The following is a 267,590-nucleotide window of genomic DNA, read 5'->3' as shown; positions in this document are numbered from 1 at the left end:
TCCCCGGCCGGGCGCAGCCCTCCGCGCTCCCCCGGCCCTCCGAGCGCGAGGTATTTTGCTTTTTTTTTTTTTTTTTAACTGAAACGGGGGCAATAACTGCGCCTCCCCCGGGTTTGGGGGTGAAAGGCGCTTAGCTGCTTTGCCTCCAGGGCAAAAGCAGAGCGGGTACACCTGACCCGCTGATCCCAGGTACCTGGACTGGCTCAAGAAACAGAGGGGCTTTTTATTATTTATTTTAATTTTTCTTCATTACCTGAGTCTCTTGTTTTCCCGCTCCTTAAGGTCACTCCTTAACTTTGCATGCGTGAACCCTCTTGCTTTGTATTTCCTCCCAACAGGCAGTCGGGGTTTTAAGGAAAAGCGCTGGGTGTCGGGAGGGTCATCCTCACCACACGTGGCGGAGCTTTGCCTCTGCAGCAGCAGACCTCAGAGGTCTCAAGATTAGGTCCGAGATCGTCAAATAAATGTAAATGAATTAAACAGCTGGATTCAGAAGAAACTGAACGGGATGTGGGTAGAAAAACTCTGTAGGTTGTATTGAAAATCTGAATCCACAGCTACCGTTCTCAGGCATCCTGTCTCTCCTAGGTACACAGGTAAATATCCTGAGGAACCCTACCTGCATCAATGCTTTCTCTGGTTGCTGTGCTCAGCTGTGGACTGAAAGGGGACAGCGCATCAGTTCCCAATAAAGGAAATTCTGTCCCTGTCTGCCAGCTTGACTGTAGCGATAAGGGCACACAGTCTGTAGGGAGACTTCCCTCACATGGGAGAGGGGAACAGAGCCTGGCAGAGAAAAGGCATAAATAAAGGGAAAGAAGAAAAGAGGAGGACAACTAGATAGAAGACAACATGTGTTTGGGAGTAGCAGGAAAAAGGGAAACCCTGACACAGCTGATTATTGTTATCATAAAAAAAAGGGGCAAATTCAGAAGTTTTGGGGTTTTCATTCCATGGCAAAATAAACAGAGTAGGTTGCTTGGTTCTCCACTGTCCCAGTTTTATTATTTGTGGCATAGATGCCTGGATTTGCTTAAAGGAGTACAGGATTTATGTGAGAATGCATTTTACTGCAGTATAGATCTTTGCTCACAAAGAATGCAAGGTGAACAAAGAATTGTGCTAGGCAGGTGACTGAGGAAGGAATTACCTGTATTATATTTTCTGTCTCCTCAAATTGATATCCAGTGCCATCTCTTTGCTGAGTCTTTTTTTCCTAATCATTTCATGAGGCTTGCAGGTGTGTATCCTCCAGGACATGCTCTGAAGAGTTCAGCAAAAGAGAAAGGGGAGCTTGTCCCAACCACCAGAGAAATCCTGTGCCCCACACCCAGGCAGTCCTCAACCCTCCCTTCCCTGCATGATCTGTGCGGGGTCTCCCAGGCAGGGAAACTCACCCCAGAAGTAGCACACTGAAAGCTTTACCCAGCCAGCAACAAAATCGTACTCGTGCTTGTTACTGCTTTCTGATTCAATTAATACTTTCGTTCATTTGTGTGGATGAATTATTTCACCGTAGTGGATCAGCTTCTGCAGTTGAGATTCCTATTCCACATCACTGCATTTACAGTCAACGGAGAGGAAAGGGATGCTTCAAATTCCCACAAGCCAAGAGACTGGGGAAATCGGCTCTGGATCATGTCGCTCTTGGGTTGGTGCTCAAACCTCTGGGACATTACATAAATAGGCGATGCCTCTTCCTACTGCATTTTATAAGTTCCTAGCAGCTGGCAGCAGGCTGGAGTTGGACATCCTGACTGGAAAATGGCACCTCTGTCATCCAGAAAATGACAACTTATTGTCTAAGGAGGGCTTAACCTTTACCCCTCTCCTTGGCACCTCCATCAGCTGCGGAGACAGTTTTCTATTTGCTTTTGTGAATCATATCCTGAGGTACCTTGCTTTCCCTGCCCGTTACACAGAGAGTTTGAGTACCTAACTTTTCTTCATGCCTTACACAGAGTGAAAAGTGCCTGAAGTCATAATGTGCAGCTCTCGGTATCACAATATCTATATCCTTCTGTGGGCCAAGCTCTCCTTCCCTAAGTTGGTGGGAACTGGACTCCTAACTTCTGTGTGGACCCATGCAAAACTACTGCAGTGCCATTAAGGTACTTCTTCTGCCAGTGGCATGGAGGGAAGGTCAATGAAGAATAGGTGTGCTATAGAATCGCTGAGGCTGGCTGGCACTTCTGGAGATCATCTAGCCCACCCCCTGGCTCAGAGCAGGGTCAGCTGGAGCAGGCTTCCCAGGACCGTGTCCAGTCGGGTTTGTAATATCTCCATGGATGGAGATGCCACAGTCTCTCTGGGCTACCTGGGCCAGTTTAACCACCCTCATGGTAAAAGAAAGGGGTTTCTTATGTTTAGAACATCTGCACATCTGGAGCACCGCACAGTGTGAGCAGGAGAGGTCCTGTCCCATGCCAGTAGTACTTCCCCTTCTTTAGGAAGGTGAGCTACAGCGAGTCAATGTTTTTTGGCCAGTAAATCCCACAGTGCTGGAGTCCTCTCCCAGCAGGATGAAAGTTGAAGGCCAGCATTAGTGGGAAGCAGGACAGAGAGCAGCACAGAGGTGTCCCAGGTGGATTGGGCTGCATCGTCTCCTATCTCAGCCCACCAAACACTGGGCTGCACCAACTGAGTACCCGACGTGTCCCTTTCCCTCTTCCAAGGAAACACTCATACTCCAAAGAGGCCCAGCACCACCAAGAGCAGGGCCCTCCTGTACCCTGATGTGCTCCTGCTTCCTGCAGCTCCCTGTACTATCTGAGCCCACTCTGACCTCGGCGGGCTGAGAGGCAGTTCGGACACTAGCCTCCCACTCACACTTTCTTTTCCTGTGTAGACATCCTCCTCATGAAAATGCCGTCCAGCTAGAGTCCTCTGTTGTCCTCACCACTCCATAGCAGACATTATTCTGCGTTTAACTTCTACGATATGCAAAGCGCACAGTTGTAAATGTAAAAAGCCAGGTAGAGAGCAGGGCAGATCCTGGCAGTTTTAGTAACTCTTAATTAAGCTGTTGACATGTCAGAAGTACCACAGGGGGTCTAAGGGTCTTCTTAAATTTAACTAAAATCATCTGGTGAGCCCTCGCTCCTTGGAAAACCAAATAATTTCCCTGGGTGTATTTAGCAGCTATACCTTCCTCCAAGCAGGTGCAAACCTGTGTATATGGCAAGAAAAACCCTCATAAGAATGGAAAGAAACAGAACACTGAGCTTGGAAACTGAACCGAAATAAGTTTATACAAGCAGCAAGTAAAACACCCATCCCCAGTGAGTCAGGTTCTGGCTGTTTCCTTCATTTCCTCCAATGCTTGCTGTGAACATCCAGTAGTAACAGTCCTTCTGAAATTCAGTCATCTCTTTTCCTGCCCCTTATTTATAGCTTGCTATCAGCAGTTAGCAGAGTCCCAGCATCATCGTGGATGAAAAGCTGGACATGAGCCAGCAATGTGCGCTCGCAGCCCAGAAGGCCAATCGTATCCTGGGCTGCATAGAAAGAAGCGTGGCCAGCAGGTCGCGGGAGGTGATTCTGCCCCTCTGCTCTGCTCTGGTGAGACCCCACCTGGAGTACTGCGTCCAGCTCTGGAGCCCTCAGCATAAGAAAGACATGGACCTGTTGGAGCGGGTCGAGAAGAGGGCCACGAAAACGATCAGGGGGATGGAACGCCTCTCCTGTGAAGAAAGGCTGAGAGAGTTGGGGTTGTTCAGCCTGGAGAAAAGAAGGCTCCGGGAAGACCTTATTGCAGCCTGTCAGTACTTAAAGGGGGCTTATAAGAAAGATAGGGACAGACTTTTTAGCAGGGCCTGTTGTGATAGGACAACGGCTAATGGTTTTAAACTAAAGGGGGGTAGATTTAGACTAGATAGAAGGAAGAAATTTTTTATGCTGAGGGTGGTGAAACACTGGAGCAGGTTGCCCAGAGAGGTGGTGGATGCCCCATCCCTGGAAACATTCCAGGTCAGGCTGGACGGGGCTCTGAGCAACCTGATCTAGTTGAAGGTGTCCCTGCTCATTGCAGGGGGGTTGGATTTTTAAAGGTCCCTTCCAACCCAAACTATTCTATTATTCTATAATCCAGCACTGCGTTTCCACAGGCCCCTCTCCAGCACATTGAGAGAAGTGCAGACTCAGACCTCAGCTCAGCTCTGGTACCACAGGTCCCCTCCTCTTGTTGGATTTGTAGGTGCTAGTACCTCGTTGAGCTACAGCAGATGCTGGAGTAGAAGGGGAAAAAATGTCAGATTTGCACAGTTCACTCACGTTTTTTGTTTCTACCTTGAATAGAGCCTTATTATTGACAGGGGTTTGGGCTTGTTTTCATCTGAGAAACTGCTTCAGTGACAGTTGTGGATGCAGTTATAATGGTGAAATCCTACTGTTGCCTGGCAGAGCTGTCACTTATCCCAGGAATTAAAGAGACTATGAACTTCACACAGACAAGTACTGATTTCTGGGATCTTTCCTGAAATTTGCTCTAGCATATGTCCAGGAATAGGTGGGCATGCCAGAAAGGATTAGGAAAATACAGAACTGGGAAGTCCTTCAGGTGATATGGCTAGAGATGCTTTCCTATGCGAAAGTAGTTATAAAACTGCATTGTTGACATGATCTGAGTTAATAACAAAAGCCCTGAGACAATAACCCGTATTGTCAAAGAGCATGTACATCCTGAGAAGAGCAGTCACAGACTGTAATGGGCTTCCCCCATTTCATTCTCACCTGCTTTCCCTCCTGGGAATCCCAACTAGCCTGCAGCCAAGAAGTGACCTAGACACAACACTCTGTTTGCTCTTACAGAATAAAACCAGGAGCAAAATAATCCACTTAAATTATATATCTTTATAATCCTTATTCAACCTCATCCATTTTTTTTCATACAAAAAGCAGTAAGGACTCTTTCTCCAAATGGATACCTACATATGTGCACGGAGTGATAGTTTTATGTCGTGATGAACTACGTACCTGTTACTATGAAGATCTACGTTGGCAGGATGGATTAAGAATGAATGGCCCATTTAGTGTGTTGTACAAGTTTCTTCCAAAATAATAGCAGTGGTGTTGCCTGATGTGCGAATTGGGCCATTGTCCTAAATGGGTTGCTTGCTAAACCCCATTTTCTTACAGGTGCTGCCCGGAAAATTTAGACAAATGGACAAGACTTCAGACTGACAGGGACAAAGGCTGCTCTGTTAGAGGCACGAGGGTGAGGGCTTGTCTGGAGAGTCCCTGCCTGTCAGCCGCGTAAAGTGGCAAAAGCATATTTTTGTTTGCATACATCCCTTTAGCCTGACATAGCCCAACAATTCACTTGATTATAAGCTACTGCCTGTTTTAAAAGGCAAGCAGGTGGTTCTTACTTTGTGGATGTGGGCCTGGCGGATGCTGATGGGCTTTCCCAGTTACACACCAGAAAGGTGTGGGCTTCATATGTGCAAATGCTGGTTTCCTTGACCTTTCCTGATCTTGGTTGAATTGGTGCTAGGAACGGCCAGTCTCCAATAGCAAAAGCAGGCAAAATAGTCTCAGATGTTTTTTTTTTTTTGCTGAGGGTGCAAATATTGTCAGCTGAGCAGAAGGCAAGACAAACTGCTGTGAACGGCTCATAGCATTAGGTACAAACCGAAGAAAGAAGAAGAAGAAGAAGAAAAATCCCCACAACTTATCTCCTACACAGGATTTCATATGATTAGCTACAGCAAAACACAACCCAAAACTTCACATCTATTTCCTTACATACTGTTTTAAAAGACAGAAGGGACTAGCTTAAAGCTTAGTCCAATTCAATTAAACATCCATTTATTCAAGTTTAATAAAATATGGACTTCTTGCACAAGCAAGAAGCTCCTTTGAATAAATATTGGGGGGAAAAAGGAGCTATAACTAAATGGAGTATATTCTCTGAAGCAGTTACCCAACCTTTAAGGATACATACTGTGGTCAAAGCGACCTGTTTCGTGCTCACCAATAGTATTTGGCAAGTCAGTGACTGCATTTTCAGTGGAATAGTAGTAAGCTTTTACATTTTTAGGAAGATTTTCCTCAGCCAAAATTGCAAAAATTGCATTTGATATACCTAATGCAATATGACATCACACTCCTTCCTGTTGAATAATTGGCTTTTCAAGCCCTATTCCCACCAGATTAATATATGGAGATCTATATGGAAGTGTCCCTGCAACTAAATAACATGAGCTTGAGATACACTTTTTTTCCAAAATGTAAAGCTTGGACCTAGTGCAGGGAAAAGATGGTTTATGACCAAGAACAGCAATGAGGGAATTCGTTGGTACTTTACACCGAATGTCGGTAATAGGTGTCTTTCACTGAATAAAACTATTGCAGTAATTTCTGGCCTGTTGTCCACACACATCAGGAGGTCCATGGGCTACCTGAAGAGGATCCACAAAAGGTAACTAAGAAATACAAGGCAATATCTGTAAACAAGGACCCTAAAAACAAAAACAGGTTAAAAAATGGTGCTACATATTATTAAGATGCCTCCAAAAGGACAAAAACACATTATGGAGAAAAAAACGTTTGTGTTGGGGAATGAGCAGTCAGACAAGGAGAAAGATAGGAAGGCTTTTAATGGGCTTTGCCTCTACTCCATCATCAAAAGTGTTAATTCCTGGTAATCCAGAGTACGCAACATAGGTCTTACTATCCAGAAATACCACAAACAAGTTTTGAAAAATCTTAATGGTAGCTGGTTATGCAAACTTTTCCAAACAGCTGTTCTTTTACACCAATTGACATAGGCAATTTCTCGCTCAGTTACAATTTTAAGGAAATCTTTGGGCTTACGTTTTCTCCCCACTGAGATGCTACATGCAAAGGATGCTCCAGTTATTGCTTGCTCCTGGCAGGTGCCTCTCACAGAGTGAAATCCTCCATTGCAGCTCCCAGGGAGGCTTTAGGAGGCAGCTCTCGGTTTCCTGCAGCGCTCTCAATTTCTGTGTTTGTGATTCTGAATGCTGCAAGGGGAATGCAAAAAGCTATTTTTTCCCAAATCCTTTGGTGATCTCAGATACACGTGGCCTTCAAAGATCTGCGAGAATAGCTGAGAACATTGTGGGCTGCAGCACAGGGGAGCAGCAGCTTCCTGAGGATATTGCAAAGTCTGGTCCAGGCGGTGAGGCTGCAGCGATGCCTCTGCAGCTGTCTGACTGGGATCCAGTTCTTAAGAGCCCCGTCTTGAGTATTGCCTCCCCTGAATAGGAGACTAATTTGCTAACAGCTTTGCTCTTATGTGCTCTTTTTCTTCTGGGGCTCCATCCAGAGCTCTGGCTACGTGGCTGTAATTCATAGCCTCAATACTTTAAAGGTATCGTTTCCTCTCTTTACTCCTGCAGTACTCTTGATCCTACGGACGTTTAAGAATCAAATTCTCCCTGCAGACTGGAGGGGTGGATGGCCTGTGAACTTGGCCTCTTGGGATGGAGGAAGTCAGTGGAGATCAGCATCAGCAAACAGGCAAACGGGAATTTGCCAGTGTCGTGTCCAGCCGTCCTTCCTGCACGGTGGCAGCAGAGGGGCAGGGAGGGCAGCTGTGCAGAAGATAACTGCTCCAATTAGACACAGCTAAATCCTGTGCGAACCTGAATCAGAGTCCTAATGCTATGTCTTGGTGCAGTAAATTGTTTCTCAGCCCACTCCATACAGGCGTCTCCCTCTTTCACATACACATGCAGATAATTGCTGGATTGGAGTCTCTAACAGCCTTGCCCTTTACCTGGATCTCACACACTGATGTTTCCCCTCCTTTCTTAGGAGTGAGAAAAGGCCTAAACAGAGAGGATCGGTGACAATGGCTATTTTCTCCTTTTCTCTTCCCCCAGCATCCTTTGAGAAGCCCAGGAGAAGGCTACTGGGGGTCTTAAAATACTTCCACTCCATTTGCCAAGGCAAGAACTTAAGCAGAGTCTTCCTCTGTACTTTTCTCATATATATTATGGCAATTCATGGCAATAACTTGTTAGGGGTGTGTGTGTACGACACTCAAAGCCCTCTGTAGAAAGGATGCTGACAACAAATAAATCAATTCGCTACCAGAACAACTAGGAAACATCATTCCTCCTTTCTGCTGTCTTCAGATTCAGGTAGGCCAGTTACCCTGTGGTCATTTCTCCAGGGTTTCTGCTTAACTGTGAGCTCTAGAAATAAATTACTGTAAGGGAAAGGTGGAATATAGACAAAGTCACATCACTGCAGGCAATCTTATTCTAGTCCAGAGCTGCTCAAACAGTGAACTGTACTTAGGACCTCAGCAAAATTGAGCATGGAGAGCAAAAATGAAAGGAGAAGCGTGCTGCCTTCAAGGGGCTTGCCAAATAGTCCTCTGGTTCAACCTGAAATCTTGCTGTGTAGGAGCTGGATACAGAAAGCACTGCACATGCACGTGTGCAGGTTTTTACCCATGCAGGCAGCTGCAGCACCTTAGCGTGTGCAGCACCGGTGGGAGGTTGACATTCAGAAGCCTTCCCCTGTGCTCGAAACGGAAGCGCTGCCTCTGCTCCAACCCCATCCTGCCCGTCCCTGCTCACTCAGAAACCACTGTGCTAGGAAGCTACTTCTTCCTAGCTGAGATCCTCATACGATAATGTCCATCCAAGTGTTGTTGCTTGTGGTATAGGTAAGTAGTAATGACTCAGACCAGCCTTTCACTTTCCTTCCTCTTGTTGGCTAGACACAAAATCCAGCCCACAAACAAATTAATCTGTCCCATACACGAATAAAGATGATTCCCTGTTAATTAACAAATTGCACACAAAAGTCCCTGGCTTGTATTAAAAGACTCTTGAATGGCCATGAAATCAAGCACTTAAAACTTCAGAAATTCAGAATTCTCCCTGCGACCTGGATGTAGGGTTTGGGGGTTTTGTTTTGGCTTTTTCAGTGGGTATAATTACGCATAATAGAGTAACTTTTGATGAGCTAAACATAGTAATTTTTCATCAGCTTAGTTTTTGCAGAGGAGGACAAACAAAGATGAAATGTGCCTTCCTCCACATTCAGTGTCTTCCCACGGGTCGAGTCCTTGAGGTGGAGGTTTCCAGGCCTCTATATGTAATGACGTAGTGCCCCCTGTTGGGAAGCTGTTCCTGACGCTGTCTCCTGGCTGCGTCCAGGTGAGATAACATTAACACAAATACCATACTGCTATACACGCTCCTGTACATCGGTGAAGTCTGTACAGTGTCACACCAGCAGGTTTAAAAATCAGCCTACCTTTTCCTCCCTCAGATATTTTTTGTTAGGCTCGGGCAAGCAGTTGCACTGGATTACTATTATGGCTTTCTGTGAGAGTGTTCAAGAAAGCTCTACCGTGTTATTATTGTTTCAGCTTTTTAAAAATAAAATCTCTGTGATTTTAGCCACAGAAGGAAACGAGAGCCCCTCATTCAGCTCAAGGCACACGAGTCAAGCTGGCTCACATCAGCAGGGACATGTGTGGGGCTGCAGACTGGCTGCTTACTCCGGGTCTGTGGATGGTGGAGATCAGCTCTAGCCCAAAGAAACAGTCCCTAGTCTTTGCCCAGACAGAGAGGGGTTGTTGGGCACCGGAATCAAATCCTACTGCCTGGGATACCCTCTCCTGTAGCGCAACAGTTACTTCTCCCATTCCTGCCAGCAACAGGAGAAACCCCTCTCCTCTGGGCTTTGCCGGATCCCTCTTCCTCCCCTACCCTGCAGAAGCAGAGCTAAGTTTGGCCCTTTATCTCCCACCCCATCCTGCCATCCTCAACATCCAATCCTAACTATACGTCAATGAAGCCTCACCCTACTTCAAAAATTGCAATGAGATTAATGCTATGGTTCCCCAAAACACCTGCACTGTGTTGGCCCAGGGTAACGTAACTTGGCAGGGTCTACCTGGACAGCACAGCCCTGGTCACAGACATCTTCTGTGAGACCAAACCCTTACTGTAACCCAACTCTCACCTAGTTTCTGATCCTTAATATCAGTGACCTTGTTAGGCCTTGAAAATGCATGTTCTCTTCTGGTCCATGGTAGCACAAGACCAAAACCCAGCTAGGCCATCCACGGTGGCTTTCCTGAAGGCCTGAAACTTACCATGAATCCTATAATGGCCCACAAATTTAATAACAGAAAAGTGAGCACATGTTCCTGAAATCACCTCTGCAATGTTGGCCCGTTTTATACCAGGAGAGGATTCCCCATGCCCCTCACTCCCCTCAGTCATGGGAAATAAAACCTTTCCCATATGATGGGTTGTAAAGATGGATGTGAGCTTGCAGAAAAATACGACCATCCACACAGGGGTGGGGAAGTACTGTTTGTCTGGAGCTATGATGCTATTGTTGGAAGGGCAGACTGAAGCAGGATTGTTTCATATGAGCAAAGGCACATTTTTCATGAAGTAAGCTTTTGTCCTTAACACAAAAAGGGCATTTTTTGTGATTCACACTGTGTGATATTTTTAGTTTTCTTTGCATTTAATTAAGAATGGCACAAGAATAATACTGCAAGTAAAACATAAAAGCAGAATGACCCTATAAAAAGAGTGGTTTTTCTACCTTAGGAAAAAACCTTGCTACGTTACATTGGGGGCTTAGATTGTAAACTGGCTGAGGTAGGGACCACATCCTTGTCCTGTGCTCACAGTGCATTTGTCACAGTGAGAGCCTCTTCTGTCTCTTCTGAAATTTTCGCATCTCCTGGGACAGGTGAGTTGCAGTCCCCAAAGCATCTGAGAGCATAAAGAAACAAAGACCAAAAAGTTGTTTAAAGGTTAGCTTGCCACAACTATAAGTCGGTGGATATGAGATCTAGATGTTTGACCTCTGTCAAGGGACAGAAGGTGAGGGAAACAAACCCTGTAAGGTCTTGCGTAGTCTAGGATCTGAAGTACTTACAGGCTACAGCTAACAGTGACTAATGAAGTGCAAATAATGATTCATAATAACTCTAGAATATGTTGTACTATGCTTTCTCAGAACAGAACAAGGATAAAGTTACCTTCTTTCTGTTTTGGGCAGGTGCTCCAGATGCCCAAGTTAACTCCCAACCCAGCACCCAGATAGCTCTCTTAACACCCCAAAGATGCCGTTTGACTCCACGCACCCTGCTCCTTTTTTTACCTCTTCTCTTTCTCTCTCACCACTTCAAGGTTCCCCCTTCCCTTGACGTCCTCCTCCCTCCTTAGTGATTCTCACAAAAACAACATGACCTCCCAAGGCCTATCATCTTAGTAGGGTACTCACATCCAACCACTCTTACCCCACTGCACTGGAGCATTGTCAGATTCTTCTCTGTAGTGTTTGGGGTTGTGCCTCATATTCCCTGCAAGACTCCCAACAGTGCCTTGGATATTTTTGCCTTTATCCTATCTCTGGTGCAGGAGTGAATGCCTGCCCTGCAGGACTCACAGTGACCACGCTCCATTCAGGTGTTGATTTCTTGCTGAGGTGGGTTCATTGATGCTGAGTAAGGGATGAATCCTGGCTCCAGCTCTATCCACAAGGAGCATACAGATCAGGCTTCTCCCCAGTGTGAACCAGCTGATGCTGAGTCAGGTCAGAATTCCCATCAAAACCCTTTCCACGGTCACAGCACCTAAGGGGTTTCTCTCCCATCTGGGTTCTCTGTTGGTGAATGTAAAGGTCAAAGCGTGTTCATTTTCTTATGAGTTTTTAGATGATGGGTCTCCTTATTTTCAGCTGGGGCAACGTCATCATCAGCTGGAATAGAGGGGGAAAAAACCTCATCAGATATGATTATTCCCCCAAACACCACACGAAGAACAGCATTTATGGGAGTGAAAGCCATGAAGCGATTCTTCAGATGAAGGATCCTTGGGTCGAGAGCTTGCAGCCTGGAATTCATGGGTTCTCATCTTCCATCTGCCACCAGTTCTCTTATAGCCTTCATCATTATATCTCTGTTTTATATAGTGCCTCTCACCAACATGTGGCAACTGCATGCCACTGTTATACAAGTGGAGAGAACCAAGATGGGGAAGACAGTGGTGGGTGAAGAGACTTGCACAAAGCAGCCCATCAGGCCAGAAGCAGACATAAGAACTGGACACGTACTTCCAGAGACCTTGACCAGTGTGCTTGCCTTTTTCTAGGCTGGTATGTTCATCGTAAAACAATAATAAATCTTACTCCCCAGTCTATTTTGCAAAGGCGTGATGTCCTCAGTAGATAATATCTGTACATGACTTCGAACACTCAAAATTCTCTTTCAGTGCTAATGAAATGAGCTAACTCTAATGTGTCTAGGTAGCTTATCTAGTTTGTGGATATGCTATCCCTGAAGTTCAGAGGTACCAGAGCTGACTCTGAGAAGGCCCATCTTATCCTCATAGGGTTTATGAGTAGGAATATGCCCAGATTGTTTCAGAGTCATCTTGGGTCTGGAAACACATGGTGAAGAGCCCAAGCTAATGTGCCCTGATGGAGCCAGAAGTTTTGGGGAACAACTGCAGAGGCACCTGAATGGCTCCCCACAGAGTCAGATCAGACCCAGCAGGGCTTATAAGCTGTGGCTCAGCGTCATCACTGCTGACCCTGTGCTGGTCCTGAGAGTGGAGCTTTGCAGTACAACCTGCACCACACTCCCCAAAATTTCCATCTCCCAGAGGACCTTTTATCCTGTGTACCCAACAGATGTGGGCTACCTGTGTTTTCATGTAGCACTGTGCCTGAGCTCACAAGCTATGTGGATATCGAAGCACTGGTGAGACAAGTGTCTCACCAAATCACCCAAATCGCTATGAGCCAGAGTCACTAAGCTCTACCAAGCCCATTTAGTCATTCCAGTGTCACTGCAGCATATTTCCCAGCAGAGGAGATGGTTTGGCAGTGTCAGGGTAGTTTACACTTCTCTGCATGGGATGGACTGAGGAACAACCTCCTAGTACTGTCCAGGGACTGCCAGCAAGCTGCCCAGTCAGCACATAGCCCTAACCAGCTGTGCTATTAGCATTAGCCGGTTGGCTGGCCAAGCTTAGCGGAGTTACTGGTAGTGGGACCATTCGGTGGCGAAAGGCCGGACTGAACTCAGCATCTGATTAGATGATTAACATTAGACACCCATGCAGCATCTCAAGAAAACCTCCCTAACTCTGTGTCCTTTAGGTAATGGAGTTAAGATGTCCTGATGGACTTAATATCCCCTGATGGACTGGGAAGGTCTGCATGCCTCAGTATACTCTATATGTTGGGAGTATTCTGCTCTACGGTGGGTCCCAAAAGAACCATACGATCTGTTTTTTTCCAGTGCCTAAAGTATCCTGTGGCCTCATAACCTAAGATGGTGGAGAGATGACTGTATAATCTTGCTGTGAGATTGGCCCAGCCCACAAGCATTTCAATAGGAACAAAAGTGCCCCAAAGAACACAGAAGTAGCCAGTGCTTCTCTGCAGGACACAACCCTGCAGGTCGCTACGTGGGAGCAGGAGATAACAGAGGAGAAAGGTTGGTAGCAGAAAGGAGGTGCGATGAGGTAACTTGTATGACAGAAATAGTGCTAAAAGATCTTGCCAGCATTTACCAGCTCAAGAACTGCAAGGCAATTTCTTTGAGAGGAAAGATCAAAGTTTGCTATCCAAATGATATTTTGAATTTAAATGCTTGCATTTGTAGTAGTAAAATTAGGTTTTGTAAAACTATAGTAGTTTTTTTATCCAAATGCTAAACTGTTTATTTATCACCCATACATTTAATGACCCATATGATACGTACGGATTTTTTTAATTTTATTTTTGAAAAGGTTAGATGGTCTTTTACTTTCCAAAGGCTGAGAAATAGCATGGCGGTCCGTCCTCTACTGAGAGAGCATGGTGACATTTGGTTAACTTCTTACAACTTCCGGTGAAGTGGGTTTCACAACCTCCCTAGGTAATCTCTTCTAGCGCTGCCTTACTCAGAGAAAGCTTTTGCAACATCTAGCCTTTTTCTTTCTTCCTTTCTTCTTTTCTTTCCTGAAAATTAAGCCGATTAGATCTTATCTTTGTCCTTCCAGCAATGTAATCACTGCCTCTCTTAATAACAACCTCTCATGCACTGCAACTGCGTTATTATGTCCTGCCCTACTTCCAGCCTTCTCCTCCAGACTCAACAAACCCAGTTCCCCCGCTTCTCCCTAGAGACTGTTTTCCGACCCTCTTATCGCTACAGATGTGCTCCCGTGCCCATGCTCCCTGCCTGGACCAGCCGGGCTGCTTGCTGTTCCCCTGCGTAGTTTCAGTGGTGGCTTCTCGCTTCTCTCCAGCCGCGTGCTGCTGCCCCGCAGCCCCCAGCCCGGGTACGCCCTTCCCGAGCCCCAGCGGCTCGCCTGCGGTGGGGGTTGGCTGGGACGCTTGCCGGGGCCGAGTGAGGGTGCTGCGTGGGCGCGGGGGGCCCTGCCGGCCCAGGTGCTGGGAGCACGGGTGCCAGGCCCCCAGGCCCTGCCAAGCGCAGGAACTGGCATGTGCAGTTCACTCCTCTTACCTCCCAGCCCTGCCAGGAAACCGTCGTCCTTGCTTTCTGGGGGTTGTCCTGAATTCCCAGGTTCAGGAAAATTAACTCTCTCCTCAGGTGCTCATAGGGTCACAGAATGGTTTGGGTCGGAAGGGACCTTCAAAGACCACCTAGTCCACCCCTCCTGCCATGGGCAGGGACATCTTCAACTAGATCAGGTTGCTCAAAGCCCCGTCCAACCTGACCTTGAACACTTCCAGGGATGGGGCATCCACAACTTCTCTGGGCAGCCTGTTCCGGTGTCTCACCGTCCTCATTGTAAAAAATTTATTCCTTATATCTAATCTAAACCTACCCTCTTTCAGTTTAAAACTGTTCCCCCTTGTCCGTCACTACAGGCCCTGGCAAAGAGTCTCTCTCCATCTTTCTTATAAGCCCCTTCTACATATTGAAAGGCCACAACAAGGTCTCCCCAGAGCCTTCTCTTCTCCAGGCTGAACAACCCCAACTCTTTCAGCCTTTCTTCATAGGAGAAGTTAATTTATTTCTGATTAATTTCTGGTAATCTGCTTTGGAAATTCTCTTAGGAGGCAGAGGTTCCCACGTTCTATGGGATGCGAGCGTTTCAGGAACTCCTAGAGAGGAAGGGCTACCAAAAAACAGGTGTAAGTCCTCTCCATCATTTTAGGAGCACCAGCTTCCAGGCTCAGTTGGAGTTATCTAGCCCCACATTTGGTTCTTGACAGTCCTTGTATCAGCTACTTCAGTGGACAGCGGTGGAAATCCTGGTCATGTGCAGTGTTACAGAACCAAATCCTCACAGTCTAAAGACCCCAAACAGTATATAGTTAGCTCATTATTACCAATATTCCCATTAATACTTTATTACAAAAGTGGCACGTTCTGCTGTTGGTTATTTCAGCCTGAAGAAAAGAAGCTTATTAGCGCTCCCTCTTCCCAGCAGCCCTTTCCCCCCAAATCATCCTGATGTCCCTCCCACGTTCCCAACAGATTCAGTGTCCTGTTTAGGGACTGACCTGCTGCCTGGACAACACATTACATAAACTGCCAAACAACATGGATAAGGGCCAGTCTCTCCCTGATGATCCTCCCATGGGGGTGTCAGTAAGAGCTCTCTGCTGTACCCAGCTGCTGGTCTCTGGCTACAGGAGCATGCTCATCTTTGATTCCTCTTATGTGCATGTTAAATTTTATTGAAATGAGCCAGTTGGTTCCTAAGTGACTAATGGGGGACTGACAGTGCGATAGAAAAGCCTTATTTCCTCAAGAAGCTACAGAAAAAAACTCCATGAGCCTGTCAAAAGTATATCATGAAATTGACCCCCAATTCTGAAAATACGTATTTTAATAAAGATCAAATAGAGCTTTTGAACTGTCTTCTGATTTTGAAACTTCTGTCTCATTCTGAATATATCTAAGTGGAAAGAAAATTTAGGATGAGCAGACTGACCCCTGTATTCACAGGGAAGAGGGGGTAGGAAAACACTTTTTAATTCTCTTTTCCCACTTCATCCAAAACCTCTTAGTTCTTGAGGGGAGGTGTGGGACAGAAGAGCTCTGCCCGCTTGCTGCAGCAGCCCTCATTGAATGCTTTTCTTGAGAAAGCCGGAAAAGGGCAGGCAAGCAATCGAAGGCACCAGGCAGAGCTTTCGCTCCCCTCCCGTCAAGGGCCTGCTTCTGCGGGGTAGTTCCTGCAGAAACTGGGGTGCATTTGAGGCAGGCAATCTGGGTGAAGGCTGGGGCTGGTGTTTGTCTGCCCGCATCTCAATAGCCGCAATATGGATGTCTCCATCTGAGTTATGGTCTGGGCTCCCTTCACAGTCACTGGAGAGAAATGGACACTGTTAGGCAGTGACTCATCTGACCTATTTTAGATGTCTACCTTAGGAGTAGGTGAATCATGCCCTAGAAATGCTTCTTGAATATTTGAATAAGGGGCTTTTCTTGTTTTGTTTGATGACTTATTCTCAGTTTGTTATACGCAAGATTTCTTGCTTTTAAGTAATATTTTTTAATTCTTTTCTTTTTTAATACAGAGTTAATCTTTGCTCAAGATGAGGATGTGCTGGTAAGACATTTTCTCTGAGAGCTGGGGTTTCAAAAAATCAGCAGTTTCACTCCTGTGATTTTGTAGTTTGTCTTCTGGAAGGTATGTGTGGAATAGAAATGATGAAGTATTAAGACCAAAGAAGGCAGAAGCCCAGAGGGGAAAAAGATGAGCAAGTCAGAATCTGAAACAACATAGTCAGGAAACACAGATGATGTGGTTTCTGTAAAAAGCTTGTTTGTTCAGTTAGAGGGGAAGGGAATTTGTGTATGCATAGCTGCAGTTTAATTAACTGTAGGAATCATTGTGTATATACAAAAAGGCAGATTAATTTATCGGATAGACTATCCAATATCATTTTATTATATTGGATATTATACGATATAGGGCTATACTATAATAGATTTTATATGTGTGTGTCCGTGTGTGTGTGTGTGTGTGTGTACTGTTGTAGACTCCAAATCTATGTGCATAAGGTGGCAGAAAAGCTTGACAGAGAAGGGTCTGTGTATGGAAAGTGGAAATTGATGGAATAAACAATTTTTTTATTACATCCAATGATCAAGCTAGGTCTGCGGCTTTTAAAATTGCATTTCTAACCCTTCAGTATAGCTAAGAAACACTTGAAGATGGGACCTAGCTTCAGAAATGGTCCCCTAATGCAAAGATACCAGTCTGTAGAAGTTAAGGATGATTTTTTTCAGTTGTCTAAATTTTCCCTCTAGACCCCTTCTGCACCAGGGCAGCATGTGCAACAGGAGATTGGCAGCTGCTGTATTTTGAAGTACGTACGTAGGGATGCTATGCTATTGCTCCTGCCCCTCCGAAGGTGTCAAGAGCTTGGTGTTGCTTTCTCTGTCTTCTTGCTTTTTCTTGTTTCTTGCTTATTCAATCAGCATAGGATCATGCAAGGAGCAACGTGGGAAGTGGTTTAACTCGGTGGGACATAGACCTGCGCTCTAATTCATATTCCTATGTAAACATGGTTGTCTCCCAGCCGTAGGCCAGGTTTAGAGGTTCTTCATCACAGACATTTTATTCTCTCTATTGTATTTGCTTTCCCTCCCGTTGAGCCCTTGTCAAGAGCCTCTAATGAGCTGCATTCATTGTTCTTTTTTATATGTGTTTGTATGAAAGCTGTATTTTAAAGTATATGTCATATAAAATGTGGTTGTATAAAATGTGTTTATAAACTTTACTTACGAAAAAGGTTATAGACTGAGGTATAAAAGACATTTCGTTGGGCAGAAGACAGAACTTCATTTACAATGGATAAATGTATTGTTGTTACTCAAACTAAGCAGCATGCAAGCTATTCATGGAATGGCATTCATCTTTAATAAATATTTTACATAATACATGCAAGTTATTCATGGAATGGCATTCATTTTTAATAAATGTTTTATGTAATGCTGACCACTTGGGACTCTCAGGAATTAAAGATTTGGTAACAGCGTGGTCTGTCATCTTCTTTTCCTCGCTTTTGATCTCAGTGCTATAAAAGTGGTTGTAAGGTTTTTTTCAGCTCCAGACCCCCTGAATGTTTCCAATGTATTGGTAGACTGCTGTATAGTGCATGTAAGCCTATTAATAGATCTTTGCTTTTCTTTGTGACCTTTCATAGATTCCTCAGTACTAGTTTTCACCCCCCCAAAAGTCAAAGGCTTGTAAATTGAAAATTTGTGGTGTATTTGTGATGACTTCTATTTTGGGGGGTATGGGATGCTATTTTAAAACATAATATAATTGTGGGTGCTTTCCTTGTTGCAGTTACTGATGGCAAATCATGTTGGTCCCTTCGCTAGTTCAAACATCAATCTTTGGGGAAAGTGAGTGTCAGAAGCCTGGTTATGAAGCCGGGGAGCCATTTATCGGCTGCGCTGACACTTAGCCTTTGCTGGAGGGAGGTGTGAGGCATAGCAAGCTTTGGCCAGGAGGAGCAGAAGATGTTTTGCATACCGAATCATGGTATTAAATGTGCTTTTTACAATCATTTACAGTGAAATTCATTGTAAGAATGAATCAGGTCATTGGTATTTAATCTGAACTACAGTTGTGAAATTTCAAATGACTATGCAGGAGACGATAGGTTGCTGTGATGATGTGTATCATCCAGGGCTATGTAGCTCTTTGGTTTGATAAAAATCCTTTTAGATCAGGTGTTACTCACAATGATAATATGTAACATACGAAGCTGAGCTTTCACTCTTCTACTATCAACTTTATAATTACAATGTTTTTAAAATATTTGTTCTTAAGGGTTTCTTGCTTTCAGAAGAAGTCTACATGCTGTTTGTTGGCAAAGGAAAATGTGAGATTTACAGCTGAAATGGACATTTATGTGCAAGGGCATTTTTTTCCTGTTTTATTTGTTTATTATTTGAGTTAGGTAGCATTGCTTTGTCTAAATCTTGTATATGATTTGTTAGTGAATGTTACCTACTCAATAATCCTAGTAGAGAAAGTATTGGCAGAAGAATTTAGACTCAGTTCTTCAGCTCAGAATATAGTATTACAAAGAGTTCACATTGGGTCTCTTTTAAATTAAATTACTTATTATCCTATAGAGCTTCCTAGCCAGTTTTCTTCCCTTTCTATTTAATGTTTTTGGGTTGTTTTGGTTTTTTTACCCTTTGCTGCTTTTCAACCCTGGATGCAATTCTGAGATCAAAAAAGCCAGTATTTGCACAGCTTTTTGATTTCCTGGGACAAATTCTAAATATATAAGCGGTGGCTTTGTCCACAGTTTCAGAGATTGGACTTTGCTGCTGCAGCCATGGTCATAATAAAGGAAGGAAAACAGACCCAAATGCACCATGCAACCTAAGATGGCTTACGGTTGGACTTGATGATCTTAAAGGTCTTTTCCAACCTAAATGATTCTATGATTCTATGATTCTATGACTGGTTGGGGGGTTTTGGGTTTTTGGGGGTTTTTTTCCCCGCTTGGTTTTAAAATATCAAAAGCTCCCCACTCCAGTTCTGCTTTTTCCATTACCTGTTGAAATTGGAGTGGTAATCTAAACCTGGCAGAATGTTAAATTTCCTCTGCCAGGCACCAGATGATGTTCCAGCTTTTGACCTCTGCAATACTGGAAAAGGCCACAGGAGGGATATTGCAGCAAGGTCGTTGAGAGGCTTCATCGGAAAGCTGTGTGGTACTGATGGCTGACGCTGGGTCTGAAAGAGTCTAGGCAAAAGTCCATATGCAACTCTAGCTAACCCATTCGACTTTAATTTTGTTATACAAGGGCTTAATTAGGTCCCCTGTAATAATTCCAGAACACATGAAAAGCTAGAGAATGACCCCACGTAGTCATTAGAAGCCACAAAATAACCCGTGTGAGTCAAAAAACCCTACCCAAGGAAGGGAAATCTCTTCATCTACAAGTAATTTCTAAATGACTTCACATGAATGTGTGAAATCACTCATTTGACCTTGGTGATCTCCGAGAAAAGTCACGGGTCTCTGCAGTTTCTCTTAGACTAAGAAAATAGTGCTGTAGCTGATGGGAGGGTCTCTGCTAGAAGATGGAAGGCTGTTGGAAAAGACGGCGAGCAGAACGCTGCGCACACACCGGCACAGCAAGGAACAAGGCTAGCTGCCACGTATTTCTGGCACCAGCCAATTTTTAGGGTTTTTTTGGAAGAACAGATACAGCCTTAGGCTAGCAAGGTCTGTTTTAGGTGTGACTCCTAATCATGATGCTGTTTAAATCGACTTTATCTTTACCTTAAAATTTTTCAAATTTTAAAATTTTATTTTAAATTGATAGGATAAATCAAAAGTTAAAACAAAATGGGGTTTTATTAGACTCAGTGCATTACCTGGGAAAACATGCAGGATTCAGCCAGCTTGCTTTCTCCTGCAGGTAAACTTGAACCAATGGATCCTCCTCTGTGGCTTTAACAGCACCTGAATGTTTCTGGCCCTCCATGGAGGTAAGTGAACGCACTTATTTCTTTCCTCTGGCCTGAAAGTAATTCTGGGCTGGTTTACCTTTGTCAGTCAGTCAATCTGATTTCTTGGGGACCATTTTTCCCCCCTATCTTTTCAGTATGCACGACAGGGGCTGTGGTTCCATGTTACAAATTCTTCTGCGGTTTAAGAGGTTCCCTTTTCCAGTTTCATCCCTTTCCTCACATCCCCTTGCCATGTACCACAGCTGAATGCCCTCTTCCTTACAGGCACTCAATGGCCAGTGTAAGTGCCCTGTTGTAAATAGTGCCCTGTTGAACAAAGTGAGGGAAAGAATGGATGCTAATGTGCTCTTGCTCGGAGGTAGGAGGGATTGGTTGGGGTCAGGTAAGGACAGAAAGCTTGCTGCCAGAGCGATTGCACCATAGAGTTCCACCTTCAGAAACACCAACATATGAAACAAAAAGATGCCTCATGTTTTCCCTTTTAATCCTATTTTATGCCTGCTAAATCCATAATAAATCACCTAAACAACCGTTGATCACCTTGGATGCCTTTCGCATTGGTGCCTGCAATCAGTCCAGCCCCCAGACAATTGCCAGGACAGTTTTCTTCTTTGTCTTTGCTCTGGTTTCCCCCATCTATCTGTGACCGACCTTTTAGCATGACATTTCCCTTCTGGTTCTGCCCAACCAAGCCAGTCCCCAGGCAAACAGAAGCATTCCTGCACTCCTAGCTACTCCTGTGCTTGCTGCAAGACCACTCTCCTAAGAGACAGGCTGCATTTCTAAAGAGATAACATGCCACTATTCCTCATAATTTTCTCATTATCTTCCTGAGAAACATTTTCTTGACAGCAGATGAAATCATGGATTTTTGCATATCCTTTTTTCTGCAGTCTTAATGTAAATGCTGTAGGAGGTCAGGTGTTTTGCTGAACCATCATTGTTGTGGCATTTCTTCTTTGGCTGACAACTCTACATATTATTTTGAGTGGAATCTAGGCCGAAGTCACTACTGTTGCATGAAATGGTGGTGAAACACTGGAACAGGTTGCCCAGGGAGGTGGTAGATGCCCCATCCCTGGAAACATTCCAGGTCAGGTTGGACAGGGCTCTGAGCAACCTGATCTAGTTGAAGATGTCCCTGCTCATTGCAGGCGGGTTGGACTAGATGACCTTTAGAGGTCCCTTCCAACCCAAACCATTCTATGATTCTGTAAATCCTTTCTGTACTTGTGCCTTTGGGTGGAGCAAAGTCTTCATCTAACAATATCCCCATCATTCCTTGCCCACAGCAGCAATTGCTCAGGCACCCTATAGGAGGAGCATGTCATATACCCCAGTGAGTGATTTTAATTGACTAAGCAGATTTTCTGTTTCTGAATAAAACTCTAGACTGTGAATTTTACTTTCCCTCTTTAAATTATGCTTCAGAATTACTAACTGTCTTTTGGTAGTGGTCAGTATTTAGCATGTGTCTCAGGCATGTTATTTGATGACCACTGTATAATGTGTCAGCAGGAGCTGGCTAACTGGAATTTAAGCTTTTTTTTTTTTGTGGATTTTGATGTAGTATCATTAAATAGTACAGAATTAGCATCTTTGTCCACAGAGTCCAGCTCTGGACACATGCTTAGGCTTGGGCAGCTCTTCATTTTTCCCTCAATATTTTGCAGTGGAACACCTCCCCTCCTTTTTTCTTTCAGTCTCTGCCTCCAAGACCACAGAAGTCTTTGTCATCTTCACGAGCTTTCTAGGACACATGGTCTGTCACTTATGCTCCATCTGACATGTTTTCACTTGAGTCACTCCTTCACCCAAGGTGCGTGCGCTGCAATACTGTACTCCAAACCGAGAGACAGATGTTTTAATCCGGACCACATGGCAAACTGTCTCAAACGGAAGCTAACATTCATGTTTAGAAACCAGGCAAAGTATTGATAAAGGCAGAAGGAAAGCCATTTCAGTTTCTGCTTTGGGCTGAGGTCTTACCTTTATTTTGGCTCTTATTATGCTTGATTTTTAATTAAACTTGTAGATGGGTCATGTTATTGAAAAACCAGTATTAAATTAAGCTTCTTGTATTTGTAAGAAATTTATCCTAAACCATGCTTTTCCCTGGAAAATTACCAGTGCAGCAATCCCTCCCATCGTTCTCTTTCCTCTTTCTCTTTTCCATGCCCCTGGGATCTCCTATCCTGCCACAGCTCTGGCTGCTCTCCCCCACTGTCTCCTTAGCCAAGCCTGTGCAAGAGGAACCTCCTCCTCCCCTTGCCGGGGAAACCTGGATTCTGCCGTCTCTGTCTGCTGCCTGCTCTGCAGCTGGGACAGGAGGCTGCAGGGGACAGATGTCCAGACGTGGGACCTTCCTTTTCCTAATTAAGTCCCCACTTCTAGGTGCTGGAGGATGTACCAGCTCTCTGGTTTTAACCTGCTACTCTGAACACAAAGAGAAGATGCTTTTCCCACAGAAGGCAAGATAACTCCAGGGTAACGGTCCCCATAAACAGAGGAGGCAATATCAGCCCTGACTCCCCATCCCTTCCCTTGTGCTGTCTGTCAGAGCACGCCGCTGGGGAAGGACAAAAGGAGGTAGGAGAGAGCATCCCAGCAGCAAAAGGCTCAGGGAAGAAAATGAAAAACAAAACCTATCTATGTTACATCAAACCACTTGTGCCAAGAAAACAAACTTTCAGGTCAGGGCAACAACAGCACATGGGACAAAGCCAAGCTGCCACAACTTGGTAAGGACTCTTCTTTGTTTAACCAATCTGCAAGTGTGTACTAGATGGAGGAAGTGAGCAGGAAGAGAGGTTGAGGCAGCCAGGGTTACCCTGAGCCCCAGGGTACGAACATGAAAACACCACTGTTTTGCAGAGCAGAGAAGGTGCCACTTGTTTTTTGTGCCGCAATACTTAGAGCATTTCAAAGCAAGCCACATGTTGCTTTAAAATGCCAGCAGATCGTCTCTAGAGCATTTTCTAAACACATTTTGCATACTTCTTGATAACTGCTCATGGCTGGTGTCCAGGCAAACTTTGATCTCTGCAGGACTTGACATTTAAGCACGCAGGCTGGCGAAACTACAAGCAGGTAAGCAAGCTATGAGGAACCCTCGCTGCTATACATACCAGCAGACTTGTTTAGGCTCCCTGCATTCAGCTTCCCTTGATTCACTGAGAAAGGTGCGGCTAAACCAAGCACAATGCCATTTCGTTTCTGTGGCACAGACTTGTGAAGTTCCCTAGGCCTTGTTTCTTGCATAAGGAGTAAAACAGGTGGCTGTAGAGAAGTTTAAATAATTACTGCTGGGCATTTAAAGCAATCATTCATGATTGTGGTTTCCCGTTTGGTACCAGTGATGATTAAACTCATCTAAGCCTCTCCTCCCCTTCCCTCAAACATTTTCCGCCTGTCATACTGACACAGCTGTTTGTGTGTCTGTACAGTGGATTGGATCAGGAACTGATCCGGCTAAAAATAACCGAGGGTAGAGCGGGGAACTATTACTCTTCAGCCACTGAAACTTTCCAGTCTGCGTTGTGATGCAGTTGCACACACAGCTGCACTGGCACAGTGAGCAGAGCATGGGAGTAAATGACCATGAGGATGCACAGAGGAGGAGATGAGGGACACTCATTTTGCTTTTGAAAGAAATGCAGGTGGAGCCACAGCTTCAGTGGGCTCAGCTGGGTAGTACACACCTGGCAGCTCCACTCCTCAAAAGGTACTTAGCAAGAGATGAGCACCGATTCCAGCCGTGTAGTGTACATTTGGAAAATAAAAGATTCATAAGCTGGTCCTCCTCTGAAAATATTTCTTGTGTGCAAAAAAAAAGGTACAGTTCTGTTTAATGCCTTCCTTTTAACTCATTGTTGTTCCCCCAGGGCTGTTGTTTCATAACGTGGATTGCATGGTGGCAATACCAATTTAAGGAACTGCTGAGCTCTTCGGATGTTTGTTACCACCCGCCCCAGACTGCAATTTTCCCTCACTTGTGCCAAGCCTGCTGTTTGTGGAGCTGTGCTGAGCGCTGGATCAGGGAAGCAATCCAAGTTAAAAATAACCCAGCGGGTGGCTGGGGATGGCAAGAGCCTCAGCCATCCAATGTAATCTGCTGTCACAAGTCAGCGAGAGCTGTTCGCTATTGCAGGAAGTCATGAAAGCCCAGCCTCGGACATACCTATTTGCTATAAGAAGTATGAAATTGTCAGCTGGTTGAAGGAGCCTTGTGAATGAGGATGCAGGAATCCTTCACCCATGTTCATAAGGGACAAGAGAGCAAACATCACTGTGTGCAGATGCCAGCACAAAACATCTTCACACAAGCTTTACTTTAGCAGTCCTTCACATGATGGTTTTGCCACAAAAGCTAATGGCAGTGTCCGCTATTCAGCCGATGTATGTTGTTTATTCTGTGGATTAGGGAGAAAGTTACCATGATTTTTAATTTTTAAGTGCTGGAAGGGTACTGCAGATATGGGGGCTGTGCTAGCACCAAGCAAGAGAATAGAAGAGTATTATTCACAGACATGAATCTAATAGCTTCGTGTTACAGAGAGAGGTACCAATTTGCAGATGTCTTCCAGAAGAACACCTCTTCTTCTCAGCTCTAGAACAAACAATGCCACCACTGTGATGCACCAGCAGTAACCTACATGATCACAGCAGCAGTGACGTGATTTTCACCTACTCATAGGCTTGGAGGGAAGCATCTGTAATTATTCATTCTCTCTTGTATTCCAAGCCACATCTGGGTTTCTTCTGGCTTCTCTCTTCAGTTGATGGTTCATGCCTCCTGGGTTGAGTATTTTTAAATACCGATGATTTCCTTTTTCTCCCCCTCCTACTTGTGACTTGGCACTTTACTGCTTCCCTCCCCAGGAATGCCCCTGCTGGGAGCTGGCTGGTTTGAGCACTGATGGCATTGAAGGTGAAGCATCAAGAGCTTCAGAGCCTGAGGAATTTCAGGATCTTCTCAGGTTACATTTCTTGAGAAAGGAATTCACTCTTTCTTCACATGGATTAGTGGCTCACTGAAGTGGAAGGTGCAGTTGAAATCCACAGTTAACATTAACATTAGCAGCTACATCACATATTAGCCAAATGAAAGCAAGTGCCTGAGGCTTAAGGCAGGACGTAGCTGCCCTAAGGCAAACTCTAAATGTGCTCACACCAACCTCTGCGCTCAGAATAGCCCTGAGACATAACATCACAGTTGGCCATGCCAGGTAACTCCTTAGATTTCAAGGGTCCGGAAGAAGTGCCATCATATTTTGCCATCTTCTTTCAACGTTCTAAGAATGTGAGGACTTGTGTTCAGTGATTTTAATTCTTCTCTCTCTAGACACAAGGGAAAATGTTCTGTTCCACCCCCCTGCATTCCCATTGCTGCTTCCCTTCTTGTGGTAATTGTTAAAAAAGCTTTTTTTTTTTTTTCCAGTAAAGCAGCTTGTGGTTCCTGTTTGACCCTGGGTTCACATAAAGGTTTGATCATATGTCCAATGAATTGGGAAGATGTCTGCAATCTCCCTAATGCATACTATATGTAAACTCTGTTTTTCCTGTTTTGCTTGGTATTTGCGCCTGCCTGAAGGCATAGAGAGAAATCAAAGGTCAGCTGTTAAAGAAATGAGGCAAGAAAAGAAAGCAGTTGACCAGCAAAGAGGCATCTTCTTAAGCACAACAGCCAGGTGCAGAGCTGTGGGAAGCAACTTCTCAGTCCCTATCCTAGAAAAGAAGATCTGCTAAGGCTGGGAAAAGGCAGATCAAATGACATAGTCCTGTCAAAAGGTCTGCCTTCTGTAAAGACAGATGCACGCTGTATGTGCTTTGGGGTGGTTTGGGGTAAGCAAGGAGAGACTGCCCTTTTGTGAGGGAAAACGCTGACAGAATAGGGACTGATGTAGAGAAGCCTGTGCTTAAAGATGGGAAAGCGCGAACACCTGAACCATGGCTAGGTAGAGTTCAGCAGTATTTTGGTGATGGTCAGCTTGAGGTAGCAACGTAGCAGGCAATAGCCCAAAGCAACGTATGACCAGCAGCAGGAGAATTGCAAGAGCTCTGGAAAGCAAAAAAAAGAAGTCCAATATGATGGAGCAACTACTTGGGGGGTCCCATGCAGCTGTTACCACCTCCAAATCACCTCGTCTTCCCAGCAGCTTCAGGAAATCCAACTCCCCAGTCTTTCTTCCTAGCTGTTCATCCCATTTCAATCTCTTCTGCTTACCCCTTCCCTCACATGGTGGCCTGGTTCAACGCTTCACCTTTGCGATGGCAAAATGCCTTGCGACACCTTTACTTTGGCTGTGTTGCCCTTCTTAATAATGACATGCCATTACCCTTACCCTTACCCATGCCCAGGGCAGGGAGATAGGCTTGTGCAGGCCAGTTGTGCTTGCAGTATTACCAGAGAAAACCTTCCGAGGAAGCTTTGCCAGGGGTCAAACCAGCTGCATTTCCAAGCCGAAGAACCTTACTTGGTCTGGCCTCGGATGAAGGTTACTTTGGTCAATTCCTCGAGGCTGTGGAGCCAAGGTTTGCTGTGGTGTGGTAGACTTATTTTGAACTGCCTGTCCGTACGGCTGTTCAGACAAGTCTCTTCTAAGCAACGCTGACCTTTACATCCAATGGAACTGTGCTTTGCACAGAGAGTGCCAAAATGAAGGGAACAAAGGAGTTTGCGTATCTTTGCACTCTCTGCATCCATGAGACTGTTTGGACCTGGTATGGCCTTCTTTAATTGATGGGTGCTTTCACTTACCCTTGAAGGGTTACTGTGCTCTGACCATGCTGTCCCAGGCACAGATTCTGCTATCTGCAGCTACAGAGACCTCCACAGCAAGCCTCAGGAAGAAAGAGGAAAATTTTGCTTCCCCTAAAAAGTCTGGCTCCTATGCTCTCTGGTTCCTAGGCTCTCGCATTTGTTCGCATGAATGAGTGTCCCAAACAGGCCAGGCCCGTGAGAAGGGAACTAGCTGGTTGTCAGAGTCCATCAGGACCACAAAAGCAGTGTTATCAGGTGGATTCATGCATTTTCTAAGAAAGCCAGCAAGCACTTGAATGAGAAAAGGGAGAGGACAGTTGAGAGGTGGATCAGCCTATTTGTGAGATATATCAGGTTTGGCATGGAAAGGCTGAAGGCCCTTCAGAGCTTGGGACACGAGGGCATAAGCAGCAAAGCAGATGCCTCTTTTGGCCTCTGTTGGCTCCATCTCCTCAAATATCCTGTATTTTCCTTTTTTTTCAGAGATGGAGGCTCCTGTTCTCTCTCTGGCTATTCACACCAGTTGCTGGGGTAAAGGGGAAACAGGGCCAGAAAGAACACAGTTTGCTGTGCACACAAGGGCAGTTTTGTTTGTTTGATATCTCTCAAAAATTGCTTTAGAGATTACACATTAAATACTTTTAAAAATTTATTAAACACATAAAACACACCTCTTGTCCAAGATCAAAATAAATTTGTTTTCCCAGTCATACACAATGAGGAATGTCACCGCTATTACATATACTTTGTCAGCAGAGGACTGGAAAACTGGATCCCATACAACCCAGGTGACAGAACTGGGGAGATAATCTCCTTAGAGCAGCTGCAGCTCTGCTAGAACCAGGTTCATCTACAGCAGGATGGTGTGTCACTGCAGAATAAGGTTCTGCCACTTTCTCTCGAAAAGGAATGGTGAGAACTGTGTGCCATCCTCTGGCTTTTCAGATTCATGCAGAAACGTTAGATGAAAATCAAGACCAATTCTAAGAATATCCCTCACCTCCAGATTCTTATTTGCATTGCACAGCAGCTGTACTAATAGTCATCCCTCTGTGAAGAATGACACACATATTTCCAAACCTGATCCTGCCAAGGGCCAAGAAACTCGGGAGGTCACTCTGGGGAGAAAAAAAGAAAAAAAGATGGGATAACAAAGAACACTAGGGTGAAAAATTTTATTTTGGAGACGTCATATTCATCCATTCATCTATCTTAGGTATTTCTAAAGTGCCATAGTCTCACTGTAGTATCTAAGCACCATTAGCACAACAGGAATTTACAGTATTCTACAGAGGTCCCTCAGCTGGCAGGAGGATCTGGGCATTAGCTGGTGACCACGGGTCTGGGATGGAGGGTGCTAAGGATGGTCTGCTGGAATGATAGTAACTAATTACCTTTTGCTTTTTCCAGTAGTCTCTCACTATGATCCTGAGGGAGGAGACAGCTGGTAGAGAAGCCAGTGAGCTAGCTGCTGTGAAAGTAAACCTTCTGGTTCTTGACTTTTTGCACATGCCCATAGCTCTGCCTTCTGAATTTGGCTCATGAGTTTGTGCTGCCCACAAAGCGATTAAATCCCTGGAAGAAGAGGAACATACCCTGTAACTTCTGCAACAGCAAAGGAAGAGTGGTGCCCAGATTCTCCTCTCCAGCTAGATGATCACAAACAGTAAAGGGCAGACAGGCTAGGGGAAGTGAATTATTTCAGCCAAGTGACACTGAACAGGGAAAACTAACAGTGGCTATGGAAAGGAACTCCAGAAATGTGCTTACACTGGTGAGCAATCCAATCCTAGCCGCTAAGACTACTGCACTGGCAATGTGCTGTGAACCCTAAGGCCACTTTGATTTGGCATACAGTTTTAAATAAGTTCATGAAAAAAATGCACGTCAATCCTTCTAATTTATAGAGCACTGCTAACTATACACAGCACTTCACAAAGTGTGTAGAAAGGAAAAGAAATGCTCTGAGGACTGCTGCGAAGGCATATTCAGGGGCAGCTGGCTTCTCAAACCAGAATCTCGATGTGAGAGGGTTTCCCTTTGAGTTGAGCTCAGCTATGTGCAGACCTAGGTTCGATTTCATTGATCTGCTACAGTGACTCCGTTCAGATTGCCAGAAGAAAAGCTGCATTCACAAGATGCCTTTCCCTGCCAAACAGGGCTCCTCAGCCAAACAGACAGTTTTAGTGCTGCAGATTTCCTTTAGGAAACTTAAACTGGAATGGGACAGACCCACACAAATTGATCAGTTCTACAGCTGGACCGCAGCATAACCTTTGAATTCAGTTAAAAATGAGCCTACCAACTGAGAGCTGTATAACCCTTCTGAAATTCTGCTAGCAAATGAAAATGTTGACGCTTCTGGAACCAACTAGATGACCATTAGTCACATTTCCAAACCACTTTCCAGAAGTGGAACAGAAATCAAGAAGTCATTGGTTTGAAGCTGTTCATACAAAAAAACAAACACAAAGCTAAAAGCAAAAACGTGCATTTGCAAACGAAGGCTTTGGTTCCTGTGTAAACAAAGCCCACCCCATTTCTGAAAGCTCCTTCTACTTCCCTGAGCAGCTGCACATAAAGGTGCCTTGTTCCTCTAGGAGCTGCAAACAATTTCATGCTCCCCCTACAGCTCCTTTTTATTAGACTATATGAACATAACATTTTATCAGCAGTTGAGTGTCAAGAAGTGGCTTGCAGCTTGCAGAAAGGATCCCTGCAAGCCCTTTGAGAGTGGCAAGTTCTGTAGAGCAAGCCATTCACAAGCATCCCTGGCCAGCAGCCGCTCAAATCCATGGATCTTCTTAGCATCTTTATTTCCTTCATCTCTTCTCCACCACAGCTCCGGTCCTTTCACTGGCCTCAGTCTGCATTCCTTTTTCCAGAGGCCTACTGAAGCCATGGAGCCAGCTGCAGGATTAGTAAGGTACACTGCAAAACCAGAAATCTTTTCTAAGCTCCAGCAGTGCTGGATAAGCACACCAGTCAGTTATTGTCACTAAAATGATCAGCAGCAGAACAGTCAGAAATATAAACAAAGTGTTGCACGGCAATTCCTTGTAGTTAAAACCATGAGGGTTTGAACATCCCACAACTGCCACTGATATGTACCTGTGTAAAATGAAGGGGAGAGCACTACGCTGGGTGACATTTAAAGTCATTACTCGCAACCATAGGGGCCACACATTTTTATATAGATATATAAATAAACCAACTCAATTCCAGATCTTTTACACACACACACAAAGTAATCAGTGTAAAACTGAATGTCCTGATGTGACAATTCAGATGTTTTGGTACAAAACCTATTTCTCCCAGCTTCTTATTGAGAAATGCTAGTATATACAGTATGTTTAGCATTTTGAGAAGTACTGATACGGTATAGTGTCACACAGCTGGCCATTTTGACCACTGCCATGGTGTGTGCACGCGTGATCGCTCACATGTGAGTGTGAAGATACACTTAGTATAAAAGCTAGTTCATACATATGTGAATACATATAGATGTTATTTACACGCACGCACACACACACTGGTCAAAATGGGACTTGAGAAATACTGGTATGGAATCAGGTCAGTCCTAGTACACCTTTTTTCTGTCCCATTTTGCAACACAGCTTACACCAGCCCACTTGAACCATATCTGTGAATCCGAATTCTGCAGAACGAGAAGGCTACCAGTACAAACTCACAGGCGACCTCCATACACCTGTCAAGTCACGTACCACAGTCTTAGCAGCAACAAGTATAATTCTGATTTTTTTTTTTTTTTTTTGCCTCCAGGTATGATAGTTTTCTACACCAGTTACCCACCAGTTCTGAGATTCCAGAACAGGCCATGTCCCTATCCCACAGCTCCCTCGTTGCTACCATCCAAGCAGCATTTCCAGAAAACCTTTGTAGGCATGCCTTCCTTCTCTGGTTCAGGGTATGCCTACATGTTCCTATTACAGACTCAAGTGGTCTTTGCCTGTGCTTCAAGTTGGCCCGCACGCTGTATATGCATAACCCAGAGTCTCCAGCTTCTCAGCAGGACTTACTTAGCTTTGACCTTCCTGATTGCTGTAGGAGACACAGAGCTGGCTTAGACCACAAGGATGGTGAGCTTCCATAGACCTGTGGAATATTACATAGGTCACAACATTTCAGCTGCGAGTGGAACAAAGCCCCTTAAGGACCTCATCTCCCATCTTATTCCCCTTGACATGACCACACATGCATATGTTGCATGACAAAGCAGCTTCTCATCATATGACCTGACATTGTGTGTTCTCTCCTCAGGCTCCCAGGCAGACACCTCTCATGGGGAGGTGGGAGAAAACATCTGCACCTTGGCCATGTGGCAGATGGCATCCGATTCTAGTACCAAGGAAAGAGGATGACAGGGCCTTGGGATGCAGAGCTACCCACTGCAACCACCGCTCACTTTCTGCCCACACCCAAGGTGCGTTGGGAGGCGGAGGTGACTGAAAAGTGCAACATGGGCCAAAAGCATTACTCTGGCCAGCTGTCTATAATCCAGGGGCCCTGGTGTAGTCACACCCTTGTCCACTCCCTTGTCCCTTAGGCACATTTTGGACAGGCCTGGACCAGGAGCTGCATCCTAGATCACCTGCAGATGACATCTAGTGATGCTGCCTACCACACGTGCACCCGCTGGTGTGAGACTAAGTAAGAATTGCGACTGAAGCTCTTCCCACAGTGGGAGCACTTGAAAGGTTTCTCCCCAGTGTGGGTACGACGGTGACGGATGAGGGTAGAGTTGTCACTGAAGCAGGTCCCACACTCGGCACACTTGTAGGGCTTCTCCCCAGTGTGGGTACGACGGTGCTGGACAAGGTGCGAGCGCTGGCTGAAACTCTTTCCACAGTCAGGGCACAAGTATGGCTTCTCACCTGTGTGGACACGCCGGTGGATGACCAGCTTAGAGCTCTCACTGAAGCACTTGTTGCAGTCAGCACACTTGTAGGGCTTCTCGCCTGTGTGGAGCCGCTGGTGGGCAATGAGGTTGGAGCTGTCGCTGAAGCGCTTCCCGCACTGGGGACACTTGTAGGGTTTCTCGCCCGTGTGAAAGTTGGCGTGGCGGAGCAGGCCGGAGTTCTGGTAGAAGTTCCTCCCACACTTGGCACAGACATAAGGCCTCTCGCCAGTATGGTTGCGCTGGTGCTGCACCAGGTGGGTGCTCTGGCTGAAGCTCTTCCCGCAGTCCTTGCATTGGTACGGCCGCTCACCCGTGTGGACGCGCTGGTGCTGGATGAGGTGGGACCGTCGACTGAAGCTCTTGCCGCAGTCAGCACACATGTACGGCTTCTCCCCGGTGTGGATCCTCTGGTGGCGGATCAGGTCGGAGCTGCGGTTGAAGCTCTGCCCGCACTCGATGCAGATGTAGGGCTTCTCTCCCATGAATGCTTGCTGGTGCACCACTGTCTCCTTCCGCTTCCGAAAGCCGCAGCGAGAAGTCTTCTCTAGCCCTGTCTCTGGGGAGAGAAGGTCTGGCCTCGGACGGGACACTTCCTGGTCGCAGCGCGGAGGAGAAACTTCCCTCATGAAAAAGTCCGAAATGGCCCCGCAGGGTTCGGCTGCCTCCAGCCCATCTCGTGGGAGATCCCCCTCATTTTCACTCATGCTCCCATCACCTGCTGGGACAGAAAGAGATTCCAGACACAACCAACACGTTTAGTCACAGCCCGCATCCCCTCTTCTCCACCCAGCTTGGCCACCGCTGCCGCCCCACACGGCCCCCGGCCAGGTGCTGCGTCCTCCCGCCCAGTCCATCCCGGCTCCACCGCTTGCAGGGAAGAGGTGAAGGCGTCGGGACCGGCTCCATCCTCCCTCGCTCCCTGCCACCCGCCTGAGAGGCCACCCCTGTCACCCTCGACCGACACGGGCGCTGGGGAGGGGAGGCACCCCGCCCCCGCCGCTACCGCCGGCGGCAGCTTCCCCCGAAGGGGCTGGGCGAGCTGGGCCGGGGCACGGGAGGCCGAGGCGCTGGGCCAGGGAAGGAGCTGCCGGGAGCAGGGGGAGGAGGCAGAGCGGGGAGGCCGGCAGGCAGCGGCGGGGCCTGGCGGCGGCGCCCACCCGGCCCTGCCGAGCCCCGCCGCCCTCCCCCGCGGGCAGCACCGGCGGCGACGCTGCGGGTAAACCAACCCCCACCCCCGCAGCCCAGCCCCCGGCCCCTCAGCCGCCCCCGCCCGCGGCCGGAGACCCACCGTGCCCGCCTCACCTCCGCCCAGCGGCGCGGCCCCGACCCGACCCGGCCCGGCCCCGGGCGGGGCGGAGGGGGCGCCGGGCGCAGCCCCGGCTGGGCGCGGCGCGGCCAGCGGCCGCGGGGAGGGGAAGTTCCCCCGCGCGGGGCCCGCCCGCCTCCCTGCCCGCCTCCCTGTCCGCCCCGCCGGCACTTCCTGCGGCTCCCGGGAGGCGGCCGGCCGGCCTCTATGGTTGTAACCCTTCCGACCCGGCCCGCCCTGCCCTCCGCTCCTCACCGCGGCGGCGACGGCCGGAGGTTCCCCCCTGGCCGGGCGCGGGGCTGCAGGAGGCCCCGGCAGGTGAGGCCCGGCCCTGCGGCTGGGCTGGTCTCGGCTGCCGGTGGAGCCCTCCCCCGCCCGCGGCGTCTCCCGCCGGCCGCTCCCGAGCCGGGGCGCACCTCGCAGCCTCTCCCGCGCCCCCAGGGGTGGCCGCCGCCCTGCCGAGGCGTGCCCCGCCGCCGGCCTGCCCCGGCTGCCCGCCGCTCCCTGCCCCGGGGCACTGCCCCTGCCCCAGCTCCTGGCCCCATTCAGGGACTTGGAAGGAACGAGGAGAGGCTGGAGCGGGTCTCCGGCCAGGCACCACGTCAACACGGGTCACCCCGTTGGATCTAGCCGTAGGGGTGCAGCCCCGCTCGCTGGAAGCGCAGCATCAGCGCTCAGTCGGGGACCACGGGGCAGTGGTCAGGGAAGCAAAAAGGACCGAGGTTTCGTGGGCCTCCTTGGCTCGCCATCCTGCTCTCCTGCCCTGCCCGTGCCATGGCTTCCAGTTCTTGCAGTGCTGTCCCGCAGTCTCTCCTCTGCTGTACAGCCTTCACAAGCTTCCTCCCACTGCCACATTCTTCTGTTGCCTCAGTTGTCTTCTTCACCTAACACTCACTGGCATGTCTTTGTATCACAACTGTCTCTGTTTCTTCCCTCACATTTCTTTATTCCGGCTCCAGAATAAAGAGAAGGCTCCGGGGAGACCTTACTGTGACCTTTCAATATATAAAGGGGGCTTATACGAAAGACTTTTTACCAAGGCCTGTAGTGACAGGACAAGGGACAAGTTTTAAACTAAAAGAGAGTAGATTTAGATTGGACATAAGGAATAAATTTTTTACCGTGAGAGTGTTGAGGCACTGGCACAGGTTGTCCAGAGAAGTTGTGGATGCCCCATCCCTGGAAGTGTTCAAGGTCAGGTTGGATGGGGCTTTGAGCAACCTGGTCTAGTGGAAGGTGCCCCTGCCCACGGCAGGGGGGTTGGAGCTAGATAATCTTTAAGGTCCCTTCCAACCCAAACCGTTCTATGGTTCTATGATTCCCAAATTCCAGCGCCTGACATGTTCCCAAACTGCTCTATAAATGAGGAACAGTGGCTGTTTTAATGAAAGAAAACTCAGAGCACATGGGGAAAAAAAAAAAAGTTGGATTTACTAAAAGGTAAAAAAGAAGCCTAGATTTTCATGAGACTTTCATGCAGTTGAGTCATTCTATCATTTGGAAGGAGTGAGTCAACCAAGGGGACATGACACACCTATTTTTGGCTCTGGATGCAGAGGTGTGCAGAGCCTGAACTAATACTTGTCTCTGTGCTTAAATACTGACATGAATAGTGTTAAATGCTAGTGTTTTCCACAGTTATTTAAAGCAGAAGAAACAAAAGACTTTTTTATGCTTTGTTGCCCTTGAACAAACTTACCATTTTTCCTTCTAACCTGATATGGTAGGAAAAGAGTTCTGTTGTCCCCCCTGTGCTTGCTGAATTGTTTTCTGATTTGTTCCCAGTCCCTTTTACACAGCTCTGTCTAGTAATTGTTATGCAGACCTTATACCCAAATGTTGCTTCATTGAGATAAGCGTCACCGACCAGGAGAACTAGCCATTGGAAGAGAGAAATTAAGTTGTGTCAATAAGAAAATGTGTTCCATGAGATGGAAAAACAAGAGGAAGGATCAGTGAACTACATACCCGCAGAGTATGTATACCCGCTATAGTCAGCTGGAGGAGGAGAAAGCCTTTGCTGAAATCTTTCACAGGGGCTGCGAGGGAGCACAGCTTAAAATCTTGAAAAATAAATTTTAAGGAGCAAGTGGTAAACGGGAAAAATGTGGTAGCAATTGCATTCAGGCTGTTCTTCGCAAGCTGGAGACCTGGTACTCGTGATGTATACCTGGAACATACTCACAGGTAGGGAAGGTGGAACCTGGGATCAAATTGTCAGTAAGGCGGCTGTAGGAGCACAGCATAGAGAAATATTTACATGCCGATGCAAAAGATGCTGGTCCTAGGGCAGGACAACATCAACCTCACAGAGGGTGGAGGCACAAAGGAAGTGGGTATGAAAAAGGAAGAGGACCTATAGTTGTTTGGGAATGTGTTTTTTCTGTCTCTCAGAAGAAGTATTTCCGTATCTTTGGAGTGGCATGGCTGAAGGAAATGGAAATGAAGCCGGTCACTCACTGGGTAAGGGAAAGCTGGGAAGATGGCCAGGGACGCATTGCTAAAAGCTTTGAAACATAATACTCAGAGGTGAGCATCATCAGAATAACAGCAATAAAAGGCTGGAGGATGACAGCAGGATGGTTTGTTGTGAATAATTTATAGTAGTTTAATTCATACCAAAAAAATTTATAATAAGGATTTTAATCATAGTTTAAATCACTGAGCAAATTTGAATTAAGTAAGCGATGTTAATCATATTTTGTAGGCATACTTCATAAAACCATAAGGGTTTTCTTCACTAAAGGAATGATTGATTCTCATTGTTTGCTGAACACTCAGAAATCTTAAACTAAGAGTAAACTTTTCACAAAATAACCTTTTTTTTGTTAGCGAGGAGAATACACTTCATATACACACAAGTAGTTCTATAAGTTAACATGCATTTATTTATTTATTTAACCCACATAAATTTTCAGCGTCATGATTTTGTAAACTGTTGAATTACACTTCCTATTTATCAAATAATTCCCTTGTTTATTCCAGACTTGACAAGATGTTTGTGGAATTGGAACAGTTGAAAAAAATAGAATTTTCGATTTGTCTTATAAGTCAAATATGATTAATAGATCTAAGAAATGCTTTATGTTTTAAGTTGAGATATTTATTAAACAAAGCCTAAGAAACTGAGATGATAATTGTAATAAATCTCACACCTAATGATTATTCAGATCGGAAGGGGAAACTAAGCTTTCTGGCTTTAATATTGGCTAAGTTTGTGGTTGATTTTCTTTAAGACCTTGGCAACAGGTATACTGTGCTTCAATTTATTTTTTAATATAAGCCAAATTATTTTTATACATTACTGTAAATCTGGGCTTTAAAATGGATGGCCATCTTTTCATGTTTAATTTAAATAGGTTTAACTGTGGAAAAAATTACATTCAGACATAAAAAAAATAAATTCTAAATAACAGAACCACAAAGAAAATACTTATTAACGACTTGGCTGGCTGCTGTTGCTTTCACACCGTTCCCTTCCGAGACTCTCTCCCATTTCAAGTGCTCCAGGTCCTCCGATACGTTGACAAATAACATGCAGCCTTCTAGTTCCCAAACCGAACTGTCTTGTTATTAATATAAAGTCTTACAGAAGGACTGGGTCACAGACACTGGCTTCTTGATAGCTCCCGAAGGTCTTCCTTCCTCTCCTCCTCCTTTGAAATGCTGTGCAGATTCCTCTCTCTTTCCTTTTAGCAGTTCATCCCGTGTCATGTGCAGCAGTCTGTGGTGGTTTGCCGTGGTTCCCGGGGTACGATCCATCACGGGTTTGTGGCCATCAGCTGCATTCAGCTGTGGCTCTCCAGGTCTCACAGGCTGTGAAAAATAATGGTCTTCAAACCGGTTTCCCTTTTCTTGTTTGTGTTGATGGAGAATTGCCTTCTGCCCACTGCAGTGCTCCTGCTTGCATTGGAAGGTGTCCTGTTGGTTCCCTGTAGACTTCTATGCCTCATCTCCTTTGGGACTTTGAAGTGAGGTGAGGGTTGAGGCTTTTTCAGTACTCTTTCTGTTTTGTCATGGCCCTATCTGTTCAGATGTATTCAGATGTATTAGCTGGTTACTGCTACTCCTTTGCCGTTACCTCCAGTTTTGTCCTGGATTTATACCCACCTCTTGCCCTGTGTTGTTTTGCTGAAACTGCTGTGCTTGGTGGTTACTGATGTAGCTATTTCATGGTTTTATACCAACACTGCTCATCTGTGCATAGTGTTTTGCGTCTGTTGCTGCAGAAGGCACCCTAGCTGAGAAACCTCTATCCGCCTTGTGGTATTAGTCTTTAAATCTGTTTGGATTAGTGATTACTCCTCTTTAAACAAAACCATGTATCGGACACATAAGTTGTATTTCACACAGAGGAGCAGGAACACTTACTCCTTACCATAAGGTGGAATGAAAAATGTATAATTTTAGTCAGTATCATCCCATGCTGTTTGAAATGTGGAGTCCCCCACACAGTAATAATCTTGTCATCTACATTCTTGATGACTGAGAGTCCTCCTTATGCCTGGGTTCAGTTTTCACATCCTGAGTTTAGCTGATACCGTTATGGACAGATGTAGCTAGTAAATGATGGCCAGCTGCGTAGATGTCTTAATGTAGCTTAGGATGACAGTTAATTTTTGATCTCACAGGCAATGAACACTTGGCACCAGACACATTAAGTCATTTTTTTGTCGGTCCTTTTCCTTGCTCTTGCTCCACTCCACTCTGCTCCTGGAATATGGACCTGGAGCCTTACTGTGTGGAAGGTAAAACACTTCACAGTCTTAAACAAGTTATATTCACAATCTTAGACAAGTTACCTCTTCCCTAGGAGGTAAGGAAATGTGATTTTTACTAATACCTGACTGGGGAACAGAGACTAAGATCTAGTTGCACCAGTCAACAGATGGGAGATGCTTAAACATTAGTGTCTCTGGCACTACGCAGCTTATGCAAGGTACTACTGGCAGAGCAGGGAAATGAAGCTGGTACTCCAGAGCCTGGAGGAAGCATCCCAAAACACTCTGTCATTTGTGGATATGAATGTTATTATTAGTGTATCAATCTGTGCCTTTTCTATGTGTGAGACTTGTAGCATTTATAAACGATGGGGAGCTGAGTCCCAGAGCAGCGACACTGACATTTGCCCATCAGTAGGTACTGCTAAATGCCTCGATTGATTTCTTATCTAAACTGCGAGCAGATCCTAATGTAGCTGAGCACTGGTGGATGGTGTACTTACTGATAGGGCTGTAAGCAGGTCTGTGTGTTCAAATGTATTTACGTGTGACTCCTGTAGTGTGTGTTGGCACTTGGAATAATGGACTTCTGTCTTCATTGGAGAACCTGGGACTGAATCCTACTCCCCCTTTTTATTGAATAAATAAAGAGAAGGAATGGGTGGTGAAAGTCAGGCTTCATATAGTGTTCCTAAATACCTGTTGAGTGCAGGAACTCCCTCTCTCTCCTGTATTTTGGTCCCAATTCAGCCAGAAGAAATTGATTATCTAGGAATGAGCAAACTTGGAGAAACATTATCTGGAGAAGCAGGCCTTCTTAGGACTTCAGGCTTGAAATGGGGATGCATCTGCTAGATTAATGCTAACAGCACAACACTATTTTTTAAAAATATATGTGTCTCACAACACATATTTATCTTTGCAAGTAATGTTACATTATACTTTGCTCTAGTATGCAGGTGCAAATGAAGATACGTCACTATTTCAGAGCAAGGCTTTGTTGGCTTCAGTACTGCATTATCATCTACCCCATCTGTGATTCTTCGTCTCCTGAGTCATCATGATGGCTACACCAAAATCACTGGTAGTTTCCAATAATCCTCCTTTTATTCACTTTCTCTAAGCACAAAAAGAAGCTCTTTTGCTTACTCTGACTAAATCCATTTACTGGCTTCTTTACTGGGTGGGTGGCAAAGAAGCCATTTTCTGGTCTTCACACTCCTTTTACTCATGCACCTTATAAGTCAAATTATATCCTGGTCTCAGGACATACGGGGCAAATGTGGGATGTGAGTGCATTCCTGCTGAGAAGCCGAGGGATTCTAAAGGCTTTCGATCCCCAGGTCCCGCTGAGATTTATGTGGGACATGGGACTTCTCCTAGATGCCTCTGAAGTGCCTGACCTAACGCTTTCAATGCTGGGTAAGTCTTACCCGGCTTTTCAGAATTTACCAATGTTTTCAGAACCCTCTGGCTTTTCAGGTGGGACATTTCAGAATTGTCCCATGGCTTCGGTGGTTTTTTTTCTGCCAGAGCTGGCAAGTCTGAGAGCGATGTCTGCCTGCATTTGACTGAAAGGCAGTTTCCTAGATTGCCCAGGTGGTGGCAGATTTGGAGGATATTAAATCAGTCTCTTCAACCTGTTTTGCGATGGAACTGAATTGTTTCCTACGTGGGTTAAAGATGTCCTCTTCTGAAATTGTTACTCTTTCATACTCTGAAGCCATTTAAATGGCTTCCATTTAAAATGGAAAATCTCTGCTTTCGAGTATAATTAGTCCTTAACACAAGTGTTATCTGCTGTAACATTTCTTGTTAAATTTCTGCTAAATCAAAGTTTAATGACTAGACTTGTTGGGGAAAGGCTTTTTATTAATTTGTCTACTTAAACTAACGAAGTGCTACTGATTTACAGAATGTGTGTATGGAATTAACTCCTGCATCTGTTGTACCGTGCAGAAAACCCAGAGATTGGCTGTCCCAAAGTTTCTGGTGGGTCAGGACTTGCTCCTAGAAGGGAGAATCTGTCCATTGGTGCTGGGAACGCTCCCTGCGGCTTTTAAATGAGAAACCCCCACATAGCCACAAAATCTCCCTGCCTCACTCCTTGTTTCTTGAAGGCAGAACTTCCATCTTCCTGCATTTTCACCCTCTTCCTGCTACTAAAGTTTATTCAAGCCTGCGAGGTTCTGATATCCTTTATTTATTGGTATTTCCATAGATTTTAGGGAGGGTACCAGCAAATTAAGTGCCACAGGGCTTTGGGGGGCTTGGGTGGGAGAAAGGATCACTGTGATAGTTTGACTTCTTGCTTAATACATGCCAAGAAACTTCTTTGTATTAGTTCTTTCTTCAAACCCAGTAGCTAATCTGTTACTGCTGTAGTAATTGCCCGAGTAACAAATATGGGGTGAATATTTTGAATATCTTTAATTTTATGCAGTGTTCCCTGGTTCATGCTTCTGTGGGTTATGTTAGCCATTTCACCCCAGCATCACCATTGGAGCTTATGTTCTGCCGATATTCACCATGGCTTTTGAAGTCTTTTCCTGAGTCTCTTCTTCCCATGATAGGTTCTCCTATCCTGTAAGTGTGGTTTACAATCACCAAAAATCAAATCCTTTACATTTGAGAAATTCATTTCATTATTCATCCTTGAAAAACAAGAAAGTCCTCAAAACCAGGGAGCCTGCCAAACTCCAAGATGCATCTACAATATACTACCAAAACCGAAATGATGGAGTAAAAATAAATGTGGTGAATCATGCTTTAATCCTAATCTTAAACTCCTTTGATGCTTTTCCAATTATTTGTACCTTACAATTTTTCAAGTGTTTTTAAGTAGCGTTCTTGGCATCCTCAGTTATTCAAATAGCCATACTGTGTATAGCCATGCTTTGTGTAATTTCTTAGTTTCCTTGGGAATGTGGTGAGCCTTTTTTGGCCTGGATGATTTTGGAAAGCTGAAATTTGGGCCGTATTGAATTACAAAATGGCAAAAACATGCAATAAATCATGCTAGAGTTTATTATCTATGAAAATACTTTCCATTTGAGGGAATTGCGTTAATGCTACTCTAGACTGCAAGCTGTTTGTGGCAGCAAACACCATTTCATTTTGTATTTGTGCAATACCAAAGTACAGTCATGTCTTGGTCCGGTACAAGGTCACCAAGAAGCTATTGTAGTATAAATATAGTACAATAGTAGATCTCCACCTGCTGTTTTTTTCGTACATTACAGCTAAAATTAGACTGAAACACTGAATTTTAAGAGAGGAAAAAATTATTTTGGCCATAACTTCTGCTTCTTCATTTAAGGAAAGAAAGGACTGTATATAATACTCAAGCTGCTAAATTTGTTATCCTCTGGTGACCTGACAGATGCCACTGAGATCCTGGGCACCTGCACATTCCAAATAGCTCTGCACCGCTGAGATGGAAAAGCAACCAGTTTGGCTTTTCATCAGGGAAGAAAATGAGTTGCAACACAGTTTTGTCTCTGTTCTCTATTTAAGCTCTGTGTAAGCAAAGAGCAAATACACAGGTCTTTCACTTGCCGTTGTTTTAAGCTTTATGTGGGTAGAAATATAACAGCTTGTAGGTTACAGGAGGAGAGTCTGTGGTAGTTGTACTTGGAGGATTATTATGGTCGTAATTATTTGCAGGTCACTCTTGGATTGGTTCTCTGACAGGGCAGTCATGATCTCTACTTACACAATCTGCTTTATTTCTCCCATAGTAGGTGTTCGCCTTTCAGAAAGAAAGACAGAGGAACTGTAAGGGAAGAAAAGGCTCCTCTGGAGGAAAGAAGGATTGTCAGCAAGATTTAGTCTTCCTCTAAACGTCTGCCTCGAGAGTAAGGTGAACTGGTGCCTCCTGGGAGAATTCCCTAATTTTTTCACTGAAGATGAGAGGAGTAAGAGATGTGGTAGGAAGAGAGTGGCATTTAACTCTTGTGGCCTTTGCAAACAAATACAATGATATTTTATGTCTTAACTTAATTTTTGAAGTTATGCAATTATATTTGATTCTCAGGTATAATTACAAGGAGAGTTTTTACAGCAAGTATTTCTTTTTCTAAAAACAGTGTTAACAAAACTGAAATACTGTTTTGGAGTATATCAGCTTTGACAGACTTTAACCACCTTTTGGAAAGGAACAGCCCTCAAAAGCAAACAATATTCTGTTACAACATGTGGGTGGAGAATATTTTGTTTCCACATTCGAATGGAAAGATGCAGCCCACCTTGTTCACTGAGCTCTTGATCTGTGTGCAGATGCTATGGAAATGAAGGTCAGTGAAAAAGACCTGAGGATATCCCTGGATAAAATGGGGAAGCAGAACTATGGGGCGATTTAAGCTGTGGAAAAGGCCAGCTTGTGGAAAAACTGTGGGTGAAGCTTAGTACCCAGAGAACCTGGGGAAGGAAGGAGCAGAGCCAGAGTCACTTCTGCCCTTCTCTGCTCCCAGCCTGCAGCATTACATTTGCAGCACGTGCAAGTCCGTAAAACACCACCCATCCAGGCAAGCTTTGGAGGAAGCGTGTGCTGTTGGGGAGGTGTGACTAATTCACGGAGCTCGCGGGAAGGGTGCGGAGCACAGCACCCACACAGGGCGGTGATGCTTTCCAACACGTTTCCTCACCCACGGCTCCTGCTTGCCAGTGAGGGAGCCCGCGGGCAAGGGAGAGGAGCGGGGGTGCCCTGAGGGGAGGCGCTGCTGGGTGGTTAGTTCCTGAAGCTCCATGTGAAAGGGTGACCACCACGTCCATCCATCTGTTGTTTCTGAGCTCTTGAGTTTAGGGGCCCTCTCTTTGCTGCAGTAGCTGCTTGCATGTTCTCTGCTGCAACAGGGCAGGTCTTCCACTTTGCCTTCCTTTCTCACCTTGCCGAGCTGCACCCTGCCAGGCACGAAAGCCTGTGGAGAAAAGCTAGCCCATCTACCAGGGCAACACTGTCCATCCTCAAAGGGGGCGCGGAGCCTCGCTTACGCTCTGTGTAGGTGATGCGTAAAACAGTCCCCCTCTCACAGCGACCTCACGGCGGGGACTGGATGAACCCAACGAGTGAACGTGGCCAGAGTGCAAGGTAATGGAACCACGAAGTCACCAGAGAGCACTCGACTCCCACCATGGGACAATTAAGGAAAAGCCCCCGCCGTATTTTGAGGGGGTGTCGATACCGAAAGGCAAACCCGAGGGGTGCCTGGTGAGCAGGCAGCAGCCAGGGCGCCTGCCCCGCCGCGCCGAGCTCGGCGGCCGTTACCCCCTTCCCGCGGGGACAGCGGCTCCCCACCTCCCGGCGGCGCCGCCGGGGCAGGGCTCCCCGGGGGCCCGGGGCGGCTCGGCAGGCTAAGGAAGGGGGATCGGCAGCCCTGGCCAGCCGGCAAGCGCCGGGGGAGGCGGCCCCGAGGCTGCCGGGGCCGGGGAGCAGCCCTGGCGCCCCGCGCCCCGGGGCCGGGCTCGGGCCCGCCGCCCTGCGTCTCCCCCACCTCCCCCGGCCTTTCGGGGGGAGGGGTGGGGCGCACCACTTTCCCGGTGCAAGTTGCTGCCTTCCCCTCGCCAGGGAGAGCCAGCAGCAGGCCCGGGGAGGAGCAAAGCCGGAGCCCCTGGCGCAGCAACCGGCCTCGGAGCCCGCGAAAGGGAAGGTACGGGCCCGGGGCAGCTGCTGGGAGGGGGCCGGGCTCACCTGGCGGCCCAAAAGCAGGCCTGGGGCGGGCTGAAGTGCTGCTCGAGAGGCGTTCGGGGAGGGGTCGAGCGGCTCTGGCGGGAAGGGGGAAGCTGTTAGCCGGCGGGGGTGTATTAAAGGTCGGGAACAAGCGCGAGGTCTTCAGGCTGAGGGGAGTGGGATCTCTTCCAGGAGCTGATGCAGCCCCTCAGACAGGGCTTGTTGGTGTTACAAGGGAGGTTGAGGTTAGGTAACGTTGTTTGTTATCACACTGGTCTCTTGATTAAGCTCTCCAGCTTGCAAGTCACCAAACTTCAGGTCTTCTAGCAAACTGTCATCTCTCTATTTAGGTGGTGTTTAATAGCATGTGCAGGTTTGCCCCTTTTAGGCAGCCAGTGGGTACTGCCAAAATGCACTGCACCTGGGACTGCCCCCTCCCCTTCTCCTCCCATCTGTGTGGGGAAGGTTTCACACTCCAGGTCTCCTCTCCTCTCCTCTTCTAGATGGAGCCAGTAGTAGAGTCCGTATTCTCTCTTCTCCAGGAGCCTGGGAAAAATGATATTGCAGGATATACAGGTGAGATGTAAACTCTGCTAGTTAAATCATGGAGGGAAGCTTGAGGCTCCAACCGAGTGGTGCTGGGGACATTGCGTTCCTTCTTCTCAGCTGGCTGCTCTGTCCTGGGTTGCTAGGATGGTATGGCATGCTAGGCTGAGGCAAGGTGGTCAGTGGTATTTTGTGTTTATTTCTGCTGTGGGTTTTTAGCAGCTGTTTTAAAATAAGACATTACACTTCATTTGGAGTGAAGGAAAGCCAGCACACTTCTCTCTTTCAGGCTTTTTCATGGGTGAGGAAGGTCTGAGGGAGTTGCACAGCCGCATCTGAAATGCGTGACTCCCCAGCACTAGCTGTGAACGGGAATGGAGGGTTGTTCGGTTCCTGTTTCGCTGTTAGAGACCTGGGGTCCCTGCATGGGCCTCTTGGGAATAATCAGCTGCTTGGTTGTAGAGTGAGGGAATGACTGCTCCTGTGAGAGGGAGTCTTCTTCATCCCTCTGGGAGAAAACTACCTCTTGGGTGTAATTCCTTGATGTAAGAGATGAGCCCCCCTCCCCCAGTACATTTTTTTTTTCTTTTATCGCTGGTATTTAGATCTTGGCTGTTGTGGCCATGTAGAGAGCGTTTTCTCTCTTTAAGGGCACGTTACTTAAGAATTTTATTCCTTGGTGTCATAGAGGTAGGACTGAAATGGCACTGCAGAATTTTACCTTGAATGTAGAAAGCCTGTTTTTTTGGTAGTGGAACAATCAAACTTGACATGTTAAACAGAAGTATATGTAGTGTGAGTAACTGAACATTTTAATGCTAAATCAGAGATGCTAATGCCTAAGTCCTCTATTTGAATTAATAGTAAACATCTTAAGATGCTTGCAGAAATGAAGCTGAGATAAGTGTGTGTCAGGTGATACTCAAAATTCTATTAATGCTGAACTGATATAAAATGTAGTCAGCAGAGTAAGATAACCAAAGCTTACTGTGGGGTGCATGATCATACATACTCATTTGTAAAATACATAGGTTGCATTCTTTAAGAAAGAAAGGGCCATGTTTGAATGTTTCCTGTGAGCTTCCTTGGAATGCAATTCATTTAGCTTGTCACTACAAGAAAAGTAGGTGTCATGCTAGATCTAGATATGAAAGAGATAGTAATAGTTAATTGGCAATTAGTTAATTTTTTTTATCAATAAAAATCTAACTCCTTTGACTTCTGATGCATGAATACACAGTATCCCTATAATAATTACAACTGTTCTCGTGATAATTAGGGAAAAAACCTGACATGTTGACCTGTAAAAGAAGTAATTTAAATTTTTTCAGTAAATATTAACTAACACAAGTGAGAAACAACCTAAACCTCCCTGTTGATTTTGCTTAACGAAGGCTAAGGGGATTTTTTTGTGTTGAACCATTCCCACCCAAATGCACAGCTTTAAAACAGAGTTTTAATACGAGTTAAATAGTATTATATACTATATGTATATAAATACAGCAGGCTGGAAGGCTTTTGAGCAAAGTCTGCAGGAACAAATAGCTAAAAGTAGATATTTGTGACGGGTAACAAGTTGCAGCATGTTCCTTTTCCTTCCTTCATTTTGGCAGTCTTCCTTTGCCATTCCCTGAGGGGAGGAAGAACAAGGAAATGGGGAGGGGAAGGATGAGAAGAGGTAGGGTTTTTTACCTCTCTCTTCTTCCCTGTGCCACTTTTTCTTTTCCTTGTCTTCCTGTCTCAATCTTCATCATTTCCCTTCCTCTTTGGAAAAGAGGAATCTGGTGCAAGTTGATGCTAGGCCTGAGAGATTCAGTTATTTTACAAGGAGCAGCTTATCTGTCTTAGGGGAAGGAGGAGTGTCAGATTGCTCTCTTACTCCATCAGAGGACTGCATTTTGAGTGACAATGAGGAAGACAGAGGCATCCCTGAAGACCTTAAGCGAGATGTACTGCCTCAGCTACCTGAAGCCCACAGCCCAGACTGGGTGGCAGCCAGCCTGCAAAGGCAGCAGAGGGCAGCCTGTAGTAAACCCCCTCACCAAAAAAGAGGCTCCAAGAAACTCACCCTCATCGCTGATGGCCAAAAACCGCACGCAGAAGAGAAACCCTACAAGTGTACAGAATGTGGGAAGGGCTTTAAGGGGAGCTCCAGGCTCCTGAACCACCTGCAAACCCACACGAGAGAAAAAATGTTTGAGTGTGTAGAATGCGGGAAGAGCTTTAGCAGAAAGGCCAACCTGGTCGTGCACCAGAGAATCCATACGGGGGAGAGGCCTTACAAGTGCAAGGAATGTGAGAAAACCTTTAGCTGTACCTCAAACCTTATTGCTCACCGCAAAACCCATGCAAAAAAGAAAGCCTTTTCCTGCACTACGTGCAGGAAAAGCTTCAGTGGAAGCACAGCTCTCTTCCAGCATCAGAGAGTCCATATGGATGAGAAGCCCTATAGGTGTACCGAGTGTGGAAATAGCTTCCGTCTGTGCTCAAACTTCATCAAACATCAACGGATTCATTTGAGAGAGGGACCCAGTGAACACACAGCAGGTAATTGAATTAAGATCTGTTGAGTTTTATTTCAAGCTGTACAGACTCACAGGGGATGTATCACATACTGTGGTCTCCATTTGTACCTAAACACTTCCCCCTCCTTGCTGTGGATGTGAGTGGGGTTTTTTTTTGTTTGTTTTTTCCCTTCCTATGTAATATATTTGTCTCTGTTATTTGAAGTGCCTTGAAAATGCCAAAGTTGAAATTTAGGCTTTGCCATGAAGGCTGCCTGGGACCTTAGACTCTGGAAAGCTCTCAGATCCCACTAATTCCTGCTTTATAGTGTTGCCTGATGTCTAGCCCTAGATCTTCAGAAGTGCTTAGCCAACAAAATACTAAGCTTAGGGAAGCGGAAGGGATTTAGACTGTGAATCAGGGCCTTGGTAATCTCTAGCAGCTAATTTTTGTTATATGTGGATATTAAATGAGCAGCTTTTCGTTGTCTGCAGCGGGAAGTTTCTGCTGGCCGTCCCTCTGTAATACTCTTAGCATAGCACAAGCTGTCAGGCAAGGTAATTGTTTAAAGTAGGGAGTTTTCTGGATTTTGCAATATTCCATGTTCTTGTAATGACCAGAAACTCTGGGATAAAAACTGACATTGTGGGTTTTTTCTGTTGTACATTTACGTGGGCAGTCCCTTTATACTTGGTCAAAAATGTTTTAATCTTGGGTCTTGCCCAGCCACCCGTAGAATTGTTTAGGGTGTTAGGGTCTTGACCACCAGATCATGCAACAGCAGGGCAATTAAGATATGAGGCCATATGAGAAAAAGGTGTTTTGTATGTGACATTTTTCTGGGGTTTTTTATTTGTTTTATTTTGTTTTTCCTCCTGAAAAAAAAATTCTGAGCAGCAGAGCCTTTCATCTTAACAATGGAAATAATAATGAAGTTATAATGAATAATAGCGAAGTTATAATGAAATGGCAAAACTGAATTCCTAAGGTGGGGTTTGAGACATAGTCCATAGATACAGAGAGGTGGCCTAGTAACTCTGCTAATGAGCCCTAAAGATGGACCTTTACACTCCTAATGCTTTTTTCTTTTTTTTTTTCTTGAGGGCTTTTAATAGTGTTTTAGATGTAAGAGTTTATAATTCATAAGAAAAAGAAAAAAAAAATAGTCTCAGTTTTACCCTGGCAGTTGGCCAATAATTAATATCAGATCAGCCTAATACTATACCTGCTTCAAAAGAAAGTGTGCAAACTTACTCTGGAGTAACTACTAGCTACTGCATCATAGTAATTCAAGTTTCATAATAAAATTGCTTTTATGATCAAACATATGCCACATTGGCCTTGCAATGTGTGGATTAGGAATGAAACTTGCTTTCTGTATCTGATACGATTTCAAAGAAGAGGTTTACATATTTATAACTTAAGTACATTTTTACTAAATGCCAGCTGCCCTATTCCTTAACAGCTCCCTTGCTCCAGCTTTGCTTCCTCCGAAACCCCAACCCCCGCCCCCCACCCCCTCCCCCCCAAAAAAGAAAAAAGGTATGGGGGAAGCAAGAGGAATGTATCTTGATTGTGATAAAACCCGAGTCTGTAATGTTTTGGGGGCTATATCTGCCTAGTCTTAGTTCTGGTTTGGCTTAGTTTGGGCCAAGATGTGACTTGCATGAAGCTTAAAGTTTAAAATGTGGGTGAGAGGAAGGGTTGTTACTGAGCTGCCTTTTCCTTGTGTGAAAGCGTATTTAAAATGCTGACCTAGCAATTGGTGATAAAGTGGGCTCTTGACTTACACTATCTTTCTTTTAGATGCAAACTATTCTGAATTTACATCTCTGCATCATAAAGAAGAGCAAAGGTGTGGTGCAGAGAAATGTGAGACGGATCACTTGACTCTTGTTCTTGAAGAGTGTAAGTATAAAAAGGCTTCTAAAGTGCCATGCGAAGTATTTTTACGTAGCAAGCATTAACATTATCTTCTCTTCATACAGTGAAGAAAATGAGGGAAAATATGGATATGCTTCTTCTGAATCAGCAAAGTCAGCTGCAGGTCCTGCAAGAAATTCAGAAACAACTGAATATACTCCTCCCAGGCAATGATCTCATTAATTCAAATGTCTATAGCTTAGGACTTCTGCTAGGACGGCAGGCAGCTGCAGCGGCGTCTCTTTCTTTTCCCCTTCTTAATCCCAGCAGTCTCCTCCCTGAAAATACCAGTCTCTTATCCCAGTCATCTGCTCCTGGAATTGTGCCTACCACTCAGCTCCCAGTCTCTCATTATCCTGCAACTTCTACTTGATCAGCTTTGTGCTGTGAATGTATCCAGTGTAAACAAATGTGATTACTGTTTTGTGCTGTTTTCTCACTCAAACGTGATCTCTGTGTTGTAATGTTGAAATTGTAGTACCTGTGAAGATGCTGACCATACACTCAGACTTGGAAAGATATGTGCCTCAGATGCATCAGCAAACAGCAGTTGATCAAATCCACTGCCCATTCATTTGTTGCAGCATGCAGACATTTTGGCCAGTAATGTATTTTGTCAAGGCAGCTCAAGAGATCTTTATCACTGGGGTGTATTTTGTCAAGGCAGCTCAAGAGATCTTTATCACTGGGGTGTAGTTAAGTGCAACATCCATATATAAGATAATGCATAAAACTTAAGCATATTTTTCTACCTGATATGTCTTTAATATGTACTTGGGCAACTGGACCTCTCCTAACGAGCTGAAGCTAATGATAAAATCATCAGGGATGCTTTAGGCAACTCCTATTAAGTCTGATTTGTATAGAGGTAAGCAACATGCTTATATAAAGGTGTTCAATTTAACTGCACCTCTATGCCTACAATCCATTTGCGAAAGCTTCCTTCATTTGGGAAGGCTTTAAACTAGGTGACCTTAGCTGATTCTTAGGCCAGCATCACTACTAAAAGTACAAAAAATATTTCTGCTTTTTGTTTAAAACACCCCCCACCCCCCCAAAAAAAAAATCACACAACAAAAAACCCCAACAAAACACCACCATTCAGGTCTACCTTGCTTACTAAGAGTTTATGACGAAAAGCCAAATTGCTTTATAGGACACTTGTTCTTTTGTTCAAAAGTGAACTCACTCGAGTCTGGTTTTAGATACTGTCATATCCTATTTGGATTATTACATGTTGTTGACTGTTATGTATTAGTTCATTGGGGGTAGGACTGGGGTAAATAATTACTGTTTGGGGAGGAACACTGAGAAGCTCAGGTGAGCTTTTCCCCTGAGCTCAGGGGAAAAATGATTTAGTTTTTAACTTTTTTTCCTGTTCCCACAGGACTCTGTCATGGGGTCTTTTAAGGCTAGTAAGTGCGGAGTTTTAAGAAGTGTTAGTCCTTTCTACCTCCTTGTTTCTATCAGTGATGCAGGCTAGTAGCAGTGTCAGAGCCTTTGAGCTTCAAAAGTGCCAAAAAACTAACTACGATTTACCTTTGAACGGCTGCTGGGATAAAAAAACTTTGGGGCTTGCGCCTATGCTAAACGGTCTTTCTCTTGAACTGACACTGACACTGTGTTTGTGGGTTGTTGGTTTTGTGGTTTGGTTTTTTTATGATGTCTTGTTAAAAGGATGCACTGTTAATAATTAATAAAATATGATTTAGATTTTAAGAATGGGAAACACTACTTCTCTTAACGAGTCGTCTTGGTGACAGTGCAATGATGTCAGATTCTGGCCCAAAGATAAAACTCTGTGGGATCAGGTATGACTCTGTGTGTGTGAATACAGACTATGAAAATCACACACTGGTTTTTATTATGTAGGATTTTGTATTAGTCTTAACTCAGTAGGATATTCATTTAAGCAAAATTGAGAGGCCTTAAAGGGCATTCCTTCAATGTGAACTTTACTGAAATGTTTGGGGTTTATTTTCCATCAGTTGAGCATATCGGAGGCATGTGGCTCTAGACTTAAGAGCTCCAATAAGAGTTGCTAACGTGCTATGGAAACTCTGGGGTACTGTTCATAATTTCTTGGATGTTTAATTTCATTTTGCTTGGAAGCAGAATCCCCTCTTCAAAGCAATGGTTAAAGTTTGTATTTTAGTGTTTTTTCAGATGTTCAGTATTAAAACATTGCATTTTTGTTAGAACTTAATCTTTGCTGAGCTTCTGTCCTTTTATAAAAGAGCACCAGTGCTTAGACTTTGATACCTGAACTGGAGTTCAGTTAGTCTAATGTATGTGCCTTCCCTGTCTCCTTCTGCTTTTATCATTCTATCTTCCCCTTTCCCTGCATCTAGGCATCTCCTTACATTTCTGTCTTTGGAAACTCTCGTAAAAGAAAACATAGCTAAGTCTGCCACTTCTGCAACTTAGACCAGGTAGGAGGAATCTCTTATTTGAGGGCATAGGTAGGATTTTTGCCTGTTGGGAGGGAGTTTGTATATGAAGTTTCTGTTTGTAGCTGGCAGGCTCAGGAGCAGTTTGTAGCAAACCTAAGGTGAGCTACATCCTTTTGTATTGGTGTTCTCTAATGTGTTTGTTGGGTCCCATCTGAACTTGAGGATAAAGTCCTGAAATACACTTGCAGTTCAGAGGTACTGGGGACTTCAGGAAGTGTTGATACGGAGGAGCACAAGAAACCATCATACTTCCTATTTTTGGGTTACCTCTCTCTCCTTCTACGTGAGAGTGGACATGAGAAGTCTTTCTCCTCCTATCCTCCCAAGCACTTAAGTGGTTCTGAAAAGCACCTCTGATGCTAAAAATATGCCTATTCCTAGGTGGGGTGGGGCCTGGGGGCTTCTTGCCCATGTTGGAAGGTATCTAGAATGCTTCTTGCCTCCTTTTGTTCCTTGCAGTGCTCTGGCAATAATGTAAAAGGGTGTGTGGGGCAATCTCTGACAGCTTGCCAGGGATACTGGAGAGCTTTGCAGTGTCCAGGAATATGTAAGAGGATACCACAGAAGCTTTCCTGGTGAACTTCAGGTCTGTAGTCTGTGCAGGTGTATTTGATGATGTGGACTGGACAGTGTGTGAAAGGTAACTTGGAGGAGATGCGAGCTTCTCTGACAGCTGTCAAGGCCTAGGATTGCAGGTTTAGTATCTTAAATCATGTCCATCTGCTTCTCTAAGGCATGTTTAAAAAAAAAAAAACCAAAACCCAAATATCTGTGCGCAAGGAAATAGCTGGAACTCATTCCATGCTCAAAATGTTGGAGTTCTGCAGACAGGAAAATATAGTCCTTTTTACAGTCTGCTTTCCAAAGGAAAAGTCTATTAAAACATCCTGGGTTAGCCATGTGAAGGAAGTGGGAGTCTAAGATCACGTTTATCTATCTCCATTCCATTTTAAGTTACAGTAGCTCAGGAGCTTGGCACCAGTGAGAAATGTATTTGTAAATACGAGTACTCTCACTGCTTTAGCACTGCTCTTCTGACAAACTGTAAATAGCTTGCTCAAGGCCTACTAGAGGTGGGGATTTCATATTTTCCTCCACCTCAATCTTCTGTGATTAACTTGTGTGACTCTGCTCCAATCTTACCGTTCCAGTCCTGCAATGATTTTTTTGTTTTCCCTTAAAACTTTTGGGGTTTTTGTAAAAAAAAAAAAAAAAAAAAAAAAAATCCAAAAAACAACCAACCAAACAAAAAACCCCCAAACAAACAAAAACAAACCAATCTGGTAGTTGCACAAAATCAAGCAACAAATCAGTACAAATCAAAATTCAGTGCCTAGAAGGGGACAGTGCTGTTTCCAGTAAAGTATCAGAGCAGAGCTGCCATGCATGTGAAGTCCTTAAAGAGTCAGTGGGCCCTGAGAAGAGGGGTGTTGTGTTGGAGTTTAGAGACAGTCTTCTCTTTTGTCCATAACTTCTCCTTGGTGAAGTCCACTGCCATATCACCAATGACTAGTACCTGCACGGAGCACGATCACCGATCAGGCCTGTGCTGAGTGAGTAATCCCGCTGTACGGTCACGGGCAGTACGAATACTGTTGTCAGTGCAGTGGAGAGCAGGACCTAGCTGACCTAAATGTGTCTCTGGCCCTGTTTTGTGCAGGAAGGTATAAAATAGGTAGAGGAGGTGACAAGAAGAATGTGGGTAGGGTTGTAACAGATGCAGAGAGATAAGGACAAGAAAAGTACCAAATATTGATACTTCAAAATAATCCAACTAATTATGAGAAACAATGTCTTCTATTTGTCCGGTCATCTGGCAGCTTTCTTCACTGTGGGACAGCTCAAGAACAATCTCTGCTTATTCTGGACAATTTTGGGACTACTGTTGGCCTTTTCTTTATTAAGTCCCGTTTGTAGAGTACCAGTAACATATTAATCCTTCAATCCCATTATCAGTTTCCCTACCAGCAAGTGGACTTGCCACACCTCCTGCAATCTTGGCATGTTTTCTTCCTCCAGATATTTGGAAATTGCAGCCTCGGGTGAGTAAAGGTGATAGCAAGATCCTCAAACGTGCTAGATTCTCTCTGGATGTAGAGTTACCTAACAAGGGAAAAAAATAGTAGGTTTAGCCTCCATGGTAACAATTTTCCATGATAAATTATTAAGAATTTACTCCACAACTTGTTAACAGCACTCTCACTGATTTCATTCCTTTAATCTGTTACTAAGAGCAGTGGATAACTTTCACCAGCATTACACAATCCCTTGGTGACTTAACATTATTTCTGATTTCCAGGTAACACTAACCTCACATCATTGCATGTCTACATTTTCCTTGTATTATTCAGATTGGATATTTTTCACCATACTTAGTATCGTGCTCACTAATAGTTTTCTGATGAAAATAATGTTTTTGATAGGTGACTTTTAGATTTTTGCATCATCTGAAGAAGACAGCTTTGTTAGTCCATGTGAACTATACTCCAAGACAGACATGCCAAAGCAGGTACCAGATAATCTTGAGGGCCTTCTTCAGTCTTATTTTCTCTAAGATTCCTCAAGAACTGCAACACCTTTGTCTTCATCAGTGTCTGTCTTTAGGGGTTCTTAGAGGGGTTTTGCTGCTGTCCTTAGGGTTCTTTTCTTGAGTTACCAGACTTGGTTTCGCCTTTATGAATGGGATGCAGGATATGCATAAAAACTCCACTAAATTTGGCAGAACCTTATCAGCATTAAACTATTGTAGGAGGAAGGTGATGCCTGTCTTATTATGTAACTTATTCTTTATACATATTCTAGCTAGGTGTTACAGTGCTTCATTGCTGTTCCTGCTACAGCAAAACTAGCAACTGGTTTGCCCCCTTTTTCTAAACTCTACGATTACTTAAAAATAGTAGTTCTTGTTTTGAAGAGAAAGCCATTCTTTACGGATTTGTAAAAATTCATGACAAATGAAGCAAATCTGGGAAAACATGCATATTCCCTGTGTGTACAACAAGGCAAAGAAAGGAAGTGAGGGAAGAAATAGGAGAAGGCAGCATAGGAAGAGCAGCCTCAAGAAGCCTCAGCTGTATTGGGAGAAGCGGAAGAGGAGATGTATATTGCATCCAGGCAGCTGAAGAAGGAGAGTATAATGACTATAAAATACTTGCCCAGCCAGTAATATATACATTATACCTGCACTGATAGCTCTGTGTAGGTAGCCTCTCTTCTTGATTCCTGCGGGGGAGTTCAAGCTATAGGAGGTATAGCACTGTAAGAAAGATGTCTTACAGTGCTTTCAGCCTACATCCATTTCCCCTATTGCTGGCAGCTCCTTCCTGGTTCCCTTAGGCGAGCAAACCACCTTAATGCCTGGCCCATCTCTTGGGGTCCCACCAGTCCTCCCACAGTTCACTTGCCTCTCATGTCCTTCCCCCGTGGCATCTCAGCCTGGATGGTAGCCCACAGGTACCTCTTCCTATGTTGGGGCTGGCTTGGAAACACACTTCAGTGGGCAAAGCTCTTGGTTATGAGAACAGGAACAGCTGGGAACAGAAATCCTCTGTGTGGGTGCAGAGCTCTGTGGTTTAACCCTGTCTCAGCCTGGGAATTAAAAAAGCAGGCAGAAAACACTTCCAGTGGAGGACAAGTAATCACAGTTTTCAGTGTTTATTGCAACATGAAAATTGCATCCTTTCTTCCTCAGGACTGTACAGGAAATCCTGAGGATCTATCTTGTGAGGGCTCTAGGCATGAAGCATGCAGAGCTGAGAGTTACTTTAAAAAAAATAAAATTAGGTATTATAGTAGGCTATTGGCAGGATTTTATGCATTTAGTTAGTGCTCGGATGCACCTGTTTTTGTTTTTTTCCTGATGACTTGGTTTCTGTACTTGGAGACCTACTGTTCTCTGAATAGAGTTCTCTGGCAGCTGAAGAATTATTATTTGTAAATACCAACATAGTGAAGACATCTCTTTTGCCTGCTTTTCCCTCCAGTTGTGTAGATCTTGTTAAAAATTACTCTGTAGCTCCTCTTTCAGTAATAAGGCTTAATTATTATTATTTAAACGTCTTCGAATGCAAACTTTAAAAATTCTAATTTCACTACTTTGAGGGCAAATATTGAAGAGCTATTTAAGACTTCCAAACACACATTTTTTTTCTTCTTTTTGTTCAAGTTTACATATTCATAGAAATCAAAACTGTTAGAAACAATTTAATTTAAATGAATTCCTGTGGGAATGCCAAGAGGTTTCAAAATCTGACTGATTTCTTACAGTGTGTCTCCCTGATGGCTCAGCAATTGTCCTGGGATTTTGAGGCCCTCTAGCTCAGAGATGCGTATTTGGATGTTCTTGTGTCTTATGTTGGCCTCTTCTGGTCTGTCCAAATTTGTTTTTAGATCCTCCTTCCCTGGTTATATCATCTTTCTTCCCACATCATCACTCGGATTCCCTTCTTGGGAACTTTGGAGTCCTTATCTTCACTTACAAGGTAATAAGGAATTTCAGTTCTTACTTACTCCTGAAGACTATGGTTGCAGCAGCTGGAGGGGAGGGAAGGTGAGTGTGTGCTTGGATGCAAATAGAAATCTTAGTCAGTGCAATTATCACAGCATAGAGGCAACTGAAGTGGGTTAATGCATTGCCCTGTCCTCCTAGGAGGCAATTGGGTGCCAAATCCCATCTGGAGGCAGTGAAGGCTAGATACATCCTTGGTTGAGGACCTGGGCTTCCTTTCTAATCTAGCTGACTCTGCTTTGGGAGGCTTTGCACCATTTTGTATTAGCACAGCTAAGTGGTATAGCTTCCTGGAGGAGAAAAGTCTGTACTTGAGGCTATGTTTGAGCTGTCAGATGGCCTACATTGCTATTCAGTTGCTGAACAAGCCCCTTACATCTCTGTTGCTCATTCTGAGAACTTGCCTTGCAAGGATTTGTTGACAGGCCTTTTCGTATGAGGCAGCTGAAGTCAGTGACGGAAGACTTTCATTTTTGCTGGTAGCATTCACACAGGATCCCAAATGGTGTAAAATATGCTCCATTTTGCTCCTTCAGCTCTGCCCTTCAGCAGGGTTGCACGTGCATAGCTGTGGCATGCTCCTAACAAAGCAACTTGTGGTGGTCAAGCTCCTGTTCATTGAGTAAGTGGCTACAAGTTTTGCTTTTGCCCCATTTCGGGAAGTACTCAGCCCCCATATTTGTTCCTTACTCCGGTTTACCATTAGTTTAGCTGATCCCTCTCTTCCACTTCTCATTAGGTCCAAACCCCCCTCCTGTGTCATTTGCTTGTTGCTGTGTTTGCCTTGTAGTATTTAGTCTGTAAGGTTTCCAGAACATATTTAAACAATATCTCCAAATAAATAATTGTTGACTGTAGTAACATCCTCTGATAAGGTTTTGGGGGCTGTTTTCTTCATCTTTTGTTCACATGAAATTACTCTTATTGTTATTTTTCCTTTTTATATACTGTTATGAATCCATGCATGATGAAATCTTTAAAAAGTAATAAAAACTGCAAGATAAAAAATCATTCATTTACAGTAGCCTCTTGGAAATAGGCACAACTGAAAGAAACGGGAACAAATAAATCAATAATCCAATAGCAAGGATGGTCCCTTGTAGTATTGCCCTGAAAGCAAATAGATCTTTTCCCAAAGAGCAATTAATATTTTAGCAATTTAAATTAGCATAGAAGCTGAGCTGAAGGAACTGCAAATTTCAGTTAGGGAAGTTTGGATAGTCATTGGGAATCTAGAGCCTTAAACAGGCAGAGTAAATATCATCCCTGATGATAATATTTCATCTGTAATGCATTCTTCTTGCTTGTGCATGGTGGGGGGTGGTTTTGTTTTTGTGGGTTTTCTGGTGGTGGTTTTTTGTGGTGGTTTGTTTTTTGTTTGTGTGGTTTGGTTTGGGTTTGGTTTTTTTTTAGGAATAGGTGGACCTTGAGAGTTTTAAGGAGGACAAATAAAAATCTAATTATCTATCACAGTCAGTCCAGTTTCGTTTCCTGCACTACTTTCATCTCTGAAGCCCAGCTGTTTATCGGCATCCATTGACTGAAAAAAAAAAAAAAAGAAAGAAAAAAATCCTTGCTTTCAGGCCTTTTCTAACAATTAAAAAAGCAAAACAGCACACACATTCTGGTTTTACTCTTCTTCTGCTTATCCTTAAAGATACTTACATTTCCACCATGTCACTTCACACAAGTATCATCTTTCAAGAGACTGTTATACTTTGCATCTGTAACTGTGTTTTGTCATCTTTCCTTTCCTGTGCATTAATGTTTCTATTTAAATGATTCTGGTACACATTTCATGGTCAGTGGAGTGCCTGAATACTTAGGGCTTAGCTAGCTATTTCAAAAAGCGAAGCTATTTGAAAAACTCATTGTTTTGCCCATGTTTTAACAAGGGCAAATCCTCAAGAACTTCTCCTTGAATGTTTCCAGTGTTCCCATGTTGTGGAGCAGGAGCCTCCAATGTTTCCCTTTCAGCTCTGTGTCCCTGTCTCTTTGTCTAACACATCTGATCTCGGTTTCCTTCCCCATCTACTTGTTTTCTGTCCCCAATGCCCTTTCTTCTTCTGTCTTGGTCACCCCGTTTCCCTCACAGGTTCTGAATCTCAGATGTCTCACCTGACTACTATCAGTTGTTCGACTTTCAATCACAGTTTATTTGCTTGCTCTCCGAGCTTCACCAGATCAGTACTGCCACCTCCAAAGGCTTAAACTGAGAGGTAAGACATGCGCCTTTTGGGAAAGACAGCAGCCTAGTTAGGCTCTCTCTTGACCAGCAGTCAGGGTTGACCCTGCTTCGAGTAGGAGTTTGGACTAGAAACCTCCTGAGGTCCCTTTCAACCTGAATGATTTTGTGAGTATGTGAAACACAATGGGAACTCCTCACCTGATAGCTATGGTGTATCCTTTATTATAGTATCTTGAGAACCTCTGTAAAATAGACTTTGAAAAGATATTGTCCAAACTCCAGGAGAGGAGCTGTTGCCGTGATCTATTAAGCTATTACTGGCACAGCCATTACTAGTGCTGGGATCCTTATCCCAGCGGGTTATTGCCCAGACCTGGGCAGGGATGTAATAACTCTGGGGCTATTGCTGGAAATGCTGTGGGCTACAGAGAATTCCTGACCAGTCCAGCCACCCCAAGGAGGAGCACACCCCTCCTCTCTTCTCCCATGTTAGGGGATGGTGCACTGCTAGCCCTAGAGGCTGAACACATTTAGGGAACATTAAGTGCCTGGGTAATTCAACAGCACAGATCCTGGGGATACGCCTACTCTTAGAGGTAAGAAACTCCTAAGGTGTTCTGAAATGCAATTCAAAAAGACCTCTGGGACAATGCTTTCTAGCTGGGTCCTGGTGGCTCATTGCATTTGTGAATAAAAGATTGTGGAGGGAGTCACAGTCCTTATTTCCCAGTCCCACAAGCCCACCTCTGCTGTGACAGCCTCTTTCTGCCCTGTGGAATCATGTCTGATCCTTGCAGACTTTCCTTCTATTTATGTGCAGAACAATGCCATGATAACGACTGTGTGACGGGTATGTCCTGCAGCTGAGTGAACGGTGCGAAGTCCCTTCTGCTTTTGGTAGTGGCCACTCCTTGGTGCCGCTCTAAACTAAGGTTATTGTTTTGTCCAACTTCTGGTTTTCAGGGCATTTTCCTTTATTTGTCAGGATTAAGTTTGATTTGTGGAGGATGTGACTTGTTTTATGGCAGTTTTAGGTGCTGCTCATTGTTCCAGCTTTTCCAGGTCCCGCTCTGCAGTGGCTAAGTCCCTGTGTGCTTTAGAGGATCTAGGTATTCCATTCAGGGTTGCAGATACGACTTTGCAATAAAACTGGATTATTTTCCCTGGACTTCATAGTCTACAATATAGATGTTAATGATCTTGTTGCATTGGACACTATTGATTGTTAGTAGACCTGTATGCAGCATCCTGATATAGACTCCTAGAGCAGCTCAAATAAATCACATTCTAGAAAGGTCTGTTCTTCCTTGCAGGGAAAAAGGGAAGCCTAGATTAACTAGCTTCAACATGTCTGAAGTTGGTGAAATGATTAATATTCCCAGTATCTAAATGAATCTAGCCTATAGATACTGCAGTAATAAGTGTCATAGAAAAACAAATAAATAAATGAATTATTTTGTTGGCTTAGCAGGATTTGAACTGTGTGGCATGATAGCTTGTAAGACCACACGTAGGTAATAGAGGCACAAAAAAGATCTCGAGGAGTTTTCTCATTTATCCATCAAGTTCACTGAATAATCCAGTGGTTCTTCATGCTAAAATAGTATGCAAGTAATTAAAGAGCCTGTCATAATACATCAGTTGGATAGGAAGCCTTGATATGACATTTTATAATTTTAAATTCTTGAGTCTGGAAAATTAACAGTGTTCATTTATATAAAATCCTTTCAAAACTATCTCTGAAATTAGCCTAATAATTCCATATTAGATATCCATGCAAGTGTTTTTAATTTGAAAGACATCATTTTCACTAATGTAAGTAGGAGCCCTGTGTTCCAATTTAACAGGAATATTCTGAGTTCTAAGTAACCCTGCCCTCCACAGTGCTTGCAGCCTTCCCACCTTGTGGTCAGCTGACCACAGCGGTTTTAAAGAATATATGCTGTATCCCATCATTCAAATCATTAATGAATCTGTCGAATCCTTCAGGTCTGGGGTAACACATAATATAATTTCCCAGGTTAGCATTGAATTGCAAATAAGTATTGTGATTTTTCCGACAGGTTTTGCGTTAATTTTATAGTATTCTTGCCTCAGCTTATTCGTGAGAATAATCATGCGAGATAGTATCAAAAACCTTTTAAAGCATAGACTGTATGCCACCTTCAACTCCTCTGTTTTTAACAATGCCTCTCAGTCTATTGTAAGGGAAAATTTGATATGACATAATCTGGCTTTGGAAATCTATACTGTCTATTCTTCTCTTCCTTTTTAACTGCTATGTGACTAAGTCTTGTTTCAGTATTCTTGTACTGAAGTCAGGCTCACTAAAAATAGTTCCCAGGTTCTTCCTTTTCCTTTCGTATTTCCTTCGGTCTGTCTTTTACAATCTTGCCCATCTTTCCTGAGCTCTCCTTGACATCTACCAGCCTACCTCAGCTTGCTTAAGCCTACAGGTGATATTAAAAAAATCTAACCTGAGTACTCTGTAACCTCTTCTCTAGCTGCTCTAACCTGAGTTCTTACCCTTTTGTTGTTGATATTGTGTTAATTATGTAATTTCTGCAGTTCTTTCTAGCAAAGACACAGATCTTGATTTCTTCTGTTGACGCTTCCCCCATCTCACTGAACAGGGAGTCAGCTCTTCCTATTGTCTTTGTCTTCCAATCAGTACTATTATAGAATGCTTTCACACTACTCTACTTTCTAGTTACATTACATTTGTTGCTTGGCCGTACTTGCAGTTGCTTTTTTTTTTTTTACATTACTTTATGTAATCTGACCTACTTGTCACCTCCTGCGTGGTTCCTGTTCGTGATTTCAGACCAGTGGGGAAATTCTGGCTTGTCAGATTTATTCTCTTCACCTTTTGTCCTTCCTCTAGTTTGAGATAGTGCATACTTGCGTACTTAATGTCATTTAAGAAACTGCGAATCTTCCCACTGCCTGTTCTCCAAGGATTTACTTGCCTCAGGATCTTGCTGTCCGTTCTCTGAGACTGCAAATATCTAATTTCTGGAAATACAGTGTCCTTACTTCATTGTTCTCCCTCTTTCCATTGGTTCAGGCACACTTCCAAATATCACCCAGAAGCTCTATAATGGTTATAGTGTAGGCTTAAGAGGGACAAATACTACACTCTTGTGGTGAGGAAAATGCAACCGATTTCTTATGCCTTGGAAAGTGACCAAAAAAAAAAAAAATTCCAGGTAACTTTATGGTACAATGCTTAAAGACAACAGCAACTGTCCGTCTAGCAAATACAGCATCTAGTAGCTAACTTCCGATACTTCACATGAAGATATAAAATCTTTCCATGCTCTAGTGGTTTATAGAAAGATGGAAGTGAAATAATATGCGTTGGATTCTTTTCTTTAGATATGTTTCCATTTTAAATATTTACTTAAAATATTTCCTGTGTTATTTCTCTGTATGAAAATACTTGTGTGTGCTACACTTGCTCTATTTTCCCATATCCTTATTTGTATATTCATTATCATGCAACCAAGTATTCAAATGACAGCATCTTTAAATATATTCCTCAGGCATTTACACAATGGTATTATATTTAGAGTCACTCTACAGAGCATTTATAATAACATGTATAAAATGTTTTCCTCATATCTGTTTTATAGGGACCTTTTTAAAAATAATATACAATCTTTTCAGTGGCAATTTTTTCCTTCTTCAGATATCTTTCTCAGTTTGTTTTCTGTATGATCTGCAAGTACAAATAAAAAAAAAAAGTTGGAAAAGAAGATAGGTGGCAAAATAACCATTTCTACTAAACATACTTAGATTCTTTTCCCTTGCATTTTAAAGCCACCAAAGCAAGTCAATATAATAATCTCTCATTATTTTTAGATTAAAAGAGATTGTTTATATAATGGCCAATACTAACATTGCCTGATATGTTCACAAACGTATACAAAGTCTGTCTTATAAATGTGAAATACAGCTAGACTAAGAAATGCAGAACTGTCAAATCTAACTTTTAAAATACGTATTACCACAGATGGACAGAATGAACACCAACTTGTTAGTGATTTTGCTGTTTCTGCAGCTGCCAGGCTCTGAGCTGTCAACCTTGGGGTGTTCTCGCCTGCTCTTTGCAAAATATACCCTCCTTTTACCATCCCGAACTGGACAAACTAACTTCTCAGAAAGCTGCTTTCTGTCCAGCTGATCTTAAATGCTTTCAAAATACTTTGGAGAAAACCAAAAGTAGTCCAGCTGCCTTTTGGTAGGGAAAAGTTACAGGAAAACAGACCATCATGATTAATTTCCTTGTCCTTTTTATTTTGGCTTTTCTTGGTGTTCAGATCACTGGCTCTCAAGGATAAACATTGAGACTGCTTTGAATTCCCAAGGTCTAGAATTTTGAATGAGGAAATTACAATTTTTTTTTTTTAAATGCTTCATGCTTTACCTTCCCACCTTGCTTTGTAGCTTTTTTTTGTTAAACACTTTTAAGTCCTTAAAGATATAAAATGGTGTTTCTCATTCTTTAAATAAAAAGTGCCCTTTTTTTTTTTTTTTTTACACACAGTGACACAAGGCCTCTGACCTTTAGAAACAGCAAAACTGATACTTCCATAGCATAGAAAAATGTAGTCTTATTTTATTCAAAAACTAAAGCACTTAAGACTAGGGAGTTCAGTATGTAATCACTACTATACAAGGCAGCGTTATCTTTAGGTTAGGAATTACATCAAAATCAAACAAAATGTGAAATACTCTCAATATATTTATATAATTCTGCAAGCTAAGTAACACATTAATCCCTCCAGAAATAAATACACACTACTTTGTAAAAATCAGCTAGGCCTTTTAAATGATGATCATTGACTATTCTATTGGCATTGTTCACGTTTTTGTGACAATGGTGTTTTAGAGTTTTGTTCACAGAAAACATTTTTGAAAACCTCCTTCCCACCAGCTATGCACAGCTTTTTAAAAGAAGAAAAAGAAGAGAAGAATTAAAAAAAAAAAAAAAAAAAAGCGGCACAATCACCAAATAAGTCTTGTCATAGACCGAATAAGTCATGCCAAATTTTAAGATTCTGGAAGCAAAAAAGGACTTGATTCATTTCACTCATTTCTCCTTTGCAGTAAGGGGAGGACGGTGAGCAGCCTTTGCTTTGGTAGATATGCATTTTGTATAGCACAGAAACATAATCCATTCACTGCTGAAGTCGGTGGGAATTCTGCCATCAAAGAGTAATGGCATTCAGTGCACATGGGCTTCTGATTACTTAGCTGCAATCTGGAGAAAAAATAGCTTATCTGAGTACCTTTCATGAGAAAGTTTGAAAGATCATTTTATATGTTTGCTTTTTATAGTAATCCCCTTTTCTGCTGAGCAAGGGAGTATCTCAGAATATTACTGGGATTAAAAGAGGGATCTTGCTTAAGTCATTTTCTAAGAATGGTATCTTCTATTCCTTATCCCGTAGTAGTATCACTAATGCTCATCAGTCATTCTCTGTGTCAGCTGCTGCCCCTTATCTACCTTTCCTATTCCATGGCTTTCCTTAGCACCAATTCAGCCACGTCATCCATTTGCCATGTAGCTAAGAGCTAATGTAGGAAATGAGTGTAACGCGATGTGAGAGTTTATGGAAGTGGGAAGGTGTTTTTCTGTTGGTTTTGTAGTTTGGTTTTTTTAATGAACTCTCTAAGCAATTTGCTTTTACCCACTCACATTCATTCTCGCATGAATTTAATTCACTCGTACTCTCACAAACACGTACTCACAAACACCAAAATACATGTGTCCAAGTGCGGCCTGGCCACAGTCGCATGTGTGCAGCATGGAGGCAAAGGGATGGTGGATATCAAGTTCTCATCATGTGTCTTAATGTCAGCATTAAGTGAGGAATGGACTTCTGATTTGCCTTTTGTCCCCTGTGGCAGTGGATGTTGTCTGCGATCTTTTCTGTCATTATGTTGTCTCACATCTCATAAGGCATAGGCAAAGTTCCTGAATTTCACCGTTCTCCTGTTTCCTTATGACATCTGATGGATCCATTCCTGTTGTCTACTTTCCTGTTACCTTATCTGTAGGTAAATTTGTTCCTCTTGCTTTTGCTATCTGTCATTTCCATGAGAGCACACAGATGGCGCTCTTCTATCAAAACACGCCGAATGTAAAAGAGTTTTAAGGAAGCAAAAAGTGACCTAAATTTAAACATAATTTTTCAAGTAATTTTTTCTAGAAGCAGAATCATGGCTTGTTACCATGCATATTTCTTTCTTTTCATGAGATGGTGGCAGTATTGGCATGTAGCCTCAGGAGTGATGGAGTGATGTCAGCACAGAGACTTAAATCTTCTATTAAAGGGAATGACAGGTCTTGATGTAGTGATGAGATGTGCACACTCTTATCTGTTTATCTACATCACGTTGGTGTTCTCTGTGGGCCTGGCTGGTTCCAACAAGTTCTTTCTTGCAGCTGCTTTGTGGACAATACAATATGGTGGTGACTAGACAAGAATATCATCATGTCAAAGCAGGTGGATTTCTTTCTCAACACCATTAAATAGCCAGCTGCTGGAGGCAGGAGAATTGGGGTGAGTCCTAAGACATGTGGGACTCCTCCTTAAGGCATATGATCCATTAAAATCTTACAGCTGATGATCAAGATAAACATCTACTGTTCTCATTTCTCTGGTAACCAAGAAGCTGAGAAGACATGACGTCCTGGCATGTATAAAGAGTCTTCTTAGTGGGGGACTTGTTAGATTAATGATCGCAATATTATAGTTGATTTTCTGGACAACTAAACTGTGCAGTCTAAGTTCAGCATCCTGAACTGTGGCCTCCTCAGTCAGCTTTCTCAGTGCAGGGCCACGTTCACAGTCTGGTCCATTTTTCCTCCAAGGCTTTTTCCTTCCCTGAGGTGTTTGCCAGTTATAAACTAGACCGACCCCTTTCCACTTCCATGGGTAAGTTGGGTGTCATTCAGACAACCAGAACAGAGCAGAGTGTGGAAGTGTTCCCACTCCCTTCCGTCGTCTCCGCTCATCATGGTAAGCATTTCTGAAGGAGGATAAGAAGATGCAGGTGTTCCTCTCTCTGCTACACAGCAATGGTACAGGCCCAGCTGGGGGAGGTAGCTTATTCGGGATAGCTATCTAAGAGACTTGGGCTGACCAGCATTTACTGTCTCGTGGAGGCAGCCAGTTACCAAGATCATCTTCAAGACAAAACCTGCTGAGAACTCCGCACAGAAAACCTAGACCCTTTGCTGAACCACTGGCAGTAGAAAATGACAGCAGTAGCCAAACTGTCATGTATGTCAGGACAGCCAGGAGAGATTGTTGTGGAGGGTTTACCCTCCACACAAGTTGCTGTGGTCACAAATGGGGGTTAAGTAGGCTCTGTGGCATAGATGCATAAAGAGGAGACCTGGAAATTCATGCAGTGCAGTTCCTCTGCTTCCATTCAAGTCTGATGTCTTGGCAGGTCACTATAGGGCTTGAAGTGAGTGATTTTTAGACACGCTGAAATTAAGACATTCAATTGCCAATCTGACATCCCTGCTCAGCAAATGCCTCATCTGGAAGATGCCTAAACGCTGTAGGAAACCCATTAAGCAATTACTGAAAAGAACAAGTAATAGCACAGTCTCATTACTCTGAGGTATCTGAAGCACCACGTTTTGAACAATACCTCCATTCTTCCTACTTTCCTTCCTTGCTTTTCCTGTGAATCCCTGCTGGTGGCATGATGGCACAGCCTTTCTTTAGGAGTGAAATCCTATCCCATCCCATCCCTCACTGAGATCAGTTGACAGGAGGTTGTGTAAAGTGAGTTCATTCTTGGAATGTCATTACAGTGTCTTTCTTTGTGATTAATTCAGTCTTTAAAATAAATAATGACATTGGGTGGTTCTCAGCATTGCTGAACTCTGTCAGTTGCTTCTAATGTGCTTTATCAGTCCGGTAGGTGTGGAGTAGAAGCAGCAGAGCAAGAGATGACAGCATGTTCTAAGAACAATTAAAACATTGCAAATTTTCTGCCTAGGGGGAGGATGATAAATTACGTACATCCGCTTACCAGATTTGCCATAATTCAATTCATAATAATTCAGCTTTTTATTAGTCATTAGAGAATAAGGGATGGGCTTTGCCCTGGAGCAGTGTTCTGTCAGTCAACTTGTGTTCTTACTGAGGTTTCCACCTGCAAGTAACAAAAGACTCTGTCTTCCTTGCACCTTCACTTCACTGATATATGGGCAAGGTTTAATCCTAGCTGGCTGGCCACCCGCAGCTGTTTATTACCATCTTAAAAGAGTTTCTATGTTCAGACTGATTTTTTTTTCCCCTGGTTTCTTTACAACGTTAAACTGTTTCTATTTTTTGTTCATGCAATATTTTCATTACACTATTTTGACTTTTCTAGTCAATAATTAATATGTCTAAGTAATATTGTTTAAAACTTAGTTCTTTGGAATACTTTTGTGGGTTTTGTTTGGTTTTGTTTTGGTTTTCCCCTAGAACTTGTTCCTCAAACATCTATGGTTCTGAATTTGCGCCAGTGAATGAGTAGAATTAGTGCCCAGGTAAGGAACATTTGCTTCCAGCTTTGCTAGGGCCAGGCATTTAAGGATTGTTCCCTCTTGTTTAGCTGAATGAGAAATTGCGGACTTCATGGATAAATTATTTAACCAATTCTCTTTGCCAGGAGGAACAGGTAAATATTCTTCATGTTGTAACAAAATGAATTTTTGTTCTCTGTGAGGGAAATGATTCTTCTGTATATGAGATGGATTAAATATAATTTTTACAGTACTAGGCACATTAATTAAATTAATGAAAAAATAATAGTAGAACTATATATATGTGGATACTTAAGGCAGGAAAAGAGGGGAATGTAAGGATCTGTTATATAGAAAATTCTGTGTGTTTAAAAAAAAAAAAAAAAGGATCCAAGGCATATATATGACTGGTATTTTTATAGTGGTGACTGAACTAAGAGTAGTATTACAATTTCCATCAGTTTTACCAGAGAAATGTGGGGTTAGAATGGTAATTTCTGCCAGGGAAATTTGATTTTTTATTTGGAATGCTGCAGGCTAAATGATACTATAGAAAGTAATTAACGTACAAAGATCTTGCAGTTGTGCCACATAAAAAACTAGAAAAGGTTTAGGTTGCCAAAATCGGTGTGCTGAAGTGAAATCCAGTTATCTAGGGATAAATTTGTAATTAATTGTTTCATTTTATAATGACACATATGCAGACATTCATGAAAATATATACCTTAATTGCACAGTTGAAAGGTGCGATTCTGAGAATGACAAAATGCCTGTACAACATGAGGTTTAATGCCTGGTTCCCCAGAGTTGTGCCATTCAGCCAGGGCAAGTTTCATGCCCCTAGTCAGGGCTAGCCTGGCAGGAAAGTAAACATTTGGTTGTAGCATCCTCCGTCAGTCCTGAGTGCGCGGTTCCATGCTGTCTCGGGTTTGGAGATTGTCCAAGCCATATTAGCCTGTGAAGTCATGCTACTTTGCAAATTCCATCTCATAAGAATGATACTTAAATATGCACTGCCGATGTGCTGAAAAAAGTATTGTTCAGTCATTTTTTTGCTAATGACAGCAATGACTGGATCTTGCAATATTTGTATGTCTCAGAGCCCGGTTAGGAAAATCTGATCCGTCTTCCCATGAGAAAGCTATTTCTGTCTCTCTCGGAGTTTACCATGAGATCTAAAACTTTGCTCTGATATTTTAAGTGTAACTGGTGTAAAAAGGTGTGGGTAGTGAGTATCTTAACCTCTAACTTATGTTCCTGCATTTTTTTTTTGTGTAACTATCTTGGTTCTTTACTTGATCATGGAAGACTGCCAGTGCGCACCGAGTCAGAGGGTTCATGCTGTTTTTTGTTGCTGAGAAGTAAGTAAAAATGATATAAGTGTCTAGTTTAGTAAAATTTTCCAATGCCTCAGTTCCATATTTATCATAGAGCATAGCACTTCCAAATAAAATGCCCATTGCTATAATAAAACAAATCCTGACAAACAACACGTATTTGCTTTTCTGTATTGCTCTTTGGCTGATTTTATACTGCTTTCTAAGGCTAAAGAATATCTTGATTAGAAGAAATACTAATAGAAGCTAGTTTTAATTTAATGCATATTAGATCTAGTTAATTCTTTTGCTTTCTTTCATATTCTTTATTTTGAGTCAGTAATCATGCAAATGAAACCTAGGAAAAATATTTTTTAAAAACTTCTTTCCAGAAATATTAGGCTCACCTTAATGCCAAAGATGAAAAAATAAATAACAGTAATGTAGCTATTGCTTTTATTATCCTACCACTGGGATTGTCTTTTATCAAACGTCTAAGCTCACATTCTCTCTCCTAGCTTTCTCCTTCCTTTTGCTATTACTCATTAAAACTTTTCAGAATCTTGCTGATGGAGGGATTGCTTGGTAATGAATCAGGAAAATACCATCACTTTCTTAGTTTCATCTTGTTATCTCTCACTTCCACTTTTTTCTAAATAAATCTTAACTTACAGAACTTTAAGAATTCCCTTTCTTATGGTTTGATTTTTAAACATCAGCTGCTTCCATCCTAATCTTTAGCATCTTTCCATCCTCTTTTGCCCACTGATGTACAGACCATCTGGTTGCTTTTGGACATAACGGTATATTTTGGGCTGTTACCACTGACCCTCAGAAGTAGTATTCATAACTGAAACCTAGTAATGGAATATACTGTAGTAACAACCAAAAATAAAAAGGATGTTGCTTCTGCTGAAGTTCTCATCGGAATAAATTAAGACAAAACAATGATAAGCTGTACTAAGTTTGGACAAAGCAACTGGAGTTATTTCTGATAAAATGGCTTGCTTTACCTAATGGTATTGTACCTGTTAAATATTGGGCTGATAATTCCATGGTTCTTTTAATTTACCTGGTGGACCTGAACTTTCACTAGTAGTTTGAGAATGGCTACTTATTGTTTCATATTTATTGTAGTATTAGGCTACCAACCTAGAACTAAGCTTGTTGTAGTTTGGCTGTACTTGTTTTATTTTATTTTGTTGTTTTTTTGAAATGTTATTTTATTTTATTCAGTTGTTTGTTTGTATCCTTCTTGCCCCAGTGGTAAGCCAAAACTTACATTAATTGACTTAGATCAAATACATTTAAGCAAAACCCAGATTGGCAATTCACTGCCTTATTGGTAAGTATTCTCCCAGAGCCTTTAGACTTTGATAGTGTTGATCACAGGCTAGAAGTCCTATCTCGGGGTTCAGTTTTACTTTGCCTATCCCTGCAAACAGTATTTCAGAGCAGGTAAGACTGCACCAGTGTAACATCAGAGAAGTTCTCAGAACCTCTGATGAGCAGGCTCCATCCACTAAGGCATTAAGCACAGTGTGATATATTGATTTTCAGGCTCTCTGATGAGAAAGTGTTTTGATCCCTTAAACATTGTAATGAGGTATTACTTTATATCCATAACTTACGCTGGTAGGGGAGATGCTGGATCACAAAGAGATAGGTAATAATATAGAATAAGGTGATAGAGTAAAAGGACTATGTCTAAAATGGTTTTCTCTCTTTTATTTATCAAAATAATATAAACAGAACCAAAAATGATTGCAGTATAAAGGTAAATGGTTGGAAATGCAGTATTTTGATTTGAGGGGGAAGGTTAGTTATCCCCTGGTTATGTATTATGAGCGTATTTTAGAAAATGGGAAGCTTGTATTAAAATCTGAAGGTTGGAAAGAATTTTTTGATAAAAGGATTTTTCCTGCTAAGACTTGAAGTTAAAACCTTCTGAAAGAGAAATTGTGTCAGTTCCTGAAAAAATATCCTCTAATGTTTCAGTTTCTGTTCTGCTATGGCTTGTACAAGTTCCTTAACTCAAATTCACATGTATTTCAGCAAATTAAAGGAAAAAAGAACATGAGTGCATTTTACAAGTGATTCCAAACACAGACTTGGGAAAGATTTTAACCTTATTTCTGATGCCATTTAGGCGTATGTTTTGCTCTTACCTTCCACGGACACGGAACGACCTGGGTCTTTTTCTCGGGATGGCTCTAACTGACCGTGTAGAGCTCCACAAACGGAGGGCCGGTGCGTGATGGGTACAAAAGGCATCCCCAGTGAGGCTGTCTCCGAGAGAGGCAAGCGCTGTGCTCCCCGTGATGTGCGTGGAGGAGATGTGCCACGTGGCTCCTGAGCAGATCTGCCGGGCAGGGGGCACCAGGTGAGTCTGGAGCTGGAGCAGGGCGTGCAGAGCAGAGGGCTGGGCAGACCCGACCTGGCACAGGCGGGGGCTGGCTGGGGAAATGTCTTCTGTGTTTTTTGGGACCATTCTTGGAGTCAGGTCCTTATGCGTTGGGGGAAATCCTCAGAGGCTGTGTAGCTGTTGGTCATGCAGCACGGGAGTGAGCTTCATTTTCTCTGCTTTTCTGTTTCTCCTTTCTGCTGGCTTCTCCCTCTAAGTGCCCTGGTTCATCCAGCCTGCCACACCATTTCCTTGCTCTCTGGCTGAACTGGTCACAAGAAGACTCTTCTGCTTGCACGGCTTTGCTGTGTGCACATCCTCCCTTGTTGCAAAGGATGTTTAATTGACCTGAACCTGGCAGCCAGTGTATCATAGAATCATAGAATAGTTTGGGTTGGAAGGGACCTCTAAAGGTCATCTAGTCCAACCCCCCTGCTGTGGGCAGGGACATCTTCAACTAGATCAGGTTGCTCAGAGCCCCGTCCAACCTGACCTTGAATGTTTCCAGGGATGGGGCATCCACCACCTCTCTGGGCAACCTGTGCCAGTGTTTCACCACCCTCAGCATAAAAAATTTCTTCCTTCTATCTAGTCGAAATCTACCCCCCTTTAGTTTAAAGCCATTCCCCCTTGTCCTGTCGCAACAGGCCCTGCTAAAAAGTTTGCCACCATCTTTTTTATAAGCCCCCTTTAAGTACTGATAGGCTGCAATAAGGTGTCCCCAAAGCCTTCTCTTCTCTAGGCTGAACAACCCCAACTCTCTCAGCCTTTCTTCATAGGAGAGGTGTTCCATCCCCCTGATCATTTTCGTGGCCCTCCTCTGGACCTGCTCCAACAGGTCCGTGTCTTTCTTATGCTGAGGGCTCCAGAGCTGGACGCAGTACTCCAGGTGGGGTCTCACCAGAGCAGAGTAGAGGGGCAGAATCACCTCCCTCGACCTGCTGGCCACGCTTCTTTTGATGCAGCCCAGGATACGATTGGCCTTCTGGGCTGCGAGCGCACATTGCTGGCTCATGTCCAGCTTTTCATCCACCAGTACCCCCAAGTCCTTCTTGTGAGTGCAAGCAGTGCTCCCCCCCGCAGCCCCTCCCCCGCTGCTGCAGATGCCTCCCTCCCCAGTCAGCACAGCCAGAAATGCATCATCCCACCTTGGCCCTCGTGCCACCACTCGCCCTACAGGCATCAAGCCTTTTGCTGTCTGTATGTCTGTCTGTACATCTCTTTGTGCTTGTGGTTTGAGATGGGACTGGTAGGGCTTCCTCAACCTGCACCTTCCCTCAAGGGAAAAAAGTTGCCCCCATCTCCTCAGCTACTCCCCACAATGTCCACTACCACTACTGCAGCTGCTTATCTCCATCCCCGCCATCAGCTGGATCATAGTCTCAGACAGCCTCACGGTGGAGGGACCAAAGCTGAATGTTACATCCCCTGGTTTCAGTGTGGTCCCCATCTCGTGGCCGTGACTCTTGCCAGTCTCACAGTTCTCCACTGCATCCCACCTTATTTCCCCAGAAAGAGACCTGACTTCCCTTACTGCTACTTTGCTCCCATGTTTTGTCCCCCTCTCCCTTCCCCTTATTTAGTTAAAAATTAGGAATGCTTCCCTGCCTTTTGTATTTATTATTTATTTTTGAAGTAGTAGCTATATTTCAGCCATGCTTTATTTCCCCTGTTTTTGATAGGCAAATACCACCCATTTGGCTGCCTTTTGAGAGATTCTCATCTAGTGGGAAAGGGCAGCTGCTCAGAGGCACACCAGAAGTTCACAAAGCAGCATCGAGCCATGCGAGGGGAACTTCAAGCTAACCCTGCCCGAGGCTGGTCACAGCCCCATGCCGATGAGTGCAGGCAGTGTTACTTTGGCAAGAGGCTCGATGCCTGTAGGGTGAGTGGTAGTAGGAGGGCCAAGGTGGGATGAGGCATCTGTAGCTGTGCTGACTGGGGAGGGATGCATCTGCAGCCGTGGTGGTGGGGCTGCTTGCACTCACGAGCGGCTTTGTGGCACGCCGTCATCTCCTATGGAAGAGAGCAAGGGTTTGTGCTTGGCCCATAGCGTTGGCTATCAGTAGCAGCTGAGCAAAAGCTTCCCCATGAAGGACGTGAGGGTAAAAGGTGGAGGATAAGGGAGCAGAGGAGTGGTGTGGGGAAATGAGAGGGTTTAGGACTGCCTAGGAGTTTAATTTATGATCGAAATGTTGGGAGTACAGTGTGTGCTTTTCAACTTTGTAGATGACGTCAGGCTGGCAGTGAGAGCCGAAACATCAGAGGATATGATTAGAATTTGAAATGACCTTGATGAATTGGGAAGAATGCCCTGAAGACCTTGGAGACAATTCAATACAGAGATGCTCAGGCTTGGTGCTGAGGTGGAAACAATAAGCTGCACAGCTCCAGGAGGGGAGCTGAGGTAAGGAGGCCTTGCAGTGGCTCACAGGGGAGAGAGAGTATGTGACCAAGCTGGAAAGTAAGCATGGTGGAAGGAGAGAAAAACCCCCTGGAAAGGTGATTACAGTGTTTGGTGACTCAGGGTAACCTGAACTGAACTGAAGCTAACTGCTGTGCTTAGCTTTCATCTTATTTTCAACATATTGTCACCCCACGAGCTTTATTATGAAGATAAGTGGGGTGGTAGCTAAACTGAACATAAACTAAATCCTTTTGCAGGTGGTGTTGCACCATGGATCAGGTTGTATCACAGAACTCAGTTTCATCAGGGTTTGTTAATTCTCACCATATAAAAATCTGACTGGATTTGCAAAACACAAACAAATTTTTCCCTCACAGCAAAGGAGAAACTTTTAGCCTCTGATTTCTTTTTCCATGGTAATGTGATTAAAAATATGAATCAAAAACTCAACAAATACAAAACCAATGCAAGATTACAATGTATTTTTCGAGACAGCATGCTGGGAATGTGTGGCTCAGACTGCCCAGAAGCAGCCATTTGACTGACTTATCGGACTAGATAGAAATAGATGTTATTTTCTTTAGCGCTGCTGCCTAGCTAGTTACTTATGCATGTGAATGTCTGCTAGGTCCCAAAATTGGCTTGTGAGGTTTGTCTAAGGAGCTCCCCATCACAGGATGCAGCCATATCTATGGAAAGTCACTCTTGCAATGCAATGAGTAACTTTGAGTGCTTTTGTACCGGGGGACTGTGGTATTTGGGAAATGCAACCCTGGCTACTTCCCAGACTACAGTTAGGTGATGTGGAGCAGGGTCACAAATGAAAAGGGTTGCGTGTCCTGCACAGCTCCCTGGAGGTTCCTCACCTCGGCTGCTGAGGCAGGCAGCTGGCATTCTAAGACCCTAAGAAATCAAAGAGGGTAAGGGCTGGAGGGATAGGCTCCAGGAGCAGAGCAAGGGCTTTGGAGGATGTCTCTTCATCTTGCCTCTCTCCGTGGCACTGTAGGATATAAAGGTATCTGGGCCCAAAGGAGAAACGTGTTTTCTAGCTCCCCTTCCTTCACTTGGTCAGCTTGGATGGAGGAACACGTCCAAGTTCCCCAGTAGTTCTGAGAGGAGGAGTTCAGATGTGTTTGGGACATGACAATGCACAAAATTACAAATTGTCCTGTGCTCTGACTTGCTTATAAATGAGTTGGCTTTCATTTGCAAGCATTATACTTGGGTTAGTGCTCTGCCAAGCCAAGGCTAGGATTTACTGCCAACGGGGCTGAGGGCTCTTTTAGTACTAGGTGGTATAGCCAGAATCACACAGCGGCGTGGCCCTGTGTCCCATGGGGACTGTGCTTTCTTAATTAACCTGTGTGGGAGCAGAGCTGTGCTTACCCAGCTGCCAGACTCAGGGTGGCTCATGCGAAGCCTTGGCAGTGCTACTATGGGCAGAAACACTGTGTGTATGGAGGTACTCCATGGGTGGCTTCCCAAATTAATCATTACTTATCATTACAAAACTCAGGACTTTAAAGGTTTTGTTTATGACACCTTGCTCACAAGTGTCACAGCTAATAAAAGGTCTGTTGTCCGGCTGGGGTTATAAACTGGCATGTGAAGTCAATCTGTGTTACTTGAGTTTAATAATAAATGGAACTGTAAGTCATAAGTGATATGGTTGTGTATGTCTGCTTTCTTTCACTAGAGCAAGGTGAAAAATTTGTTTATTTCTCTCTTTTACTTTCTAACTTATCTTGCCTGGCCCTGCTTTTGTGTAATTGTTCTCCTGACTTGAGAGTATCAGATCCCTGACTTCAGCCTCACTTGCCTTTTCAAGCTAGTTTACCTTATTAGCCTGTTCACTGCTGAATTTGCCCTTGTTGACTTAATCTTTCTTGGCGTATCTTATCCAGCAGCCCTTTATTTATCAACAAAGTTTCCCCAGAGGTGTTAAGTGGTAGCAAACTTTCCAGAGACCTTCATAGGCAACTGACATTTCTCTTTTCCCAGACCAATTGTCACATCAACCTCTGCTGGGAGGGGAGCAACAAAGTGGGCTAAAATGATCGATAATCATGGATCGTGAAGACAGGACTAACTCAAGGAAAAATTTCCCCTTAAACTCAGTGTTGCATAAACATAGTCATTGTTGAATAAGTTACTGCCATTCACACTTCCAAGTAGCCAAACTTTTATTTATTACTCTACAAACTCCAGTTTTTACTATCTATTGCTGTACATTTTTCTCTAGCTCCTCAAGTTCCAAAATGTGCTCATTTTTGAAGGCCTGAGGCAATGAGAAAGAATGAGATGGAGACATTTAAATCCACCTTCCTTTCTCTGCAAGATTGTGCCATACTATAGCTTTCTATTACTTTCTTGTCAAGATTTAACTAGCAGAGGCACTGGGGTACTCGCCCCTTCTTTTGGGGGTTTTTCAGTGTCTTGTACAGCAAATACTGTCAGCAACAGTGACAAATGACAGTGGCAAAGGACCAGCATTATAACTAGCAAAACATTTGCCTTGTGTACTTCAAATCTTGCCTGTTCTCTGATTACATTTACTGGTCTAAATACAGGCACAACCTCTTCCTACAAAAATTTTTGCTATTTTTGCTGGCATTTTCACCAGCCCTGATTTCTCTAATCAGTTTATATACATTTAGTCCAATTAATTGTCTTGCACTTTGGCAGTAGCTTTCCCCAGGTACCTTCCTAAGCCAGTGGTTCCCAAGAGGTTGCTCTCTTGGGAGTGGTCATGAGCCCGACAGCCCATTTTTGGAGAGGAGGAGCTTGCAGTGAGAACTGAATCAGAAATACAGAAGTCAGGTCACCAGCTGAAGTGGGAATTTCTGTTGAAAGCCCTCTGCAAAGCTCTCTGCATACCCTGTTCAGGGAAAATTGGGGAAGGGTGGATTTTGCTGAGCAGTGGTTTTAAAAGTCACTTTCTTCCCTGGCCCTGAATCGATTTATGTGCAGACTGATCTCTGTGCAGGTAGACTGTCACTTGTATCCGTGTGCCTGTAATCCCTGTCAGTGGACCTTCATCTGTGATGTTCTTTTTTCACTCCCTCCTGTTCCTCAGTGGTACCTGAACACATATCGGGACATAGACAAGGCCAGTGGGTAGGGATGCAGAATAATGGTGTTAAGGTGATTTGGTGTGTTTTCCCCTGTTGTGTTTTGTTTTGGTAGCCTACGGAAATCACTACTAGGTGGCTTTTCAAAGGCAGCTTCAGAGCTATTGCCTTGATGCTGTCTTGCCTAATCTTCATTCTGGGTCATTTTTATAGAAGATGCATTTCTTTGGTGTGTACTTTTGATGTGGCTTTTACATCTGGGTCAGGGTGAAGCTCGCGTGATTAGCAGTGTAGTGTGTGCTGTTTCCCTGGAAGAAGCAAGTCACCTCTGAGATTGCAGTGCAGGGAGTTACGGGAATTTGTATCGTCAGGTCACTTCTGGCAAGAGCAGTAGATGAGCGTGTGCCCCTCTCACGGCTCTGAGTGGGACATTCAACTGACCTGCAGGCAGCCATTGCTTCCTTTGCTCTGGTATCCCGTTCAATAGGTAGGGCGTGAATGCTGGAGTCCAGAAATCCACTTTATCACTGTGCCATAGCACTTTTCAGAGTCAAGTAATCCTGATTCAGGCAGTTATGAAGTGGGGTCTATTCTTAATGTACAACAGTAACTTCTGGTTGTCCTTAGTTGAGGGAGATGGGGACAATTGGCTGAGATCCCTTCCCTTGAGACCTGGTGCTTATTCTGTCATCTAAGCTACGGTGTATCAGCTAAGGATTGGTTGTCCTACATTACATCATTTTCCTCCTCCCTGAATTGCTTCTCTTAGAAAATGAATAGTAACACAATTTCCCTAGTTTATTTAATTGATTATTTGGCTTGATAATACTATGTCATCAGAATGTCAAAAGAAAAGCTTTAAATATTGAAGTCTGCAGGTTGACCTTTAAGTCTTTGTTCTCTAGAATGAATTTGAACTTTCTTGCTGATGGCTTTAATTCATTGATGCATCTTAATGGAAAATTGATTTTGTTTCTCTCCCTAAAGATCACATTTACATAAAAAGAAGGAAAATTATATTTTAAGAAAAGATTTGCTAACAAAATGAAAACAATGCCTTTGATGTATACCCTGGGTTTCAGGATTTGAAATAATTTTCATTAAGGAAAGGCTAATGATAAAGCTGTGACTTTTTCTCTCATTAAACTCTTTGTTATATTGCAAGGAAGTGAGAGATTATTATCTAGTCTTGCTTTACAGAAGACCAACATCATGAGGTCCGTTCTCTGTCCTTTATTTTCAAAACTCTAAAAACATTATTTTTTTATTCTCTAAAAACAAATAAACGCCAGAAAGCAACAAACAAAAAGCCCTCAACATCCTTCTCTTACTGGACTAGGACACGTAGTATAAATCTTACAAAGCCTAGAGCGAGACTGGCAAAATGCCGTTCTGATGAAAGAGCATCATTATAAAGTCAATACCAAATGCCATTAAGACTGCCATTAACTTGAAAAGAAGAATGAAAAATTATTTCTTTCTAATCCGAATAGCATGGGTCAGATTTTGTTTTTCATGCTAAATTCTGTTAGGCAACACTGGAATAACGTTGCGGTGGCCGTAGCAGTAGCAGGAAGCTGATGCAGAGGTTGAGACAAACCCATGGAGTTTATCTGGAGTCCTTCAGTGCAAACTGGGGCAGCTCCCCTCTTCTTTGTCTCCTTACCCCTACTTTTGCCTTAGCCTACATCAGCTATGGACCAACAAGTGGATATTCTGTGGACTGAGAAACGTCAAGCTCAGCCCTCTTTCTTATCCTCTCACAGTGAAGCTGTGATTAGCCAGTTTCCTTCTAATCTTGGCCCACAGACACCCCAGGGCCTCTCTGGATCCTCCTCTCTTTCTTCCTCTTCCCTGATACAGAAGATACTCTTATCATTAAAAAAATTTTAATCAAAACGTTTTGAGATGTGTGGGGGGGATGGGGAGCGAGAACAGATTGTGAGGAGAGAGGAAATTCGGGAGCTGCATGACTTCTAGAAGAATGCGAAAAATGGGAAGTTGGGGTAGCAGAAGCATTGTTGGGGTCGGGGACAACAGAATGAGAGACAAACTGGCTGTCTTGGCAAAGAGGTGCCTTTGAGAAATGTAATGGGGCGGATTTGGCCCTAGTGGTTATGCGAGTCAAGTTCCCTTGCCTGCCAGCAGTGGATTAGACCTGCAGAATTTGTGGCACCCACGCTTTATACACACACACACACACACACACGCACGTGTTTTTATGTCTATTTAGCCTGTGTTGTTGAAAAGAGGTCGCTGTCTGTATTTGCCAGCACTCTACGTGCTGTACGTTCCACAAGACCACTTCTGCCACAGCGTTTAGGACAAATTGGCCAACTGGCTGCTTGCATGATTGTTTACATGGCAAGAAGAAAGACTTCTCGTCCAGAATTAGTCATACGTGCTAAATACCACCTCAGTCTTCCTGCCTTTTTTTCAGAGTTGCTCTGGTTGTTTCTTGTTTTGCTTTTATCAAGGTATTCTTAGTTTTTCAATTAAAAGAAAAAAGAAAAGCCTTTTGGAGAAATTTAAAGGAAAATGTATTTGTGATTTGATGAAATGAGTCCAAGATGACAAACTTTCTACAACAAATATAATTTTTGGAAAGGAGTTAGTAAAATGATTTCTGACTCTTGACAAAAACATTTTTATCAATAATACATGGTGAAAATATTTCATAGTGTGCTTTTTGATAAACAATTCTTTTGAAAACGAACAAATTTGTAAGTTTTTTTTGAAATTTAATGATAATGAAATGCTTTTTTCTTGAACGGTGTTGGACAGAAACTGAAAAATACTAGTCCATCTGCATCTACCGCCTCCAAGTCTTGGTCCCACATAGCCCCCTTAGAATTTAACAACAGACATTTTTGAAAGGCATTGTAACTTCTAGCATTCAAAATAATGTCTGGGAAAAAAAGCTGAAGTTTTGGTCACTGAGTATGTATGATTTTAAAAACTAGGTAAGACATGGCTTACCTTTGTACTGAAATTAAGGGAGCTCTGGCTACGTTTTCTGTTAAATTAGTTACCCATTACATCCATTGGCAGTGCATAGCGTGCCACTATTTACAGCACGCTTGCGCCTTGCTACCCTCCCGTTACACTTAATTGTAATGGCAATCGATACTCAAACTCCATTCCTCTCCCTTTCCAGAAACCCAGCTATATGGGGATTTGACCCTACTCAGATTAGATCTGCCCTCTTTCCCTGCCTTCCAAAATTGTGTGTGTGTGTCTACATGCACCCGTGCGTTCATCCATAGATACATAAATGCCAAATAGTTTGACCAGTCCTGTCTTGAGACATATGTATAATATACGTATTTTTATACACATATGTATCTAGGACTATATACATGTATATATTTATAAGATTAAAGTTTCTGAAAATGAGACCATTGCAAGGCATTGCAGTCACTAGAATTACAATGGAAGTACTGAAACACAGAACAATTACAGCTTGTGCTCACGGTGCCTGATCCCGCTGTGCTGTTGCTGAGCACTGGAAGCAGCTCAGGTAACCTACCTACCATGAATCTTCATGAAGTGTTGGGGAATGAGCCAAGATCCAGCAGGCCAGCTGCAGGAGATGTGAGCGGACTGGTGGTAGGCTGTGCTGTGCATATGCATTTGGAAACAGAATTGCTGCAGCAGCCAAAGGAATGGAGGTGTTTTGATTTCAGGCTCTTCTAATGCAGATAGCTGGAAACATTTACTAGACTGAAGCTTTAATGTTAAAACAGAAACACTCTCTTCTTTTTTTCCCCCTGAAGATTTGATAGCGGAGACCTCTGAGGGATGTGGCATTCTCTTTGTCCACAAATACACTGACAGAGTGCCTGAACTCAGACCTTGAGACAGTGTCTTTGCTTTGGGCCACTAGAGATTTTTGACTATTGAAGTTCCCAACTGTGAAGATTTTATTTCAGCAAGAAAGATTTATTATTTTTTTTTTCCTCCAGAACTGGAAAAGGTAAGGACTTTCTACTTGTAAAACAAACAAACAACTTTCTAGTTAGTCCTGCTATTTCTCAAGGTGATTTCATTATCTTACTGTGCCATTGCTTCGAAATGGCCTTGGAGACATCATTTGCAGTACAGTGAAGTATTTGTCATAGAGTCAGAATGTTCTTGGCAATCATGAGAATTGCTAGATTAAGAGCTTACCCAACAACCTGAAGTATTATTGTGTACACTTCTTGGAAACACATACAAACAACGATTATTTCCCAACCCCCACGCATGCCTATGCAGTAACATCCTTAAACTTTTCTCGCTGCATGGTAGGGTCTTGAAATAAAAGCATACCATATTTCTCTGGACTTTAAAACTTCTTGATGCCAGAAGAGCATTATGGTGTTAACACCAAGTGTAAATTAAAGTCCTTACCTTGTAAAACTAAGAATTTGGGGTAATATTCTCAGGTGCAAATGGTATGTTGTTCAGGCATTTGGTCGAGTTATTACCAGTTTGTCCTTGCTGAAGACCTGTCCCTATCACTTTCTGGAGGACACTTACCAGAGATGGACCCTTCCAGGTCATACCTATCTGGGTTAAAGTCTCACAGTCATTACTTTTAAAATTTGGGATTTCCCCCTCCTTGTTTTCCCTCCCCTTGCCTGTGCAGCAGGTCCTTGTGCTGGCAGCTGCCTGTAGGTGGGGCTGCCGTTCCACGCAGGCTGGGACACCGGCAGCTGTGGTACAGATGTGTACAGATGTGGTGCAGATGCAGCCTGTCCTGAACTGCGATGGCCAGCAAGTAACCATCTCCTTTAGCAACATAAGCGATGCAAAGTGACCATAGTTTTAAAATATTTTATTAAATGTTTAAAATAACATAAACATATTAACAATTTTATGGCTGAGGTTCTCATAATTTGTGATTTTACCATTTTATCTGATTTGAGAGCTCAAAAGATTACACCTTAACATTAGAAACTTTTTAATTAAGATTTATAACAGTAAGTTGTCTCATAGCTAACAAGAGAATAGAAATAGCAGATAGAACCGTATAAACTTTGGACAGTGGGAGAGTACATATTTTACTATAAACTCGGGTCTGCCAAGATTATGTAAGGACAAGAAACCTTTTATAAGCAGTTTCATGTTAATCTGAACAAACCAACTCAATTCATAGTTGACTTTTAAGCAATAGAGAAAAGTGGGATAGTACATCTTTAATTATTCTCCAAATATGCATGTTTGGTTTTTTTTTTTTAAATTCTCTTAAGTAAGTCTGTACCACCTTCATACCGATATTTAGCACCATGTAACGGGATATTCACCATTTAGCTTCTGGGGAATGTACAGTATGTTATTTACTCTGCACTAGAATAAAGGATCCAATTGTAATAAAAGTTCATCCTTGCTTTCTGCGGTAGAACGTCAATGCTGGAAGAGCGACAGCATGCTTTCGACCATGAAGCTGTAGCTTATTTACAAACAAAAGAATGCCCCCCTCCCTCTTTTCCCCGTTGCTTATTCATGATGATGATTTGATTAATAGTGCTACAGGTTAGGTTTCCTTTACACTGGAAACTAGGGTAGGTTTTAATCACTTCGTCTTAAACTGAATTGGAACAGTGCATACCAAACAAGCACAGCCTGGCATTTCAATATGAGCTCCACTATTTTTACCATCTCTGTATGTTGTATGAGAAGACTGGTGGTGAAAGATGTAACTATACACACAGGCATATATAATCATGTTTTCTTAGAAAATGTAAAGTAACAAATTTCTTGAGGAGGCGGGTAATGTGCCAACAACCTGTAATGTACCAGTATGTCTGTTACCCCCCCTCTCTACCAAGAAAGAATTGTATTTTCTTAACAAAGTTATTGGGATAGAGGGTGGAGAGAGGAGAAATTTTATTTTTTTGGTAACAGACATGCTGGAGATAAACAGCTTTGGTTGTCAGTCAAAAGGCAGTTTAAACTCAGATTAATTTTAGGGATTTGGGGTTTTTTGTTATCGCAATTTAATAAAAAAAAGCGATAGTTCTTAATTGCAAGCTTATGCGCATTGCTCTTTGACAGTGAAATGATATTCAGTGTTTTCATTGCTTTCGCACAGCAGTTCATAGCTATAGCCTACAGACTAGTGTATATGCATAGTACTAACAAAACAGTACATCGGGTTCAGCAGTGGTCCATGTTATTTCTGTAGCAGCACCGCAGGCTTCTGACACCGTGAGGGCATAGATACGCTGCAAGTTCATAGGGTACAAACAATTACAGAGGATAATCCCATTATACTGTCTTGTGGCAGATATTTTCTTTTGTGGCTGTGCAGAATGACTGCCAATATTGTTCTCTATCCTGCCTGTTGGTAGCTGGGGTGAGGACAGAGGAGCGTTTTAGTTCATACATTTTATTACAAGAACCCAAACTGGTAACAAAATGCTGATGGAGCTCTTCCCCCACTCCTTGGGAGGCAGTCTCCTCTGAGTTTGGCAGCTCATACTTCTCTGATCACTTGAGTCTCCCTTTCCTCGTTGAGCTGGATGCTCTGTGCCTAGCAATGCTTCTGCTGTCTATGGGCAGAGGCTGCAGGCAACGCTTCTCCTACTCCTCCCTCCTCCCCATAGCACTGACCATGCTACCTCTGTAGGAGAAGAAAAAGCCTGAGTCCTGCTTCAACCTTACAGGTATTAAAAGCTCTAGCTTTCAGCCATGAGTAATACCTGCTCCTGAGTTGTTCACATTAATTTGTGCACAGTTGCCACAGGACCTCCGATTTAACATAGTAACAACTGTACTTGGCTTTTCTTTTGTCAAAAGCTTGTGAGTATACCTGAAAGAGCAAGAGAGAGGATAGGGAAGAAAAGAAGTGGCTGTCGCTCCGTGGGCTTTTTTAGGTATTTCCCCCAGCGCTTGGGTTTCTTCAGAGCACATACAAATACACTGAGGAGCACACAGAAAAACATCAAAGCTAAGTCACTGCTTGAGGTGAGAACAAGTTCTTATGCCAGGTCCAGCTCTCCATGATGACAGTCACGACTGGCACCCAAAGGCCATTGCCACGTGTCAGTCTCTGCATTGAGGCTTTTCTGAAATATTTCTGTGGTTCAGACAATCACCTGAAAACATCTCAAGCCACAAGAAAATGGATTAAAGATTCAAGTTTCACTGCATGTTATGTCTGTTAAGAAAAGTTAAGAGCTTGATTCCCCCCTGCCAGGCAAGGCAGGAGCCAGCTGCTGGCAACGCTGCGTGGGCTATGAAAGGTCTCCAGAAGAGCATACACCATCTGCAACAGCTATGTTTCTGCAACATCCCAAGCAGCTCCTGCTGGTTTTTCGGGGCTGAGCAGTAGCTTTGCTGTGGCTGTTACCTTCAGCAAAATGCTGAAGAGCTTTAAAATGTGATACCACCATCGTTCTGAGTGAAACCTGAAACATCTTTTTGCATGTGCAGAAAACAGGTCCGGATATGCTCAGGTGAGCAAAGATGTATCTCAGACTTGTTGGGACAATACAGCCTGTGCAAATAACTATGAATGCCTACAAGCATGTGTGAGGAATGCATGGCATGACTAGCGTTGGGGAAGGGAAGGCAGGACACCTTATATTAGAGCTGACTGACGTAGACCAGCCGTTGTAGGTGTAGCAGGTCTGCAGTAATTTACTTTTCTGTGAGACTCAAGTTTTTGTCCATGTGCACAGCGTAAGACTTACGATCCCCTTAGCTGTTGCTTCTCTTTGTACATAAGGCAGGCACTTAAAAATACTTTTAGGATATGAGTTAAAATTCTTTCCTACTTTTTTAATGGAAGTTTGTTTCAAAATAATCTACAGTTCTGTTTTGTTTTTTAGCCTTTCATATGAGAAGACTGGAAGCTGGCTGATGACCTATTACGTACTTGAGGGAATGCAGTCTTTCTAGAGGAATCCCTATGGCAACCTGCCTCACCCAGCCAAGATAGCCACAGTCTCTGCATTGCCAAGTCAGCAAAGTATAATGCAGCTAACCTTCACCATATACACCATATACACTGCTATGGAAGCACTGTATGTAAAATGTCTGGTCCCCAGTGCCCCAGAACCCATAGCTTCTAGTTTCCCAGGCAGTGACACCCTGCTACCGTGCAAGGCACAGCATGCACTGCCAGCGTTCTGAAGTTGGAAAACACATAGCTAACAGCAGCATAGCTTCAGTTTGAAAGTACATTTTCAAGGCAAGAGCTTAAAAAAATTTGCATCTTTGTAAACTGGGTGCTTGACCTAATTAAGCATAGTTCAGAAATAATGTGTGAAAAACACAGGGGCCTTTGCTAGGGAATGCCAGAGCCCTGCCATTCTGGACACCATGTTTCTGGTCAGGTTCTGCTGCAGGCATCCTCTGGCAATTGCTTGAAACTAGACCTCTGGGGCATACGGGGGAAGATTAATTCCTTGCACCTTTAGAAAGACTTTTGAACTAGCTTGGAGGCCTAAGATATAAATATACTGTCATCATAACTTGCTCTTGCCTTCACTGCCAAAAACAAGTATAATTTTTGAAGAATGCCAGCTTTGTAAATACTGTGCTATTCTCAGCTCTCAAAAGAGCAACTGTGGGGTTTTTTTTGTGATGTAGTATTACTTTTTCAGACAGCTAGCATGACAAGACTAGAGAAATTGGATGCTGCATTGTTTCAAAAACTAGCTGCTTTAAAGTCTGATAAAGTGCTTATTCAGTGTTATCTGAATAAAAAAAATATTCCAGTATTAGATTTGACTTCAAAAATCTGAGAGCATGATAAATTTGTTGCTGTTGTACCATCTACTTTGAAGAAGGCGCTCTCTTTCTCTCTCCCCCTACAGGAGTTCGTACTTCACTAAGTGAAACAAGCATCTCCAATAGCTGTGAGCATTAGGAAGATCCTCGGGTTCCTTTCTAAACTGCAATGTAGGACAAAATGCATTACCTTCACAGTGCATGACTGTTTTTACACAGAAGTCAATGAAACTTTTCCTATTCTAAACGCAAACAAGTTTCAGACTTTTTAATTCCTACTGACAGGAGTGGCAGCAGAACTGGCATGATGGGATTTCCTCCGTACATGTCTTTACACTGTCTTTGCCAGTGGAAGTGATCAACTGCAAAGTGATTTAGCTGTAATGAAAGCATGAAGGACAGTATGAGACTGTTTTTGAGCTACAGGGAGAGAGGTTTTCTGCAGACGAATCCAAGGGGGAAAAAGACCTATTCCTCAAAAATAGAGAGTTTCTCAATTCTCCTTCAATCTTTTAAGAAGTCTTCTCTTCATTCTCAGAGTAAATACAGCATTTTTCAAGCCAAAAAATGTTCCAAGCAGATGTGATAAATGCAAGAACAGGGCTTTTTAATAGACTGCAGCCTTAACCACAGAGAGGAAAAAATACCTCTCCATAAGAAAGCAGCTTGTGAGTGAGTAGAGTTAACACAGGTACATGAATTGTATGTGTGTCTTCAGTTATGGCTTGAAAGTATCAGTCCTCAGTAGCAATATAAGACAAGATCTGAAAACTGTTCAGTGAACACACTAGTTCCTAGTGTACACACTAGTTCCTAGTGAACACACTAGGCCTAGTGTAACTGATCTTTTTTCCCCTCTAAGTTTTGAAAAACTGAAAATGTGAAATCATGTTTTTCAATAAGGTACCGTTTCACTGACTGAGAATGAAGGAAGACCTCTTACAGGTTAATTTCCTTGGCTGGGTCTTCTCTGACGGCATCCTTTTCTTCCAAAGTTGTATGCTTTAAATTTGCCTCTTTTGAGGAAGAAAATGGGATTAAGATAGCCTAGGTAGTACATGGGAAGACAATGACTTTGGTTAACCCCTACTCTTGCACATCAGACTCTAGATGAACGGTTCCAGCTTGACCTGTTCCTAAAGCTTCAGTTATGGCTTTAAAAATTGGCCTGGTCCTACGGAAGAAAGACCACCATGTATTAAAGCATTAGTTAAAATTAAAAAGGTGAACATATAAGAGTGCACAATAAATGCAGGCTGCTGGAGGGAGTGGATTTTTCTGCTACTTTCAGACCCCGATGCCCGTAGTTGCTGATTAGAGGAGATGGAGGTCCTTCTGGAAGAGGCTGGTTGCTGATGGACGGCTTCAGTGCCTGAGGGTGCTGGATGCCCTGAAGTAGGAAAGGAACTTGTAGCAGAGGCTCACCACAAAGTACCAGATGTTTCGAGCCATCTGTGACCTTGCAATGAAAATGCGCCAGATGATCACAAGGAGGGTGGTGTTGAATGCGTATCGGATGTTCCTCAGCCTGAGAAAGAGAAAGAGGCATCTTATGGAGGAAGACAAAAACAACAAAAAGCTTACCAGCTTGCTTCATTTGCTACAGGTAATTTTGTAAGAAATCCTGTTTACAAGCGGCCCTTGGGCTTTTTGCCATTCCTGTTTTAGTGAAGACACTGTCCCTAAGATGTCCCTACCATCTTGCCAAGGACTGTGTTGAAGTTAGGGTATAGTGAATAGTTAATGGAATAGGTGGAATACCTGTATTGCAAGTCTCTCTTGTTCTGTGTACTCTCATTTCAAACCAGAAGTCATACTGAGAGTTTCTTCCTTTATGATTGTCTAGGTCCAACACCTTCTGCTTTGATTTGGTATATTGGCTATTTTTTACTTTGCAGGATTGGTGGCAGGCTAGAGGACCTTTGCAGGAGCTGATGAATTAGGCTCTCCTATTTGGGTGAAACCTTGCCTTTAATGTTGGGAAATTACTCAATAATCATAAATGGTCTTCACTTTTGCAGTACTGCAGCACTGGGGTTTTGGGGGGGTGGTTTACACCATATATTTAAATGGTATTATTGGGTCTTTAAGATGCTAATCATCTTGTCTTTCTGTCAAGCAAAAGTTTCTGCAGTTCTCTAATTCTCACTTTCCCAGTGTCTGAGGGAAGAAAGCTTTGTACCTAACGTCCCCAAGACTGGTTTAATTTTTGTAAGAGTCCTTTTTTTTTTTTTGTAAACTTTATCACTGTACTATACCACACTGCCTATTTGGACTATGAGGCAGTTACTGGCCTGTTACAGAGGTTCTTATAAATCCTTTAAAAATGGCCCATGAAGGAAGAACTTGTTTAGGATTCCTTGCTATGGCAACAGGCTGTTTTACACTTCTAGCATTTACAGTGCACAAGAATGGTTTTCTTAAAGGAAACAACCAGGCTTTTACTCCAAGAGAGCTGCTCCTTCTCGTTTTGCCTACGCTTCTCAGTAAAAGGGCTGGAGAAGACAGCAAGAGCACAATCTTTAACTGAATAGAAGGACAATCTCGAATTGCTCATTCAGACTCTCTTAAACTGTCACCAGGGATTGAATGCATAAGCTCTCCACTGATTTTGGAGAATTTTTGCCCATTCCCCCCAAGGAATTAGAAACTTCAACTTTAAAATGAAATTTAAAATCATACAAATGCTTAAAGTTTTTATGCAATGTCTGAATTGCTAAAAACTTCTAGGAGCTTCACAATCTAAATCTGACTCTTATTTTTCTGTTGTAATTCTGAATGACCAAAATCTTCTGCATTCATGTATTTCTCTTATGCATTGTAACTTCGTTACTCGGTCATCTGCTGGGAAGGCATAATATCTAGCCCCTGATCGTTAGTGTCATCGAAAGTCCTCTTTTTCTTACAGGATGGAAAAATGAAATACTGACAACCCTCTGTTGTAAGAAATAAGCTATGCTATGTTTACCTCCATATTATTCAACAACAATTATTGCAATGTAACTAGAATAATTTTCCTCAAAAGCCATTCAAGGTAGCCAGGAGCTCTTGTCCTTGTCACCGGGTATGACTTACTTTCGTAAGTGCTGCTTTGCTGCTGGAATGCCAGCCATGTCCTCATTCAGCAAGTACTTCTTAGCACCTAGGCAGTAGCTTTCAATGTATTCTGACCAGTGCAGCTGACGAACATCGAAGTTGTATAACTGGGATTTAAAGACAAAGAGCAGAAGTTAAATGCTAGTTCAAAACAAGTTCACTTTAAGCATCAATTCTTCATTGACCCCCGTTCCTGACAAGGCCCTCTCTCTGAAGTTCTTAAAGCCACCGAGTTTCCAAGAAGACATGGGCACTAACAGACTATATTTCACAGCTGTTGATTAATGTCTTACACAGCTGGGAATTTGGGCAAAGCATGCAGAAATTTAGTGCTAGCTGGCAGGAAATAAAGGTAAGTTTCTTTCAGGTGGCAATTTTTGCATAAATACATGTATTTGTACACACACACACAAAGTCATGGAAGAAAAATGGCATTCTGCTCAGGTAAATGGATTCATATGAAAACCCGCGTGCAGTTTTTAATGTGTCACTAGAATTATGTGTAAATAAATGAATTGGACATTGAGTGAACAGGTGCCTCTGCATCAGTATTACTCTCTGCTGTGCTGCATTCTCTCTCAGCAGCTAGATCGACCGAAGTCCAAGAAATGGGTTACTCTGGTGTTTGGCATCAAAAAAATCTCACTGCAGAGCTAATTACCCCAGTTAATTTCAGATGCTTATACCGGAAAAATTGTTAGCAAGCTCTCAGGTGGTTGTCTGTCTATTAGAGCAAAGAAAGGATTTGTAAAGAGGAAGAGGTTTTGTTGTAGATTTTTTTTTTTTTTTTAAAATGAGTGAGTAAAGTGAATGGCATTTTTTATTTACAGGGTCTTAAAAGGGAAGATACTCAGAAAAACACCTTCCTTTCACCCCCATGCCAATCCAGGCCATTTGCTTTGGTGCAAGAGCTTTGGTATTAGAGCAGCAATAACTTGAGCAGAGAGGGGTTAGCTAACTGTCAAATACAGGGGGTTATCTACTGTGCAGATCCCGGTGTGTCTGTCAGACATGTATAGAGATGTGTGCTGCCCATACGCTATCTAGCTTGAATACCGCTCACAATGCATCTCACAAAGTTCTCATAAGCAGCTTGGTTAGCCTGAAACTCTGTCTGGTTTGCACTAAATCCCTTGATGCTGTATTTTTTTGTTTATCATGTGCCTCAGAACTAGCTCCTATCATACCATTTAGGTTTCCTCCACATCTGCTGTAGTCACAGCAGTGCCACTGCACTTAGAATTTGCTGCATGCACTCCCTCTGCAGACTAGGGAAGAAAACTCTTGATTCTACTACTGGGAGCCTGTGCAAGAATTTCATGATGTGAGTGAGACCAGTTTGATGTGAATGCCTAAGTATCTCTTTGCAGAGATACTGACCAAAGATGCATTCAAGCTTATCACAAATCTGCTCTTAGTATTCCTTCAGTCTTGCAGTTACAATCCCATTCTTAATGAGTAGTATTTCAAACCTATAAAGACTACAGCAGAGCTTGACATCCTGCAAAGTAATTGCTCTCTGGAGACTTAAATCAAACAGGAACTTTCTTCATATTATTCAGGGTAAGACACTATGCGTTAACTATAAGTTTTCCTGTGCAGTGCCCATTAAAACCAATGTGCATGAAAACGTCAAAATCTTTCAAGTAATTTCCATCTGGATCACCCACCATAAGCTACAGACTGCCAAAAGAGATGAGGGAGAAAGTGATGTTGTAAAGGAGCTTCCTAGTTTTCCAAGAGCAAGACACTTAGAAAATTAGGATGAGAAGATATTGGGAATGCTACACAGTTTTTCAGTGATTAGTTAATTACAATGGAACTCCCCATAGCACCTATCTTTGCATTACCATTGATATTATTTTTCTGGGGCCCCTGTACAGCACATTAGTTAACATGGTCATATCACCCCATGAAAGGGGATGCCTGAAATTCTCAGGTCCCAGAGCTGTGACATGAAAGCTAGAATTGACCTTTTCTTCTTAGAAAGAGAAATATCACATGTCCATCAAAAAAGGAACCTCTGTAGCTTTCCTGTCCACTGGGTATTCCAGTCTATGTAGCCAACCACGTGGGAGGTAGCAAAGCGGACACCGTTACATGCGATGCCTTTAACTTCTCCAACTCAAAGGGCTGAGTACAGCTGGGTCACTGAGGATATAAAGTTATGTTCCCTTTGTACAGTCCATTTCGTCTGTGGAAACAAATCTAGATTGTTTACAGGCCAAATAGAAACCTGAGAGCAAAAGGTAGAGAGGTGCTATGTTAACTGGGAAGACTGCAGTGATTGACCTGTCTCAGAAGAAAAGAGCAATACACCTCAGGAGAAAACATTCTCCTATAATAAATGGAAGATTCCTGATACATTATTTAATAAAACAAGGAGGAAATAAATTATTTCAAGTTAAAGTCAGTTGCAGTCATCTAGGCAGATGTCATTCATAAGCTCAACAGTACACCAAAAATATTTGCTGCAGATGAACAGAACTGGAGTTTAGCAATCCATATTCAGGACATACTTACCTTTTTGTCCTCTGTGTTAAGGTGACTCATTAACATATTCATATTATCTGAAGACCAATCCCAGGACTGGGTGGAGAAATACTGCAGGAGCATCATAGACTTGTGCAGTCGATTGATAATCTTCATCATTCTGAAACAGAGGAAGAGCGTCAGAGGTGGATAGGAAGTTTGACCTTACGCATAAGCCGTCAGTTTGCTCTCTAAGTGTTTTCACCAATCCAGATGAATAGGCATTGCAATTCCTGATGACCACTGCACTGGTGCTCACCAGGCTGAGAACTTGCTCAGCAAGTCTAACTGCTCCAGCTGACTCTTGAGTCTACAGCTACCCAGCTTTTATTGTTGGCTACAACATGGTTGCAAACATGCATTTCCCAGGGGCAGGACTGATGCCTAACTTACTGGCCTGAACTAACAAGAGATGGAGGCCATATCTACATCATGTACCACGTGTAAGGTGAAAAGCCCATCTGAACTAGTATGAAGTCTGCACAGCAGATTGCAAAACCACAAAGGTATATTGCTTGCCTCCCGAAGTGGATACTTCTCTTTCTACCACGCAAATGCTCTTCTGTTCTCTGAGTTGGCTCCTGAAGCAAGGCTCTGATTTTTGGAGTTAGCTCCAGTACAGAGGTGACTGCATCTGCAGCATGGACAAGCTTTGAAGTCAATTGCTCAACTTCAGTTTTCAGATAGAATCACAGAATGGTTTGGGTTGGAAGGAACCTTAAAGACCAGCTAGTTCCAACCCCCCTGCCGTGGGCAGGGACACCTTCCACTAGATCAGGTTGCTCAAAGCCCCATCCAACTTGGCCTTGAACACTTCCAGGGAGGGGACATCCACAGCTTCCCTGGGCAACCTGCTCCAGTGTCTCACCACCCTCACAGTAAAGAATTTCTTCCTAATATCTAATCTATATCTACTTTCTTTCAGTTTAAAACTGTTACCCCTCATCCTATCACTACACTCCCTGATAAAGAGTCCCTCCCCATCTTTCCTGTAGGCCCCCTTTAAGTACTGGAAGGCCACTATAAGGTCTGGACCTTCTCCAGGCCAAACAACCCCAACTCTCACCCTGTCCTCATAGGGGAGGTGCTCCAGCCTCCTGATCATCTTCATGGCCCTCCTCTGGACCCACTTGAGCAGGTCCACGCCTTTCTTATGCTGGGGGCCCCAGAGCTGAGTGCAGTACTTCAGGCGGAGCCTCACCAGAGCCAGGCAGAGGGGGAGAATCACCTCCCTCAACCTGCTGGTCATACTTTTTTTGATGCGGCCCAGGATACGGTTGGCTTTCTGGGCTGCGAGCGCACATTGTAAGCTCATATTCAGTTTTTCATCCACCAATTCCCCCAAGTCCTTCCCGCAGGGCTGCTCTCAATCCACTCATCACCCAGCCTGCATCCATGTTTGGGATTGCCCGACTCAGGTTCAGGACCTTACACTTGGCCTTGTTGAACTTCATGAAATTTGCATGGGCCCACCTCTCTAGCCTGTCAAGGTCCCTCTGGATGGCATCCCTTCCCTCTAGAATATCAACCACACTGCTCAGCTTGGTGGCATGCTTTTCATGTCTTTGGACTTCTTTGATCACTCTCTCAAAAAAAAAAAACAAACTATTTTTCTTAAAGGCTGTTCCTCTCCTTGTATAATATAGTGGCAGTTTGGAGTGTTTTTTGTGTCCTTCCTTATACAGGAAGGGTTTGATAGCATGCACTCCTGGTGGATAACCTGGAAAATCATCCAAGTCCATAGACTATTTTTTTTTTTTTTGGGGGGGGGGGGGGCGGTCAGGAACTGTTTGAACATCTTCCTGGAGTATGAGTGTCCTGGTAAAGATGAAAGCTGCTTCAGGGGCATGGCTGCTTAACAGGGACTTTTGAAATGTAGGTTCAAGTCTCTCATGTGTCTTGGCCTTTTTTTATTATTCGTTTTTTATATAAAAGGGGATGACAGTAATGCTGTCCTACCTTGCAGGATTATTTTACAGTTGTCCCAATGGTCACAAGCACAAAAGGCCTCTGGGAGACAGTTGTTTTAAAGTGTGATGTACAGGGCTCGGTCAATTTTGAGAGAACACCACGTTCTCTCAGACTGGATAAGGGCAAGAGAAAGCATTAAAAGGCTGATTTCTGTGGAAAACAGAGCTGTTTTCATGAGAAATTTTGAGCTGCCCAGAGGGTAACAAAGTCGCCGTGACAAATAAAAGGCAGCAGTCTGGGGAAGAATGGTGCCAGGCTGGCCTCTCTCCATGCAGATGTGACTGCCACAACGATAAGCAATAAGCACAGCAGAAAGACACAACGAGTACATCAATTCAGAGAACTGCACAGCTTACCCAAAGCGAATTGAAAGAGCACTAAAACCTTACATAGGCACTCCTACTCAGAATTAAAGTGGCTTTCATTTTAGAAGCAAAGCAAACCATCAGATTAAGGGAACCTTCATTCTGAATAATTACGTGCACATTGATTGAATGCAGTTTAGATAAACTACTTTAAAATTACTTCAGATTAATCTTCCTGATTGTGCCTGTGTAGGCAAGTACTATGGGGCAAAGCTTTGTGAATATTTTAATACCTTTTAGGAACTTGGGAAACAAAATATATGCCTAGATTGGAAAGATCGGAAGTTGCCTCTCAAACTGGTTCCCAAAAAGCCGTCAGTATCTTTAAAGTGCTCAGGGTTAATGGAATCCATCAGAAAAAAAAATTATAAGACAGTTAACTGTGTGTCCCTACTTATGTTTTGAAAAATAGGCCTTCTGTCAATGTGGGCAGAATAAGCTCTGACTGTAGCTCTACCCAAAGCAACATATCTGACTGGCTAAAAGTAAGGGTCAAAAAGAGAAATAAGCATCTAAAGAGGTATGTATGAAAACTGTGGTTCATGCTGATTGATTGAGCTCAAATTCAAAATATTTACTAATTCGGATGAAAGAATGGTCTACTGAAAAACATCAACCGAGTAGAAACATGCTTTTCTGCAGCCTCTGAGAGGCTATGGCAAAAATTTCTTGTAGAAAAATCTCATTCCCCACTGTGGAGGAACTGAGAGGCAAAAAGCAAGTATTAGCTGTCACTGATAGCCTTATTAGCTACGCTTCAGAAATGCACCCTGTCTTCTAGAAAACTTTACAGCAATGATTTCTTTATTTACTCCCATACTGAGCCTTGCATGAGCAGATTCTCAGGTGCGACAGATTGCCCCAAGAGACTACTAATGATATAAACCACATTGTTTTCTAAGTCATGGATGGATGTGCAGCAATAACAGTAAGCCATTTAGGGGAGTTTTGCTAGACATCTGGCAATTTATGTGAAATGAGCTAACACTTAAAGTAAGCTTCTCAGGAGAGGCAGTGTATAAAAGTCCAAAGGAGATGACTCTTGTACCTACCCTTTGGTAGATGGGGTACTGAGTGTGATAACTACAGGAGGAACTACAACTGAGTTCCTCTGAACTACCCTGCAGTTCAAATTAGGGAAGGTCGTAGGCTGGTCCTGAATAAACAGTAGAGTTGCAAAACCATAACCAGCTCCCAGATAACCTATTCCATATGATAACTCATCACCTTATGATGACTTGAGTATGGATACAGTAGAGAACTGAAGCCTGAATCTTTGTCCTGGTAAAGAGCTTTCTCCTATCTGCTTGCAAATCTGGCATAGGGTCATGGAGAGAATTCAAGAAACTGCCATGAAGATGGCTTCTACTTCAATAGATGGGAGTGACAAGTGGGAAGAAAGTTAAGCCTAGGTGCTCTGTTTGAAGCAGAGGGAAAAATTAAAGGGAAACATTAAAGCAGGTTCAGTGACACATTAATCTTTTTTTTTTTAATTTGATGTGGTTTACTGCCCTTAGACCATAAAGGTCTGATATTTAGGTAGCTGTGAAAAAAAAAAATGAGCTGCTACTATGCTTTCTACCACACTGCAACAATACCTAGATGAGCTTAAGTAGCATGTAAAAAGAACAGGGGAATTATATTTAAAAAAAAAAAAAAAAAAAAAAAAAAGACTTGGTGAACTCAAGTTCATTGCTGAGCCATGTTTGCTCAGGTCGCAAATCTTAACATTCAGAAGAAGATAACTTTCTCAGCATGAGTTCATGCTGAGCTCTATTTGAAATTTACGTACAGTATTGCAGCCCGTGTCCATTGGCTACGTATGCCAATCAGCTTTATGAAAAGAAATGTCAATTGTAACGGCAACGCCAAGATCTTAGTGCTGCCTGTTTCAGCAGAGCTTGGAGATTCCAGCCTATTCTTGCTCATATTCAGTTTACCTCTATTTCTAGGGTAATTCTTGCCTCCTGGATAACTGGAAGTCTTTTTATGGACCAATTTCCTTCCGTAGCAGAATGTCAGAGAGAAATCAGAGTAATACATCAGCCAGGGATTTCCCTGCAAACAGCTGAAGCCAGCTTTCTAACTAGCAGAGGAGCACAGAGCGGCTGACATCAACACAGTACTGGCATACCGCTCTTGTGTTGCACAATAAATTCTCTGTGGTGGCAGGGAGTAAAGGAGGACGCTGGCCGAGTTACGTTATTTACACCAGGATTCCTTCCACATGGGACACGTGTGCCTGTGTTCCTCCAGGCCATGACACTGCCAAGGCTCAAATACCAATTGTAATGGTAAACTGTCCTCGTAAATACAATTCAGAACTTACTCATACTCAGAAATGTCCCAGATTTCAGGGTGCTGGGCCAGTGCTGGCAACTGCTAATTATGCATCTGTTTTATGGGGGGAAAAAAAAAATATTAGAATGTTCTAAACTTTGCCAGTCTCAAGTCCTTATGCAAGCTTGAGTCTTTACTCATGACAGAAAGAGGCAATCACATCAGAAAGTTGCAGTGGTGGAAATCTTGCTATACAGAGGACAATGTAACTAACCAGTCCTCCTCTTCTGGCTTGGGAACCTCTCAAGTGTGTAAAAGCCGAGTTTAAAAGATGTGCTGTCCCCCAGGTACTGGAAAGGGTGGGAACCCTAGGCGATGCTTAGCTACGGCCATTCAGTTCCTTTTCTTTTTGAGCAATCTCCTCAAGACAAGGCCTGGAGATGGGAAGACGACCAGGGACTCCAGGCTGAGGCAGCCAGTTCTCAGACCAAGCTTGTTAGAGATCTGCTCTCCGTAACAGTGGCAGGCATGCAGGAGGCTGAGGGCGTGCAGTTTCTTACCTGGGCTTTCTCCCTGTGAGCCTCATGTACAGGTCGTAGAGTATGGCTGGTGCCTTGTGACTGACAGTTATCCAGTACTGGTTTATCAAGTAGTTGGATGTCAAGTGAGCGTTGGGTGTTCGGAAGGCCTGCTCCAGCGGGTTCCTTTTGAACGTGGACATGACATACTGCTCTGTAAGGGAACAGGCACCTTACTTAAAATCAGGCACTTAATGTCAGTTGAGTTGGGCACAACCATACCAACATGCTGCAGTAAAGCCCAAGTTACAGCGCTTAACATGTTTAACCTACAGTTCTGCAAACTGTGTAACCAGGGGTTGGAAAAGATCACCTCACGGTCCCCTCTGGCATTAAAATTGATGACTCCATCTATTGCCTATTTGAAACACAATCTGACTCTAGACTTAATAGCGGCAGACAAAAACTTCCTTATCAAAATGCCAAAACCTAATGGAGGAAAAGCAGGCAGTTGTAGCCTGAAACGCTTCAAACCACGGAACTGCAGTTCTGCTTTCACCTGCAGTAGATGTAGAAAAAAACTAGTAAGTGTTAACGTATCTTCAGATCACTGAAAGCAAACTTTGATCTGCTAGCATAAAACAAAAATGACATTTCTAATTTCTAATGAAATTTTCAAAAGGGCTGTTGTCAATACTTACACACATAGGGTGCTGCTTCTAGAAAGACTTCATTATATCCTGTCAAACCACATCTGACCTACCACACCAAATGCTTCAGCCTGTTTTCAGAGGAGCTCTGGATGCACTAAAGCAGCAAATTGTCTTGCATTCTTAACTTGAAAACTAATGATAGGGTAGTAATCTTTCATTCCCTTTGTATGTTAAGGCACAAAAGATGTTGGGCCTGATTATGAGCTCTTGCAATAGCACAGCGCCACAGAAGTGGCATCTAGATGTGCATATCTGGGGCATTTGCATATTGCAGAGGCTTAATAGAACTGCAGTAGTTGAATATAAGACTATCATCCTAGGGACTGATAAACAGATGGTGCTTCTATTCCTGAGCACCAGTGAGCTCAACAAAGAAGAATACGTGGGCTGCTTTTTACTTTTTTAAAAATGAATTTGAGCATTACGACATCAATCTGTGCTCATATAGTTTACTCTCTAAGCTTATGTTACAAATAGAAAATCAGATGAGAATTTACAAGTCACAAGAAACATCCAGATCATCCTTAGATAAGCAGATTCCCATCATAATATTCAGACAGTCCTCTCATGTATCTGCAGTCAGCTCATTACTGCACTTCAAGTAGTGATTTTTGCTGTACTCGTTCTAAGTAAGAGCAACTAGAGGAGACTTGTTAGCCACTTAGCTGCTAAGTTTAGACAACAAAGACTTTTAAAATAGTACAATTTAGTTTTAGTGCAAGTTCATTGTTAATTTGTGTCCTACATGCTGCAAGTTTAATGGCTGAAGACAAGTTCTCCTGAAACTCATCTTGCATCTGAATAGCTAGAACTGGCTGCCATCCCTTCTGTTTCACATAGCCACACTGCAATGATGTGGTTATCTTGTGGTCATCCTGTGGGTTGTGGTATGGAAATCTTATCCTTTGCAGCATGTTCTCTCACCATCATAAATGAAAAGTGCAAGTGTCGAAACTGTTGCTATATAATCAGAAGTGAAATTTTCTAAAAGAAGAATTTCCTTCTGTCTTTTCTCTCTGAACCCCACAGGTTTCTGCCTCAAGCCCCAGCTCTGCAGCAGCGGGTAAGAACGTGGATTAGTTTTTTAAAGAAACAGAGAGTTTATTTACTGTTGTAGCTGCGCTCCCCACGTACAGGACCCACAGCAATCTAACGGGGAGAGGACCGGGTGGGCAGGGGAGAGGCTGCCTCCACGCTGCAAGCACCCGCCAAGAGCTTTGATACCACGAACGCGCTGAGCACACACATCTGCAAGAGAGCATTTGTAGAAGTGAAGCACAGCATCAGCCGTGTTGCCAGCCCCGGGAAGGGGATCCACACAGGGTGCTGATAAATACGTCAACAGCTTTGCCAGCTGAGGAGAAGCTACTCTTCCCAGTGGCGGATTTACCACCCTGATTGCCACCTGTCCCAGCTGTGCTGGCAGAGCTGTACATATGCATGCTCTGTCAAAATGGCAAGGATTAGCAAAAACCTCCTATTTAAACTTTCCCATGTAGTTGTGCCTGGCAGGGAGGGCTCGCTGGAGCGATTTTACTGAAGATTTGGAAAGGTGTTTACTCCTGGCAGGGGAGTGGCAATAAACAGTTTGGGATGAGCTACTGGGAAGGAAGCCACTGTCCTGGCCCGGCTCTTGGCAGAGTTTGTGTCTGGCTAAGCAGTGCATGAGGAGTTTCTTTCCTCTGTGTTAGCAGCACGGCCATTTACTACAATTATACTGTGACAAAGTCCTAGCTAGCTTAAATATAGAGAGATATGCTCCCAGTTTGAAGAGGGCTGTATATCTGTGCCCATTCAAGTAGCTCATGGACCGGGAGAGCAATCCCATGAACTCTGCTGCTGCTCTTCTGTAAGGAAGTTTCTCCAAGAGACACTTTAAATCCAAGTTTACTTACGAACTCTGATCTGCTTATCAATATTTAAGTTTATTTCGTTTCATTCGGTCACTTCATTTCCTAATAGAAACCTATCAGCTTAACTGGGAACCATTGATATTTTGGAATTGTGATAGTTTTGATATTGTCTGCAGCACATGTTTATGGCTTTGCTTATTCAAATCCTGATGTTAATATACCGCAAATCTAGTTTTCAGCTGTAAACTGGTTGAGGTGGTTTCCCTTTGGAAACACGTTAAAGACATTACTGCCTTTCTTTTCTCTTTGCATTTTTGGCATCTTTGGTCAGGATAGCAAGAAAGTACTAATCAGTAAGTGGAAAATGCAGCCCTTGTCATTTCAGATCATTGGCCATACACCAAATTCACACAAACTAGCAACACCCTTATCATCTTGGATACTTAAGGCTTGCAGAGGAAAATGCAGCTGTAGTAAAGCAGCTGCAGTATTATGCTGTGATACTACTCGGTGCAAGAAGCACATATGTCAAGAGCAGATGAGAGATCTGCTGAAAACTCAAGAAAAATTCTGAAAATCGGGAACGAAAGCGGTTTTGTTTTAAAATGCACATACAAAGGCAGCGAGACCAACCTGAAAGACTTACTGGAAGGAAGTCAGGAAAACACCAGTTTTGTGTAACTTGGAACAGTTAATGCTGTGGGCATTTTCTTTACGAACCTCCCTTACCCTGGCTTGCACTGACTCAGCACAATTGCACTATTTTCTAATTTCTGGAAAGTGTTCAACTTCGCAAGCGTAGCAGGTCTCTTACGCTGTAAGAGTTTGTTTTGGAGAGAGAGCGAGAAAGAATCAGACAGACAGATGGGTCAGGCAGGCAGAGAACCCTGAACCAGAAATACATCACCTCTAGGAGCTACTGAAACGACTTAGTGGGTGGGTGGTCTTTCCCTCCGACCACGGCACAAAACCACAGCAGCAAATTCTACAACTCAAAGGCAGATTTAGCAGGGGGAGAGTCAGATACCAGTCTCGCCTAGGTAGACTGTCAAGGATAAATTGAAATTAAATTCTCCCACGTTGAACACCATTTTAAAGCCTGCTTTGAAGTTTAGTTTTGAGCAGAAATTGCTAAATGTACTTCACAAAGTCAGACTAGCAAGACTTATATTGCAGCCAAGCAGAATACGCTTCTTCAGATTAATACTCAGTTGTCTGACCACATTTTGGTAATAGCAGGGAAAATAACAGCAGTAATGGAAGACAATAAGAAAAAAATCCCAAGGCATAGCATTATTTGGAAAAGAAATAAATCAGTTAAGGTTCCTTTCAACACTAGAGGTTTGTCTGTATCTGGAGATTGGTAGAATAAACTGGTCTGCAATGGATGTTTAAGCATAAGCTCTTAACTAGACATATGTTTTTCAAACAATTCTCTTCTAGATTCTCTTTCTTCTCCCTCCCTCCCAGCTCATCACCTTTGTACTCAGAATGTCCCCATCTCAGTCACTTCTGTTCCCTACCCAGGGCATCTTCAGCCCACTCCTGTCTCAATTTCTCTGATCTTTCTCTCCTTTCCTCCTCTCCCCCCGAAAAATCCCTACTCTGTTGCGTTCGCCTGTCCTTCCTACAGCTGGTCCCAGTATAAGTCTCCCTAACCAGGTAGCCCAGGTCCTCCCCTCTGCAAACCCCATGTTTGATTTGCACTATAACGTTCAGCCCCATGCCAGATGACTCCCATTCCCCACCCTTGTTTCTCATCAGCTTCCAGTCTTGCTCTCACAACCCTCCATCTCGATGACCGGTTATAGACCCTGTACCAGTCTGACCTCCCCAGACTCCTTGAACAGACTCTCTTTCCCTCTGCTGATCCTGTGTCTCCTGTATGTTTGCATCAAACAGCTTCTTTAATGCTGGGGAAAAAGAAAAATTCTGAAAAAGCTGAAAAACCACTGGAGGTAGAGACCTATTTCAACCTGAAAGGTTGGCAGATCTAAACACAGTTGGAAACAGGCTTTCGAAAAGAGAAGGTGACAACTCAAGTAGCCAATGCTGCCCCATGGCGAAGGAGGGAACTGGTGGGTGAAGTTCAGTCCTTCTGTGCAGGGGCTGCGCTACTCAGTGATAGCTCTTATTTCACAGAGATCATGGCTCTGAAAGGCCTGTTGGAAGTGCACGCCCTGAGACTGGCTGCCTAGAAGCCAAATAATAGTGAGTAGACAGAGAGAGTAATATGAATGGGTTGAGAAAGTCTGTCATATATATAAAGAAGATTTTAGAATTGTATGTGTTTAACAAAAAGAAATTGGTAGAAGACTGAATTGAGGATTCAAACTGGATGGCTGCAGTCATAACATCCTAATGCAATAAACCTTTCCCAAACTCATTTCTTAAACCATGCAACGTCTTTAAGGGCAAAATTTTCCTCTTTGATACTCCATCCTAATTCCTGTTCATGAATCTATACCTAATACCCTTCTGCAGCCTGCTGCTCTCAGGAAAACTGTGGATACAACATGTGGTAGAAGGAGCTCCACAGTGTCACCCAAGGAGAACATTTTGCCTTCAGTCCCATCACGGAGCTGAACTGCTTATGCAAGCTTCTGCTGCACTCAGATGATTTCATTGCTAAATCCACAGTTATGAGCAAAGTAACAGAATAACACAGTTATGAGCAAAGTAACAGAATAAGATCAGCTACAATGCAACATTGCTGTTTTCATCAGTGAAATTACACTGAAAATGGGTTAAGAAAGGCAAACCTCAGGTAGTAGTGCTATGGTGGCTGCTGCCTAAAGTAGCAGTCTGTGAAGAGCTTTGCATTTACTCCTGTACAAACGCACAGAAGTTCTGACTTTACATGTTATGAAGACTGGCTACATTCTCCAACAATCATCTGTGAAGCCTCACCTCTCCTCTCAGACTGTGATAAACCACAATGTTAGATCTCTTATAAAAAAATACGTCAGGAACTTGGTGTGATTTTCTCACCGCTCAGCCAGTTGCTGAAACCTCTTCCCTGCTAGATCGCTTGATCAAATCTCATGGTAGGACATTAGTAGGATTTTCAGACAGACCTTGTTCTGAAAATGCAATTATGGTCTGATTCTCTGCTGACTTACAGTTTGCCACTTAAATAACGCAAAGACAAATGCAAAGCAAAGGCTGAGAGGTGAAACACCACAGTAGTGATTTGCCAGCATCCTGTATTTAAAGCACAAAGATATGAATTAATGTGTAACAGAAAGTGAAGCAGGCCCCGTACATCTGTCCATGAATGTACTGACTGTATGTAGTATTTCTGCTGCTTGGCTACGGCATGAGTTTTCGACCGTAAGGGTGTCAGGAGTTGTCTCCCTTTCTTTCACCCCTGCCTCGGAAGCACATCCACTTGAAGAAGTCAGCCATGAAAATAATTTGAATTCTTCCACTGACAAAATTCACGATCAAAAGGCAAACTGTTCTTGAAGTACACCTGTCATTTCAAGGTTTGCCTTCTCAAGTCTACACCAATTATTTCTGTTTAGAATATTCTTCACAGAAAGAGGAAGAAAGGCTGCTCTACTTCCTTAATATACTGGTTTTCGGTGTCCTGAAAGTTAGAGCCTCCTTTATAAGAATACAAGATTCACTATCAAGGTTCTCCAAGTGATTTCAAAGCACAAAAAGAACCCCAAACCCAGCAACCCCAGCAATCAGAAAATGAAGATGTCCTGTTACAGCTACGCAGAGCATCTTCTCATAGAATTAAGGGACTGGTTCTCTCTTCCTTTTTCCACCACTTTAATTCCTCAGTGCAGCAAAGCACGTTCTTTGCTGGCTTGTTATGTGATTACACCCACAGTGAAAACTGAATAGATGCTTTCCTGAGCTGAATGCTCAGCACCAGGAGCTTTTGCTCTCAGGACTCTCACCGACTGCCATCGGGCCTCCCACATGCAGTTTGAATGGCAGATGCTGAATGCCACCTACATATAGGAAACCACCTTTTCAAAGCCTGGCCGAGGAACGCTATTAAAGTTTGACACATTCTAGGTTTGAATTAAACCTTACCCATTTCTCCCCAGAAGAAAGGGTTGATTCCACCTGTTGTGCAGTTGTACACCAACATGTTTTTTGGTCTGGAAAAGAGAGAGAAGTGTTATTTTAAGGTGTGAAGGAAAGCACCCAAAACTTTATTAATGGAGCATGAAATCTAACAGCAGTAACATCAGCTCATAAAAAAAAATGCAGAAGAGGTCATTTTTCATAAATATGAAAATGTAGTATAAAACATGAAGTTTTAATAAGATTCAGTCAGATTCTGGAGACCATATGAAATTAATAAAGACAGATGGGGTTTAAGAAAAATCATCCATATATCACGTATCAAAAATTATAAAAACAATAAAGAAAGCATGCATACTGGTAAGTTTCTGATTTTTTTTTTTTAAATAGTTTCTCTTAGTATACTGTAAATAATTGGCCCAAGCCAACCTCAGGGACACACTGTGTTTTGCAATCATTTACTTAATGGATATGATTTGTGATACTGTTAAACTCCATTTGTCAGGGTGGTGATTACAAATCAATCCATTTCAACAAAATTCACATTTTAATACCAAATAAAGCTTGGTTGTTATTTGCGCATGGAACTAAACATAGATCATACTGGTTTTACTTCTTCCTTTGACGCAAGGCAAGAATTAGTCAAACAGCTTTTTTGACCTAAGCCTGCCTTGCCAAGGGTGCAAGTGATGCCATCAATACAGCATTTTTCTTACTCTGCATTAGCAGCTGGAGCCATCTGCCAAAATGCTAAAAGAAGTGAGATCTGGCCTTGAACAGGGGATAGCAGCTTGGCTGGAGGATTCAGCACCTCAGTGCTCCGAGGGTGCCTACGGTGCTCAGAGCCTTTCTGCACTGGAGGAGGCTGGCTATGAAGAACTTTTCTTTTCAGAACTCCTATGACTGAAGAGACCAGGAGATAGAACCCCTAAACCTGGGATAGGAAATTTCGCACAGTAATACTTGAAAACTGCATTTGGATACTGCACAGTTTTAATGGTGCTTTTTTTTAATAATGCTTTGAAATCATGGTATTATCATTATTACTAATCCCTAGCAGACTTCTAGGGATGGTTAGGACTAACAGACATGTATCAAGCTCCGAATCTGTGATCTCCTGTAACTCTTAATTACTGAGTAGAAGCCTGATAGAGTGTTAAACATAAAAATGCACAGTAGTGCTTACTGTGGGGACACTCTGCATTATGGAAATCAATATGGCGACTCACTAAGGACTAAGTCTGTAATATGTGCCCATATAGAAAACTCACCTAGAGCTGAGCCACACACACAGCCTGTTGCAAAGTGCACTGACTTCCACTTACTCCAGTGGGTCAGGCCCATTAAACACCAACGAAGAAGATTTCTCCATTTTCCCAGCTTCCAGTGAAGAGTCTCTCCCTGTTGCTTTTTTTTCCATTCTCCACCCTCCAGCTGAGTCAGTGACCTTGGTAGAGTGTAGAGCTTTGTAGAGCTTCTACACTATGTAATGAAGATTGCAATTCTCTGCTAAGTTTTAGAATCTAATTTCCCTCAGTAATGTAACCTGCCCTGAAGGATACTGACTTTCTAATTAGATGATTTGGAAAAAAAAAAAAATTAAACCATACACGCTGTTTTTCAAGACAGCACCTAAACCCGAAACTCTCAGAGAAATTAAATGTACAGTAGGCTCAGGCTCTTGTTTTTTTGTTTATAGATTGCTAACCATGGGGTTGTGCCCAGCTAGACAAAGCTTTAAATCAAGTTCTGCAATTGCTCCTTCAGCCTAGTAATTATTTGTGTGGGAACCAGATTAAAAGCATGTATCTTTCGCCAATGAAAAGTTAGAAAAAATGGCACTTCTCCTACCATGGCCAGAGCCAGGAGGTCTACCTGCGTGCTGATACACTGCTCATCAGCACGTGTTCATCTCCTTTTCCAGCTTTATGGACAGGCCGTAACCCTCTTCATCTGGAGGCTCTCAGGGGCGTGTGTGTGAGGGGAAGCTGTATTTATTTTTCCTAGACCATGCTGCTTTGTCTGTTGCTCATGGAGAGGGACAAAACAATGAGAAAAATAAACCTGAAGAGCTGGTGAGCCACCTTTTAAGATCCTTTTAGGATCCCTGTATTTAGGTTACTGTATGCAGCTCTTCTCTACCCTCAGCTCAGAGGGCTTGCTCTGTCTTTCAAAGTAAAATACTTCTGCCTTTTATTTGCCTGGTATTGATTTCTCAGAGTTGCATAAACATCCAGAATAATTTATGTGGTTTACTCTGCAGCACTTCCTAACTAATGATTAAAGGTCAGAGCCAGAGGTTCACAGGAAAAGATCTTAAAACCTTAATGTCACTTATACATACCCTTCTCAACAACGCAAAGAATGGGGTTTTTTTAGATCGTCTCCCCTATCATGAGCCCACAGTATATTTATATTGTGCAGTGTTTTCCAAGGAAAACATGCAGAGCATTTTCACCAAGAAAACTCTAGAAGCCACTTGAAAAGCTACTCAGTGTAGCTGCCTCAGAAAGGAGGCCCAAAAAACGGCTGCTGCGAAGCTGCAGTAAAGCTCTTAGACTTCAGAAAAGTGACTTCTGAGAGAGAGACTTGTCAGCTGAGCTTACGTTGTACTGAGAAACAGGTCCCACCTGTAGCTTTAGAGATCTCCTAACTCTAAAAGCCTGCCTTTATTGCTTCTGCTATACTCTTAGTCCTTGCCAACCCGGGGAAGAAAACACGAACCAGAAAATGAATCAACAAGGCTCTTGCACAGGTTTTCAGTTAGCTTCTGGTTCCCTTTAAAGTCCTGGTGCAGGCAGTAAATGCCCAAGTCCAGCAGAAACAGGAGTGCCTTCCCACCTGTGCACAGCAGTGTACCACCCAGCCGCAAGGGTGAAGTTGATGGCCACGTCTACCGGAATCATATCTGCCACCGCTTCATTGTTGGCGATGGCGGTCCGCAGAATCCCCTTGCCTGCCTGTGGGACAAAGGAAAACAGTCACTGACGTAAGGCCGTGGTAAGATTTCATCGGCTTGGACTGAGGACAGATTGTCACATTAGCACTTTTCAAGCCTGGCACCTGCTGCAGGAGATTATTTAGTTTCTGTGAAAACAAAGATGGATCTCACGTGGATCCCACTTTTCTGCGTTTTCAGAGGAAGTCTAAAACATGATGACGTCTCTTCTGTGTATAACAAGAAAAGCTGTGACTCTTAGTTAACTCAATATGAAATAAATACCTTAAAAAAACCATGTTTGAATTTACTGCAGTAAAATTCCCTGTGATACCTGAAGTTCCATTTTCTTAAGTGACCCAGGCAGACAGAGGTCTGTGTCCCTCAAAGACAACAGTCACTTTGGAAATGACATCGATAGGCTTTTTGAAAAGTTTACTCCCTTTCCTTTGGATGTGTTCACACCCTCCTGTTCTCCAGAGCTGTGTCTGTTAAGCACAAAGGTACAGTCAAGACGTGGCCCCTGCCTTGAAGAGCTTGTCACCCAACGAAACTCAGGAAATGAATGAGTGGAAATACAGAGTACTGACAACCAAAGAGAAGAGGTAGGCAAGAACAGAAGATTTTCATTTTGCTTTGGTTGGAAGTAAATTTGTCAGGGGTCAGGCTCCCCAAAATATATATATTTAACCTGAATGCTTATCAAGGGGTTTCCCTGATGACCAATTAGTCTTTGGAGGTTCCACAGGAGAGACGTGGCTGGAAGAGGCTTACATGAACAGATGGCAACAACATGGCAGACTTAATCAGACAGGACAATTCAGAAATATAGAAACATGGAGGTGAAATGGGGTGAAGGAACTTAACCTAGTGGATCAGGTATGAGAGCTGAACAGAGCAATTAAAAATGAAACCCCAACAGCAGAGTCAAGGTTGCAGTCAAGTTATCTAGTCTGTGGGAAATGAAATGCGATGAATTTGAGTTTGAAGTAGAAGCTGAGGACCCAGTGAAAGAGCTGGGAGGATAAAAGCACTAGTGAAGCAAGGAAGGAAAAACACACTTGAAATTTAGATCCATGTAAAACCAGAGGGTAAGACTGAGTAAAGGGGCAAAGGAATATGCTCTACAGATCCAAGAATATTTAAAAGTCAGGGCAAAGGAAGTTTTATAGCAAAATTTTCTTTTCTTTCAACCTGAGACTCCCATTTCATCATGAAATAGCTCTCCAGCTTGAAAGATGAAGTTTTACTACAGCAACTAGACAGGAAGTGCCTAGTTGTGCAAAAACCCTTGCCTGAAGTCTGGGGAGAAGAAAGATGTGATGAAAAAAGCATTTAAGACTTGATATTAACTCGTAAAGCATATGCCATTGTCTACTGGTAATTGGTGGACTTTCAGGGACACTGCATCCCCTGTTTGGGAGGTGTTTATCTGGGTTTTGTACTCTTTCTCTCTCCCTCCTTTCCCCTTCTATAGTCAGATGGTTTTGTTAAATTTCACAGCTTGCAAGTAAGTGAATACCACTTATGACTGATTTAATTTTCATAAGCAGTCGCATCTCATCCTTGGTGCAGCTGGCAGAGGGATCATAGACAGACAGACTCAGAGGCAACCATGTCAGCTTCCCCACATGCTCCAAACATCCTCCTCAAACCCATAGCATGCAGTTAACCTCTGCTGCCTTAAGCCGAACCACAGCTATGCTTAGACATTAAAACCTTAACTTGCAACATCTCTATGATTTTTTTTTTTTGTTCCTACTACTGATTTTTCAAGGGGAAAAAAGCAAAAAGAACCAGGAGGCAATCAAGCCCAACTATTAATTTTCCACTTCTGTGAACGCATGCCCAGTAGAGACCACTGTGTGATCAACTATCATGTTTTCATAGGTGCAGTGAAGACCTTTTTGAGGTCAGGCTTCAAAACTAGGAAGTTTGATGGATGTGCTGCAAACATGCCTGTATTCAGAGCAGCTTGCGATGGTCATATGCACATGAATGAATTAGATATTTAATATATTGTGTATTTAATAAAGACTTCACGTTTAAGTGTTTCAAGTTACTTTTTACATTGGAAATGGTTTGGTACTTCTTTATCAGGTATGGCTTGATTTCTATTTGTAGTTGCTGACATTTTTTTCTCTTTAGTGAAATAGAAGCTACTTTAGCTGAAGCCTCTGAAACCATTTGGTGGTCTGAGTCACGTTTCTGGACAGCCTCCCAGCTGAAGCACTTTGGGGACAGTCTCTGTCCAGAACATGAATTAAACCATGGTTCTGCCCTACAGCTTCACTGCCTTGCAGGGAAGGAAGGTCTTTACATGTAATATGGAACAACAAGACAAAATGCCTTAATTACAGTCCAGCAGAAATGTAATTAATTTCATTTTGTTTTTCAATCAACAAAGCTTCTCCCCACAGCAGCTGGAGCAACTGTAGGTGAAAGAAACATAATTAGACTATCAAGAACAACTTGAACTCCCATATTTCATGAATATTTAAAAGAAATATATCTATTTGTGGAATGAAATGATCAGACTCAAATGTTATAGTGGTGACTGGGGGGGGGGGGAATCTTTGCAAGGTTTGGAGTTCGGATTCTGCACAGATGATCCCAAAGATCGTCTGAGCCAAATCTGAATCTGGGGGTTGTTCTCCATGCAGGATAAGCTTGGGTTAGAGGTTGAAAGTGACTATTTTAGTATGGGGGGGACTTTAAAAAAAAACAAAACAAACACAAACACCAAAACACTTCCCTTTTGTTTTTTCCATCCTTAATTAAGGCTAATAAAGCTACTTGACTAAAAAAATACACTTTGAAATACAGTTGGCCAAGACAGCTGGTTGTAATCACACAACTTCCAAGTAATCAAACTAACATGTAACTCACATGTTCAAGGGTTAATTTTCAAACTACCAAACAGGATTTACCAATTCACCATATCCAAGCACATTAATTCAAAACATGTATTTACACACACACACACCCCCCCCCCCCCCCCCGAAGACCAAAAGTCTCTTGGGCTCCCTTTCACTTCCAGAAAACTAGTACCAGTCCAACTAAGTTCAGTAGCAACTGGAGAAGGTACAAGACAAATACTGTCTGTTAGCACTGGCAATCCCCCCTCACTTCACATCACAGAGTCTCTGCTTCTGACTGATGCCAGCCAACACTGCTGCCTGTGGGGCCAAAGAGCCATTGGACACGGACAACAACCTTGTTTCTACACCCTGCACCTATTGTCATTGCTCGTTGTCTTTTTCTTGGTTAAGTCTCGATATAGTTACATATCACATGGTCATATTTCATCACTGAAGAGCTCAGTGCAGATGACATGTATTTCGTTGTCTCTATTTCCTATACTGAAGAACCTCAGAGCTTCAATCCTGAACCAAAAAATACGTTCTCTATTTCAAAACTATTTCAGTACAAGTCAAAGCTTTTATATAAAAAGGGAAGGGAAGTTATTTACTACAGCGACCCCAGAATCTCAAAATCTTTACTTTCCATAGAGTTAATCTGAAGATAAAGATACAGGCTGGCATCTGTGTGTGAAACCCGGCCTAAGTGACACCACCATTAGGCTTGCTGTTGCATTCAATAAGGCTAGAAATTTATGCTCAGAAGAAAGAAAATATTAGTTACTGGTCTAAGCATCAAAGGATAAGCATATAAAATATATGCAAGCTGCAGTGTAAGTTCCTAAAGCGGACACTATTAAAAAAGACTGATACATGGGCAAAATTTCCAAATACTTAACCATTGGGTGTTTTTTACTTGTTGACATTAAAAGACAAGAAAAAAGGAGGGGAAAAAATACTTTTTAAATGACAAAAGATTTGATGGGCATGTTTTTATATGCCTGAAAGCATATGAATTTGGCCTGTGTTTCACAACATACTGGCATATGATACATGTATGACAGCAACTTGATGTAATTTGTTACTTAGGTAATTCACTGGTGGGGAATAAAGAGCAATGCAATGGAAATCTTTTGCATAACGTCTTTCTTGCAAACTCTGCACAATTTTGTGACAGATATTTTAATGTTCAAAAGTAAACATAAAATCAAAACTCACGGATATCATTACAAAAGTTAGAACCTGTCACATGAAAATGCAGGCCATGGATCTGCAAAATTATCGTGATAATGACAAGACATCATGCAAGAACACAGAAAATGGCACAAGATGCTGTGAGTAGAGCAGAGAGAGGCAGTACAAGCCTCATGAGCAGTCAGCAATGAGTAAAAGACTGATAGATAATTATTTTAAAGAAACTGAGATGAATAGGAGCTAATAACACTTTGTGAACACAAATGATGTGTTTGGGGGCTTTTGAATGTCTCTGAAACGCGTAACTGGGGTTTCAGATAAAAGTATTAGCTGGGATATACCCACTAATTTCACTAGTCCTGTGGATTCCAGAAGTAACTGTAACAGTTTCTATTTATGCTCTACTTCAGGTACAAATGAACTTTTTTAACAAGATGATATTTGGATTTTATTCTGCTCTCCTATGATTGTAGACTACTAATCCTTTTATACACTGAATCAGGCTGATTACAACATAGTTTTTACAAAGCAATCAAGTTGGACAAATCATACATGAACAAAAATATCTGCCCATAGCTACACAGCGTTATGCATTGACAAACAGACCTAAGGCAGCGATTTTAGCTCAGGAAAAAAATATAAGCCAGGAGAAACGGTATGCAACTTTACTGTTTTCATATGTTAAATTGTAATGATTGTTTTCATATTACAGGGAATATTTTATCAAGTTATTCATTATTTATCTTCGGGGTTTGTTCCTTGCCATTTTGCACAGTAGTTATTTACACCAGTGTTAAGCAAGAATATCCGTGTGACTGGCAGAGACTGAATTGATAGTTACACACATTATTTAGATGTACTCTGCACATGGAGAATTCCTGTACAAAGCAATGGCAAATGAGACCCAGAGTCTTTGTTACTGAAGAGTGGTCACAAACTATAGCAATACAGATAAATTAAAGTATAAGTAATGCTGCCTTGTAGCAGTAATCCCGCCTGTAAAATTAAGTTCTGTTATACGATTCAAGCTTTGACATCTGTGAATTGCCCCTAGTTTCAAGGATGCATCTTTTGCCCTTTCCTTGAAAATGTGGCCAAATTTGACCAAAACTAAAAACTGCAATTCACATTTAGTGAACCAGCAACATGAATACTCTTTCAATGTCCTTTTCTGAGCACAGCATAAATAGACAGTCTTCTGGGTCCTACAGGCATACAGTTGTATGGCAAGTGTGTGACATCTTTCTACCAGATTCAGAAAATTGCTATGATCCTTTTTTGCATACAATTTCTAAGTGGGGCTTTAGAGTAACTTTAGAATTGCTATTTTAGTAACTCTAACTCCACTTTAAGAGGAGCTTAAATAGTAACTAGACATACCGCAATAAGTATTCCACTTGTTCCATTGAAGTTGTCAATCCAACCCTGCAAAAAAGAAGAAGGATTACTATTTCTTTCAGTGACATGTTGCTTACACAGGCTTTGAAATGATGAAAGGGCTACAATGCTGTGGTGTAGGCAAAGAAGCAATGAGACAACAGTTAAGATGTGTGCCAGCCTATCTGGGACAGCTGCCAGGAAGCTAACCAGTACGAAGTACCTAATAGATTTTAAATAGGGGATGTATTGTATGATACCTCATGCTGTCTGCAATTTATCCATCAAGAACAGAAACAAATTTTGTTTTTAGAAACTGCTTCTTTCCTATAATAACTTGGCTACAGGAATAAACTCTGGGTTTAAATGCTACAGTGTCTTGGTGCTGTTACTCTTGCTGAAAACAGTCCGTGTGTTATATACCCTCTGACATAGAACGTGCAGATGTCACTGAGGCTGATTTGATTACTCCAACTAATTTCTAAGGCAAGGAAGAAAAAAATACCACTCCATTTTTGAATCCCATCCTACTCAGGTCAGGGAAACTGCCACTTGTGGGAGCTGGAGTTAAGAGCAGCGATGAGCTGTCTGACCCAAAATGGGTTATGACACCTCACATGAGTTCACCCTGTCTTTCCAAGATGGGGAGCTTGGCCCAGAGGCTCGGCTGTATCTCAGCCATCTTTGGCACGCTTCGAGCTGCATGAAAGCCAAGGTGACTTTATGTTGCCTTTCGAATTTGGCTGCAATGTTAGGGTGCGTTATTCCTACTAGTATATTTAGCTTAGTGAATTATTTCAGTCCAAAAGTACAGCTGCATTTAATTACTGCGCAGCTGACATTTGTATCTGCAACAGGCCCATACAAGTGTGAATCCAGTGAATTCAACAACTACCAACGTAAGACAAAGATACTAGGTAACTGCACATGACATTAGCAAATGCTTTCAAGGACCACATGAGGTCTAGGGTGCTCATCAGGACGTCATTAATAGGCTGACTAGACCATGGGAAGACTTGAACCAGAATGCATCAGGACTGTGACTGACCCTCAGATCTTGTGTTTCCCCATCTGATATAGAAACTCCCCTGTGTGTCTGTCTGGGCACGATCCTCTGCATGCAAGACTGTCGGTTGCAAGTCCAGCATTTTGTACTATTATTATCCCAGCTCTTATTATTGCTTAAATGTGTTCTTTTCACATGCAGCCATAGTCTTTCCTGAAGATGCTGAAGAAGGCTTGCTGTTCTACTCCAGCACAGGTCCTCCACCTCTTCCGTGCACTTTCCTATGAACTGTGCCACCTGTTTCTCAAGCAGACACCGCTACAAGTAGGAACAGATTCCTGACGGTACTGCAGCTACAGCTGCATCAAAGGGCTCTCAGTAGGGAATTGCTATGTATTCATGCTTACTGGGAAAGGCTCATGCCAGCTAGCTCCCACGATGGATGGCCTGATGATAGCAATGTTCAAGTTTCCTTTCTCTTGCTGAATCAGGTATTCTGACAAGGCTTTGGTGTAGGTGTAAGTGTTGGGCCAGTCCCCAAGCAGCTTGGGTGTGATGTCTTGAATGATAGATTCATCCAGCCACCTACAGGAAACAAGGAGAACGTCATTATCCGCCATGCAGAGAGAGAAAAGACTGAGGAAAAAAAGACCAGTGAGACAGGAATTCTCACCTGAAACAAAGGATAACCAAGTCAAAGCCATTTAAGACAAAGCAAGGAGCAACTGGTTTGGATTTAGAACAGTTCTCTGGGAGAAAGGTTACTTTTGTCTTCGAAGTGCAAAATAACCCTGGTGAGCTTCATGCTATGATGTCCAGCTCAACTTCAGGTATCTGTACAATCTCATTCTAAAGCAATCTCTTGTGTGCTTTATGCTTCACTGCAATCTGTAACGTAGATATAGCCATGGTCTACAAATTGATGGAGCTTTCCAACCTAGCACTCATCCTTGGTAACCTTGAGTTACTGAGTTGAGTAGCATTACAAAGGTCTCAAAAGCTAGAACAATGTACTACAAAAATATTATTCCAGAAGCACAATTTACAGTGTTAGATGCTCTTTCCTACTGGTTTTCCACTGGCTTGTTCACATAGGATATTAAGAAACTGCCAGTGTTAGCTGCTTTAAAACAAAAACCCACGAAGGTTTTTTTTCGTTTTGGTTTTTTTTTTTTTTTTAAGGTATTTAAGTATCTAATCTATCAGAAGTAGTCATATGTATACCCTTAGAAAAGTGGCCCTTACCACCATGGTGCTGCAGCAAGGGCCCAAGGCTCAAAGGCTCTTCCCTGGCACACCAGCAAGACATCACTGGTCCTGCCAGCATTTGGGTCTAAAGGACAGGAACTGGCTGTACTTCCAGAGCCCTTGCACACCGCTGCCAATCCCCAACAGGCTTTCAGCAGTCTGGTGTTACACCACAGAATCAAAGATTAACTCCTATAATCCAATTTGTAATTAAGTCAATGGACTTATAGTTCAGACTGAATGGGTGTGCTCTTCCCAGGGGCATTGCAAGGATACTGTTTCCTGCAGATCCTCACTTCACCCCTCCTTATCTTGAATTTCAGAAACAGGCAGAGGTCAAGGGGAGAGGAGTAAGGTGGAGACTGTCACACCTGAAGAATTACTTGACCATATTAACTTAAACATGCAACCACCTGATGGCTCAGGTGGCACACTTATTCAGATGGCTCTCATCAGATACAGATGGAAATATTACAGGAAAACTGTTGTATGATTCACTGAAACTGCAAAAGTTTGCAGGGGAGGGTTGAATTCAGTGAATCTCAGTTTTGGAATGAGTTAAAAAGAATCTGACAGTTTTTAGTATATAGAAATTATTTTTTTTAAATAAAAAAGCCTTATGGAGGCACAAATACATTCCTTTGCAACCTTAGTCCCACGCTTCAGAAACAAGGCAGAAAATATGAAGTTGAACTACGCAGAGGATATAAGCAGCACACAATATTGACTTAATTTACAAAGCTTGTTTAGGGCAGCCATTGAACCCAGCCTCCTCAGGGTCTCAGATAAATTGCCACCGTTTGAATCTGTTGAGTAATTAATTACCAGCCTACCAAAAGGAGATGTCTATTTCTGCAGAGCCTGGAGGAAGACTAGGTTCATTTAGGAACTCAGACTAAGCTGCATACAAGTCTCTTTTCCCTCCTCCTCTCTTTTTTTCTTTTTTTTATAATAGGGGTTACAGGTTAGTGCTTCTCACAAAGCAAAGACAGGTGTAGAAGTACAAGGAGAAGCAATTTCCCCTTCCCCTCATCCTTCCAGGCAGGCCTCTCTGCCTTACTGTAAGTGGTCATCAAGAGGACCACACTCCTGCCTGTCTCAAGGCTACCATCCTGCCAGGTGATTTGATCTACCAGCATCACCGGAGCGCTGAGCTGACAGTTCAGCAAGGCGAACTGTTTCTACTCCTCTGCGACTTTGAAATGCTAAATCACAAAGCTACTGCTTTTGCTCACTGCTGCCATTGCCCCGTAGAAACAAGAGATGCAAATTAAACAATTAGTAGCCTCCTCTTTCACCACATATATGCACCAAATTACTCTGCCATAGGAAAACATAACATTCTGTGTTAATCACTTTGCATTAATAAGACACTCTTTTTCTTCTAAGTGATGACAGATCTACATTTTCTGCAGTAATGAAAACAGTTCTGCTTCAGCCCACACTTCACTGCGTGCCGCATTCCTTACCTCAGCATACCCTTCAAAGCTGATTTCCCTCAGCTTTAGATTAAGGCAAACCTTGCTTGATGTGGCAGATTATATGTTTCCTCTATTGGCCTGGCAGCACTTAGAAGTGTGACTTTTTACACACATTAGGCCTAAGGCTTTACTTGCAGGTTAAATATCAAAGTACTGGAAAGTAGGGATATAATAGGAGGATAAGAACAGAACAAGAAACAGCTGGGAGTCCTACTTGGGATTTCAACTAAATAAAGAATCATAGGCATATATCAATTGCATGGCCAAAAGCATCATTATGTTACTGCATCCAGTTGTGTGATCATGCCTCTTAATGCACTTGCTGAAGAGCACTTTAAGACAAGGGTTGCTTATACTTCCTTGTCTCCTTTTTTTCCTCCCACACCTTTTTGAAGGTAACATTCTGGTATCTGTTAATCTGCTGATTAATAGATAATCTCTGAAACCTTCTGTACCCAGTTATCCACATATTATTTCTTCCACTTACATGGTGAATAATAAAAGGTGCATCTCTCCCACCTCCTTCCAACCCTGCTTTGTCTTCTCTCCCCCCCAAGTAATCCCCTTCACAGTCTCTCAGAGTTTTCTCTATCCCATTCTGCCTGTAGCATGTCATCCCAACATCACAGGAACCTTCCCCATCCTGCTCCTCCACACACTCTGCAGCCCCATGCATCTCCTTCACATATTGCCTTTGATTTGCAGAATGCCTTCCAAACCAATGACCCTGAAGACAGTGATTTTCAACAAGGCCCACCTGATTTCAATGCCTTTGAAGGGCGTGGTTGTCTTTGCTGTGAGCAATTAGAACACTACCTGCAAACACTGTAAAGAAACAGATGCCATCCTAGCTGAGGGCATGCTGTGACTTCTGTCTCACTAAAAGTACCAGAAGGTTGTGAACTTCTGGAGTACGGGACACAGGAAAAACTGTAAAACAAATTAAAAAATGTAGCAAAAAGGAAAAGACATGTTTAATTATGTGACTAAGAAAAACCAAGCAAATATAAAACCAAGATAAACATATCAAAGAACACATCTGAAAGCCCATCCTCTGTCACCCAACCTTTCTTTCAAACATCATCCTCACTGCTGCAAACTATGATAAATAAATTCTTAGTGTCGTATATGAAGCAGCTGAAGTAGCGACCTCTGGGTAGGCAGGCACTTCTGCACGTTTCTGATTAGCATCCAGTCCTTTGCTGGAGTCTTTTTTTATCTGAGCCATCAACACCAATTGTTTCCAAAGTTGCAAGTGATGGTAAGCTTTTTGGGCCAGTGAAATGTAATATGGATAGTGATGAACTCCAAAGGACATTGTAAAACTGAGTCAGTGGGCAAAAAGGTGGCAGATTAGCTTCACTGTAAATAAAGGTAAGGTAATGCATTTAGGGAAAAGCAGTCTAAACTGGTCTTAGAGGTTGCTGAACTCAGAACTGGCGGTTGCAGCTCAGCAAGAGCTCTTGGAAGCACAGCTGACAGCTCTGTGAAATCTCCAAGTCAATGAGTAGCAGCAGACAAAAAAGTAAATGAAACGTTGGACATGATCAGGTACTGAGAACAAGACCAATGGTGTCGTTTTGAAGCTATTTAAATAAAACTTTGAGTGACCACACCTTGAGTACTGCATGCAGTTCTGTTTGGCCCCTGCACCTCAGGGAGGGAGTGGAGTTAAAAGGCAGAGAGGAAGGGCAACTAAAATCATCAAGGAGGCAGATCAGTTGGCATATGAGGAGACAGTAGACACGCTAGGACTCTTCAGGCTGCAGAAGAGAAGGTCCAGGGTGAATGCAATACAGATTTACAGAACTGCAGAGGTAGTGAATAGGGCAAATACTGCAGATACTGCAATGCTGCAGCTACGGGACATGCAATGAGACTATTAGCGTGACAGCTTGAAACAGGTAAAAGAAAGCTTGTCTTTATGCAGCAGTTAGTAAACTTCTGGAACTTGCTGCCACAGAGGGTTGCAGAGGCAGAGTACCAGAAGGTTCAAAAAGGGATTAAACAAATTAATAGATTCAAAAATGGGTCAAAAAATAATAGGATGTAACACCCCTCATACTACAGTCCTGGTTTCTAGGAGGTTACAAGGGGAACGGATTGCAAAAAGTATCCAGGTTTGTGTAGTTGCTGTAAACAGCATCTCCCTGTGCCACTGTTGAGGGCAAGGTATTGGGCCAGGCCGCCCATTGCTCTAATGCACTAGGGCATTTCTTATGTTTTTATCACGCTCCACCTGCTGAATAAATGCTAAATGATAGATGACTACTAGCTGGAAGTAAACATATCCAAGAATATCGGCTACTGGAAAAATTAAAAAAAAGAGAACACTGATTTGTACTAAATTTTCTGGAGTAGTGCTTAGTCAAATTATTTTTTTTGGCAACGATTTTTTGATATAAAACCTCAGTGGTTCTCCTGCTGGACATTAATTTATCTCACCTATTACCCTAAATCAAGGAGAAGAAAGACTTTATACCAGCTCTTTGGGTTACTAGTTCACAGGTCAGTTGCTTATATCACACAAGTGGAATACCACTGGAAAATAAATGAAAACAAAGTTACAGCTGTGGGAAAATTTTTCTAAGGGGAAGGTGTCCTGGGGCCTTTATCAGCAGATTTTGTTATTCTTTCTAATTATTCTTCATTTCGGTAAATTCAGTTAAACAAGCCTTTTTGTTGTTCCCTCAAACTCGTGGATTCTCACACTAATCTCTTTCTAAAACAGCCTGTTTCTGACTTATCCCCATGTAACTCTGGTTTAATACCACAGGATCGTTGAAATAAGTGGAAACAACGTTGGGAAGCTGAAGAGATAAAGAAATGAATATAAGGTATATGAAAAATTTCAGTTCTTACTAAGGTAGCACCAGAGCTGAGTCTTACAGAAAGAAGCATCACAACTCCATTCCTGATAGCAAATGCACTCGTGCATAACTTATTCAATGCTGGACTCTCATGAAATCACACAGTCTTTTTTAAAATGGTGCGTGGAAAAATTTAAAGGTAGCTGAAATCACAGGTTATTAAGTGTGGTTTATGCTATTTTCTAATACTTTTGTATTTGGAAAAGTATTGTTAGGCTCAACCAAATGTTTTTAAAGCATGACTTCAGCAGCTCTCCAGATAAAAAGGCTCCAAAACAGAGTCTCTATTTCTTCTATTTTGAAAAAACCTCAGTAAAACTAGTTTCAAGAGAGAATCCAGAAAGGACAGACTTACTGGATGGCATTCTGTGGAAAGTACCCCTCAAAACCACCTAGAATGAAAGCTCTCTCTTCCCTTGGTCTCACTCTTATTATGGCCAGCATTTCTTGCTGGCATGGTACGTACAGACAACTCCATACAGCAATAACAGCAACTACGAACAGAAATCCCACAGGACAGGTTATATGAACAATTCGAGGTCTTCTGCAGAATGAAGCAAAACCAACATCGGAAGAGGTGATGCAGTTCCTACTTACTCAACTAAATCGAAGAGCTTCTTGGGTTCAGCTGGGGGTGGGTAGATGACTTCGTCTATGGACTTCCGGACACAGTTTGCATAGGCAGTGGAGATGTGGATGAAGGCCTCGAGGTTCTGCATCTGCCGGGCCAGCTCTAGGAGCCGCTGTGTGCCCATTGCATTCAGTTGCAGGGCATGTCTAAAGAGGGCAGGGGAAAGAAACAAAATGCATTTCACTGGAAAGAATATATCAAAGCTGAGCATTATCCAAACCCCAAATAATGAAAAGGCAAGTAAGGGAAGAGAAGGGGTCACAGCAGAGCGGAAAGCTTCAATGAAATGCAACGGCTAAACCAGCTTTCAGAGCAATGCTGTTGGATTCGCTGTTCTGGCCACAGGATGTCTGTCAAATATTTTTACTCAATTCAAAGGATCAGAGGTAACATTTCACTAACATCTCTACATCTGACATATTTGCCACCCCTTCCTGGAAAAAATAGTTGGAACATGTGGAACAACACACATGAACACTGAGGCATTATGGTTCCTACGGTACCCATTCAACTTTCTCCTTAAGGGACCACTGCTAAACCAGGTAAACACATGGTTTCAGTAAGCAGCAAAGGGTCCTTGGGCTGAGAAAAACAGATTTATACTGAAAGAAGACACAATTAGAGATAACAATTTAAATTCCTAAGGAATGGAGAAGACAACTGATAAGCATAAGAGAAAAAAGAGTCCTGGTTAGCAAGGTTGACCTTGAAGCACTAGAGACTATCTGCAATGGATCTCAGTGAACAGACGTTCAAATTTGTTGCACACTTTGTACTGGAAGAAAGACACTTTCCTGCACAGAAGGGAAAAGGCTAAGGAATATGCAATCTGTTCAGCCCAGGAGTAGAAGCTTTCACCAACACATACTAGATTATGAATAAGGCTATCAAGTACAGTGTACACTAAAGAAATTAATTACACTAATGTTGAAGAGAAATTGTAAATAGTCCAAATGAATGAAAACAGAAGCTAAGAGTATGAGTAATGTTTGGATCATATCTAAAGCCAGAGATACTTATTTATTTTAGCATGCTGCTATTAAAGAATAGCATTTTCTATAGATTTCTATTTCCTCCTGCCCTTCTAGTAGGATGAATACTTCTACTTTAGCTACTCTTCATATGAAAGTTACTCTTCCGTGTACATTTCTATTTGATTGTATCCCTTCTGAGAGGGGGTGATGAGAACTGCACTCAGAATACTGGCCCAGCATGGATTTCTGCTGAGGCGTTCAGCGTTCCTTTAGCCTTCTAGGGGAATATCATCTAACCCTGGTGGATTTATTACTCTTTATTTTTTCTATTTTTATTAAAACTGCATCTACTAATATTTTAATATAACACAGTTTCTCAGATTTCTGCCCTCAAGAGTTCCATCTGGAGAATTCCCTAAATGTACTGCATGTTGATGCCAATAATTCATTTAGTTTCTCTGTTGCTGCTTTTCTAGTATCTTGATAGCACTGCTTTTGCACCTCCCTTACCTATTGGCTCTACATATTTGCAGTAGGCTTTGGACTTCCGCCGTGTTTAAAAATTACTTTTTTTGTGTGTGTGTGTGTCATTAGCAAGTTGCTGCTCAAAATTCTTATTTGAGCAGCAATATTGTGCTTTCACATTTAACTTGCTAGAACTTTTACCCATATGATATACTTTATTATTCAGACAGGAATAATTTAACAACTTCTCGTATTTTGCCGTTTAATGATACTGGATTTTCCTTGTTCTGTTAGAGAGATTTTGACAGATCACATGTAGTCAGCCTTTAAATAGTTTCTACACTGCCTGCAAGCAGATGACCATTTTAACTTTTTCTTTTAACTTCTTTCTAGCTATCCTCCTTATTAAAAACGTAGTTTCCCTTTGATGTTACATGCCACTGCGATGTATTTTTATAGCATGTTCATTCGTGTATTGATTTAAGAACATTTATGGCTATTAATGCAGTGCAGTTCTTTGCTACTTACATCTTGAGCCAGGTTCTACACATGGCTCAAGATTAAATCAAGAGCTGCTTCCTTTCTGGTGGGTTCTCTAATCACTTGTTGCAAAAAGCAATTATTTACAATGGACACAGTAGATATCTATTTAGCCTATGTATGAGCAAATGAAGACTGACATTAAATAATTGCGTTTTCTACTCTCACAGCTTTAGCGTTTTTCAAAAAACTGTGAAGATCTGGCAATCCAGATCATCCACCTTGGTTTGTTGACCTTTATGATTTGCATAGAAGCACTTACACATCCAATCTTGGTTTAGTGGCTTATTTCTGCTGCTCTTTCTTAATGGAAAGCCTGCCTCGACAGGCACTCCCAAGGGACCTCCTTCAGAAATCAAGCATTTATTTTAAACAGTTAATTACACCAAGTCTGGGGTATTTTAAAGACTGTGATAGGCTATTTTCTTGAACATCATCTCATTTCCCTCTTCAGTTACTCAGTGACAAAGAAAGGCCATTAACACTAGCTTTAGAGACAGACACAACATAGTTTCACTTCAAGCTGTCTCCAGCTAGTTCTGCCAAAACATCTCCCTCTTGACCTAAACCACACTTTTCCCTATCCCAATTTTAGGTCATACTTTACTCCCTTACTGTATCACAACCCAAGCTTGCAGTACTTCCTTCTGTTCCCATGGAAATCTGCCAAGATACATCACTTTTGACACGCATATGCACATGACATTTTCAGAGCATTTACATTGCACATTCAGTGCAGAACCACATGTAGCATCAAAACATAAATGGAGAATTATTACCGCAGCTATACAAGAGATGCACTGAATGGTGTGTTATGGGCTGTTGTGCATTCTGAATCATGCTCAGCAAATACAGAAAGCAGGACATACTTCAGGGGTTCATCAAAGCGAACCGTTGCTGCACAGTGGAAGACAATATTGACCCGGGTCAGAAGCTCCTCCTCATCTTCAGCACTGATGGCCAGCTTGGGCTGAGTGAGTTCAGCATTAATAGGCTTAATCTTCTCGTGGAAATTAGGGCAATCTTCTCGGACCCTGTCAAAGACCTTGAAGCACAAACAGAGAGAGATCAGGTACAGAATTAGGCTACTGAGATCGCTTTGATGAGTAGCCAGTCTGATTACATCAATCAGTGAAATTGGCACAAAAAAGAATGCCTGGTTCTTTCAGAGGGAGGACACAGGTGAGATGATAAAATAGTTAATTCACTTGTTCCCTCCCTTCGGAAAACCTCACAGGGGAAACAGGACAAAAATATACTAAGTAATGCATTGCCCTGAAGAGATGAATGAATCCTCTCTGTACCACTCATTTCCTGGGACAGCCACTGAAATTCCTGTATCTCCACATCTCCTGCAACCACTTGCTATTTGACCTCAAAGGCTGCCTGTAGGACTGTAATAGGAGCTAAAAAGAAGGAGGGCAGCGTATGGAGTGGGAAAGCCTGTGAAGCATTAGACTCGAGCAATCTTCTTGATGGTTCTACAAAGGACTTGAGGAGAGGAGGGGAGCAGGGCACATTCTGGCTCCTCCTCTTCCTTTGTTGCTCCTTGCCTACTGTCACTCTTTGTTCACGTCAGATGAGTCTTGTGGGGAACTGCCTTTGGGATGGAAAGATGGGGAACCTCAATAACCCATACCGCTAAGGCTGCTGACTGCCACCAGCAATTTTGCACACCTGGACAAATGTGCAGCTAGTTGGCCTCTCAAGCTGTCTTCCAGCCCTTTTTTTCTATGACTACGATTCAAAGCTCTTTCCAATACACATTTTCTGCCCAGTCTTCTGCAGAATGACAAGACTGTGCGTCTGTCCACTAAGAAGATCCCTACATTTCCATATACATTCTGTCTGATGACTTGTCCAAAACCAGCATTTGGCACCCTGCTTTGCTAAGATCCGAGATAGCAGGTACCCTGAACAGCAAGACAACTGTGCACAATCCTTCTGAAAGGAAAAGGAAATCAATACTGTCATCACCTGAAAATGCCTGTGTAAAAACAGCAGTTTCCTCAGTTCCCATTTTTACTCTGTGAGTAGCTCAGTCACTGATAACAGTATAGCAGGTCTGGGTGCAGTTCTGCTTGCACCATGAAAGCAGACAGCTACTACAGGTTCCACCTGGAGACCTTTTATTTGGTAAATCTCACAGGCAAAGAAGATGAAGCCTGAATTTCAAAATGCTACGTGAGTTTGCTGGAGTAAGATTTGAAAAAATCATCTTGAGTTTTAGAAGTGTCTGTTCTAAGGGTTTTGTATTGCTGGCCAGCATTATTGTATTTGAGCAACTTCAACTGAAATAATAGTAAAGTCCAAATAGCTCTTCCCTTTCGGGGCAGAGTGACAAGAAGAAGGGTAGAAAGAATAAACAGAATAGAGAGGCTGTGGGATCTGAAGAGGTATAATCTAGATTTCAAAGGATAACCACACTTCAAAGGTAACTAGCCAACTGACAGGAATGACTAGTACTGGGACAGATTGCTGGGGGAAGCTGTGTGCCACTGCCTTTGGATGCATTTAAGAACTGTCTAGATAAGCATTGCCAGGAGAGGCAGGGAATAGCTGAACCCGCCGTGGGGCAGGAGGATGGGCCAGTTGGCTTCTGAGTAGTTCTGTGGTTTTTGGTTGTTTCCTCTACTCTGTAGCTTACTCATCAGTAACACTGAGTTTGTAAAATTCCTTACTGTCATGGTCTCTTGTTTTCCTAGAGGTTGTTCTGTCTTTGACTTGCCCAGTGCTTATGTAAGAGCAGGAATTGTGTGACATAAATTAAACATACTAAAAGAAAAAGACATATGAAAGATTAATTGGTACTAACAGCAATAGTTTCTTGTTTGACTAAGGGATTACCATCTTTCTGCTTATATGACAACCAAATCTAGATAAACCTCCATGTTCTTAGGGATAAAGAAGTGATAAGAAAATCAGCCTTCCCCACTATGCAGCACACTGTGTACTTGACTTCATGTATTTTTCTTTAACATGCAGCTGCACATCCTTCATAAATCTGAAACTTGAGCAAGTTAACAAAAGTTAGGACATGAAAATGTCATTTAATTTCTCTCAGTTGCACCCAACTACATCCATATTTCAGCAATGTAGTGTAGGCCAGAGAATAGATTTCTAGACAGAGAAAGCTAATCATGGACAAAGATGTTGGTGAGAGCCAGATGGACTGTAGGAACTCAGTTCCCAACAACTTATGTTCAGAACCGGGTACTAGCAGCATTAATGTATGTAAAAAGCTTGTCTTCTAACAAGAGGATGCTAGAGTGGCTGTCCAAATATGCATCATCTTATGAGAGATCGCACATGAGCAAACCCTGATGAGGCACAAAATGGAAAGATTTCTCAGAGAGCCCATGTAAGACCAAAGATTTTTTAAGAGTTTTAGGAACAATTCTGCATTTGTTTGTTCTATTGCAAAGAGAGCGTAAAACTCCACCCAATGAGAGTTATTTTATACTTGTTTTACTTTGGCATAAATAATGCAAAGGCAGAGAAAGAATGAATCAGCCCTTTCTCCATTTCAGTCATGGTATATTAAAAGAAGAGTAGTATTTCTGCAGTGCCAGTCTTGCTCAAATTTGGACAGTTATATTCTGCCTACATGCCATCTCCTCCTGACGTTCCCACTGCAGATAATATCCCTTTCAATATTTCTATGCCGACTGCTAGGTATTGCCTACTACCACACGCCACTCAACAGCTGTAATTTTTCACCCCCTCCAATGATTCACTGTATTTCTCTGAAGGATGAAGACAATTTCTAAATGCAAGCACACAAATCAGCATACTGCTTTGGAAACCTTCTGCATCACAAGAACATTCAGTTCATTGTCACCATTAAATCAGATAACAGGAGCAGCTGTTTAATCAAAGTCTGCTGCTGCCTCTTTTATGGCATCTGAAGATTTCAGACTTGTCAGTGCTTTACAGGAAAGTGCAAGAAGATTTAAAGACAAAACAAATGCAGCTTATTTTATACTGTTTCCTATAGCTCAAGGAGTGCTTAACATAAAGATGATGCTTAGTCTGCAGGTAAACAATAATTGCATCTCTAAATTCTGATTAACTCACCCAGAGCATATATAATAAATCCCCAATAACTGCACGAGGCCTAAGGACTGTTCTATCTTTTCTTTTTAGAAGCTGTCTGCCAATACAAAATATATTCAAGAGGTAGAAGTGGGCTAGTGTGCTGTACTGTTGGAACCACATGAAAACACTGGCCAGCAATACTCCAGAAGTGATACATGAATTGCCACAGAATTAGAGTGAAGAGAAAGGAAAGATGTTTGATTTCAAGTTGTCCAGTATTAATTAAACTGAGGGAAATCAGTAATAACGTATCCTACTTTCAGCGTCTTTTTGAGCATCCTAACGCATTCCAGGGGCAACACTGCTGCCTTGACCAAAACAGAATAAATGAACCTAATAGCTGCTATTCTTAATCCTCAAAATAGGATGCAAGTTCTGCACAGGCTGTGCTGTCCCTCAACAGAAGTGAGAATTTCACTGTGAAATTTGCTGAATTTTTCTTATGTTATAATCAGGCAATTCCCATTTATAATAATGATAATATAATCTCTGTGATTTCAATTTACATTGTCAAGCACTTATTATGAAAACAGGACGTCTAGAATTTCTCACAGCGTTATAGCTGTGTGTGTTTGATGGGCATCTCTTTCCCTATTCCTGCCCACTTAAGCTTTGACCTCCCTTCCCAAAGGACATCTGTAACTCTCTGTGTTCTCTGCTCTTGCCTTAAAGCATGTAATAGTTCAGAGAGATTTCTGCCCATCAATCTTTCAATCAGAAATTTTTCCATACCACAAAGATACAAAAACCTCAAAGAAAGGGCAAATTGCACATCTATGGAACAGCGCAGCTGGAAAATAAAGGAACCACTGAACAATGTAAAATGCCAAAGGCTTTGCTTCTTTCTCAGGAGACATTTTCAGTGAAGCAAATATAAAATAATGAAAAGTAGAGTGCCTAAGCCATGGTCTACTTTAAAAAGGAACTTGCGTGACTTTGGTCTTATAGCTGCCTTTCAAAGAAGTCCTTCCCTTTTTGGACCTATCAGTCCTCACCCCTAAAAAACCAACTTACTGTAACAGGCACCATGCAGGATGGCACCTCATTGAGAAACACAAGTAGGAGAGAAAGCAGTTCTCCTGTTTGCTTGGTAACATTATCCAACACTATTTCTTGTGCTCTCCCCTGATGTGAAGGATTCATCTCCCAAAGTGCTGAATAAACATGTCCCAGCAACGCAAGCCGTGGTGAAGGCGGGCTACTGCTCTTCACCACGGCATCAGTGGAGTCTGTAACTCGCTGTGGCTCCTTTCTGCAACAGACTGCCTCTTCAGCGACAGCACGCACGGCTCTCCCTCTGCCAGAGCAGGGCCAAACGCTTTGGTGACTGACCCAGAAAGCATCAGGTTTTTCAGTGTGACCTAGAAAGGTAACCTTTTTTCCTCCTGTAGTACAAACCAATGATCAATTGAGGCATTCAAATTACACTGTTTTAACCAGATGTTGCCAGCTTCTTTTTTTTTTTTTTTTTGTAAAACCAATAAAAAATGGGCTTCTCTGGTGCACAGTGGGTCCAGGTGTGTTTAATAAGCACTGGGATATTAGGCTTCTCTAGGAGGATTAGCAAAAGATGGTAACTTACATTATAGTATGCACATTTCAAGGCATTACTGTATGAGAACATTTAAAATGGAGAAAAATCAGAGAATTCCCACAAAATGAATCTCGTATATGAGGAACTACTGAGAAGATTAAGGTTGAGAGAGTTCAATTAAAAAAAAAAAGGCAAAAAGCTTCCGTCCTTTCAGATAAAGAAATGGAAGGGATTGCTTAGCATAATTCAGGAGGATACAAGCATGAATTGCTTCTGTAAAGGAAATATAATTTATTCTAAGTAAGACACGGGCCAAGGGGTAAAACATTGTGGCAACAATTCCTTTAAAGAACAAGGTGTCCCATTGGGTGTGTGGAATAATTTTTAAAAGTCCCTCTTCTGAACAGAGTGTTGGTGTATAAATACTAGGGGACAGCCTATATATAGATACACAGAGTAACACCCTGGTGCATATAACCCTCAGTGATTTCAATGGCAGTATCATAAATGGACATGAGTGACCACCACAAATCTAAACTGCTGCAGGTACCAAAGTCATGAAAATAACTCTTTAAAAAACAGCTGATCTCTGCAGTTTTATTCTGATGAAAGGGCTTATCCCAGTTGTGTTTGCCACTGATAAAATCCTCCAATACAGTCTTGAAGGAAGGAAGGTACAGAACTACTTTTAGAATTGCCATTGTAGGAAATTTGAGAAATAATTGGGCAGCTTCTTGACATAAAGTAATTAGCCTGCAATTAAGTTTTAGCCTGGTGCATTTCCAGCAATAAGCATCAGGACTGCTCAGTCAAGAAATGTGTAAAAATGCAGCTCAGGAAGCATTAATCGGGATAAAGCCTTTTTTTCCCTTTGTGCACTCTCTGCCTCATTTCCTCTTCAGAAAGTTGCTTTTAAGTATGGTTCTTCTCAAGTCAAATAAAGCATAATTCATCTAATCAGTTAGAAAGCATGCAGCAGAGTGTTCCTCATTATAGGAAAACAAATGGCTTATGCTTCAATCAAGAGCTATTACTTTCCCCTGAGTAGAGCTAATATAGTGGAAATACAGTACCCATGACCAACATCTAGTAAACAAAACAGCTGATTATTTAAAGATAAAGACTACAGAAACAAAGAAATGACAGGCAGTAAACTTTAATATAAGTCAGCTAAGGCTAGTATGTATAGCCAGCTACTTAGGGTATGGTTTTAAACGGCCAATTTCCTTGAAAACTGGCTGCTGACAAAGCCTGCTGTTTTCTAGCAAGAATACTCGGGTTACGTGTCAGTTAATCTGGAACAGTAGAAGGAGCTCTTTCAGAGACAGATGTTGTAGACAGGAGCATTAGGGACTTGACAGACATGGAAAAGCTTTCTGTGGTCTCTAGTATCATCTTATAGGTGGGTGGACAAGTCACAGTAAGAGCCTTGTGCTGAACGTCCACCACCCAAGATAGCCAATGAATTCTGTGGAAATATCCATACCTGGAAATTAAACTGTGCCAGCTTATGCCCTGGGCACTAGAACTCAATCATCTGTATTGTTCCACTGTTAGAAGGGTCTTTGCACAATTTTGACCTGAACCAACTACCAGAAAGATGAATGGGTCCCTGGTCACAAGTGAGGTGTTAGCCTGGGACAGGGGCTTTTCCCCACAGATATCCCACATGTGGCCATGATGTTTTGGAAGGTAAGAAAGTTTAATGGCATGAATGCAAGCCATTTCATGCCAGCTGGTCTCGATGCCTGAAATTCATCCCAAGAACATTCAATTTATGGATGTTGTCAAATAGTACAATCATTTAAACATGGAATTTTTGCATTTACCCAAGACAATTTCTCGTTTCATCATTTTTCTTTTGTGTTCACAGCCGATACAAATATTTCGGCCTTCTTATGCCATTCCACATAAATTTTTGTTCTGTTCATCATGAAAACGTAATTTTTTGATTGGTGCTTAAAAGAAAAGCACTAAGCCCACGTACCTCAGCCTGTCAAATATCTGCTTCCTTTCCTTGCTGTCACTTAAGTACAATCATATTCTCATAGTAAGGCTACATGCAGCACACAGAGTAAATAAAGAAACTAGAAAATTACTGGGAGATGATCAGAAGGTAATGCAATTTATGAGACTAATAGGAAGAGCAGGGACACTACAAGAAGTGAAGGTACTTGTAAAAAAGAGACCAAGTCCACTGAAGAAGAAAAAAACCAGTTGAGATTCTAAGAAAACATCTAAGAAAGGATGACTTAGCCATTATAAACTGATTTTCTGTAGTGTCACTATTCCAAGCAAACAAGGAAGCAGAGAGTTACAAGTAATCCTTGATTTCCATCCAAGGAGCCTTCAGCTTAGGGAATTTAAAACTTCTTTAAGAAGACAGAACCATCTGTCCAAATAGTGTCCAACTACTTACAACGCAGTGTGGCTCTGCAAGTACCGCTCTTACCGGCGACCAGCTGTAATTAATGCCTCGATTATGGCCAGTTCTCGGAATAATCCATGGAAACCCTTCAGAAATGGTTGCAGAAGCCCACATGCAAGCCTGACAGCTGGATTCACAGCTCAGACCTTCTCTTTGAATCCAACCTCTTTGCCTGTTATACAAAATATGGACTGCTTTCTGTATTTGAGACCTCTTTTGACAGTGCTTGGATCAATTGGTTCTGCCCATAATAAACATTCTTAAAATTCACCTCTTCCTGGCATGGGTATAAAAAAATATAAGCAGTCCCACTGAACTGTGTCAAATTATCCTGATGTAAGGAAAAGGCAAATTTGGCCCATGAATTCCGTACCAGCCTTTTGGCATGTGTACTCCCTTTTCCACTAGCTTGGGTCTCGTCAAACAGGAGGTGTAGTCTTGTTTCAGAATAAAGATACCTGTTGTTAGGAGGGCCATTTAACGTCAGCTTGTGATAGTAACACTTCTACCAGGAGCAGATGTCACTCACTTCCCGGTACAAAGATCAGAGTGTTGCCACAGATGGCTGTTACACCATGTGAAAATTTTCTCTCTACCCTGCCATTACAGTTGTACCTGACTAGAATGCTCTGACAAGGCTGATGGTTAGAGACAAGTCAGATGATGTTTCACTCACCCTGCAAGACTCCTCCTCTTTAAGGCAGTAAAAGATAATAATGAGTTTTGTTTGCAGTCAGGTAGGAGTTTCTCTTTCTTTTTTTCTTTTCTTTTTTTTTCTTTTTTTCTTTCTACTTTTTTAAATGGTAGAGAAATCCAGATATTTTAGTATGGAAGGAAACACACATGCATTTTGAAGAGGATCAGGAAAGCCATATCAAGTGTCCTTAAGCCAGGCTCAGGTTTTAGCTCACTCTGGCATCTCTTAGAGACTGTTGAAGGGACACTCCTATTAATTGTTCCAGCTAAAGCCATAGTGTTAAAACTTTCTGATCAGAGGATCTGTGACTCAAGACATCTTTCATGCTGACATGCAGTCTTCATCTCACTGCATACCCCAAACTATTGTACATCTATTAATAGAAAAGTTACTTTTCTCTGCAAGTATATTTTCAGCTCATACTCCTTCCAATGGAGACCAAATGAAATGGTAGTACAGCTGAAGTGGCATTCATGTTTTCTGCATGCCATTGGCTTCTAGATCTAGAGTTCACCAATTAATTTTATGCTACCCAGTTGATATGAGGCAGAAAAGTGAGCACTTGGGCTAATTATGCTTCAGGTGTAACAAATCACTTGCCCATGTGTCACCAGAATGAGCAACGTTTTCAACTATGTTGAACAACAAGAACTTGTTTGTACACAAAAGTCTCCCCATCTGTCTGAGTAGGGATTACCGTTAATGAGCCTGTGTCCTTGGCCCTAGTCCTACGAGGTTATAAATTACTTTAATGCTTTAATCTACCGGTGAAAAACCCTGGCTGAAGGAGTGGAGAATAAACAAGCAGAACATACCACAACCAACTACCCGTACCGAAATGCACCTCACATCCCACGTAGTGGTTCCACAAATAAGAAATACAAAATGTTCTGCAACTACTACTTGCATGAGGCTATACATCCTAACTATATATTTAACTGAGGGAAGTAAAACTCATCTCTACACTAAGTCTCCACCTGTTCTGCCATATTCGGTAGAGGCAGCCCATCAATTTCCCAGATTCCCTGGGGGAAAAAAACAACACACCAATGCTTAAAGATCTGCCCCAAACTACATGGACCGTAAAGTTAGCATCCTTAGGGCACACAGCTTTCTGTAGGTACTAATACAGAGTGGTAAGTTGTAAGCAGGAGGTCCTGATGGAGCACCAAGCCTCCTAACTAGGTAAGGCCTCTACTTGGAATGAGGAAAGTGATTAAAACAGTTCAAGGACAACAAGGCTGCATGAGCACAAAACCAGAGTGTGAAAAATGTGTTTCTCTGGTGCTGTGGTATGCAGACTGTGCACAAGGTAAGAAACTGCTTGTACTTAATTGGAACTAGGTTGAAGAGTTAAGGCTGGTAAACAATATGATGCCAATATGAACTGGATACTGGCAGGGGAGTTTTGGGGTGCAAAGTCTTGCAAAGCCACCTGTCCCCAGGCAACCATGTAAGTAATACCATATAAAGTCAAGATTGCCTAAGTAACAGCACTGAAAAAAACCCACCAAACTTGGGTATGGATGCAGCAGAAATGGGACCAACTAGGGAAAAAGTAACTGGGGACAGACTGTTTATTTCAGAGGAGTTTGGATGGAGAAAGAGAGGTGCAAGGGTGCTGAAAAGACGCATCCAGAAACAGAAAACTGGGAGATAAGATATAAAATCAGGTACAGAATAAAGGAGAACAGGATTTTTTGTCAGTAGGAGTGTGGACACCTACAGGTGGTGACGAAGCTGACCTTTGAATCCAAGTCCACAAGGATGCCAGAGGGACCCCCACTGGACAACCTGCTGGACCCTCCATCATGTCTTTGTCTGAAAGACTTGGTGTATGAGAGTGGAAAAAGGAGGTATAGACTTGCGTTCTAATTCTAAATAGTGGGAAGGGAAGGGAGATAGAACTGTAATTCAATAGTAGTTGGGTGTGATTCCTAAGACTTAAGAATGATAATTAGTACCTTTATAGTTGTGTGTGCTTTTAGATTAATTATCACTTAATTGCTTTATTCGTCTCTTAGTAGTGTATTGCTTAATTTAAAAACATCATAGTCTTTTAATTCAGTTATGCCTCAAGCCTGCAACCTGAAGGGGAGAGTCATACTCATAAAGCTACATACGGCTATCACCTTTGGCTCCCCAGCCTGAAAGACCAGCTCTACCCATTAATCAACAGGGGCAGCCTTCACCCTGTTTCCAGATGGATGCTCAGACTTCCACCCAACCAGTCTCTGCTTCCATCCTCCCACCAAATGACACCTGTAAGTCACAGGCTCCAAAGCACTTTTAACAGAGTAAGAAAACATTTATCTTTGTGTTCTCTGACTTTCTGTGCTCAGCTCATGACGTGCTCAGCTCATGACACTTCTCTTCCTCACATTTGTATAAAAAAAATGGCAAGCCTGCTGGTATATTACAATCTTAAAGAATTTATGAAATGGCTGCACGGTGTCATCCCTGTAAACCTGAGGGAACCATGGCAGCATGAACAGATCTTCCCCACTGAACTCAACTGTGATGGAGGGACTCTCTTACCCTCTTGGTCCGCTGCTTTCCCCCATGCTTTCCTTTTGCAGTGCCTTTTTCTGGTACTGCAATATCACTTACTTTCCACCTCTTTGGGACCCCAAGTAGCACATGCAATTTGTGATCCCCTGAGCAGCTATATGGGGTGTCCAAGCAGGAAAGTGGAAGTACTGCTGTGCTATAGCTGCAGAAGATGGTCTCTGAGGTAGCACATGCCCTAATGGTGAATTTGTGTCTTGGATTCTCCAGTAGTATGCAAGCTAATGACCAAGTATCTCATACATGGATTCCTCTAACTTCAGAGGTATATGCTGTTTTCAGACTCATTTTTGCAGCGAAAGTGTTTTTAACTCACCAGGTTAGTGGGACTCTGAGGAAAGAAGTATTGGGAGGAAAATCCTAGTCTGTGCAATTTTCCTTACATTGAACATTTTATGGCGGCTCATCCCTTTCAAATGAAAAGCATTCAGTTTTGGCATCTTCTCTCCAGGGATAATAGCACAGCTATTATCTCCCCGTCATTTACTCAATTCATCACTCAGAGCATTGCAATTTTATCTAATTCAGAGAGAGTAAAAATGTACTAAACCAAGAATATCTTCTTTCCTTTTACACTGGAAGAGATAACTCTCCAAAACACTGTGTTTCCTTCCCTCCCACATGCTTAAAAGCATCTCCTGAAGAGGCTCAAATTATATAATAATATCTGATCATCACTCTCTGAACTAAGATAAATAACAACTAATGAACAATGACACTGACAATGCTGCAGCCATCTATGTCCTATGAGGTATGAAGATCAGCAATGTGCCATTATAGAAAAAGAAGCTCAGGAGATCATCTCCAAGATTAAAGCCCACTTCCGAAGGGATGCTAATCTACATTTAAGGTTGCAGCCATGGAGATATGCATTTCCTTGCATGTTGCTCAAAAGACCTTGTCAGTTTAGAATATGATTTTACAAGACCAGATGCCAATTCTGAAACATTACTGCAGGATGTTTTGTATGGGTAGCCTTTAGCTCTGCGGTTAAATATCAGTTATTGTAGCTAAGAATGGTTCAGAGCACATATAGTAAGTTGTTTAAAAAATGGACATTTTTACTGTAATGCCAAAAGGAAGCCGAATTAAGTCTCAGACTGCTTAGTACTGCTTCTATTAAACCCAAGTGAAACTCTGCTTTGCCTGCATCATATTTAGTAGCAGCATGAGAGTATCTTGGACAACTGGTTTATAGGTCTGGTTGAGAATTTCCCACTACACTCCAGCCAGCTCTAAATTAAAAAGTTCGCTGTAGATATGGACTTTAAAATAATCTCCCTCTGAGCTGTGCTGGGTCTGGAGAGCTAATAGACCTAAAATTGCATTTCAGTAAATATAGTGGTCAAATGAGTTCTGAAAAAATACTGCCAAGTAAGAAGGGGCCACTTATGTAACCGCTTTCAGTTCTTGCACTGGTAAAATTGAGATGCTGTTTATCTAATTCCCAGCTGGTGGGACGGTTAAACACCCTGAAAATGAAACACCAACGTATCAAATGGCTGGCAAGGAGCTCTTAAGAGATTACTCATGACTGAGCAAATAGTCCACAGTACTGGGTACTTCTTTTGTAGGGGAAAATCTCTTTCATGGGGAGAGACTTTAATCCACCCACTCAGCAACCTGGTGTCAGAAATCGTTCTGTATTGGTCATGAAAGTCATTATCAGCGCCGATAATTAAACCACAACCTTGAAGGAATAAGTACATTTTTATTAACACTACTGGACTGAAATGAGCTTAACTGAAGAATTTGTCCATTTTAACTGTATGTACTGGTAGGTCTACAGGATGATGTTTTCTGAAATCTTTCTTTATGCAAACTACCACCTCCCCAGGGAGCTGCAGAGAGGGGCACTTCTATCCTCACAGGCAGGCAACTACTATTGCACATTTGCGGTTCCCACCGCTCTGCAGCAGGACACATCTGGGACAGATGTGCAGCACAGTCTCCTGCTGCTTCAATTCCTCCCATGTTTGAGGATCCACATAATGGGGCAGTTGCCTAGCGAATAGACCTTTGCTGCTGGTCATAGAAGGCAGCCCAGGCAAGGCAACCACATCTGAATTGCTACCAGTGGCTCAAAGGTACCTTCCAGTCATCCCAGGTATGGTTTATCACTCTGTTTTTACTCTCAAGACCTTTGGAGATACCATGTAAAAACTAGACTTACGTTGACCTCCCTCAGAAATTCTCAGTGGTTTCCTACACGCCCTTCAAGCAGATAGATGCAAATCTGTAGAGGCAAAATTTCTGCTAGTGCAGAATTCTTTATTTTCATTCCGAGTTTCAAGTGCCTGGTTTTCTGCCCTCCTGTGCTCAGTGATAAATACATCAGCATTTTAAAAAGAGACAGCTTAGAGAATCCTTTCCATAGGAGAGCTATTAAAAAGCAATTTCTTTACCAGGGAGAAATACCACTGTCAAGTATACAACAGGCAGCCTTGCTTCATAGTTCATTTTTTTGTTTTTGGTTATCTTTCATATTTCTATTCTTCAGCAAATCAGTTTGATAGATTCATTCTTTTTTGAGAGTTGGTCTTAGTCACTAGAGTCTGTTCACCAAGAACCATCTGTTCCCCAAGACTTCCCTCCCACACACCATGGTAGAATTACGCCTACAACAAGTTTCTTCCATTAGGAAAGAAACGACTATAACAAGCTAAGTGACATGAGTCCCTAGGGAGACAACACAAGTACTCATGTTTTTGTTCATAATTATTATAAAGTGTTTATGTGCAATACCCATTACTCAAGGACTGGTATGGCAGGTAAGTGAACCTGTCTACCCTTCCCTCCCAGAGTCAGAATTTAATCCTAGAAATGATGCTCTAAGCCATGGTGGTATCATCACAAGCAACAAATGAGGAAATCTGTCCAACTTCTGTTTGTCAGTCACCTAAGAAACATTTAGGAGAGGAAACTGTTTTTTGATGCATAATGGAGACAGTGTGATCACACAGCCTGTGTCAATGCTCGGTCAGTGCAAATGGAAATAGCTCCACTGACACCACATGTTTCAGCTGAGGACATAGCTCTTTTTTTTTTTTATGTGAAAGTTCATATTGAAGGTTTCCCTGCAGTAAAATATCCACACTTCAGTTAGAGAGGGCAGCTGGCCCAGAGGCTAACCTGGGATTTAGATACGGATTTACCAGCTTCAGCTCCCCACTCTGTACTGATTGCTGATTCCCACTCTCTTGCTACAGTACCAAAAGCTCAAGGCCCGTGCAAGAAGTGGGACTGGAGAGAGAGTGAATGAGGTTGTACCAGCCCTTCTTCCCCTTCCACAGCCCGGGCCCTGATTTCATTGAGTGTGTTTACGTGCAAGTTAGGGGTGATGCCCCTCAAATTCCTTCCTCTGCCTCTGACCTTTTCGTGATCATGCGGGAGTCACCTAATCTTTCTGACTCAAACTCATCCCATCTACCTTACCTAAGTGTCTGGGAGAGCTTAATCAGATTAAACTGAAAGAGCTAATAGATCTATAATGAAGGTATCATCTCGCATCAAATCTGTTACATCTGCCAAATAATGACAATAAAGTGTGGGCCTTATCTTGGGGGCCTCATCCAAAGTGCAGGATGTAGATGACAGCCAAGAAGCTAGACTGCAGCCTGCGCTACGCATTCATGCTTCACCAAATACCAGGATCAAGTGCACCCTGGGTAGCTGTCACCTTCACTTAACGTCACTCAAGCCAGAAGACAAATTGCAGTGGAGAAGTGAGTGAGTAAATACATGCTGTGCCTTCAACAGAAAACAAACTGGGAAGGAGTGAGAAAACCAATTGCTCTTTTCAGACTAAAGGGGATGCTATCGAAGAAACAGCATTTCTCTTGCACTTTACCTATAAGGTATTTCCACTCAGTCCCTAAAGTGACCTGCTGAACCAACCCCCTGGAGGCATGCTGCTGGCCTTAGAGAAAACCTAATATCTCTTTTAACAACATGCTAAAGTTTTCAGAATAGAAATGGCATTTCTTGGCTCTTCCTCTTTTCAGTATTGCAGCTCAGGAGCCCTGGCATCTTACCAGTGCATGGGCTCAGCTATGCCTTTGGAGCAGAATCGATCTAGCCTTGCTCTTAGAATGAAAACTAATGAAAAGAAGGGAAAAGGAGCACTGAGTGAATTAAATGCAGCTCCTGTCGGAGGACAGGAGCACAAGACAAGGTGTAGGCAGAGAAGAAAGGCTGAGAGAGTTGGGGTTGTTCAGCCTGGAGAAGAGAAGGCTTTGGGGACACCTTATTGCAGCCTATCAGTACTTAAAGGGGGCTTACAAAAAAGATGGTGGCAAACTTTTTAGCAGGGCCTGTTGCGACAGGACAAGGGGGAATGGCTTTAAACTAAAGGGGGGTAGATTTAGACTAGATAGAAGGAAGAAATTTTTTACGCTGAGTGTGGTGAAGCACTGGCACAGGTTGCCCAGAGAGTTGGTGGATGCCCCATCCCTGGAAACATTCCAGGTCAGGTTGGACGGGGCTCTGAGCAACCTGATCTAGTTGAAGATGTCCCTGCCCACAGCAGGGGGGTTGGACTAGATGACCTTTAGAAGTCCCTTCCAACCCAAACTATCCTATGATTCTATGAAATTATCCAGGAGCACAAGAACTACTGTGCAGGAGCAGACCTAAGGTGTATTTGTTCTTAGCCCCTGCCTGACAACAGCTACAAGGGATGTTTCAAAGAAAGATGTAAGCAGTCTGCATCAGGCAGCCAGGAAATCACCTCTTCCCAGTTAGGTCTCATCCTGGTTTATAGGAGGAAGGGATTGGTTTAAGTGTTTAAGTTACAACACTATATTTCTATATATATTTTATTTGTAATATATTTTTATCCATACAAATGTTTAGTGCAGCTTGAAACCTTATTTCATTGCCTCAGTAACAATATATACAATTAATTTCAAAATCCCATTATTATTTAGTAACACAGTCTTTCCTTTTTCAGTGTTGAACTTGCTTTTACTTTCACTGAATGTCCCCTTTGCTGGGCACTGAGTTTATCTTGTTTTGTTTTTATTTATTTTTAGCACAGATGTCTTCGGCCACTCTGGTTTCATGTTCTGCTGATCCTCCTGATGCCAGGGATTTGAACATCTATTAGTGCATGAGCGATCTCTTGTCAAGCATACAAAGCTGATTGCTTTCCTCGAGAGCATCTGCACTCCAGGGAATTCCCTGTTTCCATAGGCATACGGCCCACGGAAAGCAAATTTAAAGAGGATGGTCTCAAAGTTATGTGAGTGGCCGAGGAATGACTGATTAAATGTCCCTGAACCTTCCAGATTAGATTTGAGACAGGAGGGACAGAAGGATAACTAAAGGTCTCCAGACATATCTTTTGGATTGCAAATAGTTTTTTTGATTAAATATTCCATTAATACCTAACTATTACGTACCCTTTTTCTTCAGTAAATTCTTTATAAAGAAGAGCCGTGTAATTTTTCAGGGGAGGAAACAGACACATAGATTTGAAGTGACTTACCCAAGGTCACATAACTAAGCAGCAGAAGAACTGGGAGGAGAACCTAGCTATCTTAAAGCCCTTTAAGAGGCGATACTCCTTCCTTAACTACGTGCTTCTTTCCTGAGAGCTACCATTTGAGTGCCAGATTAACATTAAAATTATGGCACTGACTCAAACTTATGTTTAAAAAAAATACAGCACGCATATTTTAGGATTAAGAATATTATCTCTTTGTAACTGGAGCATAAGAAATTGTGTTCAATAAAGGCAGGATACATTGGGGTGAATAGTAACAAACTTGGGTGACGGGCCTGTGAAGGAATCTATTCTTTTTGTAGGTATCGTGTGCTCTCCTCTGTCACTGTTCATTGTTTTTCTGTCCGACTGCCAGGAGACCACAGGCCCCCAGGGAGAAGGAAGGGGGAAGCACATGGGTGAGGCAGAGTAATGCCAGCCCCAGCCTTACGCGAAACAATTAAAGGTGGTGTTAAATGGAGAATGCCTCAGCTTGCCTCCAATGAGGCTGGGAAGATCACTCTTTCCAGCTCCAAGCTTACAAAGAAAGAGGGTACAAATAACTGCTTTGCTCTTCATGCCTTCCCCCCCCCCCCCCTCCCCCCGCCCATAAACTGTTTTTGACGCATTCTAATCAGGAGCTAACATTTATCTGGAGGAAAACTGCCCAAAGCTAGCAATCCTAACGTGTCCTGCAGAGTTAACATAGTTAGGAAATGTGGAAATTGCCACTTGGTGATCCAGGGGTTTCATCTAAACAAAAGGAAAGCAGTGAAACTGTCCTCAAAGGACACATCTGAGAGGGACCAAGAAGTGACTGATGTGTGACTGAGGCAGACACCGGCAAATGAAATAAATACATGTTTAGCAGCTAAGGTAGAAAATCAAAAGAATCTCCTCTGCAATCCACAGATCAACACAGAGGCAGCTGTTTCAACTCTCATTTGATACAGTACAGATCCCAAATCAGTGCTGAAGCAGGAGCGTAGTGGTACATAAAAAAATTTACAAAAACAATCCCAGATCTCAAAAGCACCTCTTCAAGAGCTTTTCATATTGCCCGTTTTGTGTAAATGGATGGATAACATTCAATTGGATTAGGTTATATGTATATTGGATTTTTTATATATATATATATGTATATTGGATTAGGCTATATTAGTATGTCACTGCTATAGACAGCAGCAGGGAACCAATGCCTTAGGATTGCTAGAGCTTGTGTTTTCATGTCCCCTTCAGCAGGAGGCTAATCTTTGCACTTTATTAAAAACATAAGCAAGACATTGGTTTAGCCACACCTTTGGACCTCTAGCATCAAAAATGTTTGCTCGCGCTTGCAATGGTTGCTCAGCCACCCCACTCTTAAGCTAAATAATGAATCAAGCACATTCTCTAAAATATCTTTTTGGAACCTCCCAAGGAAACTAACCATACATTTTATTTTGACAAATTACATACAAATGCATTTCTTCTGCAACTGATTCAGTCTAGCACAAAGGGTAATTTAACAGCATGTATTTCCGTGTAAAAGTTGTGACTTCTACTTAAATTATTTGCTTTCTCCTACTGTCGCTGGGGAAAAGTTCACCTTTGAATCAAAGACAATGTACAGATTTATAGAAACACAGAAACATGCCCCCATTTATGTGCACCTACTTCAGGTTATTCACTGCTGTTTAAAGTACACAATGGCACACATGGAGAGCTAGTATCACATACGATTGGTTTTTCAGTTAAATTGAAACTTTAATATGACAGAATCTGGTTTTCAGCCTGGTTTCCAAGGAAACATTTCCAGCTACTATTGGTGGAGGTTACAGGTTGACTGTCAAGCCCACGATTTCCTTTGTTCCTGGTCCGTCAGTTTGATTTCTTTTATCATCTGGTCTTCCCTACTGAAATACATGCTAATATAGGGGGAAGGGTTTCTTAATGCATGCAAAATAATCACTATTTCCCAAACAGCCTCCCCAAAAGAGAGACACTTAAAAAGCAGTAGCAATGATTAAAGGAGAATAAATTAAATGAACGTATTTGAATTAATTTCAAACGTGATATCCAGATTTGTATATGTACAAGTCTGTGCAATGTTGATAAATATCTACTGGAGATAATCTACAATTTTACTATTTATCCCTAACAAGCAGATGGGCTCCCACATTGCCATTTCCAGGAGTAAAAACAGATTCTGAAAACAAAAATGAAACAAGGAAGAGTTTAAGAATACGTGCGCAGGTTTTTAACCAAATGTGCCAAAGGTGAGATTTTATAACCCATTAGGATACCCGCATTTTCTACAGTTACAGCATTAGGAGGTGACGAGGACCACAAAAGATCAATCACCAATGTCACTGCTTTTTGAAGACAAGGGGCAATACACACCGGAGTGCGTATATAGGACAGAAAACAAGTCCCAGCCTCACAGGCAGGCCCTGACCTGGGCCGGAGGCACGCTGCCTTGGCCTGGTCCCTTCCTGGCTTTGCTTCTTACCAAAAAAGTGGTTGGTACGGAGGAAGAGAGGGCAGCTGGATATTTTCATGCACACAGAAATGAAGCCTTGCTTGTAATGCTTAATGAAATTACACAGACTCACAGATATATCCCTGCTGCTGTTTCTACTTCTGTCCTTACTCATGTTTCTGCTCGCTCTTTCTTTGTGCCTTGGCAAGGAAAAATATGGGGAATCATGGTTGTTCCCCTCTCCTTCCCAGGACCCCCTTCTCTCCCCAGAACATTCACATTAGCCCATACTACAGTATTTTTGCTCCTTTTTTACCTTTTCCAAAACCTCTGTAGTGCCAGAAGGCTGGGTATGGCTCTTTTTAAGGACACTATTAATAATATTCTTCAGACACTAGAGAAGATTTCTGGGAGCTATTCCCCCTCTGTAATACCCAGTTTCCCTCCTAAGCCATGTCAGTCATAAAATAAGGACATACAGGAGCGTGCTGGTTTTTTTAACAGCTAAAGTTCATCTTTCCCTGACTGCAATATGCTTTTCTCTGTAAGTGCCTTGCACTGCAATTGCCCCAGCTCATGCTTTCTCTACTCCTCTCCTCCCGTCTAAATTGCATACTAGTAAACACCTTCCTCTGCTGTGTATAGAGCACTTCTGTGTACATTTGATTAAAATGCTCAAAATTTCTCTTCTTGGGCCATGCACAAGGACTCCAGTGTCCTTCCATCTTACTTTCCAGGATACCTTCAGCTCATGCACCTGGAATGATCATGGTAACCAGGAGCAGAGATTAAGGACTACACTTTATGTTAATAATTGGGTGATGAACCAGGCCTAATAGCCTCAAATCGGAGCGAGACATGTCCTGCCTGTGTAAAAGCAGAACCACCGATGCTGCTATGAGCTGAATCTGACCTTGTGAAATGGCGGCCTTGATTCCCACAGAGCAACATGTACTCTTTGAATTTTCCCTTTAGACGTTCATAATTTACAAAAAAAGTCTGCTATGACAATTTTCCTCAAACTTGTGATCTAATTTTCCATCCCTTCCCTCCTATTATATATAAACAGATTTAATTCCTTACTCTGTGGTCTACGCTGAAATTAGGAAAAGAATGGAACGGGAAAAAGGGTAATATTTATTTAATTTCTGCAAAAAGCTGATAAAGAAGTCTTCCTCTGAAGACATGGTGCTAGACACTGAAGGAAATGCAAACAGAAATGTTGGGTGGATGGCTGAGAATGAGTGCAGGCTGGAGGTGCCAAGGGGGTACCTGATGTCAGTACTTTGTTTAACGGGATGATGTCAGAATTAGCATATTACTGTAACTTTGACAGCAGAGAGCCCGCATCTGGAGGCAGCGCTGAGGAAGGCTGCCTGTGACCTGGATGGGGACCACTTCATGGCACCACTGTTCCCACCTTTTACCCTCCTGACCTGCATGGGCCCAGGAGACTGGGAGTTGAACAGTCCCACTCCTGGCACTTCCCCAGTGCCACCCAGCCAGGTCCCTGCCAGCAGCAGCTCCTGCAGCACAGTGTGCTGAGGCTCCCAGCACCCTCACTTGTGGGTGGTTACTGCTTTTTTTTTGTTGTTTCAGGCTACTCCTCCCTTACTGTCCTTGTTACTGCTTTGTTTCAGTGGTAATAAACACTATTTTATTACCCATTTCCTTTGCAGCAGGTGCGTGACGGTGCTGGGAAGGCACAAGAGACACAGATGCAGGAGGGCTGGACCACAGTGATGATGTGGGGTTAGACATTGCTCCCAGGACTTAAAGGCACATGGTCTTGAGTGAGACAAAAGCAAGGGGAAATCTCCGATGGACAGGACAGTTTATAGTTCGCTGAGATGCTGCTTAGAAACCTTTTCTCTTTTAACTGGTGTCCTAATGGTATCACTGGCAGTGCTTAAAGCTTGATTTACCCCTGTTCACACAATGAGTTTTAAGTAATCTATGTGGGTCTGGGGGCTGATCTATCAAATTTTGACACAACGTCACAGCAGCATGATTAAAAATGGAGGTCCTGATAAATTCTAACATAGCTCTAATTTTATTCTAGCGTGAATCCACTTAGATTGATCCAATTTAGCTCACCTGGGATAAAGGTGAAACTTTTCCAATTATGTCATCCAAACAGGAATGTCAGAACATCATAAGGGTTCACCTTCCTCTCCTGAACTTAACTAGGTGGAGATATTACAATGCTATGAAAAAATTGTGGATAGGATAAGAGCAGTATAATCATTTGATACTAATCAACATTGAAACTGCTAGAGAAATAAGCGGCTGTCATTTTGCTTAAAGCCTGCAGCAAAATTTGCTCGGTTGATAGCAAAGTGAACATTACACAGGTTCGTTTATCTTATGCATTTCAGTTCTCAGCGTGACATGCTTTCTATCCAGAGATGTGAGTGTATTTGCAGTGTACCTCAGGAGATGGGAACATGTCCATGAACAAATGTAGTTCATTTATGGTTAATATTTTACAGCAAATTAACATTAAATACACTCCTCTCTGATAAGATAACAATCTGAGGGCAACACCTTCTCTTTCAAGGCTCCCAGTAAAATGATAACCTTTAAAACATGTCAGCTGCCTGATGTAAAAACTGAGAACTGTCTCCATCAGGCAATTTAACAACTGATCTGTATCCTTATGACTACAACTTGTCATTAGAGAGAGATATATATCACCTAAACTACTTCCAGAAAGACACAAGCAAAAGTGAAAAAGTTGTTCTAGCGCCCCCAGTGGGGTTAGCTCAGTATATCAAGATACTGATGTAGTTCTGCTGGGAAGTCTTCCCGACCAGACAAAATCCGAAACACATAGCATTACTCTGGTTAGTACCCATGGGCTGCATGGCTACTATACCTGCCGTGCACTTCAGCTGCGTATTTGACTTGCTGTTTTGTTGCTTTCCTTTCTATGGGGCAGTAAATTTTACAAGTTCCAGTTCTCTTTTTTCCCCCAGAACTGCTAAGGACTTTCAGAATGGCATTCAGGTAAGTGACACAGCATCTCGCATGGGTAGACTGCAGCCTCCGTGTGCATGTGTTCTTTTAAAAATAAAAGCATTGTTTATCATTCACAGGTAGAAATGAAAAAAAACAGGAAGGGACCTCATAAGATCATCCTCCGTCCCAGTGAGGTACCAGATTCTGACACTGTTGAATATGAGGTTCATGTTGCAGCTGCAGTTGGAAAATACAATTGTACTCAAGCTGGTTGATTTGTTGAGATTACAATGCTAGTTCAAATCTTATTCTACTCTGAAACATCAATTTGGGTGCTTGTACTCTGTAGTGAAATACATAAAAACAGGAGATAACCAGTTCATACAGGTTAGGCAGCCCAAAACCAAAGTAATTAAAATAGGAACTAAAAGAGAAGGATGAAGAGAAAGGTGAGAAATAAGTTTCCAGCACGGTTGCCCAGGTACCAGGAAGAGAGGCACACAGAAAACTCTTTACCTGAGGGAGGGAGAAAAGGAGAGCAAATAATTAATCCCATTGGGAAAAAGGCAGGCATTCAGGAATAAGGGGTGTGTATTATGCTGAGAGAGAGAAAAGACATACAAAGGGGTATGGAATAAAGGACTTTGCTTCCTAAAGGAAGATGGCCTTTAAGGTCAGCTGGCCAGGTCCTCCTGGACAGGCTCTTATTGGGTACATATTTGATCAGTATCCGTGAGAGTAAGCATGAGATGAGTTAGCACTGTCTTATGAAGATGCCTGATACAGCTGTAAAAACACTATTTTAAGACTGTTTTTAACAAGAGACTGCTGTTGAACAATTGAGGTAATTCCCCCCCCCCCCCAAATGTATTGCTTTACTCAAACCTCAAAAGATACCAGTGAAGATAATGGCTGCCTCTCGCTTTGCAAACTAGACTATTAAAAACATTATTCAACACTCGCCAGGGCATGGGCATCTAGCCAAAGGAAACAGAGTACAGCAGTCTCTTCAGCAAGGTGTACAGGGTAACATGTATGGACCAGGGGAAAGCACACTGCCCGGCAACACGTTTAGTACCGTTGCTCAGTCACCTCATTTCAAGCATGACATATGTCCGGCCATATGTGTAGAGCGCACCCGTTGAGACAACTGCCAAGTTAAGATATAACCAAACATTCTCCTTCTGAACATCCTTGGCCAGCAGCCATTCCAGCATATCAAAGAGTCAGGAAAGCTCTTTGAGGAACCCTCTGGGGCAGGCAGACTCAGACTGGCTATCCCTAAACTAATCAGCAGTGGCTGTGAGAGCTGTCTAGCCCTAAGCGCTTCAGGCAATCTGCTTTATTTCAGTTCTCCAGACTCTGCACGTGAGTGAACATGCAGGTGCAAACCATCAGCTGTGTATGATGAACAGCACTCTCCAGCCCAAATCCAAGATACAAGATGTACACCCGTTTCTTCCAACTTTCACAAAGGCTGCACTTAAAACTCCAGGTTGCTGATAGGAAAGAGTGCAGCTCTACCACCCTCTTTAAAGGGTGAACTCTGAAAGCACCTGCGTTGTTGCTAATGGGAAAAGTGTAGGTTCCTGTGGAAGTGTAGGTTGGTGAGGAAAGAGAATCGCTGGCCATCACCCAAATGTGGTGATGGCTCACTCTCAACAGGAACATATAGTCGGCAGGCCCTGAACCTCAGCAAATTCACCTCTAATTTTTCCCCTTTCTGCATCTGCAATGATGTGCTAAAATGGCAAAGAATTTACTTACTGTTGACTGTAGTTGCTAGGGTATATGGGAGTGACAGGTGACGTGACAATGCTGGGAGCTGAAGGGCATATGTGAAGAAGGAACTGAGCAGATAATGGCTCTAATGCTCTACAGATCATTAAACAGAAAATAGAAGTAGAGCTGGACACAGGATTTGGGTCAGGGTTGACTTGGAAATGTAATGGTGCAGCCAGAATTGCTGATGTTAGAGTGATGTTGTGATCAAAACCTTCCCTGGAGATTGCTGGGGCTAGTGGAAAGTGGGGAAATGGGTTGCTAGGCCCCGAAGCAGTAAACCCTGCCTGCTAGAAAGAAATGGAAAAAGTAATAGGGGAAGGGCGGAAAGAATGATAATCTTCCAAGCTTCAAAAGGAAGGGCCGAAAGGAAGAATTTTGGAAGGATGACAAAATTATTTACTGCTTCCATGCCCTATTGAAGCTCAAGGTCTCTGTGCTGCTAAGAATGGTTACTGTCCTCTCACTCAATGTACTGTGCACATGGAAAAAATTGACAGAGAAGAATCTAATTACCACTCCCTACAGGCTCAGAGACTTTCCATTGATAAAACTCCTTCAAAATCATACAGGCACTAAGTTAACAATTCTGAATTGCAGTAAACTTGATTTATTCTTTGTGTCTTCGGTATTCAGGATACAGTGTACAGAGTCCTGATGCCCTTTGGACGTCCCTACCAAAACTAGCACATTGACTTTGATTACAGTTTGTATTTCTGCTCATGCTGAAACAGAGACAAGCAAAATCAGCACTCAGGGTTTGCAACAGACATCAAGCTTTTAAGGGATCAGATATACTGGGTTAAAAATACTAGAATGAGAGCAATATCTACAGAGACTATGCCACAATGTATTTTTAGTACATATAAGTCTTCACTTAAAATAATTTTTTCCCCTTCTGAACTTCCATGCCTTGATCTCTTGTGCATCCTTTCTTAGTGTAAATCCTTCAAATGGATTATATTTAAAGAACTACTTATTTGATGCTTGGAAGAGATGCTAAAGCAGTATTTTGGCACATATTTATAAATCTTCTATTTATTCAACACAGATTAAAAAAAAAGATGGTCATGTATTTTGATAATTGATATGAAAAGGTAAGGACTAGTACTTTAAATCAGTGGAAAGGTAAGAATCAAAACCTGACTGACCTTTCTTTAATGAACATAGCATGAGCCCTGTGCAGAGACAATCCCTTCCTTGAAGAACTATAAAATAGCAAGCACTATTTTCACAGACAAATCCTTGAGTAACTCAGAGAAGGCACGCTGTGGGTTTAGGACTTAGCTCTCAAAAGGATGCACCGTTCTCCTAATATCATATATGTGGAGAGTGTGTGACATGGTAGGTAGTCAAGTGATAATGATGGTAATATTTTACAAGAAGAAGTTACTAGCTCCACCTCCATGTTCTTAGAAACTTGGGTAACATCCTTTGAATAGTGTACCTAGAAAGCTGAGCTGCATCTTAGGTATGAAGTTTGATAAAGAAACCAGCTGGCAAGAGCACATTTGAATAAGCAGCCACATGAATGAGCTCTAAAACACATTCTGGTTTTCTTTGACTGTGCAATGTGGAATTCTGTGGCTGTGTAAGAGCTTCTACCCACAGCATAGGAAAAGATGTCACGGCTTAGTATTCTTTCATTGGCATATTCTTCTCCATGTCTTACACACCTGGAACATCTTTCCTAGCTTTAGGCATCCAAGAGCTAGGCATTCAGTCTAAAACGCTGCCCACATTAAGCTAAAGACTTAAGACTAAATGCATGTGTACTTGCCCTCATTCCTTATGAGACCCTAAGTCCAACTCCGTGTTGCCACTGACAGTCCAAGCCTCTCCCCTGCCTTCCTGTCTGCTGCTACCAGTGTTTGATGGCCACATCAGCAGCTGACCTCGTACAGGCAGGAGTTAGATTTTCAGCCAGAGGGTGGGTTTTTTCGTTATTGCTGCCAGGTTTGGGGGCTGGTTTTTGTGTGGGGGATGGAAAAGGTTTCCTGTGGGTTTTCAGTCAGACCAATTGCTTACCTGATTTGTTATAGTTGTGAATAAGGGCTAACAGCAGCATATGGGAAGTAACCAGATCACGTGGCACGTGGTGAAACCTTCCTTTTTGGTGGAGTCAGCAGGGACTTCGACTGGCTCGGGTCAATCATGAAACTGCACACTTTAAGTAAATGCCTCTTTTAGAAGCTAAAGCTAGGGAAGATTAACCCTGCTCTTAAAGGTCTTTGGGTTAAAGCCACAAAGCAGAACTCAGGAGACAGAAGCTCCCTTGCTTGCTTTCTGCTGACAGGCTGTGGAGCTTGACACAGGTCAATTAAACCTTGCTTCAGGAAAATGCCTAAGCAGGTGTTTTATTTATAGCATTGTAATGGGAACTCAAGTTTCATATTAGGTTGGCTTTTGCCACACTGGGTCTGGAAGCTGTACATCTGTTTTGTCCCTCATTAAAACATAAAATAATAATTTATTTGACAGAAGGGTAGACTGAAATTATGATTCATCTAGATATTTAAGCAGTTGTCCTGAGGAAGAATATGAAGTTCTGATATGTATCTTTCACATCTCTAAATTAAAGCAGGGGCATACCCCCTTCATTGAATCAGAGCTTTAATTATACCAGACCTTTAATCACACCAGGCCCCCAGTATGCCATTGACACCTTTGACTGGAAGCTACATATTAGTATTGTTACTAATGCACTGCATCTATTTTAATCCCTTTGCTACCAGCCACTCACTTGCTTCACTATCACCAATTGCAGTAATTTCTGTGACTTAAAACACCCCGCCAGGATGTGCCTGACGCACTTGGAAGCGCTTATCTGACAAAGGTTTGTTTAGTGAGTGATCTCTCGCACACAGAAACTTCCTTGTATTGAACACTGCACATCAGTGGCAAGAGACTAAGAGCCAAGAGGTGTATAAAAAGACCAGGGAAAGCTACCAGCCCTCAGAAGGACAGAGATGCAGAATAGGGTTATTCCTCTGTTTCCCCTCTCCAACTTCCTAAATCAGGTATTATTTATGAAAGCACAGCCAGCTATCAGTAGCCTAGCATAAAAAATGCAGTGTAGCCTGTAGATATATTTTTTTTTAAGGTGTTAAACAGGGCAGGTCCCCAGATGAACCCCTAGGGAATTCTACTTATGGCCTCTACTCTGGCCTCCAGGCAGAGCATGACCGATTAAACCCTTGCAGTCTGACTGTCCGGCCAGCTTTCTTTTCCCCGTCTTGACTGTAACATCCCAGTCTGGATGTTGGCATACTGTTGGAGACTATGCTGAAAGCTTTGCTAACGTCAAGGTAAATTATATCCATGGCTTTCCCTTCATCCACAGATTGAGCCATTTTATCACAGAACACGATCAGGTTAGTCAAGGCAATGATACCAAGGGTAAAGCCACACTGACTATTCTCAAGTCACCTTCTTCTCCTTCACATACCCAGAAATGTGCTCCAAGAAAACTCGCTCCATGATTTTTCCAGGTACAGAAGTGAAAGTGCCTGGTCTAGAGCTCCTTGACTTGTCCCTCTTGATTCTTTCTGACGATGGGTGCAACATTTGCCTTTTTTCAGCCGTAAGTGTCCTCTACAATCTAGAAAGCCTGGAGGCTTCTCAAATAAATGAAATACATAGTTTTTCATACTCTCTTTGCCCCTGTGGCAAAGAAATTTCCTGCAAAACATACACACATACACACTTTTAATAAAGTCAACTTCCTGGAGATCATAGCAAGGACAGCGACTTGGGAACTGCCCACATACAACAGGGAGTCAAACATCAGGGAGACAGTGTGCCTTCAAGCATGGATACAACACACTAGGTAACAGAGCAGATTTTTTAAAAGGTTATTTCCTTTAAGCAAGCAACCTCCCCAAACAGAAATCTACACATAAAAGTGTTTTTCCTGCTCAAATTATTCAGGCGGTTAATTCCTTGGGTATGGGCGCACATGCAATGCCAGAAGCAGTACAGTTGTATTCACCTGGTCTTGTGAAACATGACTTTATCACTTGGTTCAGGGGTAGTCACAGCAGAAAGCAGTATGATAAAACCTTCTGTTACCCTACTGCACCCCTACTGTATGTTCTTACAGCCTAGTTTACACTTGAATACCTTGAATGTGAAGTGAAGTACTTTTAAAAAGGTTTAAAGAGGTCAGACTGAGATGGTTTACAAACACGATCATGAAGCTTTTGAGTGAGGAGTCTAACTACATGCTTACTGTGTGTATTACACACCTTTCATAAACAACACGTTAGTTTAAACTTGAGACTACTACAGAGCCCTCTGGACACCTAATTTTTCAATATGCTTTCATTATCAAAGAGAGAACCTATATAACTTAATTCTTGCTTGAACCAAAGGGGAAATTTTCAATGAAATGAAAAAAAAATTGTCACTGAATAGAAATTTTTGCTGCAATTTTGAGCTCTAGTTCCACAATTTTAAAAATAAAATCTCAAATAATTTCAAAATAAAAATATCCTTCTGAACCAAAACGTGAATTGTTATTTTAGAAGAAGTCATCCCAAGATATTTTGGGGTTTGTTGGGTTTTTTTCCTCTTTCTAGGGCCGTGGTGTTCGAGCTCCACCACAGCAATCCAGGTAATTCAATACAAAAGTGCATTTTGCTTGTCCTTATCTATTGTCCTTATTTGCCAAAAACCATTTGGGGGGGATTTTTTTTCCTTCCCTACTAGGAAGATACTTACTGTTCACCATAAACATTTGCTTATATTTATGCAATACTTGTAGTATTACACAATTGTAATGCCTAGTAATGCCCAGCTTGGAGCCAGATTCAAGCTCCTGTTTTGCTGAGCTCAGCAGTAGTAAGAAGGCTTTAAAACAAAGTTTAGGGTTTTGCAAATACAAAACCAAAATAAGAGACCTTGCCCCTAAACTAAGCTCTGGAACCCCACTTTTAAGACGAGATGGCAACAAAAGGAAACAACTAGCAGAGAGGCAAGAGACATGAGAAGAAAACACATGATAATGCAGATCAAATGTACACACACATTTAGCTAGTATCAAAGGTTGTTCGGTTTTTAAACAAGCAACATGCCATTGTTTGTTCTTGTTATTATTATTTGCTATTTATATTGCAGCAGTGCCCAGAATTCCCATCTGGAAAAAAGCACACCAAGCTCAGTCCCTGCCTTTAAATCTTGGTGCAGTCAGACATGGACAAATGCAAGTTACTAGAATCAGTAATTTCTCCTCTCAAATGGACGCCTCCAGCAGACTGGGAGAAAAATGATGACCACAGATTTTTGGTAAATTCTGCCATTCTAGCAACCAACCTTGTTTCTTGTTATCGCAGGTACAACGTGCTGTGCATTGTGGCATACACCTGCCTTGGTCTCAGTCCAGACCCTTTATCCTTTGCTAATTGCCCTTGGTGCATCCTCTGTCCCTCTGCTGTTCTCCAGTTCTATGTTTTTATAATTCTGTGCTCTTTTAAGCATTTCAGTGTGCTGCCACTGTGGGAGCAGATTAGCACTGGCATCAGCTGGTTTCCCAGTTCTGATTTTTCCTTACTGCACCTAACACTAACCAAGTTACTGATTCTCCAAGCTCAAGCTTTTGACCCTACCGATTTATTTTTTGGCACATCTGAACTCTTCCAACACTGCTGCCCATCACATTGCTGCCTGCTGGGATATTTTAGGAACTGACAGGCAAACTAGTTACTTAATCCAGCGATTATCCCAAAGCTTAATGTATGAGAAAGAGATCATTCTAAATTTTCTCTCTCATCTAAATCACTCCCGTAAGTAAAGAGCCATACACTTGGCAAAACTCACCCAATTCAGTCTGTATCAAAGCAATGCAAGATTCTGTTAACTCTTCAGTGGCACCTGCTTCAACACAAGCTCCTTGAGTTTAGGATAAAACAGACCCAAACTACAGCACAAGACTGACACACCAGTGAAAGACGCACCAACTTTCTTCAAAGAAAACAAGTATTACAAGGCTCGTAAAATATTTGTCATCACGATACCCAGACTCTTCTTCAGGTACCTCAGCATCACAGCCTCCACTAGCACAATCCATGTCAGTAACCACAGTAGGCATAGGTTAGAAGCCACTGTCACATTGCTTGCTGCAGGTTCCCAGCAGATTTGCAGGTATTTTAACTTTCTATGGTAAGGTGACATAAACACGCAGGACAATAAAAACATGGGAAGTCACGTAATTCCATCTCAGGAGCAGTACAGGCACAAGCTGTGACAGCCAGGCAGGAATGGAGATGCATGAAACCCGGTCAAACTGACACGAAATCCCACCTGGCACGGTCTGATGCTAGGTGCAGTGATGTAGGGAAATCCCAATTCAATCCCAAAAGTACACCTTGGAAGCAGTCATCTTACAGTTAGGATTTTTTAAGTGGAAGCTTACAGTAACTAAGCAAATACAGGATCAAGAATCAGTCTAATGATAATTTTCGACAGCGTGCATAAGGCATGCCTTGATTTTAAAAATATTTAGCTAGACCAGTAACTCTTTCCCTATACCAACTCCATATCAAACACAAGTCTGGTCACAAACAACAGGCTCTGGACAGCCACCTCCATGGTCCAGACTGTGGCAGTGAATCATCTGTGTTCACAGAATTAACAGGGTTCCCCCCTGCAAAATCAGACCAGCTTACTCTGAATGTTTGGCTGCAGTCAACCAGTTGCTGTTTGTAATCACACCATCATTCACATTTAACTACGAACAGAAGAGTGGCTTTGCCACAGCAGTTTTTCTTTCAAGAAGTAAAATTAATTTACAACAGGCTAACACTAATAATACCCCCACCCCTGGCTCCCTTGAAAAAAAACAGAAGGCCTAATACAAGCCCCCAGAAAATTACCAAAAAACAGTTTTCACGCTTGGGTTCCTTGGCACAATTCAGACATTTTGATTTGTGTATGCAATGATGCGAGTCAGAACTTCACATTTTTTTAAAGCACTCTCCCTAATATACTTGGCAGTCCTAATGGGTTTGGAAAATTAAATAAAAACAATAGGCTGGATTTGCTAGGGTAAACTGCAGTCGAAGGTGACCTTCAGCCAACTTTTAAGCTGTCTGATGTTCTGGAGGATTGTCCTGGTTTCGGCAGGGATAGAGTTAATTTCCTTCCTAGTAGCTGGTACAGTGCTGTGTTTTGGATTTAGGATGAGAACAAAGTTGATAACGCACCGATGTTTTAGTTGTTGCTAGGTAGTGCTTACACTAGCCAAGGACTTTTTAGTTTTCCATGCTCTACCAACTGAGAAGGCTGGAGGTGCACAAGAAGCTGGGAGGGGGCACAGCCAAACTGGCCAAAGGGACATTCCATACCATGGGACGTCATGCTCAGTACATAAACTGGGGAAAGCTGGCTGGGGGGGCCGCTGCTCAGGGACTGGCTGGGCATCAGTCGGCGGGTGGTGAGCAACTGTACTGTGCATCACTTGCTTTGTGTATTATTATTATTACCATATTATTATTATTATCATTTTATTTCAATTATTAAACTGTTTTTATCTCAACCCACGAGTTTTTCTCACTTGTGCTCTTCTAATTCTCTCCCTCATCCCACCGTGGGGGGGGGAGTGAGCGAGCGGCTGCGTGGTGCTTAGTTGCCGACTGAGGTTAAACCACGACAAGGATCAATTTTGGGGTCAAATGTTTGGTACATACTGCAGCAGTCAGTACCTGTACGAACGGCCGTATGAGCAGCTTCTGGCAATCATGGCACCTCGTGTAGATGAGGTGCTTAGGGACATGGTTTGGTGGGCATGGTGGTGTTGGGTTGATGGTTGGACTCGATGATCTTAAAGGTCTTTTCCAACCTTAATGATTCTATGATTCTATGATTCTATGGCATTCTGGTATACAGGGACACCCTGCATTTGTTCTCACTCTTCCAGTCATAGCTCCAGGCCAGGGACTGGGAGAAGGATGATGCATGAGCCAGCGACTCTTCTTTGCAGGCAGGATGCCTAGAAGATCAAATGCTTTGGACTGTGCATATCAAGATGTATCACTGTGTCACAAGTGGGAGCTCCCTCTTAAGGGTCCTAAGGCTCAGAGTATTCCTCCCCCCCACCTCCCCAGTATTTTAACAACCTTGTTTGTAGAAAGTATTATCCAGTGATCAGGTCTGACGGTTTTGACTGCAAAGTCAAAATAGAAGACTAAAGACTCTGTCCCACTATATGTAGGATTTCTTCTTAAACTGCAGTGTTTTGTTTACAACAAACTTCATTTCTTTGCAAGGTCTTCTGACATAAAACTGGTCTTGGCTTCCATCATTCAGTCATAGTCAGCTGCCAGATAAGAAAAAACACAGGTAAGGAAGGCCAGGGTTAAGTTTAGGAAAATGAAAAAGTTTTCTTTAAGAAAAATTGGAAGAAGCAGCTGGGGATAGAATGTAATAAAATCAGACACGAAGGACGAAACATGACTTGACTTTCTATTTTGTTGAATGACCAAATAGCAAATTCTGCTCTTTGGGTGCTGACTGATAGCTCCATTACTGACCCATTTAAGAAAAAGATAAGCCTTCATTCTTAACCATGATTTGCAGGCCAAGATGTTCCCAACAGAGGTTGCCTGAGGTTAGGTGTCCTTATTCAGCCCGAATTCAAAGCAAAGAACCCAAGCCTGTGTATGAGCTTTGGTACATGAGCAGCTCCGTCGGTGTCCAAAGTGGTTCTGAATTACAACAGCCCAAAAAAGGAATCGTGCCAACTCGCACACGTCAAGAGCCAAGTCACGGGCTCCAGCAAAATGACAAACATTGTTTAAAACCATGTTTGCTGAAGGCCTTGTTGGTGAACGGGTCACTTGTCAAAATTGTGAACACAAAGCATGCTGTGCAGCTGCCTAAAAGCTCAGCTCTCCTGTGTACCTGAGCAAAACTGGGATACAGGAGAAATCAGAGGGTTACAAAGGATGCCCAACAGGACTTCTCTAATGATGTTGCTCCATGGCCTTGATGCCGGCAAAAGCTGCTGGAAAACAGCTCTGACTTCTGTTACTGATGTAAACTCCCAAGCCTGTGGAGTGGAAATTTTACCTTCAGTGCTCTTTATACTTTTCCTGTCCTCTTTGGAAATGCCATGCTTAACTCTTTACTCTCACTTTCCCCTGCACCACGTTTCTTCCATACCTCTAATGCACACTCTCTCACCTCCTTGACTTTTACCACTTAGGATATGCAGACAGCAGTGGTGGCAATGCTGAAAGCTTTCTGCTGGCAAGGAGACCGACATCCAAAAAGGGACGAATTTCTGGATGGAGACATCTTTGACTAGCATAAAAGTGAATTTTGTTGATTAGAGAATCTAAATCTTCCCCTTACACATAGATGCCCCATCCCTGGAAACATTCAAGGTTGGATGAGGCTCTGAGCAACCTGATTTAGTTGAAGATGTCCCTGCTCATTGCAGGGTGGTTGGACTAGATGACCTTTAGAGGTCCCTTCCAACCCAAACCATTCTATGATTCTGTGATACTACTTCCATTTCCAACTTCACACACAGGGTCAAGTTCAGATGCAATCACATGTGCAAAAGAAGTGGATGAGAGTCAGCAGTACCAATAAAACTGTTGCTTCTTGCTTTTGGTAGCTTTCAAACCCAGGAACTGCCTAACTTAACTTATCCTCCAAGGCAAATTTTAGGCTGGAGTCAGACACTATTGGTTTTCCAGATATAGAAGAGTGATTAACTGCATTTGCATTCCTGTATCAAGCACTTCTTACTATGGTTAAATTGCTATCATCTGAAGTTGAAATATTGGCAGTGAAATAAAACTCATACATGCATTTTTGCTATAAGAAACAAAATATCCAGAACAAAAAGAAAATCCAACACGTATAATTGAAAGGACAACTGTAAGGTACTTATTTGGGCCCATCTTCTCTTTGAAATCCACCCTTCACAAGATACTCAACCAAAGCTAAATGAAGATACCAAGAGAAATTCCACTAATTTCAGGAACCAGGCCTTGGCTGCAAACCAGAAAGCACATAGGCATAAATGCAAATTTAAGCAATGTTATGAAGATCCTTTAAAGTTGTGACTCAACTGCAATCTTAGTTTGCTAACTCCCTGATGAGATTCTGTCTTTCTTCTGTAAGACACCCTTGCACATTAAAGAAAAAATATTGTTAAGTAAGTAGATACAGTCTACAAGTGTCCCAAAATATCACTGCTGAAGGAGAACTAAAAATACATTTCTTTTTACGTACAGTAGCAAACGCAGCATGACTGCAACCTCTAGGCTGTTATCAATAAGAGAAAATTTTATTTTTGAGAGTTTTTTAAATTGCATCATTCTAAACATACTGCCTGCTCATTTGCTTCAAGGGCCGAATCCTTCTTTATTTTGTCATTTATCAACTGGCAGAATACTTCACTGCAGACACCATCATTAACACACTAATCCCTTGGCATATCCACCATTAAATAAAACAAAAATGGCTAGCTTGAAAGAGGATGCCTTTATGCACATGTATGCATTTGCATTTGTGTGCAGAGCACAGTTTTGTGTTTACTGCATAAGAAGCTTGTCTGTAATGTCCCTTGGATAAAATTAAGTCCCTGGCCATCAGAGTTCTCAAAGAATTGCATAAAATTAAGCATGGTATCTTTATAAATTTAGCAGAATACTTGAATAGTTATATTTAAATTTGTGCATGTCTCTTGTTAGATATCTAATGTGAAACTGAGAGATTTCTTTCTTTTCAGCTTTTTTTTTTTTTTACTTCATTGCATTAGCAACACATGCATTAGCATACAATTGGCTAGAGGGATTTTCTGGAACATTTATATTTGAGGCTCTGTATTCTCCCCTGGAACTGTTGCTGTTTAGATCATGATCTACTTAACATCATGAAGTGATTTTAAGTAAAAACCCAACCAACCAAAAACCTCTTTTGAAATCTGATGATTTATTGTGATTCCAGTCCAGGCCAAGGAAAAGTTGTATGAAACCAAGAAGTAAAGACAAAAATGAAGGCCAGCTTTTACATATCATTCTGTAGGTGGTGGGTATTTGTGTAGAATAATGACATGCAAGACAGAAACCATTAACTCGCTGTCGCAGCTGACCAGGTAGGCGCATAGAAAGCTGAGCTCCAGAAAGAGATCTTGCTAGACCCTTTGCACAAAACATATTTTCTGTGCATGCACCTAGCAAAGATCACACGCACCTTCTGATAAGAGGCTGGTAAGAGAGATGGGGTTCCTGCACAGCAGGCCTGCAAAGCAGCGCTCTGCTGAGATGGCAGCTACCGCCAGGCAGGTGGCCTCTGGTCAGACAGTGATGGTGGGCCACCATACTTCATGCTGGGTTTGTCTTGCAAGTGCCTGAGCACCTGGACAAGTATCAGTGGTGTTGTCATTCTGCTGGTCTCCATGGATGTGCCATATCAACAACTGTAACAGCTGTTTCGAGTGAAAGGTGAGGAAACTGATGTGTCAGGTTTTGACACCAAAACATTTTAATTCACAAAATGAAAGACAAACACTCCGGAAATGAATTGTGAAGCATTTCTGCTTTCAAAAAATTACTCGTTTGAGAATAATTTGCATTGATTCTACAGTTTCATTTAGCAGTGTGTCCTTGTTTTTCATTTAGCAGTTTATGTCAGTTAAACAATCTTAATTTCATTGTGATTTATTGTGTAACTATTGCAAGCAATGTATAATCAGAGTAAATTTTAAACCGCAATATATTTAAAAAAAAGAAACACAAGTTGACTTTACTACTGCAAATACCCCCAGGAACTGAAGTATCGAAGACAGTTTGCAAAGCTGGAGCGCTAAGCTGTGAACTCTCCTCGGCGGTGACAAAACTGAGGTTTGTGTTCAGTACCACCTAGCAGAGCTTGTGACCAGCAGGCAAACGGCAGGCCCCAAGGCTTGTCTGTATTTCAGCTGTATCGCTTGTTGTAATAAAAGACAACACATCACACGATTCGGTCATAATCCCACCTAGAGCTTCAAGGTACTGCGAGTTCTACTTTTAAGGGACAACATCAGCAGGAACCATTTATTATCATACCGGAGAACTGCATCTGTAAGTGACCAGAGCCTGATGTTTCAGGGAGAGATCCAAGCAGGCGTACAAGGAGAAGCTGTGTAATAAGGGACCCAGCTTCTCCCAGTGGGAAATGCCTTTGTGAAGGGTCTAAAGAACAAGTCCTGTGAGGAGCGGCTGAGGGAACTCAGCCTCAAGTTGCGCCAGGGGAGGTTTAGATTGGACGTGAGGAAAAATTTCTTTACTGAAAGAGTGGTGAAACATTGGACCAGGCTGCCCAGGGAAGTGGTGGAGTCACCATCCCTGGAAGTATTTAAAAGACGTGTAGATGAGGTGCTTAGGGACATGGTTTAGTGGGCATGGTGGTGTTGGGTTGACGGTTGGACTCGATGATCTTAGAGGTCTCTTCCAACCTTAATGATTCTATGATTCTATGATTCTATCAACTGGGGTTGTTTAGCCTGGAGAAAAGGAGTCTGAGGGGAGACCTCATTGCTCTCTACAACTACCTGAAAGGAGGTTGTAGCAAGGTGGGTGTCTCTCTCTTCTCCCAAGTAACAAATGATAGGACAAGAGGAAAGGGCCTCAAGTTGCGCCAGGGGAGGTTTAGATTGGATATTAGGAAAAATTTCTTCACCGAAAGGGTTGTCGAGCACTGGAACAGGCTGCCCAGGGAAGTGGTTGAGTCACCATCCCTGGAGGTATTTAAAAGACGTGTAGACGTGGTGCTTAGGGACATGGTTTAGTGGTGGACTTGGCAGTGCTAGGTTAACGGTTGGACTCGATGATCTTAAGGGTCTTTTCCAACTTAAATGATTCTATGATTCTACAACTTACTTGTGCTTCAAACACATACAGATAGAAAAAATATTATTTCAGTCTTGACCTGTGGCATATAAGATGCTCTGAAACTGCTGGTGACAGTCGTCTTCTGCCTCTGTTGCTACTGTTAAGAGAATCTATAGAGTGCTCTGGAAGTCAGATTTAATGGATGGGGTTTTCCTTCTCAGAAGGAAGCACTTCAGAACTGATTAACCCAACACCTAGCTGCCAGCAGCACTGCCCAAATGATTAACCTTCCCCACTACTTAGCAGTGGTGAGGCCACATCTGAAGTGCGGTGACCAGTTGTGGGTTTCCCAGCACAAGAGAGAGATGGATGTACTCGTGCAAGTACAGTGAGGGGCCACGAAGATGATGAAGGGACTGAAACACCTCTCCTATTAGCAAAAGCCGAGAGAGCTGGGACTGTTCAGCCTGGAGAAGAAAAGGCTCAGGGGCATCTTGCCAATGTTTATAAATACCTGATAGTAAGGGGTAAAGAAGAAGGTGGAGCCAGGCTCTTCTCAGGGGTATCCAGTGACAGGACAAGAGACAGTGGGCAAAAAATGAAACACATGAAATTCTGCCTGAATATAAGAAAACACTGTTTTACTGTGAGAGTGATGGAGCACTAGCACAGGTTGCCCAGGTAGGTTGTGGAGTCTCCCTCCTTGGGGATACTCAAAACCCAGCTGGACATGGTCCTGGGCAACTGGCTCTGTCCGACCTGCTCTCAGCAGGAGGTTGGACTAGACAATCTCCAGAGGTCCCTGCCAACGTCAGCGATTCTGTGATCCTGTGAAAAGGTGCAGAGAGAGGAGTGTGAAAACAAGCTAGAAAGGAAGAAGATTTTTCAAGTTCACAAAAAACTAGCTGAAACTGCAGTGAATAGAATTATTATTTTGAAATAATAAAGGACACTACAGAGGTTTTATCATATTCCCTACTGATTAAAATAGGAGATGAAATTTCCTGGGAATAGCTACTGTACTGTGACAGTATCAAAGATTGATCTTAATTAGAAGACAAGAAGGAGACTTTATTTTCCCCTGAAACTTCAGAACAGTACCTCTTTCAGACTCTTGATATTAGTGGCTAGGAGGCACAGAGCATTACTCAGGCCACAGGGATGTCTACATGATGTCATGACAGAGGTGGAGAGCAACAAAGAAATGGACAATTTAATTGGCCAAAGGAAGAAGAAAGAGTTTAGAGCTTGTTTTGCAGAATAAAATATTAGTTCTTCATAACTTTCAGGAACTGCAGAGAAGAGAGAACAGGATGGGCAGTTCTCATACTTAACCTCTTCTGTTCTGCAACACAATTAAGACTGAGGGGTAGAGAATAACCTCTGTGTAGTTCAACAGATATTCATCAACAAATTACTCTGCCTTTTCAATAAATGACCACAAAAAAAATTTAAAAGTAACATCTAAGTGAAAGACGAAAGACTTCTTTTACAGACTGTCTTAAATGAGGCCTAAAAACTCCTCTCCCATACTCCTAAAAGCTCAATGAAGATTAACATATTTAGCAAAATTTGGGATAAGCAGGAAAACATTGTCTGATCACCTTAATATAGGAGAAATGATGAATTCAACAGGGCTATAAGACAGACACAAGGGTTTTGGTTTTAAATCAGGCATAATCTTTTTTATAATTCAAAACTCATGGTATTGATTCACTCTTGTGGGCTCTCTGATCACCCTAAAGTACTCCTCCCCTTTCTGCTTCATGACCTTACCAGGCTTTTCATTCAGACTGAAAGACTCTTTGGACAAAGACCTGGACCTGTGCTTGCATAGCTATGGCTCCTGAATGCCAACATAAGGCAAATTAAATTTATAATATATCAATACCAGAAAAGAAGGTTTCCTCTTCTCCCTTATCCCTACCAACATCCTTTTCTAGTCCTCCATTACTTTTTTCCTCCTTCTAGCTCCTCAACCCCATTCTCTTCCAGACCCTTGCCCTTTCACCAACGATAATGCCCTACTCCTCACACTTTATTTCTGATGCTTTTTACAAACTCCTTCTTTCCAGATGTTATCTCTGATAGCCTCTGCAGACCTGCTGTCTTCTCTTTTTTCCTCTAATTGTTTCTTCAGGATCTCTTCCTAAGTTTTCATATTACTGCAGCCTTTTATTAGTCCTTTTATCTTCTGCGTCTGTACTGTTTTTCCTCCATTACTAAGATTTCCACTGGTGTCACCATTATGTCATAAACTTATCCCCTTACTCTTCCATTCCTGACCCACTTCTCTCTCTCTCTCTGCTGTCTTTGAATTTAGCTGACGTCTCTCCTTTTGGATGTCTTGATGTTCATTGTAACTTCTCATAATCAAAACATAAGTCCTTTCTTTAGCAATATCACCAACTCATTATTTAACTCCTTTCTCTCTCTGTCCCTGGATCTCTAATTTGCATCACACACATTTTCTCTCCAGCTTCATTAAAAAAATGAGGGCTTTTCTTTTGAGAATGGTGTATAGATACCTCCTCACATTTTTTTCATGCCTGCTTTTGTATGTACATAGAATCTTACAGAACAAGTTTGTGGTCCTAAAAAAAGGAGTATGGACACAGCATTTTCAAATACGCAAGCGTTTTCAAACTGACTGTTGATCTAGGTGCTCCACTTTTAACATTTCTAAATTAAAGTATCCCGAAGGGAATCAGTCTGAAAAGGGCACTGAGATGAATCAGACTCATCAGATACACTGGAAATTTTTAGCAAAGAAATACATTATATACAGAAAAGTATAGTTATTATTATTATTTCTAATAGTGACATTAGTCACATATAAGTGTAACAAAACACATACAGCAAAGAAGATTTAGGGTTGTTCTAAATCCGTAACTCTGAATGCATCCCTGATCAACTTATGCAGTGTGTGGAGAAATTCTAAATTACTGTGCAGCATCCACGTATACTAAGTAGTGATGGAAACTGCATTATGACAATGAAACTGTGAGATGAGCCTGTTTTCTCTAGGAATTGCCTCAGTCACACAAAGACACTCTTTCTTCCTCAGCAGACTGTGGCCTGAATTTATCTGACTGATGCAATGGAGGACACAATTTCAATCACCACCTTTCTTTTCCCCTTCCTCTTATCATGGTTTCTCCTCTGATATTTGAGTATGCATTAAAAAAAATAAATTAAAAAAACCCTGCCATTTCCACCTAGCTGCCCTTCCAGCACTTCTGCGGAATGCAGTCTGTGCTGACAGCTGTGCAAGTGCAAAGGAGAAAGGAGGTGTAGGAAACCAAGTTCTGCTGATGCTAATTGATAATAAGATGGGCCTTTGTGCTTCTCAGCTTCTCCATTAGCCTCCTGGTAAGCATGGCTTTGCATGCAGAACAGATGAAAGAGTACGTAGGGCTGCCAGATCTCCCAGCTTAGCTGAAAGCTGATGGGTGAGATTCTATGCCCTGAGTTATGACACGGGTTGGATGTCCATCAAATGAGGAGGAGCTGTCACCATACAAGGCTGCAGCTTTGGCGCAGCACCCAGAAAAGCCAACGCCGTTGCACTTTGCTTGTTCCAGATGCCCATGTTCCAGCAGAGCCTAGAGCCAAGGGGCAGCAGCAGGGCTGCAAACATCCAACAGCAGAAAGTGACACCAGGGCCATGTGAATGAGTCTTGAGCTCAGGACTAACGGTGGCTTCTTTTTTGTCAAGTGTGAAAGGTTATCTTGCTGGAAGCACCAGCTGCCTTGTTGGCCCTTCCTTGTGCTATAGGAAGCAGGCTATTAGCTGATAATATATAAAGCAAAACCTTACCAGCCTTCTTCAAACAGAAACACATCTCGGAGAAGAGAAAGAAATGAAATGGAACAAGGCAGCAGATGGTGTTAGCTTCGGAAAGAGGCACAGAATGGTTCAAGACCCTTGCCTGCATTCGTGTCAGTTATGTTACCACCCTTAAGATTTAGCTCCTCTCTACCACATGGTTTACAAATCATGGGGTCAAGTAAGAAACAAGTTTTTGTTAAAATGACAGATTTGTTCCTTTGGTACACAAATACCAGAGTTATGCCTGATAATCTACTGACAAAAGCAAGGCAAATCTAAATAAATAATAAAACAGAAAACATCTTCAGCTCTGTTTCATTCCAATTATCAGTTTCCAGACCTTTTACTGAATAAATGGGATCCCGTTCCATCAACAAAAAAACCTCATTACTCTGTTCTGAGTACTGATCCATGCACCACTGAAGTGGTCGCAGCAGATTTAGGGGACACTGTTCCAGAGGGAGTAACACTGCACTGGTTTGGCATGGAGAACCTTTACTGCTTATGGTGATGAGCAAGACACATGAGCGAGGAGGGAGTAGAGAAAGGGATAATCAAGGGAGGTGGAAAAAGAGAAATCTGGCATGATTTGGTGAAATTTATAGGGCTAACAGAGAGTCTTGCTGTGTATTTGCTGATAAGCATAGCACACTTGACAAGGAAATACTGAAGAGGCAAAGGTGTCTGATAACATTGGACTTCTGCTGTTTTCAGTGGTCAGTCGTAATGTGTGGTTCCAGACAAAGCTTTGCAGGGAAGAGAAGAAGGTCTATCTGTACCATGCACTCTAACTATAAGGGTTAACCATGCAGGTTAACTGTGGTTGGATGATATGAAAAAGCAGTAGCATTTTACAGTATTTCTGGTCACACCCAGCAATATCTGCTCCCCACTTTCAGCAGCCTCCCAGCCTCCCCATTTTCTCTCTGAATTATCAGAGACATTAAGTCGTCTTTTCCACTCCCCACTTTGACTGATCTTTCTAATTAGGTGCACTGAACAAACAGATCTGAGAAACAGCCTGGCAGCAGCGAGCAGCCTTGGTTCACTGCATGCAGGGCATGGAAAAAGCTCTGCTCTCCCTGGGACAACGTGAAAGCTACAACCAGTGACTCAGCGTTAGCCCAGAGATTCCCTGCTCTCCAGGGAATCTGAGACAACCCCTCCAAGCATTCCTGCCTATTTCTGCACACGGAGGGATCAGACCACAAAAAATACTCCTTAAAACAATTTCCTACCTCTAATAAATATACACCTCCCATCAACTACCAAGTAAAACAATGCTGTCAAGCTTTGCCTCGTGATCCACATCTATGGACACATCCAGGGTGAAGCCTATACTGAAATGTGGTTTTTTGTGTAACAGCTGCGCTCTGTGCCGTGCAGACACGGCATTTCATTAAGCACAGGGTAATAGCTTGATTCCCTTAGGGACTTGCTGCTGGAAAATAGAACATCTCCTTTCATAAATGGGCAAGGTCACCATGCACCACACATTCCTCAATGCACACGTTCATTTTGGAGTTGATGCTGAGATAATTGAGCATCTGTTCATTATACGTTTCATATTAATGCAATAACGTATCTTCATGTAAAAATAATTTCACAAGATCTGAGGAAAACCAACATTTCAATGCCATCTGTTCAGCTACTCCAGAATACAGCAGAAGAATTCTGATTTATGCCCAAATTATTTTTTTTTATTTTACTCTTCATGTTGGATTCAGAATTTGAAAAATTCCAGATAAGAAACATTTTAAAAGCACGAACTAAGGCATTTTGCCCCTTCACACCTCATCACCCTTTCGTAACTTTCAGTTGCTTTTTTATTTAACGGAGTCATCTTCCAGCATATTCACATGTACACACTGTGAACAAGACAGTTCATAAATGTGACATCTCAATCTTTAAACCCCTGTAGATATGATAGAAACCACAAAAATTTCACAGATTGTGCTAAGAGATATATGAAGAGAGATAAAAAAATGATAGGCAATTTCTTTCAAAATATTAAGTACTACCAAAAAATCAGGAGTCCCCAGAGGACCTTATCTGAAGAACCCAAGCATTATGCAGTGCAACTAATTCCTGCCAATCTATTTCTCTACTTTCATTTTATTTCATCCCAAATACTGTTTTTGTCTGTTTGTCTAGAATATTTAGAAGCTGGCAACCTGTTTTTCTCTATCCCTCTGGTTCCTGGGAAACTTCGCTTCTGGATGTGAAAATGAGAAATTCCAGAGGATAATACTGGGTCATGGCACAATGTAAAAGATGAAAGAGTTACTTTCAAAGTGAAAGTGTGATCAGGCAGTAGAGAAGATTACATAGGGTAGAATACGAAAGTAGAAATAAAGTATTTTCTCCTAAAACCAGATACAAATACTGTATTGCATTAAATCCAACAGTTTGTGGGGGAAAAGAATAATTATGCAGTAGAGATTAGAAATTATATATGTGCACGTAAGGAAGAGAAGGGATTTTATTCTGAATTTTCCTGTGCATACTCAAATATATGCATTCTTCATCAGAGATTATGATCAGGAATGTCAAATGCAAATATTGCCTGAAGACTCGGAATAAGCTTTTGCTGCATTTTTTATCTGTTATATAGCTCAGGGGTTTCCCAAACTGGAGAATGCAAACTACAACTGTAAATGGAAAGTGTAGTCTCTAGATTGTGAATGACTGATTATGTGGCTTAAAGACATCCAGCAAACTTAACTGGAAACAATCCGCAAAAATGTTAAGAATAATGTTTCTTGCCCTCTTCATCTGCCATGAAATTAACAGTTACTGGAATTAACTGTTTCACTTCTAGAAAACAACCAAAGGCTATCAACATTTTCACATGGAAATTACCTTTGAAGAGTTGGGTTTCTGCCTTAGGGAAGTATTTTTGCTTTATTTTAAAAAGAACAGCATCAAAAAGACACCTTTTTCTTTGAGGGGACCTGAATGAGTTGTGAGCATACCCCTAGAGTTTTTTTCTTTTCAAGGCTGCAGCAACCTAACTTAGAGATTTGCCTCCTTCTTTTGTTCAGTTGAAACACATTGAAGCAGGCTGTCAAAGGTTCAAGGAGAGGTTATCAAGTCCTGTTTGCTGTTGGCATGTCTAAAACTGCTGACACATGCTAGGAAAAAAAAGGGTACATTTAGTACAGCTGCATCAATAAAACAGCTACTAGGGAACCTCACCTAGAGCTAACACCACTACTAAGCTGTGCTGGCCAACTAAAGAGATAAGCCAGTAATATTCATACAGAAAATGCAAACAAAGCTTATAGAAGTCCCAAAAAATAGCTTAGTTTGCCATTTTCTTAGTGGATTAAAAAAAAGGCAAAACACCATGCAAACACACCACATTTAGGATTTTGTTGTTTGATGATGGAAACCATTACCCCCAGTCTTCAGTGATAAAAGCTGTAGAAACAGCTGAAAAATGTTCATTGAAAGGAAAAGTAATGAAAAATTGTGCACTTGCAAAAAACAACCAATGTGATGGTTTCCTTTTATATCACTTACAAATTTTCCTGAACAGGAAAATAACCTATCCTCTGTTGAAAACACGAGAAAAATCAAACTCTGTTGTTGGACATACTTAAGATTTTCTAGCTTGATGCCTCAAAACATTAGGAGGAAAAACACAAGCCTTCTGCCAGACCTACTTGTCTCTAAGTAAGTTATCTGTAGCCCTATTTTACCTCTAACTCCAGCAGAACTAGGAGGAGTACTTTTCCAGTCAAGCCGTGTTCAAAGTTTCAGACCAACACTCTAAAGATACGTTGACCTTTCTCAGATTAATTCCACGCAATTCCTTGCCTGCTAGGGCCACATCTGTCCCCTCCCCTCATTTCACATTGCTATGTACAAATTCACATTAGCAGTAAGCATTAGCTTGAACTCTGGCACTTAGAGCTGGAGGAGTCTGAGCAAGTTCATGACCTCACCACTGGCCTAAGCTCCTGAGGACCTTGAGGTCCTCAGGCCAAGTCGACTCCAGATAACTAGTCTAACAGTGTCTCCTTACAAATCTTTACATTCAATTCAGCAAAGGGCTTTGACATCCTTCCTGACACTAGAGATCTGGTTTTCCTCACCGAAACAAACCACATGGGTGGAGGTCATACAGGTCTGTTCTTCAACTCACAGGGCTGTCTTAGCCTTTGTGTTCTCCTGCAAGCAACTTTGGAAAGCACCCTTTTCAAATGCAACAGTATTTTATCACTTCATAAGTAAGGTTAAACTGGAGCTGACATGAGAAGATGGCAGATGCCCTACTGTACTGCAGCAATGCACAGCCCACTATACCTTGCCACTAGGCTTTGTCTTATGAAGTGAGTTTTAATGCCCCAATTAGGGCAAGGAGTCAAGTGTAATAGGCTCACAGTTTTATTTTTGAATGTTCGAACATTATGTTTTGAAAGTGGGTGAATGAAGAGAGTTAGTTCATGAGAGCAAAATGCTGCTCTTCTTGCAAAAAGGAAATTTGCTAAGGTAACATGTTTTTGAAAAAATTAATTCTCAACAAACAGCAATGCAGAAAAGAAGAATAATTACATCACTACAGTGCAAAATCCTGCATCACCTATCAAAATAAGACAGATCCAGGTTCATTCATGTACAATTTTTTTGTTTGTTTGTCTTAGACACAACAAAAATACACAACAGTTACAGTGGAAGATGGTATTTTGTTCTTTATGAATTGAGTATAACGGAAGTCCTCTGCTTCACCCAGCTGAATGGATTTCAGATTAGACTCTAGAATAAAATATAGAAACTTACCTTGCATTTCAACATGTTGGCCACTCTCTCTTGCATTGATTGTCCAGCCTTTGGCCTGACAAGTATATAAACTGCTTTTACGTCAGGGCTGGAGCGCAGAAGCTTTTCCACCAGTACTTTGCCCACGAAACCTGTAGCTCCTGTGATAAGTACGGTCTTTCCATTGTAATAAGCTGAGACTGAAGACATGGTGCTTTCTTGTTCTGTCCTTCCTTTATCTTCCTGCAGGAGGTACCTGAGAAGATGAAGAAATAAAGCTTTAAAGGCTTTTGAGTCAAGACACAGATCAGTTATTTGGGAATTACAGTCTGAGATAACCTTTCCCAGTCAGCTATAGCAGCTCACATTAGGTCAATCAACAGCAATTTTAAAGACGATTTCTTTAAAAGCCTTTATTATGAAAATAAACCACAAAAATTAAAAAGTTTAATCTGAGAAGCTTAAAAAGTCAAGCTCAGCCTTATCCTCTATATTATACCATAGCTGCACCCAGCAGTCACAGTTTAGAACATAGCTTGTGCTGTCGAAGACTCCTAGCAGTAGACACTCACTGCAGTGTTGAATAGCATTTATCTCATACACTGTGAAGTGGCAGCCATGAAGATATGCAGTTATCCCTACAGGACAAAGTAGAAACAGATCTCCTCGCAAGCACTGCAGGTACAAATTAAAGTTTTCCACTTTAATTCCACTGTGCCAAGCAGTTCCTTTTCTTGTCAGCCATCACTTTGCAATGTGCTCAGCCTTTCCCTATTGTCTTGTCTTGGAATAAATCCCTGAAGAAAACTCCTCTTCATGGAAGATACAGTGCAAGACTGCAATACCATACTCCTGTGTATCGGTCATCACCCATTATTGGCTGTTAAGGCCAAAATTCATCCCACTTAACTCTAAGGAGCATAGATGTCATATACTTTCTCTGGAGAGTTTAGGTTGTTTGAACTGCCCTTTGGAGATCCATTGACTATATAAGGGGACTGACATGACTAGGCTCCCACATGAAGTGTCCCAGTTAAGTATTTTAATTAGATACAATGGTTTCAGGCCTACATGTCCCCAGCCATCCTGATTCAAACTCTAAGTTGATTAAATGACAAACATGGCTGGACTGAATCCTCCCAGAAGAGCCCCTGGGAGGGGGCTAGACTAACTGAAGGGAAAAAACCCTCCTATCATTGAAGTTCTGCAGATCACAGCATGCACAACTTCCATTGCAAGGGAAAGGCTCACATAAAATATAAATAAATGTTTTGAAAAAAGCCTCCTAAATTTGAAACAAAAAGAAACAAGAATAGTAGAACGCTGTCGATCAAGTATTCAAGAACGAGGACAATGATCTTCAGGTACCCCAGGAAAACTTCACTTCCTCCTGCAGAAGCTTCAGAGTCTCTGTTGGCCATTTCAAGTTTCTCAACGTGACATGAGTCAACTGCATACTAATAAAATGCAAATATACCAAAACAGAAATACAGCATTTGCTGCATTTTTGCAGTCTGTGAAGATTCCCTGTTCTTACTAACCCTTTTGCATTTCTGAAACCTAACAAACCATTCAGGGACAGTGAAGTAGCCTACCTTAGAGCAAAAACTGCAAGCCTTCATACAGAAACATCTTATATAATGAGTCCCTGGCTAGGACCAACACAAATGAACACCAGCAAAGAGTTTAAAGTACTGTAAGAACCTTAGCTACATGTGATGGTAGGTTAAATTCCCTTCACCGCATGGGACCACAAGAGAAATATAACTTGTCCTACAGCCTATGCCTTCCTCAGGATGGAGTGAAGTATTTTACCCAAGAAAATTGACCACCAGCTATGTGAATCAAGAGAAGCACCATGGATCAACCCTTACGAGGTGTACCGTGTTCATTGCAACACTCAGGAATGTGCTTAGCTGGACTGCGATCCCCAAGGTGTTACCACTCGTAACAGTGAAAAGCAATTCACAGTCTGTGTTACCGTGCTGTCATTATCTGGGTCTACAGCTGATGCATCTACCCAGACCTGACTTTGCATTCCTACCAATCTGCCAGTTTTCACAATCACTGTACTGCTACCTGGAAACGTTGAATGCATATTTCTAATGAGCTACAGCCCAGACACATAAACTAGGAATTCAAGCCCAACAAAACATTGTTCTTCTTTCCCAGTGCTGCCTGGGACTGCAGTACATAGCGTCAAAGAAATTAAAATCCCCAAATTTCTTTATCTGTAATGAATCATCAGGTGTGCCATCCAATTTAGAAAGTGGGTCAAGCAGAAAAACTTCTGAAGGACACTATTTTACAAATTAATAGCTGTGGGTATTCTGGCTCAGTGAATTCGGATATTAGCCTACTTTCAGATATGGCCTCGATCACAATTTAAATGAATGTAGCAGGCTTGTCTAGGCCTATTAAAAACCTGTTCTTATCAAAGAGCTGGCCACTTGGGAAGTTAAACAAACAGGTTAAACTATTAGATAATTAACTTATTTATAATAAAATCTCACATCTCATTCAGGTTCGGAAAAACTGAGTGATATTGGAAGACAGGAACTTGCAGAACCTGGTGTGCAACTCCAAAAGTAGATACTAGTTTAGCTAGATGAAGACAGAGGTGACAAAAGACTTAAGAAATTTGGTACGACACATGCCCTGCAAAGCAGAAAAATTAATGAGAGAAGTCCGTAGTCACTAGAGGCCATACAAATTCTACTGAACGTAAGGAAACAAAAAGATGAAATGTAAGACCACTTCCAGTCACTGAATACTTGCTTTGAACTTGTATTCAGAAGATCATATCTACTTAACCTCACCTAATGTTCTGCTAGAAAAATGGTACATTTATAAAGTACTTTGCACCACAGACTTGGAGATTACCACAGTGTTTAACAGGAACTACTCTCCTTCCCACACTTCAGTAGTACAGAACTCTTCCAACCTGCATCGCTAAACATTAGTGCTTTGCATTATAGTTGTAGACTACTGCAAAAATAATGGTTAAGATTTCAGAATGTGGACATTAATTTATTATATTGTTTCATTTGGGTTCTCTGTTTGAGTTATCCAAATGTTGCTTCATTTGTTTTGGCCAGATGTTCCATACCTACTAGAAGAGTTTAAAAAAAAAAAAAAAAAGGAAAAAATCACACTACTTTAAACTGTCCCTAAAATTAGCCACGCAGCCAGATTTCATTAAGTATTTCTGGCAAGGGCTACACGCGCATAACTGACAGTTTTTCCCCATGTAGTCTGAGATGATTTTAAACATTTGCCTCAAAAAAGTCAGGAAAACAATTGCATCTCCCAAACCATTCTGGTATGATGAAAATGGAAGCACCAAACACAGCCACAGAAAAACTGAACTTCTAAGGCAATCTGCTGTTCCTCTTGATTATTGGATTAACACTATAGGGTTAAAAGAAAAGGTGAGAAAAAACACATCATTTCTATTTTCTGTAATAAAGCAGTCCAAGTCAGGCAGCATATAGTTCGCAGGGCCAGTTTCAGAGTTGGATCCAGTTGCTCAGGGCCTCGTCCACAATAAAAAACCATGAGGAATGAGATGGCATTTGCTTATTATGGGATCAGATTTGTGTCTCCTTGCAGTACTTTTTTTTCCCTTTCCTAAGTTAGCTTTAGAAGAAAATACAATAATCTTGCACCCATCTGATGCCATGCTAATTATCAGCAAAGAAAATGTGTTTATTTGTTTAATGTGCACAAACAAATTGATGATGTGACATCATGACACAAAAGTCACAATGCTGCAATCTGCTATGTGCAGACAGATCCCTGAATCTCCACTGTCCAAGCAAATTTCAAGAGGCTTTCACTAGGTTCCAAATTCAAAAACAGATTCCAGTTCATATTCAGGATATGTCCTTACAGAAATTGCTAAGATATTTTCCTTTCAACTTAGTCACGGAATATTGTTTTTTTTCCTTTTCAGAACCATCTTTGTTTTCTGTATTTTTAAGAGTGCGATTTTATAACAGAATTTATTCTTCTCTGTTTTAAGTGATTTTGCTTGGCCTTTGTAAAGAAAGTACTGAAGAAGTTATGGAGATTTTAAGGAACCAGAGGATTTCTAAGGTCAAAGGGTGTGATCCAAGTAATGTCTGACCCTCTGGATGTCTACTTCAAAATTCAAAGAACTATATGCATTCCTTTTTGACTTTTTACACTCAGTCAAATGAAGAAAACATTGTTTCCTGCAGAAGCTAATACTTTGCTTTTCCTTTTATGGAATAAGCAGTCAATACTGGACATTAACTATTTCGCAGTCAATTGAGCTGCAAGGGATTAAGCATTTGGGAAGAGAAAACTATCTGAAGTCTGAACCATGGTCAGCAGTTGCCGGGAGTTGGCCCTTATTGAGGTGAAGAAGGGTAAAGCCTATTTCAGAGCCTGAGGTTCCTGTCTCTTCCAAAACTGACTGGAGGTGAAAGCCACTGATGGTGGAGAAAAGCCCACACAAGGGCTTCCTGAAGCCCTGTTCAAGCGACTAATTACAGGCAACTGACGGTTTAGGCACTAATCAGAGCAGGAAAGTGATCACTGATGTCATCTGAACTACTGAACACAGCACGTTTGCAGCAGTATTCATCTCTCTGATGCTGACTCATCTCCAACCATATTGTGAAAAAAAACCCTTTTGGACAGCCAGCCAGGAATCACACTGAGCATCGCTGCAGACACAAGTACACAAGCTGCTTTAAGGGTAAAAGCTCTGTTACTGATGCCTGTAACAGTCTCCTCTGGATCAGTCATAAGGGACGACCTACAGTGCTGCATTACAACCAAAGCCACGGTCTTGTGCCAGGGGCATATGCCAAAGGACAGTCAAAGGGAAAGGTGGGAATCCTACCAACCTAATACTTTGCTCCTGCAAAAGAAAACCCTCATATCCCCAACAGAAGAGTAAAGCAGAGCTTTCCCCCACCAAGAACAGATACAATTGCGCCGATATTTAACAAAACAACTAATACACTGTCCTCATCTTCCACATACTTCAGTGATGCCAGATCTACATTCGGCTCACAATGGTGTAATGCCAAGAGTTAGACTGCTAATAAAGCCATAGCAATGGGAAGGGAAATGTATATCTGAACCTCATTGACTGCTGCTACTGCTGCTGCCCAGAGCAGGTCCATGGCTGCAGGGTGTTAACAAGAGATGGCAAAATGGAGCACGAGCAATGAAGGATGGGTACACTGGAGCAGGTTAGTATTTCACTGTGGTTTGGACCACTGCTAAGAGTTCCATGCCTTACTCAGCTAGGACAGCAGACATTTCAGAAGCTTATCTGTTGAGATATTTGCCTTTTCAACTCAACAGCACAAAATAAAAAAAAAAAAAAAAAGAAAAAAGAGATTTAGTTGTGTGCAAGAACAAAGGACTGTATGCCTGTAAATATACATCTAGACTCACAAACGGCCTCTCTGGCATCTCCTTCTACCTAGTCTGGTTTTGATGAGTTTTCTCATATCTGGTGCATTTTCACAACTTTACGCAGGGATGTAATTTCTGTGAACAAGAGGGTCAGACTGCTCAGATTAGCCTTTTAGACATCATATTAAACGTAGTGAACAAGCTTCAACTAAAATTGCTATTAATGACAAATACCATTTTTAAAAACAAAAATACAGACAGCATGAGTCCTTTAAGACAAAATAATTTTTGGCCACTTTCTGAATGCAAATTTTTAAACTTGGGTACAAATATCCAATCATACATAAGACAGTTTTCTTTAATAAGGATTCTGAGGAGTCATAATTAACCTGGGACATGCAGAGAAAGAAAAATTCCTCTGTCGCTTCAGAGAACTTGTACAGCTGAGGTCAGAAGCAGCAATATAAAGTGGTCACAGACTATTTCAATCTCATCAGATTGCTTCCTCAACCTATTAGTTATTTCATGTGTTTAAAATGGACTGAACACTGGGTATGCCTGAACAATGTATCTTCATATAATTCTTTTTTCTTTTTTTTTGTCGCAGGATGCGTGACACAGACTTCACAAACTATACACGCAATTACAATATATAAAAGCAATTCTTTCTAATATGTGTTCTTTGCCTGAAAGCAGTTGTGTATAATTTCTTGTTACTTAATCACCAGCAAGTAAATAATCCCATGATTATGACTGTAGCACTTAGGAACAACCTGATCTTTTCACTTTGGTGGCCAGTAGAGTTGGATACTTGACCAATGAGCAGTTTTCCTCCAACGCTAATGCATATACGACAATTGTATGGTTTGAAGTAAATCAGTGTAATACAAGGAGAGCATGTGCATGGATGAAGAAGCGGGAATAGTGTTAAAAGTTCAACACCTGCACACCACCTCCTATGGAACAAAGTCCAGTCTGAAACAAAGCAACTTTCCAACCGCCTGATTCCTTCAGTAACAAAATGCTCTGTTCCATGCTTAAGGGATAAAAATTAAAAAGACAAAGGAAAATGCAATTCTTGCACTAGAGACATGGGATAGAACAGCGTCCGTCAATTCACAGTGAAGTCTCAGGCGTATGCAGGTGCATTAGTTGTGCATGCTCTGTCATTTGAGATGTTTATATGGATGTCAAGGTTTTGTTGAGCACCAGGCTCTGCTTCAGAGATTTCACAGGTTATTTTTAGCCCCAGGACATCTGGAAGTAATAGAGCGTGCTTTGGATCTTAGAGTCACAGAGCAGAGTCCCACACCATGCACGCTAGCAATAGTTGAAGTAGTGACTTGCTTTTCATCATAGTGACTGAACTCCTGGCTTTTCGCTAGCACCAGGAAGAAGCTATGTCACTCAGCTCCATTGATTTGATTTACTGGGCCAAACTCACAATCAGGATAGTTCCACTGCAATGACCAACGTTTCAGCTGGGATTAACACAAATTAGTTTAGATTTGACTCTTTATATATAAAATATTTTCTGCATTTTTAGTAATAAATGATAGTGACTCAGAATGGAAAAGGGCTGTAGTTCAACACTGTGCAACATTTTTGACCACCGCTGCTAACACGAACAAGCAGATAGTACCAACAATCATGCACTGAAGTTATATATTTTCAAAGGTCTTTAGGCACGTAAAGATTTGTGTAGTACATGATGTTTGGGAAGAGGTAAGGCAGTTTTTACTAATGGTAGAAAATGAAGCAAAGGGGATGTTAAAATGGCTGATCTAGGAACAAATTAAAAGAGCCTTATGGTTTGCTAAACTTCCATAGTTATTTAATGGCACTAACAACCTAACAACAATAACAAACTGGCAAAGATAAACCTTCCCTCACTTAGCTACAGAATTAAAAGGAAGGTCATAATATATCCTTCGTACAGGCGCTATAGACGCTAATACAGCTCAAAGAAATAAAATCCTGTGATTCAAAGATGGGCACATTTACAGCTAGACTGAACTCCTGATGATAATCCTCTTTACAAAAGAGATTTTGCTCCAAGCAATTTACACCAAATATAAATGTTGTTGCCAGCAGCCTGAAGGTTAAATCACTTTTCTCCAGCTAATATATTTCAAATCATTTTCTGTTTGCCAACAGTACTGACTCAATTCCACAACAGTATACTCAAGTAGCGACAAGCAAGGAGAAACTCTCATTGCTCCCGGAAAACCCTTCGTGACTTGAAAAATGACACCAGTTTTGCATTCCATTTCAATTTATAACAGTTAAATCTAAAGAGACAGTGCAGTGTGACAGCATAATTAAGAGCTAGAGACAACAAGCAGCGTGCACAGCTGGATCCTGCGAACTGCTGAACGTTACACGACATGCGGACAGAAGCTCTCAATCCTTTGGAAACCACTGGGAGTCGTGGCTTCTGGGCTAGAGATCTGCCCACAGAACAAGACCCAGATGTAGGGCAAAAGCTTGAATTTCAAGATTTGGTCATTGCTGAAGCATTACCTGTACAGCTTCACAGATCAGCTGACTCTCCTAAGTAGTTTGAATTGTTCGACCGCCGTTAAGAATTAGAGGAGAATGAATGAAGCATAAGAGACACTGATGTAATGAAACCCAGGAGCAGCCTCTTGACTTTTCAGTGAAACCTGTTAGTCTCTCTCAGTCTCACTATGCTCTCTCTAAAACTGATGAAAACAAGCCTATAAGCATTTTAGAGCTAAGACGGGGCAATTGTGCTAAGGACATACCTACATACGTGAGATGAGATTTTAAAGAACAAATATTTCTCAGTAGCTCGAATATGGACGTATTCGGCCTTACCCCTGTTTAGTTAGCCTACTGGTAAGAACAGCAGCTCCCAGAGACATCAAAGGAGCAGCTTCTGCAGGCCCCTTTCTGTATCACACAGGTAAGCATCTGTACCCACTCTCCCTTTTTTTTTTAGCAGTGCTCACTTAGAGCTAGTTGTTGCAAAGCGATTGAGCAGGTTACAGGATCAAAGCTTAGGTGCTATGCACAGATCAGGACTAGAAGAGAGTTTTTGCTCTGCCTCAGCATAATTAAATGCAGACATCCTACATCAGAGCATTTCGGCAGGCAATCCTTCCCCTTCTCTTTCCACCAGCTCACACTTCACAGCCATTATCACCTTGCTCTTTCTCCTTTAGCTGTGACTGGAATCTCTACAACCAGCAGTCCTCTCCCAAACCCCTAAATCAAAACCCTTGCCATACCCATTGCACACCAATCACACTGCATCTTAGCATTGCAAAAGGGAGGTCTCTCAGTGATTAAGTCAAAGGTCTATGAATCTCTGTGATATCAGGGTGGTCTGGCAAATTTCTTTTCTTTGACAGATCTCAGCTGATGACTTGGTATTAGCATCCAGCATGTCCTAGCACAGTATTTGAAGACTTTCTGTCCTTTTCCACAACTTGTTCTTGCTCCTTGTCAAAAATAGTGGCACTATCATTTACGGCATTTGTGGGAAGAGTTGGATTTGAAAACACCAAGTTGGGTGGGAGTGTTGATCTGCTCAAGGGTAGGAAGGCTCTGCAGAGGGATCTGGGCAGGCTGGATCAATGGGCTGAGGCTAATTGTATGATATTCAATGAGGCCAAGTGCCGGGTCCTGCACTTGAGTTACAATAACCCCATGCAGCGCTACAGGCTTGGGGAAGAGTGGCTGGAAAGCTGCCTGGCAGAAAAGGACCTGGGGGTGTTGGTTGACAGCCGGCTGAACATGAGCCGGCAGTGTGCCCAGGCGGCCAAGAAGGCCAATGGCATCCTGGCTTGTATCAGAAATAGTGTGGCCAGCAGGAGTAGGGAAGTGATCGTACCCCTGTACTCGGCACTGGTGAGGCTGCACCTCAAATACTGTGTTCAGTTTTGGGACCCTCACTACAAGAAAGACATTGAGGTGCTGGAGCATGTCCAAAGAAGAGCAACAAAGCTGCTGAAGGGTCTAGAGCACAAGTCCTTTGAGGAGCAGCTGAGGGAACTGGGGTTGTTTAGCCTGGAGAAAAGGAGGCTGAGGGGAGACCTCATCGCTCTCTACAACTACCTGAAAGGAGGTTGTAGCAAGGTGGGTGTTGGCCTCTTCTCCCAAGTAACAAGCGATAGGACGAGAGGAAATGGCCTCAAGTTGTGCCAGGGGAGGTTTAGATTGGATATTAGGAAAAATTTTTTCACCGAAAGGGTTGTCGAGCACTGGAACAGGCTGCCCAGGGAAGTGGTTGAGTCACCATCCCTGGAGGTATTTAAAAGACGTGTAGACGTGGTGCTTAGGGACATGGTTTAGTGGTGGACTTGGCAGTGTTAGGTTAACGGTTGGACTCGATGATCTTAAGGGTCTTTTCCAACCTAAACAATTCTATGATTCTAAGATTGATCCAGTTTAAGAATACCTGCATACAATTTGAGGGTAAAAGGAGGCTGAAGTGTTTTTTTCAAGCCCCACTTTTGGAGCAGTCCAACTAGCACAGCTGCTGTGAAGGCCAGCAGCAGCAGGACTGCCGCCTCCATTTCTATATTCCAGCACTCATGGAAAACCATCCCTTAGTGGCCCTGAAATAGACTGGGTAACTAAAACCGAAAGTATTTAAAAACTGCCTGCATTTCTGTAACAAATGAAAAAAAAGTAGTGATTGATAGTAGCAATGCAAATATTCAACCATGTTCTTCGCAAAGGCACTGTCACGACATAAAGAAGAATGGTCTTCACTCAAGATTTTGAGTCAGCAGCAATATTGATCCAAGCAGAGCATTACCTAGTAAGTAAATCTATGTCATGTAATGATGGAGAGACTACCTCCTTTACCCCTAATTTTTGCTCTTGTACTGTCACTCTGTCCAGCTCTCTTGCCAGGTAAATACATAAGCATAATGCTTAAAACTCTTAATGAAATCAAATGGAATTGCATTTAAGTGTTTTCATAACAAAACCTAAAAAATGCAGAAAACAACAAAAGAAGAAACTGAGTACAATGTACCAGGAACATGGTCAAAGTGATGACCCTCAAATGACTATGTTTTTAAAAATCGAACACTTGTCTAAGCCATGCTACCGCTACCTTCCTATTGTTACAGCTTCTTTTACAGCTATGTCCAGTAGAAGCTACAAATAAAAATATGAGTAGCTTTGTATTCCTGTGCAGATTTATCACAACACATATATATTTTTGTTTGTGTCTTGGTTTTGGCTGGGATAGAGTTAATTTTCTTCCTGGTAGATGGTGCAGTGCTGTGTTTTGGATTTAGGATGAGAATAATGTTGGTAACACACTGATGTTTTAGTTGTTGCTAGGTAGTGCTTACACTAGTCAAGGACTTTTCAGCTTCCCATGCCCTGCCAGCGAGAAGCTGGGAGGGGGCACAGCCAGGACAGCTGACCCAAACTGGCCAAAGGGCTATTCCATACCACAGGACATCATGCTCAGTATATAAACTGGGGGGAGTTGGCTGGGGGGTCACGATGGCTGCTCGGGAACTGGCTGGGCATCGGTCGGCGGGTGGTGAGCAATTGCATTGTGCATCACTTACTTTGTATATTCTTTTATCATTATTATTATTATTATTATTATTAGCCTTCCTTTTCTGCCCTGTTAAACTGTCTTTATCTCAACCCACGAATTTTACTTTTTTTTTTCCCCCTCAATTCTCTCCCCCATCCCACTGCGGGGGAGGGGGGAGTGAGCGAACGGCTGTGTGGTGTTTAGTTGCCTGCGGGGTTAAACCACAACAGTTTGTTAAGCTCCAAAACAAATGCAAAATATTTAATAAATGACTGAATGACACTAGCTGCAGGAAAAAAAAAAGCTGTAGGGATTCAAACATACACGTTTACCCTCTCAAGTTTCTGATGACTTCAGTCCCCCATTCAATTTGTCTCGATTTTCCAAAGCATACAGGCTTCTACTGAGGAAGACTTTTCTTTAGTAATGTGTATAGACGTGCTTGTGTTTGTACATGCACACATGCACAGAAAACCATTTTTAGGCTGTAGACTCAACAATCTGTTAACTGGTTTCTCCTTGAGTCGCAACCATTTTTGGGTCATCAAGACCACAACTATCTTTTACATGCTAGTGGCTATAGAATACCTCTTATTGTAAACTTTTACAAGCTGTAACAGAACAAATATTCCTTTTCTTTCATCCCTCCATAATGTCCAAATTTGCTAATACCTCCCCTATAAGACAGAGGAAACTACTTATCAGCTGAGAAGCTCTTGACATGTTGTCAGTGAAACCTCTTGATAAGCTTAGATAATATAGTAGCATGGGGTAACGCTGCTTAACAGAAAAACGTTGTGACTATACTAAGAAGTCTGGCAGTCCTGTGACAGCAAGCTAAAATGAAATTTCACACTTTAGATCTCAGATCTAACAGACTGGAAAAAACTACCTGCTGTGTTTGGCCTTGGATTTAAGGTTAATTAAATAACCGTAATTATTTTTCTTTCCAATAGAAAGCTAAGCTCAGCAGTCTCAGCATTTTTATATTCGGGTTTTATTAAGAAGCACAACCTAGAACCTACTCTTCCCTTGAATGGGATTGAAAGACAAAAATGCTTGGAATATTTCCCACGAAGAGGAGTCTTCTTAAAAGGATGACTAGATGGACATGAGAGCCTATACTATCAATTTCATAGCAAAGCATATATAAATTTAGATATATGTTTTCAAAACCAAAGATTTAAGACACCATCCAGTCTTCTTTTTTTATTGAAACCTAAAAGAGAGCATTATCAATGGAAATACTGCAGTTTTGCCTGTATATCTTCTACCTCATCATTGCATCAAAACTCAGATAAGCTAAATACAAAGAAAAGGAATTTATTTTTTTCATTTCTCCCACATTTCTCTATTGTTCATGCTTAGAGCATTTGATGGCATCTGGCAATCTGTCAGACAACAGCAGTAGTCTCATTTGTTCTGTCCAGCTACTGAAATACGACAGAAGTTATCCAGGCTTCTGCTATGCAAAATTCTCCTGTCAAGTGAAGTTCTCCACAGAGCAGGATCAAGCCCTTCAGGAACAGGGAAGAAATGCAGCCAAAGCTTATTTTGTTCCAGGAAGTCCACAGGGAATTTTATGCTGCTTAGTGCATGCTGCTAGCTGGCTTATTCTGCAGCAAGCCAGAACACCAGCAGCAGTGACCAGCCCTCCCGTAATTCCCTGCATCCTCTGTTTTGTTGAAGACAATTCTGGCACTACCTCAATCTGAACCGCGATACGCTGACATATTTGCTGCCAGAGCCCTTGGCACTAAAATAATGACCTCGCACAGGCAGCGTAAGGGTGTGTACTAAGGCAGCTACAGCAGCAGAGCTGCAGCTGTTTCACAGTTTGGCAGGATGCTGCCATGTCGTGACTCTTGCTGTGCAAATGTGATCCACTGACAACATCTCATTCTCCCTTTGGAAATGCACAGACACCACAGCGAGGAGAAACCAGCAAGCCACTTCCTCCTACAAGGACCCATGCGTGGAGCATTGGGAAGTGGGCAATGGAGACACCAGTATGGGGCTTGCCTACTTCTGAAGAGAGGGTGAGGAAATGCAACAGCAAAAAAGATTTAGACTTTATATACATAATACAGAAAAAATATAAAGCATCCTAGCTCTTAAGACAGAAGTCAGTGAGACAGAAAGCATTTCAGAGAGATTCAGCGGTGTTTCTGCCTCCCATTACACCTCACCATTCCGGGTAGACTTTTCCCCTGCTTTGTCTGACTGTCCCTGTGGGGATGCACTCCCAAACTCTTTAACCCTTGAACTATTGCTTCTAGCAAGAGAAGAGAAGCATGGAATTACAATGCACAGCTGATTGCCGCTGCTGCTGCTCCTGAGGCTGTAGGATAGCTTGGGGCCAGGGGATGAAAGCCTCAGAGGCTACAAGTGCACAGCGAGACTGCTAGTTTTGCCTCTGCCCCTTGTGACAGCAAATGTCATCCTAAGAGTTCGCGAGGTTTTTTTTTCTTGGGATCAACAAACACAGCACGCGGGCAGCATGAGCGGGAAGGCCTCCTTCTCTGCAAGCTTGAACAGGGAATACAGAAGAAGCCCAGCTAAGTCAGAAGCTTCACTAGCCATATGAAAACAAGCGGTGTGTATTAATAGGTAGCTCCAAGGTAGCTGCTAGGATTTTCAAGAGAGTAAAACAGTGTTTGATCAAAGTGGAAAACTGAAGGAAATCTAGTGAACATGGGTAGGCTGAGGGTGAACATATCTTGGATGCTAACTGCTACCGACAGAAAGATGAGACTGCAAAATGTAGCTTTAAAAAAAAAAAATAATACAAAGCAAGAGACCAGCAAAGAGTTGAGTTTGTAGGACTCTGTGATTAGTATCTGAGTCAGTCTGTTTATGGAGGACTTCCCATTCAGCTTCTACCAGTAGGCCTACATCTCACAATGAACCAAGTGTGCAAACCCAAGAGACCTCCTCACCGGGCTATGCCCAGAACTACCCACAGCAGCTTAAAACTTACAGTAGTTCTGTGATGTCTAAACGCACTGAGCCAAGTTACTCTTGGGTGACATCCTAGGGATCTTCAATGCTGATGATGTGGAAACTGAACTCTTCCAAAAAATAGTTTCCTTAAGACTAAGAAGAGACCAATAGCTGAAAGAAATGAAAAACAACTTACAAGGGTCTCCTCATGCGCCTTGGAAAATTTATACACCTCATGGAATTTGCCAGCTGGCACACTGTGGCTAGCTGGCAATGGAGTCTGCTAACACGGGCGCTGATCAAAAATTGTGGAGAAGGTGGGCTTTTGTGAAGCAGGAGCTAGTTCAGTAGGAAATGGACTGAGCACCTCTCATTTCTTGACATCTGACAACTTAGTCACTGCCATTCCCTAACAGATCTTCATATGCAACAAGCCAATGCCATCATATTTTGAAATAAAGTTTAAAGGTGCGGTTTGTAAGAAGGTATCAACAAAATGCAGAAATCATGGTCTTATTTGCTCTTATAAATATATTAAAACTTCTTTTTCTATCCCCATCACCTCTTCCCTTACTTGAAACCCAGCTATGAGCAAGAAAAACTCATTCTACCAACAGCAAGAACATTTTCACAAAATCTTTCATAATTCAACTGATTGCACTCTTGATACTAAATACAACCTTCACTTAATTTCTGAGAGTTTAGTTACTCTTCAGCTGGTGGACACTGTCCTTCAGTAATGTGGGAAAAGAGACCGAAGCAAAAGGTCAAATATAATGCAAAGAATTCTGTTCTGGGTGAGGAAGGAAGAAAGCTTGTATTGCCATTTTGTAATCTTCATTTATTTGACACTAATGTCAGCTAACAAATTGATAACTGCTTTGCAGGGAAATGGAGAGACTTGAATATTCTTCATTGCCTTATGCAGAAACAGTATTTTTAGTGCTTTATTAAGAAAAAAATAAGATTAATTAGCAGAATACTTTTCTGGCCACATCCCGTGTATGTATTACAGTGTATTACTGTGCAGAATTATCTGGATCCTTTATGTTTTGCTACCTCCTGATCCTCATCAGATGGCTTTAAGGATTTCCATGTCTTCTAATTAGTACATCTCTCCCTCTTCTATCAGGAGAAACAGACTGAGAAAACAGAAATAAAACTAAAAGGCAATGCTAAGCAAGCCTGAATATACTGTTTAAAAATACACAGGTAGATGCAATATTCTGAAACATATATACCTCCAGCAAAGACTACAGATTTGCTGCATCCCAAGCCCTTTGGGATGGGAACTATGCAAGTGCAATATAGTACCAGTCAGAATAGGGCTCTGATCGCAGCTGAGTCACCTAGAAGTTACCAGAGTGAAAATATTTTTTTCTGGATTTTCTGGATATGTAAATCAGTAATATAGCAAACACAGTCATAGCAAACACAGCATAGCAATGTTTATCCCTCCCTTATGCTGTTAAAAATTATTTCTTTTATTGCATTAGTGTATTTGCTCATACGCTGTTTTATACACATTAACTAATGATCTCTTAAATACCCCAGAGAAACGAAGTAGATGTGTATTTTATTATTCCCATGATTAGAAGCAAGGCAATTCACAGGGATTGTTAATGCATTAGAGTTAAAGATACAGTGCCAAGCGGCCACTTTTTACTCTTTTTGTGAGTTGTGTTCAGTTCTTTGAAATTGTTTAGGTCATATTAGTACAGGGGTCAGAAGTAACTTCCATTTCAGAAGCCAAAGAGCACAACAGCAAGAAAGACCATAAATGCTGTGAAATACATTGATTTTATCAAAATAGTTGTTGCAGTACTGCAATTTCATCGGTATTATGTGCATATGCAAATAAAAAAAGTCTTTAAAAAAATATTTGTTGGGTTTTTTTGTCTGTTTTTGGTGAGTTTTCGTTTGTTGTTTGGGTTTTTTTTGTCACGCAGTTATTCCTCTCACTCAAGAGCACACAGACCAAACTGTGGATTCAGGAGGGAAATGATAATTATGTGTGGAAGAAGCCAAACTAGAAGATCAAAATAATACCCTTCCAAATTAGATTTTCTCACAAACTGCAAGGCAAATACACTCCTTAAATCTCCTCACTCAGTTTCTGTGGAAGACAGGCAGCACAGTCTGCAGATTTCTCTCCCCAAAGTTCTCCAAGAAACACAAACATTTACTTTTCAGATAAAGGGAAAAGAGCAGGAAGAGGAAACTAAAGAAAATTCCCTGGAGTTACTGATAGCTGCATTAAGGAACGTTGCTCAGCACATCAGCGGCTCTGAATAATGAGGCAGCAGAGAGCTTTGCAGCACAGGGAGCCTTTGAAACACACTTCTCCAGAAAGAAGAAACAATAAAATGTAAATAGAAAATGCCTCTTGGCTGGCACATGCTGGCGCAGAGAAAATTTTTCTTCCCTTTCCACATACAGGGACTGATTTTTTTCTTCCCCCCTTCTCCAATATTTAGATGACAAGCTGGTGAGAGATGACAAGGCACATTTATAGAAGTTCATAAAAATCTAGCATTGAATAAAACATAAGTGCAGCATCCGAAAAGGATGGTCAGGCTGTACTAACGTCATCTAATACATACTCTGTGCACTGAAATGCAAGGAGGGAATGGAAAGAACTAATTCAATGATGATTTGGTTCTAAACGTTCAAGAAAAGTTTGAGCTAAGTTTAAAGCACTTGAATAATCCTGTTGTAATCAGTGCCAGGTTCAAATCAGCACACGTGTGTTTTCCTGGATCACAAATTACCTTCTCATCCTTAAGAAGCTCTGCATTCAAAATTCACATGCTCCTATACCGAATAAAGTTTTTTCATTACTTTTTTCTTTTCTTTTTTTTCAGTGACTGACTAGCAGTTAAAATCTTAATTATTTGGTAAAGAAAAATATCCGCAAATTTTGCAATGCTGGCTTCACCCCCTCCCCCTGAGTCTCATCCTACCGTGATTTGTAAGATAAAGAAATTCTTCCTACTTCCAGGGAATCCCACACAGTCCTCTTAAAGTCAACCCACAGTTTAAATTTTGGAATAATTTTAAATTAGGTTAGTTACAAACCCAGAAATACATCCTGAAAACGAGATACGTGCGCTGACTTCACACGGTTCATGAAGTACAACCCTGTGGACCAGCACCCAGCGAGCCTCCTGCCACCGCAACGATCCTTGCCCCTCAAAATGTCGAGCCATACAGCCTACCTAGTGGTAGTGCCTCTGGGTTATTAATACCTACCTGTCCTTAAAATGCACAGGACCACATAAAGTTGCAAATGGTATATTAGCATAGCTTCATGTAGCACAAAGAGGTACAGGAATACATATGCAAAGGCGTATGACACGTTTCAGATGAAGTCAGGTATGCGCCCAAATTTTTCTGTCAGCATCCAATCTACATACGTGCTGAGCCTTACAGCTAGCTGTCTGTCAAAATGTGGCTGCTTTCTCTCTGGCAGCAGTCTTCTGTTAACGTAGATGTGGCTACTGATGTTTCAGAAAGTTAGTAACAAAACATACATGAGATGCAGTATCTCAAAATAGATGTGAGTCAATTAATGATATTATGCTAGTATAACACACTGCAGTAAATGCTGTGCTATTGTGCGCCACTGATTTCAAGCTTAGGTACAAATACAGAGTGTTGGTGACTCCTGATTTTTTTGATTTTTTTTTAAGCCTTTTCCTCTATTGTAGAAACAGGAAATTGTTATGTTCCAAGGTAAAGGTATTTAGCTGTGTTGTGACTACATAAGCATTAATGTTTGATCAAACATAACTATAGAAATAAAGGGCTATTGAGAACCCTTCTAAAAGGAAGGATTTATCCGTATCATTTAAGAAAAAATAACTTAAGGCTCAATTCCTGTTCATATTTTTTTTATTACATTTTCCAAGATACTATGCTCTTTTTGACTTTTGTATGACCTCATGGTCTTGGAGACAAAGCTCACGGTCTGAGGTTAGAAATATCAAGCAAACATTACTAGTTCTGAAATGAAACACTACCAAGTTGCTTCGGTGCTTTTAGCTCCGTTGCACTAAGACACCCGAAGGAGGCTCACTCTATCTTACATCTCTCTATTTTGTGTACTTAAAATTTTGAGATTCAGAATAAGCTCAACCACCCTGTTAATTAATTTGTGCCAAGCAGAACACAAAAGTTTCGCACCTTAAGTCAGGTATCAGGCCCCAGATTTTTGCAACGCATTGGAAGTCCCAGGCGGGTTCAGAGTCTGTCCTCAGCCCAAACCCCAGAGATGCTGAGAAAGTAAACGTCAAGTGACTTGGTGTATCAACGTATGTGCACGGCCGGCTACCTCTCAAAAATAAACTGTTCTGAGTCCCTGCTTCTCCAAACTGTAGCCAAATGGTGCAATGTCCTCTTCAAGGTATCACCAATTGCATAATTGTCCCAATTTTTCAGACACAAATTATTCACCTCCAAGTCCTGCAACATTTGTGGCATGTTCTCCATCTTGGATTTTTTATCGCCAACCTTTGGTCCAGATAAGAGTCCTATTAAGAAGGGTTGAAGTGAGTTACAGGCAGATTACCAGGCTGGAAACTCATTGCCAAAATACACAGCTTAATTGGGTGGGGACATGTAGCATGTAGCATGTATCTGCACTAGGCTTGCCACAAGAAAGAAAGAAGTTGTATTATTAACAGTCAAAACGCACACTGACCTTGCCAAAAAGTAGTATTTGAGGCAGGACACTTCCTGCAATACAGAGATATTTACCAAAATGTGCACACAGAGTAAGGCTCCTGCTCAATTACACCTCTTAGGTAAAAGAATACTAGGGAACAAACATGCCTACAGGTAGTATCAACCATTTGATATGGAATGGAAACAGGACCCTGCTCAGGGTGCCAGGCGAACCCCCCGCCCGGCCTCCCTCACCTTCCCGGTTGCCTTTATACAACAGATATGGGGCCCTGGAACTTGAGGGCCAGGCAAACGAGGATGTAGACGACAGTCCATCCAGGAGGTTGCCTAGGGTGAGGCGGTCAGCCCCACGCATTATGACTGCCTCTGCTAAGAAAAAAAGGAGGGTAATTGTCATAGGCGATTCCCTTCTGAGGGGAAAGAGGGCCCTATATGCCAACCGGACTCATCCCACAGGGAAGTCTGCTGCCTCCCTGGGGCCCAGGTCAGAGACATTACGAGGAAGCTCCCTGGTCTGGTACGGTCTTCCGACTACTACCCGCTGCTGGTTATACAGGCTGGCAGTGATGAGGTTCCAGAGAGAAGTCCTGCAGTGATCAAAAGGGACTTCAGGGCACTGGGGCGACTGGTTGAAGGATCGGGAGCACAGGTAGTGTTTTCCTCAATCCCTACAGTGGCAGGGAATAATACTGAAAAGAGCAGGAAAACACACCTGATCAACACGTGGCTCAGGGGCTGGTGCCATCGGAGGAATTTTGGCTTTTTTTGATCACAGGGAGGTTTACACGGCACTGGGCCTGCTGGTGGCAGATGGAGTCCAGCTGTCTCACAGGGGGAAAAGAATCATTGCTCATGAATTGGTGGGGCTCATTGAGAGGGCTTTAAACTAGGTTGGAAGGGGGAAGGGGATAAAACCAGGCTCCCCAGAGATGAGCCTAGGGGTGGCATGCCGATACCAGGGGTGAAATCGATAGCCCAGCTCAAGTGCATATACACCAATGCACGCAGCACGGGCGGCAAACAGGAGGAGCTGGAAGCCATTGTGCAGCGGGAGAGAAAGTTGCCATCACAGAAACATGGTGGGGTGACTCTCACGATTGGAGTGCTGCAATGGATGGCTATAGACTCTTCAGGAGGGACGGGCGAGGAAGGAGAGGCGGTGGGGTGGCCCTGTATGTTAGGGAGTGTTTCGATTGTATAGAGCTCAACAATTGTGATGATGATATGGTCGAGTGTTTATGGGTAAGGATGAGGGGGAAGGCCAACAAGGCAGATATCCTGCTGGGAGTCTGTTATAGACCACCCAACCAGGATGAAGGGGCGGATGAAGCGTTCCACAGGCGGCTGGCAGAAGTCTCACAATGGCTAGCCCTTGTTCTCGTGGGGGACTTCAACTTCCCGGACGTCTGCTGGAAATACAACACGGCAGAGAGGAAGCAGTCTAGGAGGTTCCTGGAGTGTGTGGAAGACAACTTCCTGACACAGCTGGTAAGTGAGCCTACCAGGGGAGGTGCCTCGCTCGACCTGCTGTTAACTAACAGAGAAGGACTGGTGGGAGATGTGGTGGTCGGAGGCCGTCTTGGGCTTAGCGACCATGAAACGGTAGAATACTCTATTCTTGGTGAAGTAAGGAGGGGGGGCAGCAAAACCGCAACCATGGACTTCTGGAGGGCGGACTTTGGCCTGTTCAGGACGCTGGCTGAGAGAGTCCCGTGGGAGACGGTCCTGAAGGGCAAAGGGGTCCAGGAAGGCTGGTCGATCTTCAAGAAGGAAGTCTTAAAGGCGCAGGAGCAGGATGTCCCTGTACGCCGTAAGAAGAATGGGTGGGGAAGACGACCGGCCTGGCTGAACGGGGAGCTCTTGCTGGGACTCAGGAAAAAAAGGAGAGTTCACCACTTGTGGAAGAAGGGGCAGGCGACTCAAGGAGAGTACAGGGATCTCGTTAGGTCGTGCAGAGAAGAAATGAGAAAGGCAAAAGCCCAGCTAGAACGCAATCTGGCCGCTGTCGTTAAAGACAACAAAAAAAAGTTTTTACAAATATATTAATGACAAGAAGAGAGCCAAGGAGAATCTCCATCCTTTATTGGATGCGGGGAGGAACATTGTCACCGAGGATGAGGAAAAGGCTGAGGTACTCAATGCCTTCTTTGCCTCAGTCTTTAACAGGCAGAGCAGTTATCCTCAGGGTACTCGGCCCCCGAGCTGGAAGACGGGGATGGCGAGGAGGATGAACCCCCCATAATCCAAGAGGAAGCAGTCAACGACCTGCTACGCCACCTGGATGCTCACAAGTCTATGGGGCCAGATGGGATCCACCCGAGAGCGCCGAGGGAGCTGGCGGAGGAGCTCGCCAAGCCACTCTCCATCATCTATCAGCAGTCCTGGTTAACGGGGGAGGACCCAGACAACTGGAGGCTTGCCAATGTGACGCCCATCTACAAGAAGGGCCGGAAGGAGGATCTGGGGAACTACAGGCCTGTCAGCCTGACCTTGGTGCCGGGGAAGATTATGGAGCGGTTCATCTTGAGGGCGCTCACAAGGCATGAGCGGGACAACCAGGGGATCCGGCCTAGCCAGCACGGGTTCATGAGAGGGAGGTCCTGCTTGACCAACCTGATCTCCTTCTATGACCAGGTGACCCACCTAGTGGATGAGGGAAAGGCTGTGGATGTGGTCTACCTGGACTTCAGCAAGGCCTTTGACACCGTCTCCCACAGCATTCTCCTAGAGAAGCTGGTGGCTCACGGCTTAGACAGGTGGACTCTGCGCTGGGTAAAAAAATGGCTGGACAGACGGGCCCAGAGAGTTGTGGTGAATGGAGTTAAATCCAGTTGGCGGCCGGTCACGAGCGGTGTTCCCCAGGGCTCAGTTTTGGGGCCGGTCTTGTTTAATATCTTTATCAATGATCTGGATGAGGGGATTGAGTGCACCCTCAGTAAGTTTGCAGACGACACCAAGTTGGGTGGGAGTGTTGATCTGCTCGAGGGTAGGAAGGCTCTGCAGAGGGACCCGGACAGGCTGGATCGATGGGCTGAGGCCAACTGTATGAGGTTCAACAAGGCCAAGTGCCAGGTCCTGCACTTGGGTCACAACAACCCCATGCAGCGGTACAGGCTTGGGGAAGAGTGGCTGGAAAGCTGCCCAGCAGAGAAGGACCTGGGGGTGCTGGTCGACAGCTGGCTGAACATGAGCCAGCAGTGTGCCCAGGTGGCCAAGAAGGCCAATGGCATCCTGGCCTGTATCAGAAATAGTGTGGCCAGCAGGAGTAGGGAAGTGATCGTGCCCCTGTACTCGGCACTGGTGAGGCCGCACCTCAAATACTGCGTTCAGTTTTGGGACCCTCGCTACAAGAAAGACATTGAGGTGTTAGAGCGTGTCCAGAGAAGGGCAACGAGGCTGGTGAAGGGTCTGGAGAACAAGTCTGATGGGGAGCGGCTGAGGGAACTAGGGTTGTTTAGCCTGGAGAAAAGGAGGCTGAGGGGAGACCTCATCGCTCTCTACAACTACCTGAAAGGAGGTTGTAGCGAGGTGGGTGTCGGTCTGTTCTCCCAAGTAACAAGCGATAGGACGAGAGGAAATGGCCTCAAGTTGTGCCAGGGGAGGTTTAGATTGGATGTGAGGAAAAATTTCTTTACTGAAAGAGTGGTGAAACATTGGAACAGGCTGCCCAGGGAAGTGGTTGAGTCACCATCCCTGGAGGTATTTAAAAGACGTGTAGATGAGGCGCTTAGGGACATGGTTTAGTGGACTTGGTGGTGTTGGGTTGATGGTTGGACTCGATGATCTTAGAGATCTTTTCCAACCTTAATGATTCTATGATTCTATGATTTTTTCTCTCCAGCTTAATAGCATAAAAGTGGTACCATTCTGTTGCTTGTGAAAGCAAAGCAAAACAAAACAGGAGAGGTGTTTCACTCTGCTAGAAATTTTATTTCTTGAAATCTCTGTAGCACAAAATCCTATTTTAGGAGAAACTTTTTTTTCCCCTGGCAGTGCAAAACAGCCCGAACCTCAGCATATTTGGCTTCCTGAGAATTTTTCCTGGCTGAGTACTCACAGTCTACAGAGGCTCTCTGTTATAATTTTTGCCAATTCCCTTTCTTGACTTGACCCCCCTAATAGGATGACCAGAGGAAAAAGGTGGCAGTCAGAGAAATGGTATGACAGTATGACTCAAGGGTGTCAGAAGGGTGCTTGAAGCCACAGAAAACAATGGACTAAGGCAGCCTTAATTTGCACTGGGAGCCAACATAGGTTTTGGAAGATTTAATGGTTTTGCCACCACATCCTTATATTGAACACAGGCCAAGAAATCTGGATCTTAACAACTGAACAGCAGAGATGCCCTGCAAGAGATGCAGTCCTAAATAACCAGAGGGGAAAGAAATCATGTCTGTGAATATAGACTGAGTCTTTTGACAAAAGGAAGCTTAACCACAGGTACAGTAAGGACATGGTAGGTGATTTGTGCTTGGAGAAAAGAATTAATTTAGATGATACTTATTTGCAAATTATTTTATCTAGTTGAAATCTTCTAGTAACACAGAGGATAAAAATGTTGCTGTCGAGACACACATTTCACATACAAGTTGAGGGGCTGAAGGATAAATGCAATATAGTGATCCTGTGTACCCAAAACTCAAACAGCATAAAGAGACCACTTGTAAAGAGACTGGATGATCCGTTTCTTACAACTAAAAGTCAGCCTTTTTTTTTTAGATTTTCAAGAACTTCAGAAAGCTTCAGCATTCAAATTCAGGTTAGAAAGTCATAGTGTTTAGCAGGAAAGAGAGAACTTAAATCGAGTATTTCATAGAACAAGTAGATGATCCTTAGAAACAGTGATAGAAAAAGAAAACTAGTATCTATGATCTAAAAGACAAATGATGAACTGCAAGGGAAAGTAGAAGAAAGGCACCTTTGCACTGCCAGGCTTCCCAGCTGGCTGTGAGATGTCAGGTTAGCCAGGTGTGAAATGCTCCACAGAAAGTGCCACTAATCACTATATAGCACAGAGATGCCCATAAGGTGATAATGAAGCTCTTAGATCATCTTTACACTACATGAACAATTTTTTTATAGCAGGTTGATCCTTCCAAATTTACATCACCTGAAGTTTAACTCCAAGGCAGAGCCTGGGTGAATTGATTTGCTAAATCTGAACAATCATAAGCCTTAATTGCAGCATTCTTCAGTTCCGACAGTAAAACTGAAACAATCAATGCACTGCATTTCACAGGGGAAAACCATCACTAGTCCTCAACTGCTCTCTTTCATCTATCTCTGGAGTTACACTGTGGCTAAACGCAGAGGTTTTGGCAGCAGCTTTAGGGTTTTTTTAGAAATTCTTACCTTTAGCAACTCAGGCCATATTTTTCTTGCCCCTTCACTTCTGCAGGAAGAATTCTTGTGGGATAAAGGTGTGAGTTAAACAAATTCACTGGGCTGGTTTACAACACGGCTTGAGAAAGAGTTGTGTCAGCACTGCTGAGGGCGTTGTGAGACGGTGGTGGGATGAGAGACAGGGGCAGGAAAAAGCAAGTACTCGTTTGTCCTGTATCGTTGCCAAGGCCTTCACACTATGAAACTCTGGCCTCTCGGCAGGAACATTTAATCTACCTTTTTAGGAAGTACTCCAATTTTAAAATTTAGAAATCCTAACAGTTACAAGCAACTTTCCCCAGGATTTGCGTGAAGTCACCTGAATAATTTCAGGCCATCTCTCCAACTCCTCATGGGTGCTTTGCCAATACTCTGCTATTCCCCTTCAAAGCCCTTCTTTTCTTTCCCCTTATTTATGCTTCAGTCCAACCTGCAGTGTTGTATTCTGAACTGGGAAGCTTATAATAGGAACAGATCCTCCATGGCCACCAAGCAAGGAGGAGGAAAACAAAACCCTGGCAGCCACCATCAGCCCTAATCCACCGCTTCTATGAGCGAGTCCCAGCTGAGGAGAAGTGAGGGGGGGGGGGGATCACTTAAAAGGGAGAATGCCAGCCCAGCATGGAAAAGAAGGTCTAGCATCACTTGCAGAGCAAGGGTTTAGGAACATGACTTACCTGAAAAAATCAGCTCTTACAGAAGTTTATCTGCATGCAGTTAGTTTAGTCAGGAAAGTCAGCCAAACTCTCTAGCAACACAGGAAACTTTACAGCATCGGACAGGGACCAGCTAGTCCCTCCTTCCTATTTGCTACAAGGTTTGCTGTAAGGTTTGCAGGAAGTAGAGAAGCCATTGGTTATTAGGAAATAAAACGGCTCTAAGATACATTGGACACACACTGTCATGGCATACTACAAAACACAGGAGAAGAATTGCAACAGCTACAGACAGTTGTCACAATAGCTAAGATGAGGCAACATGACCCGTTTTTTATTTGACAGCTTTTTCTAGGAGATACAGCCTGTTCTTTGTGCAACAGACTTAGCGTTTTTGTTAATTTGCAGTTGAACAGAAAGATGAGCCGTTTAATCACAAAACAACTTCATCATTACTCAGGTTTCAGTCTGTGAGAGCAGAACTGCTGTGCACACAACACAATCTATTAAGACAATTTAGCACTCCTTTCCTAATGCCTCGGAAAAACAGCCCCCTATTCCAGAGTTCATTATATCTTAATTTTCACTGAAATGGCCTAATACGATGCTTTCACGTTCTTCTCCACACATCAGAGCAAACAGATTTCAGGCTGTAGTTCTTCCTCATGCCCTATCCTAGAGCAAAACCAGTCAGTCCAGCAAGAAAGCAGAAGAAACTCAGAATAAAAATAAAAATTACTTTCTCTCCCCACAGAGGATACACGTATCTCAGCTGTATCCAACATATTTTCTTGAAAAGCTTGGTAAACTACAAGTGAAAATATATATGTTTTACTCACATAACTTGTCCTCCTGCTTACAAAGGACAATACTGACACAGTCAAGACACAGTAAAAGCGACAAGCTCTTTTTTATATAAGCACCTTAAACCACAATCCTAAGCAAACAAGACTGAGTAGCTACTAACCTCCTATTGAAACAAGCCTCCCCTGACTCACAGGGGACTGCAGGGAGAAAGATGGGAGGAGAAGGGCATGAACCACCTCGAAAAGAAAGGAGCTCAATGATCTCCACCCTGGGTCTCCTGTTTGTGCTACCCATTGGTGTGTGGAACCTCCCAGCTCAGACCCAGGAAGGGCCCTCGTTTCCTATGGGGCTCCCCACAGCTGGCTGAACGCTGGTGCACTCGAGCAAAGCTGTGTATCGAGGGACCGGCTCTGAACTGTCTGCACTTCATTATTCTGTATCCACTGTAACTTCCATTTCTCGTGCAGGAGCCACTTTAGCCCACAGGCTAAAAAATAATCAAATACCAGTTGGATACCTTTGCAGCATGACACCTGAAATGAGCTAATTGTTTTCTTTCCTGTTATAGTGGCTCCTAGAGCAGGTGTTTTATAGACTGCCAACGAAGAGAGAAATTTCCATGAGCTACTATGGAGACCTTTTCTCCCTCAAAATTACGTAAAGACCATCCTGATTAAATACTATCCCACAAGAATAAGTATCATTTTCACAGAAGTACTCATTGCAGGATAACAGCTGATGGCTGTTGTACAGCCGATGGATGAAGTACACACGCTGATCTGGAGATCTTCATGACACTGCTGACTTAAATCTGAACTTTATAAAATGTTGCATAAATGTCCTGCTTCTCTCTATATAAAACCTGCTTTTCATCTCAAAAAGCTTCAAAAAGTATCTATTTTACTCTCCTTTTTCTACATAGACCACCACATGTGGCGTCGTTTTCCTTTGAGAGCACACGCAGCTTCCTCAACTAGTTATACACAACATGCAAATATTCCACCATGTCACAGCATACAATAACTTTGCTGATGCTACATTTACATGGGAAAGCCAGTTTGGGAATTGATGGGTAATTTTCTCTTTTTTCCCTTTATTTTACAAATGTATTTTCAGTCATTTTACTGAAATATTTAGATTATTTCCATCAAAAATGCTGAAGCAAAATGTTTCTCCTGGAGCCAAGGTCACTCAGAATCAGCTGGGATCTGTCATTTTGTCAAGTTTTGTCTCATTCTGACATTGATCTGCATCCACCCGTATTGCCACTATGCCAAATGACAGTTCTAGCTTATGTAGCTCTTGCTCTCATTATCACTATCAGCTGGGCCTCTTGTTGGACTGTATCTCCCAAGAGACACGCACTCATGCAAATCCTGGCGTATGCTGTGACCTCCGCTCTACTAGAGCTCTTTGGATGCAGAGCGGGAGGCACATAAATGTGATTCACCAGGACAAAAGTGCTTGGCCAGTGACCCAAGCTCGCAGTGATCAATGAGGACATCTCTGAATTGCCATTCCCAGGACTCATCAAAAGCAGTGGAGGAAGACATAATGTCAAATTGGTCTTTTAAAAAACCCCCACACCATCCTTTTGAAAACCAACATTTTTCATAACCGTTCATTCTAGCACAAAAATGTGATTTTTTTATTCCTATCCAGCATAAAGACTGAAGTTAGCAGAATTCCCTGAGGGAAGGAAATACCGAGTTTTAAATCAGCTCTAGTTATTCCTCCTCCTCATTTCATCTCAATCAGTACTTGCTATGTATTCTGCTATTAAATTTTCCTCATATATCTTTCCCAGACAAATCTTTTACTTAAGCTGTTCTTTAAAAACTCTCTGGTTTGCTGACTGTCATCAGAGATAGATGAGACAGAGCATCATGGCTCTCCCTCGTGGGAAAGCATCACAATGTCTTTGCCTAAACAGATTAAACTACATTGGGTTCATCTCCATTTCACTTTTTGCAGTCAGTAGCCTGGGCACTTCTCCTGCCCAGTTATCACTGAGCTGCATCTGCCTTTTCCTCATCTCTCCTCCCTCTCTCTTACCACCATGCCACAAAGCCGAACTTCATTTTATCACCCGCTGTCAACCCTTAACTTCTTTGGAGTGCCTGCGTAGGAAGTAAAAATGTTTTAGGTTGTTCATAAAATCCACCGCTCATTTTCTCAGAGCGGCGTCTCGTCTTTCATGGAGATAATACACAAGTTACAGGGACTGGAGAATCTTAGGGCAGGAGATGCTCTAGGCACTGCACTCTCCTGGCACAGCACAATCACAGAAGTAAAATTAGCCAGAACTGCAAAGGCAGATTAAGCTAAAAGTCTTCACCTTGGAAGTAAAAAAAAAAAAAAAAAAAAAAAAGCTTCACAAGCCTTTTAAAACCACTTCAGGTTTCCTGCAACTTAAAGGTCAAATAAAATTCTCCATTTTGCAAGCTTCTTTAGCCCAACTTCACACAGAAGCGTCTACATTTAATATACAATATTTTACAATGCGTCTTTTTATACAATATATGAAAGTACACTTAACATAAGAGGTTTTTCTAATTACCTTTCTTTCTTGTTTCCCCATTTTCCCCTCTGTCTTCTCATTCCCTTTTGCTTATGCACTGTGGCAACTCACACATTATATTCCAGTATAATGGCAACATTTCAAAAAATCTGATGAAGTAACATCTAATCTTGTACAGTTTGAGGATAATAACTCAGGTTATTTGCAAAAAATGCCAAGCTGTAATGCATGGGATCTGAGAAACTGAGGTTCCATCACTTTATTCTTTCGTTTCTTGCTTAATTACTGAAGTCCTGATGACCATACACAGATATTTGGATAGCAAACCATAACTTCAGTAGAGGAAATATTCTAAATTTCTGCTAAGAAATTGTAGAAAATATAAATTTACAGTCTTTAATCACAAGTTCTGCCCTCAGACCTGTGCCTGTGTCTGTTGGCAGAGTAGGGGGAGCAAAGTATTACCCCTTGTAGAGGAAGATGGAGTGAGGGACCCAGGCACAGTGATCTACTCAAGTCTATGGGACTGAATGGGATGCATCCAAGGGGGCTGAATGAGCTTGCCGATGCCATCAGGAGAAAATACTCTAGTATTCTGGGAAGGTCATGTAGACTGAGAACAGACCCATGGACAGTAAAAGGCAAATGTTGAGACCATCTTCAGGGAGGGCAAGAAGGAAGAAACTTCCAGAGGTGGAAGATAAACCATTCTATGTTTCTATAATTATCAATTACTATGATTATAACCACATTTCATATCATTTTTCCTTCAAAAAAGACAAGAAAGAAGAAAAACACATAAAAGGGGGAAGGGGAGCTGAAGATTAGTTTCTTTGCTCTGCTGGCATTCAGTTTTGCTTGCTGTAAATGGTATGCTGACCTCTGGCAAATATCCCTGAGTGCTGGCCTTAGAAACAGTCTTCATTAACGCTTGTGAAGATGATGAAAAAAAATAAAATAATCAAAACTCAATACAAATTATCCTGTAGTTTAGGCAAAAACAACTTAGACATTATAGATGGACATAAATGCAGCTAATTTTTCCAAGCTACATAAAGAACTCTTTCAAGAAAGAAATAAAAATACCTTCAAAAACACTGAGTTTCATGGAGTTATGCACCTTCTCTATATATTTTTCCTTAGTGCACTAATCAAACACCTAGCTTCTTAGAACAACAAATCCTGGTTTTGGACAATAGATTACCATGGAGCCTAATAATTATTTTGGTGAGAGAGGCCTTCCTGACATGTCTCAGTCTCCTGCCTCAACCTGCTCCCCAGAAAACAATTCCTTTTTGTCAGGGGAACACTGCCTGCTTAATAACAGGCTTATGAAAACCTGAATGAAATATTTTTATCTTTCCAGCATTGGGAAAGCCTCCAAATAGCTACCAAATGACTAAAACCAGGGAGTGTCTGAGCAGGGAGATTGATTCAGAAAGAAAAAGGCTTGGCCTTCACTCTCTGGAAGCCACAGCCTGTGAGCTGGCTTGTTCTATTACTTTCACCCTGGGAGCGTATTTTTACATCTTTCCGAAATGCTGTTTTATCGGAATGATAACCCAAAATGTACACTTACTACTCCAGTCGTATTTCCATGCAGGTTTCTGTGGGAAGCTGGGATGAGCGGTGGCTCCTTTGCATGCACAGCCAGTGCTCTTCCTTCTCCTGGCTGCCTGTGTCAATAGCTCTGCTTGCTCCCTCAAGGTCAGTAATGGGGACAGCCCCCAAAATACAAAAAAAAAAGACAGCAAAAACCGATGGAAAGAGACTCTGACTCTCCTTGTTGGATACTCCTATCTCTCCCCACTGAATATATGAGGAGCAAGAACTATTTGGCCCTTAACTCTGAGGTGCCTCAGATGCATGGGCAGAGTGACTACATTATACTACCTTACTGTTACTGACACTGGCCCAAAAAGGGCCAAAAAGGGAGAAAGAAAGAGTACACAAAGTAAGAAACCAGGACCTCCGGGCAACAAACCATCCCAGAGCCCACCTGTGAAAAGCAGTTTCAGCCAAAGGACATTCAAGGAGGTTTGTCTCCGCAGTTCTGCCTGAGCTTCTCACTGAGAGCTGGGAATGAAGGACCATTGCTCCTCACTCAACACGTACGTTAAAAAGGAAAGATCTTTTACTGAAGCGGAAAAAAGAACAAATGGGATTTGGCAGAAAGGAAATCTTTTATATATAGATAATACTATCAACAAAACTGCCAGGGAACACTGACCTCTAACTGCTAACAGAAGAAATAAATCAGTTTTTGTCTCACCTAGAGCAGAAAGATGATTAGAGATGAATGAGAGTTTCAGATAGATAATATATAAATAAAAGAAGAGGTTTAATTTAAGATATTCTGATGTGTCAAAAAAGAAAAGCAAAAAGGTATTGGTCAGCAAGTTTTCTTCTGAGTAGTCCTGAGAAGTTTTTTTAAGGGAAAATACTTTCCTGAACAGTAAAAGATAAATAAAAAGATATTTCGTCTTTGCTTTGTGAAATATTTACTAGTTTTCTTGGTCGTTCTCTGTCTTTCTACTGGCCATCACACTTCTGCTGCTCTGGCCTTCTCTCTCCTTTTCTGCAGATCTCTTTCCTTCTCCCCTGGGTGCCTCTTCCCCTAGCTCTGTAATATTCCACTTTTAAAATAAATATAGAGAAACTGCTGCTTCTCTAGATCATTCCCGGGGCAGCTATATAGGAATTTCAATGAAATGTTGCTTCCTGGGTCATCAGCCTGACCTGACTTTTTTTTTTCTTTCATTTTTTCTTTTCTTCATAAAGTCAAACCAGAAAAGATGCAACATTTAAAAGCCCTGTAAAGTGGGAAACCTGCACGGCTGAAACTCAGAACTCTTGGGTTCTCAGCAAAAGAAGACTGCAGGGAAATAGTACCATAATAAATTATGAAAGCTGAGTTTCCAGGTAGCCTGAATAGCTTTGGTAGACTTTAATTAAATTACTCTAAAATGCATGAAATCCATCTTTGTTGTTAAGAAGTGCAACAGTACACACTGGAATGAGATTTACATAAACATTATTTCACATCACTCCACAGCTTCAAATTTTCACCCTCTGACTCTCCCACATACTCTGAGGAATTTCATAGTTAAGGAATAAGAGAAGGTATGCCCATCTACTTTCAGAACTGTTAAAGGTGCAAGATAGCTGACTGTATTTATTACAATATACACTGTAATAATTAATTTAACCTCATGATACGGGCTTTTACTTCAAGAATGGCCTCTGCTAGACTAGACCCTACAACAACTGGGCTCTAATTCTATTCATTGCACACCTTCTGGACAACCTTACACAAAGCCAAATCCGCAAAAGCTTATGATTTTTACTAACCTCTCCCATATTTTGTTCTTTTCTAATCCAAGCAATACAAAGCAGTTTCCAGCTCACTGCATCATCGTAAGGTAGAGAAATAGCGTTGTACTTAATTCAGATTTGGGCACTGGGAAATTAAGGGATCTGATCAAAGATATACAGAAATAGTCCAGGAGACAGTTGGAAACCAAATGGGAGAAAATGGAGCAGAAAAGATCTGCTACAGTGAGTTTCATTCTTCTACAGGATCCATTCAGTGCCTAGTAATTCAGGCTGGAATGAGGATGTACCTGGTTTTGGGTGCATTCCCTTTGACATATTAAGAACACTGTAAAGCAAGAAACTTCTGCAAAATATACACAAAACAATTTCTTAGTTGCTGCTCAACTATGAGTAAATCCTCGTTCTTAGAGGATTTGCCTAGAGAAAATAGAGAAACTGGAAACAGCTGCTGGAGTTGCTGAAGATGCTGAGAAATTGTTGGGTAAAATTCTGATGACAATTAACAAAATCAGGCTGCATCCTGCATATGCAACAGAAGGAAGCCAGGGTAAAAAGTGCAGAAAGAACTCATACAAAATGGTAGTCAAAGTAAATGTGCTCCTCTACATCTTTATTCTCAAACTACAGCTGTAAATGGGGTCCCCAGAAGACATCTGAGATGAGAAAAGATAAAAACTTCCAAAACTGCCTGTAGAATCAGCTCCACACTGACCCCTCATAGTGACTCCACACACATCTGAACTTAGGCAGTGGTTTTTGTTATTATTTGTGATATTAATAAAGGAAGAAGCTTATTATTTCTTCCCATACATGTCCCAAATGCCCACTGTATCCTTTTTTTTTCTCTATATGATTGAAGGAGGCCACCTTTGGTCAAAAGGCCAAATGGGCTTTGATTCCCCTACAGCTTCTGTAAGAGGATGGAACCTGCCCCTACTAAGAAAAATCTTAACATACATTTTCCAGTTACTGTAAATCCAGGCTTGTTATTATCTGTTTACAGCCCAGACAGAAGACAGTGAGAGGATCTGTGAATGTGCAGCAGGTAAGGAATGATACTGCAGAAAACAAAAATTTGTGGACAACGACTGAGGATCATATCCTACTGGGGGGATGTGGTGTGAAACTGGGAACCTCTGGGCAAAAAAGAGCCTGGCGTTCAAGAAATATGGTTTTAAGGAGGGATTCCAGAGTAAGCTGGAGGAGGAACAGATCTGGAGTGAGAAGCAGAGGACAAGGAAGCGTTAACAGGGCAGACAGTTTAACACACCAGCTGTGTACTTTGGGGAGCTGTAAATAGAGAGGGCAGAAGGCTACAGAGCGAGAGAACAGGAAAAGAGAGGGTGACTGAGTGCAGCCAGAGGTTGCTGGGGACTAACTGAAGCTCAGGGGTTAAGGGTGGGTAAGTAAAGTCACTGACCTCTGAGGTGTCTTCAGAAAAAAAACATTTTGCTGTCCACTTGAAATACTGATTTTCTAATTGCACAAAGACCAGTTAAAGAGCCTCTCCTGCAAAGTTAATAAGCTCAAAAGGCATCATTAAGCATGCAGCTTCTTATCATTTTAGATCTCTTTGGAGGGAGGAAAATGGGAACAGGATGATAACATGGCTCGTGACTTTCCAATATTAGGTACGACAATTCTGTAGTTGTAGAGGCTGAGACTTGTGTATCCTACTTCTAACTCTGAAGCTGAAATAGCCAAAATTGCCAATGCAGCTGGACAGGGTATGCCCTGGTTTGTCCATTCTTTCCCCAAAGCCACACTTAGTTTGGAAAGGTAGCAACAGAGATCAGTGTTCAGCTGCAAACTACACTGAATAATTATGATGTGAAACAGGATTTCCTCACCTGTCCTTCTGGTTAACATGCCACAGTCAGACAGCATTACACACACTTAAACCCAGCCATGTAAAATAACATTGTATCTGCAGCCCTTCCTACTCAGGGGGGCCGTTGGTACTCCCAGGTGCTTGGTATGCAAACAGATTCCATCAAACTTTACAGTGACAAAAGCAAAATCTGTAGATACTAAAAAACAACATTAAAGCAAAGTGACAACAAAGTGACGTTTCCTTCAGATCACTTGCAGCATCAAACTTGTTCTTAGGCTGCCTCTCTCTTCAGCGAGGAACGAGATGAATTTAGTCGAGCATCGGGAAGGGAAGCTTGCTCCGCCGTGCAGTATTAAGCACTGGTTACATTAAGGCCGGGGAGGGGGAAGGAAGCATGGAAGGATAAGGAGAGCGGGCTGCAAGGTGGGGAGATACATGACAGAGAGGAAGTAAGAGTGGTTCAACAGCATTCACCTGGTAACTCAAGAAGGTTGAACAGCCTGACGTTTACTGCCAGCGAGGCCGCTCTGGAGGTGCTGATCCCAAACTCCCTCACGTGACGTGTCCCCCATCCAGAGCTGAGCTCTGGGCAGGCCTAGGAATGCTCCGGAGTCAATCGCTCCAATGACTCCAAGCCTAGGCTTACTGTTGTTGTAATTCAGAATTCAGAAATGCATATAATTAGAAATAAGAATTGCTGGATAACCACATCTACAGAATCTGTGAAAAGCCTCAGACTGCCTTCACATGTGTAATTAAGTTAGGACTGGAGAAACCAGGCTTTTTCTCTGTCACCAAGTATATATTAAAAATACTGTTTTTAATCTTTTGGCAGTATTAAGGGAACCTTTTTTCTTAATGGCCAGATTCATTTAAGGTTTTATATGGGAACAGTTAAGCAGGGAGCTCTTCCAAAAATCTGGTAAGATATAAATATTTAATCCTTAAGTAAATCATTTGGACCTCGCTCCACTATTCTCAAGCCTAGCATCTACCATATAAGCTCGCAGAAATGCAACAACACGAGCTATAATGTTCTGTCCCCATTCCTAAGACATCAGAGGAACTCCTCCACAGGCCAGCAAGCACATTCACACACAGCAATACACACGAGACGTTTCGAGTCCAGGACTCCATGAGCATCAGCAAAAGGCTGCACTCACACACGGACATCCGTGGGATGCAAGAGATGAGATCTGCTGGTCAGAATTCACTGCAAACATTCAGTCAGTGGCAGCACATTTAAGCCAACAAGGTATCGCTTTTACTCCAGGCAAGCAGAGGACCAGGAGTCTCAGAGACAGACAGCGTATGTCTGCTTTTAAAGAAATACTTCAAACGTGGGAAAGCTTAAAAAATTGACTTACTTCATAACGGTACAATATTCACCATTTCATCTGAGCATGTATTCTCAATCTTTCTTTGAAGGATTGAATTCTCTATTCAAATTCTCTATTCCAAATATCACTACAAAATAAAGTACTCATTACCTCATTAAAATAATCCTCGTGCTGTGCTTAGAAAGGGATAGAAATAGGATAAAGGCCTGTCGCTTTTACTTATTCCATAATTGGGTGCTTACTATATTTCTCGTTGATTAAATTAGAACAACAGTAAAGGTACTTTAAGAAGTTTTCCATCCTCAAAATTGTTGATTTCTCTGACATGAAAGTTAAAGCCATTAAACAGAGTGAGCTGGTGATACTATCTGTTCAAAGGGGCTTTCCAAATTTGTTTGTGCAAAGGATTATCTGTTCAGGCAAGGCAGCTTTCCAAATTTGTCTGGCTGCCCTAACAGCTACATTGTCATCCATCACCTGCCACCAAAGCTGTGGATGACCAGGAAGTTAATGAGAGAAAAATGGTCTTATCTTACAGCTGCCCATGGACAATACTCAACTGTAACTGAAAATACTAGCAATGCTTTCTCTCCCAGTCCCTTCCTGAGATTGACATACGGTAAAATACACAAAGACACAAAAATCCTGGCTCCGATGCAGTCAGTGGCAAAGGACTGCTCCTTTCGACAGAACTGAGGAGTCACGCTGTTATCTCCAAGGCACATGACATTTGTCACCACCACGAACTCTTCTTCAGTCTTTTGCAGTAGCCTGGAAAAAAGGCATGGATTTGCCTTTTTTCAGTTGCAACAGTCATCTAATGGGGAGGTGATGGGAGGTGCCCAAGATTTCATGTTCACGCGGCATTTGAAGGTTCCTTCTCTTCAGCGAGGCCCTCCTTGATCCACTTTGAAGTGGTATTAACTTTCAGCAGGAGCCCATTCTAGCTGAGGCCTGGTCTTCTGTTAGTGCCCATCTTTGACTCCTCTTGTGCAGTGGATGCGCTCATTTTGCCAAGCACCAGCTGTGCTCTTCAGAAATCTGATGTCGCTGACAGCGGCTGACTTGCTGTGATTCTCTGCAGTGCATCAGCTGCGGTCCCTCACCGTGCGAGGTATGGTAAGTCCCATGTAACTGTATGTGGGCAACCATCATGTTAACGTTGGGTCACTGGCCAGTTTTTAAATCTTTCATGCAAATAGAAATGCGACCATATGATCTGTCCTCTTGCTGCCAGCAACCCTGCCTCCTCCTATAGCATACCTGTAACCTACCTCCTTCTTTCCCAGCTATTAGGCTTTTTCATCTGCCCCAGCTCAAAATGCAGTGGGATGTGGAGCAGAAGTCGCAGGAAGCACCCAGGAGCCCTGGGTGACTGCAGAGCTGAGCCCACCAGGCAACAAGGAAAGCACAAAGCCCTCTGGCAGTGAACAAGGAATATTCTAAAATACTTCCAGAATATAGAAAGGAAAGGAGAAAAGGGATGAAAGCTGACCTTGCTTCTTAAACTGAATCAGCAGACTGCAGATAGAGAGGAGGGATATGTTTGTTTTCAAAACAATAAAATGCAACCAGCACACATCATTCCACATCTACCATGCTTAACAGCACTCTTCACACAATGCTCTTCTGTTACACACAAAAAACAGATCCTTTGTTTTTTTAATAAAAGAACAAAACACCAGTGTAAGAAAACAACAAACCAACCCCAAAAGACAATCCCTTCTCCCCACAAAACAACAAAAATACCCAAAGGCTATCCCAGTATCATCAGTACTCTAAAGACACGATACACTCGCCAAAGCAAAAGTTGGCTTTCTGTAGAGCCGTGTTTACCAAACGCTTTCATTTGTAGCACCAGAACCACCAGCCAAGATTACATCCTGCTGAAATGACCACAGAGCAGACCTGCACCTTGCAGCAGAGGACTGCAGCGATGCCCTGGTCTAGCTGTGACCAAGCTGCTTCCAGAACTGGGACTGATAAAATCAGCTCCAGGCAGCGCTGCTCCTCGCTTAATTAACGTTGCTCCTGTAACCCTCGTGCAGTGCTGCCAGCTGACACTTTTGAATGTACCTTTGAAGATCTAAGCTCATAATGTCCCATGGCGCTGCTGTGACACATACATAAGTACCAGCCTGATGACTGCTCTTCGCACGGCCCCGTGTTGCGCAGCACAGACACACCCTTAACTAACATAACCTCATAGCTGCCTTCTTTTTTTCCCCATCTTGATCTCCTTACACAAGGGACAGAGCATCTCAGCCAGCAAATGCCACAAAAGTAAGAGACTTGGAGCAAACTAATCCTCCTGAAGTCAAGCGGAGCAATGGATTTGGATGCGTGCACAGTCATTTTGGATATATGTGAAAAATACCATGGCTGGAAAACAAACAGATGTGATTTGAGAGAGAGAACATAAATGTGAATATGTGCAACTTTTAGGGCTGCAAAAGACTTAGAGCTGTGGGCAGCACCTTACTATTTTGACTATTTTACACCCAGGGAAATGGATCTTTGCAACATGAAGACAATTTCTCTTCCTGACCAGGAAGACCCTTAGTTTTTAATTCTTATTTTAGTCAACCCATACTTTGACCAGATGAAACTATTGTTACCCTATGAAGGTATCAAAATGAACTCCATGCCTCTGCCATTTGCTGGGCCTACCTGTATGAATGTCAGCACACCCTATTCACCAGCAACACCAAAGAGCAAAGTTTCGTAAAGATAGTTGAAAAAACCCAACACACACAAAAAACACCAAATCTTGTCAGGTTCTGCCAGGTGTTTGCCAAGCAAACTGGGGCGGGAAGGGTGGTGGTGTTTCCTCCTCTTTGCATTGTCAGGATAGATTTTGTCAGCAATTCAAAGAAAGTTTAAATAATGAAACTTCTTTTTGCTTAGTCACAGTTTTATTTGAATCTGGCAAATGTTCTGATGAGGAAAAGTGTGTTACTACATGGGTAAATTCTGCCCACTAAGAAGTCTTTCCACATGGGTACCAGTGTTTGCAGTGGCAATGAGATGGGAATGAAAGATTCTCACAAGGAAAACAAATGCAACTCTGTTAGGAGAAACGCAGTTGGGAGAAAGATGCAAGTAAGTAACAGTAATAATAGAAGGGATTTTCAAACAACACAGTTTTACTCAGTGCTCCTGGTATTTAGAAGACTTTGGAAAACTGTCCATTACCTTTTTCAAAGTTTATGATATTTTTAGATAAACTATTAGAATTTTGGTGATTTTCTCATAACAAAATGAAAGGTAGAAGTTTTGTTTCATTTCTGGAATATATATTTAGGGGGAGTTTTCCCATCCTAAGGCTGAATTCCAGTTAGCAGCAGTGTGAGTGGTGTCAGTGCATTAAGCCTACAATAATGTCTATTTACAGTCATTATCAAGGGCATGGTGACAGGGATGTTAAAGCTTGTCACCACAGGTCAGCCCTCATACTGAGGGCTCTCCCCAACTTGATTCACCTGGAAACAGGTATCTCGGCTATTGAGTCAAACCCAGATGGATATGATCTGATTTTGGCTACAAAAATTAAAGTGCTTTAACCATTGCAAGCTAATACTTTACCAAAATTGACCTAGGACCTTTTTCCTAGATCGGTCCATACAGACATTTAACAGACTGCTCTCAGGAACCAGTGCCCTTCTGAAAATATAGCAGGAGGGATCCCAAGCAAAAGGGAGGGGGAGATGAAGATATAATGAAGTTTTGAAAGAAAAAGGGTGTACGAGCAGGAAGACAGCTGTGATACACTCTGTAATGAAACATCATTCAGGTGCAGGGAGTGAGCCATACGGTCTGATTCTCAGTTGGCAGACAAACTTGTTTCCAGCCCTGTGGGCTAGGACTGTGTGTCAAAAACAGCTGGCTGGCTATATAGGAAGTTTTCCTAAGGTGAGGACAATTTTCCTGGGGCTGACTGAAGGACAGAATTGGTGCTCCTTATCATCTGCTGGGATGAGTTAGGCCTACAGGCTTGATTTAATGCAAAACCTGGATGATGCATTTACTAGGGCAGCTATGGCATTTTCCTGGTGTGGAAGGAAGACAGACCAACTTGTGATGCTCCCACAAGACTAGGTATCTGCTTCTCAAGCAGAAATTGAGAAGCAAACCAGAGTAGATTTCAGAGAGTCACAGTTTCACTTGCAAAGCCAAGACAGACAAGCATCTAAATTGTCACTGCAATCTCTGTAAAATAAACAGATATTCTCAAAAATATCTTAATTATGTGCTGAGGTTAAGTACTCCAGAGTGATGAAAAGAAGCTCAAAGGCTAGGGAGATGGAAGATCTTACTAAGCAGATGATCCTAAAATGTTGTGTTGGAAGAGGCCCCGTTGGACTACTAGCCACAGGTGGATGTGGCAGATGAAGGGCTGCAACACAGAGCTACATCCATAGTCTTCAGCCTTTACGCCCCTGATTTATACTCCCGATGTGCCCATCAGAGTACACTTTTATTGTGTGAAACAGGCTGCTCATGCTGTGTTGTTTCCTTACGGTATATTAACTGTCAGACATGATATGTTGGAGAGAGCACAATATACAGGCACCTTGAAACAGCATCATCGGCACTGAGCTCAAGCATCTTATGCGTATGAGTCATCCGATGCATCCACTGACTTCTACCCATATTTTGTTATGGAAGTTTATTAGGAAGTGCTATTAGAGGCAAGCAAAAACTTTTGACTGAAAGTTTCTTGGTGAAAAATGAAGATCTTGGTGACGTCAATGTTTTTAGAGTTATGTCACTTTTGGTGTCAGTTTCATATAATTATTGGGGGGGGGAATAAAAAAGCCCCCCAAACCCTAAATATTTTATTTCAAAATTTTAAAAATGAAACAGCTTTGCTTTAACATTTATCACCTTTGTTTATCACCTGGGGGGAGGTGGGGCGGCAACCTGAACAGTTTATTTTAACCAGAAGTTTTCCTCCTCAAATTCATAGGCCAGTGATTTTTCCTCTCTGATTTTTCAGAGCTAGCACTCATCTGAACATTGATTAGCCTGAATTCTTTAGCTACAGCAGCAAATAGTCCTTATCCAACAACTGCACCTTTGCTTGTGTAAACTGCCCAGAGATGAGCCATATTCTTTCATGCTTCAAAAAACTGTAGAAAAACACCCTCTCTAATGCCTGCTTAGGAAAGGAAAAGAACACAAGGCCATGTAGATGTAGCTCCTTTTCATTCTGCCCAGTTCCCACCTGCACACACAGACATTATCAGGAGCAGAACTGGGGGTGCTGGCCCAGAACAAGGGATGGAAACGTCTCCAGCCTGCGCCACAGCCATCTGCATCCGAGTTGCAATGAGTTCCCTCCTCCTCCCCAGATGGGCGTGAAAATCAAAACATGGAAGAACTGCTTGGGCTCTGGCTTCTCCCAGCTCATCTGCATAGGAATACAGCCTCTTCATTTACCTCCAGGCTTTTATTATCTCCCAGTGGAAGTATCGTGGCGTAGCAAGGTGGAGGACATTTAAGAGACATGCTATAATAAGCAGCAATATTTGAAAAATGCTGTTAAGAGCAGAGGCTCTCCCTTTCTGTATCTCCTCTGTTAATGAAACATTCCTTTAGCCAATAGAAAATTTACAAACTGTATACTATTGCTTCTGCTATTTTAGCTTCTTGAAATTATTATAGGCTTATATTATATATGTGCCTTCAACTCTAGTTTAAGATCATGGAGACTCCAAAGATGCAACAATTTTAATAAAGTAAAACTCTGCTAATCTTGACTCCAAGGATATTATCCTTAAATATTATTAACACAGCATAAACGCTGTCTATCTCCTATTGCACAGGTGGCTATAGGCACCTTTCTGCTCGTCTACACCCAGCTGCATGCTTTGTTGGTCTGATACGAAAGCCGTGATGGCTTGCTTGCCTTGCCTGTTACACCTTGTGCTCAATTACCCCAAATCCCCAAATCTTTCCTTCTTAGCATTCCCGACTGTGCTGATCACTTCTGAGATGACTGATCTATAAAGAGAACGCTCACCATACACACACAGTTTTAGGATTCTCCAACCCCTTCCTGGTATTTACATGGTGACTAAATTGCCACCAGTAGCACGCAACTTTGCTGGTGTCATTTTTACACCCCACCCATCACCAAACTCCTCCAACAACATGCCAGGAGTAACTGGTTACATTACTTTATTTGTATGGGTATTGCTGCACAGACTCTGTGGGTAAAGACAGCCTCACTCATGCAGCAGGAGGATGCTCCCAGTATGGTGTGCAGCAGACTCGCATCCAAAAGGACCTCTGCTGACCTTGTGCAAACACCTCCCAAAAGCAGGGAGGCGGGGAAGCCCAGTGCATAGCCACCCGAGAGGCTCCAGGCAGTCTTGGTCAGGCTTTATTAGCCAAGGCAGTAGTCTCAAGGCCTTCAGCAAAGAAATGACAGTGATGGCAATCATGCCCACTAGATGCGAAAACGATGGAGAGCATAGGTAGAGGAAAAACATAGAGGGACAGAAACCGAGCCAGTTAAGTACAGAACACAACCTGCTTTCTCAGGTACTAATCAGCGAAAAGGAGGATGAGACTCATCTCCACTGGAACAAGACAAAGCATTACAGGTACCTATCCATACACACCCATTTTGGCTTGTACGCTGCTGCCCATGGTTTAGCACACCAGAGGAGAAACTAATTTTTGGTGTATCTTTCACTGACAAGATTGCTGAAAGATGAAGTACCTGCTGCCAACTGTTATATCCAATACCTGGGAAACATCTGCTGAGCAAAGTGGTTGGCTGGCTATAGGCCATCAGAATACAGGTCTCCCAACACTCTTTTCCTCACTTGGCATACAGGCCTCCACAACGTAGCTATGGTAACAAGAGAAGCATCACCACAGGAGGCTGCAGGAAGAAGAAACTGCTGGAAGCGGGTTCCCTAGTTGCATTGCTTCACCATGTCATCATGCCTGAAACACAGCTGGTGAAAAAATACCAGACCGGGTTGAACCCTTCACATTGCACATGGAAACATGGAGCAAGGGAACAATTGTGGCACTGCCCTGAAAAGTACTAGTGAGGCACAGATACTACTCCAGAGCTCACATGCAGTGTATGAAACTTGTTTGGTTTGCACATATCTTACAGTATTTGTTACATCCCCCAGTGTTTCACAAGTGTCCCAAATTGTGTTAGGAACTATGCCTTACCATGGGTGTGTGCTGCTGCACCCACAGAAAGTGGATAGACAGAAAGGCAATTTTTTTCCAAGCAATCCCAAGATGGGTGGACTGAATCTACACATCAGTGTCTTTGTAATGTAGAGTTTATAGCACACAGCCCAATTATGATAGCCCGTCTTGCTGGGGTATGAACAGTTGCTTCTTGACAGCTACATCTAGATCACTTTCTCCCTTCATGGAAAAGCAGGATAACAAACCACTGCATCATATGAGGATGATGGTTGCTGTTACAAGAGGTACCTTGAGGCTCTTGCCTCAAGGCACAGCTATTATCTTGATCTATGCTAGCATGCCTCTGTACTGCAGCATGACCCCACGCCATGCACTTCCCAAAAGGAAGGCACTGTGCCATGGAAAGATGCAAGCAACCAGTACGACAATATGAAAGCTGCAGATTAACATTTTGAGGCTGATAAAATGGGTGTGATGATAGCGGTTGATAAAGGGGTAGAGTGGTAAGACCATGCATAACAAACAGTGGTGAGTATGGAAGGGCGGAGGATGACAAGATAAAGCGTTTATCACTTTATTACTGCTGTTGTCTCGTATCAGGAAGAAAAAAGGGTGGAAGAATATATTATAGATATCTGATACAAGATGCATAGTCCCTCCCACTTCATACCTCCTGCAACCTTAATTCTTAATTACAGTCTTACTAGTAGATTGATCAGGTAGGAAAGGAAGAAAAAAAAAATAGTTGGCAGGCAGAGTTTTTGTACAAACACATATCTACCAGTATTTTAAGAAAAAAGGACAAAGGAAACAATGGAAAGATAGGACAGCTAAGCGCACACAGTGTTCGTTAACCATAAATATGCTTTTTCCCAAGGAAGACCTTTAACTTGTAGCCTCTTCTTTGAGGAAGGAGAAACAGCTTACAACTCCATCTTTGGTGCTAATAATTTTTTCAGTGATTTAAGAAGCTTCCCTTCTAACAGTTTGGTATTCTATGTGCATTTGGGCTTCAGTACCTAACAAATGGAGATAACTATGAATCAGGTGATTTGGGACTGTGATTTCTTTATAGACACATTTACAGGAGGGAAACCATCCCTTCCAAGGGTGAAAAGGCGCAGTTCTCAGCCCAGCTAAGAATCGACACAAATCTAAAAGCCAGGGAGATGACATTATGCCTGGCAGAAAATTAAAACCTGTTTTTCTTTAAAAAAAAAACACTGGAGAAACAGTGTTTTTTGTTCTCTTAATCTGTTTTGCAAAGTTTATTTGCTTGGTGCAGAAAGCTGATGAAGAAAACCTATTTTTCCAACTCACATTGCTACATTGCAGCCATAGGCCCAGAACCCATTACTTAGGTCTGCACCAACATAAACCAAGACGACAGTTCTTGAGCAGAAGAGCCCAACTGTTTAAAGCAGTAGCTGGAAGGATGTTTTGACAGTGAAAGTATGCATATCTGAAAGGAAATATATTCCAATTAGCTCTATCTAAACATAACCACCCTTGAAGTTTTTGTGCCAGCATTTATTAATAAATACAAATGAAAATATTCTAATTTTCCTATTTTGGTAGATGCACAGTTTAGAAAGAAATATAAAATAAAACCAGAGTCCAAGATGAAAAAGAAAAACAAACAGCTACTATTAAATATAAACACAGTTATCTTTTCAGGCTCTCTGAGAGAGAGGTCACAATGACCTTGATGTATTACCACCACTGAGACACAAGATGAAGTTCCCATGGTGTTCCTATTGTCACATGTGGTTTGCTTCTGTTGAGCCTGTCATGCTGGGATGCTGCATACACATTAAGAACTATTGCTTTTCACTGGAAAGATAAAATACCATGTTTGGCAGAAGCTGAGGCAATTCTTACTGCATAATGCTTGGGGCCAAAAAAAGTAAGATATTCCTTCTTTCTCCTTTCTATGGTGAAAATTCTTCAAAAGCCAATAAAAGAGGGCATTCTTGTTGATGATCTCTTATGCTCACCAGTACAAAAAAAAAAAAAATCCCTTAATAAATAAAAAGATCTCAGGAAACACAAGACATATAACAAATATGAAACATACCCAAATGAAAAAAATTGCATACACCCTTCCTAGTTTATACACCTTTGACTTTTGTAGCAAGTACATTTCCATCCCTGAGACCTGCTAGAGAGTGAAACATGTGGGAGGATAATGGGACAATCAAAGTTTTATCAGGATTTTAAAAAAAGAGAGACAAAGCAGTATGCCCCAAATTGCATGATCACTGCTAAAGAACAGACAAAAGCAGTAAGTCAGCCTGAATACACAGACATGCTTGCACTGCGGTTAAGTGGTACATTTCTCCCTAATTCCAATAACCATTAATCCTAACAACTGTTCAAGTGAACCAAAAACCTTTAGAGTTAAAAAGGGTTAGCAGCTTGGAAGGGCTGTAAAAAAACCCCACCTTCCATCCTCTTATAGATGTTACACAAATCAGGAAAGAGGTGTTTAGCATGTATACATGCAGGTGCACATATACATTGTATGGTCATGCTCTATTCAGTGCTAGTTTGCAGCACTACTATGCTCCTGTAGGTGGTGGATAGTCAGTAATTTCTAGGCAAAGACTTTTCTAATTATTTGCAATTACTATTTTCATCAGTATTCTTATTCAAAAATGCTACTGTATATTCACAGCAAGATGTAGGGAACACCCAGCAGCTCTCAGCTGCAGTGCCCTTCCAGGAAGACTAACATGTAGTGCCAGGAGCAAAACAACCCCCACAACCCTTTAAAATAAAATAAAATCTAAAAAAATGGACAACAATAACCAAAAAACTTTTTAAATTATGCCAAGCACCTGCAATTTCAATGTTTGACTCAGTCTGCCCCTCCCAAGAAAACCCCACAAATATCTTCATATGCAGGTCAAGGATCCTCAGCAAGGGCCCTCAAAGCTCTCTGCTCCATCACTCCAGGTGGGGGAACGCTTGCAGACTCAAGGGCTGAGGTCAAGGCCTCCCCGTGAGCTGCGGCTTCCAGAGCTGTCCCCCTTTCCCTCTCTGTGACAAATAGCCTAGTGTCTCAGGGCACGCAATGCCAGCACTGCCCACAGAGCAACAACGTTCAGGCGCTGCGGATCCTTCGGAGGTAGGCAGAAACGTGCCGGAGCAGACAATTTGCAAAACTTGTTTTATTGGAATTTTTCCAACTAGATCTGATTATCAGATCTCCTTTTTGCCGTATATGTAAATGTATTAGCTTAGGCTGTAAAACACAGCACCCGGGTGCGCGGCCAAATGTCAAAACAGTTTCAAAGGCACCATTTTGAGTAACAGTGACTTTGAAGTTAAGGTAGTTGTTTTGATTCTCCCTGGCACTTATGGGGAGCGGGTCTCAGTCAAATGAAATGTATGACAAGGAATTGTCTGATGTTTATAAACTCAGAAATTGTTCAGAGTTAAAAATCAGAAAGACAGCACGACAAACCAAGTTACTATATTCTCTTCAAGCCAAACTGAAAACTGACCTTCCTAAGCAGTTTTTCCTTCTGCACAGTTCCACTTAGAATTAGTAAAATCCAAATTCCTAACTCTTCTATCTCTATTAAGAGCCTGACTTGTGAATGAATTTTTAAAAGTAGCTGTAAAAAACTGTTCAGTTGTCTGAAAGGAAGCCTGCGAGAGATATGACTGTGTTCCATAATGCTACTCGGTTTTAGCTGTTCTCATTAATCACAGAAATAATACAGTAGTGCTCAGCTTCAAACCCAGTTAGGAATTATGGAGAGGGTGCTGCCCTTTCAAATTTCCAAATGCACATTTACCAGGTCTTGGGGGCCTTTTACAGTCTGGTGAAGTTTTAATTCTAAAAGATATAGCTTAGTGGAAGTGGCATCTTCAGTCTTTCTCTGTTTTCTTATATTCTCAAAAACAGCTTTGAGAGCTAAGCACATGGATTTTGCAAAGCACCGCGCTCTCATCTTCAATTTATATCAGCTGTTCAGCTTTGAATAGCAGTTTGGTATTCACCATGTCAGCAGAACTGCCCTCCAGGAGTTGCATCTCTAGCCAAGCCTCAAAAGAAAGAATCACTTCTTGGCACAGGCAGCTCCTCCAAGCGTGCTCTGCTTCCTGCCAACCACTTTCAGTTGAGCCTCAGCCTCCAGCACTCAGCGACAGAAGATGCTGCCAACAGGAGCACAACTGATGCTCTCGACCCTTCCAGTTCCTCTCTTGTCTCAGAGCTGTATCCAGAAATAGCTGCAAAGATCTGCAGTAACCTAGGAGAAGAGCAACTCATGCTCCAGTAGGATTTTTAGGGCTCTGATGAACTGGAAGGCATCTTCTCGCAGACCCCTGACTTTTGCCTTAGAGGGAAACGCTTAGTGGAAGCTGGTTGCTTTTAACACCTATTCCACATTGCCATCTGTGGTACCCAGAGTTTACTAACTCAACAAGCACAGTGCAGAATTACTCTCTGTTGTCAAGCAGCTGTTTGACTCAGATGATGCTGAAGCATGTTTGCATGCATGTGTAAAAGATTGGGATAAAAGTGGTTTTGCTTCAATGCACTGCTTGGCAAGGAAGGAAAAAAAAAAAAACCACAACAAACCCAAAGCAAACCACATCTGAAGCTAGCCTTAATTGTGAATGAGAAAGGACATTTAAGTGGCACTTAGTGCTGCCACAGTTCAAGGCAGGAGAGTCAATGGTCCATCAGAGACTCACCCAAGATACATAATTTTGTAATTAATGAAACAGTTTTCTGAATTTTAGGGTACAGTATGTATCACTCTTCCTGAGTGAAACACAGGTTTTGTTTTGTGGTTTCATTTAGGCAAATTGTTGACCACAATTAAACAACAAGAAATTATGCATATATATTTCCTCTACAATAATTTTTTTTGAGAAGTCTTCCGAACTTCCCAAATGCCAGGTAAACAAATTAAGCATTGTAAGTAATTCAAGCATGCTATAGACTGTACCCTACATAACAGCATGCCACTTATTAGAGTAAAACCAAACCTAAAGAGAAAAACCTCATCAGGATAACTGTTTCCACTGGAAGAACACAGCAGAAGCAAAGGGGTGAGCAGCAGCAACCTTATCTCAGGAAGTCTGGTGAAGGCCTTGGGGCTTGAAGTGGAAGGACATTTCCAAGTCCATCTTGAACTTCTAAGGTTAGCACTAATAACAGCCCACACAAGCAAAAGGTGAGAAATAAAAAAGAAAAAGGTGGCAATTCATATGGGGATAAAGCCCCAGGTCTGTTGAAATGGGTGCTGGCGGTCTATGGCTAGAGTGGTACTGAATTCCCACAGGTTCAGCTGCTGTACCAAAATCATAGCATCCCTTAGCCAGCTTGGCTAAGCTTTCTCCTAGAAATGGATGTCCTTTTGTTATTTCTGGGCAGACTGCCAATCATCTTTAAGACAGGTGACATTATACACAGCTGCGGTAAATGCTCCATAACTGTTAGGATGGCTTTCCACTTCAAATACTATTTTCTGCACTCATTTCTTTTAAAGGAAATAATGCACCTGCATTTCTTGCATCTGGAATCCATGCTACAGCAGAATTTTTTAAGCTTTCTATGAGCATGAGGAGTTTAAAAAAATCATTACAGAAAGGACTCTGTTGTTAGGAAACCTCTTCAAAACAATTATAGAGAAATTTCATTACACTCCTTTTTGGCACATACTTTCTCTTTGCTTGACTATCCTTCACAAACTACAAACTGGTTTAATTTTATTGGCCTCGTATCTGAAAAATCATTGCTAAACTTTCAGAATGAATGAGCTAGTAAGAGAATTACAAGGACAGAACACATGCCATAACGTAGCAAGGAATAAGTCAGAACGCCCTCATTAAATCCATGATTTTGGAAAGTGTTCCTGTTCAGGACAGTATCAAAGCACATCTTTCAAATGGAAACAAATGATAAAGTTCTAAAAGGTTACCACTTCAAAGAGATTTAGAACTATATGTACCTGTTTAGACAATAGGACTTTACCTGAATATGAATCACAGGTGTAGACAGAAGACACAGAATATTCAAAAGCCAAAGATGCTTAAGCATAAAATTTTAATAAATAAAATATAATGCTGTCTTTAACTCCTATGATAATTCACACTTTGAATGAACTTCAGCATCTTTGCACTTTGCAATCAGATATAGACCACAAGTACCTGCACAAGTCTGCACAAAAAGAACAACGCTGACACTCTAAATGGTTGTTGTTGTGCATTCCCCCCTTTAGTCCTTTCTTTTCCTGCTGATGAATGCCTGTCTGCTTTCTCATAGAGGAAACTTGTCAGACAGCAAAAGCAAGATGTTTCAAAATATTTCATTTCACTTGAGCTGTGGCAAATAGTCAAAACAAAGATTACATCACTACATGCCAGTACAAATTTGCAACTAAAAACCATTACACGCAATGATTTTTTTTTTTAATGAAAAAGAAAATGCAAATAAACTGTTTTTTAAATCAAAACACTACATATTAAATGTGGAAGTTCTTGAAACAGAGAGAATAAACATTCCCTTCTCAAAAAAAAAAACCAAAAAACCACAACAGAACAAAACCCTCAGGAGGTGCTTACACATAGGATTGACAGATCTTAACTTTAAAGTTCACCATGACTGTGTTGAAACACCTGATTCTAGGACCTGTAAGATTAATTAAGATTAAATCAGCAGCAGCTAAATGGTGTTTATTAGAAAACAAAATTGCACAATGCCTACAACTTCACACTAGAAGCCACATAAAGTTAAGCTGGTTTGAAATGTTAACTACCCAGACCAAATTGCTAAAAGGTGTTTAGACCTATACTTCTTAAATCTGAAGTTTACAGATGATTGTCGCATGAGGCTGAGTAAAACTTGTTAAATTTCCCTTTCCATCTTTGGAAACATTCAAAAGACAAGCTAAAAATGAAAAATTAGGAAAACAAGGGGTTGCAAGACGACTGATAAATTAAGATTCTTGCTCATACATGAACCAGTTGGCAACAACCAGCTCTTCTCACCCCTTTCCACTTCTAACGTATAAGAAACCAAAGTCTAGGGTGCAAAGGAGCACTTGACTGCATACCACCAAAAATTCAGTGTTATTTACAGCATGAGCTTTGAGCTACCACCAACAAGGCAAAGTACACTGTGCTCAAAGGAAACAGGGTGCTTAAGTTTCCCCAAACGGAACAAACCAGAAAGATAAAAATGAAAGCTATACAGAGTTCAGCTGTCCTGTGTCATGATCCTTTTGGGTCAGCTGTGATTGTATTTTGCACCAAGGAATAAGCCAGAAGACAAAATAAACTAAATTTTCTGGCGTGTTTTGTACCCGTAGCATAACAATTTTTGCAATAAATGAATTGTTACGTGATTTCAGTGGCTTCTTCCCTCAACCAAATTAAAAAAACCCCAAACTTTGCCTTGCTTATAAGCAAAATGAATTGACAGCTTATGCATGGAGAAAGTTGCACAATATTTAAGAACCAGTAGACATCATCCAACACAACATATATTGGTTTTAACTATATCTAAGTATCTGTTACAGACTATGCCCATATTACAGTATTCCTGTCCTCAGTAATACCAGAACAATCCTTGCAGTAGTGTTTTTGTTGAATAGCTAGTTCCTGGACTCCCTGATTACATGTGAATTCTGCTTTTATAGCCTCGATTACTGCAGCGAGAAGACTAAAGATCATGAATTCAAACAGATTTGCTCATTTGTCCTATTGTTTTCTTATTCAGTACCTTCTCATGGGTTTTGAGGACATGATTTATGTTCCTGAATGGCCAAGCCTGGCAAAACTGGTGCCACTTGAGGATAACAGAATCCAATGAGAATCACCCCTGAAGCTAAATCAAAGTGCCTATGAGTCAGGCAAAGAGGAAGGGTTCCAAGGTTATGTGCTCCCAACTCATCTGCTCGGTTTATAGGCTTCATTAAACAAAGCAAAATTTACAGTGGACAAATTTAAAAAGAAAAGTGACAGTTTACTGCCCAGTTGTATTTATGCAGCATTTGACACACGTCTTTAAGGCTAGAAAATGAAGCATTTTCAACAACTTCAAAAAACCCTAAACTTCTACAGTTGAGAATTTTAATACCTGAATGAAAACCATTTACTTGAGTTGCTTAATAAAATCGCATCCAGCATTGTAATGCATTTCCCTTCCAGTTTGCAGCATACAGGAACTACTACCTACTGATATTTGGAGGAAATGCAAAGCTGTTTTGAGGTGTTGAATCTATCCATTTGGCTAACAGGTAGGACAGTACGCTCCCTTTACTGAGGTTTCAAATTATTCTGGGTCACAAAAACAAGCCGACTGCCTTCACAGTTATGAGATTTAATGAGACTTAATTCAACTGGTAGACTCTAATACAGAAAACGAAAGAAAGTTTTGCCTTCAAACTTTGCCAAATTGTGTTTCTGCAGTTCGTTGCACTTGCAGCATGCAGACCGACTCCCTTTCATGGTAGGAAACCATGGAAATGCAGACTGCTGGTCTAATAATGCTTTGTGGTTTGGGTTTTTGCTGTTGCTTAGCAGTTATGAAAACAATCCACTTGACAAGGTCAGAATTCAAGACCAAGAAACGTGATGAGCGGAGTAAAAGTTACATATACAGCCCTATCTTCTGAAGTATGAGCTAAGGGCTAGAAAGAACATTGCCTTAGTCATGATATTAAAGTTAGAAATATTGTATTGTCTAGTAGGAAATCAGAACAAACATTGACACTTGTTTGTTCCCCTAAATCATCCTGCACTGTTACACAAGAAAGATTTCTGTAGCCTGGTTATCAAGTTCTCTGCAACTGTAGTTTTCTTAAACACCTTTTTTAACCACATGAAAAAAATAAACCAAAAATCTTCAGTTGCCATAAACCAATGTAGAACATTCATTCTGCTGAACTTTCACTGCAGATCTAATCTATTACTCCTAAAAATAATAACAAAATATCACATGACGTGATCCAGGTTCAACTTAAACATTTTCAGGTTCCAAAAAACGTCTGCGCAATGTGATGCTCCCTGATGATAAAGCGTTAGCCATATGTTGCACTCCCTCTCCTTCTCTCCAGAGACACAAGTGGTTTTACTTCCACTCTACATGTTTTTATGGCATAGCAACAGTCTCTTTTTTCCTTATGGTCTAGGACGCCAGTCACATCGAGAGAGAGGTATTACTGGGGCTCTTCTGCAGGGGAAATTTCAGGAGAGGAGCAAGTAAGTTACAGCCTGAGGTTTAGATGAGTCTGTTCTCAGTAAGCCATTGAAAAGAGAGAGGAGGGGTGGGATCATATTAACAATGTCACTTTGGTACAAGGGGCCCAGGAACACTTCTTCTTACCTATGCTATGTAGACAAAGGTCCTTCAGCAAACTGTATTCACGTCCCACTCGAGAGCCTTGAATCTTTCAAATAAAACCCAGTCCAAAGTCTAAGCACAAAGTGGAATTTAAAACAGCCCAAACCAACAAGCCACATATTATGAGACAAACAGGAGCAAGAAATCCAGGTAATGTTACAATTTATTTTGAAACTACGTGCCTATCATTCATTACTGTAAACCCTGCTGGGATTTACCAGCTGGGCCGCTCAGAGGTTTGAAGAAATAGAAGATCATATCCAAGGAATTCAAAAGAGAACTACAAAGCCCCAAACAGGTTTATGCATTTGTTTCCATAACAATGACCCCTCAGCTTCTAGGTCAAATTGCGATTACATGCTATTGCATTCCTACCTTAGCTGCTGTCACTCTGTATTTTTTAAGTTCATTTCATAAATGCTCTTGCATAATGTATGGGGTTTAATCAGAATTAGGTTTACATATTCTAATTTCTAGGGGCTTGGGAGTTTACACACATAGTCTAACAACCAGATTCAGATTCGCTGGCTCTAGTCAAATACAGTTCACATTCAGGCAGCATATCCAAGATGACAGGTAAAAGGCATATTAGGGACAACAGTGCAGAGTCACCCAAACAGCAGGAGAGGCGGCACAGATGAACTAGCAAACCCAGCGAAATGCAGGCTGACGCCTGCTGAAGTGACTGAGCTGCTCCCAGCTCTGACTTACTGAAAGACGCTTGCCTGGATGTAGTGCCAGACCAGGTATAGCCCCAAGCTATTACAGCCCCCAGGACCCAGACAAAACTGCAGAAGAGCCTGAATTTTGCTGGTTGAACTTACTAGTCCCCAGTAAAGGCTGATGACATGTGGATCAATACAAAACAACTGGAGATCTTCTGCATTTTGCCCCCCATCCCCTCTGTTCTCATGCCTCATAGTATGGAAACTCCACTGCTGGCAGAAAGCTCTTGGCTCAGACTGCAGGGGAAATCTGCAAAGCTGCTTTTGGGCTAGCACTGGCCCCGGGGGTTGAAGAGATGCATCAGCATGGCACTGCAATGTGTTAGCACGGTTTATCTGAAACTGAGAGCTGAGTAATGCTCAGCAGTTCTTCTGTGAGGGTTGTTTCGTTGCACTATTTGTATTGCCTCTGCAATACTGAAGCTCACAAGAAAACAGACATTTCTCAGCAAAGTTCTCACTGCCTAGGTCTAAATCATACATCTGGAAGCCCCAGTGAAGACTGCCAGAACAAATCTAACCTCTTGGTGCCGATTTGCTTCCCACACTCTCTATTTAGACATCTCTTGTGCATACACTTACTCCTTGGTTGCTGCTTCTACTCCTGGATTGAAAACAAATATGAACATACACATCCTCCTATTACATGAATAATGAGATTTAAGTTTACACAAGAAATATTTGTCAGGAATGTATTCTCTTTGAAATATATTTTCAAAGTATTCCACATGTAAATTATTTCCTTTTTTCAGATTTGTCTCCTCAGAGATCTAGACTAGGTCCTAATTATCCTCTTGTGAAAATTTATCCAGCAGAGGCAGAGACATTCCTACCAAAAATCTTTCCAGTAAAACTGCTGCAGTGAATGTAAATGCTTAAACTAAGCTGTAACAAACGTATTAAATCCTGAGAGAGAAAAAACTATGTTCACATCTAGCAACAACTTCGTGAAAACCTGATAAAGGAAATTTCCTAAAACTAAAATCATTTTGTTGAAATGAAAATCAAGGTTTGGTGGGGGATGAATAGGAAAAGCAAGTATTTATTTCATTTGACATTAGGGTGTTCACTGCTAAATACAGATATAATTTACCACATATAAGATCAATGGCAACTTTTGTAATTACAGTCATGGTTTGGAGGAACGTGTTGCTATAGCAATACCAACCATAGGAAGGAAATCCACATCTACTCAGAGCATTATTTCTACATACCGTTATTTTTTATAGCACAGCACTCTAGCAGAAAAGGGTGCAGTAAATCAGTAGCAATGCCTATTTTAATCACATAGACATAGTTTGGAAAAGTATTTCATAGAAACACACTGAACAAGGAAATGAAAGACCATGACTGCACGTTAAGTAAGGTTTTGTTTTAGTTACTTGAGTGTTGTCCCTTGAATCAGTTTACATCAGCTAAAGCCAAGAGTTTAAATCCAGGCCTCCCCAAACTGACTCCTTGTGGATTCAGAACATAAAATGTTTTGTTTGTTTGTTTTTTTCTCCTGTTCTCTACGTAATCACGAGCAGCCTAAATGAGATCTGATACCCCTAAACTGGTTTGACCCCCAGCAATCTCAGGTCTGCAGGATTTCTTGGCTCAGGCCTTAAGTGAAAGAAGTAAAACTGGTTTGGGACTGGAATCAGCCCTGAAGTGGTATAGCTACATTTGCATGGCCCTACCTACCCCTGATGCAGCTGGCACTGGTGATAATCTGGGAGTCAGATAAACCACAAAGGATGACCAACATATGACTGCAATACTTTCTCCTGGCCAGCCCCAAGGGAGGGCTGCTGCCCAGGTCTCCTGGCCAGCCCCAAGGGAGGGCTGCTGCCCAGGGCACACTGTGACATTCCCACCCACAGGCTTCCAGCAATGGGACTTTGGCGGTAGGTTTGGGGAACCGGACTTTGGATGTTTGTTTCTTTCTTGTGCAAAGGTTGACCCCATTCTGTCTGTCTCCACCCCTACCTTGGATTATTGATAAAATCATGCTCCCAATTATCCTGGCTTTTAGTTGACTATTTTTTCCCCTTTCCATGAGTTGGCTCCTTTAATTAAATCTTGCAGCACTCTCAATTGCAGTCAGATTAAAAGAAGGAATCAACTCAATTGAAAACAAACAATCATCAACACTGATCTGTGAAAACAGATCTATTATGATTCTGAGAGTTGATTTTCTCATGTCTCTTTCTTTCTTTCTTATTTTTGACAAATTAGTTTGAACAACAGCTTTCTATACATTTCTACAGCTCCTAGCACACCTAGGAGGAGAGAAGGAATGGCTAAAATAGATGTAATTCTTAATAAATAATCTTAATTCAACCGAAATAAAAATTACTCGGATTCCTATGGTCATGTAAACACTGTGGTTTTCCCAAAGGCATGTCAAAATGCAGAAAATTTGAAAATGGCTAACCAATATAAAACCACATAATACCATACAGAGTTAAGGACGCCTTGTATGTGGATACAATTCAAGCTGACGGTAGGGAGGAAATCTTTGTAGAAGAGGGGTTTCCATTGTCCACGATTCCACATCCACCACTGTGGACATACAAATGTCACAACCTTACAAAATTCTTCCTCTGCATTGCACAGCCCTGCTGTCCTGGGCAGACTCTAACTTCTTTAAAGATAGCATCACAGAAAAGCTGGTTGGAAGGGACCTCTGAAGATCACCAGTTCAACTCTCTGCTTGAAGAGGGACTGTCACCAATGCTAGATCAGGTCACCCACAGCTTGGTCCAGCTGAGTCTTGAAAACCTCCAAGGAAAGATTCCACCACCTCTCTGGGTGACATGATAAAAGTCCTGCACTACTCCCTGGTGAAAAACCTTTTTCCTAATGGCCAGTCTGAACTTCTCGAGCTGCAACTTGTGACAGTTGCCCCTTGTTTTTATGATCTGCCACTAATAAGAGTTCAGCTCCATAGTCTTTGTAACTCCTCTTCAAGCCGTTACAGGCTTCTATGAGATTGCCACTTAGCCTCTTTTTTCAGCTAGACTAAACCACCCCAAATCCCTCAACCTCTCCTCATAGCTTATGGGTCCCATGGCTCCAATCACCTTAGCAGTCCTCTGTTGCATCCTCTCTCCATTTTTTTAAACATCTTCCTTTCCATTTGAGGAACCTCGAAACTGACTGGAGAACCGCAGTACTCAACAGTGCTGAGGAGGATAACAACTTCCCCTGATCTGCTGGCCATACTTTTAATGTAGACCACTATGCCGTTTGCGTTATTTGCAATGAAGATGCATCACTGGCTCGTTTTCAATTTGGCAGCCACCATAACATCCCATTGCTTTCCCACAGATGTTCTGTTCAGCCAGTTGTTTCCCAGCCTGTACTGTTGCTCAGAGTTAATCTGCACAGAACTTCACAATTATTCTCACTGAACTTCATGAGATTTCTGTCAACCCAAAGGTCAGGTTTCTCAAGGTCCAGCTGAATTTAATTTCTACCATTTGGTGTATTAAACTCTCTCTCCTGCCAATTTAATGTGATCTACAAGTCTTCTCAGGGTGCATTCTGTCTCACCATCTAGGTAATTAACAGAGATGTAATACTACTGGTCCAATCCCTCACGGACCACTTGTTATTTGTCTCTAATGAGACACTGAGCTATTGAAGACTACCCTTTGAACCCAAATATCCAGGCAATTTTCAATCAATCTAACAATCTGTATCTCCAGCCCATACTTCCACAGCTTCTTCAGTGAGAGATGATAACAAAAACCTCACTGAAGTCAAAGTCAGGAAGTGCTTTATCCACTGATGTCCCCTCACCTACATAGTTAGTCATTTAATTGCAAAAGGCACTCAGGTTAGTCAAGTACAACATGCCCTTGGTACATCTGGGTCATAATTCTGAGGACATAATTCATAATATTTCCAGGGGTTGTGGTAAGGCTGTCTGGCCTATAGTTCCCTGGATTGTCCTTCTTATTCTTCTTAAAGATGAGTGTAATGATAGCCTTTTCCTAGTCTTCAGGGATGTCTCTGCCATCTTTTTTCATAGATAACAGAATTGTAACTGCATCGCCCATGTCCTTCAGTATCCTAGCATAAATCCCATCCAACCTGATGGATTTGAATATAACCAGCTTTCCTAAGTAGTTCTGAAGAGTAAAATATTCTTTGTCTCCTGTGCAGCACTGCTTAATTATGTACTCCTAGACACTCTTTGCTTTTGTACAAAATCATATTTGGAATAGGAATTTATCATGCCTCTTGCTCGGTGGGTCACATTGCAAGACAGGTCATCTCTTGCCCACACACTCAATTCCACACTGCTTGGGCTCTGAGAACACAGTATTTATCCTCACCTCACCTGTATAAAATAGGAAAGTGTTCTACCCTCTAATCTTAATGAGCAGCCTATCTAGCAAAAAAGTACTTCTTACAAGTAGCCAGTGATATTGGAAAGATGAGAAACTCTTCAGAGCACTAGGGCTCTAAATACTGATTAAGGGAGAAGAAGAGAAAGCTGAGAAATACCCACAGCACAAAGAGAAGACTTTTGACCATACCCTTAACAGTATCTCCAAAATAACTGAAGGAATGAAGAAAAAGAATAACTCACCATTCTGACACATGGCCTTACACTTGCTTAACAGGTCTAAAATTACTAGGTTTCATTCAGATTCTGCTAGGATGTGGTTCCTTCAGGGGAAGGAAGGAGACCCAGTAAGACCCAGAAAGAGTCCTCTTCACTGACACTGGAGATCTCACTGCTGTCTTGACAAACCTGCAAGGTAACCCTCCTGAATGCTCAGCGCAAGTCTGCTACATACCCTTTCCTCTAAATTTACCAGGGACCTACGATCTGCTGCAGACTTGTCACTACTTGCTTCTGAGTTGAGAAGCAAGAGGACCCAAATGTTCTCTAGGTCACTGCTTCCAGAGGTCTTCAGAAAAATCCCACTGTGCTGTTGCCAACTCTCAGTGCTAAGTTAGAACAAAAGAAGGCAAGCCATTTCCACCATACACAGTTTTTAAACACTATGCCCTACACTATGTGTTAATACAATGCATTGGTACTGTGTTAAACTCATATTCACTGTTCACAGCGAAGTGGGAAACACAAGTGCAAAGCACTAACTTGATCCTCTTCATTCAGCATATGGCACACCAGCAGACCTCTCTTTATCTGTGACTTGAAATCCACCGCATTTACCTAATTTCCACATACCCTTGCACCACGGATTATCACTCATGTCCTTTGATATGCCCCCTTTGCTTTCAAGTACTAATACCACAGTATTACGAGGAAAATGCACATCTCCAATGAGCATATGAGTAAACACAAAGTACAGATGGAAGAGGCCTACTATACCAATAAAATCAACACGTCCTGGCAGAAAACATTCTCAAGATGATAGAGACCACTTCACCTGTGGCCCAGAATATTTTGTTCTCTTACCATGCAGTTCTGGTGGAGATATATTAACATAATTGTTATGTTTACCCTAAGACATCAGAACACTACACCAGATATTTATTTGCAATATATTAAAAGGCTGATTTGAACAATGAAGAAACACTCAACACAAAAAAGTGGCTTCTACAGTTGTAGGTTTACAACTTACGAAAAGGAGGGCAAAGAAAACAGAAAGCTGATATATTTTATCTTAATTTTTCTGTCAGATTCTTTCAGAATTTGCTTTTTAAAGAAGAGAAGGTAAATTTTCAAACTGGGCAGAGTAATGAGCTTGATTGGAGAGCTAGCTCTCCTAATGAAAGGGCAGAAGGAGAAAGCGTGGAAAACACAGCATTTTAAAAAGATAAGGCAATGAAGTATGACCTTTTCATCACAGAATTATGGTTATCCTTAATGTATTTTCCTGGCCTTAATCTTCCTGAACCTTCAAAACAAGTGTCATATAGAGCTAATACCTCGATTGGTGCAAGTGGAAAGATCTGGTTTGGTAAGATTTTTGCATAACACCGTACAGAATGAAAAACAACTACCTATAGGACACCCTAGTGAAAATTCTATAATTAATTTAAAGGAAGCTGCTGCTGGCAATTATGAGCACTTTAGATTAAAAGTATACCAGACAGAATATTTTGAGCACTATATTTTGCATGGAGAGGACACAAGGTTGCACATAGCAGATAAGAATTTCAAAGACAGAAAGACAAACAAAAAGAGAAAGAAGAAGTGCAAGGAGGTGCCCATTTTAGTTTATAAATGAGTCAGCAGTACAGGATGATATTTATACAAAGCTCTGAAAAAAATACCTATAAGGACTTGCATGCATCACATGAAAAAGAATCCTATTGTCTTGATTACTTCCAACTATCAGACATAATAAATTTAGCTTACTCTTGTTACCCACGAGACAAGATACAAGTTTCCTGCTATATATTTAGGAACACTATGAGACCTACTTCTATAATTCCACTTTTTATTTGTATAGCACTTTAAGGGCTCACTGTCACAATCACATTAGTCACATTAGGTATAGGCATATGTGGAAAATAAGAGAACTACTCTCTTTGAAGGCACCCTGTCATTTAATGAAAGATAGCTTTACTTTTACAGTATGGTGACTGTTTTAACATTTTGAACACGTGAACCTTAGATCAGAGACGAGTTCCTACAAAGGGCTCTGGATCACCTTACTTCATTCTCCCAGAACAAGAGTTACGTAGGTTGCCATGGAAATTAAATGTTAGTGACAAGTAGAGTACTTGTTTTTTGATAAATGCAAATTATGTTGCTTCAGAAGGCAAGAACTTCCCCAGCTTCAAGGATGCAATCTATGGCCAGCAATGGAAACTCTGGCATTGCATATTATTTTTTCATTTTTCAACATGACTACCCAATTTTTAAGGTGAACTACTGATAGTTAGATGTGCCAGTCTATAACCTGTAGGACTGGAAGTTTAAAATCATATTTAACTCCAAGAGCAAAGCAGAGACAGTCACAAATCAACCTGTCCTCCTACATATGTCACCATCCTGTCTGGGGGAAATCTAGCCTTTCAGAAAAGCGTTCAGCATTAATGCAACTTCAGCCTGTTTATGATTCACCAGCAGAAAGGTGGCTATTGAAATACACCATTTATTACTTGAAAACCAAAGCTGCAGTAAATGCAACATTAACAGGCAAAGGTTTTCCAAGAGGAACCTGAGAAGTAAGACCCCCTCCAAGTGGTATAGTATGAGCAGCTAATGCATCTGCATGCTGTGATTGACTTGCAGTCAGATCAGAGTTTAGTTTTGCGTATGTCGTTGGTTCAACAGTATCACTCTGTTGGTAGAGTCCAGAGACCTCATCTTTAAATATGGGATGTTATCACATCATCTTGGAAGCATATAGTTTCATCTGATCCCTGACTTGCTTGCTGGAAATTGTGGGCGAGTTCATCAGCAGTAAGCAATGCCTAATCAGGTCTTGAAAAACCTTGAGCTAGCCAAAGCAATAGGCTTTCCATTGGTAGAGAATTCAGTGTTACCCTCTGCAGATAAACAACTGCTTCCATCGCAGTTGTATATGGTCCAAAATAAATATTCAGCAGAAAAAATGCTGGACCAAAACACTTGATGCCCCATGCATGGAGCATTCCAGTACCAGGAACATAATATCTCTTCTCCGCATATCAACTGACTTGGACCCTGTAGCAAACAGCAGTGAGCAGGATTTGAGCTAGGAGCCTGTAAAGCACTCATTTTAGCATAAATACAAGACAGCTTTAGAACATGGTGGAGATGGGTTAAATTCTTTTCTGAACCACAGGTATTAATACATAGCTAGCAGTTTGCCTGACACTACATAGCAATGAAGGGTCAGTGGTAGGCCAAAATGAAGGTGAAGTGATACATCTCAGGCATGAAATCAGTCTTTAAGGACACAGACTCCTTATCTCCTCTGTCAGCTTAGTGATGGCAGACCTAGGCAAAGGAACAAAACAAAATGCCTGGGAGAGAACACAGTGATTAGGAAATAGGAGAGATGAAAAAAAAAATTAACTGAGAAATGCATCAAGATCCAACACTTCCCTTCAAATCAATACATTGTTTAGGATGCCCTGAAACCTTGAATTCAAGTATAGTAGAAACCCACAGGCTGCTTTGAGGATACACGGGACAAGGCAGCAGTCACTGAACATAAACATAAGAATGAAGAAAAATTAAAACTACAGCTAGACAGTGTTACGGCAAAAGTTACTGGTTACCTCTAGAACCCTGAAGGTTTTCCACTGAGTTGACAGGTTTGACTACTGCATCTAGGTGCAAGATTTGATGGTTGTTTTGATACATACAACAAAGCATGGCATAAACACCCTGGTACCTCCGGGCTCCTTGCCCTCTCCTGTCTGCAACAGTGTCGTCAAGTTTATTTCAAATACAAACAAAGGCACACACAAAAAAAAGCGCACAGGGGATCACTGACATTTTGTTCCCTACTAGGAGTGTATTAGCTTAGTCACTTTGCTCTGGAGTATCTAATAAAGATAGCAGCAATGGGGACTTGAAGGAGGTCACTGGTAGAAGACAGTGTTATTCAATGTCTGTAATGTCTTGATCTGGGATTTCATTTCTTCCTGCAGATGGCAAACTGAAGGCCTTCATAGGGAAGTACAAGCAGAATCACATCAAAGCAATAATGTATGTTACTGGAGAAAGGATCATAGGGCACATAAAGAGCTAGGCTGAGAAGTTCCAGCTGCAGTCACAGGAATAAAGTGGAATTTACTGCATGCAACGTTAGACTACATGGCTATCAGAGCTCCAGGTTTGCATAAATAGATCTTTTGTCAGAAAAGCAAGCAAATTGTTTCTTTGCAGTCTGCAGGATCAGAGAGAAGTAAAGCAGAGAGGTTGCAGCTATATGAAGCGAGGGTTAACTAAGGATATAATTCTGTCTGTCACATTCAATTTAGAAATGTGAATACATGAGAGTTTGGGTGTCTTATTAATGGCCTGGGGACCAACAGTCTCAGTCTCTTCATAAATTTTTCATCCAACAAAGGAGTTGGGTGCTTTACAGCAATGACATTCAATTCAATAGCCAAAGGAAATCTAGAAGCAGTCCTGGACTGTGACGTTTCCCTTGACTTAAAGCCAGAAGCAATGAATAAGCTGATATCAGTGCATGCAATAGAAGTTTTGCTAAGGGCTCCTTCTGTAACAAAATTTCACCCTCAAAATTGTCCTTAAAATTAGGTTTAAACAGAATCATGCCATCCATTTCAGAGCAGCTGATAACAAAAATAAGTCCCATTGACAGTACTGTGAGCATGTACATTATCAGAAAGTGTTTTATGTTGGGCAGGCAAGTCCTTTTCTCTCTCTCTCTCTTTCTCCCCCCCCCCCGCCTATGACAGAGCACTTCTGTAGTCCCCTACTTGACCTATGGGCATACAATGGGGGAATTTCAGAAGAAACTTATTTATTTTTATACTTAAAGAGGAAGATTTTTAATACTAATGCCCAACAGACTGCATGTTTGTGAATAAGCAATGACAGGTGGTAAAAGCAGATGGTTTTGAAAAGATTTGCGGCAGTCCCTGGCTCCGCCGTCCTAGCGGCTCTGCAGGATACTGGCAGAAAAAGCGGTGCCCCTCTTCTTCCCTTGCCTCACTCGAGAAAGCCAGCAGCAGCCGACCTCACTGGCTGCCACAAAACCAGGATAGGACCGAGAAAGCTCACTTACTCACATTCTTCATCCCACTTCCAAACTCCTCCTGCCTCGTGGCAAAAGCCCAGTCCATCACAAGTCACTGATACAGGCTAACCAGCCGGGTGATCATCTGACAGGAGCCACAAAACGACCTCTGTGTTTGCTGGTCCCAACCAGGAACAGAGCAGGCAGAGCTCCTGGTTTTGGCAGTCTAGCACTGCGGTTATTCACCACAGATCATGACCACTTTGTTTCTGGGAGCTGCTTCTGAATGTGTTACTTCTGACCACACCAGAGGAGGATATCTAAGAGGGGGCACCACTGAACACTCCAGTGCTGAAGCCAGGCACAAATACCTGCCTTCCAGTACAGACCTCTGCTGAAAGCACTAAGCTCTTGTTTCTGAAGGCCTTGGTGATGAAGGAGGCATCTCAGGTGTTTCAACCCTGCACAACCAAACAAACTTTCACTAGTGGTGAATAACCTTGTGCCATTAGTCATAGAGTGATAACTGCAATGGGGAGCAAAGCTCAGAGAAGCACAATTATTCATATAAAAACTCAAAACAGAGACAGCGGGCAAAAAAATTATTTCATAATGTCAATGAGAGCAGTAACAGGAAAGTATATTTCCAAATGAGTGTTGTGCGTTTGGCCAAAGTAGTGCTGACTGCTGCAGCTACAACATTCTCCAAGTTACTGTTACTTGTGCTTAGGGAGCAAAGACTGATGAGAAAACAGTGCTAGCTTCAGGCCGTCATTTTCCGCACGCTGCATCAGCTGTAGCACACCACTAGTTAAAGTCCGCTGTAACTCTCTTTCGAGATATCATAGTACACCTATAAAGATGACTCAGGCAATTTCATATACCACCAATGAATCATTAAATGGTACCACCTCTGGCTACTATCAAACCCATCTGTATAGCCCATTGTTAACTCCATGGTACATCCGTTTCAAAGAACCTTTTAGAAGTCTGCTGTGCTCTGTTAATACCTACACATTTTGTGAATAAATTAAGAATCTCTCTTTTAGGATTTACTAAGGTGTATTGTAGGAATTACGGTCCTGAAAAGGGACGGTACCTTTTCTACATAGCATCTCTGCTTTTCAGATTTTCCTCAGAACCAGGTCTGATTGACTCAATGCCAACATAACACTTAATTCTTGTTTTTCATTTCTTTAAACAGTGTAAGCGTATAGCTTTGTAAGAATCTTTCCCTTATTGTTCATCTATAGCATTGTTTACAAAATTGCAATCAATTTACATTTTCATAATTTCACTCACAGTATCAAGGTAGTTTCTGAAGGAATATTCTAGAGACGGTTGTGACACTACAATGTATTTATATTCAGTATCCCCTGAATAAGAAAAGGCCCTCCTGAACCATCTACGGCAAAATAAATCCACATTCTTTACAGGAAATTAGGGAACCTTTCTTTCCTTCAATCAACGGGGTTTATGGTTGCTTTCAGGAAGATAAAACAAAAAAGGGAGTTGTCAATCCAGCTGGCCCCAATTTTATAAAGCATTGCAGAAACAACTGTGAAAACTCAGTTTGCTATAAAGGTGGACACAAGCCATTCAAACCTGGAATCAAAAACTTACTTTTGTTTCCAGAGAACACCCCATGGTAAAATTGGCTCTCACCTTTGGGCAGAATAAAACGTGGATCTGGGCTTGGATAACGCAAGGCTGAAAGACAGCTTTAGAAATTAAATTGAAAGCATCCAGGTTTGTGACTAGTCCTGCCATTCCTGCATGTATTAACTGGTCATTAAGTTTTGTATTTGTTCTGTTAACCCCACAGGACAACTTACTGCTTCTCAAAGCAGATATAAGTGATGGATACTGGCATAACGGGTTAAAAATGAAATGAAGTATGAGGAAAACCTGTAATATGCATCTCTTAGGGGCACAGCTGCTCCACAATTACTTTCAGCAAAGAGAAAACACTGGAGTTAAACACAGTAGTGTATTTTTTTGGCACAAGGTATCTTTTTCTGTGAGCATGGGTGGAAGAACAGAGCCCCATGCAATTTCCAGTCACTTGAAACTGCCTAAGCGTAGGTACACACACAGAGAAACACATGTACAAGCAACTCTTGCAAAAGACAGCTAATACAAGCTTAGGACTGGACACAGTTATAGTCAAATTACAGGTATTTTTGCCAAAACTTCAATATGCCTCATGCTTTAACAAAAACGAATGGAGCCAGAGATTTGAGTGATAGGGGATTTCCAGTTTCCAATAATTACCAATAGAACATTAATTATATGCCTACACACAAGATCCTACTATTGACTATTTCACTATGTAAAGACCTAATTAGCTGTAATTTTAACACTGTATATCACCCAGACAACTACATTTTCTAAAGGAAGCCGGAAAGCACTATTTAGATGAGAACTTAAAAAAAACCCAAAAAAACACTACACACCACACCAGACAAAACATCTACCTCAGACGGTGTTAAAAAACCGTGAGTTATAGGCTTACCATTCAAAAATTGAATGGAAAAAATATAATAAAAGACAAAGCATCCACTGTAGTATACTCTTTGCTGTGATAACAAATGAAAATGAACTTTTGCCAGACCTGGCTGCGTATAAAGAGGGCTGAGGTGCTACAAGTGCCATGGTGGCACTACACAGCAGTCCACGGGGACTGATTCACAGAAGTCCAGGAGACCTCACAAGAGAGAGCAAACTAGGGAAATGCCCCATGACTGCTCCCTATGGCTCTGACCATCCCGTGCTGAGAAATTACTGTTGTCGATATCATCATAGCAACAAAGAACTCACACCACAAACCTGGGCTTTATCAGCACGGGCCATGTGCAAACACAGAGCAAGAAAAGAGAGACTGTAGCTGAAGTAGTCTGCAATTTAAATACAGGACAGGCAGACTTAGAAGCAACAGGAGTGGTGGCAAGGGTATAAATCAGGTCAGTGGCAGAATTGATCCCAAAACCTGAATTCAGAGCTCTACATCCTGAGGAGAGGGAGCTAAGTTTTTAGCATGCCAGAGTAAGGCCCCACCTCCTTCAAGAATACAGGTATTTAAAACAACTTTTTGTCCTTCAAGTTTCCTCTTTCACTCGGTTCATCAGGCCCTTGCAGAGTATGTCTACACAGGTGACTGGACAGACAGGTACCTCTCCTCATTCTCCAAATTGGTCAGATATAAGCCAAACCCAGTCTGGAAGCCATGCAGAAGTGCTAACACAGCACTGAGCAAGCTCGTTAGGCTGCAGGTCCATCATCTTTTTAATCTGGTTCAAATGGGACTCCTACCAAGCGCGATGAGGACCAGCCTGCTCTTCCCCCAACTGCACGTCTCTGCTGACTCCTCAGTGCATTTTAGTCATGCATTGAGCCAGAGCCTGGAACTCATCCAACTGAAAACCAGGCCAACAGCAAGAACAAGAGCGGATTTGCATTTGGCCACAAGTGGTAGTACCAGCACAAGCGAGAGATCAGGAATGTGTAGCCAGAGGTGAGGTAGGAAGGCTGACCCTTTGGCAGGAGCCCACATTTATGGCAAACTAAAATGACCACTGAACCACTGCCTCTGCCTTGCAGAGAGGCAAGTTTTGGTTAGCTCCAGCACAGCTTCACCTTAATACAGGTGAACACCTCCCAGACAAGCACTGCCTTTGTGCAATAGCTTGTTGTGCCAGTGAAGTGAACGTGCCTCAGATGATACATATTTCTAGGTATGTCTGGAGATGTCTAACTCTTTCCATGACCTACCGCTAATAACTTAGATAATGTTAATCTCACTGGACAGCACTGCAATATTCAAACTTTCATTTCTTAAGCCTCCTCTGTGGACCCAGGACCCTTAGGGAACAAGAATGCTATATTTTTTAATAGTAATAATGGGATAATAATGCAGCTACAGAGCAATGCTAACATTATCCCCTGCAGCAATTATCCTCAACATTTTCCTACAAACACAGCAAAACCAAACAATATAATAAGATAAGCAATAGTCCCCAGATGAGTTGAGCACTCATCAGTAGAGTTTCCCCCACCCCACTGAGTTACTCTCCACTGCCCTTCAGCTTCTATGAACTACTCGGATCTGTAATATCTCCTTCCCTATGCCCTCATTTACATGATCTGTCCCTTGTATAGATCAAAATTACTTGTCATTGGGAAAAAAACCCTGGCAAATTGATCAGAATTAGGAGCTTCCTACATGGAATGTAAGGAAAAAAAAAAAAAGAAAAGTTTTTGTTACAGTGATAGTCTAATGCTCCAGACTGCCCCTTTTGAGCAAGGGTCTACACTCTGCCACAGGACTTGAAATCAGCGGTATACGAGAGATTTATGAAGACACCAGCCACTCATGCGTGTTCCTCTACCATGCCATGCAGACCAAATGGCAGTCTCTGTGCCTTTGGTCATATTACCCGTATTCCCTGCCACAATCCTTCTGCCCTGTCATTACCCATGTTCTCCATGCCAGCACCCCCACACCTCCCCAATCTCCCCCCCTCCCCCGAGATCCAGGTCTGTCAGATCTGAACTGATTTTGGGGAAAGCACAGGAAGTTTATCAGTGAAAGCTGCCTCCATAACAGAGCTGCAAATTTTGTGCTTCTGTTAACAGGCCATTCCCTGGCAGACTCTCTCTAGATTCTTCTTTTTTTGCCCAGCTGTCATGCTACAGCTTTTATTGACTCAGGCTTTTCTTACATGGTCTTCAAGATGTTTTAAAACTACATTTCCCCACCACTAATCTAAACAGATCTAAAGATCTAAGTCTTAATAGGGATTAGAACTGAAACCCAAATTGGCAGAACTGAGGAATTTGCAGCTTTGTTATAGTATCAGATGCATCCTCGAACATCCTCTAAATATAGTAAAAGGCTGGCCTAAATCTGCTATTGCTTCATATTTAATTCAGATACCTTTGAGTGAGTGCATCTCCCCCCCAGTCTTCTATTCTCATCACCTATGTATTGAAGTTTATGGTGACTTTAACTTAGACAAACACCCCAGAACACAGAGGAAATGTTTTAAAAACTTGTTTCTACAAAACTATAGTTTATCAGAGGGAGAGAACACAATAGATCTGGAGATTAAAGCACTATAACAAGGATTTTACAACTTCTCTAAAACAACTATCAGTGTAATTTTTAAACTATGTAGTTACTTTAAAGAGAAGATAAGTACATTATACAGTAATGAACAGAACTTGCACCTTCCTATTCAAGAACATTACAGGTAAGCAGGAAATGATGATGCTTTTGATACAGTAGATGAAAATGAAAACAAACTCCAGTAGCAGATCTCTGAACTGCCATCAGCTTCTTATCAAGTGGAGTTGAAGGTTCCCAGAACACCAGCACATGCAGAAAGTTACACTCTAAAGTAACGTGCCAAAGCAATGTGAGCTTTGGTATTAAAAGCTTCTGAAAGGCCATGCATTTTTTTACACCTTTGGGATCAGCTAATAGTTCAATTTTACACTTAATACAAATTCAAGTGAACCAGGATTAGAGCAGATATGGATTTTCGTGTACATTTTTCTAGCCTAATAATGACCTTCACAGAGAGCAAAATCTCAGTCTAAACGAAGACGCAAAACTGGTCTTTTGATTGAATGTATAGTGCAATATTTCTGGGTGAAGCAACTCCCATTTAGTTTTACTGCTTCCCAACGCAAGCTAATGGTCTGTCATTAGTTATTTGTCTCTCTAGTTATGCCCTTAAAAGGCTCCGAGGCAAACGCGTAAAAGCAAATTGTTCTGAGTAACAACATTACTGTAAAGGACTGTATCAGACAAGACAAGGTCACATGTCTCTAGTTTCTAGAAAACCGAGGATATCCTCACAGGATCCTGTAACAAAATTTGGGTTAAATCTTTGTGGTGCCATGTGGGTGGGTGGGCAGCAGGGGTATCCAGTAATTTCCCAATCAAGAGACAGAAAACAGCACCAAGACTCAGAATAAGAAGCCCTCCTCATACGACTAAAACTCTATTGCTGTCTAATACTACACTCAAAAAAAAAAAAAAAAAAAGTATGGGCCTAATAGCAGGGAAAACAAAAAGGCAAGCCTCCCCTAAAATTATATTGGATCTTCCTATTTTTTTTATAGCATCGCACTGAAGATTACCCCTACCCGGAGCAAACCCTGCTGTGAAACAGCAGAAGCCGCTCACCACACTCCTCTCCTCATTCATAGGGGTTGCATTCCGGCTTGAACTTTGCAAGGAGAAGCCGAAGCGCCGGCTGGGCTGGGGCCGCCGCTCCCTCCCGGGACACCGCCCAGCGCCGGGGGTCCGGCCCGGCCCGGCCCGGCTCCGCGCCGGCCACCCACGGCTCCCCGCTGCCCCGCCGCGCTGGGTCGGGGCTTGTCCCCGGGCCACGGTACCTGCCCGGCACGACCCGACCCGACCCGGCCCGGCCCCGGCGGAGCCTCCCGCCACGGCGGCAGCCGCGGGCGCGGCAGCCAGCCCGGCCCCGCCGCCCCCGGCCGGCTCCCCGTGCCGCCTTCCTCGCCTCCTGGGCATCGTCCCTCCACAGCGTCGCCTCCTCCTCCTCTCCCCCACCCTTCCCCCCTTTTTTTTTTTTGGCTTCCCCCCCGATGTCCCCCAGCGGGTTGTAACCTTTTCCGACCAATTCCTGTCCCCAAACCGCTGCCCCCACCTTCCCTAGCACACAAGCAACTCCCGGCAAAGAAAAGGAGGAGGAAAAAAGAAAAAGAAAGAAGGAAGAAAATTACAAACCGCTCCTCGCCCTTTGGGTCTGATGCTATATATCCGGCCGGGGGAGGGAGGAGCAGCGCCTCTGCTCTGCCTTCCCCTCTGCCGCCTCTCGCACCGAGCGGCTGCGGCCGCGCGTACCCGGGGAGGAGGCTGCCGGCCCGGGGATGCGGACCAGCTCAGGCCGCCCGCGTTCGGCTCCTCTCCTCCGCCTTGCCCGGCCCTGCTTCCGTGCGGCCGAGCTCAGGTTAAACGGCAAGCGGCGTGGCTCTGCAGCGGGAGCCGCTAGGCACGCCAAGCGCACCGGGGGTGGGGGAGAGGGGCCATCCCCGGCAGGACTCGGCCCCGTGCCCCCCGCCTCAGGCCGCTCCTTCTCCCCCGGTCCCCGCCGCTGCCGGCATCGCCCAGCGGCAGTGAGGCAAAGCCGTTTCGCTGCCCCCTCCCTGCGCAACCTGCCTCCGCCGCTCCCCCCGTCAGCCGTGCCGCAGGGTACCCGGGCACGCCGCAGCAGCCCCCGGAGGAAGTCAGAAGAGCAGGCGAGAGAAGGCTCCCTCCCGGAGGGCTCCTCTCCTTACCGGGGTGGCGGGTCTCCTCTGCCGGCGCGGCCGCCTCCGGGCTCCCCGGGGCGCTGGGGCCGGAGCGGCGCGCAGCGCAGGGGCCGAGCGGCGGCTCCTCAGCGCCTCCCCGAGCCCCTTCCCTGCCCTCGTCCTCCTCCCACCTCCGCCTGCCACGGAGAGCGGCAGGGCTGGGCGTGAGCGGGCAGCCGGGGTTGCGGGAAGGAGGGCTGGGCTGCAGCCCCTGCCCGCGTCCAGGAGGTGAAAGGAGACGGCCAGCGAAGGGGGGGGACCGAAAGCTTTCTAAATCCATGACGAAGGGGCAGGGCAAGTGGTCCCTCGGGTGTCCTCCAAGGTTACTACACATCCTTCTCTCTTCGGCTTAAAGCAAAATTTACCTCGTGTTTAAAATGATCGGGAAGAAGGTTGTACACAGAAACAGTTATAAAATCGGCATATTAAGTTAATTACACAATTTGTTGTATAAGCACTAGGAAGAAAATTGACTCTATCCCAACCAAAACCAGGACAAACCCAGACATGCAGCGTACCTACTCAGCCACGAATACCTACCTTTGCCACGAATATTAATTTTCTCACTTCAGCTATAGAAGATACACCCTCAGAAAGATCTTTTCAACCCAATATGAGAATCAGCAAGATGTGGTGCTTTTATATCCTCTTATTACACTTACAGTATGTATAACCATTAATTAATTTTACAAGGTTGTGTTTATCTAATTACTGTATTCAATTTATTAATGCTGAAAAAAAGCCAGCCCCAGAGAGGTTGGGTAAGATGCCCACTGATGACTGAATCAGTATCAGAGCCGTCAGCAGAACTCCACACACAAAGGGATTAGGTACTACACCCACAGTTGCAGTACTCCAGCCTCTAGCTCCTTTCTTGAGAAGCTTAAAGGCTACAGGTGCCTGCCATTTCCACATGAGAGCTCCCTGCCCATGTCTGTCTGCACACCCGGGCACTAGTAGTTAAAGCCTAAGACTAGGTGAAATCTCCAAAGCCTTCATATTTTCACCCAATTCTGGCTACTGTCCTTACAGTACACGTCCCACTACTCTTAAGGTGACACATGGGCATGGGGCTCTAAGACCAATGTGGACCGTAGAAGCCCAAATTGCCCAGGACACAAGATCTGTGTCAACTGCTCTCCACACTACACCTACAGAGTTGGAGTAGGGTTGTATGTGTGGGGTCAGATAGAGGTGTTCAGGGAATTCATCCCACACAAAGGGGTAGGATGTAGAGCACATTGTCTTCATCATTTGTATAGATGTAAGAAAGGCTGCTGCCTTCACAAATAAGTAGATGCTATCTCAATGGATTGGAGCACTCAACAGGAGAGTGGAAGCTCAGGCTTCAATTTAATTTTTTTCTTTACAAGGAAAAACAACCTACAACGTCTTTTACGGTTGGACTCAATGATCTTAAGAGTCTTTTCCAACCTAAATGATTCTATGATTCTAGCAAAGGAGTTTCGGATTCATTCATTGGAAATGTAGCAGGAGGGAACTTGCAAGGAGAGAAACCACAGGAAGTGGTTCTTACCCAAGGAAGTCCCAGCTATTTGCAGAGTGACTGATGGTTGCTGGGATAATTCTGAGTAAGCAGGGTTTTGGTTGCCTACATCTCAGGCATATCCTTTAACATAAACATCTGCCTTGACAGACTGGCCAGGTCTCTGTCTAAACTGAAAAAGCCATACCTGAACTGCCAGCTGAAGGCAACTACTTGGCACCAAAATGGGGAGCAAGTAGACAAAGATGTGAATTAATAGAATAGGCAATCAGGGGTGGCTTTGTTCAAAGACCATAATCTTGCAGTCCGAAAAATAACCAGAAGGAAAGTTTCTGGGAAGCACAGAACGAGAGAGAACTATTGCTAGCATTATCTTTCAGGACATTGAATAGAGAGCTTGATAGGCATCAGTTCTTGCAGAAACTCTTTAAAGAGACATTGCGTGGGAGACAAAGTGCATTCAAATCTACGAACCTATAGAAATTCCTTTGTGAAGTTTTGAAAAAGCAGGCAGGCTTGAAGAACAGTTCCCAACTACGAGCCAGTTAGGACATTAAACAGGTAGCGTGTCAGAGACAGTTTGTGACAGCTTCCCAGAAATCTCTAGAAAAAAGTTGAGAGGATAATTTGGTTAAGGAGATGAGGAAACAAGAAAGAATCATTAAAACAGTGCCAGCCTGAGAAGGCTACCCTTTGAACCAATGAACTGAAGGTAGTAATGCAGCTCTCAAATGTGTCAAGGGCTGGGGGAAATCTAGAGGCTCGGCTGAAAAAAAATGCCTTTTAGCTAGTTAAAGTAGTACCTCACAAATGCTTAAAAGGAGTAAAAAATGTAAACTCTCCAGGGTACTCTGCCCTCAGGGAAAAATGAGAGAGATTAGCCTTCATTGGTCTTTCTTGAGTAACCCTCTTAATTCTGTCATTAATTGCAGTGACTGAGCTGGAGAAAGAGCTGTTGCAAGCCTGGGACTTAGTGCATATTACAAGGATGAGGCGTGAGTTTAAAACCGACTTTGCTAGAGATTGCATACACCTGAACTTCTATCTAAAGCAGTATAAGGAAGACATAAAAGTAGGAAAGTTAAATTTTACATCAAACTACCATTAAATGATTTGATGCAAAACTGCTTAAGGGAAGTTGCCTGATGAGGGTCCATGAAGCTAGTATTGGAAGAATCGGAACAGCACTTCTCTCACTTCCTTTGACAATGGGCCCTAACTCTACATCTAATGGATTACCGAGGGGCAGATGATCAGGATGAAAGAGTTGAATGTTTGAAACACATAACTGAGTATCTTTGGGACAGATTAGCCTCAGTACAAACCCCCCCATCTTTTATGGATGATGAACTAAGGAACTTTACAATTGCTTCACAGAAATTAGGGAAGGTTGAGCAGTTTAATTCCTGCAAAGTCAGTCAATAATCTTTCTGTTGCAATTGCAGATCTGTACCAGATGCAATGATGCCTTACTGTAACCTGTTGACTTAGGCTTTACCCAGTGTCTCATTTCAACACAGGCCAAAGCACAAACATCACCTGGTGAGGACTTGTGGTTCTTTCCCCCTTCATATGGCAAATTCAGGAGTATGGTTTAGGTATGAAAAGTTTTGTTTCAAATAGGCTATGGATTCAAAATGAAGTGTACCTCTTTTGCAGGTGTAACAGTACATACTGTCTCCTTGAAAAAAAGCCAAACCCCAAGAAACTAATTTTTCCTCGAGCTTGATTTACACACCTTTACATTATTAAAATTTAGAGACCTCAAGAGAATGTCAACAAAGCCTTAGGAGCACAAAACCAAGGAAGCATTTAAACAGAGTAAAAACTTAAATACCTAAAAACAAACCTCAGGTCATTCACAGGCCATTAGTGCAAGAATCCTATTCTAGCAGGGGTATAGTTTCATCCAAATGCAAGACTGAAGTGCTTAATCTGCTCATTTACATAAGAAAATGAATCGCGTACAATTTCTTAAGAAATTAATTTATAGTCAAGTAACTGGCCTAGTTGCAGTTTATCTGTGGTATATCTTAGTTTTACCAGAAAAAAAATCCCACAACAGCTGATTACTTTAAAAGCCACTCTATGACGCTGACGTCTTTTAATAGATGAAGCACTACAGAACTTCATTGCTGTTAAAATAAACATCACTGGCAGTAATTCTGTATGGTGCCCACACTTGGTTGAACACCCAAAATCAGTTTAGTACTCATCTTGAGTCTTAAAAGGCTGGGTAGAACATTTGTGACCAGCTCTTGAAAAATACTATTACATATTTTGAGGTTAGCTGTTATTCTGAACATGGAATTACTATTAGCCACAAGAATCTTTTCAACAACTTCAGAAATAATAAACACAGATATGGGATTTTGTTTGTTTGGTTGGTTTTGTTTGTTTCTTTTAAATACGAGCAAAGCAGCTTAGTCTGAAGAAACAGTACAAGAACCCAGAAGATCTACAAACTGGCAAAAAAGAATCCAGATCCTTAGGGCTATCAACATATCAGAAATCTAAGGGAATCTAAGGGTAAAGTTTCAGCAGCCATTTTAATATTACTGTTTATTTTTCTAATAGAAATTGCTAAAGCTGTCTGACTGCTGAAATTTATTTTATCCCCCACTCAACCTTCTTCAACAACTTCTTTTAAGCTTGCCTTTTTCATGCCTCATTTCAATAGAGAAAAATACTTTTCTTTTATTGAAAGCTTGAGGAAATGTAGTTGGATTATTCTGGAATATAGTCTGTATACTCTCAGATATGAGTACTTCACAGATTGAATTAGGTGTTATGGACATGGATCTCAAAAAACAGTAGAAATTGGGGTCTTCATCCTTAGTTTGTCAGGAAGATCTGATGCCCTTTACACCAACTAAGGAAGTACTAACATTACTCATTAATATCTGTGTGAATCCTGTTTGTTACATCTGAGTTCGTCCTGCTTCCTCTATCTGAGACCAGAGCTAAACAGAGGAGGCCTCAACTTTAACAAGAGCATCATCAGGACGACAAATGTAAGCTACTTCTCTTCTTCCCAAGTTCAGCTACGTGAGGGTATGAAGGCAGGTCCTCCGTTCAGACAAAGACTTCTCCAACTCCTGGCTTTAGCTGCAGTGCTGACCAGCATCCCTGGTTTACCACAGACATGAGAATAACCACTTTGGCTTTTGACCCACAGACAGAAAAATGGTTTGTTTTATCTGGGCAAACATATGTTCTAGTTTCCCCACTTGAGATCATGCTTACAGGTAAAATGATGCTGTCTTGCATTAGATCCTATTGCCACCTAAGCATACACTACTCACATTAGGAAAGAGCTTAAAATGTTGCACGCTTTGCAGGTTTGACAACTACCTTATAGAGAGGTTCACTGCCTGCTATTTAGTAGATGGGGAAATCTGGGGTTCACATCATACCCAGCGGCCCAAAACAAAACATCTCTTCATTCTCCTGGGGCACACTGTTAGCAAAGGCTCTCTTAACCAGGATCAAGATCTAGTCAAAGAACATCTGTGAGAAAGCATGTGAGAAAATTCAGGTAGGCAAGGATTAGATCGTGTTGTAAAACTCTTTCTGTGCATTAAATACGCACACCTCATAGTGTTCTAGCTCTTCACCGTGTTGATGGCACAACCCTCTGGGCAAGAAAGAGGCCACACAACTCTCAAATTTCACAGCCTGTGTGAAACACCCTTCACTCTTTCTCCAAGCAAATGGAAAAAAGACATTGTGATAATATTTCTGGTTTTATACTTGCTTGAGAAAGTAAGCTTTATCAGAGTAATCATTATGTTGGCGTTCACAAGGAATATTTCATAACTTTTTTAAGAAATTCTTTTCCTGAGGGCATTTAATGCTTGATTTTGTGGCCTCTCTTTTAGTTAAAAGGACTCATTTAACAGTATCAAACGTATGCAATGAGTACCATTTCAAAAATTCCCTTTAAGAGAATTTTGTGTCAGTCTTTACCTTGTGCTTCCATCAAGGCAAGTTTTAATGCCACCTTCCTCTCTCACGTCAAAATTATTTTCTTCAAAGTCTCTTGAGTAAAACAGAACATGGAGAATAACTCAGAGGTAGGGGCAGGTCCAGCCACTGCTCCTGAAGTGTCTCCATGTGTGGCGGAGAGTCCATTCCCTTTTTAGGCCAGAACCTTACCTGATGTGAATTGATGTAGCTCTGCCAATTCCCTTTTACTGGCGTAATAGAAGGAGAAGGAAGAAAGGCAGCTGGCAAGATGTTTGCAGTATAAAAACACAATTTACAAAGACTGGTGCTGCTGTCATAATCATACAGTTACTGAAGCAAGACGATCTCCTGCAGGAGCATCCAGGAGATGCTAAGCGCAATGCACACGTGCAGTCCCTCATGTATACACCATTCAGCATGGGCTCTTTAGGTTCACAACTGAGCTTTCCTAGCTGGCTGCGGAGAATCTTTTTAACCAAATACTTAAAAGCCCATGCCTGAAATATTTATTTCAAACTCAATTTTCTAGTCATGATTGATATAAATCACAAAGTTTATTGCTTGCTTAGAAAACTACAGCATCTGTAGTAGCACTGCCTTATTTTAAGATTGTATTTCTCACTAAAGAACCCCAACAGAGTATGTCAAGGTCTCAGATAGGATTGTTCCACATGCACTATCCAGATGCTGATCAGCTCGAGAAGCAATAATAATCTGTCTGAAGTCTTGTGGGAGTGTGTAGAAAACAAGTGTTACATGCTTTTTTAGGATAAGATGGACAAGGAAGAACAGCATGAGAACAGTACGGAGTCAAAACATCTGCAGTTTCCTCTGAAGAGGACTGCAAGTACTTTGATACACTGGGAAACTCATGCTACAGGTTCTCAAAACTCACTCTTGAGCATGAATTTTTTTGTTGTTTTGTTTTCATTTTATTAAAAGATAAGCTTTCTTTGGCTCCTTCTAAGAGCCAGTGTTTCTCTGAATTCTTGCCAATGAGAGCGGTTCAATCTTTTTGAGGTACTCCGAGCAAAGCAATCATTTTCCATTAAGCTTTCCATTAAGCATCCAGAAATATAACAGAAAGCATAAAAAATTAACCTTGTTTTTCCCCAAAAAAATTTCTACTTGTGGCTTTAAAAAGTTGCAGCTTGACCTGTGATATTTATGTTGTTTAGAGGTTGAAGTTGCCCTATTACCACTGCAATACAGGAAGGGAATTTCTGAGGGGAGATGACTTTAGGTAATATATAATGCTACACTTATCTTGCACTTACATTTTGATAATATACTGCTTATTCAGATGAAGATTCTGAACCACAGCTAGCAGGATCACCTGCTCCAGGAGCACACGTATAAAACAGACTGCAGAGCAGCACAGAGATAGTTTAGCTGTCGTGAAAAACCTAACTGTGGGTGGAGGCCTATGGGCATAATAATAAACCCCCCCCCCAAACCAGTAACTATTAAGTTTATTCTAAGCCCTGTGAGATGATGCCAGAAAATCATGTCTTTATTAAAACAATTTTAACCAGCCACTCACTCCTACTTATGGCTGCCAAGCTTCATTGATCTGAGGGACTGGATTGAAATTTCTTTTACATAATGCTTATTTAGCAACCAAATGTTAAATGAACACGTGCTATCTCTATGGCTTCCAGTACACAGTTCTGATATTTCTGACTTAGCAAGTCAGCTTGCCCTCTAATCTTTTCTCCAATACGGTTGGTACTCTGGATTTGGAAAGGATCTATCTTCTGCAACTTTTATAAGACTGTTGCAGAAGGAGTGAGGCTGCACTTCACTCGTAAGAGAGAAGCAACAATACACTTTATTGATAGAAAACAGTGAGTTAAAGTGTGAGTTAACAAAGTTCACTAGTAAATGCGACAGTGATTTAAAAAGATTCGATGGCAAGGTACACTTGATTATTTACTGCATAGAGGACAGGGTCAGACAAAACTGTCAGGGAGACCCTCCCATTGAGTCATGAGGTTCAGAAAGGACCCCCTTGCTTTCTAAACTCCTTCTCAGAGAGGGGTCTAGGTGCGGCTGGATCCAATCCTAGTCCCAGACTTGGTCAACTGTTTATGTCTAAAGGATTATATATGCGCAATCAATCCTTTATATCACTTAGCTAAGATTTCAAAGTTTAGCATGCTATTAGTCACTTACCGAGGATCTGTTGCGGCAAGGAATCTCTCAACCTCGAGGAGTAACCTTGAGAGTCGTCCCTACTCAAGAGGAGATCCCCCTGTGCAGCCCGCTGCCCTGCAGGAGAGCTCGAGGGGCCCTGGGCTGTCCACTATTTATAGAGTAAGGTGATTGACTTATAGTCATATTTGCATATCAGCCAGTCGTTTGACTCACTGCTCCAGGCAGCCCTTGGCTACTGTGTTGCCATCCGTCCCCAAAGTCCAGGTAACCTGGGTGCAGCCACAACAACCCCCACAGGGGGTCATTGCTTACGCAGGGCAGGGGGGAGCACACCGCCACAAAGACCCACAGTTACAACATGGCCAGCGTGCACACACATTACACAAAACTATTATCCCATTGGTTTCTACAGTGCTGTGAATACCATTTTTATTAGGTCAGAGTCATGATCCGTGTTGCTGGATGATGGCACAAGTGAAGCAAAATGAAGCAAATAAAACTTGACTCAGGACTTGTTCACCTGAATTTCTGCCTTGCTGCTGTCCATGCGGGAGGCTGGAAGCACACTCACAGAGTTGCCTGCAGAGAGCTTCCAGACTGATCTTCTTTCAAGGCTGTGGGGACTTCAGCCAGCTTGTCCTCACACAAACACTCTCTGGGTTGTGGCTATGCTCCAGTTCTGCTGATGTGACAGCAGTCACACAGATGCACAGCCCCTCTTTCCTACCCGCGCTGAGCCAGGATATGTCAGCCAATCTTCAAAGTTCACACACCCATCACTATACCCGGCCCAATACCCATCACTGTACCCCACCCCACCTTTACAGTTGGACTTGATCCTAAAGGTCTTTTCCAAACTAGATGATTCTATGATTCTGTAATATATACCAAGTGAGTGAAGCAAACTGAAACGTAATGGAAGATGTGTTTTTTGAATCATCTTTTAGACAAATCCTAAAATTCTGATTAATGGAGTAACAGACATTTGAAATGTAATGAATGAGTCAAACGCCAAACAGAAGATTAATTGCCACATATTACAAACAAGTTTTAAAAAATCATTTTGCTACTGATATATATTTCACCTTTTTTTTTTTTTCTCTTGGAGGAGGGAGGGAATTATTTAATTTAAGTAATGTTGCTTTTATTTTCTTAATACAGGGAATCCACATTTTGCAGTTTCAATTTTTTCCCGATAATTTATTAGCCTTCACCCAAGGTATAGGTGAAGATTAGGGACTCTGAGAAGAAACTTAAAAATTAAGCCTGGAATTAATGTTTAAAAGTAAGAAGATGATATTAACAGATCTTGTCACCTGTCAGCCTGATTGAATTTAATTCAAACCTGGTGTTTATGATGAAGGAAAATCATAGCTATGCAATGGAAAGCTGCCAAGAGACTTTGGACAGGTTGATTTCTTAAATAACAGTAATCTAACTCACTTACAACTTCCTTATGTGGTCATAATACCTGAGGAGATAGAGAAGATGGCAGGTTGTTAAGTGCAAATAAGAAAAAAAGACAAATGTTGATTTTTAAAAAGAATCCTACAAGAGCAAGAACTGCAGTGCACAGAAGTTTAAAGGTTAAGGAAATCAGAAATTTGAGAAGGTCAGGCTAACGTACCACGATGCATTCCTGCTGACCACACTAGTTCTGATACAAGCCAGGATGCCATTGGCCTTCTTGGCCACCTGGGCACACTGCCGGCTCATGTTCAGCCGGCTGTTGACCAACACCTCCAGGTCCTTTTCCACCAGGCAGCTTTCCAGCCACTTTTCCCCAAGCCTGTAGCATTGCATGGGGTTGTTGTGACCCAAGTGCAGGACCTGGCACTCAGATTGTCCCCCTGTACTCAGCACTGGTGAGGCCACACCTTGAATACTGTGTTCAGTTTTGGGCCCCTCACTGCAAGAAAGACATTGAGGTGCTGGAGCATGTCCAAAGAAGAGCAACAAAGCTGCTGAAGGGTCTAGAGCACAAGTCCTTTGAGGAGTGGCTGAGGGAACTGGGGTTGTTTAGCCTGGAGAAAAGGAGGCTGAGGGGAGACCTCATCGCTCTCTACAACTGCCTGAAAGGAGGTTGTAGTGAGGTGGGTGTCGGTCTCTCTCTCTCCCAAGTAACAAGTGATAGGACGAGAGGAAATGGCCTCAAGTTGTGCCAGGGGAGGTTTAGATGGGATATTAGGAAAAATTTCTTCACTGAAAGGGTTGTCGAGCACTGGAACAGGCTGCCCAGGGAAGTGGTTGAGTCACCATCCCTGGTCCGTGGACCATCTACACGTCAAAAGACGTGTAGATGAGGCGCTTAGGGACATGGTTTAGTGGTGGACTTGGCAGTGTTAGGTTAACGGTTGGACTCAATGACCTTAAGGGTCTTTTCCAACCTAAATGATTCTATGATTCTATGATTTGAAATTAGCAGCTGTTTTTCACTGATTCAGTGTCAGCACTGAATACTGAATAACCAGCAGTGAAATGTCATAGCGCTGCGAAGAAGTCATGAGATACCTCATGTTTTCAGGTCAAATTATGCCTAAACAAGTAATGCTCTGTGTGTGTCTGAAGTGCCTTACATCACAAATTGTCAAGCCACTTCACATGAAGTGATTGATGCCCGCCAGAGTTAGGGTCCTTGTCACATGAGCCTTAATCCTGCTTTTTTAACCGTAGACCTTACAATGTTTATATTGTAATCTTTCAACTTTTTAATAGAGGTCCAAAGGTGGAATTGGTTATTTCCTGATGGGCTGATATGTAAATCTGTAAATCTCCAGGTGACAGACACATGGTAGCAGTTTTCTGCTATAGCATATATTTTATTATTTCCCCAAATTATTTTGATCTTTATCCAAAACAGTACGATCTGGAAATCAGATTAATACTGCACAGAAATATGAGCTGACAACACCCCAATATTTCCTGTGTTTCAGAAATGAAACTGAGCTTCAAAAACCTTACAGAGGTCAAACCAAAAATCAGTTCTGGGGTATGCATTTACAAGGCTTTTTCATTTTATTGGATTTTCCCATCCCTGAATACAATTAGATACATTTTACAGGAATAAAGTTACTATGAGAGGACACCTAGTGGCATTTTGCAGAAAGTCAGAGACATACACTAGATTTTCTGAAGGCACTCAATTCTTTATATGTAAGAGATCATGCTATTCATTATTCCCTACCGATGTCTAGGTTATTATAGGGAGTACCAGATATTCCTTGAGAATACTAGAGAAAGTGTCAGATACCTTGGCAACTAATCTAAAGAAAGCACAAACCCAGTTTATTCATATAATTACTACGGAATATTGTATCACTCTGTCTGCACCTTTGGGGATGAAGCATTATTCCATAACAAAAGGGCTTAGTGTGTGAGCCCACTACGCGCTGGCAAGCAAGACCGAGCCCAGCTATGAGAAAGCCATACAGAGCAAAGACAAGACAATCTAACCTGTAGTGAGCTATTGTGTGCGCTTCGTAGTTCCAGATTTGGAAGAGCAACAGTGATGAAGCTGAAGGCAACTGTGCAGCAGTGCCATATTTAGACGAGGAGGTCTTTGGCCTTGATGGAGCCATCAACCACTTCAGTGCAGTGGTGTCTAGATAAGCTAGATATATGGACAACCCAGAGAATCAAATAAAGGAAGCCAACAGCAAGGTGCAACAGCACAAACGAGTAGATTATAGTCCAATGAGCATACTGGCATCAAATCCGTGAGGCCTAGCAGGCCATGCAAGATGGTTTGAAAGCCCCTTCTCAGTTATTTGTAATATTTGTAATGCCTTTGTAAAACAAGGGACAAAGAAGAGTAAATACTGGCACAAGAGCACAGGCTCTTCCTTCAAATATTTTCTGTTTCTTACTGGCATTTCTTCCTGATGTAATCCTTGCCATAAACTGTCTTGGCACGAGTAGGGAGTTTCAGCATTTCAGCAAAAGGATTCAAAGTGTGACAAACTCTTAGTAAACCACTAGAAGCAGGGTTAAAACCCAATTATCCAGTAAATATTAATTACCAGGCTCCAAAACACCTATAAAGTTCCAGAACAAGTGACTGTTGCACGATCTACAGTACAGGGGGTCATCTATCCCTGACCATGACCCTCAGCACTCTCGGGTGGATCCCATCCGGCCCCATAGACTTGTGAGTGTCCAGGTGGTGTAGCAGGTCATTGACTGCTTCCTCTTGGATTACGGGGGGTTCATCCTGCTCGCCGTCCCCGTCTTCCAGCTCGGGGGGCCAAGTACCCTGAGGATAACTGGTCTGCCTGTTAAAGACTGAGGCAAAGAAGGCATTGAGTACCTCAGCCTTTTCCTTATCCTCAGTGACAATGTTCCCCCTTGCATCCAATAAGGGATGGAGATTCTCCTTGGCTCTCTTCTTGTCATTAATATATTTGTAAAAACTTTTTTTGTTGTCTTTAACGACAGCGGCCAGATTGCGTTCTAGCTGGGCTTTTGCCTTTCTCATTTCTTCTCTGCACGACCTAATGAGATCCCTGTACTCTTCTTGAGTCGCCTGCCCCTTCTTCCACAAGCGGTAAACTCTCCTTTTTTTCCTGAGTCCCAGCAAGAGCTCCCCGTTCAGCCAGGCCGGTCGTCTTCCCCGCCCGTTCTTCTTACGGCGTACAGGGACAGCCTGCTCCTGCGCCTTTAAGACTTCCTTCTTGAAGATCGTCCAGCCTTCCTGGACCCCTTTGCCCTTCAGGACCGTCTCCCACGGGACTCTCTCAACCAACGTCCTGAACAGGCCAAAGTCCGCCCTCCGGAAGTCCATGGTTGTGGTTTTGCTGCCCCCCCTCCTTACTTCACCAAGAATCGAGTATTCTACCGTTTCATGGTCGCTAAGCCCAAGACGGCCTCCGACCACCACATCTCCCACCAGTCCTTCTCTGTTTGTAAACAGCAGGTCAAGCGAGGCACCTCCCCTGGTAGGCTCACTTACCAGCTGTGTCAGGAAGTTGTCTTCCACACACTCCAGGAACCTCCTAGACTGCTTCCTCTCTGCCATGTTGTATTTCCAGCAGACGTCCGGGAAGTTGAAGTCCCCCACGAGAACAAGGGCTAGTGATTGAGAGACTTGTGCCAGCCGCTTGTAGAATGCTTCATCCGCCCCTTCATCCTGGTTGGGTGGTCTATAACAGACTCCCAGCAGGATATCTGCCTTGTTGGCCTCGTTGGCCTTCCCCCTCATCCTTACCCATAAACACTCAACCGTACCATCATCACAATCGTTGAGCTCTATACAATCAAAACACTTCCTAACATACAGGGCCAGCCCACCGCCTCTCCTTCCTCGCCTGTCCCTTCTGAAGAGTCTATAGCCATCCATTGCAGCACTCCAATCGTGAGAGTCACCCCACCATGTTTCTGTGATGGCGACTAAGTCATATCTCTCCCGCTGCACAATGGCTTCCAGCTCCTCCTGTTTGCCGCCCGTGCTGCGTGCATTGGTGTATATGCACTTGAGCTGGGCTATCGATTTCACCCCTGGTATCGGCATGCCACCCCTAGGCTCATCTCTAGTGAGCCTGGTTTTATCCCCTTCCCCCTTCAAACCTAGTTTAAAGCCCTCTCAATGAGCCCTGCCAATTTATGAGCCATGATCCTTTTTCCCTTGTGAGACAGCTGGACTCCATCTGTCACCAGCAGGCCCGGTGCCATGTAAACTTCCCCATGATCAAAAAAGCCAAAATTCCTCCGATGGCACCAGCCATCTGAACAACAAAGAACAACTATTTATTGAAGCATGAGGGTCAATGGCTTTAAAACTCATTTTGAGACATAAAGCAAGCAAGACAAGGTGATGTTATTCATTTCCATCGCATGCCACCATGTGCATACATGAAATAACAGAGCACTGAGCCCAAAATAGCTCAGAAAGTCATGTGTGTGAGGACTTTCAGCAATTCCATTGTCTACTAAATCCTACCACCTCTTCAGCTTCCAGTGATGCTGACCAGATTTGTGAAGAGCTTTGTTACTCAAGCCCTCATTTTGACTACATTGTGTTAAAATGTTCTGCTATAACAGAAGTTGATAGGGTGGCATCAAGTCAAGATGCGTCAAACCTTGACTAAGGTAACACAAGTCAGTTGTTAGTGGGCAACATAGCAAGGAACTAAGTAGTCATTCTCATATGGCAAGGAGAGAGAAATGCATCAGCCTCCTCTATACATAAATACTTACTTACCAAGTGCTTTTTGGGCTATCAGGATGCATGGCTCTTGCAGAACATATACAGGATTGGAAACACATTTACTGATAATTGTGGTGCTTGCCAGGCTCTCTCGTTTAAACTGTGCAGGCATGGCCACAGGAGGTTTCTGAGTATGTAAATCTGGGTTGAGTTTTAGCACTTAGAAATGTAAAAAATTCAAAGCAAAATAAAACAGAAAAGAACTCCAAACTGCATGTGTGATTTTGTAATTGGTTACTGAGAATGCCCACCCCATCCTTCTTACATAAAAAGAAGTTGTTTGTACATGTGAAAAAGAAGGAAAGCTTGAGAGGATGGTAAATTTGCTTGTCTATCATCATACAGAAAGATAGAGAAAGGAAATTAACTTTCAGAAATTACAGATAACAAGTATGGAAAGCAAAGAAACCAACACAACGATAAGCTTGCACTGATTTCACTATTAACGAGGTTAAAAAAAAGACAAGGAAAAAGTATATTTGAAATTAAGTTTTAAGAAGTTTTGTTGTTGTTTGCAGCTCTTTTGAGTTTAGAATTCCTTATATAATGAAATCTGGACACCAGAGGCAATTTCAGCAATCCAGGCTTTTTGCAGGATTACTTTTTCTACTGAATCAAGTCTGGGAAAAAGATCAGATTTCATAGCAAAGATGAATGTATATACAAATTTTGGGAGGAGAGGCAGTACTTGAGCTAAATTATTCCATCATGTCCAAGAGGACACTTGGGAAAAAAGAATTCACCAAAAAACCCAGGAAATGCTGTTTGTGTGGGAAGTGGGAAAGGCAAAGGCTTAAGATGTGCAGGTGTGCTTCAGTAAAACAGATGTATTATTGATTTTTACTCCAATAACAGCCAGAAACCTCAATGATGGGTCAAGGCTTTACTGAGTGAGGCACTGGACAAAGCAAGAGAAGAGTCTTTGCCCCACCAAGCTCATAGTCCACTGGAAGACAGACTCTCTGCAGTAGTAAAATGCTGAAGTGGATTGCAAGCATGGGGCATGGTGACATTCACAAGAGTTTATAGCATTAAAGCTATACGACATTTTATTGGGTGTAGGTGGCAAGATTTTGGTAGCATGGGGGCTGCAGGGGTGTCCTCTGTGAGAAGAGACCAGGGGCTGCCCCGTGCCGGACACAGCCTGTCCCAGCTGGCTCCAATGGACCATGACCATTGATGGACACAACATGAAGGATTCTTCATCACAGCTGTGCTTATGTCTCAGCCTCTCTGCTGTCATTTACCTACCCCCACTCTGAGCTCAGATACCTTGCTCTTCCCTGCAGGATGGGGGCATCCTTCCCCTTACCAGGCTCTAGCCAAACCCAAATGGCCCATGTTTTAGACTGCCCATCCTCCAGTGGGGGTGGTAGTAAGAGTTTGACTTTCTCTTGCATCAACTTGATTTCCAACTCTAACCACACTTTGCTCTATGTGAGAGCATGCTCTGTACTCCACCCTTGCCTGTCCCACCTCAGTAAGCATGCATCTCTCTGGGACCTCTTTCAGAAAGCTTGTTTAAAGCTATTCTTCAGAGTGGTTCCCCATGTGAGACCATGTCAGATATGTATGTCTCCTCTTAATATGTTTTAGACCCAAACTGAGCACTTCTATAAATCTCCCCATGCCTAAACCAACAGATCCTGTTGAACAACCCCACTTTGCTGCTACTGAGAGAGGGGAGACAAGTTTACATTCTTCTGTTGGAAAGCCCTTACCACAGAAGAAGGCTGACTGAGGAAAAGCCTCTCTCTTTTGGATGTTTTGAATAGAGAGGTAGAAAGTGGTCCAGCATCACAGCACAGCAAATCTGTCCTAGCACGAGGCAGGGGTGTTTAGCACTGGGGCAAAGGTTTCTGTTTTGAGAGTGAAGTTCAACATTTGCAACTGATGCTACTGCTTCATTTAAAGTATATAAACATCTATTATTGAAGGGAATATGGTGCCTTTGTTAGGTAGTTTTTTATAGCATTATGACATATAAAAAGGTGTCAGGAGGATTTCAAGTAACATTCTCTACTGCCTTCCAAAATTTTCAAAAATTGTAAAGATTTTGAGTCTAAATTTATGCTTCTAAAATAATTTTAGCTTTCTTCCCAGTTTAGCACTGAACATCCAACAGCTGCCAATGGGAGTGAGTAGGTTTCAGTTGTGAGGACAAAATAGTTGATGTTTTGAAAGGCTGAATCCAAAGGAGTTTTGTTCTGCTTAATGGCCAAGGGGAAGATTTTCAAAAATCAGTATGTAAACTGGAATTTAACAGGAATCAAGATACCAGTACAGATTTAATTTGGGGGGGGGGGAGGAAGTCTGAAGGGACCTATAGAAGCTGTTAGACCCCACCTGGGATGGCTGGTGGACTTTTGCATTATCTGACATGGGCAAAGCACCCCATCTCCATCCACCCCTTCTTGTTCAGATCACAGCTAGGTCTAGCTTTGCAAAATATGGCTTAGAAATCATCCCCCTTAAAATCTGCAATGTAAAAGGCCAAGAGCTCTCCTTCCTGAAGGTAGGATGATGCAAAAAGGAGGGTTATTTATCATCCAGCTTTGAAAGAAGCATGAGAAGACAATTGCCTACCCCTCAGAAGGAAAATGCATTGCATGACTGAGCTTTCCTGTTCAGTTGCTAAGAACAGTTTGGGTCTGAAGGCAATGACGCTTAAGTATTGAGCAAAAGAAAAAGATGGTTCTGAGCGGCCTTGCATGCCGATGACAAGGTATCATTTAAACCTTTCTTGTAACGGTGGGGTGAAGAGCAGGGAATATGAGTCTTCAGGACATATGCAGATGTCCTACATTTATTGGACCTTCAAAGTATTAAAAAGCATTGTTTGAATGCTCCTCATTGTTAGGCAGAAAGGAAGGGAAGTCCTAACGGAGGCAGGATGACAGCTTTCCACTCTGAAGGGAAAATTTACCTGGCAACAGTAGCCTCTCTTTTCCTGGACTCCTCACAATCCTCATCCCTACCAGTCGTCTGGCATGGACTTTGAAACATCAAGTCATCACTATTCACTGTATTCCTATTCCTAGCATGACGTTTTCTTCAGCAGAATTTGATATGGTTTCTGTGGCATTTTGTTATTGTTTCTTTTGTAAATATTAATAAGATTTTCTTAAAGGGAACCGGGGAAAAAAAAAGAAGAAAGAATTTGAGCTTCTGAGGTAAACAGAAAGGAATAAAACAAACAAACAAACAAAGACAAAAAATAAATCAACCAAGAAAAATATCTCTAGATTTTATATAAAAAATATCTAGCTTCATCTACTTAAAACTAGTGTATTAAAAGATTATCCTAGCATCTTACACCTGAAATGTTAATATGGAAGAGCAGAGAATTAGTATCACGTTGACAATGAAAGAAATATGAGTAACTAAGAGAAGGGTTGTTAAAATGTTTAAAATTAAGTTTGTCTTTCTTCAGTCATACTACTTTCAAGATTGAATTGACGTGAATGAAATGACACCACCACTAAACACTTACCATCTCTATTACTTCAGTAAAAATGTGAGGGTTCAGAGCACATCTGTGAAATGCTGCAGTCCAAGGAGGAAAGGAAGGAAAATCTAACATAATGCTCCTTGGACTTCTGAGGGAAAAAAAAAGGGCACTCCTGCCATGACTTTAAACTGCAGTGAAAATATGTACCTTCTCTATTCATCACTACAAAGTTCAAAGCCACATAAAAAAAGGAATCTAAAACCTGCTGCATATAATCTTTAAAGAAAAACAGCATTTTACATCATACTACAGAAAAGCAAAAATGCATATACACAACAGTGGTTTGCAAGCACTCATTAGGTGATCATACGATGCAGCATTAAATATGTTTAGTAAGGATTCTGCTGGTGTCAGTTCACTGGGACAGATGTACTTCTCAAGCTTTCTGCTGTTTCCAAAGCAGCATTTCTTGCATTTCTCTGGTGATGTGCTGTCAGTGTTTGGGGCTGCAAAGTAATATTATCTTTGTGCTGTGATGAAAATACGCCCTTGGGGTTAGCATGCTCACATAATTAATTGCTTCTAGTGTACCTTGTCTGACTATTAGCCAAAGCTTTGATCATTCTTGCGCACAGAAGAAGAACCTTTTATAAGGTGAGTGGGGAGGCAAAGTATCTAGTTGTTATTTTTGACTGTTGTACATTTACTATGATCTCTTTGCTTTGTTATATTTAAACCTCAGTTTCTCCCTCTGGAAAATGAATATATTAAAATATATCAGCCTCATAAATGTGACAGGAGGATTAATCAATCTGCTTTTACAAAAATACCCAAATGGAACATGAAAGAACAGGAATTTTTGAAATTTTTTACTTCCAGAAACACTTTTCTTCTTCAGTTGCCTACCATTTTCAAATACATTGCTCCAGCTTTTAAGAAACATTTTTTTAAGCTGCAGATAATTTAAAGCAGAGGAAAATTCTAAAAATTGTGAATATAGTCAATGTGTGAATATAGTCCCTCAAAGTTTATTTTCTTAGCTGTATTTACTAAAGCCACAGCACTTTGGGAATGATGTAAAAATATACATGAAGACTTGCAGACATTTTTCTAACATATACTCTTCCTGACAAACAAAAACTGTGAACCTTTACAAATGTATTAGCTGACACTGTACAGCTAGGTACAAGTTCATGTGGATTTAAAGGTCTGTTGGATCAAAGTCTAAATTATTTTTGAAAACATAGGTTGCTATAAATAAGCAAGATTACCTCTGTTCTGTAAGAATAAAATCTGTGCATACACCCAAGGAAGCAGACTTCTAGCATTTTGCAAAAAGTGTGAAAAATCCTGTTTACATCATTCTTTCTGAAATCCAAAGGAATTTCCACAGGAAAGACAGTATACATATATGGACATGCATGTCCCAGCAGGGCACTAAGGAAAGCTAGGTAAAAATTATCTTATGATTTCAGTGGAAATATTAACAAAAGGTAAACTTTGGACGTGATTTTTAGAACTGAGACTTTAAAATCATGCCTAGTGGTAGCTTTGGCAGCTTGAAAAAGGAGACAGCTCAACACAGAACTCATAAAACCTGCCCCAAACTCATTATAAAATGGATTAAGACCAAAAAAGAAAAAAAATGTGTACATCAAGAAAAAAAATGGGGCTTGAAAAAGCCTCATTGGGCCCAAATGTCTTGATAACAGGACCCAAAAGGAAATACCAGATAAAGATGCTGTTTCAATTCTTGCTGTGAGTTCAAGGGAACAGTGAACAAAGTGAGTTAAATACACCACTGTCAGCAATGATATTTAGGCATATGTTTTGGCGACCTCCAGCTACCACAAACTGTATCACATTCTCAGAGTCAAATTTAATATCTTGGGCTGGGGCGTCTTCTGCCCTTGGAGCCCCATTCTTCCAGATTCTGCAAGGAAGGCACTTTTCTTCTCTAGATTAATGTTTTAACTGATTTTTTTTTTTAATTGTTCTGCTTGTTGCTGTGAGTTAGAGTGCCTGGAAGCAGAGCTTTTGTGACTCAATCATTTGTATACTCTAAGCGGAGATGGGAAGATGCATTTGCTGTGTCTGACCTGCTTGAAATGCCAGATTAATGTCTGCTTGATTTAGTTCTTTCTTTTCCCTTGTCCATCTAACAAATAGTTTCATAGCACTGTGTCAAACACAGTTTATTTTTACCACTAAAGCCTTGGATCCCAGTAGGGGTTATTAGTATTATGACATGAGTTTTAAAAGCTCGATACCATGAACACAAATCTTTTTAAAGAGGAAAGATTTCATGCACATCGCTCCCAAATCTATTTAACTCTAAAGCACCTTCTCTAAATTGGAATACATTTCCTATTAATTTCTTGAGCTATTGTGTTTAAATAAAAGCTTCCTCATGATCCATTTAGTTTTACTACCTGTACTCTAGCCAGTCGACCAAGAAACAGAAAGACCTGGAAGTCATGATGCCCGCTTTCTGTACCCAGTTCTGCCATCCTCCTAGCAATCCCTGCTGCTTCAATTTCCTCAGCAGAAAGGGAAGCGGTGATAAAACTTTCAGATATTTAACGTAATTTGTACCAAGTTTGTGGTTGTTATTAAATTCCAAAAGTTGGCTTGTATTTTATATCTTATCGTACCAAATTCCAGTGCAGATCTCAGGACATTTTACAAGTGATAAGTTTATTGCAGCTCTTCTGTGAGAAAAAAGCCAGAAGGAATCATATAAACTAGCTGTACAATAAAGAACTCTGCAGAGATTCATTAGTAGAGCCAATTGAAATTTGGGGTTCTATTTTCTGATTAAGTTTTGAAATTTGTCTTTGTTCAAATTGGGAATGAAAACCAGTTCTGGAACCAGTTTTCCTTTGGTTTTGTTTTGCAGAGCTCAGAAAATGGCATTGGAGAAAATTGCTTTACAGAATTTGCCATTTTTAAAAGTGCAGTTTGAAAGATGAAGCGTCAACCAGAACATTACTTTTTAAAAAAAGTAATATTATTTAATGATTTTTCATTAGTAACAATAACAACATTAGACCAATAGTACTGCTGATGACCTAACGATGTGAAATAAAACAGTAGGGTTTTTTTTAAACATTATGGGCAGTTGTCTCTTAATGACGACTGAGATGATATCTTCTTCTTTAAATCAAATAATAGTAAATTAGACCAGTTGTTACTAGTATGACTACAGCATAAATGTGCAAGTGTTTAGAGGGGAAAAAAAAGTATTTCACTTGGTACTAATTAGCTACTGTATTTAATTATCTTGTGAAGAAAAGGAATATTCCAATATTACAAAAAGACACTGAAATGATGCAATACATCATTAAGATACAAATCATGCAAAAATAAAACCCCATGCATAAACAACAAAGCTATTTCTGAACTGAATGTTATCTATGTTAGACAGTTCTTTTGAAATGTACACTTTTGCTCTTTATCTGGTTTGCTCAATCCTCTTGAACCTCTCCATTCATTCTTCCCTTCCACTCCTTGCTCAGAAAGCTTCCTCAGCTGGGGTGCATGGCATTCTCATCCAGATTCCCACATGTAATTGTCAAATATGTATTTCTAAGTAGGAAAGTAATAACCCAAGATGTTATCCAAGCCTCAGTCTGCAGCCACCTAATCTCATCCCTGAATCTCCATTCAGCCTCTCTTTATGCGTCTTACCTTACTGACTTTGTATGGACACAAATCTGTCACACTACAGAGCACTGAGAAAATAGCAAGGTCACCTTTAGCTATACATAGTTCAGGAAGAGTTCATATATGCTTAATATGTGTTGTAAAACATGACTAGTTAAGAGAACATCTTATCCAAGTGATTACGGTGTCCTATGTCTGATCTGAGTAAGGCCAAACGAAAGAGAAAACAAACAAATGAGAAAAAAAGGTAGGATAACCCTCCTCTCCCCCCCAATATTATTCATTAGATAAATAAAAATTTGCATTTAGATAATCCGTGAGCAAGTTGTTCCCTTTCAGGAAAGGAAAGGGATGGGGTGTGTGTGGGGTGATGGTGTGCACGTGTGTGTTAAATTTCTGTGAAGTGCAGATCATGATTAGCGTGAACGATTAGGATAGTAAATTCTATATTTAGTCTTCTTTTTTTTCCTTCCACAATGGGTAGCTTCAGACAGAGCAGACTTGTCTTCACATAGCCCTTCTACAGTTAATGAAATGAGGGAGGCTCCTCCAGAGGCTGACACAGCGCATCAGTTGAGTCCTGAATGGCATGCCAGTGCAACTTCTCTGTTTTTCCTCAACTGTAAAGCAATAATCTCATCCTGTGATCCACAGATACTTCTAAGGGTGCTGCACAGTGTACCTAAGAGAAGCAAACCTTTTCACAGTATATTTGAATTCAGTTTACAGGATTTTGCACCTGCAGTGAAAAATTGTTAAGGACTGCAACTAAAAGAAATTGAAAATCACTGCTCTAGATAGGGCCTAATAAGATTGTCCTTGCAGACCATATGTTCAGCTAAAGATTTTTATAGTCTCTTCACATCACAAACAGGCATTGTACTGGGTGAGCCAACACAACAGCAGTGCTGTCAACCACAAAAAAAAAAAAAGGAAAAAAAAAAGAAAAAAGAGAATAGGTCCCTGTATCTGTATTTATTTTGAATGTTTAAGTGCCTCTTTCTCAGAGGTCTTTTTGTCCTGGAGTTGTCTTTCATTTCCAGAGGCATCAGGGTAGAGGCGTGCATCCAGCTCTGTGAAGACACGCTCTCAAGATAGCATGAGCAGAGACTCAACTCTGACTTCTAGCACTCACCAGGAGCACCCAGTTTGCCAAAGAAACCTGACGCTCTTATGCTAGATGTAAGATTATTGTCACACATGGACACCAGACAGTGAATCTCTCCCACAGCCTTTACTAAAAGTGATCATAATCATCCAGAAGTGAGAGCCCAGGGACTGACTGGTCTGTCTGCCTTCGCTTAGTCAGATTAAGTGGAGGTGGTCAGACCTCCCCCAGAATCACCCGAGCATGTGGAGCATCACAGGAAACAGGCAGGAAATTGTTTTCTACCAACACAAATTAAAGACTGCTCAGCTATACATGGTATGCCCACTACTGCTAACTCCTCCAAACACCTAAGCAAAAGGAATTGACTTCAGAGCAAAAGCTGCTATGTCCCATGTCTCCCACCTAAAACTCCACAGAGATGTGGTATGCAACACCACACCAAGGGTCTGCATCTGCAACAGCTCCAGCTCCAGCCCCAACCCATACAGGAGAGGTTAGAGAGGGGCAAGAGCAGAGAATAAGCAATGCAGTAGGCAGCACTTCATGTGATGTGGCTTATGTTTTTATTACCAGCTAACTACTAGTGATGAGGCTTCTAATGAGTTTGGGGTTTTTTTAAATCAATTACAATTTTCATGGTACTTACAAAAAACATATTATCCTGTCTTCTACTAATGAAACTGCTCAGCTCAGAATTAGGATCTAGCATGTGCTTGTAGCTGACATCTCATCAGGATTTGTCTGTGAGTTTTTACTATCATGATATAAGGAAGAAATTTTTTACGCTGAGGGTGGTGAAACACTGGCGCAGGTTGCCCAGGGAGGTGGTGGATGCCCCATCCCTGGAAACATTCAAGGTCAGGTTGGACGGGGCTTTGAGCAACCTGATCTAGTGGAAGGTGTCCCTGCCCACGGCAGGGGGGTTGGACTAGATGACATTTAAAGGTCCCTTCCAACCCAAACTATTCTATGATTCTATGATAGGTAGCTAAGTGAATATTCTTTGAGACAGCCAAGTCCCTGAAGTTTGCAATTTAAACTTTGAAGTATGATACCAAATAGCTTGGAGCTTACAACAAGGGAGATGAACTCTTGGACACTTCTGCTGGGCATTGCTAGACAACATCTTCTTTAAGATGCAAAAGACATAAAGCAAAGAAGCACTCAGCTTTGGAGCTCAAACCTCATTTAAGTTAGGAATACCACAGACTGTTATTGGCCCCATTTTGGGAAAAAGCTGCGTTAAATTTGCAGCTTGCTTCCAGGTATTATACAGAATGATTGCAAACAGCATCAGTTTTCACTTCCTACCCAGAGCTGATATGACAGGTCAGCACTAGGAGAAGTGCTTAGTTAACACTTTCATACACAGGTGGAGGAAAGGGTGGTTACTTACCTTTAGGGCTACTTTACCTCCTGCATTCACATTGTCCAGCTGATACAAGTTCCTCAAGTGCTGTCTCATGCCTTAGCTTTTCCCCAGCTGTACCTGTGGGTCAGTGCAGCTGCTTGTCTTCGTTATTTGGGACAGACAAGACATTGCCGCTTTGCCCTGACAGGCCAGTTAGTGACTAGTGTGGAGCCACAGGGACCAGGGCCAGGCCACACTGCCTTCATCGGATCTTGGAAGCTAAGGAAGCTCAGGCAAAGCTAATATCCAACAGGCATCATTTGGGAATCTCAGTTAACATAGGTACCAAGTAAGGAGACGGGGTTCAGCACAGTCAGCCTCACTTCTGTGCCTGGTAAGATCATGGAGAAGATCCTCCTGGAAGATATGTTGAAACATAAGGAAGACAGGGAGGTGATTAGAGACAGCCGACATGGCTTCACCAAGGGTAAATTGTGCCTGACTAACTTAGTGGCCTTCTGCAGCAGAGTGATTGCATCAGTGGACAAGGGAAGAGCTATGGATGCCATCTACCTGGACTTCTGTAAGGCCTTTGATACAGTCCCCCACAACATTCTTACCTCTAAATTGGAGAGAGATGGGTTTGATGGATGGACTGTTAGGTGAATAAAGAATTGGCTGGATGGCCATGTCCAAAGAGTTACAGTCATTAGCTCAACGTCCTAGTGGAAACCAGTAATGTGTGGTGCCATTCAAGGGCAAGTGCAAGGTCCTGCACCTGTGTCAGGGTAATCCCCAGTATCAGTACAGACTGAAGGATGAATTGAGAGCAGCCCTGTGGAGAAGGACTTGGTGTTACTGGTGGATGTAAAATTGGACATGAGCCAGCAATGTGTGCTTGCAGACCAGAAAGCCAACCGTATCCTGGGCTGCATAGAAAGAAGTGTGGCCAGCAGGTCAAGGGAGGTGATTTTCCCCCTCTACTCTGCCTCATGAGACCCCACCTGGAGTACTGCGTCCAGCTCTGGGGTCCCCAGCACAAGAAAGACATGGACCTGCTCGAGCGGGTCCAGAGGAGGGCCACAAAAATGATCAGAGGGCTGGAACACCTCTCCTGTGAAGAAAGTCTGAGAGAGTAGGGGTTGTTCAGCCTAGAGAAGAGAAGGCTCCGGGGAGACCTTATTGCAGCCTATCAGTACTTAAAGGGGGCTTACCAGAAAGACAGAGAGACTCTTTACCAAGGCCTGTAGTGATAGGACAAGGAGCAACGGTTTTAAACTGAAAGAGGGTAGATTTAGATTGGACATAAAGAAAAGATTTTTTACGATGAGGGTTGTGAGACACTGGAACAGGTTGCCCAGAGAAGTTGTGGATGCCCCATCATTGAAAGTGTTCAATGTCAGGTTGGATGGGGTGTAGGGCGTGAGAAGACTTTGGCACGGTAACCCAGGATAATGCGCCTCCCCCATCTGAGTATGTAGAGTCCCAAGCGCATCTTATCTTGTTGTCACGGTAACCCAGAATAGTTTGCTTTCCCCCATCTGCACATGCCCTTGCACGGGCGCCAATGTGACGGCCAGCTGCAGATCTCAGAATTCAGACAACAGCACCTGCATTACATCAGCAAGTTTGCTAATAAGCAAAGCAAGACATTGCATATGTATGATATGTTAATCAGTGCAAGTTTTATTACCCACCCCTGCAGTAGTTTCCCTTGAGCTTCACTGCCAAGAAGGGCTTCACTGCATCGGGTCACCATTTTTACCGGTGTCAGTGTCCCAGGGCTGCCACTGTGGTAATGATACACTTTCAACAAAGTCAAAGCTTTCACTCGCTGAGTGTCGTGCCTCATCCCTGAGGGATCTGCACCTGCTTTTCGCTTGTAACATGGGGCTTTGAGCAACCTGAAAGATGTCCCTGCCCATGGCAGGGGGGGTTGGACTAGATGATCTTCAAAGGTTCCTTCCAACTCAAACCATTCTGTGATCTATGACAAGGGGATTTTGTTGGAACTATTGTCAGAGTTTGGGAACTAAAGAAATGTGGACACAATAGTTTGGTGAAAGATGAAGAGGCTGAAGAAAGCACATTTTTCTCTATCAGGCACACACATTAATTTTCTGAATGGCTAAATTGAGAAAAATTCTTCACTGATAGCTCCTTTAACTTTTAAGATGCAACCATTCTTACCCAAGAATATGGAAAACAGAAACTGCTTCTGCTTTTTGTTCCCAGTTTGTACAAACAGTGGGACACTTTATATTTTTCCTTGCACAGAAAAATTCCTTTTGTATGAAACAGAATAATGCTTAGTGGGATGCTAGCAATAGCTTCTTTTTATGACAGGCTCTCTGTCAAACCTCATTTTAACTGCTATCTTCTAGAAAAATCGGTACAATTCACAAACTCATAGTCTTTTCCTCACTGAACATCTTTTCAATTTTTGCAGCAGCCACGCAGGGAGCAGTCCCTCTGCCTACAGGCTGTCATGATTTGCTCAATTGTCTCAGTTGCTCCATCCCTTCAGGACTCCTCTGGACCCCCTTTTGTAGAGCCTTTTCCCTTGCGTGTCTTCAGACAAATCTACCTCTTTCCTGCCAACCTGCAACTTTAATATCCCTGGAAAAAAGTAAAAAATCCAGGTTCCTTCATGAACAACAGAACCAATGAAATGTGGTTTCCTGTACCTTTAGTTTCAGAGTGGGGTTCTCTGGTGTTAATGGAGTGCAAAATTTCAACCTTATTTTAGAGGTGTGTGTCCCCCCATGTTGATTCTCTAAGGTCTCGTAGGAACTCACAGCTGTTCTTTCGGTGAGTTCCTGAGGGGCTGTCCTCACTCTTCCTAGCCATTTATTTCCACAGATTTCAGGCTTTTAATCCTCTGTCAGAGTTGGTTGACATGGACAGTGTGATCACCTCATTTTCCTGCTTGTTTTTGTGCAGAGAGGTTTTAAATTCAGTGTATGGCAGCATTCTGTTTGGGGCGGGGAGGCAAGAGGGCAAGTCAGGGATCTAAAAAATTGATTTCAAGAGGAAATGTATTTTTCCTGTTGAAAGTGGGGAAAAAAATGGAATTGCTTATACTGTTTTTATTGCAAATGGTATTTTAATTTTAGGTTTTATTGCTTTAGAAAGCCTAGCAGAAAAACATGAGATCTTTTGGGATGAAAGTCTTTGTACTAAGCAGACACAATTGTTCCATTTTATATTTCTGTTGAATAAGCTGCTCCATATAAAAAGAAAATTTCTGGCCAACTCCTTCCATCCTCCTTCCCAAAAGGCAGTTAAGTAAAATCCAGGGCAGGAACCTAATCACTAGGTTGTTTATGCTGAAATACATACCTAATTCTAGTGTTGCTTCAGGAGTGGCTGCTTGTTAATTATGTCTTTTTTTTTTGGTTGTGGAATTTGATTTGCTACTCTCTGTAATACCTGAATGGTATTGCAAATAAATACCTCATTGCAAATAATAAGGAGTAATTAGAAGATGAGAATGCTAGACTGGATTGCAGGTGAGCGCAGTGACTACTAGCACATGGTGACTTGTCTGATCATTATGGGAGGGACAATATTTTCATTTTAGCTTTTGAAGCCTTTGTTCCAGGATTAAAATTTCTTAGCCAAATATTTATGTTGCATTATGTTGGAGAAACTGTGTAGAATTTGTACATCTTTTTTATGGAATATATTTGCACATCTTATTGTAGAAACAGAATACACATAAGCAATGGCATATCAACACCACCCTCTAAATTATCCAGAATTGTTATCAAAGGAGTACTGCTCCTGGAAAAGGATAGCATACTATCTAGTAGGGCCCGCTCCCTGAACTGCATGCAGCTAAATTCTGTGAAAGCTGCATCCACAGAATGACTGCATCACAAATACCCATATTCCACAGGCCATAAAACATTTTAACACATCTAACCAAGTCAAACAATTTACTACAAAAGATTCAAATCCACAAAAATAATGTTTCACGGAAAGAGAGCAAGAGACATTTTGGGTGTTAAAATGTCCCTCAGTCCTTTTAATACCATGGAGTTTTCCTAGATGAAGATGTTCAACCAGATAATGTCAACGCTACCGCCCATAATATCCTCATGAACAGTGTTGTGCAATTTGGCATACTACTCATACAGAACTTGCTTAGCATAACTTCCTTAGTATTAGTAGCTAAATTTGCTGAAGCCTTAGGCCACAAGCTGTGAACTTTCATCCAGATATGCTGAACTTTTACCTAGTTAAATAAAAGAAGGCCCCAGAGCCGGTTCGAGCTGGAAGATAAGGAAGCAAGGAAGGCCACTACAGTCATCAGCTGACGCAGCAACCTTAGAGATAAGAGAAGAAACAGCCTGTCTAGAGACAATGAAGGGACCCAATGAAGAACGGAAGACCCCAGACCCTAATATTACTACTGGTCAGAACTGTCCCATGAGGGGTGGGGAATTTAGATTGTAAGGGTGTAATTGCCCAGGGATTTCTTTGTTCAGGGTCCCTCTTTGGAGGCATTGAGCTCAAGCTGCTCCACATGTCGGATAAATAAACCACTTATTTACTCAGCGGATTGGCCACTCATCTTCTTCGAGCAGGAACCTAGGGCCAAGCCCTGTTGATGGTGGCATAATTCCTGGCAGGTGGTGTAATTTCCTCAAAACAGATGAGGTCAGTGGACAGTGAAGTGAATTAAAAACTGATGAACTACTGAGCTCAAAGGGTTTTGGTCAGTGACACAAAGTCCACCCGGAGGCCAGTCACTAGTGGTGTACCCCGGGGGTTGATACTGGGTGCAGTATGGTTCAACATCTTCATTAGTGGCCTGGATGATGGGGCAGAGCACACCCTCAGCAAGTTTGCAGATGTTGCAAAACTGGGAGGAGTGGCAGATACACCAAATGATTGTGCTAATGTCCAGAGGGACCTTAACAGGCTGCAGAAATGGGCTGACAAGAATCTGATGAAGTTTAACAAAGGGAATTGCAAAGTCCTGCACCCGAGGAGGAATGATCCCATGCACCCGTTCAGGCTGTGGACTGACCAAATGGAAAGCAGCTTTGCAGAAAAGGACTTGGGGGTCATGCTTGACAAGTTGAACATGAGCCAGCAATGTGCACTTGCAACAACAATATCCCGGGCTGCATTAGGAGGAATATTGCCAGCAGGTCGAGGGAGGTGATCTGTCCCCTCTACTCAACACTGGTGAGGCCACATCTGGAGTGCTGTGCCCAGTGCTTGGCTCCCCATCACAAAAGAGACATGGATGTATTGGAGCAAGTCCAGCAGAGGGCCTCAAAGATGATTAAGAGACTGGAGTATCTGTCATACAAGGAGAGGCTGAGAGAGCTGGGGTTGTTTATCCTGAACAAAAGCAGGCTCAGGGGGATCTTATCAATGTGTATAGATACCTGATAGGGTGATTAAAGGAGGTGGAACCAGACTCTTCTTAGGGTGTCCAGTGATGGGCAAAAGGCAATGGGCACAAATTGCAATATAAAAAAAAATCCATTTAAACATAAGACAAAAATGATTTTACTGTGAGAGTGATCGAACACTGGCACAAATTTCCCAGAGGGGTTATGGAGTCTCCATCCTTGGGGATATTCAAAACATGACTCAACATGTTCCTGGGCAACCTGGTCCAGCTGACCCTGCTTTGAGCAGTGATTTGGACTAGATGATCTCCAGAGGTCCCTCCCAGTATCAGTAGTTCCGTGATTCTGTGATTTAGATATACTTGTAGGTAGGTAAAGTTTATGCAAGTGATTTTATGCATTAATAAAAATAAAGAGATATGGAGTTCATTTATAGCCATTCTACCAAGCTTATGTGGTATCATCAAGAGCTCATTGTAGCAATCACTAGCAAACAGCTTCTCAGCTCCACTCAAAATCTTAGAAAATTAGATGAAACTCACTGACTCATCTGTTTTTACTTTGAAACAAATAATCTAAAAAAAATACTTGGAGGCAAAGCAGACAAAACCAGAACAACATACCAAAAATAATAAATAAATGTACCCCTCTGAGCAAGGCATACCATTTTATAGTCTCTGATTTCTTGGTGGGAAAACTATGTGGGCAGCTGGCTGTCAACCCCCTTCTGTGAGAGCAGTAATCTTAGAATCATAGAATCATAGAATGCTTTGGGTTGGAAGAGACCTTTAAAGGTCATCTAACCCAATCCCCAATCTTCCTCAAAGACTATTGGCATCAATTTCTGAGGCTCTGTTACCTACCCCAAGATGCCTCCTCAGGGAAGATCTTTGCAGACTGCGATTCCTCCTGAATTGCAAACCTCCAAACTGCAGTTTTCTCCTGAAAGAGGAGTTAGCTGCTCTTCTTCCTTACAAAATATTTTTTAGTGACTTTCTGCTCCTCAGTAGGAAAACCACCACGTACTAGATGACTCACAGTTCTTACTGCTCCCAGGAAGCTTAAACAGTTTTCCTCTTTTCTTCAGTCACTGCTCTTGCTGCTGCTGTTATGATAGATGGGGGTGACTACTCACCAAAAATACATTTAGGCCTGGCAGGTTTGCCCAAACTTTTGTAACTATGTAACTGTCTCAGCCTTATGACCTGATTAATTTTGGAAATACTTTCGGAGTATCATAAAATAAAGTAAGTCAGACAGGCATTTCATGGTCCATGGTTATTTCATGATATGTGGAGAAATTTGGCTGACTGAGGACAATGTGTGGATGACTCCTGCTCTTTCATTTGCTGCCTCAGACCGGAGCCAACAGTTATTCCACTAGTCCCTCTTGTGGGACCCCATAGGACCACTCATTCCTCTGGTCCCTTCCCCTTTATTCCATTCTGAAGGCATTGAAAAGCATTCAAGGCATTTCTGCCTTGAAAATTATGAGGTGCATCACAGCAGGTTTTGGTGAGGATGGTCCCTACTCCATGTGCATATGGTCTGCCTGATGGAAGGGACATGCCAGATGTCCGTTAGTTTACCTAGAATAATTCTTACCAGCCTCCAGGGTGTCCGGAAATGCTGGATAAATGTCACAACCTCTCAGATTCCTGTCATACATGATAAAACTTCAAGGGAACTAAAACATTTCCAGGACACTTGCTTGTCGCCATCTTTGATTCGCATATCAAAACACAAAGACATGAGTGAAAATAGTGAGCAGAGACATCACTATAGCTTATTTTCACCTTTGCTTACCAGTGTCCTCCATTGTATTATTCCTGCTGCATTAAATGAACGAGAAAGTTGTGGGTAAGGGAAAAAAATCTGGCTACAGAGAAGTATAGAAGAACATCTGCCCAAGTCATTTTTATGTGTTGGATCCTTCCTTAAAAAAATAGAGAAAACATCTGCTTCCTTACAAATGGAAAATGAAAAAAAAAAAAAAGAAGAAATACCTTTTATTTTTCTTTCCCTTACTATACAATTGTATCAAAAAGTTAAAGATGGTTAAGGAAATGCAAATAATAAACATCAGAGCCCAGATATGGGTCTATAGTACCTGGTCACTTAATTATTTCATTTTTAAGTCAATGTGAATTAGCTGTCTATTTTATGTTTGGGGACCTGGACTCCAGCTCTGGTTTTCCTGCCACACCACTGCCTACCTTTCACTCTAGCAGACTCCTCAGCACCAGACCAGTGGTGAGGCTGGAAATGCTTCACAGATGGTGTCCTGACCTGAAAGTGCAGACCCTGGGTTCTCTCTAATTAGTCACCACATGGCCTCTCCCGCACAAATACCTCTAGCCCCGCTCTCCAGCCACAACCTACTGTGCCTTGAAACCGAACTGTGACGCTGAAATTAAAGGTCCAGCTAGTCCACTGTCCTGTTTCTGACAGTGCCCCACAGTAAATGCTTTGGGAAAAAGTTTTAGAGCAGAGCAAGGATGGAGATAACCCTTACCCTGCCAAACTTTTGCAGCCTAGAAGAGGAGGTATTTTAAGGGCTTCCTCAGTAGAAGGTTAAAGCTGCAGCATGCCAATTAAATTACTCTTTAGGGATCTATTCTCCATGAACTTATCTAGTTTCCTTTTTAACCAAACTATACTTTTGGCGTTCGCAATGTTCTGTGTCAATGCGTTCCACGATTCATGCTCTTAGTAAGGGAGCATTTCCTTCTGTTTGCTTTGGCCCTTGGGCCTGCTAATTTCCTTGGGTGTTCCCTACTTCTTGTACTATATGAGAAATAGCAAATAATAATTTCTGAATTACCTCCTTTTCTGCCACCATTTGACAGGTATTTGTCCTATAGCGCCTCCACCTCCTTTCCCATTATCTCTTTTGCAGGCTGAAAAAACCTATTCCGTATAGTTTCTATACATATGTCCTATGTTTTGGGTCTTTCTGTCATGACAACTGGGAGACAGTTGTCTGTCATGACAACAGATATCACAGGCATTCCTTCTCATGGTACAAGTGCAGCTTTTCCTGTAAAACTCAACCACGGAGAGCGTCCATAGGAAGGTGTACAGAATGGCTAAAGGAGAAAAGATACACAATAGTCCAAACGGGCCCAGTGGCCGTGGAGGTCGGATTCAGGTTTTGGGCCATCCTTCCTGCCACAGGCCAAACCCTCCAAGCAGCTTGCTCCGTCCTCCCTCCATGCAGCCAGGAACTTACGCCCACCTCTCCACTACCTTGCCACATTCCCCTCCTCTGCCGCAACCCCCACATCCTGTGCCTTCCAGATGGTGATGTCATGAGCATGGAGGGAGAGGTGTGGACAGAAGTGCAAGCACTACTGCAAGACAGTAGTGATACAAGTTGTGCATATTGTGAGGATGCTGCTGTCAAGGGCATCCAAATGTTACCTGAGGGAAGAACTTCTTTTTGTTCTCTGACAGCTGATGCCCATATATTTTATTCTTCCCCCTCCCCCCCCCGCCCCCAACTTAGCACTTCCCCGTGTACAGAAATTGCTCCTTCATAGCTTTTTCAGCAGTGACTTGGGAGCATTGGTCCAGTCACATTTCTGTTCAGGAGTCAAAGATACTCAGTTAGATCTTAGCCCTACCTGATGGGTAATCCTATCAGTATCCAGTAGTTGCTGTTAAAGTTTTTTCAGAAGGAAAGACAGTGTCATCTCCTGCTCTGCCTGGCTCTGCATACCTCCCCCCCAACTGGGGACCCTACCTGTGCACCACAAGCTGCTTCTTAAGAAAATAAGAAAATCATCAGAAGTGCAAGGTTTCCCACAGGAATTTTGGATCTATCACATTTATAAGGCCTCCATGGGGTCTGGGCAAAATATACTTTTGGTCTGGACCTAGACAAGTGCCACTGGAGCAGCGCTGCCCTGCAGCCTAGCTGAATTTTTCAGACGAGCCATCTGTCAGTGCTGTATAAATAAAGGACAGCGGATTCTAATATTTAAGTGGCGTACACAACTCTTTGAGTGATGTCCACCCAGTATTATTTTATGTACCTTCTCTCTATGGACACAGATGCTAATGTTTATGTTAGCTGGTCTAAATTTTCTACTACCATTTATCAGGAAGTGAGCACTAAGCTGAATTTGGGAGCAGTTCCAAATTCAGCCAAGGCAGTTTATTTTCCAAAGTAAACACTGTTGACAATAGAATTGGGGTTTAGAGACCTCATCTTCTAAATGCACAGACAGATTCAAAAGTTGCTCCCTAAAATATGGAGCAAGTACGCTAACTGGCCTCTACATACCATCCTAACACAGTCTCTGTGTATTTGTGTACATGAGACCGTACTTTTTCTGGTGCTTTTGAAAAAGACTCGAGGTGAGGGATTTCAGCAGTTCACAAGGTTTAATGTTGCATGGCACAGTCTGATTTTTGCAGGTTTATATTGGCCAATATTTATTGAATTTTATTGAAGAACTGTATTTTGTTTACGTTCTGGCTGGGATTTTGAGATCCGTTTGCCAGACACCCACAAATACCTTACTACTTCTAAAAGTACAGGTTGTACAAAGAGAAGCAATATGCAGCCTGTCAAAACCACGTTAAAGAGAACAGGCCGTTACTGAAACTCAAAAAGATCCAAGGAGCTCCCCGATCTTGCAATTTCAGTGGCACTGAGGGGCTTTGCAGTATCTGCTCAGCCTTCGTAATTCAGCGCAGACTGTAGGAGAAAGACCATTCAGCTTTCTGAAGTCTCCAGGAGCACACAACAGCGAAGAAAGAGAAGGAAGGACAAGGCTATAGCTGGGGCAAGACACCTCCTTGCCACAGCAGCAGTGCTTGCTGTACGTACACAACTCGTGAAGAATGGCAAAGAGCCATTCCTACCTTGGAATCGCTCAAGGAGCAAAATCACAGCCAAACAACAATAGGAAAAGAGCCTTGAAAACTTTCTCTTATTTCTTAAAATAGCTCTCCCCCATGCACCCCCTCCCCTGCCCTCCTCCCCGTTTTTGGCAGGGAGCTAGCTGTAGCAAGTAATTAAAGAGGGACTTTCATGCTGGGACAAACATGCAGAAATGAAAACATTTTACATTTTTCTTTGCCAGTACGTACATTTCTGAGTAAATATTATTAAAGATACTTGCATGAGCAACAGAGCTTCTTCTCTTGGAAGCCAAATGACTTTTTCTGTTTTTATTCTGCAGTTAACAAGGTCATGTCTGATCACAGTTATACCAATGGAGTAATTATTCCCTGATAAAATTCTAAGGCAAGGCTTCATTTTACAATCATCCATGAAAGGTGGGAAGGAGGTGACATTGTACAAATCAGAAAGAGCATTTGTCAAATGTCAGTCACTACAACATATTG

The 267,590-nt window shown here is 42.4% G+C and overlaps 2 protein-coding genes across 3 annotated transcripts; both read right to left on the bottom strand.

The window, feature by feature from the left end:
* Window positions 1-28,353: 28,353 nt before the first annotated feature.
* On the bottom strand, window positions 28,354-33,478 carry LOC143163537 (uncharacterized). Its single transcript, XM_076345064.1, has 2 exons — window positions 33,422-33,478; window positions 28,354-32,834 (listed from the first exon to the last, which is right to left on the bottom strand). Exon 2 carries the CDS (start codon window positions 32,821-32,823, stop codon window positions 31,837-31,839), a length of 987 nt encoding a protein of 328 aa, XP_076201179.1. The 5' UTR covers window positions 32,824-32,834; window positions 33,422-33,478; the 3' UTR covers window positions 28,354-31,836.
* A 47,002-nt stretch (window positions 33,479-80,480) lies between these two features.
* FAR2 (fatty acyl-CoA reductase 2) lies at window positions 80,481-234,017 on the bottom strand. 2 transcript variants are annotated; one of them, XM_076345051.1, is made up of 12 exons: window positions 233,987-234,017; window positions 164,813-165,047; window positions 120,227-120,402; window positions 117,345-117,524; window positions 111,556-111,733; window positions 110,146-110,190; window positions 104,614-104,732; window positions 101,779-101,846; window positions 95,202-95,373; window positions 90,017-90,146; window positions 87,473-87,600; window positions 80,481-85,925 (listed from the first exon to the last, which is right to left on the bottom strand). In XM_076345051.1, exons 2-12 carry the CDS (start codon window positions 164,999-165,001, stop codon window positions 85,763-85,765), a joined length of 1,548 nt encoding a protein of 515 aa, XP_076201166.1. In that variant the 5' UTR covers window positions 165,002-165,047; window positions 233,987-234,017; the 3' UTR covers window positions 80,481-85,762. The 2 variants fall into 2 exon arrangements, with proteins under 2 accessions (XP_076201166.1, XP_076201156.1); XM_076345041.1 differs by lacking the exon at window positions 233,987-234,017 and adding an exon at window positions 233,435-233,481.
* Between the last annotated feature and the right edge of the window lie 33,573 nt (window positions 234,018-267,590).

The sequence above is a fragment of the Aptenodytes patagonicus genome, chromosome 1 (genome assembly GCF_965638725.1).
Source record: "Aptenodytes patagonicus chromosome 1, bAptPat1.pri.cur, whole genome shotgun sequence".
NCBI lineage: Eukaryota > Metazoa > Chordata > Aves > Sphenisciformes > Spheniscidae > Aptenodytes > Aptenodytes patagonicus.
The sequence above is the reverse complement of the archived record's forward strand: the minus strand, read 5'-3'. Positions and strand labels throughout refer to the sequence as shown.

Excerpts from the sequence above, each read along its gene's own strand:
- LOC143163537 (XM_076345064.1), bottom strand. The coding sequence starts at position 32,823 with ATGAGTGAAAATGAGGGGGATCTCCCACGAGATGGGCTGGAGGCAGCC.
- FAR2 (XM_076345051.1), bottom strand. The coding sequence starts at position 165,001 with ATGTCTTCAGTCTCAGCTTATTACAATGGAAAGACCGTACTTATCACA. Across the intron at positions 111,734-117,344 it reads AAGCTCTTCGATTTAGTTGA|GTGGCTGGATGAATCTATCA; the intron begins GTAAGTAGGAAC and ends TGTTTCCTGTAG. Across the intron at positions 85,926-87,472 it reads GCAAAGCAGCACTTACGAAA|GCTGAGGAACATCCGATACG; the intron begins GTAAGTCATACC and ends TCTCTTTCTCAG.